Raw genomic sequence first — 288,358 nt, 5'->3', positions numbered from 1 at the left:
ACCACTGCGCCACCCTGCCATCCATTTATATATCTAACTAACAATAAGGGACCCAGCACTGAACCCTGTGATACGCCATTGGACACCGGCCTCCAGTTACTCAAACAGCCTTCCACCACCGCCCTTTGCGTCCTATTACTAATCCAGTTTCGGATTCATCTTGACAACTTTCCTTGAATTCCATGTGCATTTCTTCACCCAAAGAGTGGTGAGCCTGTGGAATTCATTACCACAGGAAATAGTTGATGCTAAAGCATTGGATATATTCAAGAGAGATATAGCACTTAGGGCGAATGGGATCAAAGGTTATGGGGAGAAAGCAGGATTAGGCTATTGAGTTGGATGATCATCCACGATCGTGATAAATGGCGGAGCAGGTCAAAGAGCCAAAAGGCCTCCTCCTGCTCCTCTCTTCTCTGTATCTACGTATCAGCCTTTTCAATCTGTCACCCATGTAGAACCCTGTCAAAGGCTTTGTTAAAATCCACATAAACGACATCAACTGCACTTCCTTCATCCACACACACTGGTCAGTTTATCAAAATATTCTATCAAATCTGTTAGGCATGACCAGTGTCCTGGTGTAAAGACTAACTAGGATGGTCACACGGACTTTAAACTAGTAAATGGGGGTGGGGGAGGCCTCGGGGGAAGTCAATACACTTTCAAAAACTAGTCACAGGACAGAGTGAAGAAACAATCAGGAATCCTATTTCAGATACGGCAGGTAATGGAAAAACAATAAGTATACTGATTAAGCCGGAAGAGAGAAATAATAAACGGGTGAATAAAGCATCAGTGCGGAGGTGCCCACAAGAGAGTTCTAAATGCAAATGCACAGAGTGTAAGGAATAAATTAAAAGCTTCAGGCACAAATTCAAATTGGAGATAATGATATCCTCAGCATTGTGGTAGCATTGTGGATAGCACAATTGCTTCACAGCTCCAGGGTCCCAGGTTCGATTCCGGCTTGGGTCACTGTCTGTGCGGAGTCTGCACATCCTCCCCGTGTGTGTGTGAGTTTCCTCCGGGTGCTCCAGTTTCCTCCCACAGTCCAAAGATGTGCAGGTTAGGTGGATTGGCCATGATAAATTGCCTTTAGTGTCCAAAATTGCCCTTAGTGTTGGGTGGGGTTACTGGGTTATGGGGATCGGGAGGAGGTGTTGACCTTGGGTAGGGTGCTCTTTCCAAGAGCCGGTGCAGACACGATGGGCTGAATGGCCTCCTTCTGCACTGTAAATTCTATGATATAGTAGCCATGACTGAGATGTGGCTGCGGGGATGGTCAGGACTGGGAACTTAATATATCTGGTTTATAGGACGGATAGGGAAAATAGCAGTGGTGGGGGAAGCGTGTAATTCATTGGTGAGAGAGGATATAATGAGGAGAAAGCATCCAGTGGAGACCTCGTGGGTGGAACTGAGGAACGGTAAAGGATCTAAAACTGTGAATGGTGTTGTGTATAGACCCCCTGGTAGCAGCTCGGAAGTGCTAGCTTGTATAAGTGCAGACATTAGGCAAGTGTGTCTTAAAGGCAAAGTTGTATTAACGGGACATTTTAACTTTAACATTGATTGGAAGAGGCAGAAAAGCACCTGTCAGAAGGGGAGTCAATTTCAGGAGTGTGTCAGGGATCATTTCCAGCAACAATATGTCCTGGATGCAACAAGGGGACAAGTAATATTGGATTTAGTAATGAGTAATGAGCCGGAATTAATTAGTAGTCTAATTGTGCATGAACATTGATCAAATAGTGATCATAACATGATCAAGTTCAATGTCAGGTTTGAAAGTGAAAAGCACAAATCAGCTACTAGAGTTTTAGATTTAGGTAAGGTCAATTTGAATGAGATGAGATGGAGACTGTCCACAACATACTGGGAAAATCTGCTAATGGGTAAAACAACTGAAGATCAGTGAAAGATGTTTAAAGAAACATTTGATGGAATACAGAACCAGTTTATACTGCTGAGAGGGAAAAGCTCCATTTAACAGAAAAAACAGCCTGGAAATCTGAAAAGATAAGGGACAGCATAAAACTAAAAAAAAGGGCTTACAAAAATGCAAAAGATAGCACAGGTCATACCAAATGGGAAAGATACAAACACAAGGAAAGGGCCAAGCGGCTAAAAGCAATTATGAAAGGAAACTTGCAAAATCAAAATCAATAAGAATTGTTATTGTTACATTAAGTGAAAGCGGGTGGTCAGGAGCAATGTTGGCCCACTAAAGACTGAAAGGGGGACTGAAATATTGTCAGTGACTTTGGGGACATGGCAGACCTGTTGAATAATGCCTTTGCCTCAATATTTACAGTAGAAAAGGAGGACAATGTCCTGAGGACATTAATAGTGGATTGGAGACAGGGACCAAATAAAATTAAAGTAAATTAAAGTAATTGATAATGCGGACATTAATGGAACTAAAGAGTGACAAATCCCCAGAACCTGACGGTTTCCATTTGAGGGTATTAAAGGAAGTAGGGGAGAGCATTGTAGATGTCCAAGCTATAACCTTGCAAAGTTCCCTACATTCAGGAGTCGTCCCTCTGGATTGGAAAGTTGCTCATGTCACTCCACTTTTCAAGAAGAGTGAAAGAGAAAAAACAGGGAATTACAGGCCAATTAGGCTAACATCTGTGGTGGGGAAATTGTTGGAGTCTATAATCTAGAATAGGGTAACTGAACACTTCGAGAATTTTCAGCTAATCCGGGGAGAGCCAGCATGGATTCATTTTTTAAAAATTTAGCGTACCCAATTAATTCTTTCCAATTAAGGGACAATTTAGTTTGGCCAATCCACCTACCCTGCACATCTTTGGGTTGTGGGGGTGAAACTGACACAAACACAGGGAGAATGTGCAAACTCTACACGGACAGTGACCCAGAGCCGGGATTCGAACCTGGGACCTCGGCGCTGTGAGGCAGCAGTGCCAACCACTGCGCCACCATGCTGCGCCTCCAGCATGGATTCATGAAGGGAAGGTCCTGTCTGACAAACCTCATTGAATTTTTTGAAGTCGTGACTAAGGTAGTGGCCAGGGAATGTCTGTGGATGTTGTTTATATGGACTTCCAGATGGCATTTGATGAAGTCGTACATAAGAGACTGTTAGCTAAGGTGGCATTGTAGACAGTGTCGACAACAACATAAATTACAAAGGGATGTTGATAGACTATATGAATGGGCAAAACTGTGGCAGATGAATTTCAATGTAAGCAAGTGTGAGGTTATCCATTTTGCACCAATATAGGATAGATCAGGGTACTTTCTAGATGGTATGAAGCTAAATCCAGTGGATGTCCAAAGAGACCTGGGGGTTCAGATGCGTAAACCTTAAAATGCCACGGACAAGTGCAGAAAGTAATCAAGAAGGCTAATGGAATGCTAGCCTTTAGAACTAGAAGACTGGAGTATAAGGACACAGAGCTAATGCTGCAGCTTTACAAAACCCTGGTTAGACCCGACATGCAGAACTGTGAGCAGATCTGGGCACCACATATTAGGCAGGATATGTTGGCCTTGGGGGGGGGGGGGGGGGGGGGGGGGGGAGTGCAACTTTGGTTTATAAGATTGATACCTGGACTTCAGGGGTTAAGTTATGAGGAGAAATTATACGAATTAGGCCTGTCTTCTCTAGAATTCAGAAGGTTAATGGGTGATCGGATCAAAGTCTTCAGATTATTAACAGGAAAAGACAAGGTAAATAAAGATAAACCGTTTCCACCGGTTGGAGATTCTAGAATTAGGGGGCATCGTCTAGAAATTAGGGCCTGACCGTTCAGGAGAGATGTTAGGAAGCACTTTGACACACAAAGAGTGGTAGAAGTTTAGAACTCTCTCCCACAGCCAGCAATTGATCAGTTGTTAATTTTAAAACTGTGATAGATAATTTTTTATTCAGCAAGGTATTAATGGATATGGGCCAAAGGCAGGCATATGGAGTTAGGCCACATTGAATGGCAGAGAAAGCTGGAGGGGCTGAATGGCCTCCTCCAATGTTCCTATATAAGGTCTGTACACTGTTTTACCCCTTTATTTTTATGTGCTGTTTCCATTGGAAGGGAGTGTATTTTGAACATCCCATTTATAATGAAGTTAACTGGAGCCAAGGCAGGGTAATGGGTGGATGCTTGGTATGGAGTTGGGTTAAAGGGTGAGTTACGTCCTCAGTAAATCTGATGATAGTTTCCAGTTAGAACTAACTGTGCCGGGTTTTTATTTTGCTTTTCGTCATTTTAAGTTTAAAAATCCATGCTTTTCTCTATCGATGGCCTGGGCAGATTATGTATCCTAGGGAGGACTGAGTTCCTTCGAACTCTCCCTTGAGGTTGGTGTTTTTAAGGTAATGAGTGGTGCCACTCACCGATGTGGGTTCAGTTAATCGTTGATTATTCCTGGGTAGGCTTGCGTGTTCTTCCTATGGATTTCTTGTCCTACTTCTCATCATCTGGGTGGCACGATAGCATGGTGATTAGGCCTGCTAACTCACAGTGCCAAGGTCCCGGGTTCAATTCCGACCTTGGGTGACTATGTGGAGTTTGCACGTTCTCCATGTGTTTGCGTGAGTTTCCTCCGTTGCTCTGGTTTCTTCCCAGAGTCCAAAGATGAGCAGCTGAGGTGGATTGGCCATGCTATATTGCCCCTTAGTGTCCAAAAGAAGTGCAGGTTAGGTGGGGTTACGGGGAGTGGGCGTTTGCAGGGTTCTCTTTCAGAGGGTCAGTGCAGATCTGATGGGCCGAGTGGTCTCCTTCTGCACTGTAGGAATTCTATGGTTTTATGGGTAGGCTGTGTCCTGGTTTGGTTTGGTGTTTTTTTTAATAATAGTGGAGAAGGTGCACTGCCCTGGGTGTGGTTGAGGAGGTGCGGGACTTGCTGGAGTATGGGTTTTGTGGTGTGCTGGAGGTCCCAGGGGTCCTGACCTTTGTGTGTCAGAGTATGCTGGGCTGGGCCAGGTCCAGTGCTGTGGCTGATTGGCTATCGCCCCCTGGAGTTTGGGATGTCCCTTCTCGAAGACACTGATTAGGGACATCCTGAGAGGACTCTTCTGAGCACAGGGGCCTGGGGTTGAGCAAAGATCTGCACTTCAGTTGATATCCTCTTGCCACCAACACCGCCATGTGGTCGAGGTGCTTTCTTATTTGACTGAGCAATCATTTTCCTCTTTCTCATCAACGATGATGAGCATGCGCCAGGGGAATACGGACTCACAGTTGAGTCCTGACCCTTTGGTATCCTGTGATCCACTTCTGGTAGTTCTCTGTCCCTTTTGTTGGGAAGTGTTTACAGCACTGACCATAATCCAAATATATAGCTGCTGGTCCTCCATGGAATGATGTTGGTTCTATACTGAGCCTGAGACTGGGGTCATCTTGCATTGTGTGGTGCATATGTAACATCCTTTTAGAACTGGGGTCTTGTGAATTTTCTCTCTCTTTATAATTGGATATCAAGAATCTGTGATTGGATCATTCAGGGGTACAGACGGATCTGGCATCCAAGGGAAGGAGGTGGCGGTGTGCCATTGGTGTCTCTGGCACTGCAGATGTTGGGGGAGTCGTATATTGGTACATTCCCGAACATGGCACAAGATATTTATCCTGAACTCCTGTGGTAATTGTGTCCAATTACTGCATGGGAAAATGGTGCACACCTTCCCATGTTTTCATGGCTTTATTCTGTCCTCCCTTTTCTGGTGGGGCTTTTAGAGGTATCAAGTTATGTCTAATGATAATATTGATCCAGTTGTACTGCTGCTCTCCCGTTCCCCTCAGTATTCATGTATGTTGAACTTTTCCTTTTCCTTGTGGTGCTGTACCATTCCTGTGGTTTTGTGCATTTAAAAAAATAAATAAAACCTCAATAAATATGTATTTTTTTTGAAAACCAGATTGCTGTGAGCCAGAGTCACATGTAGGCCAGACCGGGTAAAGGTGACAGACTTCCTTCTCTAAGGGACATTACTGAACTAGATGGGTATTTCACTCGAGGTTAAAAAAAGGTGTTATCAGTGAGTCAAATGTGTGCCAGTTATAGGTGTATTTATAGTAATTATTTCAGGAGGAAACAGGCATTTCCTGTTACTATGACAATACTTTGTAGTTTCTTAAAATTGTCACATGTTGAAAATCTCCAGAAGTTTAGTGTTACACATTTCAAAGCAGAAACACAGCATAATTTGCTATGTTTGCACGCTTTCCCCATGTTGCCGTGGGTTTCCCCCAGGTGCTCCAGTTTCCTCCCACAATCCAAAAATGTGCAGGTTAGGTGGATTGGCCACATTAAATTGACCCTTAATGTCCAACGGTTAGGTGGGAGTTACGGGGAGAGGGCGGGGGAGTGGGCCAGATAGAGTGCTCTTTCAGAGGGTTGGTGCAGACTCAATGAGCCAAATGGTCTCCTTCTGCACGGTAGGGATTCTAATTGTAAAAGTAATAGCTTTTATGAGGGAAAATTTGGACAAGTTTGCCTTTCGGGAACATCTCATTTTCTTATCACATTTTGAAGACTGGGCACTAAAAAGGTGCCTCAATGTTGCTTAATAACATTAAGACAGGCAATATAATGTTTCTGAGAAATATGTTTCGTGAATTTGGTCAAGATGTTTTTGGACAGTCCTGTCAATTATTTAAATATTTGAAATATCCAAGAAATAGTTTAAACCACAGCCAGGATTTTAGTCTTGTGTATATGTATTCCAAGTTTTGACATGGCCTTCATATTTGAAATGTGTAATTGCTTGCAGTCACTTTTTAGGGCTTTTTGGGGTGGGGTGGGGGGGGGGTGAATAATCAGGAATACATCCATTGTAACTTTTTAAAATATATATTTTTATTCCACAAATTTTCAACATTTTTACAATTTTACAATTTACAACAAACCCCCCCCAATGCATAAGGCCCCCACTCCCCCCCCCCCCCCCCCAGCAGTCAATGGTAACCAACTCCCCAAAATGCATAATTTTAAAAAATTCTACTATTGTAGAATCAATCACTCACGAACCCCCCCCCCCCAGCCCAAAGAGCGAATTTCACCTTTTCCAGGATTAAAATCTACAGCAGGTCCCCCCGCCACGCCGAGGCACATGGTGGAGAAGCTGACCACCCCAACAAGACCCACCTAAGAACAGCGAGACGACAGCTAAGACATCTGCCCCCGCACTCGCCTGCAGCTCCGGCCCTGACACCCCAAATATGGCTTTGAGGGGACCGGGCTCCACATCCACATGCAGAACCCCAGAAATGATGCTGAAAACCATCCTTCCAAAACCTTTCCAGCTTCTGGCAGAACCAGAACATAGGCACGTGGTACGCTGCCCCCCACCCCCCAACCCCCCCTCACTCACATACATCCTCCACCCCTTAGAACAGCAGGCTCTTCCTGTACTTTGCAAGGTGCACCTGTACACTACCTTCAGCTGCATTAGCCCCAGCCTCGCTCATGAGGTTGAGGCGTTTACCCTCCACAGTACCTCACACCACATCCCATTCCTCCAGCGCCACCCCCAACTCTTCCTCGCACTTTGCCTAAACCCCTCCAAGGACATCCCATCCTCCTCCAAAATCCTGCCACAGATCAACAAAACGACATCTATTCTAACTCTGAATTATTTCTTTAAATGTCTAAGAAAACTAACCATCTCTAGTTGCAGTATTTTAGTGTTCTAGAAAACCGAGGAGATGACGGTTGACAATACCAGTGGACTGCAGTCGAGTTGAGGTTTAATGACACCATGTGCGGCCAAATAGATGCTGTAGCCATGGGATCCCCTCCAGGTCCAGTGCTCGTTAACATTTTCTTTTTCATAAATTTAGAGTGCTCAATTTGTTTTTCAATTAAGAGGCAATTAAGCCAATGCACCTACCCAGCACATCTTTGGGTTGTGGGGATGAAACCCACCCAGACACTGGGAGAATGTGCAAACTCCACAAGGACAGTGACCCGGGCCGTGATCGAACCTGGGTCCTCGGCGGCGTGTGGCAGTAGTGCTAACCACGGCGCCACTGTGCCGCACGCTCGTTGAATTTTCATTTGTTTCCACCAGAAACATATTTTTAATGGACTAACCTCCTAACCTGCAACACATCTGGCCAGGATTCTCCGAGCCCACGCTGGGCGACCGGAGAATTGGCGCCAATCGTGCCCGTCGGAAGCCGCTGAAAGAGACCCCCACAGCGATTCTCCGCAATCGACCGGCTGAGTTCCGCCAGCATGATTCCAATCTAGTACCACCCAGCAGGAGCTCGGACCCGCAGTGGCCGTCCTGGTGGGGGGGGGGGGGGGGGGGATCAGACTCTGCCATGTTGCTCCGGCGCTGGTGCGGAGACGGCCACCATGTGCATGCGCTGGCGCGCACATGCGCAGATATGTACCCACCGTGCAGCACCACCTTTCATGCCGGAGCATGGCGCAGCACTCTGGCGCCGTGCAGGCCCCGAGGGCTGCTGAATCATTGGGCTAGGAGGCCCATTGATGCCGGTATGCACCACTCCGGTGTTTACGCCGGCATCAACACTTGGCCGGGATATCGGAGAATCCCGGCACTGATACGTAGATGATATGTTCGTTATCTTTGAGTCTGGGGTTGCGTGCAAGGATTTGTTTACACATCTTAGTGTGCTCCACCCCATGCTCAAATTCACCTTTGAGATGTGCAGCCTAACACGCTTCCTTTCATTGTTGCGCATATCCAGAAATCTGCATAACTCACTTAAAAGACTCCCTTGTGCCCATCTTTTAATGATGCAATTACCCTGATTAGTTTAGGGGACTAATCTAAGATGACAACAAAAAGAATTTAAGAGTTTAGGAAAGTGTCTTCACATAGATGTTGGTTATGGAATTCTAGTCGCTGATGGAGTGTTGCAATGTCGTTAAAGCAGAGATTATTTGCCAGACTGCAGCTTGAATAGTAATACGAGCAAGCAGGAGACTGCTTAGGTTGCCGGCTGTTTATATTTGTATTGCAACACTAGGGGAAACACTCCCTCTCCAAGCACAGAATCAGTGTCAGAGTCAGAACCTGCCTTTCTTCAAATTAAGAGCTGTTTTTTAATGTGGCTCTTCATTCTGCCACTGAATCTTGCACTTTTTGCAAGCTGGCATCTTATAACTGTCTTCTTTATAAGAAAATCCTTAATAGGAAAAGAAGAGCATCCATTTTAATGTCTGTTCAAACCGCTTTGACAGTTATTCAGGTAGGGAATAGACATTGAATTGACAAGGGACCAGTAGAGCTGACCAGGGAGAACCGGTGGGTGTGGTTTGCTTAGACTTTCAGAAAGCTTTCGACAAGGTCTCACATAGCAGTTTATTGTGTAAAAGTTAAAGCGCTTGGGTACCATCTGGAGATGGATAGAAAGCTGGTTAGCAGACAGGAAAAAAGTTGGAAAGAATGGGTCTTTTTCAGATTGGCAGGCAGTGACTCGGGGTACCACTGGCATCTGTGCTAGGATCCCAACTGTTCACATTATATATATTAATGATCTGGACAAGGGAACAAAATGCATTATCTCCAGATTTGCAGATGATACAAAGCTGGGTGGGAGGGTGAGCTGTGAGGAGGATGCAGAGACGATTCAGTGGGATTTAGACAGACTGAGTGAGTGGGCATATGCATGGTGGATGCAGTATAATGTGATAAATGTGAGGTTTGGTAACAAAGATAGGGAGGCAGATTATTATCTGAATGGATGTAAATTGGGAGTGGTGGATAATCAGCGAGGCCTTGGTGTCCTCGTGCATCAGTCGGTGAAAGTAAGCGCACAGGTACAGCAGGCAGTGAAGAAGGCAAATGATGGGTGGCACGGTGGCGAGAACTGCTGCCTCATGGCACCGAGGGCCCGGGTTCGATCCCGGCCCTGGGCCACTGTCTGTGTGGAGTTTGCATATTCTCCCGTGTCTGCGTGGGTCTCACCCCCACAACCCAAAGATTTGCAGTGTAGGTGGATTGGCCACGCTAAATTGCCCCTTAATTGGAATTTAAAATAAAAAATAAGGCAAATGGTATGTTGGCCTTCATCGCGAGAGGATTTGGGTTTAGGAATAGGCAAGTTTTACTGCAATTGCTTAGGCATTGGTGAAGGCACATCTGGAGCATTGTGTGGAGTTTTGAAATCCTTATCTGAAGTTCTTGCTAAAGAGAGAGTGCAGTGAAGGTTTACCAGGCTGATTCCTGGGATGGCGGAACTGTCATATGAGGAGAAACTAAGTTGGTTAGGATTATATTCATTGGAGTTTAGAAGAGTGAGAGGTGATATTAAAAGGATGAGACAGGGTAGATTCAGAAAGAATGTTCCCAATGCTGGGGGATTCCAGAACTGGGGGTCATAGTTTGAGGATAAGGGGTAAACCTTTTAGGACTGAGGGGAGGAGAAATCTCTTCACCCAGCGAGTGGTGAATCTGTGAAATTCACTACCACAGAAAGTAGTTGAGGCCAAAACGGTGTAATTTCAAGAAGGAATTAGATATAGCTCTTGGTCTAAAGGGATCAAGGGATATGGGGGGGAAAGACAGGATCAAGGTATTGAACTTGATGAACAGCCATAAACATAATGAATGGCGGAGCAGACTCGAAGGTCCAAATGGCCTCCTCCTGCTTCTATTTTCTATGTTTCTATGTATCCCTAGGAGTGACCAGTCAATATTATTTACAGCAACCAATTCGTGCTCTTAACTGTGGAAGTTCACCAGAAAAACAAATCATCATCCAATGGCCCTGACACCTCACAATGCCGACTTTGTGTCTCCTGGATCTGTCACCAAGCATGAGTCACAGTCTTTCTTGAAAGCAACATGTAGGATGGATATACCCTTTGCAAATGTGATGGAATCTTTTGTCGTGTACGTTGGAAACTCAAAACTGGTTGTAGTAATTCACTCAACCGTTTGGCTAATTCACACTGGTCATTGAGAAGCGAGGGCACAATTGTGAGTGGGTGTTTAATGTGGTGGTCGGGGTGCCAATCAAGTGGGTGCCTTTGTCCTGGATAGCCACAGCCTAAAAATGATTATTAAAAAATAATTTGGAGGTACTGTAAATATAGCATTTATACCAATAGCTATTTTTTACCTGCTTAATTGCACTTCCTTTTCTTAAGTGGTTTAGCCTGAATCTCTCAATGTATATTCTTCCAACAAGGTTGGATCATCATTTGATGTCCCCAGCACACCAATAACAGTCTTTGATTTAAACTTATAGGCTTGTTACATTTACCTGGATACATGACGATAAACGTGTGTTTTCTGCATAAATTGCCAGTGACTCTCATTTCAGGGATCAGAATAAAAGCTCGAGGGGCGGGATTCTCCATGCCCGTCTGGCCTGACCCCATAGCCCACCTCCTGGCCACCACCCGCCCGCTACTCCCCCCGGCCCTGGCAGAAGCCCCCCAGCCAGCAGTACAACTGCAACAAATTATGGCGAAGTTGGACACTTTGCGTCTCCCCTCTCTCTCCCTCAGCAGCTACGAAGCCGGTTTCACGATTTTTTAAAGCACAAGTGAATCGCGCCGTTGGGAACACGACCCATTGGAGGCGGAGCATGCGGGGACCTCAGAGAATAAAGGGTCAGACTCGCTAATGATATGCAAATGGTGTTTACTGTACGTGTGTTCCGGAACGCATTGGCGCCGCTGTCGAGGTGACGGAGAATAGCAATTTGGTGTCATATCGGCTTTTAGCGTCGGAACCTAATCTCTATCCAATCGCGTTTTGCGATTTTGCCGTCAACAAACGGAGAATCCAGCCCCACATATTTAACAGTACGGACTTGGAGCTTTTGCAGTTTAATTTATACTGTTAATTGATATTCAATGTGCATTGGTTATGTTTTACTAAGGCTCGACGTAATTTGTCCAGTGCAAGGACTGACAATGTTGGCTTTATGCTAACCGTAGTTAATTACAAAATGTTCTTCCTATCGAAAAATCGCCAGCAATATCATGCAGCATGTTTTAGGGGGGGGTAAACCTAATTGTTCTTCAACAAGAGGAGAAACATGGATATCCCTTTTCAATATATTCCGACATGTGGCATAAAACTCATCAGATCAAAAGATTTCCTTTAAGCATTGCCTTCTCTGAATTAAGCTTATCTCTAAAGGGCTAGAATCTGATTCTCTAGTGCAAAGGACAGGGGAAGGAAATACGACGTCATGATATGGAGATGCTCAGTATTTCATTCTGAGAAGGAAGATATGATCAAATTTATTTAAATGTGGACTTTTCCTGTCAGAGTTACAGAGCTGCAACTTTCAATGAGCAAACCTTTATCTACATTGTATCTTTTTATCTGTGAATGCGATGGAAAAAAAAGTCCGAAAGTTGTAGGTACAGCACTGCAGAAGTTGCCACTGAATTTTAATATGTGGGAGTAAATGCGTAACATCCATGACAAACATGAACTATGAACTGAATAAAGAGAATTATTTAATTTTATCAGTTCTGTGAAATTGGCACTGAAACTTCCCGGTTGGTTTTAGTGCAACCTGACATCTGCACAAAATTCAACAACATTTATCTTTTATCGAAGCTATACTCAACAAATGAGCATAACCAATCTAACTACTTCCTTGCTTTTAGTCAGCAGTGTAACCATAAAACCATAATGGGTATCAAGGTTTGAAGTTAAAATTAACACAGTTAATTAAATAACCTTGAAAGCTGCAGACTGGGTGTTCATGTGATCTGTTTCTTCACCATTGGCAGCCTCCTGCCTCCAAGGCTCAGTTTGCACCATGGTGGTCAATTCTGTGTTAAGCCGGTGTAGTTCAAGAGCACAGCAGTCTCTGTCGCATTGCAGAGGAAGACGGGGGGAGGGGGGGGCTGAGAATGTACAGGATTCAATGGGCTCTGTTTTCTCTCAGTCCTCTTCTCAGCCAGCTGAACTTTTCATTTAAGCTCACCATTTCTCTTTGAGGAAATAATCTTTTTAAAAATAAATTGAGAGTACTCAATTATTTTTCTCCAATTAAGGGGCAATTTAGCGTGGCCAATCCACCTAACCTGCACATCTTTTGGGTTCTGGGACCCACGCAGACATAGGGAGAATGTGCAAAGTCCACATGGACAGTGACCCAGGGCCGGGTCGAACCCGGGTCCTCAGCGCCGTGAGGCAGCAGTGATAACCACTACGCCACCGTGCCGCCCACGGGCAAATAACCTGCTGAGAGAGAAATCTATACTCATTATCTAAAATGTTAAAGCATAGATTTCTGCAGGGAACAGGCATTCAGTGTGGAAGTGAACCAATTTAGTATAATCGACCTTCCATCTCTGCTCAGTTGCACCCTATTGTTTTTAACTGGGACTCGTTCCATCAACAATTTAAACACTGTTTTTTGTCGCGAACTGACCATCATACTTCTCTTGTCCTAACATGCCCCATAACTTCAGAGACATTCCATTCTCACTATTTAAGTATTGGTCCTTCCAAATGACTTACCATGCCCCTGTTTCCCTCCAGCCTCTTTTGAAAAACCATCATCCCACTTCTGAAAAAACACACCCCATACTGGAAAATGGGATTAGAATGTTTTTGTTTTACCGGCACAGACATAGGATTTACAGTGCAGAAGTCTATCGGGTCTAGACCGGCCCCTGAAAGAGCACCCTACCTAAGCCCACATCTCCACCCTATCCCCGTAACTCAGCAACCCTACCTAACATTTGGACACTACGGGGCAATTTAGCATAACCAATCCACCTAACCTGTCCATCTTTGGGCTGTGGGAGGTACCTGATCACCCGGAGGAAACCCACGCAGACATGGGGAGAATGTGCAGACTCCGCACAGACAGTGACCCAAGCCAGGAATTGACCCCGGGTCCCTGGTGCTGTGAAGCAGCAGAGCTACCACTGTGCTACCATGCTGCTCCCACGATGGGCCGAAGGGCCTTTTCTGCACTGAAGACGTCTATGATTCTGTGCAAATATGACTCCCTCCTATCATTAAATTTAAAATGCGCATCAAATCCTACAGCCCTTGAGAAATAGGAGTCTTAGAGTTTTAACCATTTTAATAACCATGTATTTGCCTCACCATTCATTGATCACTCTGCCTTCCAAACCCCTACCCTTCTTCCGCTTGCCAACCCCCCCAAAAAAAAATCTCCTTGCCTCGCTTCACTTTCCATCTTCAAAAACCACATCAAAATTCAGATTTTCCACTCAACCCTTTGCTCACTTCTCCGAACAGGACAATAATTCCTTCATCTTTATTTATTTTTAATCTTGCCTCAGAATTTTTTTATAAATGCAAAAACCAATATAAAATGAAAGCTGTTCTTATAAACATACAAATTACAACATGAAAACAGGCCTGTAGGTCTCGCCAATCCGTGTCGCCTTGCCCGCCACATGAGCAAACGCCCTACTCAAAATCCCTTTATGCATCTATCCAATCTAATCTTGAATGTTGCCAGTTTCTAATTCAACTATTAACATAAATTACACGGCCACTCATCCTGGCCTATTCTAAATTTTACATTTAACCTCGTCTTGATGACCCTGCTTCTATGTACTTTGCCCCATTCTTTCAAAACTTTCAAAACAGCTATCACATCGACACATAATCTATGTTGTCCGAATGAAGAATACACATTTGCATGAAGTTCAATATACCCTTTCCATGGAAACCAATAATGCTCCTATGGCGTAGAGCTATGTGCGGTATTCTATGGGCTCATTATAACCTCCTTCAATAAAAAGTAGCCTTTGTTGGCCTCATCAACCTGACATCCAAAGATGTGCAGTTTAGGTTCATTGGCCAAGCTAAAAATTGGCCCTCTTTGTCCAAGGTTAGGTGGGGTTACTGGGTAATAAGGTGGAGCTTAAGTGAGGTGCTCTTTCCAAGGGCCGGTGCAGGCTCAATGGGCCGAATGGCTTCCTCCTGCATTGTAATTTCTATGATTCCATGAAACTGTCTTTGATATCTTGTGAATCCACTTCGCCAAATCCCTCTGTTCTTCCACAGTTCCATTCAGAGTGTAATTACTGCTGCTATTCTTTTTGAACTGAAATGTATCACCTGCAGCCACCTGAGTTGGCCACTTCCCAACTTAAAATGGAGAACCGCAAAGGCTGAAGGGAAATTCAGCCAACACAGGCAAAAACTAGCAGGTGCAAGTTTACTGTGTATTAGACTCTGCAGAAACCCAGACAGCATCGATACAAGCAGCCATCTGCATAGTAATGTAGCAGCCATATACATAGTAATGAGCCATGTCTATGTCGTTTATCCAGGCCTCCACGCCCGGGGGTTTAGCTTCTTTCCACATAAGTAGAATCCTTCGCCGGGCTACTAGGGACGCAAAGGCCAAAACATCGGCCTCTCTCGCCTCCTGCACTCCCGGCTCATCTGCAACCCAAATATAGCCAACCCCCAGCCTGGTTCGACCCAGACCCCCACCACCTTTGAAATCACTTTTGCCACACCCACCCAGAACCCATGCAATACCGGACATGACCAAAACATGTGGGTGTGGTTCGCCGGGCTTCCCGCGCATCTCCCGCACCTATCCTCCACTCCAAAAAATCTCCTCAGCCTTGCTCCCGTCATATATATGCTTTATAAAGCATTAGTTAGGCCCCATTTAGAATACTGAGAGCAATTTTGGGCCCCACACCTCAGGAAGGACATACTGGCACTGGAGCGGGTCCAGCGGAGATTCACACGGATGATCCCAGGAATGGTAGGCCTAACATATGATGAACGTCTGAGGATCCTGGGATTATATTCATTGAAGTTTAGGAGGTTGAGGGGAGATCTAATAGAAACAAGATAATGAATGGCTTAGATAGGGTGGATGTAGGGAAGTTGTTTCCATTAGCAGGGGAGACTAGGACCTGGGGGCACAGCCTTAGAATAAAAGGGAGTCACTTTAGAACAGAGATGAGGAGAAATTTCTTCAGCCAGAGAGTGGTGGGTCTGTGGAATTCATTGCCACAGAGGGCGGTGGAGGCCGGGACGTTGAGTGTCTTTAAGACAGAAGTTGATAAATTCTTGATTTCTCGAGGAATTAAGGGCTATGGAGAGAGAGCGGGTAAATGGAGTTGAAATCAACCATGATTGAATGGTGGAGTGGACTCGATGGGCCGAATGGCCTTACTTCCACTCCTATGTCTTATGGTCTTATGGTCTTATATGCGCCCTGTGTAGAACCTTAAATTGTATCAGGCTGAGCCTGGCACACGAGGACGAAGAGTTTACCCTACTTAGGGCATCTGCCCACAGCCCCTTCTCTATCTCTTCCCCCAGCTCCTCCTCCCATTTTCCCTTCAGCTCCTCCACCATCGTCTCCCCCTCGTCTCTCATTTCCCTATATATATCTGACACCCTGCCATCACCCACCCATGCCCCCAAAATCACTCTGTCCTGGATCTCTTGCGCCGGGTGCTGCGGAAATTCCCTCACCTGTTGCCTCACAAATGCCCTCACTTGCAGATAGCGAAATGCATTCCCAGGTGGCAGCCCATATTTTTCTGTCAATGCTCCCAGACTCGCGAACGTCCCGTCTAAGAACAAGTCCTTCAATTTCGCAATTCCTGCTCGCTGCCAAGATTTAAATCCCCCATCTATCCTTCCCGGGACAAACCTATGATTGTTCCTTATCGGGGACCACATTGAGGCACCCGTCACTCCCTTATGTCGTCTCCACTGCCCCCAAATTTTCAGTGTTGCCACCACCACTGGACTTGTGGTGTACTTTTTCGGGGAGAACGGTAAAGGCGCCGTCGCTAATGCTTGCAGGCAGGTTCCCCTACAGGACGCCATCTCTAGTCTTTTCCACGCCGCTCCCTCCCCTTCACCCATCCACTTGCATACCATTGATATATTGGCGGCTCAATAATAGTCACTTAAGCTCGGCAGTGCCAGTCCCCCCCCTATCCCTGCTACGCTGCAGAAACCCCCTCTTCACTCTTGGGGTCTTCCCAGCCCACACAAAGCTCATAACGCTCTTATCCACTTTTTTGAAAAAAGCCTTGGTAATCATCACAGGGAGGCACTGGAACACAAAAATAAATCGCGGAAGGACCACCATTTTGACCGCCTGCACCCTGCCTGCCAGTGACAGGGGCACCATGTCCCATCTCCTAAAATCCTCTTCCATCTGCTCCACCAATCTTCCTAAATTAAGCTTATGCAAGGCTCCCCAGTTCCTGGCTATCTGGATCTCTAGGTACTGAAAATCCCTTGTTACTCTCCTCAGCGGCAAATCATCTATTCCCTTGCTCTGTTCCCCAGGGTGCATCACAAACAGCTCACTCTTCCCCATATTCAGTTTATATCCCGAAAATTCCCCAAACTCCCTGAGTGTCTGCATTATCTCGGGCATCCCCTCCACTGGGTCCGCGACATACAACAACAAATCATCCGCGTATAATGACACCCGGTGCTCTTCTCCTCCCCTAAGTACTCCCCTCCACTTCCTAGAGCCCCTCAGCGCTATGGCCAGTGGCTCAATTGCCAACGCAAACAGTATCGGGGACAGGGGACACCCCTGTCTTGTCCCTCTATATAGACGGAAGTAGTCAGATCTCTGCCTGTTTGTGATCACCCTTGCCACCGGGACCCTATATAAAAGCTGAACCCACCCAATAAACCCCTCTCCAAATCCAAATCTCCTCAACACTTCCCACAGGTAATCCCACTCCACTCTATCAAATGCTTTCTCAGCGTCCATCGCCACCACTATCTCCGCCTCTCCCTCCGGCGGGGACATCATCATCACACCTAGCAGCCTCCGTATATTAGTGTTCAACTGTCTCCCCTTAACAAACCCAGTTTGATCCTCGTGAACCACCCCTGGAACATAATCCTCGATCCTCGTCGCCATCACCTTGGCCAAGAGCTTGGCATCTACATTCAGAAGGGAGATAGGCCTGTAAGACCCGCACTGCAGCGGGTCTTTGTCCCTCTTCAGGAGCAACGATATCGTCGCCTCCGACATCGCCGGGGGCAACGTCCCCCCTTCCCTGGCCTCATTAAAGGTTCTCGTCAGAAGCGGGGCTAGTAGGTCCATGTATTTCCTATAAAATTCCACCGGGAACCCATCCGGTCCCGGGGCCTTCCCTGCCTGCATGCTCCCAATCCCTTTTACCACCTCCTCCACCTCAACCCGTGCTCCCAATCCTGTCCTCTCCTGCTCCTCCACCTTCGGGAATTCCAGCTGATCCAGGAAGTGCATCATTCCCTCCTTCCCTTCCGGGGGTTGAGCCTTATACAGCCTCTCATAAAATGCCTTAAACACCCCGTTCACCCTCTCTGCTCCCCATTCCATCTCACCCTCCTCGTCCCTCACCCCATCTATCTCCCTCGCCGCCCTCTCTTCCTCAATTGTTGGGCCAGTAACCGGCTCGCCTTCTCTCCGTACTCATACTGTACTCCCTGTGCCTTCCTCCATTGTGCCTCTGCCCTGCCCGTGGTCAGCAAGTCAAATTCCGTATGCAACCTTCGTCTTTCCCTGTACAGTCCCTCATCCGGAGCCTCTGCATACTGCCTATCCACCCTCAAAATTTCTCTCAACAATCGCTCCCTCTCTTTACTCTCTTGTTTCCCCTTATGGGCCTTTATGGAAATCAGTTCCCCTCTGACCACCGCCTTCAGTGCCTCCCAGACCACTCCCACCTGAACCTCTCCATCATTGTTAATCTCCAGGTACCTTTCGATACATCCCCCCACCCTTAAACACACACCCTCATCCGCCAACAGTCCCATATCTAATCTCCAGAGTGGGTGCCGTTCCTTTTCCTCTCCTACTACCAGATCTACCCAATGTGGGGCATGGTCCGAGATGGCTATGGCCGAATACTCCGTCCCTGTCACCTTCGGGATCAATGCCCTTCCCAGGACAAAGAAGTCTATCCGAGAATACACCTTGTGGACATGGGAGAAGAAGGAAAACTCCCTACTCCTGGGCCTAGTGAATCTCCAGGGGTCTACTCCTCCCATCTGCTCCATGAAGTCCTTAAGCACCTTGGCCGCTGCCGGCCTCCTCCCGGTCCTAGACCTGGACCGGTCCAGCCCTGGATCCTGCACCGTGTTGAAATCTCCCCCCATTACCAACTTTCCCGCCTCCAGGTCCGGGATACGCCCCAGCATACGCTTCATGAAGTTTGCATCATCCCAGTTCGGGGCATATACGTTCACCAGAACCACCGCTTCCCCTTGTAATCTGCCACTCACCATCACGTATCTACCCCCACTGTCCGCTACTATGGTCCTCGCCTCAAACACTACCCGTTTCCCCACTAATATAGCCACCCCTCTATTTTTCGTATCCAAGCCCGAATGAAATACCTGTCCCACCCATCCTTTACGTAATCTGACCTGATCCGCCAGTTTCAGATGCGTCTCCTGTAGCATGACCACATCTGCCTTTAATTTCTTTAGGTGCGCGAGTACCCTTGCCCTCTTAATCGGCCCATTCAGCCCTCTCACATTCCACGTGATCAACCGGGTTGGGGGGCTCTTTACCCCACCCCCCCCATGTCGACTAGCCATCCCCTTTTTTAGACCAGCTCCTCACCTGGTTCCCACGCTCCCGTTTGTCCCCCCGACGGTGTCCTCCCGTCCCGACCACCCCGCCCCATAACAGTTCCCCCTTTCCCTTAGCAGCTGCCACCCAGTTAACTCCCCCCACCCCCCTCCTCCGCTAGATCCCTTTCTAGCGTAATTGCTCCCCCCATGTTACTCCCAGAAGTCAGCAAACTCTGGCTGACCTCGGCTTCCCCAGTTTATCCTTGGCCCCCCATTGTGTAAGGCCCCCTCCTTCCTGCACTCCCTTTCCCGCCGCAATTACCATAGCCCGGGAACAAAGCCCGCGTTTCCCACTCAGCACCGCCCCTAATGGCGCAGCTCCCTCTCTCCTTCCCCCTCTCCTTCCCCACCGACGCCCACAGTTCACCATACCCCCCCCCCCCCCAATGAGGGGAATAGAGAACATTTCCCCCCCCTTCCCCCTTCCCCGTCCCATACAATCCCCCCACTACTTTATTACAGAAAACTCTTTCTCTCTCCAGTCTAGTCCAACTTCTCCTCTACAATAAATGTCCACGCCTCTTCTGCCGTCTCGAAGTAGTGATGTTTCCCTTGGTGTGTAACCCACAGTCTCGCTGGCTGCAGCATTCCAAATTTAACTTTCTTTCTATGTAGCACCGCCTTGGCCCGATTGAAACTCGCCCTCCTTCTCGCCACCTCCGCACTCCAATCCTGGTACACGCGGATCACCGCATTCTCCCACCTGCAGCTCCGTGTCTTTTTCGCCCATCTCAGGACCATCTCCCTGTCCTTATAGCGGTGAAACCTCACCACTATGGCTCGAGGTATTTCTCCTGCCTTTGGTCTTCGCGCAAGGACTCGATATGCTCCTTCCACTTCCAAGGGGCCCGTCGGGGCCTCCGGTCCCATTAACGAGTGAAGCAATGTGCTCACATATGCCCCGACGTCCGCCCCCTCTGCACCTTCGGGAAGACCCAAAACTCTTAGGTTCTTCCTCCTCGAGTTATTCTCCAGGGCTTCCAGCCTCTCTACACACCTTTTATGCAGTGCCTCGTGCGTCTCTGTCTTCACCACCAGGCCCTGAATTTCATCCTCACTCTCAGCAGCCTTTGCCTTCACATCACGAAGCTCCAACTCCTGGGTCTTCTGTGCCTCCTTTAGCCCTTCAATCGCCTGTAGCATCGGGGCCAACAGCTCCTTCTTCAGCTTCTCCACACAGCGCCGCAGGAACTCTTGCTGTTCCGGGCCCCACACCGAACGGCCTCCTTCCGCCGCCATCTTGCTTCGTGCTTCCCTTCCTTGCCGCTGCTCCTGAGGATCCTCTGCAATCCAGCCACTACTCTCTTCTTTCTCCATATATATCTGGGGGGATTCCCTTCTATTTCACCGCACAATGGTTTTAGCCATCAAAAATTGCCGTTGGGGCTCCTAATAAGAGCCCAAAAGTCCGTTCCAATGGGAGGTGCCGAAACGTGCGACTCAGCTGGTCATCGCCGCACCCGGACAAGATGTTAACGGATACTTAAAGACCGCCCAACGATCAGGGAACAGCTCCAGTATTGGAGAAATCGAACCAAGCGATTGGAATGAAGTCCAATCACTTGGAACCAGGTACGGGGTCCGCCCCGAAAGGCAGGAAGCCCCTGGGGACTATAAAGTAAAGCCCCCAAGTTCAAATCGTCCTTCTTGACAGGGTCACTCAGCAACGTGAAGCAACCCCTGAGAGTGAACTGTCCAGCGGCCTCCAAGAAAGTAAGTCTCAAGTCAACGCTCGCTATGAGATAGGCGCTCCTAGCTACCAGTCCATACCAGCTTTTGAATCCCGCAGAATCAGAACCAGAACGAAAGGCCATTTGTTCCCCTGACCTGGTGGGCCAGTCCGAAGCTAAGTACAGGCCTGTTAGTTTTAGAAATAGCCTAGAAAGTAGAGTTTATGCATGAGTAGCGATTTACTGTGTATAATAAATGTGTATTGATTTGAATCTTACTAATTGGTGTGTTGAGTTATTGATCTTACAGAATTCCTACCCCTGTGGAAAGCAAGAGGATTTGTTTCCGCAGACGGAAAACCCCTCCCCTCAGCCCCATTGCTCCGTCACATTTTAGAAAAAGCCCTGGGCAGGACTTTTGGAATAGTTAAAGTTCGTAGTCACCATCGTTCCTACCCCCCTGGAAATGTAAAAGCCGACGCACTGGCAAAAGCAGGTTCCTGGCACGGATATTTTTGGACATCCCCCGAAAGCGCACCAGTAAATGCAGTTCAGGTTTCACAGGCTAATATCAAGGATTTAGTGCAGGCCCAGAAGCAGGATAGCAATCTCAGGGAGATTTTGAAAGGAAAATTTACGGCACCTTACGTGAGATTTTAAAATGCACTGACCACACATGACGGTGTGGTGTTAAAAGACACCCTTTATGTGGTTCCTGAACAGGACAGGAATCAACTTATTTGTTTGTTCCATGACAGTCATGGGCATCAGGGAATTGATCCCACTACAGCCCACCTCAGGCAGCTCTGTTGGTGGCCAAGTTTAAAAGAAGACGTAACGCACTACGTTGAGAATTGCCTTTTCTGTGCCCATAACAATCCGGACAGATACGCCAAGAAAGCTCAACTTAGTCACACCCGCCCCGTTTATGGCCCCTGGACTAACCTCCAGATTGATTTTATACGACCATTGCCCCTTGCAGGAATGGTTACAAATACGTATTAGTTGTCATAGACACTTTTACGAAATGGGTAGAGGCATTCCCATCCAGAACAAACACGGCAAAGACCACCGCAAAGATCTTAACCCACCACATCTTTACGAGATGGGAACTCCCCCGGAGCATTGAATCCGACCAAGGTTCCCATTTTACGGGACGTGTCATGAAGAACGTCCTCACGATATTTGGCATTACCCAAAAATTCCACATCGCATACCACCCCCAGTCAAGTGGTATCGTGGAGCGCATGAATCGGACCCTAAAATCAACCCTCAGAAAAATGGTCCAGCAAAACAACACCACTTGGGATTCAGTCCTCCCTTTTGCGCTGATGTTTTTGCGAAATACAGTTTCAACATCTACAGGTTACACCCCACACACCCTCATGACCGGACGCCCCATGAAAGGCACAGAATTTTTATTGGGATTAGATTTGACCAGCCCCGAGGTGGCGGCCCTCACACACGAGAAAGCAGTAGAACAACTGGTAGAGAATGTTAAAACGGCTCAGCTAGCAGCCGCGGTACGATTAGGCACACGAAAGAAACAGAGCAAGGCCTGTTTCGATAAGACAGTGCATGCGACTGAGTTCAGTGTAGGACAGCAAGTCATGCTCTCCATACACAACCCCAGCACATTCCTGTCACCTAAATATTCGGGTCCGTACTCCATTGCGGACAAAGTAAGCCCCTCCGTGTACAAAATAAAGTTCCCCAACGGAAAGACTGCGTGGTTCCATATTAACCAGCTTAAGGCATATGGACCACAGTCTAACCACGCACATCACGTCATGCTCGATGCAGCAGACCACGCCCCGCCCACAGCCAACGTAACCCTACCCTCCCCCAACACGTCCAGCCTAGCCACGGACTCAACCCCGACTCCACCCCCAAGCTATACACTCCGCCCCGGAACGCCCACAGACAGCAGCAGCAGAGACAGCGACTGTGACTCAGACAACAGCCACAGCACGCCTCCCTACTATCCCCATGCAACAGGACCCACACCCAGCGAATCTGAGCATGATTTGAGTGATCCCTTCATGATCACTTTCCTAAACAAACCCCACCACCGACCTACAATGACGACCCCGACTCCATTCCAACAGAATTGGACACATCCTTTTGGCACCGGGACAATTCATTCAGACTCGACGGCAATGACGAGATGGATCCCAAATCACACCATGCAGCCCTATCCGCCCTTATACACTCGAGAGTTTGGCATCTGGGAGAAGATGACGACTTTGAGTCTGACTCCCAAGACGAGAACCCCTTTGCGACCCTGTTCGCAACCGATAACTGAGGTGTCCAGATGATGTTTTAAAAAGGAACCGCTTGGGAGAAAACGGTGTCCTTGCTGATGGAACCTGCAGCATGTTTAATGTTGTTTGTCGTGGTATTGTTAAATGTTGTTTGTAAGATCGAAAAAAAATTCACGGCCCCACGCCACCACCCTTCTGACGCCCACTGACGGTCAGAGGAACTAGTTTGTCCGCAGAGACTTGTTAATGTCCCAGGCGCCAGTTCAGAGGAACTCGTCTGTCGACAGAAAAACAGACCCCCGTTCGTAACTGCTCTTCTGGTTCGAAGGTAGAACCAATACGGCAACCCCCCCACGATGACTACATTTTTGCCCGTTCTTGTCGGTTGCTCAAGCAGTGGAGAAACAGCTTGAGACCCGCCCTACCCGAGGACCCCCCCTCTGATCAACTACGCTTGGGGAGAGCACACACGGCATTGGTCGCCGTCCTACCCGGGATTCCATCCAAATCTTACCCGTCGCAGCCCATACGCACCTCATTTTGGCAATTTTCATTCAAAAAGTTGTGTTTTGTTTTCAGGCGGCCCTTAGGTTGCCATCCCTATGCTATTTACATCCTCAAACATTTGGATGGTAAATCGCACTGTTTCAGTATTTTTAAGTGTGTCTTGTCCGGAATATTCGGTTTAAAAGAAAAAAAAATGAGAGAGTCACACATGGTGACAAATTGTAAAGGGAGAATTGGCACTGAAGGACAGACATACTAACAGACGAGATATTAAACCAAGATAGTAACAGACACTATGCTTGATCCCACAGAACCCCAGAAGCTCCAGGAAAAGAGACGAAACGAAGAGAAGAGAAAGAAGAAGAACCATGAGGACATCCTCCGTGTTGCTCATCACCTTAATGAACATTTGGTTGCACGCGAACGCAAACCCCCTGACGCCAACCCCCCCCCTCCCGCCGTTCATGATTCACTTCCCCATAGCACCCAGAGCCCAGTCACAAGCGACACCACACCATCTTGGTGTGACAGGTTTATAACCTAGTACTCCGTCCTACTTAATAGAATCCCTACTAGTATTGGCGATACTCTGCTGCATCGTGCAGACTATTCGTCTGAGGAAATGGAGAAGGAGAGCCTACCGCGCTCGCACCCCGGTATATAGGATAAGACCCCCTATTTTCGGTTATGAACAGAGCTCCGACCCCCGCGATCTATAATAAAGAACATTCGTTTGCGGTTTTTTTGTGAATAAAGAAATGTATTTCATGAGCGATTGTACAATCCTGAGCTTGACTGCCAAGCCAGGAAAAATGTGAATAATGCTGCTATGATTTTGTTTGTATTGTTTAAGAAGTTAATATGATTGAAGGTTTGAGTGAGTGTAGTTTAGTGAGGACAGTTAGAGGTACCGTTTTCGTATTTTGTAATGCATGTCCCTGTTTTGACATAGCGCCACTTAGAATGTTAGTTAAAAATTTCTTGCAAAGTTATGGTCAGTATCGAGGCCAGTATAGAAGAGTGCTCGCTGGGTCAGGGAATGAAGACAACGCAGTTATGTGATCCTTCACGCTTCGCGTTAGGATCACAAGGAGGGAGTGTAGCCACCTGAGTTGGCCACTTCCCGACTTAAAATGGAGAACCGCAAAGGCTGAAGGGAAATTCAGCCAACACAGGCAAAAACTAGCAGGTGCAAGTTTACTGTGTATTCGACTCTGCAGAAACCCAGACAGCATTGATACAAGCAGCCATCTGCATAGTAATGTAGCAGCCATCTACATAGTAATGAGCGATCCCCGGGAACAATCGAAACATTTTGAGGTAAACAATGCCAAGCCAGACTCCTCGGTGCCAGCAGGAGCCAACACAAAAGAGGTTAACAGACAGACCACTTAACGATCAGGGAACAGCTCCAGTATTGGAGAAATCGAACCAAGCGATTGGAACGAAGTCCAATCACTTGGAACCAGGTACGGGGTCCACCCCGAAAGGCAGGAAGCCCCTGGGGACTATAAAGTAAAGCCCCCAAGTTCAAATCGTCCTTCTTGACAGGGTCATTCAGCAACGCGAAGCAACCCCTGAGAGTGAACTGTCCAGCGGCCTCCAAGAAAGTAAGTCTCAAGTCAACGCTCGCTATGAGATAGGCGCTCCTAGCTACCAGTCCATACCAGCTTTTGAATCCCGCAGAATCAGAACCCGAACGAAAGGCCATTTGTTCCCCTGACCTGGTGGGCCAGTCCGAAGCTAAGTATAGGCCTGTTAGTTATAGAAATAGCCTAGAAAGTAGAGTTTATGCATGAGTAGCGATTTACTGTGTATAATAAATGTGTATTGATTTGAATCTTACTAATTGGTGTGTTGAGTTATTGATCATTACTTGAACTTGAACCTCGTGGCGGTATCATAAAGATACCTGGCGACTCTAGAGCAATGGTTATAAAACAGAGCCAATTGAACCAACCAAAAGTTAGCAACACCTCACACTAACACTGAGTTCTATGAAACTATTTTAAGCCTGTTTCCCCATTTCATTAATATACCGTTGATCTTCTAAAGACTGAATCATATGTCCAGTTGGGTTCAATCCATAATTTTCAACATTATTCCCTCTAGATTTATATTCAAATTACTGATATTAACATTGAACAGGAATGGCCACAAACTATGAGACACAACTAACTACATTCAACCATCCTAAGAAACGGGCCTAATTCCTACTGTTTTCCGTCTTGTAACCAATGTTAAATTGTTTATTATCCTCCACCTAATTCCATACTATTTCATCGTCTTCAATAATCTACATGTCAAAAGCTTTCCAAAAGTCCATGTACACAACCATCCGTTTTCCAAATCCACCGTGTCTCTTTCACTGTTATTCAAGAATAGAGAGAGAAAACATGGAACTACTGGCCATTTACGTTGACATCAGCCATCCTTTACGAAAAGGGAATCATGTTTCATAACGTATTAGAGTTTTTTGAGCATGTAACTAGTAGGGTAAAAGGATTCCAGTAAATGTTGTAGACCTGGATATTTACTCGACAAAATCAGGGCTCATGAAGTTGGGAGCAATATATTAGCATGGATGGAAGAATGGTCAACAAATGGTCAAGCAAAGAGTAGGCAAAAATGGGGCATTCTCAAGATGGCAAGTTGTGAATAATGGAGTGCCTCAAGGATCAGCGCTGGGGCTTCAGCTTTTTACAATTTATATGAATGACTTAGACAGAGTGGCAGAAAGTAATGAACCTAAATTTACTGACGATTCAAGGCTAAGTGAAAATGTAAAGAGGCTGCAAAGAGATAAGGCAGGTTAAGTACGTGGGCAACGAGATGGAATATCATGTGGGCAACTGTGAGGGCATTCACTTTGATCCTCAGAATAGAAAAGCAGAGTTTTTAAAAAAAGATATGAAACTTATAAATGTTGATGTTCAGAGAGGTTTGGCCATGCTCAAACAAGCTCAGAAAGTTAGCATGAAAGTAGGAAGGCAAATTGCGTGTACACGCATACAAACCCACACACAACCTGTCCAACCTTTCCATGTAGGAAAAAACCCTCATTCCAGGAATCAGGAGTGAACTTTCGCTGAATTGCTTCTAATGCTTATGCCCTTTCTTAAATAAGGAGACAGAAACTGTACATAATGCTCAAGATGTGATCTCACCAATATCCTATACAACTGTAGCAAAACATTCCTACTTTTATATTCCATTCCCCTCGCAATAAGCGGCAATATTCCATTTGCCTTCTTAATCGTTTGCTGTGCCTACATACTAATCTTTTGAGATTCATGTACCAGGACAGCCAGATTGCACTGTACCTCAAGGTCTGCAGTTTATCTCCATTTAAATAATATGCTGCTTTTCAAGTCTTCATGCCAAAGTGGGCAAGTTCACATTTGCCCACATTATACTCTGCCAAATTTTTACCCACTAATTTAACCTAACTATATCCCATTGCAGGCTCCGGCTGTCCTCGTCACAACTTACGTTCCTATCTCTGAGTATTCAGCAAGTTTAACATCGATACATTCAATCCTGTCATCCAAACCTGTAATCCAAGTCATTAATATAGATTGTAAATAGTTTGAGGCCCCAGTATTGATCCATGTTGCATTGATCTTGCCAACCCAAAAATGACTCATTTATGCCTCCTTTGTTTCCTGTTCGCTAACAATCCTCTATCCATACAAGTATGCTAGCCCGACATAAATATGTTACCCCTACACCATGTGCTCTTATTATGCTAAGTAACCTTTGATGTGGCATCTTGTCAAATGCCTTCTGGAAATCTAAGTAAACCGCATCCATAGGTTTCCCCTCTATCCATGTTGCTTGTTGAGTTTCTCAAAGTCGTCTAATGAGTTAGTCAAATATAATTATTCTCTCGCAAAACCATGTTAACTCTGCCTGATTGCATTAAGATTTTCTAAGCACCCTGCTATAAATCCTGAATAATAGATTCCAGCACATTTCCCCATGGAAGATGTGATAAATGTAAGAAAGTCATTTGCTTTTTGCAGTAATGTTATTAAAACCTTGGTTAAGATGAATAGACAGAATGACCGCCAGAGCTGTGATTACGGTGCCATAAAAGTGAGAAAATCATTGATTTTCGGGTGAAGTGTTCTAGATCTTAAGAATCATTTATTTCTTCACAGATAGCTAGCTAATGGAATACTGTTTATGTTCGAAGAGCCCTGGGGCATATATAATTTATGATGGGTATTGTGTTTGGTCCTGGCTGAACAAGTCAAGGGACATCTTATAAGAAGGGACAAATGAATGCCTTATGCAATGGGTACAGATGATGTAGTCACTGTGAGGAACCAGGTCTGTCTGAAAAGTCAGTTGGTCCGATAACTCTTACATGATCAGAGGTGTTTCAGTTTAAGTCCTGAAAGGATCTCTCTCCGAAGATTCTGAACAAAGAAAAGCAAGTAGAAATCTGGTTGTTGACTTTATTCATGAGTGGTATTTGAAATATATTGGTTTGCTTAATTGGAGTATAGTGGCAGGTTTAGAAAGTTAAGGTTTTCTCTTTTACCGAAGAACTGTTGGAATTGTTAACAGTGAAGCTATTTCTTTGTTGTTAATGTGATTAATTCTGTGTTTAAATTAAAGCTTGTTTTAACATATAAGATACCTATGGGTCAGTGTTATCACTCCTGTGGTGCAGTAGCATTTCCTCAACAGTTTTACAAATTGCACTAGTTGGGTTATTGTCCGGGATCCTAACATAATTGGAGGCAAGTCAAGGATCCTAACACTGGGGTGGCATGCGGTGCAGTGATTAGCACTGGGACTGCAGTACTGAGGATCTGGGTTCGAATCCCAGCCCTGGGTCACTGTCCGTGTGGAGTTTGCACATTCTCCCCATGTCTGCGTGGGTTTCACCCCCACAACCCAAAGATGTGCAGGTTAGACGGATTGGCCATGCTAAATTGCCCCTTAATTTAAAAAATAATAATTGGGTACTCCAAATTTATTTTTTTTAAAAGATCCTAACACTGATGTTAAGCTAATTGGTCTGCAGTTTCTGGCTTTCTGTCTCCCTCTGATCTTGAATAGTGGAGTTACATTTGCAATTTCCCAATCTGCTGAGACCTTTCTAGAATTTAGGGAATTTTGGAACATTAAAACCAATTCATCTACTATCTTAACAGCTTCTTGTTCTAAACCCGTAGGATGAAGTTAATCGGGATCTGGGGATTTGCCAGTTTTAGCTCTAATGTTTTTCTCTGTATTTTTTAGTTACTCCCTCCTTTTCACCTCTTGCTGCACACTTAATTAGAACATAAGAACTAGGAGCAGGAGTAGGCCATCTGGCCCCTCGAGCCTGCTCCACCATTCAATGAGATCATGGCTGATCTTTTGTAGACTCAGCTCCACTTTCCAGCCCGAACACCATAACCCTTAATCCCTTTATTCTTCAAAAAACTACCTATCTTTATCTTTAAAACATTTAGTGAAGGAGCCTCTACTGCTTCACTGGGCAAGGAATTCCATAGATTCACAACCCTTTGGGTGAAGAAGTTCCTCCTAAACTCAGTCCTAAATCTATTTCCCCTTATTTTGAGGCTATGCCCCCTGGTTCTGCTTTCACCCGCCAGTGGAAACAACCTGCCCGCATCTATCCTATCTATTCCCTTCATAATCTTATATGTTTCTATAAGATCCCCCCTCATCCTTCTAAATCCCAACGTGTACAGTCCCAGTCTACTCAACCTCTCCTCGTAATCCAACCCCTTCAGCTCTGGGATTAACCTAGTGAATCTCCTCTGCACACCCTCCAGTGCCAGTACGTCCTTTCTCAAGTAAGGAGACCAAAACTGAACACAACACTCCAGGTGTGGCCTCACTAACACCTTATACAATTGCAGCATAACCTCCCTAGTCTTAAACTCCATCCCTCTAGCAATGAAGGACAAAATTCCATTTGCCTTCTTAATCACCTGTTGCACCTGTAAACCAACTTTGTGCGACTCATGCACTAGCACACCCAGGTCTCTCTGCACAGCAGCATGTTTTAATAATTTATCATTTAAATAATAATCCCTTTTGCTGTTATTCCTACCAAAATGGATAATCTTACATTTGTCAACATTGTATTCCATCTGCTAGACCCTAGCCCATTCACTTAGCCTATCCAAATCCCTCTGCAGACTTCCAGTATCCTCTGCACCTTTTGCTTTACCACTTATCTTAGTGTCATCTGCAAACTTGGACACATTGCCCTTGGTCCCCAACTCCAAATCATCTATGTAAATTGTGAACAGTTGTGGGCCCAACACTGGTCCCTGAGGGACACCACGAGCTACTGGTTGCCAACCAGAGAAACACCCATTAATCCCCACTCTTTGCTTTCTATTAATTAACCAATCCTCTATCCATGCTACTACTTTCCCCTTAATGCCATGCATCTTTATCTTATGCAGTAACCTTTTGTGTGGCACCTTGTCAAAGGCTTTCTGGAAATCCAGATATACCACATCCATTGGCTCCCCGTTATCTACCGCAATGATAATGTCCTCAACAAATTCCACTAAATTAGTTAGGCACGACCTGCCCTTTATGAATCCATGTTGCGTCTGCCCAATGGGACAATTTCCATTCAGATGCCTCGCTATTTCTTCCTTGATGATAGATTCCAGCATCTTCCCTACTACCGAAGTTAAGCTCACTGGCCTATAATTACCCGCTTTCTGCATACCTCCTTTTTTAAACAGTGGTGTCACGTTTGCTAATTTCCAATCCGCCGGGACCACACCAGAGTCTAGAGAATTTTGGTAAATTATCACTAGTGCATTTGCAATTTCCCTAGCCATCTCTTTCAGCACTCTGGGATGCATTCCATCAGGTCCAGGAGACTTGTCTACCTTTAGCCCCATTAGCTTGCCCATCACTACCTCCTTGGTGATAACAATCCTCTCAAGGTCCTCACCTGTCATAGCCTCATTTCCATCAGTCACTGGCATGTTATTTGTGTCTTCCACTGTGAAGACCGACCCAAAAAACCTGTTCAGTTCCGCAGCCATTTCCTCATCTCCCATTATTAAATCTCCCTTCTCATCCTCTCAAGGACCAATATTTACCTTAGCCACTCTTTTTTGTTTTATATATTTGTAGAAACTTTTACTATCTGTTTTTATATTCTGAGCAAGTTTACTCTCATAATCTATCTTACTCTTTTTTATAGCCTTTTTAGTAGCTTTCTGTTGCCCCCGAAAGGTTTCCCAGTCCTCTAGTCTCCCATTGATCTTTGCTACTTTGTATGTTTTTTCCTTCAATTTGATACTCTCCCTTATTTCCTTAGATATCCATGGTCGATTTTCCCTCTTTTTACCGTCCTTCCTTTTTGTTGGTATAAACCTTTGCTGAGCACTGTGAAAAATCACTTGGAAGGTTCTCCACTGTTCCTCAACTGTTTCACCATAAAGTCTTTGCTCCCAGTCTACCTTAGCCAGTTCTTCTCTCATCCCATTGTAATCTCCTTTGTTTAAGCACAAAACACTAGTGCTTGATTTTACCTTCTCACCCTCCATCTGTATTTTAAATTCCACCATATTGTGATCGCTCCTTCAGAGGATCCCTAACTATGAGATCCTGAATCAATCCTGTCTCATTATACAGGACCAGATCTAGGACTGCTTGTTCCCTCATAGGTTCCATTACATACTGTTATAGGAAACTATTGCGGATACATTCTATAAACTCCTCCTCAAGGCTGCCTTGACCGACCTGGTTAAACCAATCGACATGTAGATTAAAATCCCCCATGATAACTGCTGTACCATTTCTACATGCATCAGTTATTTCTTTGTTTATTGCCTGCCCTTTTTGTTTATTGCTTGCCCCACCATAATGTTACTATTTGGTGGCCTATAGACTACTCCTATCAGTGACTTTTTCGCCTTACTATTCCTGATTTCCACCCAAATGGATTCAACCTTATCCTCCATAGCACCGATGTCATCCCTTACGGTTGCCCGGATGTCATCCTTAAATAACATAGCTACACCACCTCCCTTACCATCCACTCTGTCCTGCCGAATAGTTTGATACCCTCAGATATTTAACTCCCAGTCGTGACCATCCTTTAACCATGTTTCAGTAATGGCCACTAAATCATAGTCATTCACGATGATTTGCCTTATTCCGAATACTACGAGCATTCAGGTAAAGTACATTTATGTTGGCTTTTTTACCTCTGTTCTGAATCTTAACACCTCGATCAGTAACCTCTCCCTAAGTTATATTTCCTCTTAACCTTTCTCCTAATTTTCCTTGTCGTTGAACCCATATCTTCATGTAACAACCTGCCACGTCGCTTACCATTAATGTTTTCACTTCCCGTTTTATTCCTTTTAGTATTCCTGGTCCTATTCACTGAGCTCCCCTCAGTCACTGTACCTTGTACTGTCGCCCTTTTTGATTTTTGACTATGGCTTCTCTGCCTTACACTTTCCCCCTTACTGCCTTTTGTTTCTGTCCCTGTTTTACTACCTTCCAACTTCCTGCATTGGTTCCCATCCCCCTGCCACATTAGTTTAAACCCTCCCCAATAGCTCTAGCAAAGACCCCCCCCCCCTAGGACATCGGTTCCAGTCCTGCCCAGCTTCAGACCGTCCGGTTTGTACTGGTCCCACCTCCCCCAGAACTGGTTCCAATGTCCCAGGAATTTGAATCCCTTCCTCTTGCACCATCTCTCGAGCCACGCATTCATCCTATCTATCCTGACATTCCTACTCTGACTAGCTCGTGGCACTGGTAGCAATCCTAAGATTACTACCTTTGAGGTCCTACTTTTTTAGTTTAACTCCTAACTCCCTAAATTCAGCTTGTAGGACCTCGTCCCGTTTTCTACCTATATCGTTGGATGGCAACATACCATCCTGGAGTCTCGATTGCGTCCACAGAACCGCCTGTCTATTCCCCTTACAATTGAGTCCCCGATCACTATAGCCCTGCCATTCTTCTTCCTGCCCAGCTGCGCAGCAGAGCCAGCCATGGTGCCATGAACCTGGCTGCTGCTGCCTCCCCCTGGTGAGCCATCTCCTTCAACAGTATCCAAAGCGGTATATCTGTTTTGCAGGGAGATGACCACAGAGGACACCTGCACTGCCTTCCTACTCTTGCATTGTCTTTTGGTCACCCATTTTCTATCTCCCTCAGTACCTTTCACCTGCGGTGTGACCAACTCGCTAAACGTGCTATCCACGACGTCCTCAGCATCGCGGATGCTCCAAAGTGAGTCCATCCGCAGCTCCAGAGCCGTCAAGCGGTCTAACAGGAGCTGCAACTGGACACACTTCTTGCACGTGAAGGAGCCAGGGACAGTGGACGTGTCCCTGAGCTCCCACATTGCACAGGAGGAGCATGACACGGGATTCTGGGATGTTAGTTGTATCCTCCACAGTGAAGACAAAATATCCCTATTTTTCATTATTTCCATTGTGAACATTGGTGGACAATTAAACTAACAGGAGGAGGAGGCATCACAAATTTACCCATCCTGAATGATGGGGGAATCCAGCACAACAGTGGAAAAGGTCCGGCTGAAATATTTGCAACCATCTTCAGTCAGAAGTGCTAGGTGGTGTTCACCTTGGCACCTGCCCGAGGTCTCCAGTATTGCAGATGCCAGCTTTCAGGAAATTCGATTCACTCCATGTGATAAAGAAACAGCAATAGTACTAAGGCTTCTGCTACAGAGCTGGTGGCGCCATAGCCAAGCCATTCCTGTACAGCAATACTGGCATGTATCTGGCAATGTGGAAAATTTGCCACAAAGAGGACAAATCAAACCTGCCCAATTACGGCCCTACCAGACCCACTCTCGATCATCCATAAAGTAAGGGTGGTTATTGTTGGAGAGCAAATTTCTCAGCCCCAGGGTATTACTGCAGGAGTTCGTCAGAGTAGTGTCCTAGGCCCAACCATCTTCAGCTGCTTCATCAGCAACATTTCCTCAATCATAAAATAAGAAGTGGGGATGTTGCAGATGATTGCACAATGTTCAACACTATTCTTGACTTCTCAGGCACCGAAGCAGCTTGTATTCAAACACAGCAAGACCTGGACAATACCGATGCTTGGGCCGACAAGTGGTAACATTCACGCCACACATATGCCACGCAACAACCATCTCCAACATGAGAAAATCCAACCACCTCCCCGTGACGTTCCTGAAGTTCCTTCCTAATAGCACTGTGGGTATACCTACATCATATGGACTGCAGCTCACCATCACTGTCTGAATGGTAATTAGGGGACAAGCAATAAAAATTGTCAGTCAATGGCATTACTATCACTGAAACCCACACTATCAACATCCTGGGGGTTATCATTGAACAGAAACGGAATTGGACCAGCCATATAAATACTCTTGACTACAAGAGCAGGTCAGAGACTGGGAATTCTGCTGTGAATAACTCACCTCCTGACTCTCCAGTGCCTGCCCATCAATAAAGGCTCAAGCCAGTACTGCGATGAAATACTCGCCACCTGCCTGGATGAGTGCAGCTCCATCAACACTCAAGAAGCCCAACATCATCCAGGACAAATGGCATCCCATTCACCACCTTCAACATTCACTCCCTCCACAACCATGGCACAGCAGCAGTAGGTACCACCTACAAGGTGCACTGCAGCAACTTACCAAGGTTCCTTCAACATCACCTTTCAAACCCACTGTGGTAGTCTGTGTAGAGGTATTACGGTACCTAGTAATGCTGGACCACCATTGGTAGATATTGTATGTTTCCCATTGGTCAAGCTGTATGGTAGCTCTGCCCTGCAAGGCGGGGTATAAGAGCCTGTGCCACCCCAGCAGCCTTCTTTCTGTACCTGAACTGCTGGGGGAAACATCTAGCTATTAAAGCCTTCAGTTGGACTACAACCTCACTTTAGTAGTCATTGATCGTGCATCAATTTAATAAGCTAGATTTAAAAGGATGGAGCTCCGAATCAAGCCGGAGTGTCTGCAACTCAGCCCCCATGCGGCAAACTCAGCGGCAACCTTCAAACACTGGCTGGCGTGTTTTAACGGATATCTCGGAACGGCCAAAAACACACCCACGGGAGGACAGAAATTGCAAGTCCTGCGCTCGAGGGTGAGCCCAGAAATTTACACCCTCATCGAGGACGCGGACGACTTCGATGCAGCAATGGAGCTGCTAAAAGGATATTATATTCGCCCGGTAAACCAGGTCTACGCCCGACATCTACTAGCGATGAGGCGACAAATCCCTGGGGAATCGCTGGGAGAATTCTACCATGTGCTCCTGGTGTTGGGGAGAAACTGCAGCTGCCCACAAGTTTCGGCGAGCGACCACACAGAACTTTTGATCCGGGACGCTTTCATTGCAGGTATGCTGTCCTCCCAAATCCGCCAGCGATTGCTGGAGAAATACACCCTAGGTCTCAAGGAGGCACGGGCCCTTGCCGGCTCCCTGGATGTGGCCTCCCGAAACGCCCGCGCGGCAGCCCCCTAGGCAGCATGGAAACCCCCCCCCCCCCCCTCTCCGCGGCCGACCCCGAGACATCTCCCATCCCCCCACAAGCTTGGGCTGCAAGACGGCCTGGCAACCCCGGGGGCCCTGCTGCTATTTTTGCGGGCAGGCCAAGCACCCCCGGCAGCGCTGTCCGGCCCTCTCATCCACCTGCAAGGGATGCGGTAAAAACGGCCACTTCATGGCGGTATGCCAGGCCCGGGCGGTCGCTGCGGTCTCCGGTGGCAAATGCGGACCGCCACCACAATCCTCTCCACGGTCCGCATGCGGCCAGCGGGCACCGCCATCTTCCTCCTCCAGGGCCACGTGCGGCCTCCGGGCGCCGCCACCTTGTCCCGCGGACGCCACGTGCGATGGATGGGCTCCGCCATTTTGTGCACCCCCAGCCATGACCAATGGGCGCCGCCATCTTGGATGGACTCCCAGGACCACAGCTCGGCTGACCCCACACCGCCCGAAGAGAACATTCAACTGCTGCCGCGATTTGCCTCGGTGACCCTGGATCAGTCCCGGCCCCGAACACTCTCAACTGCTGCAACAACGGTACTAATCAACGGGCATGAGTCGTCCTGCTTAATCGACTCTGGGAGCATGGAGAGCTTCATACACCCCGACGCAGTAAAGCACTGTTTTCTCCCCGCCCACCCCGTTAATCAAAAAATCTCCCTGGCCTCCGGTTCCCACTCAGTAGAGATAAAGGGGTTTTGTGTAGCAAGCCTCACGGTCCAGGGAAGGGAGTTTAAAAATTACCGGCTCAAGGGGAGACAATTGAATGTCAACGTGCGACAGCTGTTGGGGGCAATAATGATGCCCCCAGCGGAGGGGGAGGCAGAGATAGTGGCAGTGATGGATGCAGAGAAGGCATTTGATAGGGTAGAGTAGGAGTATTTATGGGAGGTGTTGAGGAGGTTTGGGTTCGGGGAGGGGTTTGTCAGTTGGGTCAAACTCCTCTATGGAGCCCCAGTGGCAAGTGTAGTCACAAACCGGCAAAGATCGGGGTATTTTCGGTTACATAGGGGAACAAGGCAGGGGTGCCCCCTGTCCCCATTACTGTTCGCGTTGGCAATTGAACCACTGGCCATAGCGTTGAGAGACTCTAGGAAATGGAGGGGGGTGGTTAGAGGGGGAGAGGAACACCGAGTGTCACTCTACGCAGATGACCTACTGCTGTATGTGGCGGATCCTGTGGAGGGGATGACAGAGGTTATGTAGATATTGAGGGAGTTTGGAGATTTTTTGGGATATAGGCTTAATATGGGGAAGAGTGAGCTTTTCGTAGTACACCCCGGGGACCAGGGAAGAGGGATAGACGGCCTGCCGTTAAGGAGAGCGGAAAGCGGTCCCCGATCAGGAACAACCATAGGTTTGTCCCAGGAAGGATGGACGGAGGGTTCCAGAGCTGGCATCAGGCAGGAATTAGGAGATTGATGATTTGTTTATTGACGGGATGTTCGCGAGCCTGGGAGCGCTGGAGGAAAAGTATGAGTTGCCCACGGGGAATATCTTTAGATACATGCAAGTGAGGGTGTTTACGAGGCAACAGGTGAGGGAATTTCCGCTGCTCCCGACACAGGGGATCCAGGATAGAGTGATTTCGGGGGTATGGGTCGGGGAGGGCAAAGTGTCCGAAATATATCAGGAGATGAGAGAGGAGGGGAGGCGCTGGTAGAGGAGCTGAAGGGAAAATGGGAAGAAGTGCTGGGGGAGGAGATTGAGGAGGGTCTGTGGGCTGACGCCCCAAGTAGGGTAAATTCCTCGTCCTCGTGTGCCAGGCTTAGCCTGATACAATTCAAGGTTCTACACAGAGCACACATGACGGGAGCAAGGCTGAGCAGGTTCTTCGGAGTGGAGGACAGGTGCGGGAGGTGCTTGGGAAGCCCGGCGAACCACGCACATATGTTTTGGTCGTGTCCGGCATTGGATGAGTACTGGAGGGGAGTGGCAAGAGTGATTTCAAAGGTGGTGAAGGTTCGGGTCAAGCCAGGCTGGGGGTTATTTGGGGTAGCGGAGGAGCCGGGAGTGCAGGAGGCGAAAGAGGCCGATATTCTGGCCTTTGCGTCCCTGGTAGCCCGGCGAAGGATCTTACTCATGTGGAAGGAAGCGAAACCTCCCCGGCGTGGAGGCCTGGACAAACGACATGGCAGGGTTCATAAAACTGGAACGGATGAAGTTTGCGTTGAGAGGATCGGTTCAGGGGTTCTCCAGGCGGTGGCAACCGTTCCTTGACTATCACGCGGAACGTTAAGGGAAAATAGATCGTCAGCAGCCCGGGGTGTCACTATTTTTTTTTGTTGTTGTTGTTACTTTGTTAGTTCACTATTTTATTTAAATAATGTTACTTATCAGTTATTGTGTTATCTTTTATGTTGATTTGTAAGGTGGAAAAATTGTGTTTGAAAACTTTCATAAAATATATATATATTTTTTTTAATTACCGGCTCTACGCCCTTCCCCATCTCTGCGCAGCCACACTCCTAGGGTTAGACTTCCAGTGTAACCTCCAACTTTCAAATTCGGCGACCCTATACCCCCTCTCACTGCTTGCAGCCTCGCGACCCTCAAGGTCGATCCTCCTTCCCTGTTTGCGAACCTCACCCCGGATTGCAAACCCATCGCCACCAGGAGCAGACGCTACAGTACCCAGGATCGGATCTTTATTAGGTCAGTGGTCCAACGGCTACTGAGGGAAGGAGTCATTGAAGCCAGCGAAGGTCCCTGGAGTGATGGTAAAGACCGGGGAGAAGCATAGGATGGTCATCGACTACAGTCAGACCATCAACAGGTTTACGCAGCTGGACACGTACCCTCTCCCCCACATATCCGACCTGGTAAACAGGATCGCGCATTACAAGGTCTTCTCCACGGTGGATCTTAAGTCCGCCTACCACCAGCTCCCCATCCGCACTAGTGACCGCAAGTACACTGCCTTTGAGGCAGATGGGCAGCTCTACCACTTCTTAAGGGTTCCCTTCGGTGTCACCAACGGGGTCTCGGTCTTCCAGCGCGAGATGGACCGAATGGTTGACCGGTACGGTTTACGGGCAACATTCCCGTATCTCAATAATGTCACCATCTGCGGCCACGACCAGCAGGACCACGACACCAACCTCCAAAAATTCCTCCAGATCCAAAGATCTTTAACCTTACGTATAATAAGGATAAACGCGTGTTTAGCACCGACCGCCTAGCCATCCTCGGCTACGTAGTGCGAAATGGAGTTACAGGCCCCGACCCTGAACGCATGCGCCCCCTTATGGAGTTCCCCCTCCCTCACTGCTCCAAAGGCCCTGAAGCGCTGCCAAGGCTTTTTTTCTTACTATGCCCAGTGGGCCCCCAACTATACGGACAAAGCCCATCCCCGATCCAATCCACAGTTTTTCCCCTGTCGATAGAGGCCCGCCAGGCCTTCAGCCGCATCAAAGCAGACATTGCAAAGGCCACGATGCACGCCATCGACGAGTCCCTCCCCGTCCAGGTCAAGAGCGACGCGTCCGACATAGCTCTGGCGGCCACCCTCAACCAAGCGGGCAGACCCGTGGCCTTCTTCTCATGCACCCGCCATGCTTCAGAAATCCACCACTCCTCAGTCGAAAAGGAGGCCCAGGCCATTGTAGAAGCTGTGTGACATCGGAGGCATTACCTGGCCGGCAGGAGATTCACTCTCCTCACTGACCAACGGTCGGTCGCCTTCATGTTCGATAATGCACAGCGGGGCAAGATAAAAAATGATAAGATCTTACGGTGGAGGATCGAACACTCCACCTATAACTATGAGATCTTGTATCGTCCCGGGAAGCTAAATGAGCACCCCTGATGCCCTGTCCCGCGGCACATGTGCCAACGCATAAGTGGACTGCCTCCGAGCCCTCAACGAGAACCTCTGCCACCCGGGGGTCGCTCGCTTTTTCCACTTTATCAAGACCCGCAGCCTGCCCTACTCCATCGAGGAGGTCAGGACAGCCACCAGGAATTGTCAAATTTGCGCGGAGTGCAAACCGCACTTCTACAGGCCAGTGAAAGCGCACCTGATAAAGGCTTCCCGTCCCTTTGAATGCCTCAGTATGGACTTCAAAGGCCCCCTCCCCTCCACCGACCGCAACACGTACTTCCTGAACGTGATTGACGAGTACTCCCGCTTCCCATTCACCATCCCCTGCCCCGACATGGTCGCAACCACCGTCATCAAGGCCCTCCATAGCATCTTTACGCTGCTCGGGTTCCCCACTTACATACACAGTGATACACAGCTCCTTTATGAGCGACGAACTGCGTCAATTCATGCTTAGCAAGAGCATTGCCTCGAGCAGGACGACCAGTTACAACCCCCGGGGTAGCGGACAGGTAGAGAGGGAGAACAGAACGATCTGGAAGACCGTCCTACTGGCCCTACGGTCCAGGAATCTCCCAGTCTCCCGCGGCAGGAAGTCCTCCCGGATGCCCTCCACTCCATCTGGTCACTGCTTTATACCACAACCAACCAAACATCACACGAACGTCTCGTCTTCCCCAGGAAGTCCTCCTCTGGGACCTCGCTCCTGACCTTGCTGGCAGCTCCCGGACCCATCCTGCGTGCGCACAAGTCAGACCTGTTGGTCGAGAGGGTCCATCTTCTCCACGCTAACTCCCCGTATGCCTACGTGGCGTACCCAGATGGCCGACAAGATACGGTCTCCCTACGAGACCTGCCGCCCGCCGGATCCCCACGCACACCCCAGCCACATCCTCCCTCCCACCGGTGTACCTTACAGCCGCCCCCTTCCCAGGAGGATCGGTTCTTCCGCCGGCCCCGTCTAGGCCTTCCCGCCCACCGACGCACCGCGCAGACGCTGCCTTCCCGGGTCAATCGGATTCCCCACCAGCGCCGTCTTGGGGTGTTGAAGCAGCCACAGAGATCGAGGCCATGCTCCCGGAGTCACATACGCCCGAGACTCCACCGGCGTCACTACCAAAGCTTCGGCGATCACAAGAGAATGACCAGGGCCCCCGATCGACTGGTTGCTTCATTTTAAAGTGTAAATAGTTAATTGTGAAATTGCAAATAGTTACAACAAAAAGACAAAACGCTGTACGGAGGTATTACGGTCCCTCCATAACTATAACTTCTACCACGTTACCATGTTGTAATACCAAGCCACCGCCCCCGCCGGACTCTTTTTTTAAAACAGGGGGTAAATGTGGTAGTCTGTGTAGAGGTATTACGGTACCTAGTAATGCTGGAACACCATTGGTAGATATTGTATGTTTCCCATTGGTCAGGCTGTATGGTAGCTCCGCCATGCAAGGCGGGGTATAAGAGCCCGTGCCGCCCCAGCAGCCTTCTTTCTGTACCCGAGCTGCTGGGGGAAGCATCTAGCTTATTAAAGCCTTCAGTTGGACTACAACCTCGCTTTAGTAGTCATTGATCGTGCATCACCAACAATCTCCGCCACCTAGAAGGGCATGGACAGCAAATACATGGGATCACCACCACTTGCAAGTTTCCCTCCAAGTCATTCGCCATCCTTACTTGCAACAAGTTTGGCAGTTCTTCATTGTCGCTGGGTCAAAACCCTAGAAATCCCATCCTAACAGCATTGTGTTCCTACACCACATAGGCTGCAGCAGTTCAAGAAGGCAGCTCACCACCATCTTCTTGAGGGCAATTAGCAATGGACAATAAATGCTGGCCTAGCCAGTGATGCCCACATCCCATGAAATAATTCAAAAGTATTAATTCCCCAGACTCAGCAACATTCACTTTTCTTGCACTTTCCCTTTTTAAATACCTGTAGAAACTGTTTTTACATTTATAGCTAGCTTTCTCTTGTACTCCAGTTTCTCCCTCAATCTTCTAACCTGCCACTAATCTTTGCGGAATTGTACACATTTTCTTTCAATTTGATACTGCCCTAAATTTCCTTTAGCCACACCGGGCACAGCCTGCATGAAAATGATCTCTTTTTCATTAGAATGTATCTTTGCTGAGTGTCAAGGCATATCTCCTTAAATGTCATTGCATCTCGACTGATTTAACCTAATTTTGCAGTTCACTTTACCCAGCTTGGTCTTATACCCTCAAAAAATTGTCTTTCATTAAGTTTAAAACACTAGTCTTAGACCCATCCTCTTGATCTCAAACTGAATGCAATATTCAATTAAGTTAGGATCACTGTTACCCAGGGACGCTTTACTATGAGATCAATAATCAATCCTGTCTCATTGCACATTACCAGATTTAAAATAACCTATTCTCTGGTTGGCTCTAGCATGTGCTGCTCCAAGAAAATGTCCCAAAATGAACGCATTTTGTAGGCTACCTTTGCAAATCTGATTTGCCTGATCTATGCGTAAATTAAAATCACCCATGACTACTGCAGTACCTTTCTTTTTAAATGTGTTTTCCAATTAAGAGGCAATTTTAGTGTGACCAACCCACCTACTCTTCACATCTTATGATAATAATAATCTTCATCAGTGTCACAAGTAGTCTTACATTAACACTACAATGATGCTACTGTAAAAATCCCCTAGTCGCCTGTTCAGGTACAGAGGGAGAATTCAGAATGTCCAATTCACCTAACAGCGCATCTTTCGCGCCTTATGGGAGGAAACTGGAACACCCGGAGGGAATCCATGCAGTCACAGGGAGAATGCAGACTCCGCACAGACAAGTGACCCAAGCCGGGAATTGAACCCGGGTCCCTGGCACTGTGAAGCAACAGTGCTAACCACTGTGTCACCATGCCGCCCTTTGGGTTGCGGGGTGAGACCCATGCAGACATGGGGAGAATGTGCAAACTTCACAAGGACAGTGACCCCGGGGTCGGGATGGAACCCAGGATCTCGGCGCCATGAAGCAGTAAGCCGTACCTTTCTTACATTATTTCTTTCTGTATGCTCAATCCTACAGTGTGGTTACTGCTAGGTGAAGCTATGAACTATTCCCAGAAGTTATTTCCTTTTTTTTCTATTTAACCCTACCTAAAACCGCAGCACGGTTTTGTGAAGGGAAGGTCGTGTCTCACTTTTTCGAGGAGGTCACAAAAATGATTGACGCAGGTAGGGCAGTGGATGTTGTCTATATGGACTTCAGTAAGGCCTTTGACAAGGTCCCTCATGGCAGACTGGTACAAAAGGTGAAGTCACACGGGATCAGGGGTGAGCTGGCAAGATGGATACAGAACTGGCTAGGTCATAGAAGGCAGAGTAGCAATGGAAGGGTGCTATTCTGATTGGAGGGCTGTGACTAGTGGTGTTCCGCAGAGATAAGTGCTGGGACCTTTGCTGTTCGTAGTATATATAAATGATTGAGGAAAATGTAACTGGTCTGATTAGTAAGTTTGCAGACGACACAAAGGTTGGTGGAATAGTGGGTAGCGATGAGGACTGTCAGAGGATACAACAGGATTTAGATTGTCTGGAGACTTGGGCGGAGAGATGGCAGATGGAGTTTAATCCGGACAAACGTGAGGTAATGCATTTTGGAAGGTCTAATGCAGGTAGGGAATATACAGTGAATGGTAGAACCCTCAAGAGTATTGACAGTCAGAGAGATCTAGGTGTACAGGTCCATAGGTCACTGAAAGGGGCAACATAGGTGGAGAAGGTAGCGAAGAAGGCATATGGCATGCTTGCCTTCATTGGCCGGGGCATTGAGTATAAAAATTGGCAAGTCATGTTGCAGTTGTATAGAACCTTAGTTAGGCCACACCTGGAGTATAGTGTTCAGTTCTGGTCGCTATGCTACCAGAAGGAGGTGGAGGCTTTAGAGAGGGTGCAGAACAGATTTACTGGGACGTTGCCTGGTATGGCGGGCATTGGTATGAGTAGAAGTTGAATAAACTCAGTTTGTTCTCACTGGAAGGAGGTTGAGGGGCGACCTGATAGAGATCTACAACATTTTGAGGGGCATAGACAGGGTGGATAGTCAGAGACTTTTTCCCAGGATAGAGAGGTCAATTAATAAGGGGCATAGGTTTAAGGTGCGAGGGGCAAGGTTTAGAGATGTTTGAGGCAAGCTTTCTTTTACACAGAGGGTAATGGGTGCCTGGAACTCGCTGTCGGAGGTGGTGGTGGAAGCAGGGACGATAGTGACGTTTAAGGGGCATCTTGACAAATACATGAATAGGATGGGAATAGAGGGACGGACCCCGGAAGTGTAGAAGATTTTAGTTTAGACAGGCAGTATGGTCGGTGCAGGCTTGGAGGGCTGAAGGGCCTGTTCCTGTGCTGTACTTTTCTTTGTTCTTTGTTCTAAACTGATTCTACACCTTGGTTTTGAGAACTAAGGTCACCTCTCTCTATTGTAATGTCATCCTTAACTGACAGAGCTACTCCCTCCACTTTTTCCTACTTTCTGGTCTTTTCGAAATGTCATGTTCTCTTGAATATTCAGGTCCCACCTTTTGTCACCTTGCAGACATGTCTCTGTAATGGCTATCAGATCATACAAAATAATTTCTATTTGAGCTGTCAATTCATCTGTTTTGTTACAAATACTACATTCATTCAGATTCAGTACCATTCATTGTCTTTTTATCATTTTAAAAATCTCTAGCCTATTCTGTTTGTGCACAATTAATCATGTGTGCTCTGTCCTTTCTTGGCACCCTCCGACTGTCACTTCTCTTATTGCTAACTTCCCTTGCCTCGTCTTCTCTCTTTAATCGATCACATCTTGAAATACTTGATCACTCATCTCGACCCCATTATTTAAAATCCTCTCTACTCTCCTAGTTACACAGCTCGTCAGAACACAGGTCCCAGACCAATTCAGGCGAAGACCATCCCAGCAGTTCAGCTTCCATAAGTACTGACTCCAGTACCCCATGAATTGAAATCCACTTCTCCCACTCCTAATTTTGTTTACTCTCTACCAATTTACTCATGGCTCAGGTAACAACCCAGAGATTACTTTTAGATTTTGCTTTTTAGTGTAATCTAGCTGTGCAGACTCCCTAAGCAAAACCTCTTTCCTAGTTCTATGTATGTTGTTAGCACCTACATGGACCGCAACCAATGGTTTGATCCCCACCCAATGCGCCAGAGCAGATTTTCCAAGCCCTGGCACTGGGCAGGCAACAGGGCCTGCTGGACTTGTTCCCAGCTGCAGAAAACAGTGTCTATCCCCCTGACTATACTGCCCCCTATATTCACTACTTTCCTAATTTCTTCACCTATTTGACTGACCGCCTGTACAATGGCTCCATGGTCAGTTCGTCCATCCACCCTGCAGCCCCACTTTCATAAAGGTTGCAAGCACCCCTAACCTGTTGGCCAATGCACAGTCTGAGGCTCCTCCACTTCTACCTTGTGTCCCCATGCCTACCTCGCTCAGTCACTCTCTCCTGTCCTTGACTATTAACCAAATCTGAAGACTCTATCCTGGTAAAAAAGTGTCCAGGTAATATTTCCCCTCCCTGATGCATTGCAGTATCTGCAGCTTGGCCTCCAGCTCAATGATTCGGAGATGAAGCTCAAGTTGTAGACCCTTGCTATAGACGTGTTTGCCCTGGATCACAAGTGTCTAGCACCCCCCACATTCTGCTGCCACAACACACCTGCCCCACCATCTTTATTGTTAATCAATTTACTTTTCTTAATTTAATACCTCAATAATTAATAAACACTGCTACGCCCAATCACCTTAACTGCTGCAGAGCAATGCAGTGGTTAGCGCTGCAGCCTCACGGCGCCAAAGACCTGGGTTCAATCCTGGCCCCGGGTCACTGTCCGTGTGGAGTTTGCACATTCTCCCTCTATCTGTGTGGGTCTCACCCCACAACACAAAGATGTGCAGGGTAGGTGGATTGGTCACGCTAAAGTGGCCCCTGAATTTGAAAAAAAAAAATGTTTTAAAACCTTAGCTACTGCTAGTCAATACGAACGAGAAACAGGAGGCCATTCAGCACCTCGTGCCTGCTCCGCCATTTGATAAGATCATGGTTGATCTGCTTGTGCTTCAAGTTCTACATTCCTATCTACCTCAATAACCTTCGATTTCCCTTGCCAAACAAGAATCTATCTGTCTCTGCCTTACAAATATTCAATAATCCCACCTCCACTGCCTTCTGAGGTTGAGTTCCAAAGTCGCACAACCCTCAAGAGAGTTTTTTTTTCCTTTTCTGTCCTTAAAAGGGCACCCCCTAATTTTAAACATTGCTCCCTAATTCTGGACTCATCCACAAGAGGAAACATCCTTTCCACATCCACCTTTGTCAAGACCATTCAGAACTTTATATATTTCAATCAAGTTGCCTCTCACTGTTCTGAATTCCCACAGAAACGAGCCCAATCTGTCTAACCTTTCCTCACAAGACAACCCGCTCATTCCCAGTATCAAGTCTAGTAAATCTCCTTGTTGCTGACGTATGTGTGTATATATATATATATATATATATATATACACACACACACACACACACACACGTCTGCAACCTCCTTATATTTTATTCACAACATACTTTCCTACCTCTTGGTGTGATCTACAAACTTAACTACCATGCCTTCACTCCCCTCATCCAAGTCATTGATATAATTTGTAAAAGGTTGAGACCCCAGCACAGACCCCCATGGGACACGTCATTATATCCTGCTAATCAGGGAAGAAATTATGCACTTTTTCTGCCAGCCATCCAATCTCCTATCCGTGCTGTTACCCCCAACACCATAAGCTTTTACTTTCTGCAATAACCTTTGATGTGGCATCTTATCAAATGCCTCACAACTAAAAAAAATCTTATAATTACTGATAAATTACACAAGGTTTGAAGATAAATGAGCAAAATCAGTTATCTGTTTTCCTTTGATGTCACACTGGATTCAATAGCTCTTCTAGATGTTGCTGACTGATTCCAAGTCCTCTTTTCACCCACTCTTCTAGGTGCTGTTTGATGTCTCCGGGTCATATTTTCAGCACTTCTTTATTGCTCGGGAAATGGAGCCCAAGAATGATTCTTGCTACAACTGTACAGGGTTTTGGTGAGACCACACCTAGAATTGTGTGCAGTTTTGGTCTCCATATTTAAGGATATACTTGCATTGGGGCAGTAGTGAAGCCTCACTAGGTTGGTCCCTGGGATGAGAGTGTTGTCATATAATGAGACGCTGAGTAAATTGGGCCTGCATTCTCTGGAGTTTAGAAGAATGAGGTGATCTAATTGAAACATAAAGGGGTTTGATAGGGTAGACACAGGGGTGTTTCTGTTGACTGAGGAATCTAGAACGTTGGCAATCTCAGCATTAAGGATTGATCATTCAGGACTGAGATTAGAAATTTCTTCACTCAAGAGTTGTGAATCTTTGGAATTCTCTATCCCATGAGGTTGTGGATGCTCCATTTTTAGGGCTGGAATGGACAGATTTTTGGTGTCTCAGGCAATTAAGGGATATGGGGAGCAGGCAGGATAGTAAAATCAGCCATGACCAGAGTGAATGGTGAGCTGGCTCAACAGGTCCCATGTTATACTACCATGAGGGTTTACAAGCCACAAGTACAATGTTAGCTACTGGGTGATGGCTGCAAAACAATAAATATGTTTCCTTCTCCGGGTTTTTTAACAATTGGACACACTCCAGTTTGGTTCTCAGAACTAAGCTAATTGGATCTTTTGGGGATGACGACTGCGTGTCAAAGAAAGCAGTACACACGTTCCCCAACCAGAAACGATGGCTCAATCGCGAGATTGACTCTCGACTGAAGGACAGATATGAGGCGTTCAAGTCAGGCGACCCTGACCTATCCAAGAAATCCAGGTACGACCTCCGCAAAGTCACCCGAGATGCCGAGAGAATATCAGACCAAGCTAGTCACAGACTGTCGGCGGTTGTGGCAAGGACTAAACAACATAACGGGCTACAAAGTAAAGCTGAGCAATATCTCCAGCAGCAGCGCACCCCTCCCCGATGAACTCAATGCATTCTACGTTCGGTTCGAGCAGGTAACCAACAATCTGCTGTCGAGTGCCCCAGCAGCCCAAAACTCACCCATACCCACCATCGTAGCTTCCAAAGTCAGATCGGCCTTCCTGAAAGTGAATCCTTGGAAGGCGACGGGCCCGGATGGGATCACTGGTCATGCACTCAAGAGCCTGTGTGGACCAGCTGGCAGGGGTGTTCGCGGACACCTTTAACCTCTCCCTACTCCACTCTGAGGTCCTCACCTGCTTCAGGAAGACCACCATCATACCAGTGCCAAAGTAGAACCAGGCAACGTGGCTCAATGACTACCGTCCGGTGGCCCTGACTTCAGTCATAATGAAGTACTTCGAGAGGTTGATCATGAAGCGCATCACCTCCATACTCCCAGAACGCCTTGATCCACTGCAATTCGCATACCGTCGCAACCGGTCCACAGCAGATGCCATTTCCCTGGCCTTACACTCAGCCCTAGAGCATCTCGACAACAAGGACTCCTACATCAGACTCCTATTTATTGACTGCCGCTCTGCCTTCAACACCATAATCCAAGCCAAGCTCATATCAAAGCTCCAAAACCTAGGACTTGGCTCCCCACTCTGCAACTGGATCCTCAATTTTCTGACCAACAGATCACAATCAGTAAGAATGAACAACACCTCCTCCACAATTCCTCAATACCGGGACCCTGCAAGGCTGCGTACTTAGCCCCCTACTCTACTCCCTGTACACACAAGACTGTGTGGCAAAATTTGGTTCCAACTCCATCTACAAGTTTACTGACGATACCAGAGTGGGCCGGGTCTCGAATAACGACGAGTCAGAATACAGGAGGGAGATAGAGAACCTAGTGGAGTGGTGCAGCGACAACAATCTCTCCCTGAATGCCAGCAAAACTAAAAGAGCTGGTCATTGACTTCAGGAAGCAAAGTACTGTACGCACCCCTGTCAGCATCAACGGGGCCGAGGTGGAGATGGTTAGCAGTTTCAAATTCCTAGGGGTGCACATCTCTAAAAATCTGTCCTGGTCCACCCATGTTGACGCACAACAGCGCCTATACTTCCTCAGGAAACTAAGGAAATTTGGCATGTCCACATTAACTCTTACCAACTTTTACAGATGCACCATAGAAAGCATCCTATCTGGCTGCATCACAGCCTGGTATGGCAACTGCTCGGCCCAGGACCGCAAGAAACTTCAGAGTCGTGAACAAAGCCCAGTCCATCACACAAACCTGCCTCCCATCCTTTGACTCCATCTACACCCCCCGCTGTCTGGGGAAAGCGGACAGCATAATCAAAGTCCGCTCCCACCTGGCTTACTCATTCTTCCAACTTGTTCCATCGGGCAGGAAGTCTGAGAACACGCACGAACAGACTCAAAAACAGCTTCTTCCCCGCTGTTACCAGACTCCTAAATGACCCTCTTATGGACTGACCTCATTAACACTACACTCTGTATGCTTCATCCGATGCCGGTGCTTATATAGTTACATTGTGTACTTTGTGTTGCCCTATTATGTATTTTCTTTTATTCTCTTTTCTTCCCATATACATAATGATCTGTTGAGCTGCTCGCAGAAAAATACTTTTCGCTGTACCTCGGTGCACGTGACAATAAACAAATCCAATCCAATCCAATCCCTACCTTCAATGAGACATAATAATAATCTTTATTAGTGTCACAAGTAGACTTACATTAACACTGCAAATGAAGTTACTGTGAAAATTCCCTAGTCGCCACACTCCAGCGTCTGTTCGGGTACGCGGAGGGAGAATTCAGAATGTCCAATTCACCTACAAGCACATCTTTCGGAACTTGTGGGAGAAAACTGGAACACCCGGAGGAAACCCACCCAGACACGGGGAGAATATGCAGACTCTGCACAGACAGTGACCCAAGCCGGGAATCGAATCCAGGTCCCTGGCGCTGCGAAACAACAGTGCTAACCACTGTGCTACCATGCCGCCCACATCATTGTGGGCAGGTATATTGGGTAATTTTGAAGATCTGACAGCAAATTCATGATGGTGCTTCTATACAACACCAAAATGATCCTGCATATAAATATCAAATCTTGTGACTATTCTTCAGTCCTCTATTCATTGAGGCTCTGCATAGGCCAGGGTGAAAAGTACTGTCAGCAGAAGAGGAAACGTAATCAAGAAACAGCTAACAGGCATTTTAAAAGTTTGTACGTAGTCTCAGTCTTATAACTATGTTGTATATCTTTTCTATGTATTTCTTTGTACTTCTGTGTTACTTGATCTATAAAACTCCCCAGAAGTAGTTTATTTTGTATAAAGTGATGTGATCATTTGAACATTTCAAGTTGGAGGGTGTGCAGAGGTGATTCACTAGGTTAATCCCAGAGTTGAGGGGGTTGGATTACGAGGAGAGGTTGAGTAGACTGGGACTGTACTCGTTGGAATTTAGAAGGATGCAGGGGGATCTTATAGAAACATATAAAATTATGAAGGGGATAGATAGGATAGATACGGGCAGGTTGTTTCCACTGGCGGGTGAAAGCAGAACTAGGGCGTATAGCCTCAAAATAAGAGGAAGTAGATTTAGGACTGTGTTTAGGAGGAACTTCTTCATCCAAATGGTTATGAATCTATGGAATTCCCTGCCCAGTGAAGCAGTTGAGGCTCCTTCATTAAATGTTTTCAAGATAAAGATGGATAGTTTTTTGAAGAATAAAGGGTTATGTTGTTCAGGCGGGAAAGTGGAGCTGAGTCCACAAAAGATCAGCCATGATCTCATTGAATGGCGGAGCAGGCTCGAAGGGCCAGATGGCCTACTCCTGCTCCTAGTTCTTACGTTACAAAAAACATACAGTGCAGAGGCCATTCGGCCCATCGAGTCTGCACCGACTCACTTAAGCCCTCACTTCCACCCTATCCCCATAACCCCTCCTAACCTTTTTGGTCACTAAGGGCAATTTATCCAGGCCAATCCACCTAACCTGCACGTCTTTGGACTGTGGGAGGAAACTGGAGCACCCTGAGGAAACCCACGCAGACACGGGGAGAACATGCAGACTCCGCAGACAGGGACCCAGCGGGGAATCGAACCTGGGACCCTAGCGCTGTGAAGCCTCAGTACTATCCACTTGTGCTACCGTGCTGCCCTATTATGTTCTTATTCTTCCGCGAACAACTTTTCACGATGAATCAATCGTTAGACCCAAGATACAACAACCCAAGTAGAATGGAACTCAGTTAAAGAAAACCCAGTCCGTTTTTTGGAAACCATGCCACAAGGCAAAATCCTCTACAGCATTTTGCTTTCCAGCAATGCAAGTGTAAAATATACATCTATTGTTCATGGCTCAATGATGGCAGTGCTTACGATAAATGGCGATTTATAATGCAAGTCTACTAAGACCAGCTAAGTAAAATCAGAGATACTTTCCCAGTTTCTCCTTCATCTACCAGCATATTTCTCAAAACTGTCTCTGTTCCTAAATAGAGTAATTCTCTATCTCCGCTAAACCCCAAAAAGATGCACCGGTATCTTTCATACTGCCTTTCCATTTCCTCTGGAAAGCACCAATCACCCCACCACTCCTCAAAAGACCCACCTTTGACCCCACTACTCACAAATCCAATCTCCTTTTCTTCTTCAATGCTTGTCTGTGTTGTCACATCACGGAAGCATGCCCACCGCTGTGGAATCTCAGGTTTGAATTACACAGAAAATACCTCCCACAGGGCGGCACGGTGATTAGCACTGTTGCCTACAGCACTGAAGACCCGGGTTCGATCCCGGCCCCGGGTCACTGTCTGTGTGGAGTTTGCACATTCTCCCCATGTCTTTGTGGGTTTCATCCCCGCAACCCAAAGATGTGCAGAGTAGGTGGATTGGCCACACTAAATTGCCCCTTAATTGGAAAAAAATGAATTGGGTACTCAAAATTTATTTAAAAAAAGAAAATACCTCCCACAGCAGGACTACCCAAAGTCACAAACAATATTCTGTGATGGTGGTGTATTCTTTCTCCATGAGGTTTCTACAGCCTTCGACAACATCGGCACTTCTAAGGGTTCTTCAATTCTTACCAATCCAATCAATTTTACCATGGAATACTGTCCTGGCATGCACTTCCTCCAAATCTTTGCAAACTTTAGCTGGGCCAAAACCTTGTTGTATGTATCTATGCTGCTCTGTCCTGTTCACCTGCTCTCATACACTTTAATTTGCCTCCCACAACATCTCCGATCTCCAGTGCAATATACCACATCCACAAACTCTCCACTCTTCTGATTCCTACTTTTGAGTATTCCAACATATTGCACCACTAAGACCTATGCTTTCAACCTATTCGTCTCGTTATATACTTCTTGTGTAACTCACCACATCCTTTTCAATTCACAATGGTTGAGACATTTAACCAACCCAGAGGATACACACCCTTTCTCAAATGTACTGTAAAGAGGTGGGCATTGTAACATGGACCCCTGGCTTGTGGGACAAGTTATAGTGTCTTGTTGCACTGCAAACTCAGTCTGCCATCTACTAACGGCCTCACAGAAAAGGGGCTCTACCCAGATTGCGTACCTGGCCATGACCACACTTTCTTCTGAAACTTCTGTACCGTCGCCTACAAGGCTGATTCACCTTGAAGTGCCTCTTTTTTTAAAAAATGTTTTTATTCTCCATTTTCACATTTTCCTTCAAAATTTAGACCCCACCCACAGACAGTAAATGGTAACAAATAAAAAAATCAATCCCCTTAACAATAACGATCCCATCCTCCCACCACCCCAAACAACGGCCCAACTGTCAATATATGCATCCAATAAAACAAACCCTCCCACGGTGGAAACAAAAAACAAAGGAGAAAAAGAAAAAGGAGTCCGGGACCACCCATGGTCACCATTAACCGATAGAGTCCACTCCCCCCCCCCCCCCCCCCCCCCCCCGCCCCACTACAATCAACGCCATCCAACCTCTGAAAGAGTACAGTACACGATACCCAAGAGTTGTAAACACCCGCCACCCCCCCCCTCTCTAACTGCTCCTGTCCACCGCCTCCTGTAAACCTCCTCCCCCCAACCTCGGTTCCTTCCCCCAACTTTCCACCCCGGCTAGACCACTCGGACCCTGTTCTGCCAGGTTCCGATGGCCGCAGCCCCTCCTCCACCTCACTCCCGTTCACTGGCCGGTGGAGGTCCCCGCCCGGGTCTCTTTCCCCCTTGCCCGGCCCTAGGAAAGCCAAGAAATCCCCTTTTAGCACACAAACCCCGCATATCCACCTACACCCCAAAGAGCCCTCATTTCAAGTGAAAGTCCCATCACTTCCCTTGTCCAAATATATACAACATTGGCTCCTTTAGTCCATACACCCGCACACAGTGAAACAAAAAAGAAAATACAGTCATGAGGTTACATTGGCACATGGCCATTCCTCAATTTCTCAGTTCTGCCACAGTCCTTCTGCCTTCGCAAACTCCTCCGCTGCTTCCGCTGTTCCAAAATAAAAGTCCCTGAGCTTGTAAGTCACCCTCAGCTTCGTTGGATATACAATGCCGCACTGCACCTTGCTAATGTACAGTGCCCTCTTCACCCGGTTGAAGGCAGCCCGCCTACTCGCCAGCTCCACCGTAAAGTCCTGGTATACACAGATACCAGCTCCAGCCCACTGCACCACCCGCTTCTGCTTGGCCCAGCACAGGACCTTCTCCTTCACACTGTACCTCCGGAAGCACAGAGTCACTACCCTTGGCGGCTCACTCGCCTTTGGTACAGGCCTCCACGACCGGTGAGCCCGATCCAGCTCGTATCGGGAGGGATCCTCCCACTCCCCCAATAGTTTCGCCAGCATCGCGGCAAAATACTCAGTCGGCCTCGGTCCTTCAACTCCTTCGGGCAGCCCCACAATCCTCAAATTCTGTCGCCAGGATCGGTTTTCCAGGTCTTCCATTTTCTCCTCCCAGATCCTTGTTAATCTCCATCAACTTCCGCATCTCCTTCCCCATCGAGGCATGTTGATCACCGTGGCTGCAATAATGTCTCCTCCACTTCCTTCAGCGCCTCCCCTTGCTCCTGCACCTCCGCTACTGCGCTCGCCACCGCCGTCGTCACCGGGGAAATCGCCTCCTTCACCAAAACCTCCCTCATTGTCTCCATGTATTTTGTAAACTGCCTTTCGAATTCCGCAGCCATCACCTTAGTTATTTCTTCAGCCGTAAGCAATGCGGCCTCCTCTGGTGCTCCAGCCTCAATTGTCCTTGGTGACCTTTCCACTCCCCAACAGACCTTCAGCTGTTTTTTTTATGACCGTTTTGTTGCTCACCCTCGACATTTTTCTTCACTGTGCCTCCTCCCTGCTTTTGCCGTCTCCGTGGACCCTGGGACCGGGCTTAAAGCCCCGAAAATGCAGTTCCCGAATGGGAGCCCTCCATTCTGCGGCTGCCTCCCGCCCACCGTCACCGGAAGCCCCCTGCGTGCCTATCTCAACCTGCTCCTCCATGAACGAATACATCATTGGACTTTGGTTCTGGATTCCACTTGAAATAATAATTCCTTTTTTGTGATCTTTTTCCCTGTAAATTATTCTTTTCTCTATTCCTCTTTTAATGTAGGGGTGCACAGGAAGCAACATGGTAACCCTCCTCCCAGTTTGAAAGTGTGAAAACCTTGAGTTTGCAGTGGGGTTAACAGAAAATTGAAACAGACCAAAACTGAGGGGTTAGAAAATACCCCACTTCTTGTAGAAGGGGGTGCAAATCAAAACAGCTTTCTGTTTTTAAGAGGAGAAATCAGGATTGTTGAAATTAAATCCCCTCCTGTTTGTAATGTCACCATTACCTATATCTTCTCCATTTTTTCTTCTTACATTTCTACCTTGGGATATGTTCCATGTCAAAGCTATTATATAAATGGAAGTCGAAGTTAGCACTGCTGCCTCACGGCACCGAGGACCTGGGTTTGATCTCGGCTCCGGGTCACTGTTTGTGTGGAGTTTGCACATTCTCCCTGTGTCCGAATGGGTCTCACCCCCACAACCCAAAGCTGTGCAGGGTAGGTGGATTGGCCATGCTAAATTGCCCCTTAATTGGAAAAAAAAGAATTGGGCATTTAAAATTATATTAAAAAATAAACCAAGTCGACTCCCAACCCTCTATTTTTTCCTCTTTTCTCTCACTACTCTTTTACATCTCCCTTCTCTCTCCTTCCTTTTGGCTCAATAATTAGATTGATTTATAGCCAGGGGTATAATCAAACAAGGAAATATATATATATCTACATACACACACATGCATCTGTATTATATATATAGTTATGAGGATATACCCAAGTCAAATATTGGACTTTTTAAAAGATTTTCTTTGAAACAGACTAAGGTGATTTCAAATCTACAGGAAGATGGAATCTAATTACATTATTTCCTCAAAGACAAGTCGACAATTTCAACACGGACAATTGCTTTCCTGGGTAAACAACCCTCTTCCTGCCTTGTCAAATATATCTATGAAGGCAGATACGGTACTCAACAATGAACCATTCAAAGGCTAATTGCTTGGACAAAAAACATGATTTTTCTAAGATTGCTCTCCAAACAAGCAAATGAAGTTATCATTGGAAAGTGTAGTTTTGAAATATTGGCATTTGGAGTAGAGTCACGTGGCAGCCATGGTTTTTCCGCTTCGACAGTCACCCAGACTCAAAACATTCACTCCCTTCTCTCCACAGATGCTGTCAGATCTGCTGAGATAGTCCAGTAGTTTCTATTTTTGTTTCAGATTCCGGCATCTGCAGACATTTGCTTTTATCATGGCTTTTGTGTGTTTGAAGAACATGCTTGCAGCTGATCATCAGTTGAGTGTAGGAAAGTTCCTGTTCTCTCTCCATCTAAATACTTGAGCTCTGTCTAGTAAACTTGATTGTGTCTTCATTGCTGCAGCAGACTGAGGTTTTAAAGGAAGACTTCAATTTTACAGCAGTGCACCCAGAGAAGAAAACACCAGCTACAACTTTGAACCACCTCAACTTTGAAACCAAGGCCTTCAGATGCTATCTGCAGCCGGACAAGATAGCAAGCTACAAACCCTGAACTTTGTTTATCTTTTTTCCAACTCCAATTTGGTCAATTTACCCATCTCTACACCATATTTGCATGTGTCATTTTCAATTATTCGTATGCATGTTTGCAGAAGCATTTTTAAATTTTTGAGCCAGGTTGGTTTTAAGTAACCCCTTACGTTGTTAAACTGAAAACCTGTCTGACTAGTACTTTATAATCATAGCCTCAGAAGCTTAAAGTACAGTGAATTAGCAAATATAAATAATTTTTAAAAAAAAACAACTCTTTTGCAAACGAGGAAAGGGAAAAAATGTGGAGCCCTTCAACTCCTTCTCACCTGGTCGTAATATATAAAAAATACACACACACACACACGTGTATATATCCTCTGCAGTTTGCAGCCATCGCTAACTCTAATCAAACTTACTTTTGGTTGGCCAGAAATAAGCAATTCAAGAAATAACTCATTAGATAATAATGCTTTGTTTTTGTTAGTTCCCCCTTTGCCTGCAAGGTGTTCCCTTAATTCATATCATTAGAGAAAATGATTCCAAAGGCATTACAGAGCAGTAATTAGGCTAAACCATATTTTAAGAGGGAATCAACCAATTGACCTTTTATTAATAGTTTAACTATATTTATTAATTTTATAACAATTAAAAAGGAACAATTGGACAAAATAATCACATCAGCAATCCGTGACTATTTGTAAAATGGGTATCACACAACAACCTTTAGTGCCACAAAGATGAATTCAGTCGCATTTTCTGAAATAGACTGTAATTAGCAACTAGCCAATTTGCAGGTTTTGTATTATGGTTCTTCTTGTACTATAAACTTTTAATAGAAAATTGCACTTCACAGTTTAATACAACATACAAATAGCATCTTTGCAGACTGTCAGAGCTTTACACGTGCTAAATATTCCAAAATGTCAGTACATACCTCACCCTCCTAACACAATGCATCTTTCAAAATGTAAGCAGTGCATAATGAATGGAGCTTATTTAACAAACAAGAGCCATTAGCAAAAGAAAACAGACATTCTTCACTTCTGTATTGTTAGATCAACTAAGAAATAACATACCCTGAGGTATTCTGTAGAAGTGAGAGGAAACGGTCATTTGGACTATGAATGGTAATGTGTTAAGTTAACAAGACTAATTCTTGTATTGATAGGTACAGTATGTCATGGTACAGTACTTGGACTCAATTATAGGTTTTATTTTCAGAAATAAGAGTTCAAATCTCCATTTTCTTTGGCAGGAAAGTAGTCATGTATGAAAAATATGCTAACAGATTCCTGCTAAGTCAGATAAATCCAGCAATAGTTTAGAACAACATATTACTCTGAACTAGACAATTATAGCCTCAAAGTACAAAGCTTGGAGTTGTACTGGGCCATGAAATAGGACAATTAAGATAGCTTAATCTCTTTTTTCCCCTTTTAGGCCAAAACAGTCAACTGCCACTGAAAATATCAGAATTAATAAAATAGAAGAGCGAGCAATATTTTCCTGAAATGTTCTATTAACTACATATAAATGTTTCCCACAACTTTACAGTGCTTTTGTTTTAAAAAAAATCAGGTTGAGAATGAGGTTGTAACAGTGTTTTCTTGCTATACTACAACACGTTATTGGTTTCTTAAATATAATGGATTTAAATGTAGAATTAGATTACACTACTTTGTTTACCTGTTCAATTTTTATCTCTCTTCTTAAATGTGGTGGCTCATAACATGGTATGGTTTGGACACCAAGAGCTATCCAGAACTTTGAGCCATGAGCCTCGATACTTCTTGCAGCCAATTCTCATGTATGAGCCTCCATAGCGACTGTGAGCAATTTTAGGCTTACGAGCAACCAAGTTGAATCTTACCCTCACGTACCATTCGCATCTGCTCAATTTCTTGCAAGAATCACTGATGACATTAAAAACCAGATGTCCTGGTTGTTTCCTATTCCACAGCACAGAGGCCATCTGTCAAACCCAACTACCATCTCACTGGTAATACAGCACAGACTGACCACTGAATACGGGATCTTCCTGATCGGTCCTACTCACAAAGTCACTGTAGGTGCTTGGTCTACCCAGCTAATAATGAGTCACATCCTCACGTCTAGTTTTGGTGGCTTTGTTCACAAACTCATTCATTTATCTGCAATCAGTAAGATTCCAGTATGTGATAGCTCATAGACAGAACAACAATGAATAATGACCATAGTTTAAAGCTTTCAGTAACAAAGTGATTCGTAGCAACACTATGATTTGATTCATGTGACTCGTAAGCTAGACAATAACTTAACAGTGATGTCCTTAATCTTAATCAAAGTAAATAAATCAATCTTCTAAAATAATTAAAAACCCATCCAGAATAAATTGAATAATGCTATTTCAGTGAAAGTATTGATACCACTGTTGTTACTCAGCAAATCACAATCCTCCTCCTTCCTGTGATACATATACATAAGAGCTCAATTTCATTTGTTTGCTAAAGCTACATGAGACAGATAGAAAAATTCAGAGATTGGAATTATTAATTTTATTTCTTGTGAAAAACTTGAATTCTGCAATAAAATCTTATTCTATCCAACTGTGTATTTTTCTATATTTCATCTCTCTATATCAATACATCTGCAAATGGCCAAGTCTATAACTTGGAGTGAAAACATTCTAGATGAAGAAATATGACACTGTTTCCTCCTCTCACTGACAATGCTAGCAAAATAATATAAGGACATCTTACAGCTTAACAACATTCTGTGAAGGCAAATGTGTGTTTGTGAGAGTTTGAAGTAGTACATATATTTACAAATCCTTTTATGACAAAGGCACTACTTTGCCATTTTCAGTCTGAGTGACATTGCTCCTCCATCCATCTATTCATTCTATGCTCATTGGTTCATTCACGAACGCAGTCAAGTTTTTCATTACAGAATCCTTCCATTGTCAACTTTTAAAGATCGAAGCGGGGCCCAATTCTGGGATTTCATAAAAGATAACATCACACAGATGTGTAATTAGGTTAAATGTGAAGGACATTCTACCTCGGCTGAAGATACAGACTTGTTCTGCGTATCTTTTAAATCTGTAGATAAGTTGTCTGTTTTTTCTCCATTTTCCTCTTCAGCACTAACTAGAGGGGTATTTTCAGATTTTTCTTCTGTATTTTGGTGAACTATGTCTTCTTTTGTATTTTGAAGAACTGTGTCTTCTTTTGTATTTTGAAGAACTGTCTCTTTTGTATTTTGAAGAACTGTGTCTTTTGTATTTTGGAGAACTGTCTCTTCTGTATCCTGGAGAACTGTGTCTTCTGTATCCTGGAGAACTGTGTCTTTTGTATTTTGGAGAACAGTGTCTTCTTCTGTATTCTGGAGAACTACGTCTTCTTTTGTATTTTGGTGAACTGTGTCTTTTGTATTCTGGAGAACTGTGTCTTCTTCTGTATTCTGGAGAACTATGTCTTCTTTTATATTCTGGAGAACTATGTCTTCTTTTGTATTTTGGAGAACTGTGTCTTCTTTTGTATTTTGGAGAACTGTGTCTTCTTTTGTATTTTGGAGAACTGTGTCTTCTTTTGTATTTTGGAGAACTGTGTCTTCTTTTGTATTTTGGAGAACTGTGTCTTCTTTTGTATTTTGGAGAACTGTGTCTTCTTTTGTATTTTGGAGAACTGTGTCTTCTTTTGTATTTTGGAGAACTGTGTCTTCTTTTGTATTTTGGAGAACTGTGTCTTCTTTTGTATTTTGGAGAACTGTGTCTTCTTTTGTATTCTGGAGAACTGTGTCTTCTTTTGTATTTTGGAGAACTGTGTCTTCTTTTGTATTCTGGAGAACTGTGTCTTCTTTTGTATTTTGGGGAACTGTGTCTTCTTTTGTATTTTGGAGAACTGTGTCTTCTTTTGTATTCTGGTGAACTGTGTCTTCTTTTGTATTTTGGAGAACTGTGTCTTTTGGATTTTGGCGAACTGAGTCTTCTTTTGTATTTTGGTGAACTATGTCTTCTTTTGTATTTTGGAGAACTGTGTCTTCTTTTGTATTCTGGAGAACTGTGTCTTCTGTTTTCTGGAGAACTGTGTCTTCTTTTGTATTTTGGGGAACTGTGTCTACTTCTGTATTTTGGGGAACTGTGTCTACTGTATTTTGGAGAGCTGTGTCTTTTGTATTTTGGAGAACTATGTCGTCTTTTGTATTTTGGTGAACTGTGTCTTCTGTATTTTGCTGAACTATGTCTTTTGTATTTTGGTGTACTGTATCTTCTTCTGTATTTTGGTGAACTGTGTCTTCTTTTGTATTTTGGTGAACTATGTCTTCTTTTGTATTTTGGTGAACTATGTCTTCTTTTGTATTTTGGTGAACTATGTCTTCTTTTGTATTTTGGTGAACTGTGTCTTCTTTTGTATTTTGATGAACCATGTTATAGTCGCCATTTTCTTTAACATTGACCAAGACTTCACTACTAGTTTCAGTGTTTTCTTTCTTTTTATCATTATTATACATTTCTTCATTATTGCAGTCTCCTTCGACCTGAAAAATAATAAAAATCCATTAAAAACTCCACAAAAACCATGACTGATTATAGTAATCTATGATTTGCACAGGCCATCATACCATATTTATTTAAATATAGGCCATACTTTTTTTTAAGTTCAAAGGACTAATTCGACTGCTCTTTCACTACCCACTTAGTGGATTTCCACTGCTGTTGTTGGATTGAATGGCCTTCTTCTATGCAGTAAAAATCCAATGGTTCCAACGCAATTTCTTTAGAATAGTTGACGGAGGCAAACAAAGCTCATCAACACAACACTGTATGACATTGAGTCTCTCCATAAGCCACTCATTTATACCCACCAGTTCCTATCATTGCGCAATGATGGCAAATTCCTTAAAGTCAGTAACCCCAAATGAACATAGCATGGTCTTGTAGCAGAACTTCACTGAAGGATCAATCATTGAAAAGCGGCCAAGAATCTACATAACTTGACATAGTTACAAGTAGGTAGCTTAGTATTTAAACACCTTAGCTCCTATTTTGATGATCCACCACCATTCAAGCACAATGTTGGTCAAATCTGATTTACACTTTATGGAAGCAAAATTTAAAATGGTTGAAGTGTATGCAAGGTCGATTAGGCATTGCTTCATAATTTTGAGGATACAAACAATTTCATTGTTTTCTCCCCAGTTTCCTTGCAAATTGCCGTACTTGCAGCCAAGAAGTGTGGCAGATGGTCTGCTCTCATGCATTGACCAATAACACTCCTTGCCAACATCAGAGAGGAACATGACAGTGTCTTGGGAATGTCACTCATTTCAGTATTCTGTTCCCATTGGGGAATTAACTGGTTATTCACACTCATGCTATTAAAAACAAGTTTGTGAATGGTGAAAATTTATCAATAAACCCAGGTGTTTGTCAGATTTAACGAAGTTAAAAATACATCCAAAGGCCCCAATGTAACAAAACAAAATGGTATGGTGACATTGTAATCAAAGATGATCTTTTTTTCTGCTACTTCACAGTATTAGAATTATACTTATCAACTGCAATGCACAATTTGAAGCAATCAGAGAGCCTTTTTAATGTATAAATGTCTGAAACTAAATCCTTTCTCAATACGATGTTTATAAAGTTCTGGCAAAGTGAAAGGCAATTCTAAAGATGCAACGTGTTTAACGTGTTTCACAATATTGTAACAGTTCATACTTAAGCCAAAATTCACATCAGTTGTACAGGTAGAAATGTCCAATGGATAGGCAAGTGATTTGTTAACGTCTCAGACCAGCTGAATAACTGACATTTTTTTATTGCCTCAAGAGTCACTTATGTAAAATTTTCCAATTAAGGGGCAATTCAGTGTGGTCAATTTACCTACCCTGCACATCTTTGGATTGTGGGGGCGACACCCACGCAAACATGGGGAGAATGTGCAAACTCCACACGGACAGTGACCCAGAGCCAGGATCGAACCTGGGACATTGGCGCCGTGAGGCGGCAGTGTAAACCACTGTGCCACCATGCTGCCCAGTGGATGTGCTTTTTAAAAGTCTTTTTCTACAATGTCAACTTGTACTTCTTGAATTATTTTTAAGCTGCACTTAAAATGTGATTTCTGGTACAACTTTACTTCCAGCAAATTTTTTTCATTAAATACCACCTTGATATCAGTTTTGTCCAGCTTGATTTTGCCATCTTTCTCCTTGTCTTTCTTCTTCTTGGAGGTAGAATGATCCCGTTTGTCACGTTTATCCTGGTTCTGGCTGCTTGAATTATCTCTGTTCTCAACTCTGTCTCTGCTGTGTCCTGTGTCTTTGTCTTTTCTTTTCTCTTTCTTATTTCTGACAAAAAAGGTACATTTTTATTCATAACGTCTATTGCAAATGCAGTGTACAAAACTCTTGGGACTGTCAAATACCTAAAGATACAACAATCACATTAGTGGTCGCTGTGTAGTACAGAACTTGAATATTGCTGAAAAAAATACAATTTTTTTGTCGACGCTTTTCACCTTCCACTCATCAGGACAATTTACAAGAACACCAATGTCAAGAGAAAAAAGAAATTTGATTGTATAAGAAAGTGCTGATTGGTCGACAAGTGGGAGTTAGCATTGTTCATTGTAACTGAGAGCCTGAAGATAAAATAAACTCAAACTCAAGCTGTCATGCATATTCAACAAAACACAAAACCAACAGCTGGGCAATACACCAACTTTATTGCAACCAAATGCCCCAAAGCATTTGATAGAAATGGGAGAGGAAGAAAAGACACAGGACAACTATCAGAGAGATGATAGGGAAACAACTGAAGGCAAAGTCAAAAAGGCAGGTTTGAGCAGTCAATTGAAGGTGCATTAGAAGTGCAGAAAGGTTGAAGGGCTATAAGAAGAGATCCAGGACACTTCCGGGTGCGGCTATGCAGATAGGTCGCATATCCGGTAGCTCCCGCTTGGAACGTAGTTTTGGCCTCTTTTACAGGGCCCCCACGGCATTTGTTTGACATTTCCCGATGTGGGAAGAAGACTGCAACATTCCCCTGACAGTATCCCCCAGGAATGGTATGTCTTTTGGTTACCAGACGCGGCAGAAACAGTAAAGGATTTAGCTGTAACTGCAGGCAGGCGGGGGAAGGGCAAGCTTAAAGCTGCAAGCTGACTTGAGGGCCTCTATTAAAGGTGAATTCTAGCAGCAGAGGGAACAACTGTGAAGAGATCTACCAAGGCCATTGAAGAAGCGGGGACGAGGCTTCCGGTGGCGGCCATGGAGGAGTAGGTCGCGCATTCGGCAGCTCCCGTCTGGAACGGACTCTCAGATCTTTGTCAGGAGTTTTCGCAGACTTTTTGGGGTAGATTGGTGAAGCGAACACTGCCAAAAGGACTCCCTCTCGAGGCTTCCGGTTGCGGCTATGCGGAGCTAAGTTGCACATTCGGCGGCTCCCGCAAAAATGGACTTTTGGGCTCTTTTCAGGGCCCCCAAGGGCACTTTTACGATGTTTCCCGGTGTGGGAAGGAGTTAATAATAGCTCCCCGTCAGTATATGGCTTTAACTAGGAGCGGGGCGACAAAAAAGGTGGTGGTGGACCAGAAGAAGGGAGGGAAGAAGGACAAAATGGCGGCAGGCGGAGACCAGGCAGCGTGGAGGCAGTGGGCGGAGGAGCAACAGGAGGGTATCCAGCGCTGCCTCAGAGAGATTAAAACGGACCTGCTAGAGCCGATGAAGGCTTCTATTGATAAGCTGCTGGAGACACAGACGGCCCAGGGGGTGGCGATCCGAGAGGCTCGACAAAAGATCTCTGACAATGAGGACGAGATCTTAGGCCTGGCGGTAAAGGTGGAGGCGCACGAGGCGCTCCACAAGAAATGGCAGGAGCGGTTCGAGGAGATGGAGAATCGGTCGAGGCGGAAGAATCTGCGGAAATCTTGGCCTCCAGGAGGGGCTGGAGGGGCCGGACGTGAGGGCCTATGTGGTCACCATGTTGAACTCGCTGATGGGAGCGGGGTCCTTCCAGGGGTCCCTGGAGCTGGATGGGGTCCATAGAATATTGGCGAGGAGGCCCAAGGCTAACGAGCCTCCGCGGGCGGTGCTGGTGCGGTTCCATCGGTTCGTCGATCGGGAGTGTGTGCTCAGGTGGGCCAAGAAGGAGAGGAGCAGCAGGTGGGAGAACGCGGAGGTTCGGATATATCAGGACTGGAGTGCGGAGGTGGCGAAGAGGAGGGCTGGGTACAATCGAGCGAAGGCGGTGCTGCACAGGAAGGGGGTGAAGTTTGGCATGTTGCAGCCGGCGCGACTGTGGGTTACCTACAAGGACCGGCACCATTATTTTGAGTCTCCGGAGGAGGCGTGGGCCTTTATTCAGGCAGAGTAGCTGGACACAGACTGAGGGTCGGGATGGGCGATTGGGGACTGCAGTGGATATGTTATGCCTATTTTTGGTTCGGGGGGTCCTTTGCATTGTTTTGGGTTTCTTTTTCTCGGTGTTTTTCTCTTTCGGGTTGGGGAGGGTGGATGGGGCGGGCTGGGCACTGTTTTGGTTGGTGGGGGGCCTGGTAGGTGGAGAGCGCGGGCTTTTTTCCCGCGCCAAAGACTTGGGGGGGGGGGGGGCGGGGCAGGGAAGCGAGGATTGTTTCCCGCGCTTAGAACGGAGGGGGGAGGGGGAGAGCCTGTCAATGGGAAGCGGGAGAAGAGGGTGTGCCACACAATGGGAAGAGTCGAACGGGAGGCGGGAGTAGCCGGGGTCAGCAGGAGTCAGCTGACTTGCGGAAGTGCAATGGGGGGAGTAAACCAGCAATGATGGGTCCTAGCCCGGGGGGGGGGGGGGGAAGAGAATCGAGTTGCTGCTGCTAAGGTCAAGGAGGAGCTGGAGCGAGTGGGGGGGGGGGGGTCGAGACGGGGGTATGCCGCTGTGGGGAACAGGCCGGGTGTGGGGTGCGGGCGCGTGGCTGGCCGAGGAGGGGTCATGGCTAGTCGGCGGGGGAGGGGGGCGGGTAGCCCCCTGATCCGGCTGATAACCTGGAATGTAAGGGGACTTAATGGGCCGGTTAAGTGGGCCCGTGTGTTCGCGCACCTGAAGGGGCTCAAGGCGGATGTGGTTATGCTCCAGGAGACACACCTGAAGGTGGCAGACCAGGTAAGACTGAGGAAAGGGTGGGTAGGTCAGGTGTTTCACTCGGGGCTAGATGCCAAAAATCGAGGGGTGGCGATCTTGGTGGGAAAGAAGGCGTCATTCGAGGCGTCGAGCATTGTGGCAGATAATGGCGGTAGGTACATAATGGCAAGTGGTAAGTTGCAGGGAGAGAGGGTGGTACTGGTCAATGTGTATGCTCTGAACTGGGACGATGCGGGTTTTATGCGGCGTATGTTAGGTCGGATCTCAGACTTGGAAGTGGGGGCCTGATAATGGGGGGGAGACTTTAACACTGTGTTGGATCGAAGACTTTCGGTTGCGGCGATGCGGAGCTAAGCCGCACATTTCGGCGGCTCCCGCTAAAACTGACTTTTGGGCTCTCCAGAGGAGCCCCAACGGAATTTTTTCAACGACTTCCCGTGTGGGATGGTGTGAGCAAGGTCCCCCCTCCATAGTATATGGAGTGGACCATAAGTGGAGCGGTCAAAAAAGCGGTTTTGGAGCAGCGAAAGAAGCGAGGGAGAAAAAACAAGATGGCGGAGGGCGGAGATCGAGCGGCATGGGGGCCGGAGCAGCAGGAGTTTCTCAGGCGCTGTGTGGAGGAGCTGAAGAAAGAGGTGCTGGCGTCACTGCTGACGGCGATCGAGGGGCTAAAGGAGACCCAGAAAGCCCACGGGGCGGAGATCCGGAAGGTGCGGGAAAAAGCCGCAGAGAACGAGGACAAGATCTTGGGCTTGGCGGTGAAGATGGAGGCGCACGAGGCGCTGCACAAGAGGTAGGCGGAAAGATTCGAGGACCTGGAGAACAGGTCAAGGAGGAAGAATCTTCGGATTCTGGGTCTCCCTGAAGGGGTGGAGGGGGCCGATGCCGCGGCATATGTGAGCACGATGCTCAATTCGCTGATGGGTGCGGAGGCCTCTCCGAGTCCCCTGGAGCTAGATGGGCTCATCGGGTCCTGGCGAGGATACCCATTGCCAACGAGCCACCAAGGGCGATAGTGGTGAGGTTTCATCGTTTCGTGGACAGAGTGTGTGTCTTGAGGTGGGTCAAGAAAGAGCGGAGCAGCAGGTGGGAGAATGCGGAGATCCGAATCTATCAGGACTGGAGTACGGAGGTGGCAAAGAAGAGAGCTGGTTTTAATCGGGCCAAGGCGGTGCTACATAGGAAGGGGGTGAGATTCGGAATGCTGCAGCCAGCGCGATTGTGGGTCACATTTCTGGATCAACACCACTACTTTGAAACGCCCGAGGAGGCTGGGACGTTTATACTAGCTGAAAAGTTGGACTCAAACTGAGGGTCTGTGGTTGTGGGGGGGATGTCGGTTGTATACAGGGTTTTAACTATGCGTTAGGAATGTTCCACGGGTGGGTGATGGATGGGGATGAGGGAAGAGATCTGATGGGGAGACTGAGAGAATGTGGGCGCCGGTGTTGGAGGGAGGGGAGGCCCGGGGATGGGGAAAATTGGGATAAGGCCGCAACAGGAGCTGCGCCAGAGGGGGCGGGGCTCGCTCAGGAAAGCACGGGCTTTTTCCCACGCTAGGGAAGGACGGAGGGGGGGGGGGGTTGGAGGAGCGCACACTGATTGCTGGGGAGGAGGAGGAGGGGGGATTCCCACACGGGGGGGGGGGGGGGTCAATGGGATGGCGTGGGAGGCCGGGGTCAGCAGGTGTCAGCTGACTTACAGGAGTGTTATGGGGGAGCAAAAGGGCTAGATATGGATCTAGCAGGTGGAGGGGGAAGGGGGGGGGGGGGGAATAGGGTTGCTGCTGCATTGGCCGAGGGGGAACTGGAAACGGAAGAGGTGGTCGGGGCGGGGGTCCCCCGTCCGGGGGACTGGAGGGTGCGGGAAGCGCGGGCATGGGACTGGCCTAGAAAAGGAGGTGGCTAGTCGGCAGGGGGGGAGGGGGTGGGAAGCCCCCCAATCCGGCTGATAACGTGGAATGTGAGGGGCCTGAATAGGCCGGTTAAGAGGGCCCGAGTGTTCGTGCACCTAAAAGGACTGAAGGCAGATGTGGTCACGCTTCAGGAGACACATTTGAAGGTGGCAGGCCAGGTCAGGTTAAGAAAGGGATGTGTAGGACAGGTATTCCATTCGGGGCTGGATGCGAAGAACAGAGGGGTGGCAATACTGGTGGGGAAGCGGGTGTCGTTTGAGGCTAAGAATATTGTAGTGGACAATGGAGGTCGATACGTGATGGTGAGCGGTAGGCTGCAGGGGGAGTGGGTGGTATTGGTAAGCGTATATGCCCCGAACTGGGACGATGCTGGATTTATGAAGCGTATGTTGGGGCGCATTCCGGACCTGGAGGTAGGAAGCTTGATAATGGGAGGGGGGGGGGGGGGGATTTCAACACGGTGTTGGACACAGCATTAGATCGTTCCAGATCTAGGACGGGGAAGAGGCCGGCTGCGGCCAAGGTGCTTAGGGGGTTTATGGACCAGATGGGGGGGGGGGAGTAGATCCGTGGAGATTTGCTAGGCCCCTGGCCAGGGAATTTTCTTTTTTTTCCCACGTACACAAAGCCTACTCCCGGATAGATTTTTTTGTTTTGAGCAGGGCGCTGATCCCGAAAGTGGAGGGAACGGAGTACTCGGCCATAGCCATCTCAGACCACGCCCCGCACTGGGTGGAGCTGGAGTTGGGAGAGGAGAGGGACCAACGCCCGCTGTGGGATTACTGGCGGATGAGGAGGTGTGCGGGAGGGTACGGGGGTGCACTGAAAGGTATTTGGAGGCCAACGACAACGGGGAGGTGCAGGTGGGGGTAGTATGGGAGGCGCTGAAGGCGGTGGTCAGGGGAGAGTTAATCTCCATCAGGGCTCACAGGGAGAAGAGAGAGGGCAGGGAAAGGGAGAGGTTAGTGGGGGAGATCCTAAGCGTGAACAGGAGATATGCACAGGCCCCTGAAGAGGGACTACTTAGGGAGCGGCGAAGTCACCAGACGGAATTCGACCTGTTGACCACAGCGAAGGCAGAGGCACAGTGGAGGAAAGCACGGGGGGCGACGTACGAGTATGGGGAGAAGGCGAGCCGGATGCTGGCACACCAGCTCCGTAAGAGGATGGCAGCGAGGGAGATAGGTGGGGTCAAGGATGGGAGGGGAACTACGGTGCGGAGTGCGGTGAAAGTAAATGAGGCATTTAAGACCTTTTATGAGGAGCTTCCCTCAGCGGAGGAAGAGGGGATGCGATAATTTCTGGATCAACTGAGGTTCCCGAGGGTGGAGGAGCAGGAGGTGGCTGGTTTGGGGGCGCCAATTGGGTTGGAGGAGCTGATTAAAGGACTGGGGAGCATGCAGGCGGGGAAGGCCCCGGGGCTAGATAGGTTCCCGGTTGAGTTTTACAGGAAGTATATAGAACATAGAACATTACAGCACAGTACAGGCACTTCGGCCCTCGATGTTGCGCCGACCTGTGAAACCACTCTGAAGCCCATCTACACTATTCCCTTATCGTCCATATGTCTATCCAATGACCATGTATTCCCGTCAGGGGGCAGGGCAGGTGGATACAGTGGTTAAGAAGGCACATGGTATCCTTGCCCTTATTAGCCGAGGCACAGAGTTTAAGAGCAGGGAGGTTCTGCTGGAACTGTACAAAACATTGGCTAGGCCACAGCTAGAGTATTGTGTGCAGTTCTGGAATCCACATTCTAGGACGGATAGAACATAGAACATAGAACAATACAGCGCAGTACAGGCCCTTCGGCCCACGATGTTGCACCGAAACAAAAGCCATCTAACCTACACTATGCCATTATCATCCATATGTTTATCCAATAAACTTTGAAATGCCCTCAATGTTGGCGAGTTCACTACTGTAGCAGGTAGGGCATTCCACGGCCTCACTACTCTTTGCGTAAAGAACCTACCTCTGACCTCTGTCCTATATCTATTACCCCTCAGTTTAAAGTTATGTCCCCTCGTGCCAGCCATATCCATCCGCGGGAGAAGGCTCTCACTGTCCACCCTATCCAACCCCCTGATCATTTTGTATGCCTCTATTAAGTCTCCTCTTAACCTTCTTCTCTCCAACGAAAACAACCTCAAGTCCGTCAGCCTTTCCTCATAAGATTTTCCCTCCATACCAGGCAACATCCTGGTAAATCTCCTCTGCACCCGCTCCAAAGCCTCCACGTCCTTCCTATAATGCGGTGACCAGAACTGTACGCAATACTCCAAATGCGGCCGGACCAGAGTTCTGTACAGCTGCAACATGACCTCCCGACTCCGGAACTCAATCCCTCTACCAATAAAGGCCAACACTCCATAGGCCTTCTTCACAACCCTATCAACCTGGGTGGCAACTTTCAGGGATCTATGTACATGGACACCTAGATCCCTCTGCTCAGCCACACTTTCAAGAAGTTTACCATTAGCCAAATATTCCGCATTCCTGTTATTCCTTCCAAAGTGAATCACCTCACACTTCTCTACATTAAACTCCATTTGCCACCTCTCAGCCCAGCTCTGCAGCTTATCTATATCCCTCTGTAACCTGCTACATCCTTCCACACTATCGACAACACCACCGACTTTAGTATCGTCTGCAAATTTACTCACCCACCCTTCTGCGCCTTCCTCTAGGTCATTGATAAAAATGACAAACAGCAACGGCCCCAGAACAGATCCTTGTGGTACTCCACTTGTGACTGTACTCCATTCTGAACAGTATGCAGACCTGTTAGCCCCGTTGCTAGTCAGGACTTTCAATGAGGCAAGAGAGGGGGGACCCTGCCCCCGACAATGTTCGGGGCGATGATCTCTCTGATCCTGAAGCGGGACAAGGACCCACTGCAATGTGGGTCGTATAGGCCGATTTCCCTCCTTAATGTGGATGCTAAGTTGCTGGCTACGAGGATTGAGGACAGTGATTGGGGAGGGGTTTATCAGTTGGGTCAAGCTCCTATATAGAGCCCCGGTGGAGAGTGTGGTTACGAATCTGCGGAGGTCGGAGTATTTTCGGCTGTATCGAGGGACGAGGCAGGGGTGCCCCCTGTCCTCCCTGCTGTTTGCATTAGCAATTGAGCCTTTGGCCATGGCATTAAGGGAGTCCAGGAAATGGAGGGGGGTGGTCCGAGGGGGAGAGGAGCATCGGGTGTCGCTGTATGCGGACCTGTTGCTGTATGTGGCAGATCCAGTGGAGGGGATGGTGGAGGTCATGCAGATCCTAAGGGAGTTTGGGGACTTCTCGGGATATAAGCTCAATGTAGGGAAAAGTGAGCTCTTCGTGGTGCATCCAGGGGACCAGGGAAGAGGGATAGACTACCTACCGTTGAGGAGGGCGGAAAGGAGCTTTCGGTACTTGGGGATCCAGGTAGCTAGGAGTTGGGGGGCCCTGCACAAACTTAATTTGACGCGGCTGGTGGAGCAGATGGAGGAGGACTTCAAACGATGGGATGTGTTGCCACTCTCGCTAGCGGGCAGGGTACAGTCGATTAAAATGATGGTCCTCCCGAGGTTTCTTTTTGTGTTCCAGTGCGTTCCTATTATGATTACCACGGTCTTTTTTAAGCGGGTGGGTAGGAGCATCATGGGTATTGTGTGGGCAAACAAGACCCCGAGGGTAAGGAGGGGGTTCCTGGAGCGTAGTAGGGACAGAGGGCTGGCGCTACCGAATCTGGGTGGCTATTATTGGGCAGCCAATGTGGCGATGATCCGTAAGTGGGTAATAGAGGGAGAGGGGGCGGCATGGAAGAGGTTGGAGATGGCGTCCTGCAAAGGAACGAGCCCGAGGGCGCTGGTGACGGCACCGCTGCCGCTCTCGCCGACAAGGTACACCACGAGTCCGGTGGTGGTGGCAACGCTAAAGATCTGGGGGCAGTGGAGACGACACAGGGGTGAGATGGGAGCCTCGGTGTGGTCCCCGATCAGGGATAACCATCGGTTTGTCCCAGGAAGAATGGACGGGGGGTTCCAGAGCTGGCATCGGGCAGGGATCAGAAGGATGGGGGACCTGTTTATAGATGGGACGTTTGCGAGCCTAGGGGCGCTGGAGGAGAAGTTTAGGTTACCCCCGGGAAATGCGTTCAGGTACATGCAAGTGAGGGCATTTGTGAGGCGGCAGGTGAGGGAATTCCCGTTTCTCCCGGCACAGGGGATTCAGGACAGGGTGATTTCGGGTATATGGGTCGGAGAAGGTAAGGTTGAGGGTGGATGAGGGTAAAACAGTTGATGTGGTGCATATGGATTTCAGTAAAGCGTTTGATAAGGTTCCCCATGGTAGGCTACTGCAGAAAATACGGAGGCATGGGATTCAGGGTGATTTAGCAGTTTGGATCAGAAATTGGCTAGCTGGAAGAAGACAAAGGGTGGTGGTTGATGGGAAATGTTCAGACTGGAGTCCAGTTACTAGTGGTGTACCACAAGGATCTGTTTTGGGGCAACTGCTGTTTTGACTTTTTTATAAATGGCCTGGAGGAGGGCGTAGAAGGATGGGTGAGTAAATTTGCAGATGGCACTAAAGTCGGTGGAGTTGTGGACAGTGCGGAAGGATGTTACAAGTTACAGAGGGACATAGATAAGCTGCAGCGCTGGGCTGAGAGGTGGCAAATGGAGTTTAATGCAGAAAAGTGTGAGGTGATTCATTTTGGAAGGAATAACAGGAAGACAGAGTACTGGGCTAATGGTAAGGTTCTTGGCAGTGTGGATGAGCAGAGAGATCTCGGTGTCCATGTACATAGATCTCTGAAAGTTGCCACCCAGGTTGAGAGGGCTGTTAAGAAGGCGTACGGTGTGTTAGCTTTTATTGGTAGAGGGATTGAGTTTAGGAGCCATGAGGTCATGTTGCAGCTATACAACACTCTGGTGCGGCCGCATTTGGAGTATTGCGTGCAATTCTGGTCGCCGCATTATAGGAAGGATGTGGAAGCATTGGAAAGGGTGCAGAGGAGATTTACCAGAATGCTGCCTGGTATGGAGGGAAGATCTTATGAGGAAAGGCTGAGGGACTTGAGGCTGTTTTCGTTAGAGAGAAGAAGGTTAAGAGGTGACTTAATTGAGGCATACAAGATGATCAGAGGATTGGATAGGGTGGACAGTGAGAGCCTTTTTCCTTGGATGGTGATGTCTAGCACGAGGGGACATAGCTTTAAATTGAGGGGAGATAGATATAAGACAGATGTCAGAGATAGGTTCTTTATTCAGAGAGTAGTAAGGGCGTGGAATGCCCTGCCTGCAACAGTAGTGGACTCGCCAACACTAAAGACATTCAAATGATCATTGGATAGACATATGGACAATAAGGGAATAGTGTAGATGGGCTTTAAAGTGGTTTCACAGGTCGGCGCAACATCGAGGGCCGAAGGGCCTGTACTGCGCTGTAATGTTCTATGTTCCGTTGATATATCAGGTAATGAAAGAAGAGGAGGCGGCTTCGGTAGAGGAGCTGAAGGGCAAGTGGAAGGAGGAGTTGGGGGTGGAGATTGAAGAGGGTCTGTGGGCTGATGCCCTGAGTAGGGTTAATTCCTCTTCCTCGTGTGCCAGGCTTAGCCTGATACAGTTGAGGTTATTCACAGAGTGTATATGACAGGGGCGAGGCTGAGTAGGTTCTTTGGGGTGGAGGACGGATGCGGGAGGTGCTCAGGAAGCCCGACGAATCATGCCCACATGTTCTGGTCGTGCCCGGCACTGGATGGGTTCTGGAGGGGTTTCGCAAGGACTATGTCCAAGGTGGTGAAAGTCCAGGTCAAACCAAGTTGGGGGCTGGCATTATTTGGGGTGGCGGACGAGCTGGGAGTGCAGGAGGCGAAAGAGGCCGGTATTCTGGCCTTTGCGTCCCTGGTAGCCCGGCGGAGGATCTTGCTATTATGGAAAGACGCGAAGCCCCCCAGTGTGGAAGCCTGGATAAATGACGTGGCAGAGTTCATCAAGCTGGAGAGGATAAAGTTTGCCTTGAGAGGGTCTGTGCAGGGATTCCGGAGGCGGTGGCAACCGTTCCTAGACTATCTCGCGGAGCGTTAGAATGAGGTCGGTCAGCAGCAGCAGCAACCCAGTGAGGGAGGGGGGGGTATATGGGTGGGCGGGGAAAGGGGTTTCCCGAGGGGCACTTGAAAAAGGAAAACCATAAACATATGGGAGAGTTAATATGTGCGGGAGGAACCCATTGTACAAGTTCTGTCTTATGTTGGATTGATTGGTTTATGTTTTGTTCTGTTCCTTTTCTTTTTCTTTTCTGTTATGGGGGGGGGGGGGGGTGTAATTGGTTGAAAATTTTTGTTGGAAAAACTTTGAATAAACATATTATTTAAAAAAAACACGGTGTTGGATCCGGCACTGGATCGCTCCAGGTCTAGGACGGGTAGGAAGCCGGCGGCGGTTAGAGGGGATTTATGGACCAAATGGGAGGGGTGGACCCTTGGAGATTTGCAAGGCCGGGGCTAGGGAATTTTCATTTCTCTCCTGTCCATAAGGCTTAGTCTCGAATCGACTTTTTCATTTTGAGTAGGGCGCTGATAGCGAGAGTAGAGGATACCAAGTATTCGGCAATAGCCATTTCGGACCACGCCCCGCATTGGGTGGACTTGGAGATGGGGGAGAGGGACCAGCGTCCGCTGTGGCGCTTGGAGGTGGGGCTGTTGGCGGACGAGGAGGTGAGCGAGCGGGTCCGAGGAAGTATAGAGAGGTACTTGGAGACCAACGACAACGGGAGGTCGAAGTGGGGATGGTATGGGAGGCACTGAAGGCGGTGGTGAAGTGAGAGCTGATCTCCATTAGGACCCACAGGAGTGGAGGGGGGGGGGGGGGGGGGGGGGGGGGGGGGGAGGAGGCTGGTGGGGGAGATGGTGAGGGTAGACAGGAGGTATGCGGAAGAGCCTGAGGAAGGATTGTTGAGGAAGAGGCACAGCCTCCAGGCCGAATTCGACCTGGTGACCACCAGGAAGGCGGAGGTGCAGTGGAGGAAGGCCCAGGGGGCGGTCTACGAGTATGGGGAAAAGGCAAGTCGGATGCTGGCGCATCAGCTTCGGAAGCGGGACGCAGCTCGGGAGATCGGGGAGTTAAGGACAGGGGAGGGAGCGTGGTGCGGAGTGGAGTTGGCATCAATGGGGTCTTCAGGGACTTCTACCGAGGAATTATACCGATCCGAGCCCCCACGGGAGGAGGGAGGGATGGGCCGTTTCCTGGACCAACTGAGGTTTCCAAAGGTGGAAAAGGGATCAGGTGGAAAAGGGACTGGTGGCGGGACGGGGGGCCCCGATTGGGCTGGAGGAGCTGATCAAAGGGATAGGAAGCATGCAGGCGGGGAAGGCACCGGGGCCGGATGGTTTCCCGGTTGAATTCTATGAAAAATATATGGACCTGTTGGGCCCACTGTTAGTTCGGACATTTAATGAGGCTAGGGTGGGGGGGGGGGGGACTTTACCCCCGACGATGTCCCGGGCACTGATCTCCTTGATCCTGAAGCGGGACAAGGTTCCCCTGCAATGTGGGTCTTACAAACCGATTTCCTTGCTAAATGTAGATGCCAAGGTGCTGGCGAAGGTCTTAGCCACGAGGATTGTGTGCCGCAGATCATCCATGAAGACCAGACGGGTTTGTGAAGGGGAGACAGTTGAACGCGAATGTGCGGAGGCTTTTGAACGTTATCATGATGCCAGCGAGGGAGGGGGAGGCGGAGATAGTGGTGGCGATGGACGCTGAGAAAGCCTTCGATAGTGTAGAGTGGGTGTACCTGTGGGAGGTGCTGAAGAGGTTCGGGTTTGGGGAGGGGTTTGTCAGGTGGGTTAGGCTGTTATATGAGGTCCCGATGCCGAGTGTGGCCACAAATAGGCGGAGCTCAAGTACTTTCGGTTGCACCGAGGGACGAGGCAGGGGTGTCCCTGTCCCCCCTGCTCTTCGCACTGGCGATTGAACCCCTGGCTATGGCACTGAGAGAGTCGAGGAACTGGAGGGGATTGGTGCGGGGTGGGGAGGAGCATAGGGTGTCGCTTTATGCGGACGACCTGCTACTGTATGTGGCGGACCCAGTGGGAGGAATGCCAGAGGTAATGAGGATCCTTAGGGAATTCGGAGACCTTTCGGGGTACAAGCTCAATATGGGGAAGAGCGAGCTGTTCGTAGTTCAGCTAGGGGTCCAGGAGAGGGGGATTGGCGAGCTCCCACTAAAAAGGGCGGAGAGGAGCTTCAGATATTTGGGGGTCCAGGTGACCAGGAGCTTGGGGGCCCTGCATAGGCTTAACTTTACAAGGCTGGTGGAGCAAATGAAGGAGGAGTTCAAGAGGTGGGATGCGTTGCCGCTGTCCTTGGCGGGTAGGGTGCAGTCAATCAAAATGACAGTGCTCCCAAGGTTTTTGTTCCTGTTCCAGTGCCTCCCCGTGTTTATCCCGAAGGCTTTTTTCAGGTGGGTTAACAGGAGTATAATGGGGTATGTGTGGGCCGCGAGGGACTGCGAGGGTGAGAAGGGTGTTCCTGGAGCGGAGTAGAGATAGAGGGGGGCTGGCGCTGGCCAAACTCTGTGGGTACTACTGGGCCGCCAATGCGACGATGGTGCACAAGTAGGTGATGGAGGGGGAGGGGGCTGCATGGAAGAGGCTGGAGACGGCGTCCTGTGTGGGTACAAATCTGGGGGCGCTGGCAATGGCGCTGCTGCCGCTCCCTCCAAGGAGGTATACCATGAGCCCGGTGGTGGTGGCGGCCCTCAAAATTTGGGGGCCAGTGGAGTCGGCATAGGGGGGAAGTTGGGGCCTCGGCGTGGACCCCATTACGGGGGAACCACCGGTTCGCCCCAGGAAGAACAGGTGGAGGGTTTTCGGGGTGGCACAGGGCAGGATACGAATGTTTGGGGACCTGTTTGTGGACGGGAAGTTCGCGAGCTTTGTGAGCTGGAGGAGATGTACGGGCTCCTCCCGGGGAACACCTTCAGGTACTTACAGGTAACGGCATTTGACAGACGGCAGGTGGTGGAATTCCTGCGGCTACTGCCACACACAGCACAGGACAGGGTGCTCTCGGGGGGGGGGGGGGGCGGGAAGAGAGATCTCGGAAACTTACCAGGTGATGCAGGAGGAGGAGGAGGCCTCGGTGGTGGAATTGAAAGGTAAGTGGGAGGAGGAGTTGGGAGAGGAGATCGAAGAGGGGACTTGGGCAGATGCCCTAGGGAGGGTGAACTCTTCCTCTTCGTGCGCGAGGCTCAGCCTCATACAGTTTAAGGTGCTGCACAGGGCACACATGACCGGGACAAGGATGAGCCGGTTCTTGGGGGGTGAGGACAGGTGTGTTAGGTGCTCAGGGAGCCCAGCAAATCACACCCATATGTCCTGGGCATGCCCAGCGCTGGAGGAATTTTGAAGGGCGTAGCGAGGACGGTGTCGAGGGTGGTAGGATCCAAGGTCAGACCGGGCTGGGGGCTTGCAATATTTGGGGTGGCAGAGGAGCCGGGAGTGCAGGAGGCGAAAGAGGCTGGAATTCTGGCCTTTGCGTCCCTGGTAGCCCGGCGAAGGATTCTCCTTCAGTGGAAAGATGCGAGGCCCCCAAGCGTGGAATCCTGGATCAGCGATATGGCAGGGTTCATTAAATTGGAGAGGGTGAAATTCGCCTTGAGAGGGTCGGTACAAGGGTTCTTTAGGCGGTGGCAACTGTTCTTAGACTTTCTGGCAGAACGATAGACATTGGTCAATGGCAGCAGCAGCTCGGGGGGGGGGGGGGGGGGGGGGGGGGTTTACTTTATTTTTGTTTATGTTATTTACACTGGAGTGTCTGAAGGGGTGTAGACACCTGTTGTGTGAAGTCGGGGTGTTAATGTTAATTTATGATTTATGTACGGGGGGTAGATGGGTTTAAGGGGTTGCTTTTTTAGATTGTGTTTTGTACTTCACGCTGTTGGGTTCTTTTTTCTTTCTCATTTTGTTATTGATATTTTATGAAAACCTTTAATAAAAATTATTTTTTTTAAAAAAGAGGTCCAGGAAGCAGGGCAGGGGTATGAAAGTTCAAAACTTGAGAACTGAAAAGTTCAAAACTTGAGAACTGAAGTTTACTTAAGCTGACTGATGATCAAAAAGTGTACATAAATGTAAATATTAGGTCCGAAACAAATAATTTTGTTCATTTTGATATGTATAGAAATTTGCATAAAGTCACCTTCTTGGAGATGGAGATCTGGAAAACCTTCTTTTTGGTGTCCTTGGCCGCCTTCTTGGTGACCTGGATCTCCTTCTGGGCGACCTGGACACTCGCCTGGGCGACCTGGACACTCGCCTGGGCGACCTGGACACTCGCCTGGGCGACCTGGACACCCGCCTGGGCGACCTGGACACCCGCCTGGGCGACCTGGACACCCGCCTGGGCGTCCTGGACACCCGCCTGGGCGACCTGGACACCCGCCTGGGCGACCCTGGACACGCGCCTGGGTGACCTGGACACGCGCCTGAGCGACCTGGACCTCCTCCTCGGTGACCTGGACCTCCTCCTCAGCGACCTGGACCTCCTCCTCAGCGACCTGGACCTCCTCCTCGGCGACCTGGATACGCGCCTGGGCGACCGGGACCTTCTCCTCGGCGACCTGGACCGCCTCCTCGGTGACCTGGACCGCCTCCTCGGAGATTTGGACCTCTTCCTTGGCGACCTGGACCTCTTCCTCGGCGACCTGGACCTCTTCCTCGGAGACCTAGACTTCTTCCTTGGAGACTTGGACATCTTCCTTGGCGACTTGGACATCTTCCTCGGAGACTTGGACATCTTCCTCGGAGACTTGGACATCTTCCTCGGAGACTTGGACATCTTCCTCGGAGACCTGGACTTCTTCCTCGGAGACCTGGACTTCTTCCTCGGAGACCTAGACTTCTTCCTCGGAGACCTGGACTTCTTCCTCGGAGACCTGGACTTCTTCCTCGGAGACCTGGACTTCTTCCTCGGAGACCTGGACTTCTTCCTCGGAGACCTGGACTTCTTCCTTGGTGACTTGGATCTTTTTCTTGATAAACTTCTGCTTTTCTTTGGATGTTTTTCTCTGTAAATAAAATGAACCATAATTTCACACCATGTTCACAACAGCTGATAGAAAATGACATTGAATGACAATAAATAAACCACACTGTCACCTGAGTGACAGCATCACCTGGGCCAGGAGGAGGAGTGTTCACGCCTGACCTCCAGAAGCGAGTGCATAAATTAGTCTGAAATTCCAGAGCTTTGAGGGAGTGTTGCACTTATAGAAGGGTAGTCCATCAGATGAGACATCTATCCATTAACAATGCAATAGCAATATCCAAAGAAATATTCCTTTCTTAGCCACCACCAAAAACAGCATAACTGGTCATTAAGCCAGTTCTGCTTTTGATATCTTCCTGTGTTAACTGGCTGTCATATTTTAAATAATAACAATTTGTGTTTGTATAACACATTTAACAGAGGAGTGGGATTTAGAGGATCTTAAATGAGGAAAATTCCAGAGTTTGGGATCCTGGCAACTGAAACTATGACAACCAATGATGGGGATAAAAGAAGGAATGCACAGGAGACTGAAGTCAGAGGAATGGAGAACCTGGGAATGTTGTAGAATGGAAGAGGTTATAGAGTTAGAGAGGAGTGAAGCTACAAGGGTTTTGAACAAAAGAATGAGAATTTTAAATTTGCAGTATTGCCTGACTGGGTGCCAATTTGGATTAGGGAGGAGAGGGATGATGGATGTGCAAGACTTGGTGCAGGATAGGATACAGATTGCAGAATTTTGGATAAGCTAAAATATAAGAAGGGGTGGAGGGGGGTGGCCTGCGAGGAGAGTAATAGAATACTATAGTCTCGAGATGGCAACTACATGAATGAAGCTTTTAGCAGCAAATGGGCTAATGTTAAACAGCTGGAAGTAGGCAGCTTTTTTTTTTTTAATAAAATTTTTATTAAAGGTTTTCATAAAATATCAATAACAAAATGAGAAAGAAAAAAGAACCCAACAGGGTTAAGTACAAAACACAATCTAAAAAAGCAACCCCCCCAAACCCCTCCCCCCCCCATACCTAAATAATAAATTCACATTAACACCCCGACTTAAGGCAACAGGTGTATACACCCCCTCAGACACTTCCAGTGTAAATAACATAAACAAAAATAAAGTAAACCCCCCCCCCCCCCACCACCCGAGCTGCTGCTGCCATTGACCAATGTCTATCGTTCTGCCAGAAAGTCGAAGAACAGTTGCCACCGCCTAAAGAACCCTTGTACCGACCCTCTCAAGGCAAATTTCACCCTCTCCAATTTAATGAACCCTGCCATATCGCTGATCCAGGATTTCACGCTTGGGGGCCTCGTATCTTTCCACTGAAGGAGAATCCTTCGCCGGGCTACCAGGGACGCAAAGGCCAGAATTCCGGCCTCTTTCGCCTCCTGCACTCCCGGTTCCTCTGCCACCCCAAATATTGCGAGCCCCCAGCCCGATTTGACCCTGGATCCGACCACCCCCGAAACCGTCCTCGCTACGCCCTTCCAAAATTCCTCCAGCGCTGGGCATGCCCAGAACATATGGGTGTGATTTGCTGGGCTCTCTGAGCACCTAACACACCTGTCCTCACACCCAAAGAACCTGCTCATCCTTGTCCCGGTCATGTGTGCCCTGTGCAGCACCTTAAACTGTGTGAGGCTGAGCCTCGCGCACAAAGAGGAAGAGTTCACCCACCCTAGGGCATCTGCCCACGTCCCCTCTTCGATCTCCTCTCCCAACTCCTCCTCCCACTTACCTTTCAACTCCACCACCGAGGCCTCCTCCTCCTGCATCACCTGGTAAGTTTCCGAGATCTCCCCCCCCCCCCCCGAGAGCACCCTGTCCTGTACTGTGTGTGGCAGTAGCCGTGAGAATTCCACCACCTGCCGTCTGGCAAACGCCCTTACCTGTAAGTACCTGAAGGTGTTCCCCGAGGGGAGCCCGTACTTCTCCTCCAGCTCACCTAAGCTCGCAAACTTCCCGTCCACAAACAGATCCCCCAACTTACGTATCCCTGCCCTGTGCCACCCCGAAAACCCTCCACCTGTTCTACCTAGGGCGAACCGGTGGTTTCCCCCGTAATGGGGTCCACGCCAAGGCCCTAACTTCCCCCCATGCCGCCTCCACTGCCCCCAAATTTTGAGGGCCGCCACCACCACCGGGCTCGTGGTATACCTCCTTGGAGGGAGCGGCAGCGGCGCCGCTGCCAGCGCCCCCAGACTCGTACCCACACAGGACGTCGTCTCCAGCCTCTTCCATGCAGCCCCCTCCCCCTCCATCACCCACTTGCGCACCATTGTCGCATTGGCGGCCCAGTAGTACCCACAGAGGTTGGGCAGCGCCAGCCCCCCCCCCCTATCTCTACTCCGCTCCAGGAACACCCTTCTCATCCTCGGAGTCCCTCGCGCCCACACAAACCCCATTATACTCCTGTTAACCCGCCTGAAAAAAGCCTTCGGGATAAACACGGGGAGGCACTGGAACAGGAACAAAAACCTTGGGAGCACCGTCATTTTGATTGACTGCACCCTACCCGCCAGGGACAGCGGCAACGCGTCCCACCTCTTGAACTCCTCCTCCATTTGCTCCACCAGCCTTGTAAAGTTAAGCCTATGCAGGGCCCCCCAGCTCCTGGCCGCCTGGGCCCCCAAATATCTGAAGCTCCTCTCCGCCCTTTTTAGCGGGAGCTCGCCAATCCCCCTCTCCTGGTCCCCTAGCTGAACTACGAACAGTTCGTTCTTCCCCATATTGAGCTTGTACCCCGAAAAGTCCCCGAATTCCCCAAGGATCCTCATTACCTCTGGCATTCCTCCCACCGGGTCCGCCACATACAGCAGCAGGTCGTCCGCATAAAGCGACACCCTATGCTCCTCCCCACCCCGCACCAACCCCCTCCAGTTCCTCGACTCTCTCAGTGCCATAGCCAGGGGTTCAATCGCCAGTGCGAAGAGCAGGGGGGACAGGGGACACCCCTGTCTGGTCCCTCGGTGCAACCGAAAGTACTCGGACCTCCTCCTATTTGTGGCCACACTCGCCATCGGGACCTCATACAACAGCCTAACCCACCTGACAAACCCCTCCCCAAACCCAAACCTCTTCAGCACCTCCCACAGGTACCCCCACTCTACCCTATCGAATGCTTTCTCAGCGTCCATCGCCACCACTATCTCCGCCTCCCCCTCCCTCACCGGCATCATGATAACGTTCAAAAGCCTCCGCACATTCGAGTTCAACTGTCTCCCCTTCACAAACCCCGTCTGGTCTTCATGGATGATCTGCGGCACACAATCCTCAATCCTCGTGGCTAAGACCTTCGCCAGCACCTTGGCATCTACATTTAGCAAGGAAATCGGTCTGTAAGACCCACATTACAGGGGATCCTTGTCCCGCTTCAGGATCAAGGAGATCAGTGCCCGGGACATCGTCGGGGGTAAAGCCTCCCCCTCCCTTGCCTCATTAAAGGTCCTAACTAACAGCGGGCCCAACAGGTCCATATATTTTTTATAGAACTCGACCGGGAAACCGTCTAGCCCCGGTGCCTTCCCCGCCTGCATGCTTCCTATCCCTTTGATCAGCTCCTCCAGCCCAATCGGGGCCCACAGTCCCGCCACCAGTTCCTCTTCCACCTTTGGAAACCTCAATTGGCCCAGGAAACGGCCCATCCCTCCCTCCTCCCATGGGGGCTCGGATCGGTACAATTCCTCGTAGAAGTCCCTGAAGACCCCATTGATGCCAACCCCACTCCGCACCACGCTCCCTCCCCTGTCCTTAACTCCCCCGATCTCCCTAGCTGCGCTCCGCTTCCGAAGCTGATGCGCCAGCATCCGGCTTGCCTTTTCCCCATACTCGTAGACCGCCCCCTGGGCCTTCCTCCACTGCACCTCCTCCTTCCTGGTGGTCACCAGGTCGAATTCGGCCTGGAGGCTGCACCTCTTCCTCAACAATCCTTCCTCAGGTTCTTCCGCATACCTCCTGTCTACCCTCACCATCTCCCCCACCAGCCTCTCCCTCTCCCCCTGCTCCCTCCGCTCCTTGTGGGCCCTGATGGAGATCAGCTCTCCCCTCACCACCGCCTTCAGTGCCTCCCATACCATCCTCACTCGGACCTCCCCGTTGTCGTTGGTCTCCAAGTACCTCTCTATACTTCCTCGGAACCGCTCGCTCACCTCCTCGTCCGCCAACAGCCCCACCTCCAAGCGCCACAGCGGCGCTGGTCCCTCTCCTCCCCCATCTCCAAGTCCACCCAATGCGGGGCGTGGTCCGAAATGGCTATTGCCGAATACTTGGTATCATCTACTCTCGCTATCAACGCCCTACTCAAAATGAAAAAGTCGATTCGAGAATAAGCCTTATGGACATGTGAGAAGAATGAAAATTCCCTCGCCCTCAGCCTTGCAAATCTCCAAGGGTCCACCCCTCCCATTTGGTCCATAAATCCCCTCTAACCGCCGCCGGCTTCCTACCCGTCCTAGACCTGGAGCGATCCAGTGCAGGATCCAACACCGTGTTAAAGTCTCCCCCCATTATCAGGCCCCCCACTTCCAAGTCTGGGATCCGACCCAACATACGCCGCATAAAACCCGCATCGTCCCAGTTCGGAGCATACACATTGACCAGTACCACCCTCTCTCCCTGCAACTTACCACTTACCATTATGTACCTACCGCCATTATCTGCCACAATGCTCGACGCCTCAAATAACACCTTCTTTCCCACCAAGATCGCCACCCCTCGATTTTTGGCATCTAGCCCCGAGTGAAACACCTGACCTACCCACCCTTTCCTCAGTCTTACTTGGTCTGCCACCTTCAGGTGTGTCTCCTGGAGCATAACCACATCCGCCTTGAGCCCCTTCAGGTGCACGAACACGCGGGCCCGCTTAACCGGCCCATTCAGTCTCCTTACATTCCAGGTTATCAGCCGGATCAGGGGGCTACCCGCCCCCCTCCCCCGCCGACTAGCCATGACCCCTCCTCGGCCAGCCACGCGCCCGCACCCCACACCCGGCCCGTTCCCCAGAGCGGCATACCCCCGTCTCGACCCACCCCACTCGCTCCAGCTCCTCCTTGATCTTAGCAGCAGCAACTCGATTCCCCCCCCCCCCGCCCCCCGTTGCACTTCCGCAAGTCAGCTGACTCCTGCTTACCCCGGCCACTCCCACCTCCCCTTCGAGTCCTCCCATTGTGTGGCACACCCTCCTCTCCCGCTCCCCATTCACAGGCTCTCTCCCTCTGTTCTGAGCGCGGGAAACAATCCTCGCTTCCCCGCCCCGGTCCCGCCCTCCCCCCAGTCTTCGGCGTGGGAAAAAATCCCGCGCTCTCCACCTACCAGGCCTCGCCACCAACCAAAACAGTGCCCAACCCGCCCCATCCACCCTCCCCAACCCGAAAGAGAAAAACACAGAGAAAAAGAAACCCAAAACAATGCAAAGGCCCCCCCCCCCCCCCCCCACCAAACCAAAAATAGGCATAACATATCCACCGCAGTCCCCAATCGCCCATCCCGACCCTCAGTCTGTGTCCAGCTTCTCGGCCTGAACAAAGGCCCACGCCTCCTCCGGAGACTCAAAATAATGGTGCCGCCATTTCTTGTGGAGCGCCTCGTGCGCCTCCACCTTTACCGCCAGGACTAAGATCTCGTCCTCATTGTCAGAGATCTTTTGTTGAGCCTCTCGGATCGCCACCCCCTGGGCCGTTTGTGTCTCCAGCAGCTTATCAATAGAAGCCTTCATCGGCTCTAGCAGGTCCGTTTTAAACTCTCTGAGGCAGCGCTGGATACCCTCCTGTTGCTCCTCCGCCCACTGCCTCCACGTTGCCTGGTCTCCGCCCGCCGCCATTTTGTCCTTCTTCCCTCCCTTCTTCTGGTCCACCACCACCTTTTTTGTCACCCCGCTCCTAGTTAAAGCCATATACTGACGGGGAGCTATTATTAACTCCTTCCCACACCGGGAAACGTCGAAAAAGTGCCCTTGGGGGCCCTGAAAAGAGCCCAAAAGTCAGTTTTTGCGAGAGCCGCTGAATGTGCGACATAGCTCCGCATAGCCGCAACCGGAAGTCTCGAGAGGGAATCCTTTTGGCAGTGTTCGCTTCACCAATCTGCCCCAAAATGTCTGTGGAAACTCCTGAAAAAGGACTAAGAGTCCATTCCAGACGGGAGCTGCCGACTGCGCGACCTACTCCTCCATGGCTGCCACCGGAAGCCTCGTCCCCGCTTCTTCAGTGGCCTTGGTGAGATCTTTTCACAGTTGTTCCCTCTGCTGTTAGAATTCACCTTGATAAAGGCCCTCAGGTCAGTTTGCAGCTTTAAGCTTGCCCTTCCCCCGCCTGCATGCTGGAAGAGGCCCTGTTTATCCTGTTGCAGCCAAGTCTTTTACTGTTTCTGCCGGGTCTGGTTGCCAGAAGACATAACATTCCTGGGGGATACTGTCAGGGGAATGTTGCCGTCTTCTCGCCACACCGAGAAATGTCAAACAAATGCCGTGGGGGTCCTGTAAAAGAGCCCAAAAGTCCGTTCCAAGCAGGGGCTACCGAATATGCGACCTAGCTCTGCATAGCCGCACCCGGAAGTCGAAGTAGGCAGCTTTGTGATACAGACAATATGGGGTCTGAAACTTGGTTCAGGTTGAATAAGACGCCACAGCTGGTATTTACAGTCATCTAAGAGAGGGATGTAATTGATGGCAAATATGCAATAGGGACTGAAGACAATGGCATTTGTATTTTCAATGTTTTGATGGAGGGAATTGTAGCTCATTCAAAACTATAAAATTAAGTATTTTGTGAAGTTTCAATGCCAATGCCGGCATCTCCATATCATGACTAGAGAAGTCGTATTAGACAAACTAATGTGGGCTCAAGGCAGAAACGTCCCCAGGCCCTGATGGCTTGCATCCTAGGATCCTAAAAGAAGTAGCTACAGAGATGGTGAATACATTGTTTGGCATGTCTACTGGCTACCAGTCTCGGCAAAAAACAGTTAAAGACCTGGCTACGGAATTGGAGGAGACCTGTGGCACAGCAACAATTGCACGAATGTCGGAGATGGAAGGATCGCCGTCAGTGGGAAAGTCCCGGATGGAGCAGCTGATGGCCTTTATCAAAGAAGATATTTCACCAGCAAAGGAAGGAGATGCATGGTGACTGGTCAAAGGCCATTGATGGACCGTGTAGAGAAGTGCCTCGAGGCACAAGGGGCGACGATACGCGAGGTGGAGAAGGTGGTGTCCGTCCAGAGCGACTGCATCGTGTCCCTGGAGGCGGAGGTACGGATCCTGGGGGACCTATTCAAGTCGCTGAGAGTGACGGTTGAAGAGCAGGAGAAAAGGTCCAGGCCCTGCGATTGTGGGTCTGCCAGAGGGTGTGGAAGGAACAAGCGCCACAAAATATGTGTTGAGGTGCTGGCCAGGCTGGTGGAGGAGAGGTTGCTGGACAAGGCCCCAGAGGTGGACAGGGCCAACATGTCTCTAAGGCAGAAGCCAAGGGTGGGGGAGCCGTCGCAAGCGGTAATTGTGCAGTTGTGCAAGTTTGTGCAAAAAGGAGAATATCCTGCGGTGGGCCAGGGCGAAGCGAAACTGTGAATGGAAGGGGAATCACGTCTGAATATACCAGGAAATTGATGCGGAGCTGGCGAAGAGGCGTGTTGGATTCCCCCCCTCCCCCCTTTTTGTGGTGTTTTATTTTTGGAGGGGGCAATTTGTGATCTTGGGTGGGTCTTTTTCTTTTCTGGTAAGGGGTGTGTATGATGGGGCCTGTGGGCGGGGTTGCTGACTGAGGGGCATTCATGTGGGTATGGGGGCAGTTTGCACAGGCTATGGAGGGGCTGGTGGGGGAGAAATGGAGGATGTGCTGGGGAGGCCTTCGAGCAAAGCAGCCAAGCTGGCAGGTAATGCTGGCGAAAGGAGGTGAGGTGGGGGAGGAGGTCGCGAAAGGTGGCCAGGCCGACCATCTTGGATGGGCACGGTTTAGGGTGTTATTAGAGGAGGTGAGCCAGAGGAGATGATGGCGGAAGTAGAGGCAACTGGAGGCGTAAGTCTTCAGCACGAATTGTGACGTGGACCGTCCATGGTTTAAACGGGCCAATTAAGAGGTCTCGGACTTTTGCACACGTAAGGAGTTTGAAGGCGAAGGTGATCTTTTTACAGGAGACGTACATCCAGTTCAACGATCAGTTTAGGTTGAGGAAGGGCTGGGTGGGACAAGTATTTCACTCGAGGTTTGACTCCAAGTCGCGGGGGTGGCCATTTTGTTGAACAAAAGGACTGGATTTGTGGGGGCCAAGGAAGTGTGGGACCCGGGGGGGAAGTGAGTGGGGTGCAGAAGGGGTGGTGCCCATCAACTTATATGCGCCGAATTGGGATGATGTGGGGTTTGTGAAGGGTTTACTTGGAACAAGCCCAGACATGGAAAAGCACCAACTGATTATGGGTGGAGACTTTAATTGTGTGATGGAACCGAAGGTGGACAGGTTGAGCTCCAAGTCAATTGAAAGATTGAGGATGGTGAAAGAGTTGGGAGGGTTTATGGAACATATGGGAACAGTTGATCTGTGGAGGTTTAAGAACCGGGGGGGGGGGGGGGGGGGGGGAATACTCCTCACACGTGTATAAGGTGCATTTGGGAATTGCTGTCTTAGTGGTGAGTCAGGCGGTGTTGGTGGGGGTGGAGTATGCGGGAATCGTGATTTAGGATCACATGTCGTTTTGGCTGAAGGTGAGGCTTACCTCGAGGCAGGTGCAGAGGCTGGGATGGAGGGTGGATTCTGGTCTTTTGGCAGATAAGGGTTTTTGTGAAAAGGTGAGGTCAGTGATTGGGGATTGCGTGGAGCTGAATCAGAACGGGGAGGTTGCGTGTCGGCGGCCACGTTCTGGGAAACATCAAAGGGGGTGGTCCAAAGGGAGATTATCTTGTTCAAGGTGCATAGAGGAGGGAGGAGCATGGACGGTTGCTGGACGAGATAGTCGAGGTGGATAGGAGATATTCGGGGGCTGCCACTAAGGAGTAGTTGGCAGAGAGGAAGAGCTTGCAGGGGCAGTTCGATAAGTTGATGATGGGAACGACAGTGGGGAAGCTACAGAGAGTGAGGGGGGTGCAACAAGAATACGGAGAGAACGCGAGCCTTATGCTAGTCCACGAGCAGCAGAGGCAGGCTGCGTCCAGGAAAATTCTATGGGTGCGAACACAGAAGGTAGTGTCAGAGCCAGGGAGTATACATGAAGTGTTCAGGGGATATTTGAGAAGCTGTACAGGGCTGAACCGGATGGGGAAGAAGGGGATATGGGACGATTTTTAGATTGGTTGGAGTTTCCAAGGTTGGAGGAAGAGAGGAGGCAGGCATTGGATGAGCCGCTGGGACTGAGAGGTGATTGACAGCATTAGGGAAATGAAGTCGGGAGGGCTCCAGGTCTGGACGACTTTCCGGCAGAGTTTTAGAAGACGGTCGTGGCAGAGTTAGCATCGCATGTGTTGGGGATGTTTAATGAGGTGTTGGAGAAGGGGGAGCTGCCAGAGTCACCGACGCAGGCATTGACAACGTTGATCCCGAAGAAGGCGAAGGACCTGTTGGGAGTGTGGGTTGGCAGTTTGACAGGTTGACAACGGGGAGGGTGTTTGGGCAACTGTGTAGGACAAGAGGGGTGCAATAGGAGTGTGGGGAGAAGGCAAGCTGCATGCTGGCACACCAGCTGCGGAGGCAGGTCGCATCCAGGGAAATATTGCAGATATGGACTGGGGCTGGAGATGTGGTGTCGGAGCCGTGGAAGATAAACGAGGCATTTAGGGAATACTCCCAGGACTGTACAAGGCGGACCCTGGGGGAGAGAAGGTGGACATGGGGTGGTTTCTGGACGAGCTGGAATTTCTCCAGGTAGAGGAAGTAAAGAGGCATTCGTTGGAGGAGCCCCTGGGTCTGAGGGAAGTGCTGGATAGTATTAGGTGTATGAAGTCGGGGAAGGCCCCAGGGCCGGATGGGTACCCAGCGGAATTTTAGAAGGAATTTGCGATGGACCTGGCACCACATCTGTTGGGGGCATTTAATGAAGCGCTAGAGAAGGAGCAGTCAGAAACGATGACAGGCAGTAATCATACTAATCCCGAAAAGGGGGAAGGACCCCGTGGATTGTGGGCCGTATAGTCCCATATCACTATTGAACTCGGATGTGAAAGTTATTGGTGGGGAGGATGGACACTTTTGTCCCGGGGGTGGTCGCAGAAGATCAAACAGGCTTCATGAAGGCAGGCAGCTCACGAGTAATTTAACACGGCTGTTGAATGTAGTGATGAATCCGTCATGCGCTCTGGTGGTGGTGTCCATGGACGCGGAGAAGGCATTTAATCTGGTGGAGTGGCGGTACTTGTTCGAGGTTTTGGGAAGGTTTGAGTTTGGGCTGAGATTTGTGGCATGGGTGCGGTTGCTGTATGTGGCACCAAAGGCAATGTGAGTACGAATATTATGAGTTCGCGGAGCTTTGACTTACACAGGGGTACGAGGCAGGGGTACCATTTGCGCTGGCCATAGAGCCGTTGACGCTGGCTCTCGGGGTCGGTGGAGTGGCAGGGGATTATGAGGGGGACAGAGGGAGCATCGGGTGTTGCTCTATGCCGATGCCCTGTTGCTGTATGTTTTGGATCCGCTGGAGAATATGGGACGGATTATGGGCTTGCTGGGGAGGATTTGAGGGTTCTCAGGGTACAAACTGAATGTAGGGAAAAGCGAGATTTTCCCGGTGAATGAGCAGGGACGCGGGCAAACTTAGGAGGGATGCCATTTACGGTAGCGAGGGAATGGTTTAGGGGCTCCATAAGTGGAACTTAACGAAGCTGGTGGAGGAAGCCCAGGGAGGATCGTAAGAGGTGGGATACACTGCAGTTGACGTTGGCGGGGAGGGTCCAAGTGGTGAAATTGAATATTCGTGTTTATTTTTCAGAGCCCCCCCCCCGATATTTATGCCAAAGGCTTTTTTTCATAAATTGGACACGATCATTTTGGACTTTGCATGGGCGGGGAAGGTGCTGAGGGTCGGGAGGACCCGGCAGAGGCGGCAGGGGGATTGGCGTTGCCGAACCTGCTTCATTATTATTGGACGGCGAATGTGGATGAGGTGCGGCGATGGTGGGATGTATTTGGAGGAAGGGTTCGCCAGTCTGGAGGAGCTAAGGGAGAACGTAGAGCTGCCGAGGGTAGTGAGTTCAGGTATCTGTAGGTTAGGAACTTTGCGCGAAAGATCTGGAGGGGGTTCCCTTGGTTCCTGGGATACACCCTGCAGGAGCGACTGCTGCTTCCAGATGTGGAAGAAATCTTGTAAGGGGTCTAGTTTGAGGGCTATAGTGACAGCAGCGTTTTAATGGCTCCAAGTAGGTATTCAGGGAGCTCATGGTGAAGATATGGAATCAGATGAGGAAGCATTTTAGGGTGGAAGGGATGTCGGTGTTAACGACATGCAAGAATCATGGGTTTGAGCCGGGGGGATGGCTAGTGTATACAGGAGGTGGAGGAAAGTGGGGCTGGCCTAGGTGAGGGATCTGTATTTGGAGGAAGGGTTCACCAGTCTGTAGGAGCTAAGGGAGAGGGTAGAGTTGCCGAGGGGGTGAGAGTTCAGGTATCTGCAGGTTAGGAACTTTGCTTGAAAGATCTGGAGGTGGTTCCTTAGGTCCCGGGATACACCCTGCAGGAGTGACTGCTGCTTCCGGATATGGAAGGAGAGGGAAGAATTGTGGCTTTCTACAAGTGGCTGGTGGGTCAGGGAGGCGAGCGGGTGGTGAAGATCAAGGAGAAATGGGAAGGGGAGTTGGAGGGGAAATCAATTGGGGAGTATGGAGTGAGGCACTGCGTAGGGTAAACGGGTCCTCCTCCTGTGCAAGGATGAGCTTGATACAGTTTAAGGTGGTGCACCAGGGTGTATATGACTCGGGCGAGAATCAGTGGCTTCTTTCAGGGGTAGCAGATGAGTGTGAGAGGTGTGGACGGGGGCCAGCAAATCATGCCCACATGTTTTGGGGTTGCGAAAATTGGGAAGATTCTGGGCGGGAGTGTTTGCAGTCATAGCCAGGATAGTGGCAGAGGAGGTGGACCCGGGCCCTTTGGTGCTGATATTTGGGGTTTCAGAGAAGCCGGAGCTCATGGAGAGGAAGAAGGCCGATGTTGTGGCCTTCGTCGCTCTGATTGCATGGCGGCGAACTTTACTGGAGTGATGGTCGGCAACGCCATCAGGGGTAGCAGCTTGGTTGGGTGACCTGTACGACTTCCTGCGGTTGGAGAAGATAAAACGTGAGTTAAAGGGCTCTGCAGAGGGGTTTGAGAAAAGGTGGAGGATGTTTGCTATCGTGTTTGAGGAGCTGGTCTTTTGCTGGGAAGTATGTCTCCCGGGGTGTTTGTATGTTGTAACCTGTTTTGATACATGCTTGTAAAAAAAATACATTAAAAAAAGGGAGTGGGGATTGTTTCGTTGTTGAACATAAGACGTGAAAGTGCTGGCTGTTAGTGGCGGGGAGGATGAAGGGATGTGTGCCGGGATGATCGAGAATCAAACAGGTTTTGTAAAGGGTAGGCAGCTCTCTAATAACATCAGATTGGTTATGACTCCGTTGGTGGGGCAGGTGCCGGAGATTATTGTCTCTCTGGATGCACAGAAGGCTTTTGATCTGGTGGGGTGGAAGTATTTATTTGAGATCTTGGGTAGGTTTGGGTTTGGCCCTTGGGCGGCACAGTGGTTCGCAATGCTGCCTATGGCGCTGAGGACCCGGGTTTCATAGATTTCATAGAATTTACAGTGCTGAAGGAGGCCATTCAGCCCATCGAGTCTGCACCGGCTCTTGGAAAGAGTACCCTACCCAAGGTCCACACCTCCACCCTATCCCCATAACCCAGTAACCCCACCCAACACTAAGGGCAATTTTGGACACTAAGGGCAATTTATCATGGCCAATCCACCTAATCTGCACATCTTTGGACTGTGGGAGGAAACCAGAGCACTCGGAGGAAACCCACGCACACACAGGGAGGATGTGCAGACTCCGCACAGACAGTGACCCAAGCCGGAATCGAACCTGGGACCCTGGAGCTGTGAAGCAATTGTGCTATCCACAATGCTACCATGCTGCCCCAACTGTCCATGTGAAGTTTGCATTCTCCACATGTCTGTATGGGTTTCATCTCCACAACCCAAATATGTGCAGGTTAGGTGGATTGGCCACACAATATTGCCCCTTAATTGGAAAATAAAATAACTGGGTACTCTAAATTTATTTTTTAAAAAGGTTTTGATTTGGCCCGAAGTTTGTGGCGTGGGTCTGTCTGTTGTATGTAGCAAGTGTACATACAAATGAGATGAGTTCATGGAGTTTTGGACTGCACAGGGGAACGAGACAGGGGTATCCGCTGTCGCCGTTGTTGTTCGCGCTGGCAATTGACCTCTTAGCAATGACATATAGGGGGTCAGTGGAGTGGCAGGGAATTATGAGGGGGAACAGGGAGCACCTGATGTTGTTTTGTCACAGTCCCGCTGGAGAGTATGGGTAAGATCATGGGAATTTTGGAGAGGTTTGGGGTCTTCTCTGGGTATAAGTTAAATGTTGTGAAGAGTGAGGTGTTTCCAGTGAATGCAGCAGGGCGGAGGACCAAATTGGTGTTGTTGCCATTCAAGGTAGCTAAGTTCAGGTATTTGGAGATTCAGGTGACGAGGGAATGAGCTCCGATGCACAGGTGGAATTTGACAATGTTGGTGGAGGAGATATGGGGGGGATTTTAAGAGATGGGATATATTACACGTGACACTGGCAGGGAGGGTGCAGGTGGTAAAGATGAATGTGCTGCCAAGGTTCCTGATCGTTTTCCAGACCCTCCTGATCTTTCTCCTTGAGGCTTTCTTCCAGAAATTGGAAATAGTGATTTTGGAGTATATATGGGCCGAGGGTAAAGAGGGCCCTTCTACCGAGGCAGAAAGGGGGATCAGCGCTCCCAAACGTGCTACACATATATTGGGTGGCGAATGTGGAGGTGTTTCGGGGGCCGAGTGAGTCAACATGGAGGAAGAGTCCTGCAGGCGTTCCCAGTCTGAGGGCTATGGTGACACCTCTGCTGCCACTAGCTCTGGGGAAGTATATGGGGAGTCCGGTGGTACAGTCGCCGGTCAGGGTGTGGAATCAGCTGCAGAGGCACTTTAAGTTTCCTTGTGGGTTTCCTCAGAGTGCTCCGGTTTCCTCCCATAGTCCAAAGGTGTGCAAGTTAGGTGGATTGGCCACGCTAAATTGCCCCTTGGTGTCCAAAAGGTTAGGTGGGGTTATTGGGGTAGGGTGGAGGTGTGGTCTTAAGTAGGGTGCTCTTTCAAAGGCCGGTGTAGAATCGATGGGCTGAATGGCCTCCTTCTGCACTGTAAATTCTATGATTCTAAGTTGGAGGGGATGTCTGTGTTGACACGGCACACGGAATAGGTTTAAACTGGGGGAGAGGAAGAGAGGATGTATCGAAAGTGGAGGGAGGCGGGGATGGTGAGGGCGAGGGACTTGTACTTGGTAGGAAAGTTTCTAGGTCTGGATGAGTTATGGGAGAGGTTTGCGTTGCCGAGGGGGAGTGAATTTAGATATATGGTGAGGGACTTTGAGCGAAAGGAGTGGAAGATGTTGCCGGAGTACACCCAATTGAAGCAAATGCTGCTCCCAGGTGAGCTGGGAGAGGGTAGGATAATACACACACACACACACACACACACACACACACACAAGTGGTTGGGTGAGCAAAGGCGGGGAGTGGTGGGGGCTAGAGAGACTGGGAACTGTGGTGGGAGGCAATGTGTAGGATGAATTCAACTTCCTCCTGCACGAGGATGACCTTGATTCAGTTCAAGATGGTGCACAGGGTACATATGACCTGGGTGAGGATAAGTGGGTTCTTCCAAGAGATGGCCGAAGTGTGCGAGTAGTGTGGACGAGGGCCAGCGAATCATGTGTACAAATTCTGGTTTTGTGAGAAGCTGGAGAGATACTGCGAAGCGCTGTTTATAATAATAATAATCTTTATTGTCACAAGTAGGCTTACATTGCAATGAAGTTACTGTTAAAAGCCTCTCGTCGCCACATTCCTGCGCCTGTTTGGGTACACAGAGGGAGAATTCAGAATGTCCAAATGACCTAACAGCACGTCTTTTGGAACTTGTGGGAGGAAACCGGAGCACCCAGAGGAAACCCACACAGACACGGAGAAAACGTGCAGACTCCGCACAGACAGTGACCCAAGCCGGGAAGCAAACCTGGGATCCTGGCGCTCTGCTGCCGTGTAGCCTATGAAGCTATCTAGAATTGTGGAGGTGGAGGTTAGGCTGGACCCAATGGTGGCGATCATTGGGGTATCGGAAGTGCCGGAGCTGCTGGAGGAGAAGGGAGCCAATGTTGTGGCCTTCTAATTGACCGGCGAAGGGTCTTGGTTGTTTGGAAAATGTTGGTATCAATTATTAAGGAAGCAATAGCAGCACATTTGGAAAATTCTAAACTAATCAAGTAGAGTCAGCATGGTTTCATGAAAGGGAAATCATGTCTGACTAAATTTATTAGAGTTTTGGTTAGCACTGCTGCCTCATGGCGGCAAGGACCCGGGTCGAACCCAGTCCCGAGTCATTGTCCGCGTGGAGTTTGCACATTCTCTGTGGGTTTCTGCGTGGGTTTCACCCCCACAACCCAAAGATGTGCAGGGTAGGTGGATTGGCCATGCTAAATGGGGGGGGAAAAAGAATTGAGTACTCTAAAAAATTTTTTTACATTTATTACAGTTTTTCAAGGAAGTCTCAACCACAGTGCATAGAGGGGAACCAATAGATGTGTTATATTTGAGCTTCCAGAAGGAGTTCGACAAGGTACTTCACAAAAGGTTAAGCCATAAGACAACCATGGTGGTGGAGGTAGTACATTGGCATGGATAGGGAATTGGCAGATGGGAAGCAAACAGTGGAGGTAAGGGGTTCTTTTTCAGGTTGGCAACCTGTAACTAGTGGGGATCCACAGGGATTGGTGCTGGGACCGCAACTGCTTACAATATATATTCATGACTTGGAGGAAGGAAGCAAATGTACTGTAGCCAATTTGCAGACAACACATAAATAGGTGAAAGGCAAGTTGTGAGGGGGGATACAAAGCTTGCAAACAGATATTAATAGGTTAAGTAAGTGGCCAAAAAGTTGGCAAATGGAGTATAATGTGGGAAATGTGAAGTTGTTCATTTTGGAAGAGAGAACAAAAGAAGAGATTATTATTTAAATGAAGAAAAACTGCAGAAAGCTGCATCACGAAGGGACTTGGGAGTACTTGTGCACGAAACACAGAAAGTTAGCACACAAGTGCAGCAGGTAACCAGGAAGGCGAATGGACTGTTGGCCCTTATTTCAAGGCGGTTGGAGAATAAGAGTTTGGCAATTTTGCTGCAACTGTACAAAGTACTGATGAGATCACACCTGGAGTACTGAGAGCAGTTTTGTTCTCCTTATTTATGGAAAGATATTATTTCATTGGAAACGGTTCAGAGAAGGTTCACTTAGGATGATCCACAGCATGGAAGGATTGCCTTATGAGCGAAGGTTAAACAGGTTGGGACTCAACTCATTGGAATTTAAAAGCATGAGAGGTGATCTCATTGAAACATATAGGATTGTTAGGGGCTTGACAGGGTAAATGCTGAGAGGATGTTTCCCTCATGAGAGAGTCTAGGATCAGAGGGCATAGTCTCAGAATAAAGGGGTGCCCAATCTAAGGCTGAGATGAGGAGGAATTTCTTCTCTCAGAGGGTTGAGAGACTTTGGAACTCCTTGCCACAAAGAGCTGTGGGGGCAGAGTCCTTGTGTATATTTAAGGCTGAGATAGATAGATTCTTGAGCAGTAAGGGAATGAAGGATTACGAGGAAAGGGCAGAAAAGCGGACGCGAGGAACGTCGGATCAGCCACGATCCTATTGAAGAGTGGAGCATGCTCGAGGGTCCGAACTGTCTACTCCTGTATCTATTTCTTATGGTCTAATCCTTATTGATGCCAACTTTATTTTTTTTAACCATGATGTCATCAAATAGAAGACAATTTAAATACATGGGAGCACTTCTCTAATTTTCTGAACATGATTAAATGCCCCAGTTTATTTGATATCCTACCTGCTTGAACTCCGAGATTTCCTAGATGCGCTGTTTTTTTCTTGCTGAGTGCTGGATTTCTTTTCTTTCTTCTTCCCATTATCCCCATTTCCATCTTTGTTTTCTTCTTCTTCTTCTTTCCCTTTACTGTCACTTTCCGTTGCCTTTTCCCTGTTGGTGTGTACAGAATTTGTAAATCATAGAAGCAAAACTATATTTAACATACAACTTACTCTAAAGGGTAATGTATTTATGTTTACTGTCAGGTTTCCTCAATCGTGTTTTTAAATTATATTTATTTTGCTGAAATATTTAGATTACAAAGATACAATTTTTTTATTCATCTAAATTCGCCAATACGTTTTCATTGAAAACTACTGACTATAATAATGATTACTTGATTAAGACAAATAAGATCCAATTTTTCACAAGTCTGGCTCCTTTTACCGTCTGGGATTAGCACTTTTATAGCACTTCATCAGGTTATTGAAACATACCAATGTATTTCACGCAATTAATTACTTCTACAATGCAGTGACATCAACAAGAATGCTGAATTTCAGACTGGAAATTACAAAATAAATGACTAACAACATCACAAATCCTATCTAACTCATCCTTTCAGAGGCCTAGTAAGTCTGATACTATGATGTAGAAGTCCTATTTTGCTTTCCAAAAGATAAAGTGCAGGAAAATCTCAGCAGGTCTGGCAGCATCTGTGGGGAGAAAAGAGCTAACGTTTCGATCCAGATGACTCTTTGTCAAAGCTTTGAAGATAGAGAGACAGGGGAGGTGGTAACAGAACCGGGGAAGATAAATGAGACGTTTAGGGAATACTATAAGGAACTGTACAAGGCAGACCCGGGGGTGAAGAAGAGTACATGGGGCGTTTTTTGGATCGGCCGCAGTTTCCACAGCTGAAGGAAGAGAAGGGGCAGGCGTTAGAGGAGCCTTTGGGGCTGAGAGAGGTACTGGATAGTATAAGGGGGATGAATTTGGGTAAGGCCCCAGAGCCGGTTGGTTACCAAATGGAATGTTATAAGGAGTTTGCGACGGAACTGGCACCGCATCTGTTGGGGGCATTTAGCGAGGCATGGAGAAGGGGGAGCTGCCGGAGGTTGATTGATTGATATTTATTGTCACATGTACCGAAGTACAGTGAAAAGTATTTTTCTGCGGCCAAGCGAACGTACACAGTAGACAAAAGAATAATCAACAGAGTACATTGACAAATGGTACATCAACAAATAGTGATTGGCGAGCAGCAGGATGTTGTGAATAGTGTTCTTACAGGGACCAGATCAGTCCAAGGGAGAGTCGTTGAGGAGTCTAGTAGCTGTGGGGAAGAAGTTGTTCCTGTGTCTGGATGTGCGGGTCTTCAGACTTCTGTATCTTCTGCCTGATGGAAGGGTCTGGTAGAGATCAAAACCTGGGTGTGAGGGGTCTCTGAAATGCTGTCTGCCTTCCTGAGGCAGAGGGAGGTGTAGACAGAATCAATGGGAGGGTGGCAAACTTGTGTGATGCGTTGGGCTGAGTTCACCACACTCTACAGTTTCTTGCGATCTTGGGTCGAGCAGTTGCCATACCAAGCTGTCGGGGGGGGGGGGGGGGGGCGCGGTGTTGAGGACTATTGTGGCCCAGGTTCGATTCCCGGCTTGGGTCACTGTCTGTGCGGAGTCTGCACGTTCTCCCAGTGTGCGCGTGGGTTTCCTCCGGGTGCTCCGGTTTCCCCCCACAGTCCAAAGATGTGCGGGTTAGGTGGATTGGCCATGCTAAATTACCCTTAAGTGTCCAAAATTGCCCTTAGTGTTGGGTGGGGTTACTGGGTTATGGGGACAAGGTGGAGGAGTGGGCTTGGGTAGGGTGCTCTTTCCAAGAGCCAGTGCAGACTCGATGGGCCGAATGGCCTCCTTCTGTAAATTGTGTGTGTTACCATCCTGACAGATTGCGGTCTGTTGGTGAGGAAGTCAAGGATCCAGCTGCACAGGGAGGGATCAAGTCCCAAGATTGCAGAGTTTGGTTATTAGTCTTGTCGGGATAATGGTGTTGAAGGTGGAGCTGTACTCTATGAACAGCAGTCTGTTGTAGGTATCCTTGTTGTCGAGGTGTTCGAGTGTTGATTGTAGGGCCAGAGAGATAGCAGCTGGTGTGGATCGGTTTCAGCGGGAGCGGAGCTGGTTAGTCAATTTCAGCGGGAGCAGTGCGGAAGTGATTTCTGGGAGGTAAGTCTCTCCTTTAAAAAACACTTGTCTTTGCAGGGGCAGGCCAGTTGATTTCAGCGGGAGCGGAGCTGGTTAGTCAATTTCAGCGGGAGCAGTGCGGAAGTGATTTCTGGGAGGTAAGTCTCTCCTTTAAAAACACTTGTCTTTGCAGGGGCAGGCCAGTCGATTTCAGCGGGAGCGGAGCTGGTTAGTCAATTTCAGCGGGAGCAGTGCGGAAGTGATTTCTGGGAGGTAAGTATCTCCTTTAAAAACACTTACCTGGTCCCGTTTTCGGTCCCTCTTTGCTGTTTTTTTTTAAATTTTAGTGTTTAAGGCGGGAACAGGAAGTTCGACCCACGGACTTCTGGGAAGACCCTCACCAATAAATTCTGGGAGAGGAAACCCGAGACACTACACGTGTAGTGTCTCCCACCCGCCCTCCTCCTCTAACCTAATAATAAAACCCATTGGTGTGAGGTAAGTACCATATTTTATTATTATTATTATTTTTTTGTAAAAAAAAAATAATTTAGTTGTTAGCCAGATCTTGGTAGAAAGTTAGAGGGATGGCAGGGAAGGGAGTGCAATGTTCCTCCTGCAGGATGTTTGAGGTGAGGGATGCCGTTAGTGTCCCTGCTGATTTTACCTGCAGGAAGTGCTGCCATCTCCAGCTCCTCCAAGACCGAGTTAGGGAACTGGAGCTGGAGTTGGAAGAACTTTGAATCATTCGGGAGGCAGAGGGGGTCATAGATAGCAGCTTCAGGGAATTAGTTACACCAAAGATTGGAGATAGATGGGTAACTGTAAGAGGGACTGGGAAGAAGCAGTCAGTGCAGGGATCCCCTGCGGTCGTTCCCCTGAGAAACAAGTATACCGCTTTGGATACTTGTGGGGGGGGGACTTACCAGGGGTAAGCCATGGGGTACGGGCCTCTGGCACGGAGTCTGTCCCTGTTGCTCAGAAGGGAAGGGGGGAGAGGGCAGAGCATTAGTAATTGGGAACTCGATAGTCAGGGGCACAGATAGGAGATTTTGTGGGAGCGTGACTCACGTTTGGTATGTTGCCTCCCAGGTGCAAGGGTACGTGATGTCTCGGATCGTGTTTTCCGGGTCCTTAGGGGGAGGCGGAGCAGCCCCAAGTCGTGGTCCACATTGGCACTAACGACATAGGTAGGAAAGGGGACAAGGATGTCAGGCAGGCTTTCAGGGAGCTAGGATGGAAGCTCAGAACTAGAATAAACAGAGTTGTTATCTCTGGGTTGTTGCCCGTGCCACGTGATAGTGAGATGAGGAATAGGGAGAGAGAGAGCAATTAAACACGTGGCTACAGGGATGGTGCAGGCGGGAGGGATTCAGATTTCTGGATAACTGGGGATCTTTCTGGGGAAGGTGGGACCTCTACAGACAGGATGGTCTACACCTGAACCTGAGGGGCACAAATATCCTGGGGGGGGAGATTTGTTAGTGCTCTTTGGGGGGGGGTTCAAACTAATGCAGCAGGGGCATGGGAACCTGGATTGTAGTTTTAGGGTAAGGGAGAATGAGAGTATAGAGGTCAGGAGCACAGATTTGCAGGAGGGGGCCAGTGTTCAGGTAGGTGGTTTGAAGTGTGTCTACTTCAATGCCAGGAGTATACGAAATAAGGTAGGGGAACTGGCAGTATGGGTTGGTACCTGGGACTTCGATGTTGTGGCCATTTCGGAGACATGGATAGAGCAGGGACAGGAATGGATGTTGCAGGTTCCAGGGTTTAGGTGTTTTAGTAAGCTCAGAGAAGGAGGCAAAAGAGGGGGAGGTGTGGCGCTGCTAGTCAAGAGCAGTATTACGGTGGCGGAGAGGATGCTAGATGGGGACTCATCTTCCGAGGTAGTATGGGCTGAGGTTAGAAACATGAAAGGAGAGGTCACACTGTTGGGAGTCTTCTATAGGCCTCCAAATAGTTCTAGGGATGTAGAGGAAAGGATGGCGAGGATGATCCTGGATAAGAGCGAAAGTAACAGGGTAGTTATTATGGGAGACTTTAACTTTCCAAATATTGACTGGAGAAGATATAGTTCGAGTACATTAGATGGGTCGTTTTTGTTCAGTGTGTGCAGGAGGGTTTCCTGGCACAATATGTTGACATGCCAACAAGAGGCGAGGCCACGTTGGATTTGGTTTTGGGTAATGAACCAGGCCAGGTGTTGGATTTGGAGGTAGGAGAGCACTTTGAAAACAGTGACCACAATTCGGTGACGTTTACGTTAATGATGGAAAGGGATAAGTATACACCGCAGGGCAAGAGTTATAGCTGGGGGAAGGGCAATTATGATGCCATTAGACGTGACTTGGGGGGGATAAGGTGGAGAAGTAGGCTGCAAGTGTTGGGCACACTGGATAAGTGGAGCTTGTTCAAGGATCAGCTACTGCGTGTTCTTGATAAGTATGTACCGGTCAGGCAGAGAGGAAGGCGTCGAGCGAGGGAACCGTGGTTTACCAAAGAAGTGGAATCTCTTGTTAAGAGGAAGAAGGAGGCCTATGTGAAGATGAGGTGTGAAGTTTCAGTTGGGGCGATGGATAGTTACAAGGTAGCGAGGAAGGATCTAAAGAGAGAGCTAAGACGAGCAAGGAGGGGACATGAGAAGTATTTGGCAGGTAGGATCAAGGAAAACCCAAAAGCTTTCTAGAGGTATGTCAGGAATAAGCGAATGACTAGGGAAAGAGTAGGACCAGTCAAGGACAGGGATGGGAAGTTGTGTGGAAGTCTGAAGAGATAGGCGAGATACTAAATGAATATTTTTCGTCAGTATTCACTCAGGAAAAAGATAATGTTGTGGAGGACAATGCTGAGCCCCAGGCTAATAGAATAGATGGCATTGAGGTACGTAGGGAAGAGGTGTTGGCAATTCTGGACAGGCTGAAAATAGATAAGTCCCCGGGACCTGATGGGATTTATCCCAGGATTCTCTGGGAGGCCAGGGAAGAGATTGCTGGACCTTTGGCGTTGATTTTTATGGCATCATTGGCTACAGGAATAGTGCCAGAGGACTGGAGGATAGCAAATGTGGTCCCTTTGTTCAAAAAGGGGAGCAGAGACAACCCCGGCAACTATAGACCGGTGAGCCCCACGTCTGTAGTGGGTAAAGTTTTGGAGGGGATTATAAGAGACAAGATTTATAATCATCTAGATAGGAATAATATGATCAGGGATAGTCAGCATGGCTTTGTGAAGGGTAGGTCATGCCTCACAAACCTTATTGAGTTCTTTGAGAAGGTGACTGAACAGGTAGACGAGGGTAGAGCAGTTGATGTGGTGTATATGGATTTCAGCAAAGCGTTTGATAAGGTTCCCCACGGTAGGCTATTGCAGAAAATACGGAGGCTGGGGATTGAGGGCGATTTAGAGATGTGGATCAGAAATTGGCTAGCTGAAAGAAGACAGAGGGTGGTGGTTGATGGGAAATGTTCAGAATGGAGTTCAGTTACAAGTGGAGTACCACAAGGATCTGTTCTGGGGCCGCTGCTGTTTGTCATTTTTATCAATGACCTAGAGGAAGGTGCAGAAGGGTGGGTGAGTAAATTTGCACACGATACTAAAGTCTGTGGTGTTGTCGATAGTGTGGAAGGATGTAGCAGGTTACAGAGGGACATAGATAAGCTGCAGAGCTGGGCTGAGAGGTGGCAAATGGAGTTTAATGTAGAGAAGTGTGAGGTGATTCACTTTGGAAGGAATAACAGGAATGCGGAATATTTGGCTAATGGAAAAGTTCTTGAAAGTGTGGATGAGCAGAGGGATCTAGGTGTCCATGTACATAGATCCCTGAAAGTTGCCACCCAGGCTGATAGGGTTGTGAAGAAGGCCTATGGAGTGTTGGCCTTTATTGGTAGAGGGATTGAGTTCCGGAGTCAGGAGGTCATGTTGCAGCTGTACAGAACTCTGGTACGGCCGCATTTGGAGTATTGCGTACAGTTCTGGTCACCGCATTATAGGAAGGACGTGGAGGCTTTGGAGCGGGTGCAGAGGAGATTTACCAGGATGTTGCCTGGTATGGAGGGAAAATCTTATGAGGAAAGGCTGATGGACTTGAGGTTGTTTTCGTTGGAGAGAAGAAGGTTAAGAGGAGACTTAATAGAGGCATACAAAATGATCAGGGGGTTGGATAGGGTGGACAGTGAGAGCCTTCTCCCGCGGATGGAAATGGCTGGCACGAGGGGACATAGCTTTAAACTGAGGGGTAATAGATATAGGACAGAGGTCAGAGGTAGGTTCTTTACGCAAAGAGTAGTGAGGCCGTGGATGCCCTACCTGCTACAGTAGTGAACTCGCCAACATTGAGGGCATTTAAAAGTTTATTGGATAAACATATGGATGATAATGGCATAGTGTAGGTTAGATGGCTTTTGTTTCGGTGCAACATTGTGGGCTGAAGGGCCTGTACTGCGCTGTATTGTTCTATGTTCTATGGTTGCAGCGATAGGCGAACTGCAATGGATCGAGACCATCTGGGAGGCTGGCGTTGATCCGTGTCATGACAAGCCTCTCAAATCGTTTCATGATAACAGATGTCGGTGGTCGTTGCGGCATGCTACCTTGTTCTTCTTTCGTACTGGTATTATAGTGGTCTTCTTGAAGCAGGTGGGGACCTCAGAGTGGAGAAGTGAGGTGTTGAAGATATCTGCGAATACACTCGCCAGCTGGTCTGCACAGACTCTGAGTGCTCACCCAGGGACTTCGTCGCTTTCCGCTGGTTCACTTTCAAGAAGGCAGCTCTTACCTCTGAGGCTGTAATAGTGGGTATGGGTGTGTCACAGGCGACAATCACATTGATACCAAAGAAGGGATAGGACCCGTTAAAATGTGGGTCAAACAGGCCCATAATCGCTGCTAAATATAGATCTAAAAGTGCTGGATAAGTTGGTGACGGGGAGGATGGATGGTTGTGTCCCGGGGGTGGTCGCGGGGGGCCAGACAGTCTTCGTAAACGGCAGGCAGCTCTCCGGTAATATAAGGCAGCTGTTAAATGTGTTTTTTTTAAATATATAAATTTAGAGTACCCAATTCATTTCTTCCAATTAAGGGGCAATTTAGCGTGGCCAATCCACCTAGCCTGCACATCCTTAGGTTGTGGGGGGATAGGGTGGAGGTGTGGGAGGTTCTTTCCATGGGTCGGTGCAGACTCGATGGGTCGAATGGCCTCCTTCTGCACTGTAAATTCTATGTCTATGTGCAAGGCAAGTTTTTTTAAACAGAGGGTGATATATCTATGGAACGCGCTGTCAGGGGAGGCGGAGAGCAGGTACAATAGCGGCATTTAGACAAATATATGAATAGGGTGGAAATGGAAGGATACAGACTCCGTGAGTGCATACAGTTTTAGTTTTTTTTTAAATTTGTTTTTATTAAAAATGTTTTCAATATTTTTTACAAGCCACTACAAAAAGAAAAACAACGAAAAGAAAACATAGCAATAAACAGAAAACAACGTAACCATTTAACAAAACAAGGTGGGGTATCTGCCCTTTACAAATTAAATCCATCCACCGCCCAAACCCCCCCCCCCCCTCTTGTTTGCTGCTGCTGCTGCTGACCTTCACCTAATGTTCCGCGAGAAAGTCAAGGAACGGTTGCCACCGCCTGGAGAACCCCTGCAAGGACCCTCGCAAGGCAAACTTTATCCTCTCCAACCTGAGAAATCCAGCCATGTCACTGACCCAAGCCTCTACACTTGGGGGTTTTGCGTCCCTCCACATGATCAAGAGCCTTCTCCGGGCTGCCAAGTTGACAAAGGCCAGAACTCCGGCCTCTTTCGACTCCTGCACTCCCGGATCGTCTGGTACCCCAGATATCGCTATCCCCCAGCCCGGTTTTACCCGAGTATCCAAAACCTTGGACATAGCATTTGCAAAGCCTTTCCAAAATCCTGTAAGTACCGGGCATGCCCAAAACATATGGACATGATTTGCTGTGCTCCCTGAGCACCTCACACAAATGTCCTCCACCCCAAAGAACTTACTCATTCAGGCTAAGCCTGGCGCAAGAGGAGGAGGAATTGACCCTGCCCAGGGTGTCGGCCCACAGGCCCTCATCTAGCTCCTCACCCAGCTCCTCCTCCCACTTGCCCTTCAGCTTCTCCACCGTGGCCTCCTCCGCCTCCTGCAGCTCCTGATATATTTCCGATATCTTGCCATCCCCTACCCACACGCCCGAGACCACCCTGTCCTGTATCCTCCTGGCAGGCAGCAGCGGGAATACCCCCACCTGCTTTTTCACCAACGCCCGAACCTGCATGTACCTAAAGGTATTCCCTGGGGGTAGCCCAAATTTCTCCTCCAGCGCCCTCAGACTAGCAAAAGTCCCATCAATGAACAAGTCCCCCATTCTTTTGATATCCGCCCTGTGCCAACTTGGGAACCCCCCGTCCATTCTACCCGGAACAAACCTGTGATTGTTCCGAATCGGGGCCCAGACTGAAGCCCCTGCCTCCCCCTGTGCCGTCTCCACTGCCCCCAGATCCTCAATGTCGCCGCCACCACCAGGCTCGTGGTATACCGCGTCGGCGGAAGCGGCAACGGCGCCGTTATCAATGCCCCCAAGCTAGTATCTTTACAAGACGCCGCTTCCAACCGTTTCCACGCCGCCCCCTCTCCCTCCATTACCCATTTCCGAATCATGGATATATTCGCTGCCCAGTAATAGCTGCAAAAGTTCGGCAGTGCCAACTGCGCTCGACTGCGCTCCAAGACCAGTCTCTTAACACGTGGGGACATGTTTGCCCACACAAATCCCGTAATAATCCTATTTACCCGCTTGAAAAAGGACTTGGGGATGAGAATGGAAAGGCCCTGGAAGATGAATAAGAACCTGGGGAGGACCGTCATCTTTACGGGCTGACCCTGCCCGCCAGGAAGTGGCAGCATGTCTGCCTCAGTTCCACACCGCCCCCCCCCCCCCCCCCGGGGGTTCTGACTCGTACAATTTGCCATAAAAGTCCTTGAAGACCTCGTTAATCCTTGCCAAGCTCCCCCCTATCGTGTTACCCCCCCCCCCATATCTCCAATTCCCCCAATCTCCCTGGCCGCCTCGCTCTTCCGCAGCTGATGCGCCAGCATCCTACTTGCCTCCTCCCCATACTCGTACACTGCTCCCTGTACCTTCCTCAACTGAGCCTCAGCCTTCCCCGTGGTTACCAAGTCAAACTCCGCCTGCAGGCTCCTTCAACAACCCCTCCTCGGGGGATTCCGCATACCTCCTGTCCACCACCAATCTCTCCCTCTCCATCCTATCCCTCTACTCTGTGGGCCCTGACTGAAATGAGCTCCCCTCTGACAACTGCCTTCAGCGCCGCCCAGACCACACTCACCGAAACCTCCCCATTATCATTGGTCTCCACATAACTTTGGATACACCTCTGAACCCGCCCACAGACTTCTTCGTCCGCCAGTAGTTCCACGTCCATTCTCCACAGAGGGCGTTGGCCTCTCCTCCCCCAGCCCCAACTCCACCCAGTGCGGGGCATGGTCCGAGATCGCAATGGCCGAATACTCCACTTCCCTCCACTCTCGGGATTAGCGCCCTACATACCACGAAAAAAATTAATCCGCGAGTACGCCTTGTGCACATGGGAGAAGATGGAAAACTCCTTCGCCCTTGGCCTGGCAAATCTCCACGGATCCACTCCCCCCATCTGCTCCATGAATCCCCTCAGGACCTTGGCCGCTGCCGGCCTCTTACCCGATCTCGACCTAGACCTATCCAGTGCCGGGTCCAGGACCGTGTTAAAGTCCCCTCCCATTACCAAACTGCAAGATTCCAGATCCGGAATCCTACTCAACATCCGCTTCATGAACCCTGCATCGTCCCAGTTCGGAGCATACACATTCACTAGCACCACCCAGGCCCCCTGCAACTCACCATAACATATCGACCCCCCCCCCCCCCCCACTTCCGGGTGCGGCGATGACCAGCTCAGTCGCACGTTTCGGCAGCTCCCGGTGGAACGGACTTTTGGGCTCTTAATAAGAGCCCCAACGGCAATTTTAATGGCTAAAAGTACTGTGCGGTGAACCAGAAGGGAATTCCCCCCTGGATACGGATGAAAAAAGGAGAGGAAGGTGGCCGGATTGCGGTGGATCCTTTAGAGCAGCGGCAAGGAAGGCAAGCAAAAACCAAGATGGCGTCGGAAGGTGGCAGTTTAATATGGGGCCCTGAACAACACGAGTTTTTGAAACGCTGCGTGGAAGAACTCAAAAAGGAAATGAAGAAGGAGCTGTTGGCCCCGATATTACAGGCGATCGAAGGGCTAAAGGAGGAGCAAAAGACCCAGGAGCGGGAGCTTCGGGTCGTGAAGGCAAAGGCTGCCGAGAATGAGGACGATATACAGGGCCTGGTGGTGAAGACGGAGATGCACGAGGCACACCATAAACGATGTGTGGAAAGGCTGGAGGTGCTGGAGAACAACGCGAGGAGGAACAACCTAAGGATTCTTGGTCTTCCTGAAGGTGCGGAGGGAGCGGACGTCGGGGCATATATGAGCACGATGCTGCACTCGTTAATGGGAGCGGAGGCCCCGGCGGGTCCGCTGGAGGTGGAGGAAGCATACCGAGTGATGGCGCGAGGACCGAGAGCAGGAGAAATTCCTAGAGCCATAGTGGTGAGATTCCTCCGTTTTAAGGACAAAGAGATGGTCCTTAGATGGACAAAGAAAACTCGGAGAAGTGGGAGAACGCGGTGATCCGCGTATACCAAGACTGGAGTGCGGAGGTGGCGAGAAGGAGGGCGAGCTTTAATCGGGCCAAGGCGGTGCTTCACAAAAAGAAGATAAAATTCGGAATGCTGCAACCGGCAAGACTGTGGGTCACATATCAAGGGAGGCACCACTACTTTGAGACGGCGGATGAGGCGTGGACTTTTATCGTGGAAGAAAAATTGGAATGAGCGGGTTATTTTTTTTTAAAAAAGAACATTTGTAACAAAGTGGTGGGGCGAGTATGGGGGGCGAAGAGGGGGGTAAAAAGGGGGGAAAGAGGAGTTTTATGTTATTAATCCTGCGATGTGGTAACTTTTCTCTCTTCCACAGGAGGTGGTGGGGGGAGGAAAGGAGGTGGAGGAGATGGGGCGTTGGCCATTGGGGGCGGGGCCAAGGGGGAAGCGCGGGCTCGGTTCCCGCGCTATGATAATCATGGCGGGAATAGGGAAGCAGGAAGGAGGGGGCGTCGCACGGTGCGAGCCGAGGTCACGGGGGGGGAAGCCGAGGTCGGCCAGAGTTTGCTGACTTCTGGGAGCAACATGGGGGGTGTAACTATGCTAGTGGGGGATCTAGCGGGGGGGGGGGGGGGGGAATTATTGGGCTGCTGCTGCTGGGGAGAGGGGGGAGCTGGCATGGGGTGGGATGGGCGGGGGAGCACCGCCTGGGGGACACACAGCTGCGTGGGAACCGGGTGAGGAGCTGGAAAAAGGGGATGGCTAATCGACATGGGGGGGGGGGGGTAAAAAGCCCCCCAACCCGGCTGATCACGTGGAACGTGAGAGGGCTGAACGGGCCGATAAAGAGGGCACGGGTACTCGCACACCTTAAGAAACTTAAGGCAGACGTGGTTATGTTACAGGAAACGCACTTGAAACTGATAGACCAGGTGAGACTACGCAAAGGTTGGGTGGGGCAGGTGTTCCATTCGGGGCTAGATGCGAAAAACAGGGGGGTGGCTATATTAGTGGGGAAGCGGGTAATGTTTGAGGCAAAGACTATAGTGGCGGATAGCGGGGGCAGATACGTGATGGTGAGTGGCAAACTACAGGGGGAGACGGTGGTTTTGGTAAACGTATATGCCCCGAACTGGGATGATGCCAATTTTATGAGGCGTATGCTAGGACGCATCCCGGACCTAGAGGTGGGAAAGTTGGTAATGGGGGGAGATTTCAATACGGTGTTGGAACCAGGGCTGGACAGGTCGAGGTCCAGGACTGGAAGGAGGCCGGCAGCAGCCAAGGTGCTTAAAGATTTTATGGAGCAGATGGGAGGAGTAGACCCGTGGAGATTTAGCAGACCTAGGAGTAAGGAGTTTTCGTTTTTCTCCTATGTCCACAAAGTCTATTCGCGAATAGACTTTTTTGTTTTGGGAAGGGCGTTGATCCCGAAGGTGAGGGGAACGGAGTATACGGCAAAAGCCATTTCGGATCACGCTCCACATTGGGTGGACTTGGAGATAGGGGAGGAAACAGAAGGGCGCCCACCCTGGCGAATGGACATGGGACTAATGGCAGATGAAGGGGTGTGTCTAAGGGTGAGGGGGTGCATTGAAAAGTACTTGGAACTCAATGATAATGGGGAGGTCCAGGTGGGAGTGGTCTGGGAGGCGCTGAAGGCAGTGGTTAGAGGGGAGCTGATATCAATAAGGGCACATAAAGGAAAGCAGGAGAGTAGGGAACGGGAGCGGTTGCTGCAAGAACTTCTGAGGGTGGACAGGCAATATGCGGAGGCACCGGAGGAGGGGCTGTACAGGGAAAGGCAAAGGCTACACGTAGAATTTGACTTGCTGACAACGGGTACTGCAGAGGCACAGTGGAGGAAGGCACAGGGTGTACAGTACGAATATGGGGAGAAGGCGAGCAGGTTGCTGGCCCACCAATTGAGGAAAAGGGGAGCAGCGAGGGAAATAGGGGGAGTGAGGGATGAGGAAGGAGAGATGGAGCGGGGAGCGGAGAGAGTGAATGGAGTGTTCAAGGCATTTTATAAAAAATTATACGAAGCTCAACCCCCGGATGGGAGGGAGAGAATGATGGGCTTTCTGGACCGGCTGGAATTTCCCAAGGTGGAGGAGCAGGAAAGGGTGGGACTGGGAGCACAGATTGAAATAGAGGAAGTAGTGAAAGGAATTAGGAGCATGCAGGCGGGGAAGGCTCCGGGACCGGATGGATTCCCAGTTGAATTTTACAGGAAATATGTGGACTTGCTCGCCCCACTACTGATGAGGACCTTTAATGAGGCAAAGGAAAGGGGACAGCTGCCCCCGACTATGTCTGAGGCAACGATATCGCTTCCCCTAAAGAATGCGGGTCCTATAGACCTATTTCCCTCCTAAATGTAGACGCTAAGATTCTGGCCAAGGTAATGGCAATGAGGATAGAGGATTGTGTCCCGAGGGTGGTCCATGAGGACCAAACTGGGTTTGTGAAGGGGAGACAGCTGAATACGAATATACGGAGGCTGCTAGGGGTAATGATGATGCCCCCACCAGAGGGGGAAGCGGAGATAGTGGTGGCGATGGATGCCGAGAAAGCATTTGATAGAGTGGAGTGGGATTATCTGTGGGAGGTGCTGAGGAGATTTGGTTTTGGAGATGAGTATGTTGGATGGGTGCAACTGTTGTATAGGGCCCCAGTGGCGAGTGTGGTCACGAATGGACGGGGATCTGCATACTTTCGGCTCCATAGAGGGACAAGGTAGGGATGCCCGCTGTCCCCATTATTGTTTGCACTGGCGATTGAGCCCCTGGCAATAGCATTGAGGGGTTCCAAGAAGTGGAGGGGAGTACTTAGAGGAGGAGAAGAAAACCGGGTATCTCTGTATGCGGATGATTTGTTGTTATATGTAGCGGACCCGGCGGGGGGGATGCCAGAGATAATGCGGACACTTCGGGAGTTTGGAGAATTCTCAGGATATAAACTGAACATGGGGAAAAGTGAGTTGTTTGTGGTGCATCCAGGGGAGCAGAGCAGAGAAATAGAGGACTTTCCGCTGAGGAAGGTAACAAGGGACTTTCGTTACTTGGGGATCCAGATAGCCAAGAATTGGGGTACATTGCATAGGTTAAATTTAACGCGATTGGTGGAACAAATGGAGGAGGACTTCAAGAGATGGGACATGGTATCCCTGTCACTGGCAGGGAGGGTGCAGGCGGTTAAAATGGTAGTCCTCCCGAGATTCCTCTTTGTGTTTCAGTGCCTCCCGGTGGTGATCACGAAGGCTTTTTTCAAAAGGATCGAAAAGAGTATCATGAGTTTTGTGTGGGCCGGGAAGACCCCGAGAGTGAGGAAGGGATTCTTACAGCGTAGTAGGGATAGGGGGGGGGCTGGCACTACCGAGCCTAAGTGAGTACTACTGGGCCGCCAATATCTCAATGGTGAGTAAGTGGATGGGAGAAGAGGAGGGAACGGCGTGGAAGAGATTGGAGAGGGCGTCCTGTCGGGGGACTAGCCTACAAGCTATGGTGACGGCCCCATTGCTGTTCTCACCGAAGAAATACACCACAAGCCCGGTGGTGGTGGCGACTTTGAAAATTTGGGGACAGTGGAGACGGCATAGGGGATTTTTGGGGGTAGAGGATAGGTGTGCGAGATGCTCGAGAAGCCCAGCGAATCACACCAACATGTTTTGGTCATGTCCGGCACTACAGGGGTTCTGGGTGGGGGTGACAAAGGTGCTTTCGAAAGTAGTGGGGGTCCAGGTCGAACCAAGCTGGGGGTTGGCTATATTTGGGGTTGCACAAGAGCCGGGAGTGCAGGAGGCGAGAGAGGCTGATGTTTTGGCCTCTGCGTCCCTAGTAACCCGGCGCAGGATACTGTTGATGTGGAAGGAAGCCAAGCCCCCGGGGGTGGAGACCTGGATAAATGACATGGCAGGGTTTATAAAGCTGGAACGGATTAAGTTCGTCCTAAGGGGATCGGCTCAAGGGTTCACCAGGCGGTGGCAACCGTTCGTCGAATACCTCACAGAAAGATAGAGGGAAAGGAAAAGAAGGCAGCAGCAGCAGCCCAGGGGGTGGGGGGGGGAAGGGGAGGAACCAGAAGGACTCTCAGGGTTGTTAATATATATGTATAATATGTATAGGTCGTTGCTATAAATAATTGTATATTGGACTGTTAAATCATATTTTTGGAGAGTGTTTATCTGAGACAAGGCAGTTGCCATTTAGTTTTAGTTTTCGTTTTTGTTATATATTATTTATTCTTTGTTTATGAAACAGGTCATTGTTATTTATACAGTTATATTATTGTGTAAAGGATACACAATGTACTGTGATGGTTAACCAAAAATTTTCAATAAAATATTTTTTTTAAAAAACATATCGACCCCCTTTATCTGCCACAATACCCGCCGCCTCAAATGCCACCTGCTTACTTACCAAAATTGCGACCCCCCCCTGTTCTTCGCATCCAGTCCTGAGTGGAAAACCTGCCCCACCCATCCTTTCCTCAGTCTGGTTTGATCCGCGATTTTCAGGTGCGTTCCTTGTAGCATGGCTACGTCTGCCTTTAGCCCCTTTAAGTGCGAAAACACACAGGCCCTCTTGACCGGCCCATTCAGGCCTCTCACGTTCCACGTGATCAGCCTGGTGAGGGGGCTAATTACACCCCCCCCCCCCCCCCCCCCCCTCCGACTAGCCATCTCCTTTTTAGGCCAGCCACATGCCCGCGCCTCCCGTACCCACCAGCCCCCCAGGCGGAGGCTCCCCGTCCCGACTCTCCCCGTTAACATCGATTCCCCCTCAGTCAGCACAGCAGCACCCCAGCACCCCGCCCCCCCCAGTCAAGCATCCGCTTAAACCCCCCCCCCCCCATTGAACTCCCGTAAGTCAGCTGACTCATGCTGACCCCGGCTGCTCCCGCCTCCACCTCCACCTCCACCTCCCCGTGGGTTCCCCTTACAAATCTCCAACCCCCCCCACCACCACCTAAGTGGGGTAGAGAGAGGCCCCCTACACCTCGTGTGAACAGAGAAAGAAAAACAAAACAAAGTACCGTACACTCAAACCCCCAGCTTCAGGTGCCACCCCCACCATTTCGCGGGTAACCCCGTTCCCTGTCTGGGCCGACCCCACCTCCTGTGACGCAGCTCTTCCCAACTACAACCTCGCCCAAAGCCTCGAGGGCCCAGGGCAAAGGGGCCACAAAAACACAAGGAAACACGGGGAAAACTTCCAACATTACACCGCCCCCTCCCACACCAACAACCCCCCACAACATATTGCAGTCCATTAACTCGAGTCCAGCTTCTCATTCATGATGAAAGTCCACGCCTCGTCCGGCGTGTCGAAATAGTTGTGCCGTCCTGATATGTAACCCACAGCCTCGCCGGTTGCAGCAGCCCGAACTTCATCCCCTTTCCGTGGAGGACCGCCTTGGCCCGGTTGAATCCCGCACACTTCTTGGCCAACTCTGCACTCTGATCTCGGTGTTCTCCCACCTGCCGCTCCGCTCCTTCTTCGCCCATCGCAGGACACACTCCTCGTCGGTGAAGCGGTGGAGCCGTACCACCATAGTTCTCGGCCACTTGTTCGCCCTCAGCCTCCTTGCCAGGACTGTGTGCGCCCCATCCAACTCCAGGGGCCGCGGGAAATCCCCCGCGCCCATCAGTGTACCCAGCATCGTGGTCACATACGCCCCATCATCCGACCCCTCAATGCTTCAGGGAGACCCAGAATCCGCAGGTTCTGCCTCCTTGACCTATTCTCCAGCTTCTCCTGTCATTTTTTGTGCAGCGCCTCGTGTGCCTCCACTCTAACCGCCAGGCCCAGAGTCTCGTTGTCATTATCAGAGGCCTTCTGCTGCACCTCTTTGATCGCCGTCCCCTGCATCTTCTGGGTCTCCACCAACCTTTCAATCGACGTCTTCATAGGCGCCAGCATCTCCGCCTTTAAATCCGCAAAGCAGTTTCTTAAAAACTCCTGCTGCTCCCATGACCACTGGGCCCACGCTGCCTGATCCGCGCCAGCCGCCATCTTGCTTTTTCGTGCCCGTTCTCCTCTCTTCTCCAAAGCCGCTTTTTTGACCGCCCCACTCCTGGTCCACTCCATACAGCGCTGGGGGACCCTCACGGTTTCCTTCCCACACCGGGAATCGTCGTCAAAGTGCCGCTGGAGCTCCTTAAAAGGACCCAAAAGTCCGTTATCGGCGGGAGCTGCCGACCGTGCGACCTACCTAGGCATAGCCGCAACCGGAAGTCTCCATACAGTTTTAGTTTAGGCAGGTATCATAGTCGGCGCAGGCTTGGAGGGCTGAAGGGCCTGTTCCTGTGCTGTATTGTTCTTTGACCCTGCTGCAGGAGCAGAGGCAGATGGGGAGGTTGCCAAACGTGCTGCATTATTATTCGGTGGCGAACGTGGAGAAGGTGAGGCAGTGGTGGGAAGGAGAGGGGACAGAATGGGGTAGGATGGAAGAGGGATCCTGCAGGGGGTCCAGTCTGAGGGCTATGGTGACCGCGGCGTTGCCTCTGGCGCCAAAGGGATATACGGAGAGCTAAGTAGTGCAATCCACAGTGAAGGTATGGAACCAGTTGAGGAGGCACTTTAGGATATAAGATGTCGGTGTTAACGCCATCATGCGAAAACACGGGATTGAGCCGGGGAGAACAGATGGTATGTACAGGACGTGGCGAGAAGCGAGGCTGGTCAAGGTGAGAGATCTGTACCTGGAAGAGAGGTTTGCTAGTTCAGAGGAACTGAAGGAGAGGGTAGAGCTCCTGAGAGGAAGTGAGTTTAGGTAACCTCAGGTAAGGGGCTTTGCGCGGCGGAAGGTCTTTGAAAGAGTTCCCCAAGTTACTGAAGAATGCCCTGCAGGAGAGACTGCTGCTCCCGGACGTGGAAGGGAAGAGCAGGATCGGAAACATATATGGATGGTTGGGACAGCAGGGAAGTGAGCAGATGGTGAAGAATGTTTTTAAATATAAATTTAGAGTACCCAATTATTTTATTCCAATTAAGGGGCAATTTTAGCATGGCCAATCTACCTACTCTGCACATCTTTAGAGTAGTGGGATGTGACCCACACAGACACGGGGAGAATGTGCAAACTTCACATAGACAATGAACCGGGGCCGGGATTGAACCTGGGTCCTCGGCGCCGTGATGCAGCAGTGCTGACCACTGCGCCACGGTGCCACCCGCAGGTGGTGAAGAATAAGGAGAAGTGGGAGGGGGAGCTGGGAGAGGAGATAAACTGGGGAGTGCGGAGCGAAGCGCGACGTAGGGTAAACGTAACCTCTTCATGCACAAGGATGAGCCTGATACAATTCAAGGTGGTACACAGGGTGCATATGACTCGGGCAAGAATGAGTGGCAGACGAGTGCGAGAAGTGTGGGCGGGGACCAGCAAAGCACACGCAAATGTTCTGAGGCCATGAGAAGTTGGAGCGATACTGAGCGGGTGCGTTCACAACACTAACGAAGAGAGGGAGGAGGTTGGGCCGGACCTTTCGGTGCCGATATTCGGGATATCAGAGAAGCCGGAGCTGATGGAGGGGAGGAAGGCCGATGTCGTGGTCTTGGCCTCTCTGAATGCCTGGCGAAGGATCTTGACTGTTTATGTTTTGTAACTGTTTGAATAAGTTTGGAATAAAATACATTAAAAAAAAACAAAGGTAAGTGGAACAGACCATGATGACCCCTGCTCTCTGCTGAGTATACATGGAATCCCTATAGTGCACGAGGCCATTTGGCCCATCGGGTCCACCCGACCCTCCGAAAGAGCACCTGACCTGGGCCCACTCTCTCAACCTGACCCTGTGCTCCCACCTAACCTGCACATCTTTGCTGATCTCAGTTGGTACACTAATGGCGCTATAACTATCTTCAGCATACCAGGGTTAAAATTCTTGCTTCTGTAACGATTCAGTAACTTTTGTTTGAAGTGTAAATGTAAGGAACAGTGTCCTGCAGCCAGGATCGCAGTGAAGCAGTCTGGGGCAAGAGGAGCAGCAATGGGGCGAGAGAAGCAGCAGCAGGGCCCAGAGGATCAGTGCAAGCAGGGCCCAGAGGATCAGTGCAAGCAGGGCCCAGAGGAGCAGTGCAAGCAGGGGCCAGAGGAGGAGTGCAAGCAGGGGCCAGAGGGGCAGTGCAAGCAGGGGCCAGAGGGGCAGTGCAAGCAGGGGCCAGAGGGGCAGTGCAAGCAGGGGCCAGAGGGGCAGTGCAAGCAGGGGCCAGAGGGGCAGTGCAAGCAGGGGCCAGAGGGGCAGTGCAAGCAGGGGCCAGAGGGGCAGTGCAAGCAGGGGCCAGAGGGGCAGTGCAAGCAGGGGCCAGAGGGGCAGTGCAAGCAGGGGCCAGAGGGGCAGTGCAAGCAGGGGCCAGAGGAGCAGTGCAAGCAGGGGCCAGAGGAGCAGTGCAAGCAGGGGCCAGAGGAGCAGTGCAAGCAGGGGCCAGAGGAGCAGTGCAAGCAGGGGCCAGAGGAGCAGTGCAAGCAGGGGCCAGAGGAGCAGTGCAAGCAGGGGCCAGAGGAGCGCAGGAGCAGTGCAAGCAGGGGTCAGAGGAGCGCAGGAGCAGAGCAAGCAGGGGCCAGAGGAGCAGTGCAAGCAGGGGCCAGAGGAGCAGTGCAAGCAGGGGCCAGAGGAGCAGTGCAAGCAGGGGCCAGAGGAGCAGTGCAAGCAGGGGCCAGAGGAGCAGTGCAAGGAGGGGCCAGAGGAGCAGTGCAAGGAGGGGCCAGAGGAGCAGTGCAAGGAGGGGCCAGAGGAGCAGTGCAAGGAGGGGCCAGAGGAGCAGTGCAAGGAGGGGCCAGAGGAGCAGTGCAAGGAGGGGCCAGAGGAGCAGTGCAAGGAGGGGCCAGAGGAGCAGTGCAAGCAGGGGCCAGAGGAGCAGTGCAAGCAGGGGCCAGAGGAGCAGTGCAAGCAGGGGCCAGAGGAGCAGTGCAAGCAGGGGCCAGAGGAGCAGTGCAAGCAGGGGCCAGAGGAGCAGTGCAAGCAGGGGCCAGAGGAGCAGTGCAAGCAGGGGCCAGAGGCCAGAGGAGCAGGGCAAGCAGGGGCCAGAGGCCAGAGGAGCAGTGCAAGCAGGGGCCAGAGGCCAGAGGGGCAGTGCAAGCAGGGGCCAGAGGAGCAGTGCAAGCAGGGGCCAGAGGAGCAGTGCAAGCAGGGGCCAGAGGAGCAGTGCAAGCAGGGGCCAGAGGAGCAGTGCAAGCAGGGGCCAGAGGAGCAGTGCAAGCAGGGGCCAGAGGAGCAGTGCAAGCAGGGGCCAGAGGAGCAGTGCAAGCAGGGGCCAGGGGAGCACTGTAAGCAGGGGCCAGAGGAACAGTGCATGCAGGGGCCAGAGGAGCAGTGCAAGCAAGGGCAGCACGGTAGCATAGCGGTTAGCACAATTGCTTCACAGCTCCAGGGTCCCAGGTTCGATTTCCGGCTGGGTCACTGTCTGTGCGGAGTCTGCACGTTCTCCCAGTGTGTGCGTGGGTTTCCTCCCACAGTCCAAAGATGTGCAGGTTAGGTGGATTGGCCATGCTAAATTGCCCTTAAGAGTCCAAAATTGCCCTTAGTGTTGGTTGAGTGGGGTTACTGGGTTATGGGGATAGGGTTGTGGGGGCTTTGGTAGAGTGCTCTTTCCAAGAGCCGGTGCAGACTCGATGGGCCGAATGGCCTCCTTCTGCACTGTAATTTCTATCTATCAGGGACCAGAGGAGCAGCAGCAGGGTGAGAGGAGCAGTGCAGGCTGAGCCAGAGGAGCAGTGCAAGCAGAGCCCAGAGAAGCAGTGCAAGCAGGGGCCAGATGAGCAGTGCAAGCAGGGGCAAGACGGCAAGGCACCAGGGAAAAATAACATCACCCATAAAAGTAACCTCACTGGATGATCAGTGGATGATTTAGTTAGTCCCGGTCCTCTAGCAAAGCCAGGTCCCGAGTCGTCTTCGGTTTTCCTGCCACTGGGTCAAGACCTTGCTCCACTGGCACTGTGTGGTGGTTGATATGCAACAACAACCCAAAGTTAAAAAAATCCACGCACAGGCATCTACAACCTCAGCCTATCCACCCGAATACATTATGGGACCTGAAATGTCAGGACCCTATGGGCAATACCAACCGCAACAGACTTCAACGTCGCATCACCATCATAGCTCAGAAATTCCAGCGTCAGAACATCACCGATCTGAGCAAGGCACGACTGGCAGAAGAAGGGCAGCATAAAGAATAAGTTGGTGGATACACCTTCTTCTGGAAAGGCAAACCAGAAGCAAGTCATCTCCTGGATTTAGCATGCACTAAAGATCATGTCCATTATATCTCTTGATGGGTGGCAGCCGCACTGAGAATCAGGGAGGAACTCTTCAGTCACTGGGAGGAGGCAGTTGAGGAGGATTCTTTTTCATAGAATTCAGTGCAGAAGGAGGACATTCGGCCCATCGAGTCTGCACCGGCTCTTTGAAAGAGCACCCTACCCAAGCCCACATCTCCACCCTATCCCCATAACCCAGTAACCCCACCCAACACTCAGGGCAATTTTGGACACTTAAGGGTAATTTAGCATGGCCAATCCACCTAGCCTGCACATCTTTGGACTGTGGGAGGAAACCGGAGCACCCGGAGGAAACCCACGCACACACAGGGAGAACCTGCAGACTCCGCACAGACTGTGACCCAGGCCGGGAACCTGGGACCGTGGAGCGGTGAAGCAATTGTGCTAAACACACTGCTGCCGTGCTGCCCATCTTGTGATGTTCTTTCCTATGGTGGAGAGTAGGGAAATCCCTCTGTAATTTCCGCAGTCAGGCCGGCCTCCTTTCTTGAAGATGGGGGAGGCAGTGGCGTAGTGGTATTGTCATCCAGAGTCCCAGGGTAATGCTCTGCAGACCCGGTTCAAATCCCGCCATGGCAGATGGCGAAATTTGAATTTGATAAAAATAAAATCTGGAATTAATAGTCTAATGAAGACCATGAAACTATTAGGGGCAGCACGGTAGCATTGTGGGTAGCATAATTGCTTCACAGCTCCAGGGTCCCAGGTTCGATTCCGGCTTGGGTCACTGTCTGTGCGGAGTCTGCACATCCTCCCAGTGTGTGCGTGGGTTTCCTCCGGGTGCTCCGGTTTCCTCCCACAGTCCAAAGATGTGCAGGTTAGGTGGATTGGCCATGATAAATTGCCCTTAGTGTCCAACATTGCCCTTAGTGTTGGGTGGGGTTACTGGGTTATGGGGATAGGGTGGAGGTGTTGACCTTGAGTTGGGTGCTCTTTCCAAGAGCCGGTGCAGACTCGATGGGCCGAATGGCCTCCTTCTGCACTGTAAATTCTATGATAAAAGATGGTTACAATTAAGGCGTCTCGGAGATCACAGGACATGCTCTCTTCCTTCCAGACAAGGGTGATGTGGTTGTGGATCCTTGTCCGTCACATTTTAATACATCTGCAGGGATTCCATCTGTGCCAGAGGTCTTGTCGTTTTTCAGCTGTAGAATGGCTTTTCGACCTCACGGCGAGCTGGAAAAAGTATCTGGAATCATGTGCTGGATTCTGTTTTCGGGACTCGGTCCCTATGCCATCATAGAATCATAGAATTTACAGTGCTGAAGGAAGCCATTCGGTCCATCGAGTCTGTACCAGCCCTTGGAAAGAGCACCCTACCCAAGCCCATCCTTCCACCCTATCCCCGTAACCCAACTTAACCTTTTTGGACACTAAGGGCAATTTAGCATGGCTAATCCACCTAACCCCACATCTTTGGACTGTGGGAGGAAGCCGGAGAACCCGGAGGAAACCCACGCAAACACAGGGAGAGCATGCAGACTCCGCACGACAGTGACCCAAGCCAGGAACCTGGGACCTTGGGAGCTGTGAAGCAACTGTGCTAACCACTGTGCTTCCACATATGATTGTAGCACTCATCTATGTGGATCAGAAAGACTTCTGATACTGCCGGAACCCTTCTTTTGGGACTGGACTCGGAAATCAGGAGAAATTTAGATCCTGCAGTATTATTACGAAGGCATTAAAACCCGAAGGCAGAAGGAGAGCATCTCAACTTTTGCATGTAATGGGTCACGGATGTGATTTGTATACCTTTCAATTAATTTTGGTACGGATTTAATTTAATTAAGGTGCATAAGGATCTGTGATTGAAGGATCGGTATACTTCATGTTTATTTAAATGTTCTGTTCCCTGTGAACAAGGTTGTGTAGCTGTGTTCAAGAACAAAGAACAATACAACACAGGAACAGGCCCTTCGACCCTCCAAGCCTATACCGATCATGATGCCAACCTTTGTCAAAACGTTCAGCATTTCCTTGTGCCGTATCTTTCGATACCCATCCTATCCATGTATTTGTCAAGATGCCTTTTGAAAGCCGTTAATGTATCTGCTTTCACAACCTTCCCTGGCAACACGTTCCAGGCACTCACCACCCTCTGAGTAAAAACCTGCCTTGCAGATCTCCTCTAAATTTTGCACCATGGACCTTAAGCCTATGTCCCCTGGTGACTAGCGCCTCCACCATGGGAAAGAGTGCCTGCTCATCCACACTATCCATGCGCCACATAATCCTGTAGGGCCTCTATCAAGTTAATCCTCAACCTCCGTCTTTCTAATGAAAACAGTCGGAGTCTATGCAGCCTCTCCACATAGCTAACGCTCTCCAGACCTGGCAACATCCTGGTAAACCTTCTCTGCACCCTCTCCAAAGCCCCCACATCCTTCTAGTAATGTGGCGACCAGAATTGTGCGCAATATTCCAAGTCCGGCCCGGTCCGGTTCTATATATACAATTGGATCATGACTTGCCAGTTTTTATATTCAATGCCCCATCCAAGCATTCCGTTTGCTTTCCTGACTACCTTATCCATTTGTGTTGCCACCTTCAAAAATCTGTGGACCTGCACGCCCAGATCTCTCTGACTTTCTATATTCCTAAGAGTTTTACCATTTACGGTATATTTCCCCTGTATGTTAGACCTACCAAAATGCATTACCTCACATTTGTCCGGATTAAACTCTATTTGCCATTTCTCTGCCCAAGTGTCCAACCTATCTATGCTCTGCTGTATCCTCTGACAATCCTCAACACTATCTGCCACTCTACCAACCTTGGTGACATCCGTGAACTTACTACTCAGACCAGCTACATTTTCCTCCAAATCATTTACCTATACTACCAACAACAGAGACCCCAGCACAGATCCCTGTGGGACACCACTAGTCACAACCTTCAGAAAAACACCCTTCTACTGCCTTCTGTGACCGAGACAGTTCTGTACCCATCTTACCACCTCACCTCTGATCCCGTGTGACTTCATCTTTTGTACCAGTCTGCCTTGAGTCACCTTGTCAAAGGCTTTACTGAAGTCCATATAAACAACATCCACCACCCTCCCATCATCAATCATCTGTCACCTCCTCAAAAAAAACTCGATCAAGTTAGTGAAGCACGGCCTCCTCGTCACAAAACACTGCTGTCTATCGCTAATGAGTCCATTTGTTTCCAATGGGTGTAAATCCTATCCCTGAGAATTCTCTCCAATAATTTATCTACTACCGACGCGAGGTTCACGGGCCTATAATAATAATCTTTATTGTCATAAGTAGGCTTACAATAACACTGCAATGAAGTTACTGTGAAAAGCCCCTAGTCGCCACATTCTGGCGCCTGTTTGGGTACACAGAGGGAGAATTCAGAATGTCCAATTGACCAAACAGCACATCTTTCAGGACTTGTGGGAGGAAACCAGAGCACCCGGAGGAAACCCACACAGACCACACGAAGAACGTGCAGACTCCACACAGACAGTGACCCAAGCCGGGAATCAAACGTGGGACCCTGGCGCTGTGAAGAACAATGCTAACCACTGTGCTACCATGCTGCCCACTTCACCTTTTCAAAGAAGATGAAGGGATACCACCTATAGTTCTGGCCAGGATCCAGTGATAGACATTGCTGTTGGCAGCATATGAGTATACTTTCAAGTATTGCACAGGTGGACAGGTTGTGTACGTGGATGCCCTTAGCCGACACCCATTGCCTATGCGCCCATCCCCTGGTCCCCACCAGTAGATGATGTTGTTTTGGCACTTAATATTATTGACATTTTGCCTGTCACGGCCACACAAATTTGAGTATGGACTCAAAAGGACCCCACATTGGCAACATTGCACCAGGTTGTTCTACATGGTGGACTATAGCGGAAACCTCCAGAAGAAATGCAAGCATTTTCAACCAAGCAACAGGAGCTTTGTGTAGAGGATGGCATTCTCCTGTGGGGAGCCCACGTGGTAGTACCACAGCAAGGTTGAAAATCCATTTTGCAGGGCTTGCACATTCGGGGGTTTCCAAAACAGAGATGCTCGCTAGGAGCTACACGTGTTGTCGTAGGCTCAATGGCAGACAGTGACCCAAATCGAGAATCAAACCTGGGACCCTGGAGCTGTGAAGCCACAGTGCTAACCACTATGCTACCGTGCTGCCCTCTATAGTTTCCAGGATTATCCCTACTACCTTTCGTAAACAGCGGAACCAGATTAGCTACTCTCCAGTCCTCTGGGATCTCACCTGTAGCCAATGAGGATACAAAGATGTCAGCCAAGGCCCCAGCAATTTCCTCCCTTGCTTCCCTCAGTATCCTGGGGTAGATCTCATCCGGCCCAGGAGATTTATCTACCTTACTATATCTTTTAAAAGAAAACCTCCTTTTCGATGTTAACATGATCCAGACTGTCCACACATCCTACCCAAGAATCATCTTCCACAAAGCCCCTTTCTTTGGTGAATAATGATGCAAAGTACCTATTCAGTACCTCGCCCATTTCCCCTGGCTCAACAGATTCCTCCCACTGTCCTCAAGTGGTCCAATCCTTTCCCTGGCCACCCTCTTGCTTTTTAAAAAAATAATATATTTTATTCAACTTTTTCGGCCAAACAAAACAGTACAAAGGTTTATCCCCTTTTTACAACAGCAAAACAATATAAATAACCGTGACCGTATTTTAACAAATAAATAAATAATATATAAACTAAATGGCAACTGCCATAACAAAAATAACAGCTCTCCCAAATAATAAAATCAGCAATTCAATATACATAACCAAGTACCAATATCTTTACAAAAACACCCCTGAGGACCCCCATGAGCCCCCCCCCCCATGGGTTGCTGCTGTTACCTTCCCATTTCCTTTATCGTTCTGCGAGGTAGTCAATGAACGATTTCCACCGCCTGGTGAACCCCTGAGCCGAACCCCTTAGTGCAAACTTTATCCGTTCCAGTTTTATAAACCCTGCCATGTCGTTTATCCAGGTCTCCACGCCCGGAGGCTTGGCTTCCTTCCACATAAGCAGTATCCTTCGCCGGGCTACTAGGGACGCAAAGGCCAAAACATCAGCCTCTCTCGCCTCCTGCACTCCCGGCTCTTCTGCAACCCCGAATATAGCCAGCCCCCAGCCTGGCTCGACCCGGACTCCCACCACCTTTGAAAGCACCTTCGCCACCCCCACCCAGAACCCCTGCAGTGCCGGGCATGACCAAAACATGTGGGTGTGGTTTGCTGGGCTTCTCGAGCATCTCCCACACCTATCCTCTACCCCGAAAAATTTACTGAGCCTTGCTCCGGTCATATGTGCCCTGTGCAAAACCTTGAATTGTATCAGGCTACGCCTGGCGCACGAGGACGAAGAGTTTACCCTACGTAGGGCATCTGCCCACAGCCCCTCTTCAATCTCTTCCCCCAGCTCTTCCTCCCATTTTCCCTTCAGCTCATCCACCATGTTCTCCCCCTCGTCTCTCATTTCCCTGTATATATCTGACACCCTACCATCCCCCACCCATGTCCCTGAGATCACTCTATCCTGAATCTCCTGCGTCGGGAGCTGCGGGAATTCCCTCACCTGTTGCCTCGCAAAAGCCCTCAGTTGCATGTATCGAAATTCATTCCCTTGGGGCAACCCATATTTTTCCGTCAGCGCTCCCAGACTCGCAAACGTCCCGTCCAGGAATAGATCCCTCAGTTGCACAATTCCAGCTCTCTGCCATGCTCCAAATCTCCCATCTATTCTCCCCGGGACAAACCTATGATTATTTCTTATCGGGGACCGCACCGAGGCTTCCGTCATTCCCCTATGCCGTCTCCACTGCCCCCAAATTTTCAGTGTTGCCACCACCACTGGACTTGTGGTGTATTTCTTCGGGGAGAACGGCAGCGGTGCCGTCACCAGTGCTTGTAGGCTGGTTCCTTTGCAGGACGCCATCTCCAATCTCTTACACCCCGCTCCCTCCCCTTCTCCCATCCACTTACACACCATTGAAATATTGGCGGCCCAATAGTACTCATTTAAGCTCGGTAGTGCCAGTCCCCCCCCTCTCCCTGCTACGCTGCAAGAACCCCCTCCTCACTCTCGGGGTCTTCCCAGCCCACACAAAACACATGACGCTTTTCTCGATCTTCTTGAAAAAAGCCTTCGTGACCATCACCAGGAGGCACTGAAACACAAAAAGGAATCTCGGGAGGACTACCATTTTGACCGCCTGCACCCTCCCCACCAGTGACAGGGGCACCATGTCCCATCTCTTAAAATCCTCCTCCATCTGTTCCACCAATCGTGTTAAATTAAGCCTATATAAGGTTCCCCAATTCCTGGCTATCTGGATCCCCAAGTACCGGAAATCCCTTGTTACCCTCCTCAGCGGTAAATCCTCTATTCCCCTGCTCTGCTCCCCCGGATGTACCACAAACAACTCACTCTTCCCCATGTTCAATTTGTACCCCGAGAATTCCCCAAACTCCCCGAGCGTCTGCATTATCTCAGGCATCCCCTCCACCGGGTCCGCAACATACAGCAGTAAATCATCTGCATACAATGATACCCGGTGTTCTTCTCCTCCCCTGAGTACTCCCCTCCACTTCCTGGAGCACCCTCTTGCTTTTTATATATGAATAAAATGTTTTGGGATTCACCTTAATCCTACTTGCCAAGGACTTTTCATGATCCCTCCTAATTTCCCGCTTAAATATCTTCCTACTTTCTTTATACTCCTCAAGGGTTTCGACAGTCCCCACCCTTCTATACCATACAAAAGTCTACTTTTTCTTTTTGACGAGGTTCACAATATCCCTCGTTATCCAAGGCACCCTAAACTTCCCATACTTATCCTTTGTTCTCTCAGGAACGTGACTTTCCTGAAACCTAATCAACTGTCGCTTGAAAGACTCCCACATGTCCGATGTTGATTTACCATCCAACAACCGCATCCAATCCAAATATTTCAATTCCTGTCTAATGTTATTGGAATTTGCCTTTCCCAGTTTAGCACCTTCACGTGAGGGTTACCCTCATCGCTATCCAAAAGTACCCTAAAACGTACGTAATTGTGGTCATTACTGAAATGACAGCAGAACCCTACGCAGCAATTGAGACACCTACGCAATCTGCCTTGCATGAAACTGATAAAATGACGGTGTAATTGTGCCAAATAAGATGTGGAACATGCATAGGAGACTGTAAATTAACCGTGAGCCTTCTAATTTCATTCCAGGCAACACAATACAGTGCTGCAGTTAACAAGTGCAGGGCCATGTGTCTTATGATAGGGACACAGTTGCCAACGACTTGAGAAGGCAGGCAAATTACTTCACAAGTTGTCAAGAGGAGTTACAGCCATTTCGAAGTTGTCAAGAGGAGTTACAGCCTTTTCCCCATAACATCCTCCAAAGAAGCCATAACACCAGGTGGAAGCTGGCATTATACAGAAAACAGACTTCCTTTCAATAGAAAAAGCAGAAAATCATTAATTACTGAGAGAAAACAGCATTCTGCTGTCAAGTGCCCAGGCAACAAAACCAATCTAGTTAAAAAGCAAAATTAAAAACCTTTCTTAGTAACGCCAGCATTAACACTGGAACTCTGATGGGTGTAGCACCAGTTTTGGTTTGGGAGTTTGTTCGTGAACTGTTAGAGCAGGAACATATGTATATAGGGTTATAATATTCAACAGTACGCAATTTACACTGGTTCATCATCTTTGGACAAAGTCAGTTGGAACCACCTGAAAAACCATACAAGAAATTCAACTACAATGCTATTCAGGTGCAAGGCAAGAGTGAAGCATTAGCATGTGTTATGGGCCAGGGTTTAGAGAACCCCAAAGTGTATCATGGAGTTCACCTGACCCACAACTTTTAATAGATTGTGGTATAGGGAGCACCCGGCCCACTCTACAGGTGTGGTACAGCAGGTTTGGAAAAGTAATTTTTAAAGCAAAACAATGATTATTCTATGAACTCAAGTTAACCTTTTTGAAACATAGTGAACATCTCAGCAACCATCAATTCAAATGCAACTCCCAAAGAATACAACACTAAGTAATCCTTAATAACTTCCCAAACAACATCCAGAAGACAAAAGAAACACCTTTTAACAGAAGCACATCAGGTTTACATTCACTACTGAAAACATTTATAATTCTGAATTCACCAAATGATCAAGAGATAGTCTTTTCAGGGCAGAGAGATCAACAGTACACCTGCTCTGTCTGGCTTCAGCTCCAACACAGAAAACGAAACTAAAACACACCCTGCAGCAAACAGCCTAAAATAAAAGTAAAAAGCTGACAGACAGCCCAGCTCCACCCACACTCTGACATCATTAATAAACACCCATTTCTTAAAGGTACATTTCTTAAACACCCATTTCTTAAAGGTACTCTCACATGACACATGTTAACATGTTCTCGGAAATGTTTCAGCTTGGAGTTTCTGGATAGAACACATTTGTTAGGTGCTGCCTGGGCATCTAACTAAGAGCTAGTAAAACTGAAGACTGAAAAGGGCAAATTGGAAGCTCGGCTCTGTAAATTTTAAACAATAATGGATGTTTACCTTGGTGGGGAACAACTTTTTGATTGCCGTCTGTCTTTTGATTGTGAACGCTTTGCAGGAGGGCTCTTAGAATCACGCTTGTCATTCTGTCTTGAAGGAGATCTGTGTTGCGACCTACTCCTGGAAGATCTGAAGAATAAAGGTGGAAAAAAGTTTTTTTTTCCTGTGACAACACAATTAATTACAAAGAAATTCAAAATTGAATGCATGCAGAATTTATTTTTAGAAAAAGCAGAAAATATTAGTGACTAGCCTTGTAACCACTTTGAAGTAAAATAAATCCCAATTTTTTTTGCAAGTACTGTAGTTTCAAAAAAATCCAGTTTAAAAAAAATCCGTTTGTGATGAAACAACCAACTACAGACATTTTTAGCATTCCAGTCACATTAAATAGACTGCTATGAAAAGAACACTACCCCTGACCACAGAGGGCAATGTTAAAGGCGATATGGAATATCAGTCTCTGGTTACTAGTCCATATCTAACAATGGGTGTGTGAAAGTGTCCACTAAGTAATGCTGACTAGGGGATTAATATCTCAGCTGGTAGTAGAGCATCACAATAAACCACAATACCTTTGCATCGAAAAGAGGAAACATGAGTAATAATTCAGGCTACCAACTGCCATTAAGAATTCACCAGGATTGGATGAGTTCCATTCAAGGATACTGAGGGAAGGAAGGGTGAAAATTGCAGGGGCACTGGCCACTATCTCCCAATCCTCCTCAGGTTGGTGTCAGAGGACTGGAGGACTGCACATATAGCACTCTTGCTCAGGAAGGGGTGCAAGGATAATCCCAACAACTACAGGCCAGTCAGTTTAATCTCTGTGATGGGGAAACTATTATAAAAAATAATTAGGGACAAAATTAACAAACCTTGACAAACATGGATTAAGTAAGAAAAAACAAAATGTATTTATTAAGGGAAAATCGTGTTTAACTAACATGCTTGACATTTTGAGGTGGTAACAGAGAGGGTTTTGAGGGTAATGCATTTTATGTGGTGTACATGGATTTCCAAAAGGCATTTGATAAAGTGCCACATAACAAGCTTGACAGCAAAGTTAGAGCCCATGGAATAAAAGGGACAGGATCAACATGAATATGCTTCAGTGGGATTTGGACAGGCCGAGTGGGCATATGCAGGGCAGCTGCAGTGTAATGTGAATAAATGTGAGGTTATCCATTTTGGTAGCAAAAATAGGAAAGCAGATTATTATTTGAATGGGTGTAAATTGGGAGAAGTGGGTATTCAACAAGACCATGGTGTTCTCGTGCAGCAGTCGCTGAAAGTAAGCGTGTTGGTACAGCGCAGGCAGTAAAGAAGGCAAATGAAATGTTGGCCTTCATAGCGAGAGGATTTGACTATAGGCATAGGGATGTTTTACTGCAATTGTATAGGGCATTGATGAGACCACACCTGAAGTAGTGTGTGCAGTTTTGGTGTCCTTACCAGAGGATGGATTTCTTGCTATGGACGGAGTGCAGCAAAAATTTACCAGGCTGATTCCTGGGATGGCGGGACTGCCATATCATGAGTCTAAGGCGGCTAGGATTATATTCATTGGCGTTTAGAAGAGCGAGACGGGCTCTCACAGAAACTTATAAAATTCTAACAGGATTAGACAGGGTAAATTCAGAAAGAATGTTCACGATGGTGGGGGAGTCCAACACTAGGAGTCATTGTTTGAGGATAAGGCTTAAACCTTTTAGGACTGAGATGAGGAGAAATGTCTTCACCTAGAGAGTGGTGAGTGGTATTAACTACCACAAAAAGTAGTTGAGGCAAAAATGTTGTGTAATTTTAAGAAGGAATTAGATATAGCTCGTGGAGCTAAAGGGATCAAGGCATATGTGGGAGGAAGGCACGATCAGGGTATTGAACTTGATGATCAGCCATGATCATAATGATTAGTGGAGCAAGCTCAAAGGGCCGAATTACCTCCTCCTGCTTCTATTTTCTATGTATGCTTCTATGTATGTATGAATACAAAATTGGCTGCTGAGTGACTGGAAAGAAAGTGTTAACGCAGCAGTTATTTTCCAGACTGGAGGAAGAAATATGCCAGGGGTTGGTGTTGGGACCCCTGCTTTTCGTGATTTCTATTAATGACTAGACCCTGGTTGTACAGGGCACAATCTCAAAAGTTGGGGAATATACAAAATTTGGAAGTATGGCGAACTGTGAAGATGGGGATAAATGTCAAGAGCACATAAAGAGGCAGTGGAATGGATGGATATGTGGCAGAGGAAAGTGTGAAATCATTCATTTTGGCAGGAAGGCATTATACCAAAGGTTATAATTCTAAAGGGGATGCAAGAAAGAGGGACTTGGGGTTACTCTGCACAAATCATTTGTGATGTGGAGATGCTGGCGTTGGACTGGGTTGAGCACAGTAAGAAGTCTTACACCAGATTAAAGTCCAACAGGTTTGTTTCAAACACTAGCTTTTGGAGCACTGCCCCTTCCTCAGGTGAATCCCATCATTGTGAACAAATCATTTGTGGTAGCTGGCCAGCTTGAGAAAATGGTTAATAAAGCTTATGGAATCCTTGGCTTTACAAATAAGTCATCGAGTACAAAAGTGAGGAGATTATGATAAACCTGTATCAAATACTGGCTGGGCCTCAACTGGAGAAATGCCTCCAGTTCTGGGCACCATACTTTAGGAAGGATGTGAAGGCATTCGAGAAAGAGCAGAAAAGATTCATTAGAATGGTTCTGGGGATGAGGAACTTCAATTTTGTGTACAGATTGGAGAAGCTGGGATGCTCTCCTTTGAGAGTAGAAGAGATTTGACAGAGATCTTCTAAATCATGAGAGGACCAGACAGGCCAGAGAGAGAGAAAATGTTCCCATTTACGGAGGAACTATGAACCAGAGGGCATCAATTTAAAGTGATTGGCAAAAGAAGGATCACAGTGACACAAAGAAAAACTGTTTTTAACACAACGGGTGCACTATCCGAGAATGCAATTGTGACTTTCAAAAGAGAACTGGACAATTATCTGCAGAGAAAATAATCTGTAGGTCTACGGGAATGGAACTAGACAAGGTGCTCTTGCAGAGAGCTGGCACAGACATGATGGTTGATGGGCCTTGTTCTGTGCTGTAAACCATTCTATGGTTCTTTCAAAATCCCTACAGGAACATGAACACTAGGTTATTGGTCCAGATAGGATTGGGATCAGCTGCAATGTCCACACTGTGGTCAAATATGTTGCTGACACTCATTCTTTAGGCTCACATGAGAAAAATAGACACTATGGTGGGACGCTGCATCTTAACGCAATATTAATTAACTTCTTCATGAAAAAAAATCTGAGGACGTCATCTAAAATTATAGGCGGCATGGTGGTTAGTTAGCACTGCTGCCTCACAGTGCCAGGGACCCGAGTTCAATTCCAGTCTTGGGTGACAGTGTGGAGTTTGCACATTACCCCCATGTCTGCATGGGTTTCCTCCCGGTGTTCCGGTTTCCTCCTACAGTTCAAAGATGTGCAAGTTAGGTGGATTGGTCCTTAGTGACCAGGGATGTGCAGGTTAAGTAGGGTAATAGTGTTGCAGGGATAGGGTGGAAGCCTGGTTAGGGTGCTCTTTCAGAGGATGGTGCAGACGCAATGGGCCGGATGCCATCTTTCTGCACTGTAGTGGACCTGTATATCCTGAATGCCTCAATGGCTCGATGCAGAATGTGAAGTTCCGATTAAATTAATAGGTAGCTCAATTTATATATGAGTCTCAGCAGGAACAGCTCAATAAGCATGATGGTATTGTTTTTCTTATTCATACACCTTAGGAGAACAGCCCATGGATGATATGAATTGGATTTGATGAGCAAAAAAGGTCAGGGTTGAAAACATGAAGGTGAAATAGCTGCAAATTCAGTAAGCATTCAACATTCACGTTTTGCATTAGTATTGCATCCTTAACATAGTAAAATATCACAAGGTGTGTTACTCGGGCATAATTTGACATTGAGACACATCATGGGAATATTTGGACAGGTTAGGTTTTAAAGTGCATCTATGACGAGAGCAAAGTAGTAGGGTGGAGAATTTTACAAAGGGTATCCCATAGATTAGAGCCTACCTAACCACCAATGGTGGATTGGTGGAGCGCAGAGATATCGGAGGGTTATAGGGATGTACACCTTTAGAACAGGCAAGTCTCGAGATAACAGATGATGGTGCCATAGATTAGTTAAGGTGAGGCAGAGATGGATTAAGTTACAAGCCTGCAAAGAGATATAGATTTTATGTTGGAAGATTTGACAGATGAATTCGAATGTGGGAAAGTGAGGTTCTCTACTTTGGCGAGAAGAGTAGAAAAGCAGTCTATTTTTTAAACGGAGAGAGATTAGTACAGAGGGGTCTGGGTGTCCTTGTAGATAAATCACTAAATGTTAGTATGAAGGCACTACAAATTAATTGTGAAGGCAAATTGGAATGTTAGCTTTTATTGCAATGGGGATGAGGTATAAAAATAAGGAGGTCTTACTACAACGGTACAGGCTTGGATGAGACTGTACCTGGGGTACTGCACAGTTTTGGTCTCCTTACTCTAGGAGGGATTTAATTGCATCAGAGACAATTCAGAGAAGATTGATTCCTGCAAAAAAAGGGGTAGTCTTATAAGGAAAAAATTGGGCCTATACTCATTGGAATTTAGAAGAATGAGAGGTGACCTTATTAAACTCTAAGATTCTGAAGGGGCTTGACAGAGTAGATGCTGCGAGGAAGCTCTCCTCCCGGGTGGATTTCAGAACTTGGGGCCAGTTTTAAATAGAGGGGTCTCCCATTTAAAATGGAGGTGAGGAGGAATTTCTTTCTTTCAGTGGTCATTAATTTTTGGAATTCTCTACTGTAAAGAGCAATAGTGGCTGGATCATTGAATATGTTCAAAACTGAAGTAGATTGATCCCACTGAAGATCAAAGATCTATGGTTATGGGGGAGAGGAAGGAAAGTGGATTTAAGACCACAGTCAGGTCAGCCATGATCTTATTGAATAGTGAAGCAGGCTCAATGGAGCAAATAGCCTACTCCTGTTCTAATTTCTTGTGTAGGTGGAAGTAGGCAGTCTTGTTGATGGTGGGGCCAGAAATTTATCTCAGTGTCAGCCTGCATATCATACTCTGGATGTTTCCTATCTCAGGGTCAGCAGCATGCATATACCTGCATCAGACCATTCTTAACACTCATTATTTGGTGTAGTTTGATGGTATGAAAGATAAGACACTGCAAGAAAGAGATGTGCTGCACTGGTACAGCAGAGTTTCAATATCTGAGACGGAGATCTACTGTTACAGCAATATATGAGAGGTACAATGTTACCTGACAGTGCCTTTCCTGCCATAATTACTAGATGAAAAGTGATGACATAGATAACCTTTTAAAGTCACAAAGAAACAAAATTGGCTAGAACACTGTCAAAATGTTAAAGGGAGGAACTTGTTGCCCATTGGTAGAAATAAAAGACGAAGAAATTTTGTAAGATCCCTCCAGTCCTGATATAGAGTCAACTTAAGTGGGAGCATGGATTGGAGTATCTGACATGGAAGTCAGCCTTGTCAATTCACAAAGCTCCTCCTTCTAAAGGATTGTTGAATTTGCGCCCCTTCGGAGGAGGACTAAACAATAGAAATATGAACAATCCTAAAAAAAAGAACTGATTCCTAAAAAAAAATAATCACAAAACTATTACAAAATCTGGACTCAAATCATATCTATAAACTAGCCTCTTTTTCAAAAGCATCTCAATTTAAATGTTACAACTGCACTGTTTAGGAGTAAATTATTTTAATGTTTACAAGCTAATTTCAGAACATATTTTGCTCAGCAGATATTTTGGACATGCTGCAAATTTTGCACAATACAAATGAGTTTTATTAACACTGCGTGTTTCAGTATATTTTGCATGCAGCAAATGTACCACAATATTTATGCCATTTAACATCCAAGTAGGTAGGTTCCCACCAAATTAAATGCAGAATTAGTAATGTATTAGAGAAAGGCATAGAATCCACAGAATCCCTGCAGTGCAGAATGAGACCATTCAGCCCATCATGTCTGCACCAACCCTCTGAACGAGCTCCCTACCTAAGCCACTCCCCCATTCCTATCCCCCTAACCTGCACATATTTGGGTTGTGGGTGAAAACCGGAGCACCCGGAGGAACCCCATACAGACACGGGGAGAACGTGAAAACTCCTCCACACAGTCACCCAAGACTGGAATCGAACCGGGGTCCCAGACACTGTGAGACAATAGCGCAAACTACTGTGCCACTGTGCCGTTACATATATGACTTTGGTTGAAATCGGAAAGTTACTGAGATCACAAATGTATGTATGGTCTCACATTCACCAAGAACTGTGTCAAAGTTCAAGAAAATGATGGATACCCATTATCATGTTCAGTCAAAACCTTCAGAACTGTTGTAAAAAGTTTACCAGGACAGGAAATTTGCACAATTCAACAATGGCAATTTATGGTATTTTTTTTAAATAAACACTTCTGAAATTCGCTCCGAAAAAGGACTTATTCAGAATGATGCAATTTTGGTGAAAGTTTCTACTAGATCATGCCCGTCAATGACTGAACTCCTTCCATGTCTCTGCCACTCTGAACATTTCAGAAATAATATATCTCTGCCATTGTGAACATTTCAGAAACAATATGTCCAACACAACCATTAGTCATCAGAAACTTTCTTCCCACTTATCAACCAGGGGAAGGCTTGGAAAACCGATATGCAATGTCTAGTTATAAGAGCAGTATGGTTGAAATCAAGAATTAAGTAATGAGATAGCCAACCCATCACCCATCTTTTCATCAGTACCTTCAATATGTGCCCATCTTCAACTGAAATTAGGTCAGGTACTTTTGCTCATTAATCAAAATCTAACAAGGTGGTTAGTTTGTCCTGTTTAATGTCAAGTTAGTGTTCCTGAATGAATGGCAATGAATATACGTTTCTTTTGTGCATTACAATTTCAATAGACTGTAACATAACTTTCAAGACGTTCTGAGATATTCTAATAATGCTCAAAATTATTTTACCTTTTGGAAATGATTCAATAGCAGAATCAGCCTTTACTGCTACTGTTACAAAAATTATTTTATTGAACAATTCTGTCAGAATGAAGTAACTTTTTTTTTAATACAAAGTTATAATAATACAATTAATTTGAAATTCAAGTGAAAAGCAACACTGTCCAATGCTTTTGAGGTATTAGAAGTGTTACTAATCACTCCACATTACAACAGAACTTGCCACAAGAAATGGCAAATCGGAAGGGGTGTTACTGGACTTATGCTCACCATATCCAAACAGTACAAGGTGGACAAAAAGCAAATGTAATGTTGGGTTCTATTGCTAAATCAGCTGAGTTCAAATCCCTCAGAAGTCACATTGAAGTAATTGTGGTGACCAGGGTACTCAAGTGTTCCAAGCCAATGCCAGGAGTACTGAATGCAGCTTGGTCTCCATGATTAAGGGACCATTCAAGCCCCAGAAACAATGCAAAAGAAAGCAAAAAGAGATGTTTCAGAACAAACCTGATATGAGTACTGCGGCATTGGATTAGCAATGCATAGGCTGCGAGTTCAAATCCCACCAAGTCGTGAAACTGTATTGAATACTCAACTTTTTCAATAATGTCCTTTAGAGACTAGAATTTGGCATCCCTACACAGACTGGCCTTCATGGCCTCACTTGTGTACTATGATGCTTATTCCTAATGCCCTCAGGGTAACAAGAGCCAGGTAATAAATGCTGCTTTGACATCGTCATCCACATTTGAAGAACAAACAATGAAGAAAATATCTACAGGATTGAGAAAAGTGAACTCAAATCAATCCTTTTATATGCCAGGGCAAGAAACCATCAGTTCATGTTTGTGAAGTTCAGACCAAAAGTGAATACACAAGACAAAGTTTTTGCTCAACTGCTGAGAAAGTGGTTGAGGGGAGGATACTGGTTTAATTTAAAGGAGCATTTAAATGCTTCAACAGGAAAACAGGATGGTTGTTATTTCAGATTGAAGTCCAGTATGTCACTGGGCTTTCTTCATTGTGATTCCGCTACAATCTCTAATCCTGAAACAGGATTTTCAAAATAACAAATCAAATCTGAGATATAATTGGTTTCTCAGAAAGCACGAGCAGTATCCACATATTTAATAACCCCAACCAAAGTAAAATAATTATTTTTTTGTATTTCACAACTAGTAACATATTTGCGGTATAAACAAAATATTTGTTAGTAAGTCACTGAAAATTGAATTTATCCCAGTTATTAACAGTGCATACTCAATACACACAAGAGGTATTTAGTGCTCATTGCTAAACAGAGAGAGAAACAGGAGAGAGAAAGACAAAAATAAAGAGCAGACAGACAGCATTTTCACTATCAACCCTTCCAGAAAAAAATGCAAAATCGATTTCACCGTGGACTGTACGCAACTCATCCAGTCACCTAAAATATTGTTCTTCGAAAAAAAATCTCCGTAGCTCTTCGAAAGCATGAAGGCAAACTCCACAACCTCCATCTAAACCTCCATCGCTGCTATTCAAACCAAGCCAGCCAATCTCCAAATTACATGTTTCTGATTATCTTCATTCATACTTATTGCCATAACATTCGATCACTAGTAATAATTTTCTGGGACAAATTCCATATTCAATGGCTTGCTACTGAAACTCCTCTATAAACCATTTACTAATATTTATCAATGTATTTCTTTTATCTGCTTTTATCAGATTGTTCTACATTTTCTCTCCAACTTCTTTGATATTTTAAACTTGCCTTAAAAGCTTTTAACAGTAAAATTACTATCAAAGGAATTTGGAAGTAAGTTTCAAACAGTGCAGTTATGTCACTCTTACTGTGGCTAATTCAAGATCTTGAAAAGAAAGACAAGCAAAAACCTGTAATTTCTCTCATATGTATCATCAGATCAGCCATTCTGAGTTCATGGAGGTAGCCTGCATAACGCCATCGTACTCACTGAGTATCATGTTTCAGCAAGTTACTTGCAGCTGCAGTTAGGGGAAAGAAAATACCACAAAATGGCAGGCTAATTTATTATTTACCAATTAGAGGTATGCTGCACAAAACAGATTTTTAACTTTTTAAATTTTTGTAAAAATGCAAATCTTCATTCAGGGTTCATCACAGAAAAAGGTCAGTGAGAAATATTAAGCAGTATTCATTAAACATAATACCCAAATTTTGTAAAAGGGCCAGGAAGTAATGTTTCTTTAATGTCATGAATATTAGAAAATCTACTGAGATGATACTGAAAACCAAAATAATAGACAACAGTTCTGAAATTCATTATAGCAATCACTTTCTCAGTGGGGAGGCTTTTTGGATTAGATCAGTCTATGGGAGACAACTTAAGTACTAAGAAGAATTGCTGTAGGAGGAAGCATTCATAAGATAAGAGTATGGCTACATGGTAACCAAAACTAGTCAGATGCAAGTATGCCATTTCCTAGCCCAGCCATCTGCCCAGTGTTTGTCTGTGTAAACCGTTCAGCTTAGAAAAGAAACAAGCACTATGAAAATGTATACTTTTTTTATATGTCGAATGTCTAATATAAAATGATTACTTATTATGGACTCATCAGAATGCGTAATATGCTTATTCCTATGCCTTTATCTGGGAATAAATCAAAGAATTAAAACAAGCATTTAGGATGAGTGATGTCCAACTATTTAATTTCAACTATTTGAACAATGCAAGATCTGATTAAATTGAACCCTGGCTGATTTTGGTCTCCGCACACTTCAAATAATTATCAGAATGTCGAGTTTTAAATTTATATTTTTGCAATTCCAGATTCCACAATGTCAAACACGCCAGAGAACTCCAGTATCCGGTGGCCAGTCTCAGTGTTCAATAGTGATCAGCATTTTCAATTCCTGAATCCTAATCAGGAGGCAGCTCAAGCTAGTACACTGCTCAAATAAAATGGCAATAAATATTTGTGCGAAACCACTTTACATATTTACAGGTGCTTCCAGAAACTAACGTCAATATCCATTTCAAACATTTACGCAACACGAATTTCACAAAATCTTGCACTTGCATTTTTGTTTCTTCTCAGAAAATTATAGCACAGTAATTATGATTGCACATGTTGACCAACAAATGTTGTCTCTTTTCAAATCATCTACATTTTTTGTGAATCTATGTGTTACTGCATTTTTGTATTTCATTAACTTTCACCTAGCCTTAAATCACAGAATCGTTACAGTGCAGAGTGAGGCCATTCGGCCCATTGTGTCTGTACCGACCCTTGGAAAGAGCACTTACGGAGGCACAAACCCCGCCCGATCCCCGTAATCCAGTAACTCCATCTAATTCTTTGGGCACTAAGGGCCAATTTAGCATGGCCAATCCACCTAACCTGCACATCTTTGGACTGTGGGAGGAAACCGGAGCACCCGGAGGAAACCCACGCAGACACAGGGAGGAAGTGCAAACTCCACAGATAGTCACCCGAGGCCGGAATTGAACCCGGGTCCCCAGCGCTGTGAGGCAGCAGTGCTAACCACTGTGCCACCATGCCGCCCATCGATATTTTAATTGCTAAATGTCTACATTTTCATTGCATGCAGGCTTTCACATATATATATTCCGCTTTTTTTAAAAAAACAAGATTGATAATTGCAATAAAATGGCACAGTACAGTATTGCATCATAAATACATATTGAAAAGCAGTGGACATCTGAAAAATAGACACAATGCAAGACATGGGATTTTAAACAGGGATTTATATTTCAACAAACATCTGCATACATCAGAAATAAAATAGCCAATGAAATACGAAACCCTTAGAGTAACCACATCTGAGGAAAATATACTTTGTATAACGCCTCACCTTTGTTTTGAACTGGAACGAGATCTTTTCTTTCGCGATCGGGAATAGGATCGCGATCTTCTGTTTTTATCATCACTTTCTTTTTCCGCAACTTAAGTAAATTTAAACAATACAATGAGTAATACTGAGCCAGTTGCATAGAATAAATATGAATAGCACAGACAACGATCACTTTATTTAGCTAGAATTTGTTTTTTCTATTCAATTACAGGATGTGAGCATTGCTGTCTAGGCCAGCATTTATTGCCCATCACGAATTGTCCTTTAGAAGGTGGTGGTGAGCTGCCCTTTTGAACCACTGCAGTCCCTGTGGTGTAGGCCCAACCACAAAGCTGTTTGAAAGGATTCCAGGAATTTGACCCATAAACAGTGGAGGAACAGCAATTTATTTTTAAGTCAGGGTGGTAAGGGACTTCGGAGGGGGGGGGGGGGGAATTTCCAGGTGGTGGTGTTCCCACGCATCCGTTGCCTTCGTTCTTCTAGGTTGTAGCTGTCGTGGTTTGTGAAGTGTTGTTTAAGGAGCCTTGGTGAGTTCCTACAGTACACTGCTACCACAGTTCGTTGGTGGTGGAGGGAGTGATTGTTTGTGGAAGGGGTGCCAGTTAAGCAGGCTAATTTGCCCTGGATGGTATTGAGCTTCTTGAGTGATGATGGAGCTGCACTCATCCATGCAAGAGAGGAGTATTTCATCGTACTCCTGACTTGTGCCTTAGAGATTATGGACAGGCTTTAGGGAGTCAGGAGGCGAGTTACTTGCTGCAGGATTCCTGTTCTTTTTTTTTAAAAAATCTTTATTGTTTACATTAACGCTGCAATGAAGTTACTGTGAAAAGCCCCTAGTTGTCACATTCTGGCGCCTGTTCAGGTACAGAGGGAGAATTCAAAATGTCCAAATTATCTAACAGCACGTCTTTCGTGGCTTGTGGGAGGAAACCGGAGCACCCGGAGGAAACCCACACAGACAAGGGGAGAACATTCAGATCCGCACAGACCTGCTCTTGTAGCCACAGTACTTGTATGCCATGTCCAGTTCAGTTTCTGGTCAACAATAAGTCCAGGATGTTGACAATGGGGGATTGAACAATGAGTCCCGTACCAGCCTCCCCGAACAGGCGCCGGAATGTGGCGACTAGGGGCTTTTCACAGTAACTTCATTTGAAGCCTACTTGTGACAATAAGCGATTTTCATTTCATTTCATAATGCTATGAGTGTCAAGGGACGATGGTCAGATTTTCTCAGGTTGGGCATGGTGATTGCCTGGCACTTGCGTGGCACCAATGTTACTTAGAATATATGATGTGGAGATGCCGGCGTTGGACTGGGGTGAGCACAGTACGAAATCTTACAACACCAGGTTAAAGTCCAACAGGTTTGTTTCGATGTCACTAGCTTTCGGAGCGCTGCTCCTTCCTCAGGTGAAGTAACTTCACCTGAGGAAGGAGCAGCGCTCCGAAAGCTAGTGACATCGAAACAAACCTGTTGGACTTTAACCTGGTGTTGTAAGACTTCGTACTTAGAATATAATATACATATATATCCCACTTTAAATGTTTTTTTTAAAGTGTAGAGTAGAAATGTACTAAAATGTCACTACTGTATTGTACTTCATGCAGCCAAGATGTGGCTCTCGATCAGGCTCATAAGCCACGCAAGGACCCAAAACCAGTCACATGGAGTTTCTTAGATGGATAATCATACTCGTTAGCAAGTGGTTGCCGTAGAAGACTTCATGCTACTGGTAATTATCTACATTAATTTCAAAATGGCACTGTGATGAAAAATACCGGCCTTGACACCAAGGCTGCCTTTGTGGTATCAAGGATACCTAGCAACTTGAAGTCAATGGGAATCAGGGGGGGGAAAACACTCCACTGGATGGAGTCATACCTAACACAAAAGATGGTTGTGATTATTGTAGGTCAAACATCTTAGTCGTGCATTGCTGCACAAGTTTGACAGGGTAATATCCTAGGCCCAATGCATCTCCAGCTATTACATCAATGACCTTTCCTCCAATATATGATCATAAATGGGAATATTTGCTGATGATTGCACCATGTTCATTATCATTCACAACTCCTCATATGCCGAAGCGGTCCATGCCTGTATTCAGTAAGACCTGGCCAACTATCAGGGTTGGACTGATAGGTGACAAGTAACATTAATACCAGAAATGCCAGGCAATGACCATTATCGACAACAGTCATTTCCCTTGACATTTAATGCCGTTAATATCACTGAATCCCTTACCATCAAAATCTGGGGTGGTGGGGCTACCATTGGCCAAAATCCCTGGGCCAGCCATAAAGATACTGTGGCTAAAGGAGGTCAGAGGTTAGGAATTTTGCAGCAAGTAACTCACCTCCTGACTCCTCAAAGTCTGCTCACTGTACACTGGACGGTCAAGAGTGCGGTAGAATACTTCCTCTTACTTGGATGAATGCACCTCCAACAACATTCAAGGGCTTTCACACCATCCAAGTCAAAACAGCCCAGTTGATTGACATCCCATCAACCATTTCAACGTTCCCAGTGGCAGCAATGTGCACTCATATGCAAGATACACAGGATCAACTTGCCAGACCTGTGACTGCTGCCACTTAGAATAATAAGGGCAGCAGATACATAGGAACTACTTGCAAGTTTCCCTTCAAATGACATACCATCCTGACTTGGAATTATATTGCTGTCCTTCAACATTGCTGGATCAAAATCCTGGAACTTCCTTTCTGACAGCACTGTGAGTGTAGCTACACCACATGGACTGCAACAGTTCAAAGCAGCAGCTCATCACACCTGCTCAAAGACAATTAGGGATGGTCAATAAACATTGGCCTTCGGAGTGATGCTCACGTCGCAAGAACGAAAAAAAATTCCCGCTGTTTACAATTTTCTTTAGCTGGCAAACTTTTGACAAACTGTAAAGCCAGAAATTGGAGAGACAATACCTCATCGGTTTCTTTTGTATTTAAATTTAATTTTTATTTATCTCAGCAAATAAAACTGACAATTTGGCGTGCTTTTTGTTGTAAAAAGCTTTATTTTAAAATGAAAATATCCACATGCAAATTGCCAAAGTGCTCATGACACTCCTCATATTTGCCTCACTTTGGAGCATTTAAATGACAAATTTATCTTAAGGGCTGATTTCACCTCCCAGCTTGAGTGACGATTGTTTTTTTCTAGTAGGAATGGGAAGAGCAACAAATGAAATACCAAACAATCAGTGAAAGGTAGTTCAGTAATTATTTAATAAAATAGTTACGGGACTAAAACGTTTAATGTCATATACCTCTCATGAAAACCTGAGATCTACTTACTTACACTCTCATTTATCATACCTGGTTCAATAACTGCTGATATAAAGGACTGGGCTTCTCTCACTCTCTTCATCACTTCTTCAAGCTCTTTAGCAGCAGCCTGTGGTGTCATCTCAGGAGGCTTCACAATCGCATTATTAGAATGATTGATCCTGAATGTCAAAAAACATTTTAAAAAAACTTTCAAACAAGAATTCAAAGCTGCTGCTGGAAAGGCACAATTGGAAATTCCTGGCACAAAAGTTACCCTGTGAATTCAAAATAAGAGCATTTGTAAATTTTGCCGATCTTTTCCGATTTAACACAGAATATATGTTCCACGATCACCTTCCCTTTACCAAAACTTGTAAAGAACTGAGAAAATGTTTCCCTTGTGTAACTCAATTCTTTGATAAAGCACAACAAAGTAATTTATGCAAGCATGCAGAAAGTGCACCTGGAGCATGACCCAATGGTTATCATTTTGCAGAATCTTCCAATTAACTCAGTGAATTTTCTCATCTCTCCTTTGAGCTGCCAAGAAAATATCTCCCTGGCATGTTCGTGCCTCCTTGCATTATGTTGGAATCAGCTTTAGAGCAATGATGGCAAATTGCCTGTCAATGATGGGAAGCCAATTAAGGTAACAATGGAGGCAATTAGCGGGTATTTTTGGAAGGTTGCGCAACTTTGCCAGTGGCACGTGGCTTTTCCCAAAGCTAAGACTCAAAAATTACATTTCAAAAGCAGCCAAATGTTGCAAGACCTCTGGTTAGGTGTTCAGTTATAATTGTATTCCTGGTCACAAGGCAAGCAGTTGGTTCAATTAACATGGCCCACCAAATACAGGTATAATTAGTTTCAATACGATGAAACTATCCAGCACTTGGGAATAGGAGGGGATGAATTAAATTTCAGAGTCTGTTTGCATCCAGGATATTCTGTACTATCCTTTCCTTGGATTGCCACCTTGAAGTGGTGGAGAGGTTTGAATGCTCCGTTGGTCCTGAGAGCAAATCCGTCACGAGTCTTAAGCTCAGAGGGGAGGAACCAGACAAAGTGCAATGCAAAACAAGTCCTCAATGGCGGATCAGGCGGAAGATACTTTATATAGTATCAATGACTGCGATGATGGATGAAGGCTGCAGCAATAGGGAGATCCCCGGTCATCGAGGTTCCCTTGTCACTGGAACTGGCCTACCATCTGTCAAGGACCATGGGCGAAATTCTCCCCAAACAGCGCGATGTCTGCCGACTGGCGCACAAAACGGCGCCAATCAGACGGGCATCGCGCTGCCCCAAAGGTGCGGAATGCTCCGCATCTTTGGGGGCGGAGCCCCAACATTGAGGGGCTAGGCCGGCGCCGGAGGGATTTCCGCCCCGCCAGCTGTCGGAAACGGCCTTTGTTGCCCCGCCAGCTGGCGCGGAAATGACATGTCGGGGCGGCGCATGCGCGGGAGCGTCAGCTGACAGTTTCCCGCGCATGCGCAGTGGGGAGAGTCTCTTCCGCCTCCGCCATGGTGGAGACCGTTACGGAGGCGGAAGGGAAAGAGTGCCCCCACGGCACAGGCCCGCCCGCGGATCGGTGGGCCCGATTGCGGGCCAGGCCACCGTGGGGGCACCCCCCAGGGTCAGATCGCCCCGTGCCCTCCCAGGACCCCGGAGCCCGCCCACGCCGCCTTGTCCCGCCGGTAAATAGGTACTCTAATTTACGCCGGCGGTACCGGAAACTTCAGCAACCGGCGGGGGCGGGATTCACGGCAGCCAACGGCCATTCTCCGACCCGCTGGGGGGTTGGAGAATGACGCCCCATGTGTCTGATGTGCAACGACATACCAACGTTAAAAGATGTCCCACACCAGGAAACCAGCACAACCCCACACAGACGAGCCCTGTAGTGATTGGCGATTGGTGACAAGGATAGGGCCGTGAGATTCGGAAGTCCCTAGCTTCGGACTGGCACGTAGGTGGGAAAGTTTGATTCAGTTGTCTCGCTCTTGGAATAGGAACAGGTGTGTGTTCCAGCAGCTTTCTTCACGACTGAGCGGCCCTCTTCAGGATGCACTCTGCTCACCCCGCACGGGGAAAGGGCTAGAAAAGGTGCCTCAACAATAGTCTGTTCTGTGGAAAACCACATCCAGTAGGCTCACCTACCTGCAGTCAGAAAATCAAAGTTAAACTGTATTTCAGAACCTGGAACATACGAACCCTCATGGATAATGAGCAAAACAATCGATCGGAACGGAGAACTGCCCTTGTTGCCCGTGAACTCAAGCACATACTTCACTGCCCTGCAAGAGACCCGAAGAGCAGGCAACGGGCAGCTAAGGGAAGATGGTGGCAGTTACACCTTGTTCTGGAGAGAAAAACCTGAGGATCAGCTAAGGACACATGGAATTGGTTTCACCATTAAGAACAAACTCGTCAACTGACTCTCGGAGCTTCCGGTTGGCATCAACGAGCGCCTCATGACTCTCCATCTACAACTTGCTAAGAACCAGCGGACAAAGGTCAAGAGTGCCTTCACCCCAACCTTTAATGCCAATGATGAGTCTAAAGTAGCTTCTACTCCACCCTTCTACTCCACACCACATTCTCCAACATTCCTAAGGAAGACAAGATCATCGTCCTTGGTACTTCAATGCCAGGTTTGGAAAGGACTCCCAAATTTGGAAATGAACCATTGAAAAGGAAGGAGTTGGGAATTGCAACTCCAACGGGATTCTTCTGCTCACCAAATGTGCAGAACACCAGATTGTCATCACTAACACACTGGTCCTCCAAAAAGACAAGTTCAAACTTCCTGGACTCATCCACAATCATAGCACTGGCAGATGATTGACTTGTCATCTTTCGATCCAGAGACCAAAAGGGTACCCTCATCACCAAAGTGATAACCAGTGCAGATGCCTACTGGACAGATGACTGGCTCATATGCTCCTCTATGTCCATCAAACTCCACCAGAAGCAACAGAAGATGAAGGAACAGCTCAGGAAAAAGATTACCCTTGAGCGGCTTCAAGAGCCAAGCATGCTCCTGATCATCAACAAAGTGTTCTCCAAAATCTCCAAAGTGTCCATTCTAATGTGGAGGAAAACTGGAAAAAGCTGAAGACAGCAATCATCTCAAGCTGTGAATAAACCACAAAGAAGACCTAGAGAAATCAAGAACCAATGGTGGACTGGGAAAGCCAAGGAGGTGCAATTCCTCGCTGACCAACATGCCATCTGGGGCTTCTTCAGTGCAACCAGGGCAATATAAGGACACAATACCGGCAGAATAAGGACGGAACCCTCTTGAGACACAGAGAAAACATCAGCCTTGGATGGCGAGAACAATTCAAAGAATTCCTAAACCATGATACAACCATAAATGAGACGTTTGGGGAAATCCTCCAACTCCCCACCAAACATGGATGAAGTCAAATTCGCCATTGTAAGTTCATAAGAGATAGGAGTGGAAATAGGCCATTTGGCCCACTGAGTCTGCTCCGCCATTTGATCATGGCTGATCTCATCCTGGCCTTAACTCCACCATCTTGCCCATTCTCCATAACCCTTAAACCCATTACCAATTAAAAATCTGTCTAATTCCTCCTTAAATTTACTCATTGTCCCAGCATCCACCGCATTCTGGGGTAGCGAATTCCAGATTCACAAATCCATTTTAAGTTTGCTATCTTTTATCCTAAGACTATGACCTCTCGCTCTAGAATGCCCCACAAGAGTAAGCATCTGCTCCACGTCTACTTTATCCATATCTTTTGTCATCTTGTACACCTCAATTTGATGATCCCCCCCCCCCATTCTTCTGAACTCTAAAGGGTAGGGGCCTAAACTGTTAATCCCTCTTCATACAGCAAGCCCCTCATCTCTGGAATCAACCTAGAGAACCTCCTATGAACTGCCTCCAGTGCCACTACATCTTTCCTCAAATTAGGGATAAATAAGCCGTTAAATACATGAAGAATAGAAAAGCCATAAGTGGACGGGATCCCAGCGGAGATTTTCAAACCTTGATAAGAGATCACCCGTTATCACCATCAGCTGTTGCTGAAAATCTGGGACAGAGAAGAAATTCCTGCCGACCTCAGGGATGCCGTATATCGCCACCTCCTTCAAGAAAGGAGACTAGCGTACTGTGGGAACTACCGAGGAATCTCCCTACTGCACATTGCCAGGAAGATCATTGCCTGAATGCTCACGAGCCGCCTTCTCCGGGTTTCTGAAGAAATCCTTCCGGAAAACCAGTGTGGCTTCCGACCAAACTGTGGAACAGAGGACATGATCTTCAATGTTCGGCAACTTCAAGAGAAATGTCAGAAGCAACATCAACCATTGAACCAAAAAATGTCAGTAACAAAACGATGTCCTCACTAATGGAAAGAATCAAAAACCTTTGAGGTCAAGACTGGAGTCAAGCAGGGATGTGTCATCACCCCATCATTTTCTCCATCTTCATCGCCACCATTCTTCACCTTGTCAAGAGCAGGCTTCCCAGTGGAGTGGACATCGTCTACATGATGAACTGAAAACTTTTCAACCTCAACAATTGAAATCCAAGAAGAAAACTACACTGACATCGTTCGTGGAACATCAGTACGTTGATGACATTGCCATCTCCACTCTCTCAGAAGAGAATCTCCAAGCCATGCTCGGCACCTTCATGGAAGCATACAAAAGAATCAGCCTCAACCTCAAGAAGAGTCAACTCCTTTACCAACCCGCTCCAGAACAAGATCAGGTCTCTCCCTCCATCAAGACCAAAGGAGAAACCCTTCCAAAAGTGAAACATTTCCCATACCTGGAGAGTCAACTCTCCTCTACAGCTGACAGCGATGCGGATATCTAACATCTGATCCAATCCTTTGGGTGTCCAAAGGCGCCTCCTTTGGACACCCAAGGACAGGTGTCTTTCACGACCACGCCGTCCGTGCTGACACCAAGGTCCTTGTGCACAAGGCGGTCATCCTCACAACTCTTCTATACCACTCAGAAACATGGACTACGTACAAACAAGACCACAAGGCCCTGCAGAGATACCATCAACGCTGTCTGAGACGGATTCTCCACATACTAACATCAATGTCCTTGAAGGAGCTAAGAGCACCAGCATCGAGTCCATGATCATCCAAAACCAAAACCGCTGGGCCAGCTATGTGCTTAGGATGTCAGGGCCCCGGCTGCCAAACTATGAAGAGGGATTGCCCAGCTCAAGAAAAACTTCCAAACAAGATGACAACAAGGGAAGTGCTTCAAAGCCATCCTGAAGGCTTACCTCAAGAAATGCAACATAGACATCAACAACTGGGAGACCCTTGCTCACAAGAGACTTACTTGGAGGAATCACCTGATTGAAGGGACACAACTCTTCGAGGACTCCTAACGGTAAGAGAGTGCTGCATTGTTGGAATTTATGTCTTTCAGTCAAGATGTTAAATGAACACCTGTTAAGTATACATGTCCAATTTAAAACCATAAAAGCGCATGTTCATAAATGTTTCCCCAGACACGATGGGGGTAAAATTCCACTTGGTGAAGACTCAGAACAACCAGCAATGGATTTGCTGATGATTATGCCCCTGTCCGAATTTCCTCTCCACGGAAAGCAAACCACCTTTTATTTTAAAAAATTCCAAATAATGGGGCAATTTTGCATGGCCAATCCACCTGCCCTGCACATCTTTGGGTTTTGGGGGTGAGACCCACAGACACGTGGAGAATGTACAAACTCCACATAGACAGTGACCCGGGGCCGGGATCGAACCCGGGTCCTCGGTGCCGTGATGTAGCAGTGCTAACCACTGCGCCACCCAAAAACCACCCTTTTTATGCCCCTGAAGTTGAATTTTACTTCTGCACAGTTGTGGCAGCTTCCATTTAATAGCAGCCAGTTGATGAAATGGTCCTTAGTTCTAACTTTCTATTTGTCCTGAATCCCATCTAACATTTGCAAAATATAAGACTACCCAGACCAGTTCTATCTCAAAGTGCAAACGGCAACAAACAAATAAAAAAATTAATCATTCTAAACTACAAAATATAAAATATCACTCAGCAACAGTAAATAAACCTATGCCATAGCAGAGATACTTGCAAAAGCACAATGCAGCATTGAAAAAAATCTGCCGTCTAGACTTTAACCCCATAATAATAACAATAAGAACATAAGAACTAGGAGTAGGCCATCTGGCCCTTCGAGCCTGCTCCGCCATTCAATGAGATCATGGCTGATCTTCTGTGGACTCAGCTCCACTTTCCCGCCCGAACACCATAATCCTTTATTCTTCAAAAAACTATTTATCTTTATCTTGAAAACATTTTATGAAGGAGCCTCAACTGCTTCACTGGGCAGGGAATTCCAAAACTTCACAACCCTTTGGGTGAAGAAGCTTCTCCTAAGCTCTGTCCTAAATCTACTTCCCCTTATTTTGAGGCTATGCCCCCTAATTCTGCTTTCACCCGCCAGTGGAAACAACCTCCCGCATCTATCCTATCTATTCCCTTCATAATTTTATACGCTTCTATAAGATACCCCCGCATCCTTCTGAATTCCAATGAGTACAGTCCCAGTCTACTCAACATCTTTATTGTCACAAGTAGTCTTCATTAACACTGCAATGAAGCTACTGTGAAAAGCCCCTAGTTGCCACATTCCGGTGCCTTTTCGGGTACACAGAGGGAGAATTCAGAATGTCCAAATTACCTAACAGCACCTCTTTTGGGACTTATGGGAGGAAATTGGAGGAAACCCATGCAGACACAGGGAGAACGTGCAGACTCAGCACAGACAGCGGCCCAAGTGGGATTCAAACCCGGGACCCTAGCGCTGTGAAGCAACAGTGCTAACCACTGTGCTACAGTGCTGTCCCATTGGATAACTATTGTTTTTCTTTAAAAATTTTGATTACCCAATTATTTTTTCCAATTAAGGGGCAATTTAGTGTGGCAAATCCACCTACTCTGCATATTTTTGGGTTGTGGGGGCGAAACCCACACAGACACGGGGACAATGTGCAAACTCCACACGGATTGGATAACTATTGTAATCATTGAGGATCATCTTCAATTTTGAACTTTATGATGGAATGACCTGTTAATACTTTTGCTTCCTGTTTGTCAGATGCAACAATCTTTTCACTTTGCACTTGCCATTCCCAGTTCTGCTAATCTGACTTTCTGTGAGCTATTTTATTTGAAATCTAACATCCTATAACACAAAAAAAGCTGAAAATTATAAGGAGGAACATCTGTAAAAAATCAAGTGGCAAGTTAAAGAGTCTTTGATACTCTATCTCTGGATTGATAATACACTTTTGGTAAACAGCTGGTGCTTATTTTAAAATCAATAATCTAAATAACTAAAAACTTACTTTAAAGGTCTGTCCCCAAACATGGCTCCATTGAAGGCCAAGGCTCGTAGTACAGAAGGCTGCTCAGCAAATTCAACGAAGGCAAATCGGGTTGGCTGTGTCTCATCTCCTGCCATACGTACAAACTTCACCTCACCAACCTGGCTAAAAAATTCTAGTAGCTGATCTGCTGTTGTAGTCTTCAAAGAAAAATGAAAGTAATATAATTACTGCCAATGTTAAGAGAACAATGGACCCATCATTATTCATAAAGTTGCACATATAAGGGTTCATTCAGCACTAATCCTGCAATCCCAGTCCAGAATATGGAGCACTGCTCAGCTGTTCTAATAATAATAATCGCTTATTGTCACAAGTAGGCTTCAATGAAGTTACTGTGAAAAGCCCCTAGTCGTCACATTCCGGCACCTGTTCGGGGAGGCCGGTCCAGGAATTGAACCTGCGCTGCTGGTCTTGTTGTGAATTACAAGCCAGCTGTTTAGCCCACTGTGCTAAACCAGCCCCAAATAATAATATTTTATTGTCACAAGTATGAAGTTACTGTGAAAAGCCCCTAGTCGCCACATTCCGTGCCTGTTCGGGTAAGCTGATATGGTAATTGAACCCGTGCTGCTGGCCTTGTTCTGCATCACAAACCAGCTGTCTAGCCCACTGAGCTAAACCAGCCCTATGCCTCAGAGGAGTGACACAAAAGTGCTGCAGACTTATAGATAGACTTGGATAATCGAAGCTGGATATCAGGCTGAAGGAGATTACTCAAGCCTCAATGCTGGGGTCAGTGACATTCATAATTTACAGAAACAATCGGGAATCAATCAACAATTTCAAAATGTGCGGTCAACCCAAAATCATTTGGCCAGGGAAATGGGTGGGTGGAGGAGGAGAGAAAGATGTACTTAATGAGACTAAGCACAGGAGGACATTAATCAACTTGAAGAATGGTTACATAATTGGCAAATAAATATCAATATAGGTAACTATGACATAGTAACAGGAGCAGAGCGATCCGGAGTAAATATCCACCAATGATTCCTGTTTGACAAGGGAGTCAAAGGGTAGGCAATAAAGTAGAGTGGAGGCCACAAGTCAATCAGCCATGATCCTATCAAATGGCAGAGCAGGCTTGGGGAGCCAAACAGTCGACTCCTGCGCCTAATTGTTCACATATATACTCATATGACTAGATGTAGTTTGATAGGGGCATTGGAAAAAAGAAAGCAATGAGATCAATTTCTACAAGGCTCAAATTGAAAAGCAAAGTAAAGTTGTACAGAACTGCAGTTAGATCACACTTTGGAGTATTGTGAGCTGTTCTGATCTCCATATTATATAAACAACTGAGGCACTGGAGAGGTAGAAAAAGGTTTACTAGAATGATACCAGAAAAGTTATACATATTAGGAAACACTGAACAGGCCGAGTTCTTTTTCTCCAGGTTGAGGGGATTGTTTTATAGATGATTCTATTATAAAAGTATTGAGACAAAACATTTCTACTTAAGGAAGAGGCTAGAACTAGAGAATATAAACATAAGATAGTTACTGATAAATCTAAGAGGGAATATGGAAGAATCTTCTTCATCCAAGTGTTGTGAGAACGTGGACCTCACTACCACAAGTCATAGTTCAGGCAACTAACCTAGGTACATTTAAGGAGTAGCTAAATAAACATGCATCAGAGAAAGGAAAAGAAAGATATGTTCATGGGTTTAGATGAGGATGGGCGAGAGGAGGTTTATATATAGAATAAACTAATTCAGCAGGGGTCTGGGAACCTGAATTGTAGCTCCAGTGTACAGGAGGTTGAGAGTAGTGAGGTCATGAGTAAGGTTTCAAGGTCGCAGGAGGTCGCAGGCAGGAAGGTGGCTTGAAGTGTGTCTACTTCAACGCCAGGAGCATATGGAATAAGGTGGGTGAACTTGCCGCATGGGTTGGTACCTGGGACTTCGATGCTGTGGCCATTTCGGAGACATGGATAGAGCAGGGACATGAATGGTTGTTGCAGGTTCCGGGGTTTAGATGTTTCAGTAAGCTCAGGGAAGGTGGTAAAAGAGGGAGAGGTGTGGCATTGTTAGTCAAGGACAGTATTACGGTGGCAGAAAGGACGTTTGATGAGAACTCGTCTGCTGAGGTTAGAAACAGGAAAGGAGAGGTCACCCTGTTGGGAGTTGTCTATAGGCCTCCAAAAAGTTCCAGAGATGTAGAGGAAAGGATTGCAAAGATGATTCTGGATTGGAGCGAAAGTAACAGGGTAGTTGTTATAGGGGACTTTAACTTTCCAAATATTGACTGGAAACGCTATAGTTCGAGTACTTTAGATGGGTCAGTTTTTGTCCAGTGTGCAGGAGGGTTTCCTAGATGTAGATAGGCCAACAAGATGAGAGGCCACATTGGATTTGGTACTGGGTAATGACCAGGCCAGGGGTTAAGATTTGGAGGTAGGTGAGCATTTTGGTGATAGTGACCACAATTCGGTTACGTTAGCGATGAAAAGGGATAGGTATATAACTGCAGGGCAAGAACTATAGCTGGGGGAAAGGCAATTATGATGCGATTAGGCAAGACCTAGGATACATAGGATGGGGAAGGAAACTGCAGGGGATAGGCACAATTGAAATGTGGAGCTTATCATATAGAATTTACAGTGCAGAAGGAGGCCATTCGGCCCATCGAGTCTGCACCGGCTCTTGGAAAGAGCACCCCACCCAAGGTCAACACCTCCACCCTATCCCCATAACTCAGTAACCCCACCCAACACTAAGGGAAATTTTGGACACTAAGGGCAAATTTATCATGGCCAATCCACCTAACCTGCACATCTTTGGACTGTGGGAGGAAACCGGAGCACTCGGAGGAAACCCACGCACACACGGGGAGGATGTGCAGACTCCGCACAGACAGTGACCCAAGCCGGAATCGAACCTGGGACCCTGGAGCTGTGAAGTAATTGTGCTAACCACCATGCTACCGTGCTGCCCTGCACCGTGCTTGTTTAAGGAACAGCGACTGCGTGTCCTTGATAAGTATGTACCTGTCAGGTAGGGAGGAAGTGGTCGAGCAAGGGAACCATGGTTTACTAAAGTAGTTGAATAACTTGTCAAGAGGAAGAAGGAGGCTTATGTAAAGATGAGACGTGAAGGTTCAGTTAGGGCGCGAGAGAGTTACAAGTTAGCCAGGAAGGACCTAAATAGAGAGCTAAGAAGAGCCAGGAGGGGACATGAGAAGTCCTTGGCAGGTAGGATCAAGGAAAACCCTAAAGCTTTCTATACGTATGTCAGGAATAAAAGAATGACGAGGGTAAGAGTAGGGCCAGTCAAGGACAGTAATGGGAAGTTGTGCGTGGAGTCAGAGGAGATAGGAGAGGTGCTCAATGAATATTTTTCGTCAGTATTCACACAGGAAAAAGATAATGTTGTCGAGGAGAATACTGAGATTCAGGCTACTAGACTAGAAGGGCTTGAGGTTCATAAGGAGGAGGTGTTAGCAATTCTGGAAAGTGTGAAAATAGATAAGTCCCCTGGGCCGGATGGGATTTATCCTAGGATTCTCTGGGAAGCTAGGGAGGAGATTGCAGAGCCTTTGGCTTTGATCTTTATGTTGTCATTGTCTACAGGAATAGTACCAGAAGACTGGAGGATAGCAAATGTTGTTGCCTTGTTCAAGAAGGGAAGTAGAGACAACCCCGGTAACTATAGACCAGTGAGCCTTCTGTTGTGGGCAAAGTCTTGGAAAGGATTATAAGAGATAGGATTTATAATCATCTAGAAAGGAATAATTTGATTAGGGATAGTCAACATGGTTTTGTGAAGGGTAGGTCGTGCCTCACAAACTTTATTGAGTTCTTTGAGAAGGGGACCAAACAGGTGGACGAGGGTAAAGCAGTTGATGTGGTGTATATGGATTTCAGTAAAGCGTTTGATACGGTTCCCCACGATAGCCTATTGCAGAAAATACGGAGGCATGGGATTGAGGGTGATTTAGCGGTTTGGATCAGAAATTTGCTAGCTGTAAGAAGACAGAGGGTGGTGGTTGATGGGAAATGTTCAGCCTGGAGTTCAGTTACTACTGGTGTACCACAAGGATCTGCTTTGGGGCCACTGCTGTTTGTTATTTTTATAAATGACCTGGAGGAGGGCATAGAAGGATGGGTGAATAAATTTGCAGATGACACTAAAGTCGGTGGAGTTGTGGACAGTGCGGAAGGATGTTGCAGGTTACATAGGGACACAGATAAGTTGCAGAGCTGGGCTGAGAAGTGGCAAATCGAGTTTAATGCAGAAAAGTGTGAGGTGATTCATTTTGGAAGGAGTAACAGGAATTCGGAGTACTGGGCTAATGGTAAGATTCTTGGGAATGTGGATGAGCAGAGAGATCTCGGTGTCTATGTACATAGATCCCTGAAAGTTGCCACCCAGGTTGATAGGGTTGTTAAGGCGGCGTTCGGTGTGTTAGCTTTTATTGGTAGAGGGATTGAATTGCGGTGCCATGAGGTCATGTTGCAGCTCTACAAAACTCTGGTGCGGCCACATTTGGAGTATTGCGTGCAGTTCTGGTCGCCGCATTATAGGAAGGATGTGGAAGCATTGGAAAGGGTGCAGAGGAGATTTACCAGGATGTTGCCTGGTATGGGGGGGGGAAGACCTTATGAGGAAAGGCTGAGGGACTTGAGACTATTTTTGTTACAGAGAAGGTTAAGAGGTGACTTAATAAAGGCATACAAGATGATCAGAGGATAAAATAGTGTTCACAGTGAGAGCCTTTTTCCTCGGATGGTGATGTCTAGCATGAGGGGACATAGCTTTAAATTGAGGGGAGATAGATATAGGACAGATGTCAGAGGTAGGTTCTTTACTCAGAGAGTAGTAAGAGCGTGGAATTCCCTGCCTGCAACAGTAGTGGACTCGCCAACATTAAGGGCATTTAAATGGTCATTGGATAAACATATGGATGATAATGGAATAGTGTAGATGGGCTTTAGATTGGTTTCACAGGTCGGTGCAACATCGAGGGCCGAAGGGCCTGTACTGCGCTGTAATGTTCTATGTTCTAAACATGGACATGACTTTTGGGCTGAATGCCTTTTCTGTGCTGTAAATACTATGTAATAAGTAGGTACAAGGCCACAAAACAATTTATACACCCATCCGTCCCACATACAATTGATTTCTCAGATACTCCAGAAATGTTTTTTTGCATTGATAATTGGAAATTTCACCACCACCGTCTCAAGGGCATTAGGAATAGGCAGCAAATGCTAGCCTTACCAGCGATGTCACATCCCATGAATGTGTTTGTGGCAAGTGCTTATTAATACATTTATAGAATTCTGCTTACGCAGTTTGACAGAAACCCAGTTTTTAAGATTGTTGAATCCTTAAGCTTCTTTTATTTTCTGAATCTAGCACTAGCCGTGTGCTGGGCATGTATGTGTGTAGCGTGTCTAGAATGCAGCAACCGTACACTTACATTACGAGGAGTTACATTAGTTTTATTAATTTGTTTCTTGAAATTCAGTACATGAAAAAGACCAATGGTGGGTATGGAAAGGAATTATGGCACATATAATCACTAATGCTGAAAGATTAACACAACAGTATTACAGCCAAGTTCCAGGCATTTGCTGGTACCCTTCTCCATGAAACAGATTGGAGAAGCTGGGGTTGTTCACCTTAAGAGGCAAGGCTCAGAGGTTTGGGAGTGGTGTTCAAAATTGTATCGGGTTTAGTCAGATAGAGAGAACTTGTTCCGATTGGAAGAAAGGTAGATAATGGAGGACACAGATTTTAAATGATTGGCAAAAGAACCTGCGGCGACATAAGGAAAAACGTTCTAATGAAATGAATGGCTCAGGTCTGGAATGCAGTCCCTGGTAGGGTAGTGGAGGCAGATTTAATTGTCGCTTTCAAAAGGAAATTAGATCAGTGCCTGAAGAAAATATTTGCAGGGCTGAGGAAAGAGCGGTGAAGTGGCAGTAGTTAAATTGCTCTTGGAGAGAGCCGACATAGGCTTGATGGGCCAAATGGCCTCCTGTGCTGTAACCATTATATATTATAATTGCTCTAAATTATCTCAGACCTGCTACTTCTGAAGCTCTTATGCATATGAAAGGGGCTGGTGTAGCACACTGGGCTAATTTGCTGGCTTTAAAAGCAGACCAAGGCAGCCCAGCAGCACGGTTCAATTCCCGTACCAGCCTCCCCGAACAGGCGCTGGAATGTGGCGACTAGGGGCTTTTCACAGTAACTTCATTGAAGCCTACTTGTGACAATAAGCGATTTTCATTTCATATGACTGAGCCCTCACCTCTGACATTACTTCCCGTTCAGGTTCGCTAAATCTGGCTTCTATCCTTCATCAGTGATATCCACAGCCATGTCTAACTGTTTCCATTTTCAACACTGTTTACAAGTCTTCTCACCCAGAGTCAACCTGCATGGCACCATTCTTTTGTGGTTCCATTTTGATCTGTCCCAGCACATTTACTAAAGTTTTACTTCCCCTGCCCCACATGGCAGCTTATGGTGCAATGCTAGAGTCTCTTTCTCATTTCTCTCCTATTCATTAATTGTACACAACTCTCAACAAGTGTAGTCATCCTTGTCTACAGTTAACACCTAACTCCATGTCTCCATTAATACAATAACAGCTTTGGAGATAGCTAGGCTAAGAGACTGGACCAGGCCCACAACTTTTTAAAGTTTTAAGATGGTGCGGATAGATCGATTTGTTCCAGGAGTGATAATATAAGAAATAGGGCTTGGTTATTTTATTAGCAAACTTTATTGAAACAAAATGAAACAATATTTAAACTTTTAAACTTCAACTCTAACACTAACAGATTACAAGTAGTTTCTTAACCGTAACACTAGTTCTCATATAATAGCACTTAAACAAAACATGCAGCTCTCATGCCACTTACACAGAAAGACAAAGGCAATACATGCATTTATGACGCAATTGTTCTTCTATTCGGGACATTCGTTTGGAACCTTTTTCCAAAGCCTGCCTCGTTGGCAACTTCCATGACCTCTCTCGGTCGATTTCCAAAGCCTTCTCCTCTACCTTTTCAAAACAGGATTCTTTTTCTCTATTTCTCCAAGCTCCATCCAGCCCCTCAAAAAAAAAGATTCTCTGAGGTTTCCAGACTCAAACCTATCATTGTCGTCTTGGTTGTTTGATGGCCACTCCCATTTATACAAAAGAACATAGCCATGCTACTGACCTCCCATTAACAAAGAGGCCATCAGACTCGGTAATGGGCTAATGGCTGGTCAGACCGGAGTGTCCCGAAGGACAATGGTTCTGGAGCATTCTGTGTTTTCCCACTAACGAGTTTAAGTCTGATTGGGACAATGTAACTCGGACAGATGGGGGCGTATCCCTGACTCGGTGCTAGCAGGTCCCCCCACCCCCCTCAGTCTGATTAACCTCTAAACTGCCTGCTACATTTGCAATATCATTTCTGGACCCAATTTCCTTATATTTCTCTCGCGTAACATCAAGTCCTAGGGTGAATTGTTATTCCTTGTAACTAACTCATTGTGAGCAGAACTTAATTAACCCTGTTCAACTTGAATAAGAGCCTTCATGACTCAAGTGCACATCTATCAACCTATCAGGCCCCTTGCTCAGGTGGAGATCAGTAGATTGCAACTTCCTCAATTTGATCCCAAGCAAAACTTCCTACACCAAATGAGAAGAACCCTCAAGACTGCCTTCCTCCAGCTTCAAGATAATGTCTAGTTCACACGCTTCTTTTTTTGTGGTATGCAGTCGTGCGGAGGCCGTTTAAATTATTTTGCACTCTGCAAGTGCAGTAAATTGAAGTGGTTGACTTGGGCATGGCCTATTTGGAAACTTCTGGGTGACTCTGTGACTTAGAAGGAACATTGTTACTCATGCATGTTCCTAATATATCCCATTCGTTTCTGAAATCCTACTCCATACCTTCAGTATTTAAAGGGTTAATTTTCTAAGTAGTCATATTTTCTACTTCCACCCTTCAGATTGCTATTATTCCAGAACACATATATATGTCTCTCACATTTCTATCATCTCCACCTTCATCCAGGTTCACCGGCCCCCTTGCCAAAATGAATATGGTTTAAAGTCCATCATGCCGTACCCTATTTGACTGCTTTCCTGCATCCATGCATCTCAGCACTGTTACTCTGGCTTCAGCTTACTCGATAACATGCAGAGGTCAAACTTTCAATGTTCTTTTGCAAAGGGATTAATTTACCACCTTCCCATTTTCAAAAGCTTTCCAAAAGTGTCTCTGTAACTATGCCTTTGAACTACCTCCTCCAAATCATGATTAAGTATCCTCAATTCACATGTCTTAAAGAGATAATGGCCTGGATTTTATGGTCGGTGGTGAAGCAAAGGCACTCGCTGCTGACCTCGAACAAAACCACCAATTAAGATTCAGCAAGCTCTGTGGCATGGACTCTCTCTTTCTTGACTGCAATTTAAATCGGGTGCCAACTCATGAGATCTCTGATATATAGCTGCAGTGATGTCAGCAAGTAGAGTAAGCAGGCAATCATGTTGAATTATTCTTATAAACAGCAGAGCAGAAAGCTAAATGGAGTGAATCCCTTTACTTTTATTTTCAAAGTTCACTTAGCAAAATAACTTATTCATGATTGTAATTAATATTGAAGCTAAAATGAAGGAAACAAGCTTTTTTTAAACCTGTGGATTTTTAAATTATCATGAAGAAATTTGACATTCCACAAATATAAATTACATGGGTAAGATGGGTATAGAGGGTTATGGGCCAAGTGCGGGCAACTGGGACTAGCTTAATGGTAAAAACTGGGCGGCATGGACTGGTTGGGCTGAAGGGCCTGATTCCATGCTGTAAACTTCTATGATTCTATGATTCTAAATTAGCTTTTCAGTACTAGTAAGGGTGTTTAGACATAATTACGAAGTAGGTAAGTTGTTAAAAGTCCAGATACAGACGCTTCCGGTTGCGGCTATGCTTAGGTAGGTCGCACGTTCGGCAGCTCCCGCCGGGAACGGACTTTTGGGCTCTCTAGAGGGACTCCAACGGCAATTGTTCGACGGCTTCCAGTGTGGGAAGGTAACAGCAAGGTCCCCCCCGACATTATATGAATTGGACCAGGAGTGGAGCGGTGAAAAAAGTGATCTTGGAGCTGCGAAAAGTGAGAGGGAGAAAAAACAAGATAGCGGTGGGTGGAGACCAAGCAGCATGGGCACAGTGGTCGCAGGAGCAGCAGCGGTTTCTTAAACGCTGCTTTGAGGAGCTGAAAACCGAAATGCTGGCGCCAATGAAGGCGGCAATTGAGAAGCTAGTGGAGACCCAGAGGGCCCAAGGGGCGGCGATCCGGGAGATGCGGCAAAAAGCCTCGGAGAACGAGGACGAGATCTTGAGTCTGGCGGTGAAGGTGGAGGCGCACAAGGCGCTGCACAAGAGGTGGGCGGAAAGATTTGAGGACCTGGAAAATAGGTCGAGGAGGAAGAATCTTCAGATTCTGGGTCTCCCCGAAGGAGTGGAGGGGCCCGATGCTGGGGCATATGTGAGCACGATGCTCAATTCGCTGATGGGCGTGGGAGCTTCCAGAGGCTTCTGGAGCTAGATGGGGCTCACCGGGTCCTAGCAAGGAGACCCAAGACCAACGAGCCGCCAAGGGCTGTAGTGGTGAGGTTTCACCGCCTTATGGACACGAGAGTGTGTCTTGAGATGGGCCAAGAAAGAGCGGAGCAGCAGATGGGAGAACACGGAGATCCGAATCTACCAGGACTGGAGTGCAGAGGTGGCTAAGAAGAGAGCTGGTTTCAATCGGGCTAAGGCGGTGCTCCATCGAAAGGGGGTGAAGTTCGGTATGCTGCAGCCAGCGCGATTGTGGGTCACGTTCCAGGATCGGCACCACTATTTCGAAACACCTGATGAGGCATGGAGCTTTATAAGGACTGAAAAGTTGGACTCAAATTGAGGGTTTGTTGTGGGGGGATGTTTACTGTGTATATGGTGTTTATTACGTTTAGGGAAAGTTCCTTTGGTTTGGGTGCTGGATGGGGATGGGTGAAGGGATTTGATGGGGAGATTGTGCGAGAGTGTGGGCGTCGGTGTTGGAGGGGCAGACCCCCACGAAGGAAGAGGGGGAGTGGAGGCCCGGGGATGGGGAATTGGGGTACGGTCGCAAAAGGAGCTATTAAAGGATCATTAAGCTGGAGAGGATAAGGTTTGCCTTACGAGGGTCTGTGCAGGGGTTCTTCAGGCGGTGGCAACCGTTCCTAGAGTATCTCGCGGAGCGTTAGGAGGAGGTCAGCAGCAACCCGGGGGGGGGGGGGGGTTCTCTTTCGGGGGATGGGGGGGGGCTTCCCTAGGGGTTCCTTTGAATGTCATATTGGGGGGTTACTGTATATTGGGAAACTCAATGCATAAGTTTTGTATAATTTTTGACTGTTGTGTTTGTGTTTCTTTCTTTTTGTTATGGGGGGGGTTGTTAAAAAATTGTTGGAAAATTTGAATAAACTTTTTTTTTTTAAAGTCCAGTTACACCTCAGTCAACACGATGTACGTTTTTCAACGTTTTTTTTACAATGAGAGTAACTGCAGAGTGTAAGCTTTTGTCAGTTCAAAGATTTCCTACAGATTGCAGTCTGGGGAGACCTCAACAGTGCAAACTACGGAGAAGCCCAGAGACATTCTGGACTTCCACACTGAACTCCCAAAACTCAGTTTCAATGGAGTATTGACTGTGGATGCTGACAGTTTCACTGTCGCTACCACTGGAAATTCTAGGCTAATGTAAAATCAAGCTCCGATGTACATAATTTCAATCTAGATGTTGAAACAATTGTACCAGTTCATTTAAATTCTCAGTGGCAGAAAATGTTTGAAGAGGAAGGGAAGAATTTAAAAGCTTGCCAGTTCTGTCGACATAAATCAACAAGTTACCTGTGAGTTCAAGTTTCCAACATAAATGGTTCTTCTGATTTCTTCAATCTTGGTCGGGTCCACATTTCCCATTGTTGGAGGTTGAGAGTTTAATCCTAATGCTGTAAGAGCAGGGTCAAGTCCAGCTTGTAGTGCTCCCAGTGTAGTAAAAGGGACAGAAGCAACAACAGCTCCCATTGTACTCGTAACTGCATCAACTGTAGTAATCTGTCAAAAAAAATGTAACTTGGATTAGTCCACAAAATCTTTTCATTGAACTAAACCATTTCTTTTAGAACAACCATTTCCTTTCAAAATGTGCTATATCCTAACATTCAGAATGTACACATGAACTTACAAATGAAAACCAACAGAGAGATTATTAGGCGAGGTGACCATAAGCTTGCTCCAAGATGTCGGTTGAATGATGGCCTTAAAAGTAGGAGAGGGAGGTCAAGGGATTTAGGCTGTGAATTCTGGAGCATGGGCCAATGATGGACTGGAGAGAAGTGGGGAAGGGATCTGTATTCACGTTCCCCAATCCAAATTCTCATTTGTTCAGCACAAGATCACCTTTCATTCCATCAAGCTGCATTTCCTGTTCCAACTCAGCCGATGGTTGCCAAATTCTTTGCTTCCAATGTTCACTAACTAGTTCCCCCTCACAGGCTGCTGCCCTTATCTCTTTAACAAGTTTAACACTAAATTTTATAAAGAAAACGCCTTGGCCATCCAGTTGTTACTCATATATTATACTTGTATAAATATATTTCATATATTATATTTGTCAATTACAGTTCAGTGAAAACATAAATGTATTGTAAATATGAAGGAATGCTTTACAGGCACGTGAAACTTCAAAACGCCACATACGGAAGCAAGGGGATTTGAAGTTGGGATTGGGAGCAACCCTGCACCAGACAGCAATCCTGTAGGAGTGGCAGGAGCCAAAAGGGACACGGCTTTGGTTTCATCTGGGATTTTACCTGTGAAAGAAACAAAACAATTATTTAGGATAATGGAATCAAGTAAAATAAAGAGTTTCTTTTCCCATCTCAAAAGCACAGATTGACTAATCTGAGAGCTCACTTCTAGATCCTTCCAAAAACATACAAATAAAGATGTCTTTTTAACCTACTCTGTAATAAAATTAAGATAAAATGCAAAACTGTCAAAACTGTAAGCAACCATATATTACAGGAAAAGTTGTTTTAATAATTAAAAATGTAGACAATAATTTAACACTTTGAGCTATGGTCACCTGTACTTGAAACTTATTGGTCATGTACCATACGATATCAAGCATGGACGCTTTCCCCAGGCGATCACTCTCAGTGTTCGAAAGTTGTGTTACACACGACAACCGTTCATGTTGGCTGCATCACTACTAGCACACAGAACATCAGATACAGAAAAGAAGAACATTTTTTAAAATTCTTTTTTTTTAGTCCCCAATAAAATGACATAGCCAAAATCGAAGAACTGATTTTTTAAAATTAAAAACCAGTTAACAGTCGCAGCAAGACACCATAATTGTTTACTTATGAGATTATAATGTTTCACGGAATTCAATTTGCTCTGGATACCATGATAAATTACAGCTCTAAAATGTCACATCTGTTTACTTTGCCTACGGGAAAATAATATATGTGCATCAGCACAAATCATTTGACAGTCAACTGATCGGCAGTTACTGTACTAAAAAACTGGGATGGGGTTGGGCGGGGATGGCAGCTCAAAACACATGCAGCCCTTCTGTAGCTGAAGTGCCTCTTTGATGAATTACTTAACTGTCCTTCCTTTCTTTTTGACCCAGGTAATCTATAGCTAATGTGTAGCATTGATTAGGGTATAGTTTTCATGTTTAGCTGCTGAGATGAAATGGTGTTCTTTTAAGGTTACTGCTAAATTATTCTATGTGGAAAAGTGGTATAAACTAGACAAACACCAAATTAAGCTTCTGTAGATCAGTGACTGTTGGTAATTTTTTGATTCCTGCCTGTAGGTAGAAGCCAGGTTGTCAAGGTCAGAAAGACTATCGGGAAATAACTGGCTTTGACTTAATATTTCTGACCATTTTGAGGTGTGATGGAAAGAGTTCAACACAAGAATTTCACATCCCTTTGGTAAAATACACTAATTAATTTTATCCAGCAGGGGTGCTGCAAGTTTTTGAACAACCACATTGTCCTGCACGCTCCAAAGGGGAAGAGAACGAGGAGGGTGGGAGGGTAGGTGGGTTGTGAAACTGCTGCTCCTGCCACAAGCACATCCTTTTCATTTTACTAGCTTCTGCAGCTTCTCCCTTATTCAGCTGTGTGCTGCTCAGGTTATTAAGACTTAATTGTTGCTATTAACACTGAAAGAGAAATGCAAGTAATAAGCAAGACTAAAATGAGAAAGACAGTGGGGGAAGAAGTACAACAGAGAGTGATGAATGAGTGAGCAAATGAGAAAACTGCTGGCAGGGACAAAATGACAAGCGTGGATAAGTGTTGGAAAGTAAAGGTCAATGACCAAAAGTGGAGCATAATAGAAAAGGGGAGAGGAGAAATAGAATTCAATGAACAAGAGGGTGTGAGAAGACAATTAAATCATTAGATGTGTGCCAAGTTATACTTTAACAATATTTGGTGTGTCATTATGTGTAGCTAAATGGTAAATGTGTTGTTAATAAACTGGCTCATAACTTTTCTATGTCTGCTGCTTTATGGTCTATGTTTCAGACAAACTGAATTTGTAATGAGAATATCGGAGAGGTTATAAGATTTTTTTTAAATTAAAATGTGCATCGTTTGTTGGCATAGAATTATTTTGATGTTCCCTTAGCTACCAAACATTGGCTATCTCTGATATAAATCATTCTGATGCATCATTGAATCCAAAAAAACTGAGTATAAAGTAAGACTGGCTGTTCAAAATTCTGAAACGTAGCTTCTATATTTACGGAGGGTGCAGGGGAGGCCAAAGAATCTGGCAAGGTAAGAAACATGCATGCTCTGTTGAACTTCATAGCTGGACCTCATTGTAGCACCTTCTCATCACCGCAGTATATCTCAGGGGGTGGAAGGGATGGTGTGTGATTAAGCTATTATCCCATCATCTGCCTATTCTATTGATGCTTCAATGTGCTGTGCTGGGAGAAATGTACTGTGGCACAGTGGTTAGCACTGTTGCCTCACAGTGCCAGGGACCCGGATTCAATTCCGACTTGGGTAGAGTGCTCTTTCATAGGGTCAACGCAGACTCGATGGATGAAATGGCCTCTTTCCGCATTGTAAGGATTCTATGAAATGGACTCCAGTCAATCGTAACAGGATTTTGTACCACTTTCGTTTCAGTTAGCTCTGATAACATATTTGAGCTTCCTGATAATTGGTTTACCTTCTGCACACTCCTTCAAAAACTATCTACCCTACTGCGAGCCAGCTTTCCTTAAATGTACCATCAATGCTTCTTATTGAATAAAAAATACAAAAATTTAATAAATGTAGACGGGAGGAAAATGAGTGTTAAAATTAATCGTAGGCTCCTGCAGCTTATTATACTTTGCATCTACCTATGCACCCTGACCTCTAACGGTTCACTCCACTACCGCACTGTAGCACAATGGTTAGCACAGTTTCTTCACAGCTCCAGGGTCCCAGATTCGATTCCTGCTGGGTCACTGTCTGTGCAGAGTCTGCACGTTCTCCCCGTGCCTGCGTGGGTTTCCTCTGGGTGCTCCGGTTTCCTCCCACAGTCCAAAAATGTGCATGTTAGGTGGATTGGCTATGCTAAATTGCCCTTGGTGTCCAAAAAAATATGTTAGGTGGGGTTACTAGGATAGGGTGGAGATGTGGGCTTAGGTAGGGTGCTCTTTCCAAGGGCCGGTGCAGACTTGATGGGCCAAATGGCCTCCTTCTGTACTGTAAATTCTATGATTCTATAATAGCCTTTTTTGGGGGAAATCAGTTTTCTATCCAACAGCCAGCCAATAGGATAGCTCGGTCAGTGGCCAGAAGAAAGGCCAGCTGCAGGTGGTTGCAGTCAAGTACTCCTGGGAACAGTTCACAGCAATCAGTCGTGATGAAGGTCAGTTGCCAGTCAAGAGAGGCCGTGATCGAAGAGGGGAGGCTGCAAACAGCAATTTTGCTCCCTACCCTGCAAGAGTGCTGATAAGGCAATAATCTTGTGAAGTCAGTACTGCCCTTCTCCCTTTTATTGATCTGTTTCTTGAGCCCTGGGAAACCCACACAACAACCAATTTTAAATTGGACTGACATTTGCACCATGGGAGTCCAACTCAAATATTATCATATCAGATCACTCATCGTCTCATTAAATGCTAGTGCAGACTTTACAGGCCGAATAGCCTACTTCTGCTCCTACGTCTTGTTCCGCCTCAGCTCAGCAGGACATTTGGACGACAAGGAACCTACCAGATAAAAATGCAGTGGGCACATGCACAGAGGTTTAAGTCATGTTTTGTGCACTTGCCAGTTTAATTCCCTATCCAACCTTCTCCACCTTATAGCAGGAGTTAAAAATTTGTTTTCGTTGCTCACAACACAACATGGTGATGTTTTGCTTCCCGGTCCTGAACATCAACGGTGACAACAGCAAGCTTGTTATGACTCCGTCATGACTTTTCACATTTAAGTATTACTTAATGCAAGTATCATTTGACGGTAGTGATAGTAAAATCCTCAGAATATGTTTTAAGATTTCACTTTACTCAGATACCAGTCACCTTTAACAACCCTTGTGCCTTTGGAGGCCTGGGAAGAATTTCCCAGATTTTCCACAAATTCGCCCAAGTTTATCTTGTCTTTCCCATAGGATTGTTTGACTAAGAATGGGTGCAGCTAAGTGGATGGTACATGAAGGCTATGTCATGTCTGAATGCATCAGACTGGAAAGGACCAGCTGGCTTTTGCCATTTGTTTTTATGTAAAAACAAAACACACCAAATTATTGATGCCACCTTTAGCTTACTGAACTTACTGTGAGCAGCAACACCATGTATGAATTTCAGTGAACAAGACATAGAAGTTAACTGCAAGACATACAAATAATCAGCCTCCAGCTACTGTAATAAACAACTATGTACCTTGTGGTTATTATAATTGGCTCAGAATTTTAAGACCAAAAAATGCTTTAACATTAGTTCAACCTAATTCAACTACTTACTAAAAACAATCAGTAAAAGAGATAACTTAAAAAACAAATGCACCATGTGATTTGGTAGTCATGCAGACTTGGAAGATCTCAGTTTAATTTCCAGTTTTTGCTGACCACAGATAGGCCAAAACAAGGGGACGGAGCTACAACTTATCATTCTACCCTTCAAATAGTGGAGAAGAAAATTAGTTAGGGTTTGCATTTCCGATCACTGTGGTCGGTGCTTGAAACCGTAAATGTGGTTATTGGATGAGGATAAAATTCTCCCATTGTTCAAAAGACAACTAACAACTAATGAAAGGTTATCAAACTGAAACGTTAACTCTTTCTCTCTTCACAGATGCTGCCTGTCCTGCTAAAGATTTCCAGTAATTTCTGTTTTTATTAACCAGGTGATACTTATCAGAGCGCACACATAAAAATGAGCTTTTGAGGAAGGAGCCAAAGAGCATCCAAGAAAACCGCAAACTAACTCAAATCATCGCATATGGATTGGAAAAAATTGTCAAAGCTTAGGTTAAAAAATAGAAATGCACAGCTTCAGGCAAAGAGAACAAATGCTTCCAAACACTTGGACTATATTAGAGGACCATATAAATTATTACTTTATAAAAGGATATATCACTCGCTTTTACACGCAATTTTTTTTACGTGCTTTAACATTCAAATAGTACCTGAAGCCACTAGTGAACAAGTTAAAAATTTGGGGGGGGAAATGTTGATGGTCATGAAGTACCCTGCACTTTCATGTTATCAAATGCAAACTCTGATTTGTACCACACAATAAACTTATTTTAATAATGGCACGGTGCAGGGCAGGAAAAGAGGATAACTAAATACTTTGATACTTTTAAATGCACAAGAGTGCCGGTGTGCTGTCACTATATAATACAGGGGGGGGGGGGAAATCAAGTTTGCATTATATTAATTACAGTACACAATTTGGTTAAAATACTGCCCATTAAAGCACCACTGGTTTTTAATCATAGAATAAAAATGTATAACAGCAGACTGGAAGGTCATGTGTGGTATAAAACAGATTTTGTTTTGCTATAGCCACTATCCATTATCTATATGATATAATTACATTGTTTCCAAAAATATTTCTCATTTAACATACAGGAATATGCACAAACATATAGCTATAATTCACCAAAATAAAAAAAGAGATATCATTGCAGCAATCACAAAGTGTGATGGAACCAGTTAGAGAATTGCATCATATATCAATTTAAATTTCAATGCCTTACAAAAGCTCTCAAATAATTGTTGAAAACAAACTAATATTTTTAAACACAATATTATGGTATAATGCAAATCTTAAGTAACAGTGGCATAATTTATCTTGGCTTCTTAGACAAAATTATGTAATTATAAGTTACTAAATCTAAAAAGAACTCCACTCCCCAATACATACATACATACACACACACACACAGACACGCACATCAGGAACTGATTTATTAAAACAGAATCTTAATTAGAGAACATTTATAAAGAACACAGTACAAAAACAGAAAGGTTAAAATGCTTAAAGAGAAGATGTATACAAGGGACAAATAAAAAAATAAAGACAGGGTATCCATCTTGGAAGATGTCGACGGGCAGCCTCCAGTCATTATTCCCCCCGTGAAGGTTTTGCTTGGTGTCAGCATTAGTGGCATGGCAAACAATGCCTACAGTAGGCAAGTGCACAGGTCTGCCTTCGCCAGTCTAGTCATCTACTAATGCACACACATCACAGAGAAAACATACAAAACCAAATTAATATTGGAACTGGGATTCCATCCACCATTAAATATGGTTAATAAAGAAAAATCTTATATTAATTAGGACATATTTCAAATTACTTGAAAACATGATATACCTGCAGGAAAAGAACCAGCCACTGTTTTGGCTTATATATGTGATAATGCAGCCACTTGTACTTAACAATCCATTAACACTAAACCAACTTTTTGGAATTGGAATGGAACAGTTGCCAACATACACTAAAGGAATTTTAGAATGGCTTTTTACTGCACAGATTCAAGTTTTTTATGTCTGTACATTGAGCAAAAACTTGTTTGCTCCTGGAGGATTATAAATTCCATTATCATTATTGAAATGGCACATAAAGTCACAAGCTATGAATTTTAATATGTAATGACCAAAGCACAAATTTAAAATGAGATATATCAAGAAATCAGACTTTACCAAGTTTTATACAGTAAGAATCAGATCTTTAACAAGGTTTGTTTAATATAAGTTCCAAATAAACATTTTAAAGCCAAACTTTACATGCCATGACACCTTTCTCAGTTCATACAATACCGTTGGTAGAACAGCACTGCATTATTAGTTACCCAACATAATTATGTATATTATAAAGTAGCTCCATAGAATACTTTCAAAAGTACACCGTAAAAAAATTATCATACCTATGAATTTCAACTTAAAAAGATGCGAGAACAAAATCTTGGTGTGGACTTTCTACTAGGAATTTTTGTAATAGATCATTTAGGTTTTACAGCATGAAATCAGCATGGAACAAAACAGTTGAATTTCGGTAGGATGTTAAAAATTCCGATAGTAACCTTAAATCCTGGCTACGCTAGCTAATACATTTCTACAGTCAGTTAGTAGGACCTATTAGCAATTAGCATTATTTATAATTTAAAGTGTCTGCATGGAAATCTATTAATTTTTATTAACGATACCGATGGATAAAATATAATTTATATGTTGATATCTTGGTTGTTGATTTCTTTAACATGGCTGCCTAAATCTGTGTGTTCTAATTCTGTGGACCCATGTGTGTCAGAAATCAGGGTTACAATTATTTTCACGTGTTAGTGCAGACTCGATGGGCCTCATCTGCACTGTGCAATTCTAAGTGTGGACCCTGGCAGCAGGGAGCACAGTATCAGCTTCATGGTACTTTCAAGAGCACAATGATAATTCATCAGCCTTAAAAATATTTACTCAAGAGTAAATCAAATTAAAAAATTAAATCTAAAGATTTGTTTAAAAGCCATCTTCTGTTTACTGGGACAAAATTAAGATATTGGTCCAGAACCTGCAGTAATAACAACGCTGTCAGCGATGCTATCATTACTGTGTAAAACTAACAGCAACATCTGCCATCTATACATGCATAGTTAAATTTGAAGGTTGCTGTCAATAATACCCTGTTCCTCCACAGGGTGTGTTGCAGTCTTCAGGTGCAATCAACACAATTGGTAATTTCACAACCCCAACATTTTGCACACTAATTGTGCTGCAAGAAATGTTGGAAATGTTGAATGAGATTTAATTGAACCTTTACAAAGTTTTTAAAATATTATTTCATGATTATGTTGCAATATTTATTTTACTTTCTGTAAAATGATTTAAAAATCAAACTATTCAGGTTTTTTACTTCTTGGTTTTCTGTCAGAAATTTTCAATCTGACTGGTTTATTAGATTGCTTGATGATTTCACTGTTACAGGGTGTCAAAAATCCCCTCAAGATTACTCTATATTAAAAAACTAATTGGAAGAGGGGAAATCAATGCTATGGAGCCCACTAAATCTTTGTGGGCAGCTTTTATTCAAGGAGCATTTGCAGGAGAAAACATTCACCAGAAAGAAACCACTCTCTCATCGTAGACCCTATTGTTCATCAACCAAATGTTGCTCTTTCACAGCAATAGTGGACCCTTTTAAACCAAGACCTCTATGTAGCTACCCAACATCAGAAAGGATGACAAGACCATCCAGGCTGCAACTGTGGTGCAGTCTAAACGATGACTCACTTTGACTAAACCTTAAAGATGGGTTTAAAGAACTCTATCGAGCAACTGACCTGCTTATGCTGTGTCTATGCATCACTAAATAAATAATTATTTAGGCCAGCAGCAAGCACTGACCTTGCAGCACTGACTGCAAAATCCAGGTTAATGTCTTTGTATACTTCATGTTGTCTTTATGAAATCTTGCAATATTACTTTTTTGCAATATGATCAGTTTCAGACAGACCTACCAACAAATCTTGTGCTATATTGCACAAACTTTGTGTTGTTTGACACAGTCCAATAGGCAAGCACAACCTTTTGCAAAATGTTTTAGCAAGACTAAAATTGGTAGGCTAGTTAGATTACAAGGACAAATTAAAACCATAGTTAACTGATGTGTACAAATGATTGATGGACCACGATGCAAAGTTAGTAATGAATGCTTTATATGGGCGGATGCAATTCATCTGTCTGCTCTTAACTTATCTGTTAATCAATTTAAAATCACTAGATTAACATCTTTGCTAAAATAATGGAACACATTAATTACTAATTTTGCACAGTACAATTTCTGGCCCAAGCCTCCTTTTATATTTGGTTCCAATTCCATTTGGTTCCAATTCCATTGCTTCTCAACATCAAGGAACAATTTTTCCTGTCATGAATTTTGAGCTATGCCTTTAATGCAATACTCAGATGTCCACAAAACAGGCCCACTGCTTAGCACAGTAATACACATTCCAGGCACTGGAATAACCGGTGTTAAATAAAGACCACCGTCCACCATCAAGAATCCTTAGAAAACTCTTTCCCTCAGCTAAGAAATAGATGTACATTAAAATAATAGTTAAGAGAGCGGATAAATTTTCAACAAAGTCTTAAATACCTACCTTCGCGGAAGGGTACAACTATCAGGCCTCTGTCTATAAAAACCACGTTTGTTAGATGCTGGGCCACACCAACACTCACAGGATCGTGATATTTAATGTAACATACCCTTGACGAAACTGGGATAGGCGAATTGCTGCAAGAAGAAAAATGTCAGAATAAATTCATTAGGTTTAAATTGCAATGATGTTATAACATAGTCTTCAAAATCACAGTAACAATTACCATTTCTATAGCAAAACATCTCAAGGCATTTTCCAAGATGCTGGACAGTAAGCAGGAAGGAAAATGGGAAATTTGTAATTAGGAGAGGGTGGAAACACAATTGAATGTGCAGCAGAAAGGGAAGTGCCAAGGTCAGGACATTGAGACAGGGTGTTCCAAGCAGTTAGGCTGAAGTGGCTTTTTTGAAACTTAATTTCTGAATGTAGGCATCACTAGCAAGTCAGCATATATCGCCAGACTCTGGGTGTCCAGAGAAGATAGTGCTGAACTCTTTGAAGTGATTTGATACAAACAAATGGCTTGTTAGGCTACTTCAGAAGGTAATTCAAGTCGACTATGTTAATGTACGACTGGAATCACATATAGATTAGGCTGAATAAGGTGGTAGGTTTCCTTCCTTAAAGAAATTTGGTGAACCAGTTGGTCAAAATGCCAAACAGGATTTGAACTTTTATTCTCTGGATTATTATACACTAACACAACCATTACAGTACCACACTTAGCTGATAGACTACTTGTGAATAGGAGAGCAGAGAGAGCATGACACCAAGTAGGATAGCGTCAGAAGAGTGGAATGCTGGTACACAGTCACATAGCTGGAGGAAATGATGGGATACTGGCACTGTTCTTTGTTCGCTTGACGGGCAGCAAGATAGCACAGTGGTAGCACCGTTGCTTCACAGTGCCAGGGTCCCAGGTTCGATTCCCAGCTTGAGTCACTTTCTGTGCGGAGTCTGCATGTTCTCCCCGAGACTGCGTGGGTTTCCTCCCACAAATCCCGAAAGACGTGCTGTTAGTTAACCTGGACATTCTGAATTCTCCCTCCATGGACCCGAACAGGCACCGGAATGTGACGACGAGGGGCTTTTCACAGTAACTTCATTGCAGTGTTACTGTAAGCCTACTTGTGACAATAAAGATTATTACTATTTTTAAAATAAATTTAAGAGTATCCAATTAATTTTTTCCAATAAAGAGGCAATTTAGCGTGGACAATCCACCTAACCGGCACATCTTTAGATTGTGGGGGTGAAACTCACGCAAACATGGGGAGAATGTGCAAACTCCACACGGACAGTGACCCAGGGCCGGGATCGAACCTGGGACCTTGGCGCCATGAGGCAGCAGGGCTAACCCACTGCGCCATCATGCCCTCCAAAGATTATTATTATTAGGAGTAGCATACTATGAGGCTATATTAAATATTTGTCAGTCTTTAAAAACACCATAACTGCTAAAGAGATTTGCATGTAAATACTGCTTTACTAACAAGGGCCATACATTTAACTGTAGAAATTAAAGTGCAGTTATGTAGAAAGACTGGAGGAGCTGGGGTTGTTCTCTAAATGAGGAGGGCTGAGAAGAGATTTGATAGCTGTGTATAAAATCATGAAGAATTTAAATAATTAAAGAGAAATAGTTTCCAATTGCTGAAAGATTGCAAACCAGTGGGTGCAGATTTAAAGCGCTTGGGAAAAGTTAGAGATGCAACTTGAAGGAAAGCTTTTTTTTCAAAAACAGAACAAGTAGTTAGCATTTGGAATAAACTGCCTGATTGAGTGGTGGCAACATATTCAATAACATCCTCAAATATTTAACAGGAGAAACAATTGCAATATAGGGAGCCACTGTGACTAAATGGATTGAACTTCAAAATACAAGGCGCAGACCTGGTGGATTGCATTGCCTTCTTCTGTGCTACACACGCCACGATTCCATGAAATTGACTTAATTTATTTCATGTAGCACCTCTGCAGCCTGAAGAAAAAAAACTTTGAATCCAAATCCCAACGGTAAAACAGCAGTGTCTGATTCACTGGACATGATTCTCCCACAAGATTCCGAAGTTAATTTGTGGCGGGTTTTTCAGGGAGTTTCCTCTGGCTCTGCCGGCAAGTTCCCCACCGCTATTCAATGACAGTCACTTTTTGGGGCCCTGGGGGGGTTTCTCACCAGTTTAGCCCACACTTAGAATTTTGCTTTAGCACTGGGGAGCTGAACTCCGAGACCGGGCTGCCATTTTGAAAGGGTGCCCCGATCTCCAAGTGAGCTTGTGGGTCCCCCACACCACCCGCCACACAAACGGACACTATCCACACTCCCCAGTGAGGACTCCCCGCTATGGGGTCCCCCCTCAAGCTCCGTTACAGCACTCCGTCCCTTCTAGGACCCTCACCCATCAACCCCCACCTAACCTCCCAGAGGCCCCTACTTCCTTACCTGCCCTGTACTCCCCCACCCTTCAAACCCACCCTCCCCACCTTTGTTTCATGGGCATGGCACCCCTCGCCCCCTGACCCTTGCACTGCCAAGATGCCAGCTGGGCAGTGACACAGTGCCCACGTTCCACGGGGATGGCCAGGGGGCCACCATGCATTGACCCCGACTACCCAGGGGTCTCCGGTGGCCCAGGAGACTCACTGGGAGCCGTTCCACTTGGTCTACGATTGTGTGAATCAGCACTGATCGGTGCCTGGCTGCTGCCTCCCTGGAGAGGGCGGAGTATCGACGGGAGGCCGGTGGAACCAGGGTGAGCAGGTCGTAAGTAGGTTTACGACCTACAGCCACGAACGTCATTCGGTCCTGCCCATTTGGGGCGGGGTTCCGACTCCGACGTCTCTCAGGACTCCGATGAATCTCGCGAGGCGTTCTCCGGCCGTGTTGTTCTCTCCCTGGAGTTCGACGCAGCTGGAGAATGGCGGCCACTATGTCACCCAGCTCTCTTTCCCTCCCATGCCAAGCCTACATCTCCTGAAGCCAATGACTCAAGCTACAATATTTTTAAAAATATTTTTATTCTCCTCCTTTTTCACATTTTGATCCAAATTTACACCCACCAACAAAATCAACGGTAACAAATACAATGTCAATCCCCTGGCCAGCAATCCCCTCCTCCCACTAATCCCCAACATTTTAAATGCAAACATCAGAGAAAAGGATTCAGGAGTCCACCATCCACCTATACAGAGTCATCAACAACATACACAGTCCCCCCCCTCCCCCCACTTAATGTTCGATGTCATCCAATTCTTTAACATGCATAGTAACCAAAGCCCATGAATTGTAGAACCCTTTCATCCTTCCCCTCAACTCAAACTTCACCGTCTCGAGTGTTAAAAACTCTAACTGATCCCCCCCCCCAAAGCCAGGGCACAGGGTGGAGAAACTGAGCTCCACCCCAACAGGATCGCGAGGCGAAGAATAAAACATCTGCCTCTGCACCGGCTTCCAACCCCGACCAATCCGACATCCCGAATATTGGGTGTACCAGATACCGGTGGTGTACCGAAAACAACCTCTCTCTAAATGTTGGACAGACCAAGGAACTGATCATCGACTTCAGGAAGCGTAGCACGACACACGCTCCCGTATGCATCAATGGCTCCGAAATGGAGGTGGTCGATAGCTTTAACTTCCTGGGGGTCACCATCACCAACAGTCTGTCCTGGTCCACTTACGTTGATGCAACAGTCAAGAAAGCCCAACAACATCTCTACTTCCAACGGAAGCTAAAGAAATTTGGCATGTCTGCATCGACTCTCACAAACTTCTACAGATGTGTGATAGAGAGCATCCTATCCGGCTGCATCATAGCCTGGTATGGCAACTGCTCGCTCCAAGATTGCAAGAAACTGCAGAGTGTGGTGAACTCAGCCCAACGCATCACACAAGCTTGCCACGCCCACAGTGATTCTGTAAGGACCTCCAGCTGCCTCAGGAAGGCAGACAGCATTATCAGAGACCCCTCCCACCCAGGCATTGCCTTCTTCCATACTCTTCCATCAGGCAGAAGGTACAGAAGTAGAAGACTCGGACATCGAGACATAGGAACAGCTTCTTCCCCACAGCTACAAGACTCCTCAATGACTCCCCCTCGGACTGAATTGTTCCCTGTAAGAACACTATTCACAACGCCCTATGCTGCTCTTGCTCATTTATTTGCTTTGTTTGGCACCTTGTTCCGCACTGTAACCAATCACTGTTTGTCGATGTACCACTTGTCATATTCTGTTGATTATTCTTTTGTCTACTATGTACGTTCCCTCAGCTGCAGAAAAATACTTTTCACTGTACTTCGATACATGTGACAATAAATCAAAATCAATCAATATGGCCTCCAGAGGACACGGCTCAAGCCTCACATGTATCACCTTCGAAATGACCTGAACACCTCCCTCCTATGCCCCTCCAGCTTTGGACAGGACCAAAACATATGAATGTGGTTTGTGCCCCCCCCCCCCCCCCTCCGCAACGTTCACAAACATTCTCTACCCCCTCAAAGAGTTGGCCCACCCTTGCTTTTGTGAGGTGCGTCCTATACACCACGTTCAGCTGTATCAGCCCCAACCTCGCGCACAAAGTTGAGGCATTTACCCTCCGGAGTACCTCACACCACAACCCCTCCTCCATGCTCTCTCCCAACTCTTCCTCCCACTTTGCCTTAATCCTCACCAGCGGTGCCTTCTCTTCTCCCAGAATCACCGACACCATCCCCTTCTCCATTCCCCCTGCCATCAGCATGTCCTCCAGCACTGAGGAGGCCAGCGCCACGGGAAAGCTCTGTATCTCCTTCTTAGCGAAATCTTGGACCTGCATATACCAAAACATTTCCCCCTGCCTCAACCCGTATTTCGTCCCCAGCTCCTTCAATCCTGTAAACCGGGCCCCTAGAAAAAAATCCTTTAATGTCCTGACTCCCTTCTCCTCCCCTCTCCAAAAACTCTCATCCCACTTCCCTGGCTCAAATCTGTGATTCCCCCGAATTGGCATTTCCCTTGGCCCTGCCCCCAGTGCACCTGCCTCCAGATTTTCAACATTGCTACTACTACCGGACTCCCTAAGTATTTCCCCAGGGCCATGGGGAGTGGGACTGTTGCCAACGCCCTCAGCCCAACCCCCTTACTCTCCTCCATTCTAACCCACTGGGAGTACCCCCTCTAACCAACCTTCTCCCCTTCTCCACATTCACCGCCCAGTAATAATATAGTAAATTCGGAAGACCCAAACCCTCCGTACTGCCGTCCTCACTGCAACAGCACATTCCTAATCCTAGCCACCTTCCCCCCCAATATTAACAAGGTAATCATCTTTTCGACCTCCTTGAAAAATGTCTTTGGCAGGAAGATCGGCAGGCATTGAAAAATAAACAAGAAGCGCGGCAACAAGTTCATTTTAATTGCCTGCACCCGGCCTGCCAGCGACAAAGGGGACCATCCCACCTTGCCAGGTCCACTTTCACCCTCCCCACCAGACTAGTAATGTTATACCTACGAAGCCCCCCCCCCCCCCCCAATCCTGTGCCACCTGCATCCCCAGATATCTAAAGTTAGTCCCCGCCCTACGGAATGGTAGCCCCCCCCCCCCTTCCTGAGACGCCACAAAATATTTCCTTTTGTCTAAACTTAGTTTATGTCCTGAAAAAGACCCAAGCACTCAAAGCAGCTCCAATATGCTCCCCATCAACACACTCGGTTCCAATACATACAACAGCAAGTCGTCCGCATACAAAGATGCCCTGTGTTCTAGCCCCCACCCCAACCCCCCTTGCACCATCCCTTTCCACACCTCCGAACTCCCCAACGCAATGGCCAACGGTTCAATCGCAAGCGCGAACAACAGGGGTGACATAGGACATCCCTGCTTGGTCCCACGGTGCTGAACAAAATAACCCAAATTCATGTTACTCGTGCGGACACTTGCCCTCAGCTCCCTGTACAGCAGCCTTACCCAATCGTGGCCCAATCCCAAACCGCTCCAGAACCACCATCAAATACCCCCACTCTACTCGGTCAAACGCCTTCTCAGCGTCCAATACCACAACCAACTCCCCTCCCCATGCACCATAACCACATTCAATACCCTCCTAATGTTGGAAAAGAGCTGCCTCTCCTTCACAAACCCCGTCTGATCTCCCCTATCACCTTCGGGAGACACACCTCCAACCTACCCGCCAATATCTTCGCGCCCACATTCAAAAGTGATATGGGCCTATACGACCCACATTCTGTCGGATCCTTATCCTTCTTGGGCAACAGGGAGATCAATGCCTGCCCCAAAGTCTGTGGCAACACCCCCTTCCCTATCACCTCCTCAAACATCCCCACCATCAGCGGCACCAACTTATCTTTAAATTGCTTGTAATACTCCACTGGAAACCCAGCTGGTCCTGCTACCTTCCCCAACTGCATTTTCCCAATCGCATCTTTTATCTCCTGCTCCGCTATTGCCCCCCTCCAATATGGCCTTGTCCCCCTCCCCCAACCTCGGGTATTCCAAACCATCCAGGAATTCCTGCACCTCCCGATCCTCCCCAGGTGGCTCCAACCTATATAATCTTTCGGAAAACAACTTAAACACCCTGTTAATCTGATCTGGAGCCACCACCAACTTCCCTGCCCTATCCCGCACCTGAACAATTTCCCTCGCCGCTGCCTCCCTCCAAAGTTGACCTGCCAGCATGCGTCCCGCCTTCTCTCCATACTCGTAGACCACTCCCCTCGCCCGCCTCAATTGGCGCACTGCCTTCCTTATGGACAGCCGGGCAACTCCTTCCTCTTTGCCAAGAGTGTTGGATCCACATCCTCTGCATACCGCCTTCCACTTCCAACATCTCATCTATTAACCTTTGCTATTCCACCCTCTCCTCCTTATCCACCTTTGCCTTAAACGATATCACCTCCCCCCTCACCACTGCCTTCAAAGCTTCCCATACTGCTGCCTGCGAGACCTCACCCGTACAATTAAACCGCACATATTCCTGAATCACTTTTCCAATCTTATCACAAAACCATTTCCTTCTCCAACACCATATCAACCCACTGTAGCGCATGGTCCAATATCGCAATTGCTGAATATTCTGACCCCTTGACCCTGGCCAACAGCGACTTCCCCACCACAAAAAAATCTATCTGCAAATAGGCCTTATGAACTGAACAGAAGGAATACTCCCACTCCCCCGGGTGCAAGAACATCCAAGGGTCTGCAACTCCCCGCGCCCTACTATCAAAGCCCGAGTGAAACACCTGGCTAACCCAGTCCTTTCTAAGCCTCCCCTGATCCTTCACTCTCAAGTGTCTCCTGCAGCATCGCCACATCTGCTTTCAAACTTTTCAAATGCGCAAGCACCCTCGACCTCTTCACTGGGCCTCCCAACCCCCTCACGTTCCACGTAACTATCCTAACAAGGCTCTCTCTCTCTTCCCCCCCCCCCACCCTGCTTATCCACCATCATAATTTTGAGCTCTACCCACTGAGCCTAACCCGTCCCTATCCATTGTTGACATCGAACCCCATCGCCCACTCCCAGAATCCCCCCTTACTCTCTCTCTCTCTCTCTCAGAAGAAGAAGAAACCCCACCCCATGTCGATCCCCTCACTTTTCTCACCTCCTAGGCCCATTGAAACCTGTTCACCAGGCTCCAATGTCCGCAGCCCCTCCCCCCCAACACCTCTGCTCACTAGCCAACTTAAGTTAGCTAGTGCCCAGTCTCAGAAAAAAAAACAATAAAATATATACGTTTCATAAAAAACTGTGAAGCGACAGTTCATAAAAAACTGTCGCTTCACAGCAACAAAAATCTTTAACCTCCAAGCATGAAGTAAAAACATTATTCAAAGCTACAAACAGCAACAAAAAAAACTTTAACCTCTATAATACCATGATGTAAGAATATTATTCAAAGATATAAAGAACAACAAATACCTCTATAACAGTATGAAGTAGGAACATTATTCCAAGTTCCATATATGCATTTCCCCAGTCTTTACTTTCGTCCCAAGCCTTCTGCCTTCATAAATGCTTCCGCCACCTCCACCGTCTCAAAATAAAAGTCTCTGGAGTTGTAGGTCACCCTTAGCGTTGCTGGATATGCCACTCCAAAACGCACTCCACTGTCGTACAATGCCGCCTTCACTCAGCCGCTTTGCCAGTTCCACCCTCAAGTCCTGATAGCTACGGACCTTGGCACCAGCCCATTGTACCTCCCGCTCCTTCTTTGCCCAGTTAAATATCTTCTCCTTCATGTGATATCTGTGAAAACAGATAATCACTGCCCTTGGCGGCTCGTTTAACTTAGGTTTAGGCCTCAGCAACCGATGAGCTTGGTCCAATTCATACCGAGATTTCCCCATCAGTTCTGCCAACTTCTTGGCAAAGTACTATGTCGGCCTCAGGCCCTCCGCCCCCTCAGGCAGGCCCACAATCCTTAAATTTTGTTGTCTTGAGCGGTTCACCATATTCTCCAGCTTTGCACGCAGTCCGCTCCAACTGCCACACATCCGGGCTCGATGCCTCCACTCTGGCTGCCCGACAATCCCGCGGGGTTCTTCACCGGTTTTAAACTGGTTTGGTTTAGCGCCCATCCCTTAGGCCCTAAAGTCCGAAAAAAAAGTCGGGGGGGGGGGGGGGGGGGAAAGAGAGCGGGGAAGACGCCAAACAGAGTATCCGCCGGTGGGAGCCTCTTCTTCATGCAGCAACTCCGCTCACGAGCGCCACGGGAAGTCAAGCTACAATATGTTTCCATGGATCTTGGCAGTCCTCTTTACTTCCATTTAAGTATTAATCTCACATGAAGCTCGACAGTGCATGCTAATTTTCACTTTTTAGACTATCATAGAACTTGCATCATACTTTGATGGGCATAACTAACAGCCTGAGAAACTTTAGCCAGTAATCTTTTAAAAATCTACATTACTCTTCATTGCATCTCACCCCAATTTTCATCGAATCATAGAATCCCTACAGTGCAGGAGGCCATTCAGCCCATCGCATCTGCACCGACCCTCTGAAAGAGCACTCTACCTAGGCCCGCTCCCACGCCCTATCCTCGTAACACCATTACCCCACCTAACCTGCACATCTTTGGACTGTGGGAGAAAATCAGAGCACCCGGAGGAAACCCAGTCACCCAAGGGCGAAATTGAACCTGGGTCCCTGGCGCTGTGAGGCAACAGCATTAACCACTGTGCACATTTAGGTATTTAGGTACCGTACAAAAATTTCAACTTCCAAGTCGCTTTGTTACAAAACCTTGTGCAGGAAATTCTCACATGCATTAACAAATATAAAATTGTGCAAATAATGCAAGTAAAAAAGCATGGAAGTTGAAGTGAACTTTTGTAAAGCTTTATTCTGTCCCAACTAGAACACTGTGTCCAGTTCTGGTCACTATACTTTAGGAAGGGATGAAAAATTTTAGCTACTGGGGTAGGCTGGAAAAGCAAAAGAGATTGAGAGGATATTTGACAGAAGTGACCAAAATTAAGACAATTTTAGATGAGGTTATCAAAGAAAAGCTGCTCCCACTGACAGATGGTACAAGGTAGTTGGTTGGAAACTTGTGGAAAATAGATTTACAGGTTTACAGCTGGCGAATGGGACTGACTGGATTTCTTTACAGAGAGTCAGGTGGGTCGAAGGAGCTGTGACAGCGGGCCATCAATTCTTCAGTCCCTTGGAGTGACACTGGGAGTACAGCCCCCAACATGGACACCAACATGTGCTAAACCAGCCACCAAGGGGCTGGTTTAGCACAAGGCTAAATCACTGGCTTTTAAAGCAGACCAAGGCAGGCCAGCAGCACAGTTCAATTCCCGTACCAGCCTCCCCGAACAGGTGCCGGAATGTGGCGACTAGGGGCTTTTCACAGTAACTTCATTTGAAGCCTACGTGTGACAATAAGCGATTTTCATATTAATTTCAACCTAGAATCAAACTAAATGGGATCTGTGCCACTGGGACAGTTAGGCAAGGCCTGGCAAAGTGATTTGGGGGGGGGGAGGGGGGGGGGGGTAGCAATCGCTAAGGTCAGCTGGATGTTTTCACAGTGCAAACTCTTTGAGGACCACAGGATGACAGTGGCAGCAGGAAGAGACTCAGTTGGCCACATAGATCAGTGATGGGTAACCTAGGCTAGTGAGTGGGCTGCAAGATTGAAATCAGGCTTGTTCACTAACAATGACCCCATGAATAAGATTAAATACATTTAATACACACCAAATATTTCATAACGAGTTCTAGAAAATGCTTAATCATTTATATATTATTAGAGCTGTCATCAATTTCAAATGGTAAAAACAAAATAAAACTTTAGGCACAGAGGGCGTGAATGGCTCTCAGTCAGTGTTGTGAGCAATCAGAATGCACCTCACTTCATTTGCCCTTGCTTTATGCGCATATCATTTTAATCATACCAGTACAAAAACAATTAAGTGGACGGAAAGCAGCGGAATGTGGCAACCCTGCACATGGGTAATGGTCAACAAAATGGAACATGGGCCGCACTCAGAACCCAGAAGGGTTACATGTGGCTCCTGGACCGCAGGTTACCCACCACTGACTTAGATCCTCAACAGCCTTTGGACAGGAATGACATCCACTACCCTCCCCATTGCTGAGAGAATTCCAGGGTGTTTGGTAGATCAAGGGTGCTCTATCTTGCCTCCTGATTCTCCAATCTCCGCACTACTCCAAACCTGGTTCCAAAGGGCTACTTTAAATTCTACCCCATGGCTTTTACGATGGTAAAATAAATCTGTATCACTGATCAAAACCTACTTGGGTAAAAAAACTATTTTTGTGGGGTTGGGGTGGGCCAATGAACTCAAGAGAAACTTCCATTGGGTACATACAGACCACAGATAACAATACAGGACATGTGCATTTTAGACATAACTGTCGCTTACTTCCGTTATTTTCTCACTGGGATTTTACTCAGGATGTCCTTTCCTCAGCTGCTGGATGTTTAGTGGAATATCAATGGGGCTTTTCACAGTAACTTCATTGCAGTGATAATAATAATAATAATAATAATAATAATAATAATAATAATAATAATCACTTGTGGTCACGAGTAGGCTTCAATTAAGTTTCTGTGAAAAGCCCCTAGGCACCACATTCTGGCACCTATTCAAGGAGGCCGGTGCGGGAATTGAATCCGTGCTGCTGGCCTTGTTCTGCATTACAAGGCAGCTGTTTAGCCCACTGTGCTAAACCAGCCCCTGGTTTAATGTAAAAATTAAAGATTAAATGTAAGCCGACTTGTGGCAATAAAGATTATTATTAAGAAACCCTATTTGTGCACGAATTTATGCCAATTTGGCTGACCAGGAAAATCTCTCCTCCTTCTCCTCTCTCTCCTCCCGCCCCCTCCCTTCTCCCCCCAAAAACCTAGGCATCTGTGCTAAATGTGTCTCACTCTTGTGTTCAATTTATTTTAAACTTCCTAATCATTATTTTTGGTCACTCCAACTACTTATTGATTCGTTCCTTAACAAATGACATGCCTTTCCTCTGATCTACAACTGCGGTACAAAACTTAACTACCCATATAATAGATTTTAAATAAACAAACTTGTATTTGGTGATAAAATTATATTTATGCTCCAGTATGTATTTCAAAGTACCATGGGTTCAAAACAAAATATTTGTGGGATATATTACAAAAATTTGCAGATATATATATTGCCCTTAATTTTTAAAAAAATCCCAAGGTGCTCCACAATCAGATCAAAGTTCATACCAAGCCAAAGTTTACTTTTTGGCAAACAATCCAAAGCTCGAACGAAGAGCTCGATTTTAAAGAATTCTTAATGGAGGAGAGAGGTGCAGAGACAGAGGTTTAGGAAAAACTTCAAAAGCTCAGATTTATGGAGCTGAAGGCATGGCAAACAAAGGTGAGGCGAAAAGAAAACAGGGATTCACCGGAGGCCATAACTGGACAAATACAGACTTCTTTGAGGTTTGAAGAGTTGCAGATTACAGGCATAGGGAGAGACAATATCATAGAGGGATTTGAACATCAGGATGAGAATTTCAAATTTGTTGCATTGCTGGACCAATGTTGGTCAGTGAGCACAGGGGTGATGTGCGAACAAGTTTCAACATGGACAGAAAAGTTTTGGTTAAATTAAGTTTCTGGAGGATGGGGGATGGGAGGCTGGATGCAGAGAATTGGAATACTTGATCTGGACAGAATTGGAACAATTGATCCGGAGGTAACAAAGCTGCAATTTTAGCAGCAAAAAGACTGAGGCAGGTGGCCACAGATGTAGACATGGAAGTAGGTGGTTTTGGTGACAAAGAGGAAATGAGGCTGGAAACTCTGCTCAGAGTCAAATAAGGCACCAAAGTGGTCAACAATCTGGTTCACCTCAAACAGTGGTCTGGGGAGGTATGGGACTGATGGCTAGGGAATAGTATTTGCTTTGGGGGCCAAAAACGATGACTTTGGTCGTCTCAATTGTTAAGTGGGGGAAATGTGTACTCATCCAGGATTAGGGGCGAGATTCTCCGAACCCCCGCCGGGTCGGAGAATCGGCGGGGCTGGCGTGAATCCCGCCCCTGCCGGTTGCCAAAGTCTCCGGCACCAGAGATTTGGCGGGGACGGGAATCGCACCGCGCCGGTTGGCGGGCCCCCCCGCTCGATTTTCCGGCCCGGATGGGCCGAAGTCCCGCCGCTAAAATGCCTGTCCCGCTGGCGTAAATTAAACCACCTACCTTACCGGCGGGACAAGGCGGCGCAGGCAGGCTCCGGGGTCCTGGGGGGGCGCGGGGCGATCTGGCCCCGGGGGGTGCCCCCACGGTGGCCTGGCCCGCGATCGGGGCTCACCGATCCGCGGGCGGGCCTGTGCCGTGGGGGCACTCTTTCCCTTCCGCCTCCGCCACGGTCGCCACCATGGCGGAGGCGGAAGAGACTCCCTCCACTGCGCATGCGCGGGAATGCTGTCAGCGCCCACTGACGCTCCCGCGCATGCGCCGCCCGGAGATGTCATTTCCGCGCCAGCTGGCAGGGCGGAAATTCATCCGGCGCCGACCTAGCCCCTCAATGTTGGGGCTCGGCCCCCAAAGATGCAGAGCATTCCGCACCTTTGGGGCGGCGCGATGCCCGTCTGATTTGCGCCGTTTTGGGCGCCAGTCGGCAGACATCGCGCCGTTTCCGGAGAATTTCGCCCTAGATGTTGGACAAGTAGCATGGCAGCAGAGAGGTAGAGGAGGAAAGGGTAGCTGGAAATGAGTCAGCAGTTTGCAAGAATATTTTGATGGGATAAGATCATAGGAGGAGTAGGCCATTCAGCCAGCTCCACCATTCAATACAATCATGGCCGATCACCCACTTCAATGCTTTTTTCCCCCCCAGACTATCCCAATATCCCTTTTGTCACTGGAATTTAGAAATCTGTCCATTTTTGCTTTAAACATACTCAAGGCCTAAACTCTGGGGTAGACAATTCCAAAGATTCACATCCCTCTAGGTAAAATAATTTCTCAGCTCAGTTTTAAGTGGCTTCCCCCTTATTTGAAATTGTGCGCTCTGGTTACTCCCCTAACAAAATGAAATATCCTTCCTGCATCTACCTAGTCTAACCCTTTAAGCATTTTATAGGTTTCAATGAGATCGCCTAATTCTTCAATACTCCTAGCATACCATTAGCCTTCCTATTTACTTGCTGCACCTGCATGTTAACGAATAATATCCAGGTTGGGGAGGTGGTAGCAGAGTGGTATTGTCACTGGACTAGCAATCCAGACACCCAGGGTCATGCTCTGGGGACATGGTTTTGAATCCCGCCACGGCAGATGGTGGAATCCGAATTCAATTTTTAAAATCTAGAATTTTAAAAAGTCTAATCATAACCATGAAACCAATGTCGATTGTCATAAAAATCCATCTGATTCACTAATGTTGTTTAGGGAAGGAAATCTGCCGTCCTTACCTGGTCTGGCCTACATGACTCCATATCAAATGTGGTTGACTCAGTTCAAGGGCAATTAGGGACGGACAACAGATGCTGGCCTTGCCTTCAACACCCACACCCCATGAAAGAATAAAGAAAAGATCCCTTTGTATATCTACAATTTCTAATCTCTTACCATTCAAGAAACACCCTGCACAGCTGTTCGTTCTCCTCAAGTAGTTGACCTCACATATTTCCCCATTATATTCCATCGGACATATTCATGCCCACTAAGTCTGTCCAAATCTCATTGAAGCCACTTTTCATCTTCCTCTTGACACACATTCCCACCTGACTGTGTCATCTGAAACTTGGAAATATTACATTTGGTCCCCGTATCCACGTCATTGATCTATATTGCGAACAGTTGGGGTTATTCTGTTTTCTGTCTATTAACCAATTCTTAATTCATGTCAGTATATTAGCTCCAATCCTGAGTGCTTTAATTTTGATAACCTCCTGTGGAGAACTTTATCAAAAGTCTTCGGAAAATCTAAGTACAAGAGGTCAACCGATTCTCCTTTAGCAATTTTATTAGCAAAATCCTCAAAACACTCCAAAAGATTCATCAAACATGATTTCTCATTCATAAACCTATGTTGCTTATGCCAAATCAAATTCTTAGTATCCAAGTATCCATTTATCATATCCTTTAGAACAGATTTGAGCATTTCCCCCACTACTGATGTATGGCTAACAGGTCTGTAGATCTCTGTATTCTCTCTCCCTCCCTTAAATAGGATAGATGGCAGAGATATGAAAGGAAAGAGGCATTAGAGGAAAGGAAACCTAAACAATTGCGTGATCAAGTTTAGTGAGAATAGGGTTGAGATAAAGGAGGTAAGTCTCATGAACAAGATCAGCCTAGAGAAGACACAGGGGAGATAGGAGATACCAGAGTGATAGTAGAGAGCACTCTAGAATGATTCTGGAGTTGCCAGAGTTTTGACAAGAGAGGAACAGAACCTGATGATGCTTGAAATGGTTCAGCCAGATCTGGTGATAAATGGCTAAACCAGTGGCCCGCCACAAACATTCGAATCTGCATCTTCTGGACTTAAGGGAATGGACATACAGACCGTATCAACTCTCTGCCCCCTTGCCTATTCACATAGCCATGCATTATTTTTCTTCAGGTGCTTAACCAACATATTCCCAGACAGTTAACACTGAAGATAAAAGCCCTGCTCTTCCTCAAAATAGTACCATTGGAATCTTTTACGCCTACCTGTATAGATGGGGCAGACAGGACCTTGGGTTAACATCCAACCAAAAGGTGTTAATTAGGAACGTCTCAATGTTATCTGTACTTTGAACATTAAAGCTCGGGTTGATTTATGATATACCTCTCACCACATGCTACCACTCCAGCTTTGAATTGTTACTTGGGAGGTTACCAGAAGGGTGTGGATTATCTGTGATACTATACCAGCAATACTTTCAAAATAAAAATGTCAAATCATTTTTAAAGCGTGTTTTTTTTATGTGGTGGTATGTGTGTGGCGGGGTTCCATGAACCTCCAGTCTGCTGTACAACAGTGGTCAACTATGTGCAAATAAATTTGATACCAGTATCCAGATAACTTAATTTTCTGTCACAGTTTTGATGGACAAAGATGGATGATTAATTTTGAGAATTGTACTTTCACGGTTTTCAATCTTGTTACATTTAATAACTTCATTACCAACTAATGCAAACCTATTTTTGAGAATTATGTATTAATTACAATTTATTTTCTCTGATTATTGTCTGAATTGAATGCCTGGCTCCATACGAAGTGCTGTATTTACATTCTGTTCCTAAGTTCTGAATGAATGATGGATGTCGAAATAAAAGTGGTTAAATCATGAGGAATGACCTACAGAAATTGTAATACAAGGTTGTGTGCACATATGAAATGAAAAATGAAATGAAATGAAAATCGCTTATTGTCACAAGTAGGCTTCAATGAAGTTGCTGTGAAAAGCCCCTAGTCGCCACATTCCGGCACCTGTTCGGGGAGGCTGTTACGGGAATTGAGCCGTGCTGCTGGCCTGCCTTGGTCTGCTTTCGAAGCCAGAAATTTAGCCCTGTGCTAAACAGCCCCTTTTAGTTAATGTGGTAATATAGTTAATATAGTATAATATAATTAATGTGAGACTGAATACAGTACCACCCACACAGGATGTAAGAAGGCACGTGACCCATACCCAGGGATCAGGGTAGTGTAAACAGAAGATCTAAACATGGAGACCGCTCCATGTACATGTGTAAATCGTTCTAGTTAATAAAGATTTACAGTTAACCTACAAGACTACAGAGAACTCTTTAAGAAATACCAGTCTGTAACCAACATCCTCCCAACATGGTGGCAGAAATGGGATAAAAACCCAGAACTTTGCCAAATCAAAATGCTGAAGACTGAGAAAAATTCAACAAAGCATTCTGACCTGAAAAGAAACTCCTAAAGAGGCACAGCAGAAAAATTGCCGAAAACGCTCCAGAGAAAAGGCCTGGAAGCTGAAGGCAGAGATTTAAAATTCTTTAATGAAGCAGAAGACTCCACTGAATTTCCTTTGTCCAACTTCAGAGTGCAGAGTCAACAGAACCTACAAGTCTGAGCTAAATCTGAGAATTGTCATTTGAAAGAAACCCGTCGCTAAAATCCAATCCCCAAATCAGAGATTTTGTTAAATTACAAGAAAACCCAAGACAAAGTAACTGAGTTTTGTAACAAAAAAGCAAACCTGCTCACAGGCCACATGCTACAAGGATCCCTCAGGTCAGATTTTTTCCTCAAAAATTAATTTAAGCTAAGAGGTATAAGGAAGAGACTGCGGTGAAGAAAACGGTTGCACATTGGAAAGGAACCTTGGAAACACATTATTTTCCAAAGAGATATTCAAAGGGATGAAAATCAAAAACATAGAAGGCAAATAAAAGTAGAAGCTCTCACAAAAAGGAGTTAGGTATCTCAAAGCAATTGAGTGCAATTACAGAATGTGAGTCATAGAGGTCTACAGCACCAAAAACGCCCATCGGCCCATCGCGTCTGCGCCAATCAAAAACAACCACCTAACTACTCTAATCCCATTTTCCAGCACTTGGTCCATAGCCTTGTATGCCTTGGATCACAAGTACACATCTAAATATTTTTAAAATGTTATCAGGGCCTCTACCTCCACCATCCTTATCAGGCAGTGCGTTCCAGACTCCCACCACCCTCTGGATGAAAACATTTTTCTTTCTATCCCCTCTAAACCTCCTGCCCCTTGCCTTAAATCCATGCCCCTTGGTCATTGATCCCTCCACCAAAGGGAAAGGTTTCTTCTTGTCTGCTCTAAACTCCTCATAGTTTTATACATCTCAATCATGTCCCCCAACCCCCCACTCAGGCTCCTCTGCTCCAAGGAAAACAACCCCAGTCTATCCGATCTCTATTCGTAATTAAAAGTCCCTAGTGAGCTTGAAGGATTGCACAGAGGAATTATAGTCTGGCAAGGGAAAAACTGATCAGTGTAGAGAATCAACTTCCATGTACGAAAGAAGTTTGAAAATGAAAAAGGAGAGCTAACGAGAACACTGAAGTGTCACTCACAGGAAATAGAACACTTGAAAGAGGACTTGAAATCCTTAAATGATGAACTTTTACAAATAAACTTAACAAAGATAGATCTTTATCTAAAACTTGATGAACGTCAGGCATCAGATCTCTCTAGTCGACTTTGTGAAAAATGTCTGGCATAAGAGATGGAATTGCTGAAGAATCATAACAGTTCCTTGAATGCAGAATTAATAACTAAAACTGATTATTTTGTTGAGCTCAGATTCAACCTGAACAACACGATGGACGAGATGTGTAGTATGGAACAGCAAAGCCAGACTTTGCAAGCACATAAGGAGAATTCTAAGAAACACAGTGAAGATCTAACAAATTAACTGAAGGAGTCTAAGCAGCAATCAGTGGCCAGGCAAGAAACATTACAGAAAGAATTGAATGCCCAGGCGCAGTTGTCAAACTTATATCAGTGTTTTGCAGATAACTCAAAGACAACTCAAGTAGTTGCTGGGCAGTCCTGGTCAGACCAGTCAACCACCCATGAGGTAACCACAACACAGCCAGTGAAAGGGATGAAGGGATCAGCAGTCCAAGAAGCCTCTACCTCTGGCCCGATGATTTTACAGCACGTCAACACTGCAACCATTGCACATATGCTGCAACTCCCAGCCGGCATACCAAAACCACAAGTAGCTGGAACCTTTTAGCAGCTGTCCATCACCGACAACAATAAGCAGAAGTTAGCATACCATTTAACCTTCTTCTTGTCAAGAATGCTCTTCCTCAGCCAGAGAGGACATCAAGATGACCCGCGCGATGACATACAAAGCAAAAGAAGAGGCAAACACAATGTTCGCCCAACCTGCAAGAAACAAGTTAGCATGGCAGTAACCACCGATCAACACAGCAGCCAGACTGACCAAACGTAGTTCAACACAAAGGAATGGAAACATACCCAGATGCCAGTTCAACCTTTGGACCAAAAAGAAAAAACAGTAACAACAGTCTCCCATTCCTCTGACAGAAATGCAAACGGGACATGGAAGGGTTAAGGCCTCTCGTCTGTCTGAACCAATAAATTCAAGAACTTGAAGGGGAGAGATGGGACAGCAATAATGCAGTAACAATGTAAATGTACGGGAGCGATAGTGCAAGACATGAAGTGAACTAGTATATAATCAACAGTTGTAAGGTTTATTAAGTTACGGCCAAGTAAAATTAATATAAGTAAACCAAAGTAAAATAAAGTTAACATAAATAAAGTGCAGAAATGGCAGGGCAGCTCAGTCAAGTGAAATGCGTGTCCTGCAGCATGTGGGGAATCATGGACGCTACCGGTGACCAAGACGACCACATGTACAGGAAGTGTCTGCAGAAACTAGAGTTCCAGGTTTTGGAGCTCGGCGGCACTATGGTGCATCTGCGAGACTCAGAGCTATACGGACAGCATGTTCAGAGAGATGGTACAGGGGATGGATAGAAGATTGAACGGCTCACAGGAAGCAGAGAGTAGGCACAAGTGAGACATTTTCAGATTGGCGAGTGGTGTGTCACAGGGACCTCCATGGTTTACAATTTATATAAATGGCATGGATGAAGGGATGGTTGCTCAATTTGCTGATGAGACAAAGATAGCTAGGTAAGTAAATTGTTAAAGAGGACATGAAGCTCCAAAAAGATATGGATAGGTTAAGCGAGCAGACCTGGAAAATGGAGTATAATGTGGGAAAATGTGAAATTGTCCATTTTGGTAGCAAGAATTAAAGAAAAACATATTCTCTAAATGGTGGGAGATTGCAGAGCACTGAGGTGCAGTGATCTCGGTGTCCGGGTGCATGCATCACATACGGCTAGTATCCACGTACAGCAAGTAATTAGGAAAGCTAATAGAAATGTATCATATTGCAAGGGTAAGGTGCTTCAGTTGTACAGGGTACTTGTGGGATCACCTTTGGAGCAGTGGTTCCCAAACTTTTATCTGTCACGGCATACCTTTATACAATAAAAATCTTGAGGCACACCTCCGATATTCTCCAACTGAGCAGTTCAAGTTAAAGACAGGGGGCGGGATTCTCCATTTTGCCAGCGCCTGGGGGTTTCCCAACGGCGTGGGGCTGCCCCACAATGGGAAACCCCATTGACCGGCCGGCGTAACGGAGAATCCCGTCGGCGGGTTGGGGCAGAAAAGTGGCGCGGCGGAGAATCTAGCCCAGGAGTAGCCCTAACAGTTGCCAAAGTACCCTGGAATGTAAGAATGACTGCAAGCAATAATGGTCAATATATCCTGCACAGACAGCTGGCACACATACAGGCTCTCTCAGTGGGAAAATTTAAATGTGTAATATCCCTACATTTACGTCCGAAGTATCCAATCTATGTTTTACAACAAGCTCTCTCTTTAGATAGAAAGATGATGAACGTGCGAGGATTTTCATTCCTAGATCAGAACCTATGAGGAAGAGGTGACCCAGCTGGAATGCACAGTGAATGAGACTAAACAAATCAATTCCAAACGAGGTCCTCATAATGTCCCACGAGCAGATGATGGGCAAGAACTGATCACGAAGCTTGAATTATTTTAGGCGCTCGGATTATTTTAGGAGCTCAGATTATTTTAAGAGCTCAAATTATTTTAGGCTGCACTGGGGGACGAGGCAGGGATGTCCACTCTCCCCACTGTTGTTTGCCTTGGCCATAGAGCCACTGGCGATGGCGCTGAGAGCGTCAAAGGACTGGCAGAGGATAGTATGGTTTGGGGGGGGGGGGGGTGGAGCACAGGGTCATGCTATATGCGGAAGACTTACTTTTGATTATTTCTGACCTGCTGGGGGGATTGGAGAGATTATGGGGATCCTAGGGAATCCGCCCGGTTTTCAGGGTGCAAACTGAATATGGACAAAAGCGAGGTCTTTGCGATTCAGGCAAGGGGACAGAAGAGGAGAGTGAGGGGAGGAGATGCCGTTCACGGTGGTGGGCGGGAGCTTTCGGTATTTGGGTATCCAGGTGGCGCGGGAGTGGGAGCAGCTACACAAGCTGAATTTGGCTCAGTTAGTGGAGCAGTTGAAGGGGGACTTCAGAAGGTGGGATATGTTCCCGTTGTCATTGATGGTGGAGGGTTTTTGTTCGTATTTCAGTGCCTACCTATTTGTATCCCGAAGGCTTTCTTTAAGAGGGTGAACATGGTGATTTCTGGGTTTGTATGGGCGGGTAAAACTCCGCGGGTAAAGAAGGGGCTGCTGGAGCAGTGTCGAGGGGGGGCTGGCCCTACCAAATTTCAGGAACTACTGCTGGGCAGCGAACATAGCAATGGTCAGGAAGTGGGTAGTGGGGGAGGGATCGGTGTGGGAGCAGGTGGAGGCAGCCTCATGTAGGGGCACAAGTAACGGCACTTCTGCCGTTCTCGCCGGCTGGGCACTCCACAAGTCTGGTGCTAGTGCGGCCTTGAGGGTGTGCAGACAGTGGCACATGGGAGCGGAAGGGGCGTCGGCACGGACACCTATTTAAGAAACCGTTGGGGGGGGGGGGGCTGGATGGGGTCTTTCAGAGGTGGCAGCCAGCTGGGATCGAGCGGTTTGGAGACCTGTTTACTGACGGCAGCTTTCCATGCTTGGAGGAGTTTGATATGCCTGGGGGGAATGGGTTCCACTCCTTGCAGGTGAGGACTTTGCAGAGGCAGGTTTCGACTTTTCTGCACCTACTCCCCCAGGGCATACAGGACAATGTATATGTTAATGGTGACTATTGGTGATTCCTGATTACTCTGTTTTTTTGTTTGTTAACATGCAGTTTTTTGGGGTTTGGTGGGAGGATGTGATTGTTTGTTGGTGGATATAAATTTGAAGATGTGAAAAAGGAGAATAAAAATATATATTTTTTTTTAAATGACTGAAAGGCAACTTATGTTATTTCTGTATTTAAAACAGAAGGTAGAACAAATCTAAGAATCACTATTTTCTCCCAGGGTGACACCATTTGGTTAACTGCCTTTTAAAATTTGTCAGCATTTAAATGGGGTCCCAGGCAACATGAAAACTGTTGCTGTGTGAACTGGCAGCATGCACGCATTCATACAGATAACATTTTCACTTATCTTCTCCTACATTGATGACAAACTGACTGGGCCACTTTTAGTGATTGGCTCTGTAGAACTGGAGAAGACTCCCAGGAGGTAGACTACTCTTGGTGCTCAAAATGAGCGGGTAAATGCTATTGGGAGGAATATCACAACTTTCGCTCCACAGCTCAGAGGGCTGAGAAAACCGAAGCAGGATCATTAAATGTGGTAAAGAGGCAAACATACACTTCCGGTTGCGGCAATGACCAGCTAAGCCGCACGTTTCGGCGGCTCCAGCTTTGACGGACCTTCGGGCTCTTTTAAGAGCCCCAACAGGAATTTTTTTTTGCGACGAAACCCGGTGTGGGGTGAAGCAAGAGGGAGTCCCCCCCAATGGGAAAGAAATAGATCGGCGGCGGCGGCCAGATCACGGAGGATCCTCGAGGGCAGCGGCAGAGGAAAGAAAGGAACAAGATGGTGTCGGAGGGAGCCCAGGCGACATGGGGACCGGACCAGGATGAATTTTTAAGACGGTGTGTGGAGCTGCTAAAAAAGGAGGTGCTGGCCCCGATGCTACAGGCAATCGAGGGGCTTAAAGAGACACAAAAGGCCCAGGAGATAGAGCTCCGTGTGGTGGAGCAGAAGGTAACTGACAACGAGGACGAGATCCTGGGCCTAGCTGTCAAAATGCAGACGCACAAGGCGCTTCATAAGAAGTGCATCGAAAGAATTGAAGTCGTGGAAAATAGATCAAGGAGAAAGAACCTCCGGATCCTGGGTCTCCCCGAGGGAGTGGAAGGAGCTGACGGCGGGGCTTATGCGAGCACGATGCTACGTTCGTTAATGGGAGCTGAGGCCCCCTCGGAAGTGGAAGTGGCCCACCAGGTCCCTGCGAGGAGACCAAAGGCTGGAGAACCACCTAGGGCGATGGTCGTGCGATTTCACCGCTTCAATGACAGAGAGGTTGTTCCGAGATAGGCCAACAAGGTACGAATTAGCAGATGGGAGAATGCGGTGATACGAGTGTATCAGGACTGGAGTGCGGAGGTGGCGAGAAGGAGGGCGAGTTTCAATCGAGCCAAGGAGGTGCTGCATAAGAAGAAAGTAAAGTTCGGGATGTTGCAGCCGGCGCGATTATGGGTCACGCACCAGGATAGACATTACTATTTTGAGACGTCGGAAGAAGCATGGACCTTCATTCAAAAAGAGAAACTGGACCAGAACTGAGGGACTGATGTTGGAGGGGAAACGACAATGCTGATGTATTGAGGTGTAAATTGGGGAGGGGGTGGGACACTGAGAAATGTGGGCGCCGGTGGGGGGGAAAAAGAGACACAGGCGGGGGATGGGGAATGGGAACGGGGCTGTAGGGGGAGCTGCGCCATGGGGGGCGGGATGGTCCTAGAAAGCACGGGGTTTCTTTTTCTTTTCCCGCTCCAGAGAGATGATGGCGGGAAGATAGGCGCAAGGAGGATGGGAGTTCCTCACACGGGGGGGTCAAGGAGAAAGCGGGAGAAGCCGGGGTCAGTTGAAGTCAGCTGACTTTCGGAAGCAATATGGGGGTGGAGTAACCATGCTAGATGGGGATCTAGCGGGGGGGGGGGGGGGGGGGGAACGACAACTGGGTTGCTGCTGCTGAGATCGAAAGGGAGCTGATAAGAGAAACGGTGGTCGAGGCGGGAACGCGCCGCCTGGGGGACGGGTGGGTGTGCGGGACCGGAACGTGGGACTGGCCCAGAGAGGGTGATGGCTAGTCGACAGGGGAGGGGGGGCGGGCAGCCCCCCAGTCCGGCTGATCACGTGGAACGTGAGAGGCCTAAATGGGCCGATTAAGAGGGCCCGAGTGTTCGCGCACTTAAAAGGACTGAAGGACTTCCGGGTGCGGCGATGACCAGCTAAGTCGCACGTTTCGGCACCTCCCATTTTAATGGACTTTTGGGCTCTTATCGGGAGCCCCAACGGCAATTTTCGAAGGCTAAACCCACTGTGAGGCGACATAGAAGGGAGTCCCCCCGGATGTGAATGGACAGAAGAGATAATAGTGGCCAGATTGCGGAGGATCCTCTGGAGCAGCGGCAAAGAAGGGAAGTGAGAAGCAAGATGGCGGTGGAGGGAGGCCAGTTGGTATGGGGCCTGGAACAGCAGGAGTTCCTCCGGCGATGTGTGGAGGAGCTCAAGAAGGAGGTGCTGGCGCCGATGCTGCAGGCGATTGAGGGGTTAAAGGAGGCGCAGAAGACCCAAGAGATGGAGCTCCGTGGAGTGAAGGCAAAAGCTGCCGAAAATGAGGACGAGATACAGGGCTTGGTGGTGAAGACGGAGACGCACGAGGCACTGCATAAGAGATGTGTGGAGAGACTGGAAGCCCTGGAAAATAGCTCGAGGAGGAAGAACTTAAGAATCTTGGGTCTTCCCGAAGGGGCAGAGGGAGCCGACGTTGAGGCATATGTGAGCACGATGCTCCATACCTTAATGGGAGCTGAGGCCCTGACGGGCCCCCGGAAGTGGAGGGAGCGTATCGAGTCCTCGTGAGAAGACCAAAGGCAGGAGAAATACCTCGAGCAATAGTGGTGAGGCTCCACCGCTACAAGGACAGGGAGATGGTTCTGAGATGGGCGAAAAAGGCACGGAGCAGCAGGTGGGAGAACGCGGTGATCCGCGTGTATCAGGATTGGAGTGCGGAGGTGGCGAGAAGGAGGGCGAGTTTCAATCGGGCCAAGGCGGTGCTCCACAAGAGGAAAGTGAAGTTCGGAATGTTGCAGCCGGCAAGACTGTGGGTTACATACCAGGGTAAACACCACTACTTCGAGACGGCAGAAGAGGCGTGGTCATTTATTGAAGAGGAGAAGTTGGACTAGATTGGAGAAAGAGTGTTTGAAATGAAGTAGTGAGGTGGTGGTAAGGGACTGTGAATCAGATGGGGGAAAATTTTCTTTCCCCTCGAAGGGGGGGACACACGAAGAAATGTGGGCGCCGGAGGGGAAGGGGAGGGGGAAGGAGAGAGGGAGCTGCACCATCAGGGGCGGGGCCGAGAGGGAAGCGCGGGCTTTGTTCCCGCGCTATGGAAATTGTGGCGGGAAAAGGGGGCGCAGGAAGGAGGGGGCCTCACATAATGGGAGGCTAAGGATAAACGGGGGAAGCCGAGGTCAGCCAGAGTTTGCTGACTTCCGGAAGCAATATGGGGGGAGCAACTAAGCTAGAGAGGGATCTAGCCGGGGGGGGGGGGTAACTGGGTTGCTGCTGCTAAGGGGAAGGGGGAGCTGTTACGGGATGGGATGGTCAGGAAGGGAGGGCGCCGTCGGGGGGATAAGCGGGTGCGTGGGAACCGGGTGAGGAGCTGGTCTAAAAAAGGGGATGGCTAGTCGACGAGGGGGGGGGGGGGTAAAGAGCCCCCCAACCCGGTTGATCACGTGGAACGTGAGAGGGTTGAACGGGCCGATTAAGAGGGCAAGGGTACTTGCGCACCTAAAGACAGACGTGGTCATGCTTCAGGAGACGCACCTGAAACTGGCGGATCAGGTCAGATTAAGAAAAGGATGGGTGGGACAGGTATTCCACTCGGGCTTGGATGCGAAAAATAGAGGGGTGGCAATACTGGTGGGGAAACGGGTATTGTTTGAGGCGAAGACCATAGTGGCGGACAGTGGGGGTAGATACGTGATGGTGAGTGGCAGATTGCAAGGCGAGGCGGTGGTGCTGGTGAATGTATATGCCCCGAACTGGGATGACGTGAACTTTATGAAGCGTATGTTGGGGCGCATCCCAGACCTGGAGATGGGAAAGTTGGTAATGGGGGGGGGGGGGGGGGGGGGGACTTCAACACGGTGCTGGACCCAGGGCTGGACCGGTCCAGATCTAGGACCGGGAGGAGGCCGGCAGTGGCCAAGGTGCTTAAGGGCTTTATGAAGCAGATGGGAGGAGTGGATCCCTGGAGATTTGCTAGGCCAAGGAGTAAATAGTTTTCCTTCTTCTCCCATGTACACAAAGTGTACTCCCGGATAGACTTCTTCGTCCTGGGAAGGGCGCTGATCCCGAAGGTGGCAGGAACGGAGTATTCGGCTATAGCCATTTCAGATCATGCCCCACATTGGGTAGATCTGTAAGTAGGAGAGGAAAAGGAACAGCGCCCACTCTGGAGATTAGATATGGGACTGTTGGCGGACGAGGGGGTATGTGTAAGGGTGAGGGGATGTATTGAAAGGTACCTAGAGATTAATGATGACGGAGAGGTCCAGGTGGGAGTGGTCTGGGAGGCGCTGAAGGCGGTGGTTAGAGGGGAGCTGATCTCCATACGGGCCCATAAGGGGAAACAAGAGGGTAAAGAAAGGGAGAGATTGTTGAGGGAGATTTTGAGGGCGGATAGGCAATATGCGGAGGCTCCAGATGAAAGGCTATACAGGGCAAGACGGAGATTGCACACGGACTTTGACTTGTTGACCACGGGTAAGGCGGAGGCACAATGGAGGAAGGCACAGGGAGTGCAGTATGAATATGGAGAGAAGGCGAGCCGGCTGCTGGCCCAACAACTTAGGAAGAGGGAGGCGGCGAGAGAGATCGGAGGGGTTAGAGACGAGGAGGGAAAGATGGAACGGGGAGCGGAGAGGGTGAACGGGGTGTTTAAGGTATTTTACGAGAGGCTATATAAGGCTCAACCCCCGGAAGGGAAAGAGGGAATGATACGTTTCCTAGACCAGCTGGAGTTCCCGAAGGTTGAGGAACAGGAGATGACAGGACTGGGAGCGCAGATTGAGGTGGAGGAGGTGGTAAAAGGAATTGGGAATATGCAGGCAGGGAAGGCCCCGGGACCGGATGGGTTCCCGGTGGAGTTCTATAGGAAATACGTGGACCTGCTGGCCCCACTTCTGACGAGAACCTTTAATGAGGCTAGGGAAAGGGGGATACTACCCCCGACGATGTCGGAGGCGACGATATCGCTGATCCTGAAAAGAGACAAAGACCCGCTGCAGTGCGGGTCATACAGGCCTATCTCCCTCTTGAACGTAGATGCCAAGCTTTTGGCCAGGGTGATGGCGACGAGGATAGAGGACTGTGTCCCTGGGGTGGTGCATGATGATCAAACGGGGTTTGTTAAAGGGAGGCAATTGAATGCTAATATACGGAGGCTGCTGGGGGTGATGATGATGCCCCCACCGGAGGGGAAGGCGGAGATACTGGTGGCGATGGATGCAGAGAAAGCATTTGGTAGAGTGGAGTGGGACTACCTGTGGGAAGTACTGAGGAGATTTGGATTTGGAGAGGGGTTCATTAGATGGGTTCAGCTCCTGTACAGGGCCCCGGTGGCAAGTGTGATTACAAATAGGCAACGATCTGACCACTTCCGACTATATAGGGGTACAAGACAGGGATGTCCCCTGTCCCTGTTACTGTTTGCGTTGGCAAATGAGCCACTGGCCATAGCGCTGAGGGGCTCTAGGAAGTGGAGGGGGGTACTTAGAGGAGAAGAGCATCGGGTGTCATTATACGCGGATGATTTGTTGTTGTGTGTCGTGGACCCAGTGGAGGGGATGCCTGAGATAATGCAGACACTCAGGGAGTTTGGAGAATTTTCGGGATATAAATTGAATATGGGGAAGAGTGAACTGTTTGTGATGCACCCCGGGGAACAGGGCAGGGGAATAGACGATTTACCGTTGAGGAGGGTAACAAGGGATTTCCGGTATTTAGGGATCCAGGTGGCCAGGAACTGGGGAACCTTGCATAAGTTTAACTTGGCACGGCTGGTAGAGCAGATGGAAGAGGACTTTAGGAGGTGGGACATGGCGCCCCTGTCATTGGCGGGCAGGGTGCAGGCGGTTAAAATGGTGGTCCTTCCGAGGTTTCTTTTTGTGTTCCAGTGCCTCCCTGTACTGATTACAAAGGCCTTTTTTAAGAAGGTGGACAAGAGTATTATGAGCTTTGTGTGGGCTGGAAAGACCCCAAGAGTAAAGAGGGGGTTCCTGCAGCGCAGTAGGGACAGAGGGGGACTGGCACTGCCGAGTCTAAGTGATTATTATTGGGCCGCCAACGTGTCAATGATATGTAAGTGGATGAGGGAAGGGGAAGGAGCGGCGTGGAAAAGACTGGAGATGGCGTCCTGTAGGGGAACTAGTCTAAAAGCACTGGCGACGGCGCCGTTACCGTTCTCCCTGAAAAAATACACCACAAACCCAGTGGTGGTGGCGGCAACTCTGAAAATTTGGGGGCAGTGGCGACGACACAAGGGAGTGACGGGTGCCTCAGTGTGGTCCCCGATAAGGAACAACCATAGGTTCGTCCCGGGAAGGATAGATGGGGGATTTAAATCTTGGCAGCGAGCAGGAATTGCGAAATTGAAGGACTTGTTCTTAGACGGGACGTTCGCAAGTCTGGGAGCACTGACAGAAAAATATGGGTTGCCACCTGGGAATGCATTTCGCTATATGCAAGTGAGGACATTTGTGAGACAACAGGTGAGGGAATTTCCGCAGCTCCCGGCACAAGAGATCCAGGACAGAGTGATTTCGGGGGCATGGGTGGGTGATGGTAGGGTGTCAGATATATATAGGGAAATGAGAGACGATGGTAGAGGAGCTGAAAGGAAAATGGGAGGAGGAGCTGGGGGAAGAGATTGAGGAGGGGCTGTGGGTAGATGCCCTAAGTAGGGTAAACTCTTCGTCCTCGTGTGCCAGGCTCAACCTGATACAATTCAAGGTTCTACACAGGGCGCATATGACTGGAGCAAGGCTGAGTAGATTTTTTGGAGTGGAGGATAGGTGCGGGAGATGCGCGGGAAGCCCGGCGAACCACACCCACATGTTTTGGTCATGTCCGGTATTGCATGGTTTCTGGGTGGGTGTGGCAAGTGATTTCAAAGGTGGTGGGGGTCCGGGTCGAACCAGGCTGGGGGTTGGCTATATTTGGGGTTGCAGATGAGCCGGGAGTGCAGGAGGCGAGAGAGGCCGATGTTTTGGCCTTTGCGTCCCTAGTAGCCCGGCGAAGGATTCTACTTATGTGGAAAGAAGCTAAGCCCCCGGGTGTGGAGGCCTGGATCAATGACATGGCAGGGTTCATAAAATTGGAGCGGATAAAGTACGCACTAAGAGGTTCGGCTCAAGGGTTCACCAGGCGGTGGCATGGTAGGCTTCTGCAGAAAGTAAGGAGGCATGGGATAGTGGGAAATTTGGCCAGTTGGATAACGAATTGGCTAACCGATAGAAGTCAGACAGTGGTGGTGGATGGCAAATATTCAGCCTGGATCCCAGTTACCAGTGGCGTACCGCAGGGATCAGTTCTGGGTCCTCTGCTGTTTGTGATTTTCATTAATGACTTGGATGAGGGAGTTGAAGGGTGGGTCAGTAAATTTGCAGACGATACGAAGATTGGTGGAGTTGTGGATAGTAAGGAGGGCTGTTGTCGGCTGCAAAGAGACATAGATAGGATGCAGACCTGGGCTGAGAAGTGCCAAATGGAGTTTAACCCTGAAAAGTGTGAGGTTGTCCATTTTGGAAGGACAAATATGATTGCGGAATACAGGGTTAACGGTAGAGTTCTTGGCAATGTGGAGGAGCAGAGTGATCTTGGGGTCTATGTTCATACATCTTTGAAAGTTGCCACTCAAGTGGATAGAGCTGTGAAGAAGGCCTATGGTGTGCTCGCGTTCATTAACAGAGGGATTGAATTTAAGAGCCGTGAGGTGATGATGCAGCTGTACAAAACTTTGGTAAGGCCACATTTGGAGTACTGTATACAGTTCTGGTCACCTCATTTTAGGAAGGATGTGGAAACTTTGGAAAAGGTGCAAAGAAGATTTACCAGGATGTTACCTGGAATGGAGAGTAGGTCTTACGAGGAAAGGTTGAGGGTGCTAGGCCTTTTCTCATTAGAACGGAGAAGGATGAGGGGCGACTTGATAGAGGTTTATAAGATGATCAGGGGAATAGATAGAGTAGACAGTCAGAGACTTTTTCCCCGGGTGGAACAAACCATTACAAGGGGACATAAATTTAAGGTGAAAGATATAGGAGGGATATCAGAGGTAGGTTCTTTACCCAGAGGGTAGTGGGGGCATGGAATGCACTGCCTGTGGAAGTAGTTGAGTCGGAAACATTAGGGACCTTCAAGCAGCTATTGGATAGGTACATGGATTACGGTAAAATGATATAGTGTAGATTTATTTGTTCTTAAGGGCAGCACGGTAGCATTGTGGATAGCACAATTGCTTCACAGCTCCAGGTTCGATTCCGGCTTGGGTCACTGTCTGTGCGGAGTCTGCACGTCCTCCCCGTGTCTGCGTGGGTTTACTCCGGGTTCCTCCCACAGTCCAAAGATGTGCAGGGTAGGTGGGGTGGCCATGATAAATTGCCCTTAGTGTCCAAAATTGCCCTTGGTGTTGGGTGGAGGTGTTGAGTTTGGGTAGGGTGCTCTTTCCAAGAGCCGGTGCAGACTCAGGGGGCCGAATGGCCTCCTTCTGCAATGTAAATTCAATGATCCTATGATTAATCTAGGACAAAGGTTCGGCACAACATCGTGGGCCGAAGGGCCTGTTCTGTGCTGTATTTTCTATGTATCTCGCAGAGCGATAAGGGAAAATAGGAAAGGTAGCAGCAGCAACCCGGGGGGGGGGGGGGGGGGGGGGGAGAGAGAGAGAGAGAGAGAGAGAGAGAGAGAGAGAGAGAAAAGAGAGAGAGAGAGAGAGAGAGAGAGGAGGAGAGAGAGAGAGAGAGAGGGCTCATTTGGGGCCTCAGGGGTTTTATGTGTGTGTTTATATATTAGTTATTTATATTAGATGGTACGAAGTTACTATTTTAGTTACTATTTCTGTTGTTTCTTATTTTGTTGTTGACAGTTGCCGTTAGTTAGCATTTTTTTTTAAACGATCAATGTATATATTATTACAAAGTTGTAAAATGGGAAAATTTTGTTTGATCGAAAAACTTTAAAATATATATATTTTTTTAAAAAGGACTGAAGGCAGACCGTGGCCATGCATCAAGAGTCGCATCTGAAGGTGGCGGACCAGGTTAGGTTAAGGAAAGGATGGGTGGGACAGGTGTTCCACTCAGGGCTGGACGCAAAGAATAGAGGGGTGGCCATATTGGTGGGGAAACGGATGTCGTTCGAGGCTAGGAACATTGTAGCGGACAGCGGGGGCAGGTATGTGATGGTGAGTGGCAGACTGCAGGGAATGGAGGTCATGCTGGTCAACGTATATGCCCCGAACTGGGATGATGCGGGATTTATGAAGCGGATGCTGGGACGTATCCCGGACCTGGAGGTAGGAAACCTGGTAATTTGGGGGGGGGGGGGGGGGGCAAGGAGCTTAGGGGGTTTATGGACCAAATGGGGGGAGTGGATCCGTGGAGATTTGCCAGGCTGCTGGCCAAGGAGTTCTTCTCCTTTTTCTCCCATGTCCATAAGGTCTACTCCTGGATAGATTTCTTCGTTCTGGGAAGGTCACTGATTTCAAGGGTGGAAGGAACAGAGTACTCGGCCATAGCTGTTTTCAGACCATGCCCCACATTGGGTGGATCTGGAACGAGGAGAGGAGAGGGAACAGCGCCCACTCTGGCGACTGGATGTGGGATTATTGGCGGATGAGGGAGTCCACGGAAGGGTGCGGGGACGTATCGAAAGGTACTAGGAGGCCAATGGTGATGGGGAGGTCCGAGTGGGGGTAGTATGGGAAGCGCTGAAGGCGGTGGTCAGGGGAGAGTTGATCTCCATCAGGGCTCATAAGGGGAAAACAGAGGCCAAAGAGAGGGAAAGATTACTGGGGGAGATCTTGAGTGTGGATAAAAGATATGTGGAGGCCCCGGACAAAGGACTATATAGGGAGAGGCGAAGACTCCAGACGGAGTTTGACCTGCTGACCACAGGGAAGGCAGAGGCACAGTGGAGGAAGGCACAGGGGATGAGATATGAATATGGGGAAAAGGTGAGTCGCCTGTTGGCTTACCAGCTTCGTAAGAGGACAGCGGTGAGGGAAATAGGGGGAGTTAGGGATGAAACGGGAACTACGGTGCGGAGAGCAGGAAAGGTGAATGAGGTGTTTAAGACCTTTTACGAGAGGTTATATAGGTCCCAACCCCCGGAGGGAAAAGAGGGGATGCAGCAGTTTCTGGACCAACTAAGGTTCCCGAGGGTGGAGGAGCAGGAGGTGGCAGGCCTGGGGGCACCAATTGGGGTGGACGAGGTGACCAAAGGGCTGGGGAACATGCAGGCAGGGAAGGCCCCGGGATCTGACGGGTTCCCGGTGGAATTTTACAGGAAATACGTGGACTTGTTGGCTCTGCTGCTAGTAAGAACCTTTAACGAGGCCGGAGAAGGGGGAACTCTACCCCCGACAATGTCGGAGCCAACGATATCACTAATCCTGAAGCGAGATAAAGACCCGCTGCAATGCGGGTCTTATAAGCCTATCTCGCTTCTGAATGTTGTTGCCAAGTTGTTGGCAAAAGTGCTGGCAATGAGGATAGAGGATTGTGTCTCGGGGGTGGTGCACGAAGATCAGACAGGGTTCGTAAAGGGGAGACAATTGAATGTCAACGTGCGACGGCTATTGATGGTGATAATGATGCCCCCATCAGAGGGGGAGGCAGAGATAGTGGCGGCGATGGATACAGAGAAGGCATTTGATAGGGTAGAGTGGGAGTATCTATGGGAGGTGCTGAGGAGGTTCGGGGAGGGATTTGTCAGCTGGGTTAAACTCCTCTATGGGGCCCCAATGGCAAGTGTAGTCACAAATCGGAGTATTTTCGTCTACATAGGGGAACAAGACAGGGATGCCCGCTGTCCCCATTGCTGTTCGCACTGGCAATTGAACCACTGGCCATAGCGCTGAGAGACTCCAGGAAATGGAGAGGGGTGGTTAGAGGGGGAGAGGAACACCGAGTGTCACTCTACGCAGATGACCTACTGCTGTATGTGGCGGATCCAGTGGGGGGGATAACAGAGGTTATGCAGATATTGAGGGAGTTTGGAGATTTCTCGGGATATAGGCTTAACATGGGAAAGAGTGAGCTTTTCGTGATACACCCTGGGGACTAGAGTAGAGGGATAGATGGCCTGCCGCTAAGGAGAGTGGAAAGAAACTTCCGATACCTGGGGATTCAGATAGCCAGGAGCTGGGGAACCTTACACAGACTCAATCTGACACGGCTGGTGGAGCAAATGGAAGAGAATTTCAAAAGGTGGGATATGCAGCCGCTGTCACTGGCGGGCAGAGTGCAGGCGATTAAGATGATGGTCCTCCCGAGGTTCCTATTTGTGTTTCAATGTCTCCCTATATTGATCACTAAGGCCTTTTTCAAGAAAATAGATAGGAGCATCATGAGCCTCGTGTGGGCAGGGAAGGCCCCGAGAGTAAGGAGGGGGTTCCTGCAACGCAGCAGGGACAGAGGGGGACTGGCATTGCCGAATTTGGGCGACTATTACTGGGCCGCTAATGTGGCGATGATCCGTAAGTGGATGATAGAGGGAGAGGGGGCGGCGTGGAAAAGGCTGGAGATGGCGTCCTGTAAAGGAACGAGCTTAAAAGCGCTGGTGACGGCGCCACTACCGCTCTCCCCGAAAAGGTTTACCGCGAACCCAGTGGTGGCGGCAACATTAGGTATCTGGGGGCAATGGAGGCGACAGAGGGGTGTGCTGGGAGCCTCGGTGCGGTCCCCGATCAGGAACAACCATAGGTTTGCCCCAGGGAGGTTGGACGGAGGGTTCCAGAGCTGGCACCGGGCAGGAATTAGGAGAGTGGGAGACTTATTTATAGATGGGACGTTTGCGAGCTTGGGAGCGCTAGAGGAAAAGTATGAGCTGCCTCCGGGGAATATCTTTAGGTATATGCAGGTGAGGGCGTTCACGAGACAACAGGTGAGGGAATTTCCGCTGCTCCCGACACAGGGGATCCAGGATAGAGTGCTTTCGGGGGTATGGGTCGGGGAGGGCAAAGTGTCCGAAATATACCGGGAGATGAGAGAAGAGGGGGAGGAGCTGGTAGAAGAACTAAAAGGAAAATGGGAAGAGCAGCTCGGGGAGGAGATTGTGGAGCGTTTGTGGGCTGATGCCCTAAGTAGGGTAAATTCCTCTTCCTCGTGTGCCATCTTAGCCTGATCCAATTTAAGGTGCTACATAAAGCACACATAACGGGAGCGAGGTTGAGCAGGTTCTTCGGAGTGGAGGACAAGTGCGGGAGGTGCGGGGGAAGTCCAGCGAACCACACACATATGTTTTGGTCGTGTCCGGCACTGGAGGGGTATTGGAGGGGAGTGGCGGGAGTGATCTCGAAGGTGGTGAAGGTCCGGGTCAAGCCAAGCTGGGGGTTAGCTATATTTGGGGTAGCGGATGGGCCGGGAGTGCAGGAGGCGAAAGAGGCCGACATTGTGGCCTTTGCGTCCCTAGTAGCCCGGCGAAGGATTTTACTTATGTGGAAGGAAGCGAAACCCCCCGGCGTGGAGGCCGGGATAAACGACATGGCAGGGTTCATAAAATTGGAGCGGATGAAGTTTGCGCTGAGAGGATCGGCTCATGGGTTCTCCAGGCGGTGGCAACCGTTCCTTGACTATCTAGCGGAATGTTAGGGGGAAAATAGATAGCCAGCAGCAGCAGCCCAGAGGGGAGGGAGGGAAGGAGCACTATTTTGTGTTATGTTGTTAGTTCACTATTTTATTTAAACCATGTTATCTATCAGTTATCATGTTACCGTTTTTGTTGATTTGTAAGGGGGAAAAATTGTGTTTGAAAACTTTAATAAAATATATATTTTTTAAAATAAGAGACAAACATACTTTAATCTGATCTAGAATGGCCCCATTAACCTTTTGAATAAAGACTGGATATGGTCAATTTTTTAAAGTTCGTGGGGGATGTGGGAGTCGCTGGTTTGGTATTTATTGCCCATCCCTCGGTGCCCTTCAGAAGGTGGTGGTGCATTGCCTTCTTGAATCGCTGCAGTCCTTGAGGTGTAGGTACACCCACTGTGCTGTTAAGGAGGGAGTTCCAGGATTTTGCCCCAGCAACAGTGAAGGAACGGCGATATATTTCCATGTTGGGGTGGTGAGTGACGTGGGGTTCCCAGGTATCTGTGCCGATCTTGTCCTTCTAGATGATAGTTGCCGTGGGTTTGGAAGATGCATTGCAGTTCATCTTGTAGATGGTACATATGGCTGCTACTGTTCGTCAGTGGTGGAGGGTATGAATGTTTGTGGAAGGGGGAGCAATCAAGCAGGCTACTTTGTCCTGGATGGTGTTGAGCTTCTTGAGTGTTGTTAGAGCTGCACTCATCCAGTCAAGTGGGGAGCATTCCGTTACACTCCTGACTTGTGCCTTGTAGATGGGAACAGGCATAGTGGGGGGTCAGGAAGTGAGTTACTCGCCATGGGATTCACAACCTTTGACCTGCACTGGTAGCCACAGTGTCAATATGGTTAGTCCAGTTCAGTTTCTGGTCAATGGTAACCCCCAGGATATTGATTGTGGGGGATTCAGCAATGGTAATGCCAGTAAATGTCAATGGGCGGTGGTTAGATCCTCTCATGTAGGAGATGGTCATTCCCTGGCACTTGTGTGGCCCAAATGTAACTTGCCACTTGTTAGCCCAAGCCTGGATATTGTCCGCGTCTTGCTGCATTTGGACATGAACTGCTTCATTATCTGAGGAGTTGCGAATGATGCTGAACATTGTGCAGTCATCCGCAAACATCTCCACTTCTGGCCTTATGATGGAAGGGAGGTCATTGATGAAGCAGCTGAAGATGGCTGGGCCTAGGACATTCCCTGAGGAACTCCTGCAGCGATGCTCTGAAGCTGTGATGATTGACCTTCAACCACCACAACCATCTTCCTTTCTGCCAGGTATGACCAAGCGGAGAGTTCCCCCCCCCCCCCCGATTCCCATTGACTCCAGTTTTTCTAGGACTCCTTGATGCCATACTCGGTCAAATGCTTTCTTGATGTCAAGGGCAGTCACTCTCACCTCATCTCTGGCATTCAGCTCTTTTGTCCATGTTTGAACTAAGGCTGTAATGAGATCAGGAGCTGAGTGCCCCTGGTGGAACCCAAACTGAGCATCCGTGAGTAGCTTATTGGTGAGTAAGTGCCACTTGATAGCACTGTTGATGACTACTTCCAACACTTTGCTGATGATGGAGACTAGACTGATGGGCGGCAATTGGTTGGGTTGGATTTGGCCCGTTTCTTGTGTACAGGACACACCTGGGCAATTTTCCACATTGCTGGATAGATGCCAGTGTTGTAGCTGTACTGGAACAGCTTGGCTAGGGGTGTGGCAAGTTCTGGAGCACAAGTCTTTAGTGTTATTGCCAAGATATTGTCAGGGCCTACAGCCTTTGCAGTATCCAGTACCTTCAGCCATTTCTTGATATCACATGAAGTGAATTGTGTATTTCACTCATTATCCTGTTTACCGGATAAAGGTTATTTATTTAATGCAGCTGGTGCGAGGTGATCACATTGGAATCAGCAGATTGGTCTTGAATAGCAAACTGGAGACCATTTAAACTAAGAATCCTGGGAATACAGAGTAACACACAGACCCTGTCAACCTGACTGAAGAGCAATTCAAACGACTGGGGCTTGATGAAAGGGCTTGTGTGCTGGAGTGCCGATGGCCATGACACCTTCTCGCGGCACACTGACGGCGGTTGGCAACCACTGATCTAGAGTACTGTGTACAGTATTGGTAACCTTATTTAAAGGAGGATGTAAGTGCATTGAAAGCAGTTCAGAGAAGTTTACCAAACTAATACCTGCAATGGGTGGGCTGTCTTTATGAAGAAAGCTTGAACAGACTTGGATCTGTTGGAGTTTAGAAGAGTAAGAGGTGACTTGACTGAAACATAATATCTTGACAGGATGGATGTGAAGAGGATGCTTTCTCTTGTGGGAGAATCTATGAGGGGTTACTGTTTAACAATAAGGAATCGCCCGTTTAAAACAGGAATGAGGCAAAACTTTTTCTCTGAAGGTCGTGAGTGTTTGGAACTCTCTTCCTAAAAAGGCAGTGGATGCATAGACTTTGAATATTTTTAAGACAAGAGGTGGATAGATTCTTGGTAAGCAAGAGGGTGGTAGGTTATCAGGGATGGGCAGAGGGCAGCACGGTGGCGCAAGTGGTTAGCACGGTTGCCTCACGGCGTCGAGGTCCCAGGGTTGATCCCGGCTCTGGGTCACTGTCCGTGTGGAGTTTGCACATTCTCCCCGTGTTTGCATGGGTTTCGCCCCGACAACCCAAAAGATGTGCAGGCTAGGTGGATTGGCCATGGTAAATTGCCCCTTAATTGGAAAAAATGAATTGGATACTCTAAATTTATTTTTTAAAAAGGGATGGGCAGTATGCAGATTTGAGGTTATCAGATCAAACATGATCTTATTAAATGGTGGAGAAGACTCAAGGGGCCAAATCGCCTCCGCCTGCTCCTTTCTCATATGTTGAACCATAGGCTAGCAGCATAGAGGCAAAAATGGAATGGGTGGCTACCAGGAAGTCCAAGAGAACCAAACAGGTAGTGTAGAAGTCCCCCGAGGTCCTGCTTGCTAATTGGTTTGCAGTTGGTATCGCAGAGGTGCGTTGTCAGAGCCAGGATTGTGGCATCACAGGTAGTTTAGCTGTACAGATGGGGAAGGGGAAGAGCAGTAGTGATAAAGGACTCATTAGTCAGAGGAACATGCAGGTGCTTCTGACATTCCAGGATGGCATGTTGCCTCCCTGGTGCCAGGGTCATGGATATCACCAGCTACGGGGCATTCTGAAGAGTGAGTGTGGACAGCTGCAAGTCGTGGTCCACATTGGTGCGAACGATATCGGTAGATAAATGGGAGTTAGGAAAGAGATTACCAAACAGGACTTCAAAGGTAGTAATCTGCAGATAACTTCCTGGGTCACACACTAGTGAGTATAGAAATAAAGGAATACACCAATTGAATTAGTGGCTGGAGAGATGGGAGGGCTTCAGTTTTCTGGGGCATTGGGACCAATTCCAGTGAAGGTAGGGTCAGTACAAGCCAGATGGCCTACACCTGAACTGGACCAGGACAAACATCCTGCAGAGACTGTTTGTTTTGTTGCTGGGGAGGGTTTAAACTAGATTGGCAGGCGGATGGGAACCTGAGGGCAATTTCAGAGTAGGGAATGAGACATAGAAAATTAGTGAGTGACTGCAAGACAGAAGAAACAAAAATTTAAACGTGTACAGCACAAAAATGTAGTAATAATAATTGTTTATTGTCACAAGTAGGCTTCAATGAAGTTACTGTGAAAAGCCCCTAGTCGCCACATTCCGGCTCCTGTTCGGGGAGGACGGTACGGGAATTGAACCCACGTTGCTGCCTTTTTCTGAATTACAAGCCAGCTGTTTAGCCCACTGTGCTAAATCTGCACCTGACCGTTAAAAGATATGTATTTAAATAGCAAACAAAGACAATGAGCTGAGGGCGAGAGATGGTTGCATGAGAGCATCGCTTGAACAGAAACTTGACTTAAAGAGAGGCAGAATTTGCAAGTCAACATCCCTGGATATAGGTTGTTCAGACAGGATACAGGAGGTGTTAAGAGGTGGGTGTAAAGCATTATTGGCTCAAGAATCAATTACAGCTGAGGGATGATATATTAAAGAGCTCACATGTAGGCAAATACCTGCGTGCATAAATAGGGTAGAAACATTTGGGGACTTTATTTGCTGTAATATCAACTGGGACACTAAGCATAACGAGAAAAAGTACTGGAGGACTGACATCTTTGAAGGTGGATAAATCACTAAAGCCCGATGGATTGCATTCCAGCCTGGGAGGAAACAGCAGATGACCCGAGGATCATTTTGTAACCCTCACTAGATAAAGGCGAAGTACCAGAGGATTGGAAGTCTGCGAATGTTGTCCAATTGTTTAAAAGGGATACAAAGGGTACAGCAAATAATTATACACCAGTCCAGTCTGACTTTGGTGGTGGGCAAATTATTAGAATCAATTCTGAGCCAGGATAAACTGTTATTTAAAAAAGCAATGATTAATCAGGGATAGTCAGCATGCATTTGTTAAGGGCAAGTCGCACCATACTAACTCGATTGAATGTTTTGACAAAGGATTAATGAGGTTTAGCAGTAGGTGTGGTCTACTCTATTTTCGTAAGATATTTGACGAAGTTCCACATGGCAGACTGGTCAGAAAAGTAAAAGTTCACAAGAGGAGAGGAGGAATCGCTGGATGTTTTAGCAAATGGAAGGGTGGCACGGTAGCACAGTGGTTAGCACTGTTGTTTCACAGCGCCAGGGTCCCAGGTTCAATTCCTGGCTTGGGTTACTGTCTGTGCGGAGTCTGCGCGCTCTCCTCGCGTCTGCGTGGGTTTTCTCCGAGTGCTCCGGTGTCCTCCCACAAGCCCCGAAAGATGTGGTTCGGAGCACCCGGGAGGAAACCCATGCAGACACTGGGAGAACGTGCAGACTCCGCATAGACAGTGACGCAAGCGGGATTCGAACTCGAGACCCTGGTGCTGTGAAGCAACAGTGCTAACTACTGTGCTACCATGCCGCCCTGTAATATGTTATATTAATAATGTGTTAATATATGTTACTAAACCAAGAGGAACTTCAATAAGAATTTCCATGTGACAATAAAATTAAAATAAGTAGTTTTGAAGTGGATTGTTTTATTTAAACGAGAAACATACAGTATAAAAGCTGAAAAATTGTAAGTGAGGAAAATATAGGTTAAACTTACTTCTTAAAATATAGGAGTTATAAAGTATAAAAAGGAGTCTGATCAGTTCTGGGAAAATGGAACTTTTGTGAGATTATGTGAAACAATAGAGGAGAGAGAGATCAACGGGAAGGAAAGCATTTTTGAAAACACTGAAGCCCGAATAAAAGGGTAGCTGCTTAGATCTCCCAGAGGACAACATGGACAAGGCCAGAACTGGTGAGCCAGTTACTGTCAGTTTCAGTAGGACATCTCAAGAGCAAAAGGTCATTCAGTGGTAACATTACTGGAATTTTATAGGACTGTTGCCAGCAGAAAAGGAGAGGTTAGCTCTGAATGTGGTTTAAGTTAAGATTTTTTAGGAACTGTTTTAAAGTACTGTTAACTCTGTGAAGTCAATTTTGTGTTTAAGTGCATTTTCTTTATTTTAATAAACATTCATTTTAATATAAAATCATCACAATTGTTGGAGAAGTAATTTCCTGATTTCATAAAATAAATCGTTTTGGCAGTTGTTTCAAGTTTCCCTTTGGGATTTGGGCAGCTGGACATTTACCATCAGCCATGCCTTAACAGTTGATGGTGAACAGGATAGCTGTCAACTCCAGGATTACATCAGTGGTCCGGTTGAGGGCAGAAAAGTGTCAAATAGAATTCAATCCAGAGAACTATGAGATTAAGCATTTCAGGAAGGCAAACAAAGCAAATGAATTCTTGGAAAATGGGAAGGTATTGAGAGGGGTAGAGGAAGTGAGAGACCTTGGAGTGCATGTCCACAGATCCCTGATGGTGGCAGGACAGGTAGATAAGGTGATAAAGAAGGCTTATGGAATGCTTTCCTTGATTGCACAAGCTATAGAATACAAAGATGTGCAGGTTTGGTGGATTGGCCATGAGCAATGTGCGGGGTTACGGAGATAGGGCAGGGAAGTGGCCTAGGTAGAGTGCTCTTTTGGAGGGTCGGTGCAGACTCGATGGGCCGAACGGCCTCCTTTTGCACAGCAGGGATTCTACGGAAAAGCAGAGATGTAATGCTGTACTGTACAAAACGTTGGTTGGACCACAGCTGGAGTTTTCCATACAGTTCTGGTCACATTGACCCTATTATATGTGCCAGACTTGTAAACTACATCTCCGCCCAAGTCTTTATCCAATGTATTTAGAGTTATACCATATTACAGAAAGGACATAACTGCTCTGAAGAGTGCGCGGAGGAGATTTAGCAGAATGTTGCCGGGGCTTGAAAATTACTGCTGTGAGGAAACATAAGACCATAATAAATAGGGACGGGAGTAGGCCATTCTGCCCTTTGAGCCTGCTTCACCATTTAATAAGACCATTGCTGACCTAACATTCATCAAGTCGACTTTCCGGCCTTCTCTCCGTAACCCTTAATTCCTCTACTGATTAAAAGCCTATCGATCTCCGTTATGAAAATTTTCAAGGACTCTGTCACCACAGCTTCCTGGAGTAAAGAATTCCAAAGATTCACCAGAGAGAAGAAATTCTTCTTCAAATCTGTCTTAAATGAGCGTCCTCTTATTCCACTACACCGTCTGGTCCTACATTCTCCCATGAGTAGGAAGATCCTCTCAACATTTACCTGGTCTAATCCCCTAAGAATCTCATATGTTCAGCCCATCACACCTGTGCTGGCTGGATTAAAAACTAGCTGCCCATTCTAATCCCATCTAGCACCCAGTCTGCAGCTTTGCGGGTTACAGCACTTAGGTGTAGATCCAGGTACCTTTTAAATGAGTTGAGGATTTCTGCCTCAATCTCCAAAGCAGACACCTACAACCTTCTAAATGAAAGGTTTTTCCTAATATCCACCCTCATCCTTCGCCCTAAGCCTGTGCCCCCTGGTAATAAGAGCTCCCTGCTAGGGGAAGCAAGTCTTCCCTGATTACTCTGCCTAGGTCCCTCATAATTTTGTACACCAGAATCAAGTCACCCCTCGGCTGGCTCTATTCTGAAGAAAACATCCCCAATCTGCCTAATCTTTCCTTCATATCTGCAATTTTCAAGCCCGAGCTACATTCTTGTAAATCTCCTCTGCACTCTCTCCAGAGCAATTCTGTCCTTCCTGTAATGTGGTTCTTACTCCAAATACATTGGATAAAGACTTGGAGGGAAGTGTAGTTTGAGAGTCTGGCACATATAGGGTCTGACACATATAGGGTCTGACACATATAGGGTCAATGTGGGATTGAGTACAGCACAGCCCATACAGTGACCCAAGGCATATAACCAGGCCCAGGGTGAGGTGTTGAACAGAAGCGTGAACAGATCTACGCATGAAGATAGTTCCTAGCTTGTACCCTTTACTGTGTATGTGTACAGTTAAAGACGTACTGATCTGTAACCAACACCCAAAAGAAACAAAATGGATTGCTGCACATTGTCCTCCTACCACCTTCCAATATTTTCAGAGATTTTAGTTATGAGCCCCAACTGCCCATGAGAAGGCGATGGTGAACAGTCTTCTTAAACTGCTGCAGTCTGTGTGGTGAAAGTACTCAAAACCCGTTGTACGGTAGGGAATTTCAGAATTTTGACCCAGTGTCGGTTAAGGAAGGAACGGTGATAAATTTCCAAGTTAACTACTGCCTCTGGCAGCTCGTTCCAGATGCTCACCACCCTGTGTGTGAAGAAATTTCCTGTCTGGTTTCTTTTGTATTTCTCCCCTCTCACTGTAAACCTATGCCCTCTAGTTCTAGGTTCCGCTACCTTTGGGAAAAGATGTTGACTATCTACCTTATCTATGCCCCTCATTATTTAATAAACCTCCACAAGATCACCCCTAAGCTTCCTATGCTCCAGGGAAATCCATATAGCTCAGACCATTAAGTCCTGTTAGCATCCTCATAAATCTCTTCTGCACTCTTTCTAGTTTGACAATATCCTTCCTATAATAGCATGACCAGAACTGAACACAGTATTCCACATGTGTCTGACTAATGTCTTGTACAACTTTGTCCTCACTCCTGTATTCAATATTTTGACCAATAAAACCTAGCATGCTGAATGCCTTCTTCAACACCCTGTCCACCTGCAACTCCACCTTGAAGGAGCTCTGAACCTGTACCCCTAGATCTCTTTGTTCTGTAACTCTCCCCAACTCCCTACCATTAACTGAGTAGGTCCTGCCCTGAGTTGATCTATCAAAATGCATCACCTCAGATTTATCCAAATCCACCAATCTTGGTGTCATCTGCAAACTTATTAAAATTTATGTGGCTGGTCCTGTTAACTTTTTCGGTCAGTGGTAACTTCAGTATGTTGATGGTGGGATTCAATGGCAATGCTATTGAAAGACACGGGTAAGTATTTACATTCCTCCTGTTGGAAATGGTCATCACTTTGCACCTGGGCAACAAAGGTTATTTGATGCTCATCAGCGCAGGACTTGTTATATGTGGGCATGGACTGCTTCTTGGGATGAAATATATAAATGTCCCTGCTACATATTCTGAGCCTGCACTACATATTCTCTGGTTCAACATCAGGAGTCTAGGTGGACCCCATATCCTTGATGATCAGAACCTTTAGTGCCCAATAATTCCATTATAGGATAGCATGACTCATTATATAACCACAAATCTTTGATTGCATGCACAACATTTTTTGATCTCGTAGATGCCCACCAACAGCTAAATATTCTGTTGGAATTGAAGTTGAAGAACAGTTTTTGACTGTCAAGGCAGGCTAGAGAAGGCATATGGTCCACTCCCACTAATTTTACATTCTCTAGAGAGATGTGGGCAACTTTGAAATCAAAAAAGCACTTTCTTGACATGATGTACATGATAGAAGAGAACAGCATTAACACAACGGGGTGAATTTTCCCTTTTTATCTGGCAGGAGAAAAATAGATGGTATCGGATCTGCCGGCAGTTTTAAAAACCACCAAATTTTCACTTGCATGTGGAAACAATTTAGACAAGGCGCAGAAGAGGTGGCACAAATCACAGCCCAGGTTCCTGCCTGGAAAAGGGGGAAAATTCACCTCACGTTGTACACATTTTCCATCACTCATTGTAACATGAAAAAATAAAATGATAGAAATATCAAATATAGACCATTCGGCCCTTCTTCCGCAGTTCGTAATAATCATGGCTGATCGTCCAACTTAGTAACCTGCTCCCGCTTCCCCCACCCTCGCCGCCATCCTTTGATCTCTTTAGCCCCAGAGCTATATCTAACTCCTTGTTGAAAATATCAATGTTTTGGCCTCAACTGCTTTCTGTGGTAGCCATTTCCACAGACTCACCGGTCTGGGTAAAGAAATTTCTCCTCATCGCAGTCCTAAATGGTATCCTTAGACTGGTTCTGGACTCCGCCGCCATCGGGTACATCCCGTTTCTGCCCCGTTTAGTCTTGTTAGAATTTTACAGGCTCCTATGAGATCACCCCTTATTCTTCTTATAAATTATAATCCTAACTGATTCAAATCTCTCCTCATAAATCAGTTCACCATCCCTGGAATCAATCTGGTAAATATTTGCTGCACTCCCTCTGTAGCAAGAGCCAAAACTGCACACACTGGGCGGGATTCTCTGTCGGCAGAGTGTTCGCGCCGTCGAGGTTCACGACGGCGCGAAACGGCCCCTATCCCGACCGATTCAGGGCCCGATAATGGGTTAGGCGTGGCGCCGTGTCATTTACGCGCGCCAGGCCTTGGAGCCGCGTCAAGGCGGCGCCGCATCCATGACGTGGCCGGCGCCGTATAACTGACGTCACCCGCGCATGCGTGGTTGCCGTCCTCTCCGAGTCCGCCCCGCAAGAAGATGTCAGACGGATCTTGCGGGGCTGCGGAAGGAGGTCCTCCTTCAGAGAAGACGGCCCGACGATCGGTGGGTACCAATCGCGGGGGGGGGGGGGGGGGGGAGGAGGAGCCCCCCCACCCCCCCCAGGATCCCCCCCACCCCCCCCAGGATCCCCCCTTCCCCCTGCAGGCCGTCCCCCAGCGTTCCCGCCGGCAGCGAACAGGTGTGGACGGCGCTGGGGGGGGGAACCCGCCGTTTTGGGCTGGCCGCTCTGCCCATCCGGGCCTGAGAATAGCAGGGGTGCCGGAGAATCGCCATTTTGGGTGTTTCGGGCGATTCTCCGGCCTGCGCCTCGCGGAACTCAACGGGGCCGTTCTTGCCGCTTGGGAGAATCGCGGGAGGGCGTCGGACCGGCGTCGCGGGAAAATTTGGCAACCCAGGCAATTCTCCCAACCGGCGCAGGAGCGGAGAATCGAGCCCCCAATTCCAGGTGTGATCTCATCAAGGTCTTGTATAACTGCAGCAAGACATCTGCTCCTGTACTCGAATCCTCTCGTTTTGAAGACCAACATACCATTTGCCTTCTTTAACCCTTGCTGCACCTGCCTGCTTACTTTCAGCAATTAGTGCACAATGACATCCAGGACTCATTGCACATTCCCCTATCTCAATTTATGGTCATTCAGATAATACTCGGCCTTCCTGTTTTTGCTAGCTAGCAAAGTGGATAGCCTCACAATTATCCACATTATACTGCAACGCATTTGCACTCTCACTCAACTTGTCCAAATCGCACTAAAGTATCTCTGCATCCTCCTCACAGACCACCCTCCCACCCAGTTATGCCTCGTCTGCAAAGTTGGAGATTTTCTTTTTATTACCCATCCGTATTTGCTCTTGGTTTGAGCAGCTTGCAGGGCCATTCCACAGTGCATTTAAAAGTCAACCACATTGCTGTTATCTGGAGTCACACGTACGCTAGGCCAGGTAAAGTTGGCAGATTCCCTTTCCGAAAGGACATCAGTCAACCAGATGGGGTTTTACGTCAATCGACAATGGTTCACTATCTGCCCTGGTGGGAGTGTAACCTTTGTCCCTAGAGCATTATCCCAAGTCTCTGGATTACTAGTCCAGTGACAATACCACTCCACCACGGCCTCCTGTTATATTTAGTTCTCTCAAATAAATCATTGTTTATTGTGAATAGCTTGGTCCTAACACGGATCCCTGTGGTACCCCACTCGTCACTACCTGCTATTTGGAAAAACATCTGTTTACTCCTACTCTTTGTGTTTCCTGTCTTCCAACCAGCTTTCTGTCCATCTCAATGGCCCCCAATTCCATGCACTTTAAGATTACACGCTAATCTCTTCCATGGCACCATCGAAAGCCTTCTGAAAGTCCAAATAAACCGTATTCCTCTTGTCAACGCAACTAGTGACATCGTCTAATAACAGGTATACATATCTTTCCTAGTGGGCATCACTGGCCCACTGCCATTCAGTCGGCGAGGCATCTGGGGTTTTATTATTTTTGAAAAGGTCAGGAGCCTGGGAAGAGGGCGGGAATAAACAGATGAAGATGGGAAACGGTGGACAAGTTGAACCTGTGGATCGGCTTCCCTGGAAACCCAGGCCTATTCTGTCAGTTAGCGGCCTGCCAGACTGACCTGTGGCTCTGACTGGGGGAAGAGCTCCGCGCTAACAGTAGAAGCTGCGCAACGCTCGCCGTAAAATGGCGGCAGCGCTGGGACCGGGAGGGAGCGCATCGGCCACCCGCTCGGGGCCCGTTTGTCCCAAATACCCACCCACCCCAATTCGGCCCTTGCGTCGACAAGCCCGTTCACTTACTCGGAAGGGAAGATACGGAACTGCTCGATCTCTCCCAGGAAGCTGAAGAGAGTGGTCAGCTGCTCACTGCTGGCCACCGGGGAGATGTTAGTGACCTGGACCACGGAGGTGGACATGATGGAGGGTCCCCGAGGGAGGCTGTGCTCTCCTTCTGTGGGGAGACGCTTTTTTTCTGACACACCCGATCGAGCGATTCTTTCTTGGTACCTATCTATCTATCTGATCGTTTTCCTCTCTCTCTCTCTCTCTCTGTCTCTCTGCCGCGCGAACGTCGCACTAGGCCCGTCTCCCGGCAACCTTTGCAAAACAGCCGGCGATGAAGTCTGCCCGCCCCGCCCGTGATTGACAGCCTACCGACCCCGCCCCCTCCGTCCGGCTGGTGATTGACAGGCTGTCCGCCCCGCCCCCTCCGTCCGGCAGGTGATTGGCAGCCTGTCCACCTCGCCCCCTCCGTCCGGCTGGTGATTGACAGCCTCTCCGCCCCGCACCCTCTGTCCGGCTGGTGATTATGATGTGGAGATGCCGGGTGAGCACAGTAAGAAGTTTTACAACACCAGGTTAAAGTCCAACAGGTTTGTTTCGATGTCACTAGCTTTCGGAGCGCTGCTCCTTCCTCAGGTGAATGAAGAGGTGGGTTCCAGAAACATATATATTTCTGGATTCAAAGATGCCAGACAATGCTTGGAATGCGAGCATTAGCAGGTGATTAAATCTTTACAGATCCAGAGATGGGGTAACCCCAGGTTAAAGAGGTGTGAATTGTACCAAGCCAGGACAGCTGGTAGGATTTCGCAGGCCAGATGGTGGGGGATGCCTCTGATCTCCGGGTAAGCGTTCTCCAAGGCGGCCTTCAGGACGCGCGACAACGCAGAATCGCCGAGCAGAAGCTTATAGCCAAGTTCCGCACACATGAGTGCGGCCTCAACCGGGACCTGAGATTCATGTCGCATTACATTCATCCCCCACCATCTGGCCTGCAAAATCCTACCAACTGTCCTGGCTTGATACAATTTACACCTCTTTAACCTGGGGTTACCCCATCTCTGGATCTGTAAAGATTTAATCACCTGCTAATGCTCGCATTCCTAGCATTGTTTGGCATCTTTGAATTTGTCTATATATGTGTTTCTGGAACAGACCTCTGCATTTACCTGAGGAAGGAGCAGCGCTCCGAAAGCTAGTGACATCGAAACAAACCTGTTGGACTTTAACCTGGTGTTGTAAGACTTCTTACCCGGCTGGTGATTGGCAGCCTGTGCACCCTGCCCCCTCTGTCCCGCTGGTGAGTGGCAGGCCTACCCCACCCCCCTGTGGCGAGTCTGTTGGCCCCATCCCCTCTATAGGCAACCTCAAGCCCCCTCAGTCACACAATCATGAATCACACAGCACAGAACAGGCAATTTGGCCATCACATCTGCAATGGTCAAAAACAACCACCTAACTATTCTAAACCCATTTTCCAGCATTTGGCTCATAGGCTTGTATGTAAGTGCACATCTAAATACTTGTTAAATGTTATGAGGGTCTCTGCCTCCACCTCCCTTTCAGGCAGAGAGTTCCAAATTCCCACAACCCTCTGGTAAAAACGTTTTTCCTCACGTCCCCTCAGAGGCTCCTACCCCTTCCCTTAAATCTATGCCCCTGGTTATTGACCCACCAAAGGGAAAAGTTTCTTCCTGTCTATCTGAGCCCCTCAGAATTTTATACACTTTAATCATGTCACCCCCCTGTCTCCTCTCCTCCAAGGAAAACAATCCAAGTCTATCCAATCTCTCTTCATAACTAAAACTCTCCAGCCCAGGCAATATCCTGGCAAATCTCCTCTGCACTCTTTCCAATGGTATCACATGCCTCCTGTATTGTGGATTCCAGAACTGCACACAATACTCCAGCTGTGGACTAACCAATGTTGTACACATTTCCAGCATAACCTCCCTGCTCTTAAACTCTATGCCTCAGCTAATAAAGGCAAGTATACCATCTGACTTCTTAACTATTGTATCCACCTGCTCTGCTACCTTAAGGGACCAGTGTATATGTCCCTCTCTCTGATCCTCAGTGCTTCCCAGGGTCCTGTATTTATCACATATTTCCTTGCTTTGTTTGTCCTGTCCAAGTCCATCACCTCACACTGGGTTGAATTCTATTTGCCACTGATCAGCCCATCTGACCAGCCCGTCCATATAAGAATCTTTATATGAATCTTTATTGTCACAAGTAGGCTTACATTAACACTGCAATGAAGTTACTGTGAAAAGCCCTTTGTTGCCATATTCCGGCACCTGTTCGGGTACACAGAGGGAGAATTCAGAATGTCCAAATCACCTAACAGCTCGTCTTTTGGGACTTGTGGGAGGAAACCGGAACACCCGGAGGAAACCCACGCAGACAATGGGAGAATGTGCAGACTCCGCACAGGCAGTGACCCAAGCCGGGAATCAAACCTGGGACCCTGGCACTGTAAAGCAACACAGCTACCTAGATCATCCTGTAATCAAAGGCTATCCTATACCAATATTTACCACCCCATCAAGTTTCATATCATCCGCAAACTTACTTATTTATATAAACCACAAACAGCAAGGACCCCAACACTAGTCCGTACGGGACCCCACTGGACACAGGCTTCCAGTCAGAAAAACACTCCGAGACAATCACCCTCTGCTTCCTGCCACTCAGCCAATTCTGGATCCATTTTGCCAAATTTCCTTGGATCCCATGGGCTCTTACCTTTGCTATCAGTCTCCCATGTGGGACCTTATCAAAAGCCTTGATGAAGTCCAAGTAGACGTCAAATGCATTTCCCTCGTCTACACATCTGGTCACCTCTTTGAAAAATTCAATCAAGTTGGTCAGACATGACCTCCCCTTAACAAAACCATGTTAACTGTCCTTGACTAATCCCTGCCCCTTCAAATGCAAATTAATTCTGCCTCTCAGAATTGCTTCCAATAGTTTCCCCACCACAGAGGTTAGACTGACTGGCTGATAGTTTCCTGGGTTATCTCTTCCTCCCTTCTTGAATAGTGTGTACCACATTGGCTATCCTCCAGCACCTCTCCTGTAGCCAGAGAGGAATTGAAAATTATTGCCAGTGTCCCTGCTATTTCCTCCCTTGCCTCACTCAATAGCCTGGATACATTTCATCTGGCCCTGGAGATTTGTCTACTTTTAAGCCTGCCCGCCCACTCAGAATCTCCTTTCTATGTTAATCACTTTAAATTTATTACAGTCCTTCTGCCTGATTTCTATACTCACATTATCCCTCTCATGAGTGAACATTGACAGAAAGAATTCATTTAGAACCCTACCTACATCCTCAGGCTCCACACACAAAGACCAGGACCCACTCCTCCCTCTCTCGCACACACTCCAGCAGACATTGAAATAAAAACATGCATTTTTCTTTGCACATTCTTTGAACAGAATTGACCGTCAAGATACAAACCATCATCTCATGAGAAAGAAAGCTGACTGGAAAGAAAATATGTTGCAGTAGTTTTGCCCTTGCAGTGTTCTGCTCAGCTCTGTTAAATCTCCCATCTTCACCCCTCACAAAATAAAAACAACCCTCGACCCATCTGGCCATGCAAACTACCACCTCATCTTCAGCCCCCTGTTCCTATCCCGTCCTCAAATGTGTTGTCACCTCCCAAATCTATCTTTCTTGGAACTCAGTGCTTCAATTGGATTTCTGCCCCTGTCATTGTACCAAAATGGTTCTTAGTAAATGCACAAATAACATCCTATGTTGCAGTTGACCATATCATTCTTCTCCAATGCCCCTCCACTGTTGTCCAGTTGGTGGGACTACACTTCCGTGGTTCCATTCTTTTCCATCTAATCCCATCCAAAGTGTCACTTGCAATGACGTCTCTTTGCTATTGCACCATTACCTCCATAGCTACTGACTTCACCCCTCTCCCTGACAGCTGTATGAGATTAGCCAGTCTGTTCACTGTTGGAGAGGAAAGTACAGCCATTTGACTTTAGTGTAGTTAATTTTTCTACTGACAAGAAACTGACAAAGACTCTTGGAGTAAAAGAACCAGTCCTTCATTACAAGCTATAGCAAGGGTTATTGGCATTTCAAATTGGGACACCAGAGAGCTCAGAATTTACAGTTATCCTTCAAAATTTGACTATAAGAAATTAGCATATACTAATTGTTTGTTACTAGTTATCTATGTCCAATCATGACTGTTGATTAAGGTTACATCATGCATAGTGTATGAGAATAATTAACCAATCACATTAAGGGCCCACATGCTTAATTAAAGTATCCAATCATTACAAAGACACATACGTTGTCTTGCAATTCAGTGGTCCGATATCTGGGGTGTAGCTATCAATCACTTTCCTCCCTGCTGTGTGTTGGCAGACATCCTGGAGCCATAGCAACTGGCCAGAAGGCTGAGAGGAAGTCAAACAGGGCGATTCGCCAGCGGTCAGGTTTGGATCCTTCTGACCCTCTGACCCTGACTGACCCAGTGCCCCTGGCTACTGACTTGGGTGCAGCCGTTATGCCTCACCCCACCATCACTCAGCAACACCCTCAGCCCGGTGACATTTCATCATCTGATGCCAGGTCCGGCGACACTTCTGCGCAAGCCCCTATTGTTGGCGGTAGTGAAGTGCGTGACCTCGAACCAGAGGGTGCTCTGTCCCAGCCACAAATTCTGGAGAGAAGCATTGAGGGTCAAGGGGCGGGATTCTCCCCTGCCCGGCAGGGCGGGGGTCCCGGCGGCGAGGAGTGGAGTGAACCACTCCGGCATCGGGCCGCCCCAAAGGTGAGGAATCCTCCGCACCTTCAGGGGCTAGGCCTGCCCCGGAGTGGTTTGCGCCCCGCCGGTCGGCGGGAAAGGGGCTTGGCGTGTGCTGGCGTCATTCCCGCGCATGCGCAGAGGGCTTCGTTTCTGCACCGGCAATGGCGGACCGCTACAGCCGCCGGTGGGGAAGAATAGAGTGCCCCCACAGCACAGGCCAGCCCGTGGATCGGTGAGCCCCGATTGCGGGCCAGGCCACCGCGGGGGCACCTCCCGGGGCCAGATCACCCCGTGCCCCCCCAAGAACCCCGGAGGCCGCCCGCGTCGCCAGGTCGCGGCGGTAAGGACCTACTCCAATTTACGCCGGCGGGATTGGCACAAAATGGGCGGGACTTCGGCCCATCGCGGGTCGGAGAATTCGGGCAGCCCCGGGGCCCATTAAGTCGCGGCGGTCCCCGCCATTCTCCGAGGCAGGCGGCACGATTCACGCCGGGGCGATTTTGGGGGTCCAGAGAATTTGGAGGACGGCGGGGATGGGTTTCACCTGGCGGGGGGTCGGAGAATCCTGCCCCAGGAGTCCGCCTCATGGGGCTACCAGAGATAGAGGTCTCCCCGGTGCGTGACTCTCTCCCCCACAAATGGCATCATTCCAGGTTCTTTTCCATAGGTGCCACGCCCTGCCCCCAAAAGAAAAGAGATGGGGGGATAGTGAGGAAGCTGCCGCTGTCCCCCGAGCAGGGTGCTTCGGGGTCGGATGGGACCCTAGAGGGCCCGTTCCACCCACTACAATTTAGCACCCCGGACTTGTTCAATTTCTCAGGGGAGGGGGTCAGCGATCACCCCCTGCTTCTTAGCGGGTTATGGTTTGGAAGACTCTCTGTCCCAACCGCTGTCTTCGGGCACCTCTGCCACCATCCCGGACCTGTTTCCAGAGTTATTTGCGTGGCCTTCCGGTGACCAGGCAGCAGGGGTGGAGCAGCATCTGCACCACCGCCTCCCGCTGGCCCGGGGCCCCGGGAGGAGCCTGAAGGGATCCTACCTGCCGATGATCCCGGTGGTGGGATCAAGGCAGGCCCTGGGTTGGTTGGTGGGCCCGTGTCACCCGCCACACTCAGTGTGGGGGAGGATTCGGGCCCGGAGGGCGACTGTCCGATGGCTGTCAGCCGCCCAGTGTCGGGAGCGGAGGGGGCTCATGAGGCTCTCTGCAGTGGGGTGCAGGGCTCACTCGTGCCTGACACTGTGTCGCTCCTCACCCCCTCCGGGGGATTCCCGGACTCTGGCACATCTTAATTGAAGGTTCTTTTGTTTTTCTGCCTCCGTAGATCGTTCAAGCAGTGCCCTATTGGCCCCCCTCCCTCCACCAACACCCCGACTCCCTCCCTCCCCACCACCTTCCTTTCCCCTCTCTCCCTACCACCCCCCTTCCTTTCCCGTCTGTTGGTTCAGAGGTGAGGGTATCTGGTCTCTCCAGCGCAAAATTTAGTGCTTGTACCATTTCTTCTTTATTACAACTGTGTTGTGAACTGTTTTAATAATCAGAGTATCCTATCACCCCTGCCCCCCTCCCCTACTGAGGGGAGGGTACCCTGTTTTTCCAACACAAAATTAGTGTTTATACCGTTTGGCCTTGTATATATTTTTTACTGTTTTAATAAAATGATGGTACAGTGTCTCGCATTGCAGACTAGATCTTGAGATTTAACACCTGCAGATTTTATGCTTGGAATCTGGCCCCAACTAACAGATTGTCCTTGTGATGTATTTTTCCAATTGGCAGCTTGTCTCTCAAAACTGAAGATTTAAACTTCTCCAGTAAATAATGGAACTCAAGCTTTTTAAACTGGTTGCAATATAATATCTAATAATGCCCAAACTGCCCTCTTCAGTTCACAATCTTGATGTCACATTCAACGCCAAGAAGAGCTTCTGACCTTGAATTTATGCCATCACTAAGAACATTTATTACTTCCTCCGTAACATAAGAACATAAGAACTAGGACCAGCAGTAGGCCTTCTGGCCCTTCGAGCCTGCTCCGCCATTCAATGAGATCATGGCTGATCTTTTGTGGATTTAGCTTCACTTTCCCTCAAAAACACCATAACTCTTTATTCCTTTATTCTTCAAAAAACTATCTATCTTTATCTTGAAAACATTTAATGAAGGAGCCTCAACTGCTTCACTGGGCAGGGAATTTCATTGACTCACAACGCTTTGGGTGAAGAAGTTCCTCCTAAACTCAGACCTAAATTTACTTGTGGTAGTCACCACTGTTGTATTGTATATGCCGCGTACGAGGGGTATTACGGTAAGGCCCCTGTACTACAGGTACGGGGGTAGATCCCTGCCTGCTGACTCCGCCCAGTAGGCGGAGTATAAATGTGTGGGCTCTCCAAGCTACAGCCATTTCGGCAGCAGCTGCAGGAGGCTACACATCTCTGTGTAATAAACTCTACTCACGTCTTGTCGTAATTGGTAGTGCATCAATTTATTATGCTGAGATTTTACAACGATGGATCTCTGCATCAAGCCTGATCGCCTGCAGCTGCACCCTCAAGCAGACAACGTCAAGTTGGCCCAAGCACATTGGCTAGCTTGCTTTGAAGCATACATCGGATCTGCGACAGAACCACCCTCAGAGGCACAGAAGCTCCAGATCCTTTACACGCGGTTGAGTTCCGATATCTTTCCCCTCATCTGGGACGTGCCGACCTACACTGAGGCCATGGCGCTACTGAAGGAGAACTACACTCAGCAGACCAACAAAATCTACGCCAGGTTACTCCTGTCCATGTGGCATCAACTCCCCGGTGAGTCTGTGGAAGATTTCTGGCGTGCCCTGCACGCCCTGGTGAGAGACTGCGGTTGCCAGGCCGTTTTGGCCGTTGAACATTCTGATCGGCTAGTTAGAGACGTGTTCGTTACGGGAATATGGTCGGATTACATCCGCCAGCACCTCTTAGAAGGGGCTACCCTCGACCTCGCGGCGATCAAGAAACTAGCGATCTCGCTCACAGTCGCCTCACGCAATGTACAGGCGTATGCCCCCCGACCGCACGGCCCACCCCTCCTGGGCATCGTGGACCCCGCCAGCGAACACCCCATCATGGACCCCATCAGCGACCGCCCCAACCAACCAATCCCGGGGGACCCAAGTGCTACTTCTGCGGACAGACAAAATACCCCCGGCAGCGCTGTCCAGCGCGCTCTGCAAGGCCTGCGTGAAGAAAGGACATTTCGCTGCTGTGTGCCAGGCCTGCTCGATCGCCGCTATTGTCCCTGCACCCCCCACGTGCAACCCGTGGGCGCTGCCATCTTCCTCGCCTCAGACCACGTGCGGCCCGTGGGCGCCGCCATCTTGCTCGCTTCACAACACGTGCGGCCCATGGGCGCCGCCATCTTCCCCGCCTCAGGACCCCTGCTCGTCGGCCACCTCATCGGGCCACTCATCGCCTGCAACCGCTGCTGAACAACCGCGTCTCGCCTCCATCACGATCGACCAGTCCCGACTGCTCAACCTCGCGACCGCGTCGACGACAGTGATGTTTTTTTTTTTTTTTTTTCCTTTTCTGAGTTACCAAGCCAGGGCTCAGAGTGTGGGTCAGTGGCGAACCCCTAATCCAGCTCCTCGCCTGCTCCAAAAAACTAATTCAAATTGAATCGAATTCATGGTCCTCACAAGAGAGACATACCAGATCTGAACCCAAAGGCTCAATCTACAGACACTTGATCTTAGCCAAAAGGCCGAGAAGCGATGACGACAGTGATGGTTGACGGGCACAAGATATCCTGCCTTCTGGACTCCGGGAGCGCTGAGAGCTTCATCCACCCCGATACGGTAAGGCGCTGCTCCCTCACGGTACACCCCATTAACCAGAAAATCTCCCTGGCCTCTGGATCCCACTCCGTGGTGATCCAGGGGTACTGCACCACCGCCCTCACCATCCAGGGCGCAGAGTTCAGCGGCTTCCGGCTCTACGTCCTCCCCAACCTCTGCGCTGCCTTGCTACTCGGCCTGGACTTCCAGTGCAACCTCCAGAGCCTAACCCTGAAATTTGGCGGGCCCCTACCACCCCTTACTGTCTGTGGTCTCACGACCCTTAAGGTTGACCCACCTTCTCTGTTTGCAAACCTCACCCGGATTGCAAACCCGTCGCCACCAGGAGCAGACGGTACAGCGCCCAGGACAGGACCTTCATCAGGTCTGAGGTCCAGTGGCTGCTACGGGAAGGTATTATTAAGGCCAGCAACAGCCCCTGGAAAGCCCAAGTGGTAGTTGTGAAATCTGGGGAGAAAAACAGGATGGTCGTTGACTACAGTCAGACCATGATTCGGTACACACAGCTCGACGCGTACCCCCTCCCACGCATATCTGATATGGTCAATCAGATTGCACAGTACCGGGTCTTCTCGACAGTGGACCTGAAATCTGCCTACCATCAGCTCCCCATTCGCAAGGCGGACCGCCCATTCACCGCGTTTGAAGCGGGCGGCCACCTATACCACTTCCTTAGGGTTCCCTTTGGCGTCACTAATGGGTTCTCGGTCTTCCAACAGGAGATGGACCGAATGGTTGACCGGTACGGACTGCGGGCCACCTTCCCGTACCTGGATAGCGTCACCATATGCGGCCACGACCAGCAGGACCATGACGCTAACCTTTCCAAATTGCTCCACACCGCTAAACTCCTCAACCTAACCTACAACAAGGAGAAGTGTGTATTCAGCACGAACCGATTAGCCACCCTCGGCTATGTGGTCCAGAACGGAGTGCTAGGGCCCGACCCCGATCGCAAGCGCCCCCTCATGGAACTTTCCCTTCCCCACTGCCCCATGGCCCTCAAACGATGCCTGGGCTTATTCTCGTACTATGCCCAGTGGGTCCCTAACCATGTGGACAAGGCCCGCCCACTCATTCACTCCACCGTTTTCTCCCTGACGGCCGAGGCTCACCAGGCCTTCAACCGTATCAAGGCCAACATCGCCAAGGCCGCGATGCACACGGTCGACGAGACGCTCCCCTTCCAAGCCGAGAGCGATGCATCAGATGTCGCTCTAGCCGCCACCCTCAACCAGGCAGGCAGGCCCGTGGCATTCTTTTCCCACACCCTCCATGCCTCTGAAATTCAGTACTCCTCCATCGAAAAGGAGGCCCAAGCTATCGTTGAAGCTGTGCGGTATTGGAGGCATTACATGGCCGGCAGGAGATTCACTCTCCTCACTGACCAACGGTCGGTTGCCTTCATGTTCAACAACACACAGTGGGGTAAGATCAAAAATGCTAAGTTCTTGAGGTGGAGGATCGAGCTCTCCACCTGCAATTACGAGATTTTGTATCGCCCCGGCCAGCTCAACGAGCCCCCCCGATGCCCTATCCCGAGGTACTTGTGCCAGCGCACAAGTGGACCGACTCCGGACCCTGCACGACGATCTCTGTCACCCAGGGGTCACCCGCCTTTATCACTTCATAAAGGCCCGCAATCTGCCCTACTCCATCGAGGAAGTCAGGGCTATCACCAGAGACTGCCAGGTCTGCGCGCAGTGTAAACCACATTTCTACCAACCAGACCGAGCGCACCTGCTGAAGGCCTCCCGCCCTTTTGAATGCCTCAGCATGGACTTCAAAGGGCTCCTCCCCTCCACCGACCGAAACACGTACTTTCTTAATGTGGTCGACGAATATTCCAGATTCCCCTTCGCCGTCCCATGCCCCGATATGACGTCTGCCACCGTCATCAAAGCCCTCAACACCATCTTCGCTCTGTTCGGCTTCTCCGCCTACGTCCACAGCGACCGGGGATCCTCATTTATGAGCGATGAGCTGCGCCAGTACCTGCTCAACAGGGGCATTGCCTCGAGCAGGACGACAAGCTACAACCCCCGGAGAAACGGGCAGGTGGAGCGGGAGAATGGGACGATCTGGAAGGCTGTCCAGCTGGCCCTACGGTCCAGATATCTCCCGGCCTCCCGCTGGCAGGAGGTCCTCCCCGATGCCCTTCACTCCATTTGGTCGCTCCTTTGCACTGCGACTAATGAAACTCCCCATAAACGTCTCTTCGCCTTCCCCAGGAAGTCCACCTCCGGAGTTTCGCTCCCAACGTGGCTGGCAGCTCCAGGACCCGTCCTCCTCCGCAAGCACGTGCGGCTCCACAAGGCGGACCCGTTGGTTGAGAGAGTACAGCTACTTCACGCGAACCGCAGTACGCCTACGTGGCATACCCCGACGGCCGCCAAGACACAGTCTCCCTCAGGACCTGGCACCTGCTGGGTCCCCAAACCACCCTCCCTCCCCCCAGCACACCCCACCACAGCCCCCGCTCCAGGACTATCCGTTCTCCCCTTGGTCCCACCCAGGGATGAAGATGAGGTCGACACGCTCCCGGAGTCACCGACAACCGAACCAACGCTAAAATCGCCACCAGAACTGCGGCGCTCGCAACGATGGATCAAGGTGCCCGATCGTCTGAATTTGTAAACTTTTCCTTAAAATGTTAAACACCTGAATGTAAATAGTTTTCCACCACCCCGCTGGACTCTTTTTGACAGGGGGTGAATGTGGTAGTCATCACTGTTGTATTGTATATACCACATACGAGGGGTATTACAGTAAGGTCCCTGTACTACAGGTACGGGGGTGGATCACTGCCTGCTGGCTCCACCCAGTAGGCGGAGTATAAATGTGTGTGCTCTCCGAGCTGCAGCCATTTCGGCAGCAGCTGTGGGAGGCTACACATCTCTGCGTAATAAAGCCTCGATTACACTCCACTTTCGTCTCGTCGTGATTGATAGTGCATCACTACATTAACCTAGTGAATCTCCCCTGCACACCCTCCAGCGCCAGTACGTCCTTTCTCAGGTAAGGAGACCAAAACTGTACACAATACTCCAGGTGTGGCCTCACTAACACGTGAAACAGTTGCAGCAGAACCACCATAGTCTTAAACTCCATCCCTCTAGTAATGAAGGACAAAACTCCATTCACCTTCTTAATCACCTGTTGCACCTGTAAACCAACATTTTGCGACTCATGCACTGGGACACCCAGGTCCCTCTGCACAGCAGCATGTTTTAATATTTTATCATTTAAATAATAATCCCTTTTGCTGTTATTCCTACCAAAATGGATAACCTCACATTTGTCAACATTGTATTCCATCTGCCAGACCTTAGCCCATTCATTTAAACTATCCAAATCCCTCTGCAGACTTCCAGTATCCTCTGCACTTTTTGCTTTACCATCTTAGTGTCATCTGCAAACTTGGACACATTGTACTTGGTCCCCAACTCCCAGTCACCTATGTAAATTGTGAAAAATTGTGGGCCCAACATTGATCCCTGAGGGACACCACCCGCTACTGATTGCCAACCAGAGAAACACCCATTAATCCCCACTCTTTGCTTTCTATTAATTAACCAATCCTCTATCCATGCTACTACTTTCCCCTTAACGCCATGCATCTTTATTTTATGCAGCAACCTTTTGTGTGGCACCTTGTCAAAAGCTTTCTGGAAATCCAGATATACCAAATCCATTTGCTCCCCATTGTCTACCGCACTGGTAATGTCCTCAAAAAATTCCACGAAATTAGTTAGGCACAACCTGCTCTTTATGAACCCATGCTGCGTCTGCCCAATGGGACAATTTCCATCCAGATGCCTCGCTATTTCTTCCTTGATGATAGATTCCAGCATCTTCCCCCCCTCCCGAAGTTAAGCTAACTGGCCTATAATTACCCAATTTCCACCTACCTCCTTTTTTTAAACAGTGGTGTCACGTTTGCTATTTTCCAATCCGCCGGGACCACCCCAGAGTCAAGTGAATTTTGGTAAATTATCACATGTGCATTTGCAATTTCTCTCGCCATCTCTTTTAGTACCCTGGGATGCATTCTATCAGATCCAGGAGACTTGTCTACCTTTAGCCCCATTAGCTTGCCCATCACTACCTCCTACAACAATCGTCTCACGGTCCTCACCTGTCATAGCTTCATTTCCATCAGTCACTGGCACATTATCTGTGTCTTCCACTGTGAACATCGCTTTGTTCTTTCATGAGATGTAGGCTTCGCTGGCAAGTCCATCATTTGTTGCGCATCCCTAATTGCCCTTGAACTGAATGACTTGCTCATCCATTATCAGAGGGCAGTGAAGAGTCCACCACACTGCTGTGGATCTGGAGTCACATGTAGGCCAGACCAGGGAGGCAATACAGTGCAGAAGGAGGCCATTCAGCCCATCGAGTCTGCACCGGCCCTTGGAAAGAGCACCTACTTAAGACCCATGCCTCCACTCTATCCCCTTTATCCCCGTAATCCAATCTAACCTTTTTGGACACTAAGGGCAATTTATCATGGCCAATCCACCTAACCTGCACATCTTTGGATTGTGGGAGGAAACCGGAGCACCCGGAGGAAACCCACACATACACGGAGAGAACGTGTAGACTCCACACAGGCAGTGACCCAAGCCGGGAATCGGGCCTGGGACCCTGGAGCTGTGAAGCAACTGTGCTAACCAATATGCTACTGTGCTGCCCATTCCCCTGAAGGACATTAGTGAACCAAATGGGTTTTTATGACAATTGATGATAGTTCCATTGTCACCATGACTGAGACGAGTTTCCAATTCGAAATTTTATTCATTGAATTTAAATTCCACCAGCTGCCATAGTGGGATTTCAAACCCTGTCTCCTGGGCCACTGGATTACCAATCCAGTGCCTCAGATCATCTTCTGCTGAAATCCTTATTCTTGTCTTTGCGACGTCTAGACTGGACCATTACTCTTAACTGGTATCCCACATTTTACCCTCCATAAACTTGGATTTTGGATTTGTTTATTGTCACGTGTACCGAGATACGGTGAATAGTATTGTTCTCTCTTTCCTTCTTTAAGACACTGTTATGATCTGATTAGGAGCCAGTTACATTTGTTATAAAGTGGATGGAGTTTGAAATCCCAGGTGGATGGAGTTTGAAATCCCAAGTATTTACTGGGAATAAAACCACAAGACTCCTTGGATTCAAATAAATTGAAGCATTTGTACGAGACAAGAGTCAACATCGCAAACAGTCTGTACAACATCCAGAATTAAATTGAGGTAAACGTGAAATCACAAATTTGGGCGGCACAGTGGTTAGCACTGCGGCCTCATAGCTTCAGGGTCCCAGGTTCAATTCTGGCCTCGGGTGACTTTCTCCCGTGTCTACGTGGGTTTCCTCTGGATGCTCCGGTTTCCTCCCACAGTCCAAAGATGTGCAGGTTGGGTGGATTGACCATGCTAAGTTGCCCCTTAGTGTCCAAAAGGTTAGGTGGGGTTACTGAGTTACGGGGATAGGGTGAAGGCGTTGGCTCAAGTAGGGTGCTGTTTCCGAGTGCCGGTGCAGACTCGATGGGCTGAATGGCCTCCTTCTGCACTATAAATTCTATGATTCTAACATCTGTCAAACACAAACTACAAATGACAGTCACAGCCAATACAATTCCCATTATTTTCTTTTAGCAACCCATCCAGTAATTATTTTGAGTGACAAAAATGCTTTGGAACGCTCCCTTCTTCTTGAGGGAAATCTCAGCTCCTGTCTTTCGAGGATATAATCTCGGATTTCCCTCAACAGCGGCTCCATCTCAGCCTAAAGGCCCTCTTGCTTCTTCTGCCTACGAGTTGCCAAGCAACTGGACTCCAGCTCAGACTGCCCCAGCCCCGAAAATCACTTTGTTTAAAACTGCATCCCACTGGGTTGACCACCTTGCATCCCAGCATCTAACCACCCGGATGACCATTACTCACCACTTGCTCCTTTTTTGTCCCCAACCACCAGCTTCATGGAGCAGCCAGTTTCACTGAGCTGATGACTGCTTCTGGCCTTCTCTTAACCCCAGCTCCCCAGCAGCCCAGAGCTATAAACCTCTCCTAAATCTCTCTCAGTTCAAGCGCTCCACAGGCTTCTCGGAGTCCTAGGTACAGAGAGCTAACAACAGCACTTCATCGGCTCCCTCTTCAACTCCGGATTAGCTACCAGATGGGCTTCATTTCATGCCACACACACAGATTGTGTGGTCATTGTTTCACGCCACACAAGGGTACGAGGGCAAATATTTTGAACCATTTCCCCAGCCAGTCAAGGGAACCTGGAATTGAGCATGAATTACCTATTCCCCTGCCGCACACTGCACTTGCATTGGAGCACCAGGAATGCCGGGGATTGTAGTCCCCCCACAGCACTACCTGGACCAGCAGGAAGCAGTGTCAGACTTCATCACAACATTCCTTAACACATACCTCAAACAAGCTTTAGGTCATCTGACAAAATATCTACTTATGTGGCCCGGGAGTCATATGTTGTTTCATAAAAGAACACGAGAAGGAACGAGGTGAGAGCTGAGTGTTAGCTTGGAGTTTAGAGCTCTTGATGTGACGTCAGGATTCAAACGTGATGGGGGGCAAGTGGAAGCAGCTGATTGGGTGAGTATGGTTGGTTAAGTCTTTGCATAATTTTATCGCTTGTAGTTTGTAAGGTCCATGATTTGTGCTCTATAGTTTGTACAGGCTATATTCTGTAGTAATGAGGACCAGGGAAGTAGGGCCCTTGAGTAATTGACATTGTTTGATTCTTAGTATCTTCCAAAAGGTTTAATTGAAAAGAGTAAGACATGGCAGGAGAGCTCAAAATCATGTTGTACTCATCCTGCTCTATGTGGGAAGCCAGAAACATTTCCAGTGCCCGGGGGCAGCATGTGGGCAGGACATGTCTCCAGCTGCAGCTGCTGGAATCCCGGGTTTCAGTGCTGTATAGAATTCGGGAGTTGGAGATTATCGAGGGTAGCACGCATAGACAGGTGGTCACACTGAAGGCTAAGACTCTACAGGTGGGAAGGAAATGGCTGACCACCGGGCAGGGCAAGAGGACTAGTAAGCAGTGCAGGAATCTCCTCTGGCTATTCCCCTGAAAAACAGATATACTGCTTTGGATACTGTTGGGGGGAATGGTCTCTCAGGAGAAAGCAGCAACAGCCAGATTTGTTGCACCATGGTTGGCTCTGCTGCGCAGGAAAGAGTTAAATGTGTAGGAATGCACATTATAGGAAAGATATGAGTGCACTGGAGGGGGTGCAAAGGTGATTCACTAGGATGTTGCCTGGTATAGAACATTTCAATTACGAAGAGGGGTTGGATAGGCTTGGGTTGTTTTCCCAGGAGCAGAGAGAACTGAGGAGTGACGTGATTGAGGTGTACAAGGTTATGAGCGGCATGGACAGGGTGGTAGGGAGCAGCTGTTCTGCTTAGTTGAAGGGTCAGTCACGAGGGGACATAAGTTCAAGGTGAGGAGCAGGAGGTTTAGGGGAGATGTAAGAAAAAAGCTTTTTACCCAGAGGGTGGTGACGGTCTGGAACGCACTGCCTGGGAGGGTGGTAGAGGCGGTTGTCTCACATCCTTTAAAAAGTACCTGGATGAATACATGGAACGTCATAACATTCAAGGCTATGAGCCAAGTGTTGGCAAATGGGATTAGGTAGGCAGGTCACTTTGTTAGTGTAGCACGGGAATGCCAGCCTGGATATTTATGTTTTGAGTCTTGAAGGCGGACTTAAACCCACAATCTTGATTCCAAGCCATATGTTAAAGCTTTGTGACACTTGTATAACTGCAAAGCTTGCGGGGATGATTTGGAGGAAAATGTAACTGGTCTGATTAGTAAATTTGCGGACGACACAAAGGTTGGTGGAATTGCGGATAGCGATGAGGCCTGTCAGAAGATACAAAAGGATTTAGATTGTTTGGAGACTTCGGCGGAGAGATGGCAGATGGAGTTTAATCCGGACAAATGTGAGGTAATGCATTTTGGAAGGTCTAATGCAGGTAGGGAATATACAGTGAATGGTAGAACCCTCAAGAATATTGACAGTCAGAGAGATTGTGGTAAACCAGTGTTAGTGTATTATATGTATTGTGGTAAACTGTTACTGTACTACATGTATTGTGGTAAACCACTGCCTGATGGCTCCGCCTCCCCTCGGGCTCGGTATAAAGGTGGCTGACCTCCGGCCCTGCCCCAGTTCGGGATCAGTGGCCAGGAGGCTTTCTGGTTAGCTTATTAAAGCCACAGTTTTGTTACACTACTCGTCTTGTGTTAATTGATGCCACATCAATTTAATAAACTAAACTTTTAAGATGAATTCATCACTCAAGCCTGATCGCCTGGAGCTGGACCCACAGGCAGCCGATGCCACTGTGACATTCGAGCACTGGCTAAGCTGCTTCGAAGCTTACCTCGGATCCTCCACCGACGACATCACCGATCTCCAAAAGCTTCAAATACTCAACGCACAGGTGAGCCCGCAAGTTTTCCTTCTTATCAGAGACGCCCCCTCGTATACTGAGGCGATAATGTTGCTGAAGGGACAGTACGTAAAGGCAGTAAACGAGGTGTACGCCAGGCACCTCCTTGCCACGAGGCGACAACGCCCCGGAGAATCACATGCCGAATTCCTGTGTGCCTTGTGGGTACTTGGCAGGAACTGTGCTTGCCAGGCGGTATCGGCTGTCCAACACACTGAGCTGCTGATCAGGGACGCCTATGTCGCGGACATTAAATCCAATTACATCCGCCAGCGCTTGCTAGAAAGGGGTACACTCGGCCTCCCAGAGTCAGTGCAGCTCTCAAACTCGCTGGAAGTGGCTTTCCAGAACATGGAGGCCTACACCTCCGACCACGCGGCACCCTTGTGGACGTCGTGGGCGCTGCCATGAATCGACTCGAGTGCGGTGCAAGCCTGTGCCGCGCAGCAGCCCGCCAACAGTGGAAGCCCAAAATGCTACTTTTGCGGCCAGGGTAAGCAACCCAGACAACGCTGCCCTGCACGGAACGCGATTTGCAACGGTTGTGGGAGGAAGGGCCACTTCACCAAAGTCTGCCTGGCCCGACCTGTCCCTAAAGTTCCTAGGCCCAGCAGCGCTGCCTGTTGTCTGTCGGGACCGCCTCCATCTGCCACGCCACCTGCCATTTGTGACCCATGGGCGCCACCATCTTTGCTGCCACCCGCCATGTGCGACCCGTGGGGGCCGCCATCTTCGCTGCCATCTTTGATTCCACCCGCCACGCGCGACCAATGGGGGCCGCCATCTTTGATGCCACCTTCGATGCCACCTGCCACGTGCGACCCATGGGATCCACTACGCCGCCTCCCGGGACCCCTGCTCACCCGGTCGTACGTTGGCCACAGCTACCTCTGACTGGTCCACCCACCATTTTCCAAAGCTCGCCTCCATCACACTCGACCAGTCTCGACCTCATCATCTCACGAAATCCATGATGACCGTCCGGATCAACGAGCACAAGACGGCCTGCCTCTTCGACTCCGGGAGTACAGACAGCTTTATCCACCCAGATATGGTAAGGCGCTGCTCCCTCCCAATTTTATCCGTGACCCAGAAAATCTCCCTGGCTTCCGGATCACATTCCGTTGAAATCTGGGGGTACTGTGTTGCGACCCTTTCGGTACAAGGCGTAGAGTACACTAACTTTAAGCTCTACGTCCTCCCCCATCTCTGCGCTGCCCAATTACTGGGGCTCGACTTTTAAGTGCCACCTCCAAAGCCTTACCTTAAAGTTCGGCGGACCCCCCCCCCCCCCTCACCGTCTGTAGCCTCGCGACCCTTACGGTCACCCCACCCTCGCTCTTTGCTAACCTCACCCCGAACTGTAAGCCCGTTACCACGAGGAGCAGACGATACAGTGCCCGGGACAGGGCCTTTATCAGGTCGGAGGTCCAGCGACTCCTACGAGAGGGGATCATTGAGGCTAGTACCAACCCCTGGAGAGCCCAAATGGTGGTCGCCAAGATTGGGGAGAAGCACCGGATGGTCATCGACTACAGTCAGACCATCAACCGGTACACGCAGCTCGATGCGCACCCCCTCCCCCACTTATCTGACATGGTCAATCAGATTGCGCAGTATCGAGTCTTCTCCACAGTTGACTTGAAGTCCGCGTACCACCAGCTCCCTATCTGCCTGAAGGACCACCAATACACTGCTTTTGAGGCAGATGGCCGCCTCTACCACTTCCTCAGGGCTCCCTTCGGTGTCAACAATGGTCTTCCAGCGAGAAATGGACCGAATGGTTGACCAGTACGGGCCGCGGGCCACGTTCCCGTACCTAGATAATGTCATCATCTGCGGCCATGACCAGCAGGACCATGACGCAAACCTCCGGCATTTTCTCCACACCGCTAAGCTCTTTAACCTCACATACAATAATGAGAAATGCGTTTTCTGCACAACCCGCCTAGCCATCCTTGGCTACGTTGTGGAAAACAGAGTCCTAGGGCCCGACCCCGACTGCATGCGCCTCCTCCTGGAACTTCCCCTCCCTCACTGCCCCAAGGCCCTGAAGAGATGCCTGGGGTTCTTCTTCAGTAAAGCGTTTGATAAGGTTCCCCACGGTAGGCTACTGCGGAAAATATGGAGGCTGGGGATTGAGGGTGATTTAGCAGTTTGGATCAGAAATTGGCTGCTGGAAGCCCAAAGGGTGGTGGTTGATGGAAAATGTTCAGACTGGAGTCCAGTTACTAGTGGTGTACCACAAGGATCTGTTTTGGGGCCACTGCTGTTTGTCATTTTTATAAATGACCTGTAGGAGGGTGTAGAAGGATGGGTGAGTAAATTTGCAGATGACACTAAAGTCGGTGGAGTTGTGGACAGTGCGGAAGGATGTTACAAGTTACAGAGGGACATAGATAAGCTGCAGCGCTGGGCTGAGAGGTGGCAAATGGAGTTTCATGCAGAAAAGTGTGAGGTGATTCATTTTGGAAGGAATAACAGGAAGACAGAGTACTGGGCTAATGGTAAGATTCTTGGTAGTGTGGATGAGCAGAGAGATCTCGGTGTCCATGTACATAGATCCCTGAAAGTTGCCACCCAGGTTGAGAGGGTTGTTAAGAAGGCGTACGGTGTGTTAGCTTTTATTGGTAGAGGGATTGAGTTTCGGAGCCATGAGGTCATGTTGCAGCTGTACAAAACTCTGGTGCGGCCGCATTTGGAGTATTGCGTGCAATTCTGGTCGCCGCATTATAGGAAGGATGTGGAAGCATTGGAAAGGATGCAGAGGAGATTTACCAGAATGTTGCCTGGTATGGAGGGAAGATCTTATGAGGGAAGGCTGAGGGACTTGAGGCTGTTTTCGTAAGAGAGAAGAAGGTTAAGAGGTGACTTAATTGAGGCATACAAGATGACCAGAGGATTGGATAGGGTGGACAGTGAGAGCCTTTTTCCTCGGATGGTGATGTCTAGCACGAGGGGACATAGCTTTAAATTGAGGGGAGATAGATATAGGATAGATGTCAGAGGTAGGTTCTTTACTCAGAGAGTAGTAAGGGCGTGGAATGCCCTGCCTGCAACAGTAGTGGACTCGCCAACACTAAGGGCATTCAAATGGTCATTGGATAGACATATGGGCGATAAGAGAATAGTGTAAATGGGCTTTAGAGTGATTTCACAGGTTGGTGCAACATCGAGGGCCGAAGGGCCTGTACTGCGCTGTAATGTTCGATGTTCTATGGACAATATCCAGGCTTGGGCTGACAAGTGGCAAGTAACATTCGCTCCACACAAGTGCCAGGCAATGACCATCTCCAATAAGAGAGAATCAAATCATCACCTCTTGACATTGAATGGCATTACCATCACTGAATCCCCCACTAACAACATCCTGGGGTTACCATTGACCACAGACTAGCCATATAAATATTGTGGCTATAAGAGCAGGTCAGAGGCCAGGAATCCTGCGGCGAATAACTCACCCCCTGACTCCCCAAAGCATGTCCACCACCTACAAGACCAAAGTCAGGAGTGTGATGGAATACTCCCCACTTGCCTGGATGAGTGAAGCTCCAATAACACTAAAGAAGCCAGGACAAAGTAACCCACTTGATTGGCACCCCTTCCACAAACATTAATTCCCTCCACCACTGACAGACAGTAGCAGCAGTGTGCACCATCTACAAGATGCACTGCAGGGACTCACCCAGGCTCCTTAGCACCTTCAAACCCACAATTGCTACCACCTAGAAGGGCGAGAGCAGCAGAGACCTGGGAACCCCACTGCCTGGAAGCTCCCCTCCAAGTCACTCACCACCTGAACTTGGAAATATATCATTGTTACTTCACTGTCGCTGGGTCAAAATCCTGGAACTCCCTCCCTAACAGCACTGTGGGTGTACCTACATCACATGGACTGCAGCGGTTCAAGGAGCCAGCTGAAGAGCAATTACGGGTGGGCAACAAATGCTGGCCGAGCCAGCAAAGCCCACATCCCATAAAAAATGAATTTTTAAAAATTGTTCTTAAAAAAAGGATTAGAAAATGGAACCTCCAAATCAGCAGAAATACCTCATATAGTATCTAACAAAATCAGAAATACTGGACAATGTCTGCAGGTTTGACAGCATCTGTAGAGTTTTGAGTCTGGGTGACTCTTTGTCATATATCATTTTGGATACAATTTGCCAAATAGCCCTGGGTCCCATGGGCTGTTACCTTCTTGACCATTTGCCATGCAAGGCCTTGTCAGAAGCCTTACTGAAGTCCATGTAGACTGCACTACCCTCATCTACACACCTAGTCACCTCCTCAAAAAATTCAAGCAAATGTTTATTACATGACCTCCCTTATTTATGAGCATCAGCATTTACAAGTTTCATGAGTTTTAAAACATATTCTTAGAACCAAAATGAATACCCACTTCCCCACATTATACTCCATCTTTCTGCCAACTCAGTCTGTCGACATATCACCTGGCAATCTCATTTTGTCCTTTGAGTTTTGTATCATCAGCAATTTAGATACATTATCCTCTGCATCTTCATCTTAATTTAGAGTACCCAATTATTTTTTTCCAATTAAGGGGCAATTTAGCATGGCCAATCCACCTACCCTGCACATCTTTTGGGATGTGGGAGTGAGACCCACGCAGACACGGGGAGAATGTGCAAACTCCACACGGACAGTGACCTGGGGACGGGATCGAACCTGGGTCCTCAGCGCCGTGAGACAGTAGCGCTAACCACTGCACCTCTGTGTCGCCCGCGAATACAATATTAACCGATTCAATCTCTTCTCATACATCAGTCCCGCCATCCCAGGAATCAGTCTGGTAAACCTTTGTTGCACTCCCTCTAGAGCAAGAACATCCTTCCTCAGATAAGGAAACCAAAACTGCGCACAATACTCCAGATGTGGCCTCACCAAGGCTCTGTGCTCAAATCTTCTTGCAATGAAGGCCAGCATACCATTTGCCTTCTTTACTGCCTGCTGTACCTCCATGATCACCTTCAGTGACTGGTGTACGAGGACACCCAGGTCTCACTGCACATTCCCCTCTCCTAATTTATGGCACAGTAAGAAGTCTTACAACACCAGCTTAGGTCCAACAGGTTTGTTTCAAATCACTAGCTTTTGAAGTGATTACTGCTCCTTCCTCAGGTGAATGAAGAGGTAGGTTCCAGGAACATTTATATAGACAAGTCAAAGATGCAAGACGATACTGAATGTGAGCATTTGCAGGTAATTAAGTCTTTACAGAGCCAGAGAGAGGAGTAACCAGGTTAAAGAGGTGTGAATTGTCTCAAGTCAGGACAGTTGGTAGGATTTTGCAAGCCCAGGCCAGATGATGGGGGGTGAATGTAATGCGACATGAATCCCAGGTCCCGGTTGAGGCCGTACACATGTGTGCGGAACCTGGCTATAGGTTTCTGCTCGGCGATTCTGTGTTGTCGCGTGTCCTGAGGGCTGCCTTGGAGAACGCTTACCCGGAGATCAGAGGCTGAATGCCCTTGACCGCTGAAGTGTTCCACGACTGGAACTAATTACATTTATGTTGGAAACACCAATTTATGGCCATTCAGATAATAGTGTGCCTTCCCGTTTTTGCTACCAAAGTTTATAACCTCGCATTTCTCCAAATTATACTGCATCTGCCATTCATTTTGCTGACTCACTCAACTTGTCCAAATCACACTGAAGGATCTCTGCATCCTCCTCATAGGTCACCCTCCCACCCAACTTGGTGTCATCTGCAAAATTGGAGATTTCACATTTTTTTCTCTCTTCTAAATCATTAATATATGTTGTGAATATCTGGGATCCTAGCACCAGTCCCTGAGGTACACCACTAGTCACTGCCTGCCAATTTGAAAAATTCTTATTCTTTGTTTCCTGTCTGCCAACCAGTTTCTATCCATCTCAATACACTACCCTGAATCCCATGTGCTTAAATTTTACACGCTAATCTCTTATGTGGAACTTTGTCAAAGGTGTTCCGAAAGTCCATATAAACCACACCCACTGGCTCCCCATCATTAACTCTACTAGTTACATCCTCGTAGATTTATCAAGCATGAATTCCCCTTCATAAATCCATGCTGACTCTGTCCAATCCTGCCACTGTTTTCTAAGTGCTCTGCTATAAAATCTTTGATAATGAATTCTAGAATTTTCCCCACTACCAACGTCAGGCTTACTGGTCTATAATTTCCTGTTTTACTCTCTACCTCCCTTTTTGAATAATGGAGTGACATTAGCTACCCTCCTATCTGCAGGAATGTTTCAGAGTTTACAGAATCCTGGAAAATGACCGCCAATGCATTCACTATCTCTAAAGCCACTTCCTTATTATCATTATTATTATAAGTACCCTGGGGTGTAGATTATCAGGTCCTGGGGATATATCAGCCTTCAATCCCATCAATTTCCTTAACACAATTTCTCTACTAATATGAATCTCCTTCAGTTCCTCCCTCTCATGACACCCTGCATCCTGGGAATTTGTCAGATTTTAGTTTGTGTTTCTACAGTACTTTTTCTCTATTAATTACCATAATTGTATCTTTAACTTCACTTACCCGCCTGTCCCCCATAACTTTGTCAATCAGAAATCTGTGTAACTCAACCTTGAATATTGTCATGTGAGAGTACCTTTGAGAAATGGGTGTTTATCAAATAGCTGTAGTGGATGTACCTTAAAGAAATGGGGTTTATCAAATAGCTGCAGTGATGTCAGAGTGTGTGTGGAGCTGGGCTGTCTGCTTTACTTTCGCCTTGGGCTGGCAGCTGCAGGGTGTGTTAGGTTTCATTTTGAAGATTGGGAGCTGCATCCAGAGAAACAAGGTACAATTCTGGTCTCTCCCTTTATGAGAGGAATGTCTTCAAATCACTTGCGAATTAAAAGTGATAACTGCTCTCAGTAGAGACTTTAAACCTGATCTCTGTGTTAAAGAGGTTATTTGTCTTATGGATGTTGCAAGGAAAGATTAAGGGTTATTTATAGAGTACTGTATTCTTTGGGGGGAGTATTTGAGTTGATAGTTACTAAGATGTTTACTGTGTGTGTTTAAAAATGTTAACTGGAATCATAGAATAAACATTGCTTTTGTTTAAACATACTTTAGCTCTCTGTTGCACCACACCTCTAAAGGGGGCCCTTGTGCTCCCCATAACCAAAATCCATTTAAAGTTATGAGTCAGTGTAAGTCCATGATACACTTTGGGGTTCTCTAAATCCTGGCCCGTAATAAATTGGGGGTTCGTCCGGGATAAAAATCTATCTATTGGGTTGGCTGTGTGAACTTAAAGACAGTGAGGTGTGAGCATATTGTGGTTGCTTCTCAGGTGTGGTATATCAGTTTAAGTAGGGAGTGTGTTGTGGACAATGGCTCTTGCAGAGGCTCTGAAGTTTTTGGGGGTGGAGACGGTCACACACAGTACCTTACGAACAGAGACTAAAAACAGGCTTTTAGATTTGGCAAAATCATTGCATTTAACATTACCTGACAGAATATGAAAAGAAGAGGTATTTATGGCACTAGCTGAGCATTTATAATTGCCTGAGATACAGTCTGACTCATTAGAAATGGCAAAAATTCAGTTTCAAATCATGCAACTTGAACATGAAAAATAATTAAAGCAGCTTGGCTACGCAATGAGAGAAAATTAAAGAGAAAGGGAGATACAGATCAGGGGGAAAAGAAAAAGAGAGAGAGGAAAGGGAAAAAGAGAGAGAGTTTGAACTTCAGAAAATGGCCATGAAACATGACTGTCAGTTAAAATTGGCGGATGAAAAGGGAACACACAGTTGGAGGATAGTGAAGAGAATATAGAGAAAGAGCGTCATAGTCGAAGACTTGGTGGGGATCTATTTAAATATGTACAAGCATTGCCAAGGTTTGATGAGAAGGAGGTAGAAGCCTTTTTCATTTCACTTGAGAAGGTGGCTAAACAAATTAAATGGCCACAGGACATGTGGCTATTACTGAGGCAAACAAAGCTGGTAGGTAGGGCTAGTGAAGTGTTTGCATCACTACTGGAGAAGGTATCTGGGACGTATAAGGAGGTGAAATATCTTTGGTGCATATGAACTAGCGCCTGAAGCCTACATACAAAGGTTTAGAAATTTAAGGAATGAACCTGGTCAAACATACATGGAGTTTGAAAGGATCAAACAGAGTAATTTTGATAGGTGGATAAGGGCTTTGAAAATAGACCAAACGTATGGAGCTCTCAGAGAAATTATACTTTTGGAGGAGCTTAAAAATTCAATTCCTGATGTAGTGAGAACTCATGTGGAAGAGCAGAGGGCTAAAACTGCGAGATTAGCAGCAGAAATGGCAGATGATTATGAATTAGTTCATAAATCAAAGCTTGGTTTCCGACATCAGTTTCAGCCTATGAAACTGGTGAAAGGAGAAATATTCAAGTGGTAGAGGTAAAGGAGATCTGATGGGAGATAATAAGGAAAGTGTACCTCAGGCTAAAAAAGAAATCCAGGATGGTGGAAGAGGCATGAAATGTTTCAAATGTTTTCACTGTAATAAACTAGGCCATGTAAAGTCACAGTGTTAGTGGTTGAAGAAAAGCACGGGAAAGGCTGATGTGGTAAAACAGGATAAGACAGTGGGGTTTGTTAAAGTGGGAAAGGAAAGCCCAAGTGAAGTGAAGGAGGTGCAAAAGATTGTACAGCCTGATCAAGAGGTGATTGATAAGAAGGTGCCAGATCTCTTTAAAGAATTTACTTGTGTGGGTAAAGTTTACTCATGTGTACCAGAAGGAGCAGGGAAGGAAGTCACAATTATAAGAGATATGAGAGCTAGTTAATTTTTAATGGTAAGAGATGAGGAGTTACGCAGTTTGGGAAGAATATTGCCATAAAAGGTGGTAATATGTTGTAGCCACCTGAGTTGGCCACTTCCCGACTTAAAATGGAGAACCGCAAAGGCTGAAGGGAAATTCAGCCAACACAGGCAAAGACTAGCAAATACAGGAATCATGTGTATTGAAACCTGTAAAGAACCAGACAGCACTGAAACCAGCAGCCATCTGCATAGTAATGTAGCAGCCATCTGCATAGTAATGAGCGATTCCAAGGCACAATGGCAACAGTTAAGGTGAATAAAGCCAAGCCAGACTCCTCGGCGCCAGCAGGAACCAAGCCAAAGGAAGGCTGACGGACATTTAGGGACTGCCCAACGATCAGGGAACAACTCCAGTATTGGAGAAATCGATCCAAGTGATTGGAACGCAGTCCAATCACTTGGAACCAGGTACGGGTCCCGCCCCGAAGGGCGGGAAGCCCCTGGGGACTATAAAGTAAAGCCCCCAAGTTCAAATCGTTCTTCTTTGGCAGGGTCACTCAGCAACTTGAATCAACCCGTGAGAGTGACCTGTCTCAGCTGCTGCCAACCAAGTAAATCTCAAGTCAACGCTCGCTATGAGATAGGCGCTCCTAGCGACCAGTCCATACCAGCTTTTGAATCCTGCAGACTCAGGACCTGAACAAAAGGCCATTTGTTCCCCTGACCTGGTGGGCCAGTCCAAAGCTAAGTATAGGCCTTTTAGTGATAAGAATAGCCTAGAAAGTAGAGTTTATGCATGAGTAGTGATTTACTGTGTATAATAAATGTGTTTTGATTTGAATCTTACTAATTGGTGTGTTGAGTTATTGATCATTACTTGAACGTGAACCTCGTGGCGGTACCATAAAGATCCCTGGCGACTCTAGAGCAAAGGTTAAACAAACAGAGCAAATTACGATTTAAGAGCCAACCAAAAGTTAGCAACATATTACTGGCGACATCCTGACGGGACCGGACTTAGAAGTGGCTTAACCACTCCGGGAGAACCCAAAAATTTGAATTAGAAATCCAATTGGGAACTGAAAAACCACAAGTGTTCAAGCAGTTCTGATCAATTCTCATAATTCGGAAGTGTGTTAATGCATGCGTAACTAACAGGGCTATAAGGTAATACTGATAGTTTTTTGTTGCGAAAAACTGTCGGGAGTTTGTATTCCGGAAAATAGCGAAAGCCGTACCCGTAATTACAGCACCGCCTTTGTACCCCTTGTTCCAAATTTTAAGAGAAGTATTCAGAGAGGAAAGATGGCAATGCAGGCAATGCAACGCCTCATGAACCCCGAATAATTTGTGATCATAGCGACCAGCAGTAGAGTGGGACAGTGTCCCGTTTGGGACGAGGAAATCAGAAAGTACCTCAAAGGAGCGAATTCTGTGAAAATGAGGAAACAGGTCCCGGGAATATAGGACATACTTGGTGGGAGAACCTGAGCAAAATCCATAAGAAAAGCTTGGGAAAAGCTCACAAGCCGATGGCAATCGTGTCCTGTTTGGCACAATTGCATGGCACAGAGGAGGTCGTTCGGACGCTCCGTAAAGAGATAGAAGGAGTACATCGAATGAATAAGGTCGATGTAGGCGAGATAGAGAAAGAGAACCTAGAATTAAGAAGGAAGTTAGCAGCAAAGGACGGAGAGGTGGATGATGCCAAGTGGCCACACCAGACTTGTCTGGCGCACCTAAGCAGCTTCCAGGCATAGTACGAAAAGGCCTATCAGGACACGCAACGTGCAGTCCTGGTAAGAGAGGAAACAGAGAAACAGGTAGAGGCATTGCAAAGGCAGTGTAGCAACCTGAAAGCAGCATTACGAGCACTCCATACTACCACCACGGAGCACAGACAGAGCTCACTAGACCACGCAAAGTGCCGGAAGCAGATTGCAGAACTGCAATCTTTACTTTCAGTTCAGAAAGGATTCCAGAGCACCTTTGGATCCCAGTTAGATGAGCAAGACGGCCCGGATTGGGAAGAATTAAATAAGACCGCGCATAGATATGTTCAGGTTACATGTGTGCAAGGAAAGCCCCAGAAGAGAAAAGCGCCCCAACCCCCCACATCGCAGATAGTTCAGGCACCAATGAATCCAGTAACCACCCACCGCACAGTCACATCGGAAGGGGACGTGGAATTCTTGTATACCACCCCCTTAACCGTGACCCAATTACGGGACGCGTGCGAGAAAATCACACCGTTCCTCCCCACCTCAGACCCCCACCACTTCTTTGCCAGAGTAAAACAGCAGGCGACAATGTACGGCCTGGACGAGCGCGAGCACGTGAAGCTCACAGTTTTGAGTGCAGACCCTTCAGTCGTAGCAGCGCTTCCCGACCCACAGAATGTAGGAGGAGGCACCCTTGAGGAAATGCATGCAGCGATCCTAGTTGCGATCGGCTACAACAGAGGTGACCCCGTAGAAGGCCTGAATAAGTGCAGGCAGAAAAAGACAGAACACCCCACAGCGTTTGCTGGACCACTGTGGATCCATTTCACAGCAGTTTTTGGAAATTTATTTCCAAAGATTGTCCCGCACCTGGGAACAGTCTGTACAAAACAAACCCGCCGTTAGGAAACCCGAGGAACACCAGGCAGAAGCAGGCATCCAAGCGGTGAAAACGCACCAGAACCCCGCATGGGCGAACAAAGGCAGGAACAGCCCCCCACAAAAGCCACAGGAGTGTTACAACTGTGGACAGTTAGGACACTTTGCACGAGAATGCAATGCCCCACGAAAGCCACAGAGAGCCCAGCAGGCAGGCACTCTGAATAAGAATAGGACAGAGCCCATACATAGTGTGAGCACCCGTTCAGACCAAGCAGACCTGAACGGAACGGACTGACGGTGTTCGGGCTCCCCCAGTTGGGTCTGCAACACCCTTTGGGATAGGTCCGGCCGACCGGTAGTTGCAGCAAAGATACGGGGACAGCCCATCGAATTTCTCTGGGTCACAGGAGGGTCCCGCACCACAATAAATTCCTCCACCATATTCCAGAAAGAAACGTGGCCCACTACAGCCACCATCACCCTCAGCGGCTTCACAGGCCACTCACAACAGGGACACATCACCGCCCCTGTACCCATTCAAATCGGCAACATCACCACCAAGCACCCCATAGTCTTAGTCGACCTGCCCCACACAGCAGAACACATTTTGGGAATCGATTTTATGAATTCCCACAACCTGTCCTTTGATCCAGTCAACCAATGTGTTTGGAAAATGGCAAAATCCGCAAGAGCCCCCGCAACGCTCACAATAGGAGAATATGCAAACAGGATTAGCGCAGTTGGCAAATTTTGGTTTGACCCGACCACGATTAGCACCGACAAGCAGGTTAGGGCAGTTCTGCAGAAACACGGGACAGCATTCGTGACCCACAAACACGACTGTGGCTGGATGACTGGTTCCGTTCAAATCACAGGACTGGACCCTAGACCCCAAAAGCAATATGGATTTCCCCAAGAGGCAGAGGGAGAAATCGCAAAAGTTATCGACAGCTTATTAGAGCAGGGCGTACTTAGATCAGTAGCCTCCACTAATAATGGCCCGATTTGGCCAGTGAGAAAGCCCGATGGATCATGGCGACTGACCATCGATTACCGGGAACTCAACAAAGTCACCTCCGCAGCAGCCCCCACGGTAGCTACAAGTCCCGAGACAATGCTCAAACAGGGACTCAACTCACAATACTTTACGGTTTTGGACATCAGTAATGGATTCTGGTCCCTTCCATTGGCAAAAGAGTGCCAATACAAATTTGCCTTCACTTTTAAAAATCAGCAGTAAACGTGGACATGCCTTCCACAAGGATTCCACAACTCCCCCTCCATTTTCCACCGACAGCTGGCAAATGGATTATCAAAATTTTCTCGCCCCGAATGTCTGGTCCAGTATGTGGACGACCTATTGCACCAAGGCAGAGCACATCGAGCTTCTGGCCGAACTCCTGGAACTCCTACAGAAAATTGGTTGTAAAGTAAACCCCAAAAAGGCCCAGATTTTGGAAAACAAAGTGATATATTTGGGTACGATTATCACGCACGGTAAATGTGAGGTCGAGCACAAAAGAATTGACTCGATTGCCAAATTGCCCCTTTCCCAGAATGTTTCAGCCCTCCGGTCGTTTTTAGGACTGGTTGGCTCCTGCCGAAACTACATTGACGGTTTCGCCAGCAAGGCAGCACCCCTCTCGGAACTCCTAAAGAAAGGAGCCCCTTGGGAATGGCTTCCGCAGCATACGGATGCTGTGGATGCTTTGAAAAGAGCCCTCATTGCAGCCCCCGCACTACAAGTTCCAGACCCGCTTTCCCCCTATGCTATAGAGATCGCTAGCCCAGACCGCACCCTTTTGGCCGTGCTCCCCCAGGAACGGCACGAACAATTAAGACCCATGGTTTACGCCTCCAGACTTTTGGATCCTGTGGAGCAGGGATTTTCGGCCTGTGAAAGGCACCTGCTCGCAGTTTTCTGGGCAGTTCAGTATTTTTCTTACATAACCGGACTAAACCCCATCACAATCCTCACGGAACACACCCCCACCCAACTTTTATTTGACGGACGACTCAAGGACGGTACAGTTAGTCAGATTAGAGCAGCTAGATGGACCCTTCTTTTGCAGGGTCGGGACATCACTGTTAAAAGGACCAAGACCCACACTTTCTTAGCCAATAACCTTCAGTACCCAGGCACCCCCCACGAATGTGAAATCATCTCACCGCACCACAACACAGGCCCCTTTATTGCAAACACCCCCCCACCCCAGAAAGATAGGTAGTTCACCCCAGAGCCCCCAGCACACAGACACATGCGCACCTCTAAGGATATATGTGGATGGATCTTCCACGATACTAGAAGGGAAGCGCATTACAGGATGCGGCATATATGTCGAGGACACGCAGGGACGCGCCCTAGAAGAAATCTCCTTAAAGCTACCAGGCCACTTAGGCGCACAGGCGGCAGAACTAGCAGCCGTTGCGTACATTGTGGATCACCCAGATTCCTTCCCCAGCCCAGCAGACATATACTCGGACAGCCTCTATGTCTGCAATAGCCTTACAGAACTCCTACCCCTGTGGAAAGCAAGAAGATTTGTTTCCGCAGATGGAAAACCCCTTCCTTCAGCCCCATTGCACCGCCACATTTTAGAAAACACACAGAACAGGACATTCGGAATCGTTAAAGTTCGAAGTCACCACCGTTCCTCCACCCGTGGAAAGGTAAAAGCCGACGCACTGGCAAAAACAGGTTCCCGGCACGGATATTTTTGGACACCACCCGAAAGCGCACCAGTGAATGCAGTTCAGGTCTCGCAGACTAATATCGAGGATTTAGCACAGGCCCAGAAGCAAGACAACAATCTCAGGGAGATTTTAAAAGGACAATTTCCAGCACCCTATGATAGATTTAAAAATGCACTGACCACTCATGACGGTGTGGTGTTAAAAGACACCCTTTATGTGGTTCCTGGACAGGACAGGAATCAACTTATTTGTTTATTCCATGACAGTCATGGGCATCAGGGAATTGATCCCACTACAGCCCACCTCAGGAAGCTCTGTTGGTCGCCAAGTTTAAAAGAAGATGTAACGCACTACGTTGAGAATTGCCTTATCTGTGCCCAGAACAATCCGGACAGATACGCAAAGAAAGCTCAACTTAGTCACACTCGCCCCGTTAATGGCCCCTGGACTAACCTCCAGATTGATTTTATACGACCATTGCCCCTTGCAGGAATGGTTACAAATACGTATTAGTTGTCATAGACACTTTTACGAAATGGGTAGAGGCATTCCCATCCAGAACAAACACGGCAAAGACCACAGCAAAGATCTTAACCCACCACATCTTTACGAGATTGGGACTCCCCCGTAGCATGGAATCCGACCAAGGTTCCCATTTTACGGGACGTGTCATGAAGAACGTCCTCACGATATTTGGCATTACCCAAAAATTCCACATCGCATACCATCCCCAGTCAAGTGGTATCATGGAGCGCATGAATCAGACCCTAAAATCAACCCTCAGAAAAATGGTCCAACAGAACAACACCACTTGGGATTCAGTCCTCCCTTTTGCGCTGATGTTTTTGAGAAATGCTGTCTCAACATCCACATGTTACACCCCACACACTCTCATGACCGGACGCCCCATGAAAGGCACAGAAATTTTATTAGGATTGGACTTGACCAGCCCCAAGTGATGGCCCTCACACACGAGACGCAGTAAAACAACTAGTGGAGAATGCAAAAACGGCTCAGCTAGCAGCCGCAGTAAGATTAGGCACACGGAAGGATCAGAGCAAGGCCTGTTTCAATAAGACAGTGTATGCGACTGAGTTTGAGGTAGGACAGCAGATCATGCTCTCCATTTACAACCACAGCACATTCCTGTCACCGAAGTATTCGGGTCCGTACTCCATTGCGGACAAAGTAAGCCCCTCCGTCGATAAAATTAAGTACCCAACGGAAAGACTGCGTGGTTCCATATTAATCAGCTTAAGGCATATGGCCCACAGTCCAACCACGTACACCACGTCATGCTCGATGCAGCAGACCACACCCCACCCACAGCCAACGCCCACCACATCAATGGACTCGCCCTCGACTCCACCCCCGACATCTAGACTCCGCCTTGGAACGCCCACAGACACCAGCAGCAGAGACAGCGACTGTGACTCAGACACTAGCCACAGCACGCCTCCCTACTATCCCCAGGCAACAGGGCCCACATCCAGCGAATCTGACCTCGATTCGAGTGATCCTTTCCTCATCACTTTCCTAAACAAACCCCACCAAAGACCACCGACCTACGATGACGATTCCGTCCCCACAGAACTAGGCACCACCTTTTGGCACCGCGACAACTCATACAGGCTCGTCCGGAACGACGAGATGGACCCCAAATCGCACCATGCAGCCCTATCAGCCCTTATACATTCGAGAGTATGGCATTCGGGAGACGATGACGACTTTGAGTCTGACTCCCAAAGCGAGAACCCCTTTGCGACCCTGTTCACAACTGATAACTAAGGGGTCCAGATGTTGTTTTAAAAAGGAACCACTTGGGAGAAAACGGTGTCCTTTCTGATGGAACCTGCAGCATGTTTAATGTTGTTTGTTACTGTTATTGTTAAATGTTGTTTGTAAGATCGGAAATTTTTTCCACGGCCCAATGCCATATTTGTCGGCCGAAACCTATGAGAACTTGCCAGCACGCTCATCGGCAGAAACCGCTGAGAGCTTGCCAGACCCCCGTTCATAACTGCTCTTCTGATTCGAAGGTAGAACCTTTACGGCAACCCCCCATGATGACTATATTTCTTGCCCGTTCTTGTCGGTTACTCAGGCAGTGGAGAAACGGCATTGGTCTCCACCCTGCCTGAGGACCCCCCTCTGGTCAGCTACGCTCGGGTAGAGCACACACAGCATCGGTCGCCGTCCTACCCGGGGATTCCATCCAATTCCTACCCGTCGCGGCCCATACGCACCTCATTTCGGCACTTTTGGTTCAAAAAGTTTTGTTTTGGTTTCCGGCAACCCTTAGGTTGCCATCCCTATGCTATTTACATCCTCAAACATTTGGATGGTAAATTGCACAGCCTGCGAGACGGCTCGCACTGTTTCAGTATTTTTAAGTGTGTCTTGTCCGGAATATTCGTTAAAAAAAAAAAATGAGGGAGTCACACATGGTGACAAATTGTAAAGGGAGAATTGGCACTGAAGGACAGACATACTAACGCACGAGATATTAACCAAGATAGTAACAGACACTATGCTTGATCCCACAGAACCCCAGAAGCTCCAGGAAAAGAGACGAAACGGAAAAGAAGAGAAGAGAAGAGAAAGAAGAAGACAACAATGAAGATGGCATACGTGTTTTTCGTCATAATGTGTATTCGGATGCGCACGAACGCGAACCCCCGACCCCAACACCCCCCCCAGCCGTTAATGATTCACTTTCCCAGAGCACACAAAACCCCGAGATAGTCTCCGATACACCATCATGGTGTGATAAGCTCATAACGTGGTACTCCCTTTCCTATGTAGCCGAATCCCTATTAGTGTTGGCGATACTCTGCAGCATCGTGCAGACTATCCGCATGAGGAAATGGAGAAGGAGAGCCTACCACGCTAGCACCCCGGTATACAGAATGAGATCCCTTATTTCCGGTTTTCACCAGGCCCCCGAACCCCTCGATCTATAATAAAGGACATTCGTTTGCGTTCTTCTGTGAATAAAGAAATGGAAAGATTGTACAACCCTGTGTTTCACAGCCAAGCCAGGAGAAATGTAATTGCTGCTATTATTTTGTATTGTTTAGGAAGTTAATATGACTGAATGTTTAGTGAGTGTAGTTTATTGAGGACAGTTAGAGGTGCCGTTTTTTAAATTTTGCAATGCATGTCCCTGTTTTGACATAGCGCCACTTAGAAATTGTTAGTTAAAATTTTTCTTGCATAGTTATGGTCAGTGTAGAGGCCATAGAAGAGTGCTCGCCAGGTCAGGGAATGAAGACAACGCAGCTATGTGATCCTTCAAGCTTCGATTTAGGATCACAAGGAGGGTGTGTAGCCACCTGAGTTGGCCACTTCCCGACTTAAAATGGAGAACCGCAAAGGCTGAAGGGAAATTCAGCCAACACAGGCAAAGACTAGCAAATACAGGAATCTTGTGTATTGAAACCTGTCAGGAACCAGACAGCACTGAAACCAGCAGCCATCTGCATAGTAATGCGGCAGCCATCTGCATAGTAATGAGCGATTCCAAGGCACAATGGCAACAGTTAAGGTGAATAAAGCCAAGCCAGACTCCTCGGCGCCAGCAGGAGCCAAGACAAAGGAAGGCCAACGGACATTTAGGGACTGCCCAACGATCAGGGAACAACTCCAGTATTGGAGAAATCGATCCAAGTGATCGGAACGCAGTCCAATCACTTGGAACCAGGTACGGGGTCAAATCGTTCTTCTTTGGCAGGGTCACTGAGCAACTTGAATCAACCCGTGAGAGTGACCTGTCTCAGCTGCCACCAACCAAGTAAGTCTCAAGTCAACGCTCGCTATGAGATGGGCACTCCTAGCTACTAGTCCACACCAGCTTTTGAATCCTGCAGACTCAGGACCTGAACGAAAGGCCATTTGTTCCCCTGACCTGGTGGGCCAGTCTGAAGCTAAGTATTGGCCGTTTAGTGATAGGAATAGTCTAGAAAGTAGAGTTTATGCATGAGTAGTGATTTACTGTGTATAATAAATGTGTTTTGATTTGAATCTTACTAATTGGTGTGTTGAGTTATTGATCATTACTTGAACTTGAACCTCGTGGCGGTACCATAAAGATACCTGGCGACTCTAGAGCAAAGGTTAAACAAACAGAGCAAATTACAATTTAAGAGCCAACTAAAAGTTAGCAACAATGTGGAATTCAGGGTGAGAAGAGTAGTGTTCCATTACATAAGGTAAGGTTGGAAAGTCCAGTGAAGGGTGGTGAAGTGGAGATAGGAGTAATAGAGAAACTATCTTGTCCAGGAATACAGTTCATCTTGGGTAGCTGGATCGCAGGTGGGAGTGATGCCTACTGTGGTTGGTAAGCCAGTGGAAAATCAGACAACTGAAGTGTTGAAGGACGAATATCCTGGGATTGTTCCGGATTGTGTAGTAACAAGGTCGCAAAGTCACAGGTTAAGACAGGAGGAGAAATCAAAGAGTGAAGGTAAAGTTGAAGAGGTCACAAAGGTGATTGATGCAGGTAGGGCAGTGGATGTTGTCTATATGGACTTTAGTAAGTCCTTTGACAAGGTCCCTCATGGCAGACTGGTACAAAAGGTGAAGTCACACGGGATCAGGGGTGAGCTGGCAAGATGGATACAGAACTGGCTAGGTCATAAAAGGCAGAGAGTAGCAATGGAAGGGTGCTTTTCTAATTGGAGGGCTGTGACTAGTGGTGTTCCGCAGGGATCAGTGCTGGGACCTTTACTGTTTGTAGTATATATAAATGATTTGGAGGAAAATGTAACTGGTATGATTAGTAAGTTTGCAGACGACACAAAGGTTGGTGGAATTGCGGATAGCGATGAGGACTGTCAGAGGATACAGCTGGATTTAGATCGTTTGGAGACTTGGGCGGAGAGATGGCAGATGGAGTTTAATCCGGACAAATGTGAGGTAATGCATTTTGGAAGGTCTAATGCAGGAAGGGAATATACAGTGAATGGTAGAACCCTCAAGAGTATTGAAAGTCAGAGAGATCTAGATGTACAGGTCCACAGGTCACTGAAAGAGGCAACACAGGTGGCAAAGGTAGTCAAGAAGGCATATGGCAATATGGCATGCTTGCCTTCATTGGCCGGGGCATTGAGTATAAGAATTGGCAAGTCATGTTGCAGCTGTATAGAACCTTAGTTAGGCCACACTTGGAGTATAGTGTTCAATTCTGGTCGCCACACTACCAGAAGGATGTGGAGGCTTTAGAGAGGGTGCAGAAGAGATTTACCAGGATGTTGCCTGGTATGGAGGGCATTAGCTATGAGGAGCGGTTGAATAAACTCGGTTTGTTCTCACTGGAACGACGGAGGTTGAGGGGTGGCTTGATAGAGGTCTACAAAATTATGAGGGGCATAGACAGAGTGGATAGTCAGAGGCTTTTTCCCAGGGTAGAGGGGTCAATTACTAGGGGGCATAGGTTTAAGGTGCGAGGGGCGAGATTTAGAGGAGATGTACGAGGCAAGTTTTTTACACAGAGGGTAGTGGGTGCCTAGAACTCGCTGCCGGAGGAGGTGGTGGAAGCAGGGACGATAGCGACATTAAAAAAAAATGTAACCAATAAATGGCATCCCCTGAACAAACTGCAGAGGGAGCCTCCCCATGTCCCTGTGCCAAAAAATCATAACATGGTACTCATTATCCTACGATAGTGACATTTAAGGGGCATCTTGACAAATACATAAATAGGAGGGGAATAGAGGGTTATGGACCCAGGAAGTGTAGAAGATTTTAGTTTAGACGGGCAGCATGGTCGGCGCAGGCTTGGAGGGCCGAAGGGCCTGTTCCTGTGCTGTACATTTCTTTGTTCTTTGTTCTTTGTTCTATCAGATGGTTGAAAAAGAACAAGAATAGGTGGAGGATATTTTTAGTTCAGGAAAATTGGCGGAGAAAGATATAGAAATAAAATGGATGTATCAGAAAGCATACACGGAAGAGGAATCTGAGTGTATACCAGAGTGATATTACCGTAAAAATGATGTCTTGATGAGAAAATGGAGACCTTTACATATGCAGGTGGATGAAAAGTGGGCAGAAGTTCATCAAGTAGTATTGCCGGTAGGGTATAGAAAGGAGGTGTTGCGAGTAGAACATTAGATACCAGTGGGAGGTGATTTGGGAGTAAGGAAAACTCAAGCTAAAATCCAAAGTCATTTTTATTGGCCTGGACTACATAAAGATGTAGTTAAATTTTGTCGATCATGTCACACATGTCAAGTGATAGGGAAACCTGAAGCAGTGATAAAACCAGTGCCCTTAATACCCATTCCAGCCTTTGAGGAACCTTTTACAAGTGTCTTAATTGATTGCATTTATTGTTTTCTAAAACAAAACATGGGAATCAATATCTTTTGACTATAATGGATGTGTCTACTAGATTTCCAGGGGCCATTCCAGTACGCAATATTACAGCTAAAAAGATTGTGGAGGAGTTACTTAAATTCTTGACTAGATATGGACTACCCACAGAAATACAATCGGATCAAGGATCAAATTTTACCTCAAGGTTATTCAAAGAAGTTATGGATAGCTTAGGAATAAAATAATTTAAATCAACTGCGTATCATCCAGAATCGCAGGAAGTGTTAGAAAGGTGGCATCAGACATTAAAGACAATGTTGAGGGCTTATTGTCAAGATTATCCAAAGGATTGGGATAAAGGAATTCCATTCGTACTGTTTGCAATTAGGGATGCACCTAATGAGTCAACCAAATTCAGTCCTTTTGAACTAATTTGTGGTCATGAGGTAAGTGGACCACTTAAATTGATTCAGGAAAAATTGGTGAGTGAGAAATCGGAACTTATATTATTGGATTACGTGTCAAATTTTAGGGAACGATTAAATAGAGCAGGTGAATTGGCGAGACAGCATTTAAAAATTGTACAACATGTGATGAAACGGGTAGTGGACAAGAAATCAAAAGTTCGTAGTTTTGCCAGTGGAGTTTTAGTATTGTTACCAGTGGTAGGTGAACCTTTAAAAGCAAGGTTTTTTGGACCTTATCAGATTGAAAGGAAATTAAGTGAGGTGAATGATGTGGTAAGAACGCCAGATAGAAATAAAACTCACCGAATGTGCCATGTGAATATGCTTAAAAGGTACTTTGAAAGGGAAGGAGAGAAAAAGGAGGTGCTTTTAATGATTCTAACTCAAAGTGACGAACCAAATCCAGATGACTTTGAATTTGACATTCCTCAAATTAAATTGGAAAACGAGGATGTTCTTAAAAATTGGGATAAATTGTTGAGTTACCTTCCAGAGGAAAAGCAGACTGACCTGAAAGAATTATTGATATCATATGGGCAAGTTTGTGGAGATAAATTGGTAAGTACTAAAATGGTTAAACATGATGTAGATGTGGGAAATGCTGTTCCAATTAAACAACATCCATATCGACTTAACCCTTTAAAATTGGCACAGGTTAACAAAGAAATTGAGAGTATGCTTAAAAATGGCATAATTCAAGTGGGTTGCAGCCAATGGAGCTCACCCATAGTGATGGTACCAAAACCAGACGGTACCCAACGGTTGTGTGTGGACTATAGAAAGGTTAATGCAGTTACAAGAACAGACTCTTATCCTATCCCATGTTTGGAGGATTGCATTTAGAAAGTGGGACAATCAGCTTTTATTTCCAAACTGGATTTACTTAAAGGTTACTGGCAGGTACCTTTATCCAAAAGGGCGAAGGAGGTTTGAGCTTTTGTGACTCCAGATTCAAAGTTATGCCATTTGGCATGAAAAACGCCCCAGCCACATTTCAACAGTTCACCAACAAAGTTGTTTCAGGATTACCCAATTGTGCGGTATACATCGACGATCTGGTAATTTTCAGTCAGACATGGAAAGAACATTTAAAGCATCTGATGGAGTTATTCTATCGACTTCAGGAGGCGGGTTTGGTGGTAAACCTAGCCAAAAGTGAATTTAGAAAAGCCCAAATCACTTTCCTGGGCCATACAATCGGACAGGGTCGAATGGTCCCACGGGATGTGAAAAAAAAAGTTATTGGGGAGTTTCCGATACCCTCGACACGAAGGGAAATAATGCGATTTCTTGGCATGAGTGGATTCTACGAAATATTTGTGCCAAATGTTTGCAGCGTGGTTGCTCCACTGATGGACTTGCTGAAGAAATGTTGAAAATTTCAGTGGACATCAGAGTTTCAACAGGCATTTGACTGCCTGAAAGTTGTGATAAAACAATGCTCCTGTGTTGGAGAATTACAAGGGGCTCTGTGATCAGATTGAACTAAAATTGACTTTAAGGAGAAATGCCGAGGCGTAGAGAAATGAATGGATCGTGCAGAGACCTTCTTGTCCAAAGAGACTGTCAATCAAGAAGGATTCCAGTTGGAGGAAGAAGAACTAAAGTGGACTATGTTATTATAAATGTTTGCGTGTTTTGTTTTGTTTAAATAATATATATATATATTTACTGTCAATATTTCTTACAGGAAAGTGAAAAGATGAAAAATGAAACTATCTTGAAGTTGATGGTTTATTTATTTTTTCTTGGGGAGGGGTCATGTGAGAGTACCTTTAAGAAATGGGTGTTTATCAAATAGCTGTAGTGGATGTACCTTTAATAAATGGGGTTTATCAAATAGCTGCAGTGATGTCAGAGTATGGGTGGAGCTGGGCTGTCAGTCTGCTTTACTTTCGCTTTGGGTTGGCAGCTACATGGTGTTTGGTTTCATTTTGAAAATTGGGAGCTGCATCCAGAGAAACAAGGTGTAATTCTGGTCTCTGTATGAAAGAAATGTCTTCAAAACACTTGCTAATTTAGAAGTGATATTTGCTCTCAGTAGAGAATTTAAACCTGATCTCTGTGTTAAAGAGGGTATTTGTCTTATGGATGTTGCAAGGAAAGATTAAGGGTTATTTATAGAGTACTGTATTCTTTGGGGGGAGTATTGCCAGAAAAGGTGGTAATATGTGGAATTCAGGGTGAGAAGAGTAGTGTTCCATTATGTAAGGTAAGGTTGGAAAAGTCCAGTGAAGAGTGGTGGTAGGAGTAATAGAGAAACTATCTTGTCCAGGAATACAGTTTATCTTGGGTAATGATATAGCTGGATCGCAGGTGGGAGTGATGCATACTGTGGTTGATAAGCCAGTGGAAAATCAGACAACTGAAGTGTTGAAGGACGAATATCCTGGGATTTTTCTGGATTGTGTAGTAACATGGTCGCAAAGTCACAGGTTCAGACAAATCAAAGAGTGAAGATAAAGTTGATGTTCAATTATCAGAAACAATTTTAAAGTTGATAGTTGCTGCGATGTTTACTGTGTGTGGTTAAAAATGTTAACTGGATTCATAGAATAAACATTGTTTTTGTTTAAACATACTTTTGCTCTCTGTTGCACCACACCTGTAAAGTGGGCCCTTGTGCTCCCCATCACCAAAATCTATTTAAGGTTATGGGTCAGGTGAACTCCATGATACACTTTGGGGTGCTCTAAACCCTGGCCTGTAATAATATATTCAATGACCCAGCTTCAACTGCTGTCTGTGGAATAGAATGCCAAAGGCTAACAACCATCTGAGTGAAGAAAAACCCTCTCATCTCAGTTTTAAATGGGAAACCCCTCATTTTGAAACTGTACCACCTCGTTTCATATTCCCTCACGAGAGGAAATCTCAGCATCTACCCTGTAAAGCCCCTTCAGAATCTTATATGTTTCAATACGATTGTTTCTCTTTCTTCTAAACTCCAGTGAGTTTAGGCTCAACCTGCTTTTCCTCAAAAGACAATTAGCCCCTAGGCTCCCTTCTACTTCTGATATGTAATCTGATATGTAAGTTATGTCTGCAGCTGTGCAGACCGACAAAAAACACTTGTTCAATAGCTGTGCCAGTTCCTCAGTCTCCAATTTTTTTAATGCATTTTATTTTAAACATGTATAAAACCAGCAACTTATCCAAAAACACACTACACAAACTCAACAATCCGCAGTTTGTACAATTGTCCCCCTTTTACCCCCTCCCTTCCCCCTTCCCCCACAATGAACAGTTCCTCAAACATTGCCATGACCAGCCCCCACCATGTCTCGAAGCCCTTCGCATTCCTCAGTCTCCATGATAATGCCTCTCGTCTCTGCTTCTCAGGGACCAATGTTTACTTCAGCTATTCTCTTCCTTTTTATTAACTTGCAAATGTTCTGACAATCTGTTTGTATATTCCTGGCTGGTTTGCTTTCATAGTCTATTATTTCCCTTTCTGTCAACTAGATGAAAGAATAATAATGTAACTTAAAAAAAATAAATTTAGAGTACCCAATTATTTTTTTTCCCAATTAAGGGGCAATTTAGCATGGCCAATCCACCTCTCCTGCACATCATTTGAGTTGTGGGGATGAGACTCACGCAGACATGGGAAGAATGTAAAAACTCCACACGGACAGTGACCCGGGGCTGCACCACCTTGTCGTCCTATAATAATACAACTTGTAATATGTACAACTTTACCTCCAATTGGAATGTTTTCCTGCTTTTTTCCTCTATAAGTGCTTTTAAACAAGATGAAAGTAAAAAATAGTTCGAGAAACAGTCTCACAATCACATGTGACATATACATTACAAGAAAAAAAACTAATTATTTTCCAATTCACCCATGAACTGACATGCAGATGCACATTTTGCAAATTGTGCGTATTGTGTGTCAGACTTGGAGATTTCTGATAATTACACCGAAATGGTTAGCACCGTTGCTTCACAGCGCCAGGGACCAGGGTTTGATTCCCGGCTTTGGTCGCTGTCTGTGCGGAATCTGCATGTTCTCCCCGTGTCTGCGTGGGTTTCCTACGGGTGCTCCGGTTTCCACCCACAAGTCCCCAAAGACGTGCCGTTAGGTAATTTTGACATTCTGAATTCTCCCTCAGTGAACCTGAACAGGTGCCGGAGTGTGGTGACTAGAGGATTTTCACAGTAACTCCATTGCAGTGTTAATGTAAGCCTACTTGTGAAAATAATAAAAATTATTATTATAACTGACCGGTGATATGCTACTCCTGCACAATGTGGGAAACAAGGGATGCTTCCAGCGTCCCTCATGACCATGTGTGCAGAAGGTGTGTCCAAATGCAGCTTAGCTAACCAGATTTTTTTTTTTTTTTTATGTTTTATTGGCTTTTCTCATATTTATAAACAGTTGTTACTTATATACATTACATTTTGCCTGCCCGCGCTAATTTGCTTTATTTTACAGAGAGGTTTGTTTTGTCCTTCATTTGACTAACTGTACGTACATTTTGCTGCCCTCTGGATCGGTCTATGATATCCCCCCTTCCTCCTCCCACCCCCCCCCCCCCCCATTGGTTTCAGCACCCTTCTTCTTCTCCTGTGGTTTCCCCATTCCCCCCCCCCCCCCCTCGGGTTGCACAGTCCTTTGATTCTTCATCTTTTTGGGGGGTGTTTCCGTGGCTGATTCCTCGTTGCTGGCCTGGAACAGGTTTTGGAACAAGTCGATGAACTGCCCCCAAGTATCCAGGAAGCCTTCCTCTGACCCTCGGGTGGTGTACTTAATCTTCTCCAGGTGGAGAAATTCCGATAGGTCAGCGAGCCAGTCTACAGCTTTGGGTGGTGCTGCCGATCGCCAGCCGAGCAGGATTCTCCAGCATGCGATTAGGGAAGTGAAAGCAAGGGCGTTGGCCCCTTCCCCATGTGTAGCTCTGGCTGCTCCGATACCCCGAAGATTGCCACTATTGGGCATGGCTTCACCCTCACCCCCACAAGTTTGAACATTGCCTCGGAGAAGGCTGTCCAGAACCCAGCAAGCTTGGGGCAAGCCCAAAACATGTGGGTGTGGTTGGCCGGGCCCCTCTGGCACCGCTCACATTTGTCCTCCACCTCCGGGAAGAACCTGCTCATTTGGGTTCTGGTCAGGCGCGCTCTGTCCACCACTTTGAGCTGCATTAGGCTTAACCTTGCGCAGGAGGAGGTGGAGCTCACCCTGCTCAGTGCTTCGCTCCAGAGTCCCCATCCCACCTCTGTCCCCAGTTCGTCCTCCCATTTTTGTCTGGTCCCGTCCAGTGGAGTCCAGGCTCTGTCCAGCAGCTGTCGGTATATTTTCCCATGTAGCCCCGCCCTTCTCGCTGCTTGTGCCTATCAGGTTCTCTAGTAGTGTGCTTTCTGGGGCCCCGGGTACCCTACTGTCTCTTTGCGGAGGAAGTGCTTTATTTGGAGGTGTCTCAATTTCTGTCCTCTTTCTAGTTTCCACTTCCTCGTCAGTTCGTCCAGTCTGCACCCTATGTAGAAGTCCCTGACCATCACTGTGCCCCCGTCCCGCCTCCATCTTTTGAAGATGGTATCTAGCATGGCTGGGGGGAATCTGTGATTGCCGCAGATGGGGGCCATAAGGGACATTTTGGTTATCCCAAAATGCTGTCTCAACTGGGTCCACGTTCTCAGCCTGGCCGCTACCACTGGGCTCGTTGTGTGCCTTGTTGAGGGGGATGGGAGTGCTGCTGTGGCCAGGGCCCGGAGGGTCGTTCCTTTACAGGATGCCTCCTCCATTTGTACCCAATCTGTGTTGGGTTCTGCTAACCAGATTTCTGAGCTGGAGCTGTAGGTGGACTCACTGTGAAGCACCCACGATGCTGAGGAAAGATGGATTGCGTGTTTAGTGAGGTGGTCTCACCGCAGGTGAGGATTGCACAAGCAGAAAGGGAATGGGTGACCAGCAGGAACAGTAAAAGACTCAGGAAGGAAGTACAGGAATCCGCTGTGGTCATCTTCATCTCAAACAGATGTACCGTTTTGGATACTGTTGGGGGGTTGGCCTCTCAGGGGAAAGCAGCAACAGCCAGGTTCACAGTACCATGGGTGGTTCTGCTGCTCAGACAGGTGGGAGAAAAATGAGTGGTAGGGCTATGGTAACAGGGGATTCAAAAATTAGGGATACAGATGCTTCTGTGGCTGCAAACGTGAATCAAGGATGGTATGTTGCCTACCTGGTGCTAGGGTCCGGGATGTCACGGAACATCTGCAGGGAATTCTGGGGAGGGAAGGTGAACAGCCAGTGGTTGTGGTACACACGGGTACCAACAACATAGGTAAACTAAGGGATGAGGAACACAATGCCGAGTACAGGAAGTTGGGAGATAAACAAAAATGCAAGACCTCAAATGTAGTAATCCCAGGATTACTCCCAGTTCCACATGCTTGAGAGAGCAGGAATAAGAGGATAGATCAGATGACTGCATGGCTGGAGAGACGGTGTAGCCAGAGGAGATTCAGATTCTTGAGGCACTGGGACCAGATCTGGGGAAGATGGAACATTTGCAAACTGGATGGGTTACACCCAGGCAGAGCTGGGACAAAAGTCCTCGTTAGTTCTGTTAGGGAGTATTTAAACTAGTGTGGCAAGGGGATGGGTTCCCAGGAGTAGGGTCAGATAGGTCAAATTCAGATGAGGAAAATGGAGGTAGGTAGAACATTAGCTAGTGACGTAGAAGATGTAGTGATAGACTTGGAATTACAGGAGAAGCAAAGTTTAAAAAGTGCCCAGCAAGGGAAAATGGTGGGGTGAAATGGTTTATACTTCAATGCAAGGAGTATTACAAACAGGTAGGCGAGTTAAGAGCACAGGTAGAGACAAGGCAGCAGGACTGTCAATACTCTAATGGAGACCTGGGTAAAGGAGGGGCAAAGTTGGTGGCTCAATATCCCTGGTTATAGAGTCTTCAGACACGGTGGCGTGGGAGACAAAAAAGAAGGGGGAGTAGCACTAATGGTTAAAGAATCAATTCCATTTGTGAGAAGGGATAATATACTAAACGGGTCAACAAACGATGCTTCATGGTTTAAGCTTAGAAATAAAAAAAGGGACGGGCGGCACAGTGGTGCAGTGGTTAGCACTGCTGCCTCATGACGCCGAGGACCCAGGTTCAATCCCAGCCCTCGGTCACTGTCCGTGTGGAGTTTGCATATTCTCCCCGGGTCTGCGTGGGTCTCACCCTCACGACTCAAAAAGATGTGCAGGGTAGGTGAATTGGCCATGCTAAATTGCCCCTTAATTGGAAAGAAAAAAGAATTACGTACTCTAAATTTATTTTTAAAAAGATATAAATAAGGGGCAGTCACACAACTGGGAGTATACTACCGACCCAAATAGTTAAAGGGAGATTCAAGATCAAATATGTAGGCACACTTTTGTCTTTAAGAACAAGAGGGCAATAATAGTTGGAAACTTTAACTATCCCAATATCAACTGGGGTTCAAACAATATAGGAGGAACTAAAGGGGGAAAATTCATACATCCAGGAAAGATTTTTCAACCGATTAGTGACAAACCCAACGAGAGGAGATGCAATTCTAGACTAGTATTATCATGGAAAAGGACAAAGATAAAGCAGTGGCAAAAACGTTGAACTAGTGGAAGGCAAATTTTGTAGAAATGAGAAGGGACTTGGCTGAGATGGACTGGCCAGCATTGCTAGAGGATAAATCAGTGGAAAACCAGTGGGAAGCACTAAAAATCAAGATTCTAAATGCACAAAGTAGGCATGTCCCCTCCAAAAATAAGAATTGTCCTGCTAAATCTAGATCCCCCTGGTTTTCGAGAGGATTACAGGGGAATATCAAACAGAAAAATAAAGTGTACGATGGGTATAAAGAACGAAGCACTGTGGATAGCCGAGACGAATATAGGAAGTCCAAGGACAAAGTCAAAAAGGAAATAAGGAAATCAAAGAGAGGCCATGAAAAAAGATTAGCAAGTAAGGTTAAAGCAAACCCAAAGATGTTTTACTAATATATTAATGGTAAAAAGGTTATTTAAGGAAAAAGTGGGACCTATGAAAGATAGGTCAAGGGAACTTGTGTGTAGATGCAGAGGCTGTGGGAAGGGTTTTAAACACATATTTTGTCTCTGTGTTTACAACGGAAATGGATGATGCAGATACAGTCATCCAGGAGGAACACTGTGAGATATTGGATAGGATAATCATAAAGAGAGAGGAAATAGTCAAAGGGTTGGAATCCTAAAAAGTTGATAAGTCGCCAGGGCCAGATGGATCATTTCCGAGGCTACTGAAGGAGGTCAGGGAGGAGATAATGGATGCACTGAGGATGATTTTCCAATCTTCACTAGATACAGGGGAGGTACCAGAGGACTGTAGAAATGCAAACATGTTTCCATTGTTTAAAAAGGAAATGCCAGTTAGACTTACATCGGCGGTGGGCAAATTAATAGAATCAATCTGAGAGATAGGATTAACTGTCACATAGAAAGGCATGGGCAAGTCAGGGATGGTCAGCATGGATTTGTTAAAGGAAGGTCTTGCCTCACAAAACTGATAGAATTCTTCGAGAAAGTGACAAGAAGGGTTGACAAAGGTAGTGCAGTGGATGTGGTGTACATGGATTTTAGCAAGGCATTTGACAAGGTCCACATGGCAGATTGGTCAAAAAAGTAAAAGCCCATGGGATACAGGGCAATGAGGCAAACTGGATAAAAAGTTAGCTTAGTAACAGGGAACAAAGTGTAATGGTTGATGGCTGCCCTTGCAATTGGAAAGTTGTTTCAAGTGGTGTTCCACAGGGCTCAGTGTTGGGACTCTTACTGTTTGTGTTATATATTAACGATTTGGAAGTGGGCAGCATGATTGGGAAATTTGCAGATGACACAAAGATTGGCTGAGTGGTGGACAGTGTAGAGGATAGCTATAATCTCCGAAATTATATAAATGGGTTGGTGGAGTGGACGATAAAGTGGCAGATGGAATTTAACACAGAAGTGTGAGGTTATGCATTTAGGGAGTTCAAACAGTTACAGGGAATACACAATAAATGGGAATACATTAAGACGGGTAAACGGAGTGAGAGATCCTGGCCTATAGGGACACAGGTCCCTAAAAGCAGCAGTTCAAGTAGACAAGGTTGTAAAGAAAACATATGGAATGCTTTCCTTCATTGGCAGAGGTATAGAATATGAAAGTAAGGATATAATGTTGGAATTGTATAAAACACTGGTGAGGCCACAACTGGAGTATTGCGTGTAGTTCTGGTCACCATGTTACAGGAAGGATGTTATTGCTCTGGAGAGAGTGCAGAGGAGGTTTACAAGAATGTTGCCAGGGCTAGAAAAGTGTAGCTATGAGGAGCGATTGGATAGGTTGGGGTTATTTTCTTTGGAACAAAGAAGGCTGAAGGGTGACTTAATTAAGGTGTACAGAATTGTGAGGGGAAGAGATAGAGTGGACAGGATAAAATTGTTTCCTCTGGTGGAGAGTTCTAGAACCAGGTTCAAGATAAGTGGCAGAAGGTGCAGTGGGGACATGAGGAAATTTTTTTTACGCAGGGGGTGGTGGAAGTCTGGAATTCGCTGCCTGAGTTGATGATGGAGGCAGAGACCCTAAACTCTTTTAAATTGATTCTGGATCTGCACCTTAAGTGCAGTAAGCTACAGGGCTATGGACTGGGTGCAGGAAGGTGGGATTAAAAAGGGCACCTGGGCGTCCTTGGGCTGGCATGGACAAGATGGGCTGAATGGCCTCCTTCAGTGCTGTAACCTTTCTATGGTTCTATGAACAGACAGGGAACATATTAATCAAAACAAGCAAAGTAATTGCAGCACATAAACATTTGAAGAAAATCGACTGAGCATATATAAACACAATGAACTAACTTTCAGTAAATTATATATTTCAAAAATAATGAAAGTAAATTTAAAAACAAAATATTCAACTTGTATTTGATGACTTGTTGGGAGGTCGATCACCTTAGGCCAAGGACACCACTGCAGGAGTTCCTCAGCCCAACCATCTCAGCTTTTTCACCAATGACCTTCCCTCCATCAAAAAGTCAGAAGTTAGGATGTTTGCTGATGTTTGCATGATGTTCAGCACCGTTCGTGCCCCCTCAGGTACTGAAGCAGCCCATGGCCATATGCAGCAAGACCTGGAGATATTCAGCTTGGGTTGATAAGTGGAAGGTAACATTCAGGACATACAAGTGCCGGGCAATGCTCACCTCCAACAAAAGAGAATCTAACTAGCTCCTGTTGTCATTCAACAGCATTACATCACTCAATCCCTCACTTTCAACACCCTGAGTGTTACATTGACCAGAAAATTAACTGGGTTAAAATATAATTACCATGGCTACAAGAGCAAGTCAGAGGCTGGAAACCTGCGGTGCGTAACAAACCTTCTGACTCCCCCTAGAAATAACAAGTGAAAAGTAGAATGTAATACTAAGTAATAGGTTTAAGGTGCGAGGGGCAAGGTTTAGAGGAGATGTACAAGGCAAGTTTTTTACACAAAAGGTAGTGGGTGCCTGGAACTCGCTACCGGAGGAGGTGGTGGAAGCAGGGACGATAGTGACATTTAAGGGGCATCTTGACAAATACATGAATAGGATGGGACTAGAGGGATACGGACCCAGGAAGTGTAGAAGATTGAAGTTTAGTCGGGCAGCATGGTCGGCACGGGCTTGGAGGGCCGAAGGGCCTGTTCCTGTGCTGTACTTTTCTTTGTTCTTTGTACTCTCCACTTTCCTTATCAAGTGCAGCTCCATCACACCAAAGAAGCTCGACACAATCTACGATAAAGCAGCCCGCTTGATCAGCACCCCACCCACCAATTTATTCACCCCTCTACCAGTGACACACAGTGGCAGCTGTGTGTATCACCTACAAGATGCATTGCAGCATGTCATTATGGGTTTTTCCAAAACTGTGGCCTCTACTACCTTGAAGCACAAGAACAGCAGATGCACGAGAACAGTACCACATGTTCCCTTACAAGCTGCACCCATTCTGACATTGTGGAACTCGTTACTGAACAGCACTGTAGGTGCATCTACAACAAGGGCAGATGATGGTCTGGTGGACCGGTTATTCAGAGATCCAGGCTAATGCTCTGGCTACATGGGTTCAAATCCCACCTGGGCAGCTGGTGGAATTTAGTTCATAATCTAGTTCATAATATCCTTTAGGGAAAGAAATCTGCCATCCTTAGCTGATCTGGCCTACATGCGTCTCCATGCACACAGCATTATGGTTGACTCGCAACTGCCCTCTGAAATAACCTAGCAAGCCACTGTGTTCAAGATGGGCAATAAATGATGGTCTTTATCAGCCACGCCATAACCCATGAGAGAATAAAGACAACAAAATGAACCCCAGCGAATCAAGCCGAGGTCGCAAAATCACCTTTGAGAGCTGACCAGTGGCGATTTAGCCTGAATGTCACCACATCTCCGGTGAGGAGCAAGGTTGAGAAGATGGAGTCTTCATGAATAACCTCAGCTGGTACAGGAAACGAACCCGCACTGTTGGTGTCGCTTCCCATCACATACCATCCGTCCAGCCCCCTGGGCTTGAGGCCGGGATTCTCCGTCCAAAGACACTGGAATCGTGAATCGTGATAGGGCATCAGCTGGAAATTGAGGTCAGCTCTGGACGGGCAATGGAACGCCATGCCTTGATGGTGGAGTAAATGCGTTCCACGCCCCATGGCGGTGTGGGCGTGGAATTTGTACAGTAACGCCCATTAGAGTATCATTAACGGGCCAGGTGGAAGTGATGCCTGCGTGGTTCACTTGTAGTATTTTAAAATGGGAACTGGGCGCCGTTGCTGCTAAACTGGGACCAGGGTGTCTGGGCACAGGCCACTGATGCCTCAGCCTGCAAGGCAGCCATTTGGCTGTGAACCCACTGACTGCCCACTGTAACCAGTAAATGTACAGAGTGCCACCACCGTATGGTGGCAGCTAGTCCCTGGGGTGGAGCCGCCCTCCAACTATCCATTTCCTCGGGGGTTCCTACCACTATCTGATGTACCGCAGTATGTGTGTGGTACGCACCAGATAGTGCCCCTTTTCACTAAAATGCCCAGCCGAGGTGAGTGTCTCTGGGATGGTGGAGGGGCTGATGACGAGAAGTCGGTGTTGTCCCCGGACATGCACTCCGGGGTGTTATAGGGTTGCGGTGGGGAAGTGTGGGACCCCATTTGGTCCCGCCTTGTCACCAGGTCAGTGGCGGGGCTGCAGCTGGGGCGTGGTACACCAGCGATTTCCCATTGTCTGGTGGTGAGCCTGGACAAGGCACATGGTTAGATTGTGGGTGGGGTGGGTGTGGGTGGGTGGGTGGGTGGTGGAGGGGTGACTCACTTGCCTTTGGGACATCACAACGAATTGGGGCGCTCACTTAGTTGTCTCGTGCCGACCTCCACCTCTGCGACTGCCCACTCTCTCACTCTGCTGACCAAGTCCAATGCCTTCTGCTCTGCGACGGCAAGGGACCACAGGTGAGGCGGGCCTTTTCTCTCTCCCCGTGGTTGTGGGCCGCCTTCTCCTGGGGAGACAGATAATGCCCTGGGTGAGACACTCGGATGTGGGCAGTGCAGGGGGTCCACAGCTGGTGGTCTGTGTGGGCGGGCACCCGGCCATGGCGTGTACTATGGTGTTGGCATGTGGTGCAGGGTGGGGTGTGAGGGGGCTGCTGGCAAGGGGGGGTGCGATCGACTCAAGATGGGTGGGTTGAGGGATGTGGGGTGGTTGTGTCGGACGGGGATGGTGCCAGTGGCACGGAGCTGATGACTGCCATCCCAACTCAGCACTGCCTATCCGCCTGCATGGGGGGGGGGGGGATGTCAGTGGCATGGAGATGGTGACTCACCCGAGCCACCCGGAGGAGGTCGTGCAGCTACTTTTTGTACTGCTGCCCAGTCCTCGTGGTGAGGCCACGGCCTCTGCCTCCTTCCCACCCCGGGGAACACGGTGTCCCGCTTCTCCTCTACCGCATCCAGCAATATCTCCAGCTCTGCATCTATGAATCTCGGAGTCGCTCTCCGGGTGGCATCTTCTTGGCTGGAATAAGTGTGCTGGGGGCTGGGGGAAGGGGGGGCATGGGGAAGAGGAGAAGTGCTGATATGCAGCTCTCAGCTTGTCAGGCTCTCTAGTGCCAATTCTGACCCCAGCAAATCCAACGCCGGCGTGAGTTGGAATTGCACTAGTTCCATGTGGCGCGAGTGCTGGCCCATTAGCATGTCCTGAATTGCTCCGGGACTGGCGTCGCCATCGGGACCATGGAACACCCGTCATTCAGTCCCGGCGTCAGCACTTAGTCTCTCAAACAGTCCTGCCCGAAATCTCCTTATTGCAAGTGTTTTGCCAATCCACGAACGTTCCTAATGTTACCCCTGTAATGGTATGTATAGTACAAGTATAGTAAAGAGAGACTACATGTATATCAGCACTAGATGGCATCACTAGTGATCATATAAAAGGCTGCGTCTCTAGGCATGCTGGGGAAGCTGATAGAGATTTTGATGCAGAACGATAGTGTGAGGTTGAGTTAGAGTGTAGTTTATATATTGTAGAGATTATTAATTACTGTATCACAGATTCAGTACGATTATTTTATTATCTGTTACTCAGTAAAGTGTGCAAACCTAATCAAGTTAAGTAGTTTTGATTTAAACATATAATTTTCTGTTCTTTGTCAACACTACATCTTTGGCTATCTTGGAGAACAAAACAAAGAACATAATAACCTCTGCTGTATTACATTCATCGCCCCTTTCTGTTACTTCTTCATTAAATGCCATAAGGTTCATCAAGCTTGATCTATCCTTTTAAAGGACAAATAAAATATTAAATATTCAGTTTCCAGATGCTCTGCTTTTAATGGGCTGCACAGTAGCACAGTGGTTAGCACTGTTGCTTCACAGCGCCAGGGTCCCAGGTTTGATTCCCGGCTTGGGTCACTCTCTGTGCGGAGTCTGCATGTTCTCCCCGTGTCTGCGTGGGTTTCCTCCGGGTGCTCCAGTTTCCTCCCACAAGTCCCGAAAGATGTGCTGTTAGGTGAATTGGACATTCTGAATTCTCCCTCTGTGTCCCTGAACAGGCGCCGGAATGTGGCGACTAGGGGGTTTTCACAGTAACTTCACTGCAGTGTTAATGTAAGCCTACTTGTGACACTCCCACAGTCCAACGACGTGCAGGTTAGGTGGATTGGCCATGCTAAATTGCCCTTAGTGTCCAAAAAGGTTATGAGGAGTTATTGGGTTACGGGTATAGGGTGGAAGTGAGGGCTTAAGTGGGTCAGTGCAGACTCGATGGGCCGAATGGCCTCCTTCTGCACTGAATGTTCTCTGTACTTGTTGTCATGATATCCATATTAACATATCATGGTGCAATCACACACACACTGATGGACAGGTAGACAGACCAATCAACACACACGCAACATCACAGCCAATCACCAGTGAGAGCACACTCACTATAAAACAGGGAACACCACAGTTCCCGCTCAGACCACCAGGAGATAGCTCAGAGCACAGACCTCACAGTGTGTCACTCAGACATACACCATGTGCTGAGTGCCTCTCTAAGTTAGTGCTCGGGCTGCGTCCACAGGTTAGCTGGTGAAGTACGAACCACAGCCAGAAGTTAACAGTTGTTATTGTACAGAATAATAAAACAGAGTTGTATCATCTACAACCGTGTTGGTTCGTTTGTATATCGGAACACCCAACACGACACTTGTGACAATAAAGATTATTATTATTACATAAGTTTGAGCCAGAGAGGTTTTACTAACTGACCCACCCGGATCTGCTCTAGATGGTTTGAACTGGTTCATCAGAAAACTTCTTCACCCTGACACAAAAATCACAACATCCCTTTCAGGCCAAGCTAAAAATCCCCATCCCCAGAAGTCTGATCACAACATCCCCTGAAGTCCCTCTTCTGGCATATCTCTGCAAGGTATCCATGATGATTATTCCCTCTATTCAACATTAGCTGGGATAACAGAATGCATGATGGGGGCCTGAGCAACAGTTGCTTATTATTTAGTCTAATTATACATAAAATAACACTCAAATTCAAGTATCTGTGGAGCTCTTTTGGAGGGCCGGTGCAGACTCGATGGGACGAATGACTCGTGCACTGCAGGGATTTTAATGCCATGAATGTCAATTAACAGGAATTGCAGTTACGACTAACAAGTAAAGGTATTAACTAATACCAGAAACAAAAGATTTTTTTTCAGTTTCCTGAGGGAGCTCTGTTGCTGAATCGGTTGGAGATTTATGGGATATTGCTTTTCCAGCCAGGGATTCTCAATGGGTATTTTTTTTCCCTCATTCATTCATGGGATGTGGGCTTCACTGGCTTGGCTAACATTTATTGCCCATCCTTAATTGTCCTTGAGAAGATGTTGGTGAGCTGCCTTCTTGAACCGCTGCAGTCCATGTTGTGTAGGTACGCACATATTGCTGTTAGCAAATTGCAGGGTTTTGACTCAGTGACAATGAAGGAACAGCTATATATTTCCAAGTCAAGATGGTGACTGGCTTGGAGGGAAACTTCCAGGTGGTGGTGCTTCCATGTGTCTTCTGCTCTTGTCTTAGGTGGTTGAGTTGGTTTTCAATACCATTCAGAAACAACCTCTGGAAGCTATTATGATTTAAAAACCCAAGTGTGTATTCATCCTGCATCAATTTAATCAATGAAAAATTTGCTGAACATATTTACTACATTTAGATCTTGTGTTGGACATGACGTTTAACTAACTCTGCAAGGGGTAGTTTGAGCACAAGAGCCCACCAAATTACTTATCCATGCACAATCATTGGTGCAGAGCACATCATACCCAATGCAGTTTGGGATTATCAGTGAGAAAGTTGTGCATCCACATCAATTCCCATGCTGACCTCAAGCTTGAAGCATGTTTCCCTGACTGTGGCTTCCATGTCCTGAGGGTGGATACTAGGCTTGGGACACATTTAAGCAGGGATAATCTTCTACTAGGTAACAGTTGTTTTAAGCTCAATTACCAAGCAAACTTAACAATTTTAGTCTTGTAATCAGTCACCTTCAGGTAGCAGAGAGCACATGACCTGCAAGGGACACTCGACTGGGAGCAGAGGATAAAGGGAATGTGAGGCTCGGGGCCCTCACACACCTTCAGGCAGCAGCGAACACCGGACCTGCGAGGGACAGCGTGCAGTGTTTGAAGATAATATAATAATCTTTATTATTGTCACAAGTAGGCTTACATTAACACTGCCATGAAGTTACTGTGAAAATCCCCTAGTCGCCGCATTCTGGCGCCTGTTCAGGTAAAAAGAGGGAGAATTGAGAATGTCCAAGTCACCGAACAGCACGTCTTTCGGGATTTGTGGAAGGAAACCGGAGCCGTCGGAGATAAAAATAAACAGTGATGTCACACGAAAACGGTAAGCTGATTGGTTGGCAAGTAATTTATACGAGGGACTGTCTAAACAGCAGAAACTTAAATAACTGAAAAAGATAACAGTTAGGGAACAAAGCTTGGAGGATAAGGGAGACGTGAATCTGAAAGCAGAACCAGGAAATAAAAAGCACTGATTGGGTGAGTACACGTATATTCAATAATAACAAGGAGCTGAGAAGAAGGGAAATATGTAGTTAATATTATTTGATATTAAAAGGATACATTTAATTTAAAGGGTAAGACATTGGAGCAGAGCTCCAAGCCGTGGTCTGTTCTTCTTGCTCCACGTGGGAAACCAGGAACGTTTCCAGTTCCCAGTTACCAGCATGTGTGTAGGAAGTGTCTCCATTAGCAGCTCCTGGAAGCCTGGGTTTCAGAGCTGGAGAGACGGCTGAGGACACCGTGGAGCATCCGCAAGGCAGAGAGCATTGTGGATAGCACATATGGGGAGGTGGTCACTCCACAAGCTCAGACTCCACAGGCAGGGTGGCCACTAGGCAGAGGAAGAGAGCTAGGTAGGCAGCACAGGAATCTTGTGTGGCTATTTCCCTGCAAAACAGATATGCTGCTTTGGATACTGTTGAGGGGACTGACCTCTTAGGGGAAAGCAGAAACAGCCAAATTCATTGCTCCACACTTGGTGTGGCTGCAGAGGGGAGAAGTAAAAAGTGTGGGAATGCAATAGTTATAACTGGAAGGGGGATAGGTGGTTTCTGGGCAGCAAATGAGGCCCCAGGTTGGTATGTTGCCTCCCTGGTGCTCGGGTCAAGGATGTCTCAGAGCAGTTACAGGACATTCTGGGGGGGGGGGGGGGGGCAGTGGTCATGGTGCACATTGGTACAAATGATATAGGTAAAAAATGGATGCGGTCCTAAAAGCAGAATATAGGGAGTTGGGAAGAAAGTTGAAAAGTCAGACCTCAAAGGTAGCGATCTCAGGATTACTACGAGTGCCACGTGCTGGTCCGAGTAGAAATAGCAGGATATATCAGATGAATACATGGCTGAAGAGATGGTGTGAGGGGGTGGGTTTCAGATTTCTGGGGCATTGGGACCTGTTACTGGATGAGTTATATCTGGGCAGGACTGATGTCTTGAGGGGAGAGGGAGGGGGTGCATGCTAGAGCGGTTGGGAGGGTTTAAACTAATATGGCAGGGGGATTCAGAGCAGGGGAATCAAGAACAAGAGAAAAACACAGCAAGGGGAATAAGAAAAGTGATAGGCAGAGAAACCAAGGGCCTGTATCAGATAATGACACTGTAAAAAAAATAGTAGGGACTGGTCAAGGAATGTTAACTGGACTAGCCGTAAGGTTTTGTACCCGAATGCTCGGAGCATTCGAAATAAAATGGACAAATTAGCTGTGCAGATAGATGTAAAAGGATATTATATAGTTGGGATTATGGAGATTAAGGATGGGAACTAAACATTGAGGGCTATTCAGTTTTTAGGAAGGACAGACACAAAGGAAAAGAGGATGGGGTTGCATTGTTGATTAAATAAAATATTGATACAATATTGAGGAAAGATATTAGTATAGATGATGAGGAATCTGCCTGGGTCGAGTTATGAAACATCACAGGGCAAAAAACATTCGTAGGGGTGGTATACAGACCACCAAACTGCAGGGTAATATTGGGACTAGCGTGAGGCAGGAAATCAGAGATGCATGCGATAACGGAACATCTGTGATTATGGGTGACTTTAATCTGCATATAGATTAGGTGACTTAACTTAGTCACAGTACAATAGAGGAGGGTTTCCGGAGTACATTCGGGATGGTTTTCTGGACCAATACATTGAGGAACCAACAAGGGAACAGGCCATCTTGTACTGGGTGTTGTGCAATGAGAAAGGATTAGTTGGCAATCTAGTTGTGAGAACACCCTTGGGGATGAGTGACCATAATATGATAGAATTCTTTATCATGGTGGATAGTGAGGTAGTTGATTCTGAGACCAGGGTCCTGAATCTCAATAAAAGTAACTGTGATAGTATGAGGCATGAGGTGGCTACAGTAGACTGGGAAACATTATTGAAAAGGACAGTGGACAGGCAATGGCAGACATTCAAGGAACGAATAGGCGAACTTCAAAGATGTTTATTCCTATTTTTAAAAAATTTAGAGTACCCAATTATTTTTTTTTTCCAGTTAAGGGGCAATTTAGCATGGCCAATCCACCTAACCTGCACATCTTTGGGTTGTGGGGGTGATACCCACGCAGACACGGGGAGAATGTGCAAACTCCACACGGACAGTGACCCAGGGCTGGGATTCGAACCCAGGTCCTCAGCGCTGTAGTCCCAGTGCTAACCACTGTGCCACATGGCCAAACCGTGGCTTACAAGGGGAATTAGATATAGCACTAGATTCAAAGAAAGGACACACAAATTAGCAAGAAAAAGCAATAGACCTGAGGCTTGGGAACAGTTTAAAAATCAGCAAAAGTGGACCAAGACATTGATTTTTTAAATGTATTCGTTCATGGCCGTCATTGGCTGGGTCAGCATTTATTGCCCATCCCTGAGGGCATTTAAGAGTCAACCACATTGCTGTAGTCTGCAATCACATGTAGGCCAGACCAGACGAGGACGACAGATTTCCTTCCCTAAAGGACATTAGTGAACCAGTTGGGTTTTTACAACAATGATTTCATGGTCACCTTTAATTATTGTCTTTTTTATTGAATTCAAATTTCATCATTGGCGGGATTTGAACTCGGGTCCCCAGAGCATGACTCGGTCTCTGGGTTACTAGTTCAGCAACAATACCACTACACCACTGCAATATGAAAGTAAGCTAGCGGGGTACCTAAAAACGGACTAAAATTTCTATAAGAGAGAAAAAGATTGATAAAAACGAATGCAATTTAATGTGGATAAATGTGAGGTTATCCACTTCGGTAGCAAAAATAGTAAGGCAGATTATTTGAATGGGTACAAATTGAGAGAGATGAATACTCAGTGAGACCTTGGTGTCCTCCTGTATCAGTCGCTGAAAGTAAGCGCGCAGGTATAGCAGACAGTAAAGGCGGCAAATGGTATCTTGGCCTTCATGGGGACAGGATTTGAGTATAGGAATAGAGATGTTTTACTGCAATTGTATCGGGCATTGGTGAGGCCACACCTGGAGTATTGTGAACAGTTTTGGTGTGCAGTTTTAGTGTCCATATCTGAGGAAGGATGTTCTTGCTATGGAGCGAGTGCAGCAAAGGTTTACCAGGCTGATTCCTAGGATGGGGAAGAGTGTCATGGGAGGAGAGAATTTTTTTCATTGGAATACATCTATTCAAGCCTCCCACGAGGTGTCTGTCTGTGGAAAGAGGCAGGCTGTGAGTGCCTCGTCCCTTTTATAGTGTTTATGTCATGCCCCCTTGTGGTGATGCCATCTCTGAGTGTCCTGACTGTCCATTGGTTGTGTCCTATTCTGAGTGTTCATTGATTGCATGCTTGCATATCATGACATCTCCCCCTTTTTTTTTTTTAGATGTATATATACATGTGAATGTTTCTGTCTAATGTGACTGACTGAGGAATACAGAACAGAACAAACAAAACAAATGCTCATAAGTCCAGTCTCTGAGGCTTGCGTTTGATCCTCGTCGACCGCCGGAGAGGTGGTGGAGGGGATGACGGTGTCTTGACAGGCTGGTGGGAGGCACGACTGGTGGTGCAGATCTGCACAAGGCTGCATAGTGGTTTGGTTTCCCACAGTTTCAACAGCGTCTGCCTCTTGCAGGGCAGTTTTTTAAAAAATGGCCGGTGCCGCAGTTCGCATACGTCATGACATCGGCGTCATGATGCTCAGTATGTCGTTGCACATGCGCAGTGTGGTTCTCAGACGTTTGCACTTGTGCAGTGCGGTTTTCAGCCGCTTCGTGTTCCCGATTGCATTGCGCATGTGCTGGGCCCCGGGAAGAGCGTGCAAAATGGCCACTTTCGTCAATGTGGAGGCGCTGCATCCGGGAGATGGCCTGAACACTCTCCACCTCGTGGGAGACTTGTTTTTCACTTTCTGCTGTTTTGTACTGTGAGTAGCGATTTTTAGAGCGCTCATGCACAGTACACGGTTCAATCGCGAATGGCAGGGTCATGTGCTTGATTTTCAACAATTGCTCTCGCTGAGGATCAGAGTGGACTCCAAAACGATTTGGTGTCTGATCATGGAGTCATGATTTCACCGAAGTTGCAGGATTAGTTCGATAGGAGTTGAAGGATTCATCTTTACCTTGCATCCTCTGCTTGAAGATGTAGTGCTCGAAGGTTTTGTTGGTGCCCACCTCACAGTGGCTGTCGAATTTGTCCAGGTAGGTTTGGGACTTTGTTTTGTCCTGCCCTTTGGAAAAGTGAAAGGAGTTGAAGATCTCTATTGCATGGTCACCCGCAGTGGTGAGTAGAAGAGCTATCTTCCGAGCATTGGTCACGCCATTGAGGTCGGATGCGTCCACGTATAGTTGAAATTTCTGCTTGAATGATCGCCAGTTGGCACTAAGATTGCTGGTGTCCTGAGCTGATGAGGAGCCTGAATCTTGTCCATTGTGCCTGTATTCAGTAGCTGGTTGTCATGGATCTTGCTGAGTTGAACTAAATAGATTGAACAGTCACTCCTGGTATCATGTTGTGTTATGCTGCTTCGGATAACACAGGCTGCTACTTGATGCAGTCTAAACTAAAGGATGTTCCAGACTCTGAAATGAGTTCAATGTGTTTATTGAACTATTAACAGTTCTTAGATTAGCAGAGAGTTGAACTCATCTAACTGTAGTAACTCAGTCTGTACCAGCTTGCTCTAAGCCACGTGCTGTGGAGTGATGCTGTTGATCAACCCTAACTCTCTAGATGTCTGTCTGTGGAAAGAGGCAGAGTGTGAGTGCCTCATCCCTTTTATAGTGTTTATGTCATGCCCCCTTGTGGTGATGCTACCTCCGAGTGTCCTGACTGCCCATTGGTTTTGTCCTATTCTGAAGGTTCATTGGTTGCATGTTTGCATATCATGACAGGGCGTGGGGAGGAAAGATCAGGTATTGTGGTAGGTTTACCTGGAGAACATGACTGCTTTCCACCTCACAGATTATTTCTTGCTCTTGAAATGAGGTATGCAGGAATCAAACTTGTTTTTTGAAAATCTCCTTTTGCCTTTCGTGGGATGTATTAAGTCACCAAGAGCTTATTTGCTTAATGGCAATATCTCAAAAAAGATTCAAAATCCTCACTGTACTTTCTGAAGAGTAGCTGCAACTCAACGTGGCCCCCAATAAACATATTTTTTGCTGGAAGGAGTGCTTTGCTAGCTTTGTATGGAATGTAGAACAGAAATGAGGCAAGAGCTTTGCTTTTAATTTATCATATGATCCCTAAAGGCCCCTTTGTAGAAGTGAAGTGACCAGGTAAATAGGAATGGTTCCATAGGCAAGGAAAAAGTGGCAAAAGACTCCAGACTTAGAACATAAGAACAAGGAACAGGAGTAGGCCACCTTGCCCCTCGAGCCTGCTCCGCCATTTAATGAGATCATGGCTGATCTTTGTGGACTCAGCTCCACTCTCCGGCCCGTACTCCATATCCCCGAATCCCTTTATTCTTTAGAAAGGCATCTATATTTTTCTTAAAAACGTTTAAAGAAGGAGCCTCAACTGCTTCACTGGGCAAGGAATTCCAGAGATTCACAACCCTTTGGGTGAAGAAGTTCCTCCTACACTCCGTCCTACATCTACCTCCCCTTATTTTGAGGCTATGCCCCCTAGTTCTGCGCTGGAGCAGGGCAGAAGCTGTTCTCAGGTGGCAAACAAATCATTTAAATGGTGTACAAAAATTTACAAAAACTTTGCCTGAAAAGGCTGGGATTTTCCAGCCCATTCTGCTGCAAAGTTCCGGTTAAAATAAAATCATCCCACCCCGTGGCGGTCCCCTGGCGGCACAGTCCACGAGCAACGCAAATGGCCATCAACTTTGACGAGAGTGGCACGTACCCCGGCGGCCAATGGCAGTGTCGCAAAACCCGCGTGAGGTGGGAGGGGTGGTTTTAGGTGGAGAATCCTGGCTGAGGTATCACTGACTGGAAGATAAGATTGTTTGAGTTTTCTTTTTTGACTGATTTCGGAGGGTGTCTAGTGAGTCTTATGATCAAGATGAGACAGCCTTGACAAAATTTTAGTTGACTAACACGGAGATAAACGAAGACAATGAACTCCCCTTCACAAACAGCGCAATATGTTTACTGCTGCTTAATATCATCACAGCCAAAACTATTTCTCCCTCTTTGGTGAGGCACACCTCTTGCTATCTTCAAAGATACCTTGAGCTACGACTTCATTTGCTCAGTTATATGAAATTGTAACAATGAGAGGTTCTTTTAGTTCAGCACATGCCAATTTTAACTAACTTATAGGAGTACGGAATTAAATGTTGACTGTACCTCCAGGACTTGGATTTGAGTCATAAATGAAGCAAAGCCAAAAAAACTTAATAATTGTAGTGTGGAGAGGCCAGAGGTAGCTCAGAAGCTAGGATTATTAAAATAAAATGTACTAATCCACGAGCCTGATCTGCAGGAGCATATCGTTTTCTGTTTTTATATTACATAAATACTAAACTGTGTGTGTCTGGTACATGGAAATTTAATTGAACAAAAAGATTTAAGATAATAAACTCCCAAGGCAATGATTTATAAACAATCAGGAATTTATAAGTAAGTCCGAAAAGGTGACTGGACTTCAAAATGTTTGTTTTATTACTATGCTTTTAATTGACATTACTGTTTATAGAGTTCTTATTATTATTATAATATTCAATGACACTTTTTTGGGTCCTGGGAGTTTCTCACCGGTTTAGCCCACACTTAGAACTTTGTTTTAGCACCGGGAAACTGAACTCTTTGGGCTGCCATTTTGAAAGGCTTCCCCCATCTCTAAGTGAGCTTGTGGGTCCCCCACACTGCCACCCATGGGTAATGTCAGCCCCCACACACATGGGACTACCCCACAACCCCCAAGTGAGGACACCCTGCTATGGTGCCACTGGGGGTGCCCCCTCTTCAGGCCCACCCAAGCCCCCTTACAGCACCCCTCCCTTCCAGGACTCCCACCCATCACCCCCCAAATTCCCGGAGACCCCTGCTACCTGCCCGGAACTCCCCCATCTTTCTACACCTCCGCTATTCTCATTTCATGGGCTTGGCCCCCTGCCAGCTTGGCTGTGCCACCCAGGCACCTTGGCAGTGCCAGGGTGCCAGCTGGGCAGTGCCAAGGTGCCCATATTTCAGGGGGAGGGCCAGGGGGCCACCTTGCCCTGATCCTGTCCAACCAGGGGTCTCCGATGGCCCGGGAGACCGCCTGGGTCCATTCCACCTGGTCCACGTTTGTGTGGACCAGCACTGATCGGCGCCTGGCTGCAGGCTCCCTGGGGAGGCTGGTGGATCCCGGGCAGGTAGGTTGTAAGTAGGTTTATGACCTACTTCCAAGAGCGGTGTTTGGTCACACCCATTTGGGGCGGTGGTCCGACTCAGACGTAGGTGAATAGGCCACACTAAATTGCCCCTTAATTGGAAAAAAAAGAATAGAGTGCCTTAAATTGTCCTAAATGGTCTACCCCGTATCCACACATTGAATACGGTCCACATCACTATGGGTACTTCTTAGATAATATTGCAACCATAAAGTGCTTTAGTGGAGCATAGAAATTACTTCCAAAATTTAAAAAAGCACAAAATGTGGTCAAATAAAGTGATTGGATATTTTTTTAATAAACCACAATAGGAACATATAGAAGCAATTTGCATTTCTGTAAATTGAGTGGATTTATAAATCAGTTTCAGTTGTCAGTGGGACACAGCAATTTTGACTGATTTCATATACAACAGACTGCCTTCATTAAAACTAAAACTGTACAAAGTAAATCAGACTGCGAAGTTTACCCTAATTACCAGAGATTATGTCAGAAACCATCTAGTTATATACAAAATGTGGAATGTTGAACAAATTCAGCTCTTTTCAAACATCATTACAGACTTGCTCAATAAAAAGGCAATGGTTCAAAATATAATCCGAATACAGTGTTACTGTGGGGACCACGTTAAGTACAGTGGCTACTGCTGGTTCATTTTAATTTGTTATAATCAAGGACGTGTTCAACTATATACAAACTTTAGAAAAATCCAGTCCACAAGAAACCGCCTGAATAAATAAGTTACATAATAAATATGAGGGAATGTTAAGACTTTTCAATTTATTTCTGGTTTACATAAGCAGCTGAATTACACCTTTCATGTATTGGCCATCAACAGGGACTCAACAGTTACCTAAACACTACTGGCCTTGTATCAAATACAGACGTCGTTAACCTTTATGTAAATCGAGATGGAAATGAAACAGAAACTAATTGCTTTAAAATCAACCCTCTTTCTCCAAATGTTGCAGGATATGGCTTACTAAAGAAAGGTGAGACGGTTTTATTTTTGACAAGTAGCTGGCATCACATCCATTGGACTGAATGACATTGGTTGAAATTTGGCTTCAAAATGTTTTCTCCAGGTTACATGAAACCAATCAATTCTAGGTGTATCAGGTCATTACTGGATCCAGAAATTGATAATTGCCAAAGTAAATGTGAAATCAATAAGCACTTTTTGACCCACCAAAACATAACTTGAAACTGCATATACAATGCAAAATTTCAAACAGTGATACTTTTATGATCACTAAGTTCATGAAAGGCAATTCTAGCTCGAAACATTTTACAAACTTCAATTCTTCCCAATAGGCTATTCCATTGAAATATAATTTACCCTTTCTGCGCAAAGTCCGTTACAATATTTACCACGCAGCTGAACAGTATTATTCCCCAATAGGTCAAATAATTTCTTACTTTTTAAAAAACTGTTTCCACACTTTTAAAAACCATGCCTTAAAATCGTGGGTAAAATCATTTTAAATAAAAAGTTAGCACTCAACACAGCTTGTGACCTTGCATCAAACTTTTCAAAGATTTTCTTTTTTTTAGTTTTCAACACACATCAAACTTCTGTACAATTTTCTGTAATGGGAATGCTGCTACAGAATACCAGTGATCAAGAAACATGAGGCCATGAGCTGTTTGCAACATACAGCAAATACCCAAACAGGGTTTTGTTTTTGCTTATGTACATAAATATTTCTGCTAAACCCTCAGAGCAACTTTATTGATAAATTTGGTTCCAATGTGAGGAAAATAGCCTTTTAGCACCATCATGGGAGCACTGAGATTTGTTTTGTTCAAATAATTTTTAGAGTGAACATTTTATAAAATAAATCAACTGATTTAACGCTCATGTTGGTATAGAAATTTCACAGGGACTTGTGATTTTAAAAGGTATGCTCATTACTAAATTCATAAAACCCCAGATATTTTTTTCTTCTAAATATACATACAGTATTGCTTCTTTGCACAGTTTGGATCTGTATTAAAAACTTAATTCTCGGTCTCCTATGGCACTTCCACTGTGATACACAAGGTTGACCAATATGCATCAGTATTGTTAATTATACCCATTTTTAGTAAAGATAAAAAGGTTTGTTTTAAAATGTTGGCCAAATGTACTAGAAATGATAACAGTGTGATAAAATAACATTCTCATTCAGTAATAGGCAGCATAACCACAAGCCTCGCTCTTTGTAAAAACACTAAGAAACCTTTAATAATAACTGTTCTTTAAGAATCCAATTCACACTTCAGAACATTCTTGCAGTAACAGACCATCTCAGACAGACCGGTTTCATTTGCTCTTCCTATCCCAATCCAACTTTGAATAAAGGCTTTTCCATCATTAAACCACATTAGCGTATATTTACTTTGGTAACCTAGCCCCATATTCAGTTTTACCATCGACTCCCCAGCAAGGTCACTTTCTTGTATATGCTCAAGCCACTCGCCTACCCATTCGTCTAAACAATGCGCACACATCCATTTTCCAGCTCCTGTATATCATACCCAGAGGTTTCAGCGTTTAACAATTATACAAAGGTGATTAAAAATAAAGGCATACATCTATGGAACAGATAGCCCTGCCACCTGTCCATGAGCTAAAATCAGGCTCACTACTTAAGCCTTGTACAATTTATTTAGTAATGTATAAGATTATCCAAAAATAAAACCTAACTTCTGTACAGAAAAGCACACAGGTTTGTTCATATCAAGAGTGATTTTGATGTTTACTATATTAATTCTTCACCCCGCAATATTTGCTTCCATTACCTATTTCAGTCCCTGCATCCACACCCCTACCATTATACAGAGTGGTTGTGCCCCTTATACCAAAGCTCCACATTGCCAATACATTACTTTACAGCCTAAACTCATCTGACCACTTTATCAGTCCATTGATCCCTCTTCCAACTCCCAGTAAAAAGTGATATCAGCTGCATATTTTTTGCTGTGGAATTACTTATTTAAAAAAAAAAAACTGGTCACAATGGTTGATTTTTTTTTTCTTTTTGTCCATGATCCACATCATTAGGATGCAACTTCCCTCAGGATAATTAAGTCCACAGTATTCTGGAAGGTTTTTAATAGCGACACTGCTTGTCCATGCTCAATATTAACGAAAGTGCATCCATTAGCCTGGAAAAGAAGTATATCCATTAATAACGTATACTTAAAAAGAAATGTACAAGCAGAAAAATTTAACCAACTTGAAAATGAATATATTATCTTGCAAAATTATGATTCTGCAAATTTGACTGAAATGAAAAAAGAACAAGATGCAGGAAAAGGTTATTTGCTCTTTTGAGTCTACTTTACTTATTTAAGAATATTATTGCTGCCAGCCATCTTTACACTTGCACTCTTGGTATTAACAATTAATATACCATTCGCCTTCCCAATTGCTTGGTCTTTTCTGCATGTTAACTTTTTGTGAGTCGTGTACAAAGATACCCAAGTCCCTCTGAACACCAACATTTCCTTATCTCTGACCATTGCAAAAATATTCTGCTTTTTGACTTTTCCCATCAAAGTAGAAACTTCACATTTCTCAACATTATACTATATCTGTCACATTCCTACCCACTCTTGCAATTTGTCTACATCCGTTTGCAGGCTTCTTTCACCCTCCTTTCCCATCTAATGTTGTATCTTCAAAAAACTTGGATACATTACTCTCAGTCCACTCATATAAATTACTAATATTGATTATAAATAGCTGAGGCCCAGACATGAATCCATGCTGTATCCTACTGGTTACAGCCTACCAACCCAACAATGAACCATAGATTTACTCGTTCTCCATTATCTACCCTGATAGTTGCAGCCTCAAAAAAACTCTATTCAATCATATAATGATTTCTAATTGCTCTTAGAGATTGTCTACCTTATAACAGATTCTAGCATTTTACCTACTGAGGACAGGCTAGAACTCCCCTCACAAATGGTTCAAAATGTGTTCTCTTCATCTGCCTCTCAACCAGGACCAGTTAACCTCATGAGTATTTATGTTTCAATGCAGGGCTGGTTTAGCACAGTGGGCTAAGACAGCTGGCTTGTAATGCAGAACAAGATCAGCAGCGTGGATTCAATTCCCGTTCCAGCCTCCCCGAACAGGTGCCGGAATGTGGCAACTAGGGGCTTTTCACAGTAACTTCATTGAAGCCTACTTGTGACAATAAGTGATCATTATTATAATACAGTGTTCCACTACAGAGCTGAAAGGCCAGTTCTAAGAGTAATTTAACACCGCTATTAGCAGAATCCCCAAGTCAGAACATGTTTACTTCCTAGGGGATTGAAATGCACGAGTGGGTATGGACCATGAGGCATCGCCCTCCTGCCTCTTACATCTTGGCCTGGGAAAGATAAATGTGAACGGATCATGCTTTGCTGCTACCATGAGCTTTGTGTAACTAAAACCTTCTTTCAGAACAAGCCCTGCCACATGATGTCCTGGATCATGGTACTGGCGCCAGCTGGGAGTTCTGATCATCAGTCTCACTGAACAGCGTTCAACACTCACAGCCACCAGAGTGTTGACTGTGATACAGATCACTCCCTGGTGTGCACCAGGGTTAGGATGCAACCCCGGAGGTTTTTTCCATTGAAAGCACAAGTGTCCTTTTCATATCAACGTCAGCTACACTGATCTCATACTCGCATTGATCTTCATGTCAACATCTGGGAGAAAAAAACCCAACAAACAGTTCCTTGACTCACTTTCACCCTGGTATCCCCTCATACTTCGGACACCATCCACAATGCTGCACTCTCAACACATGGGAATCAAAAGTGGAAAATTGCTGACTCATGCGAGGTTAGAATGAATGTGATTTTGGTCATCCTTGAAGCCAAGTGGTCCACTCATTAATTACAAAAGAGATCCATAGAATAAGATGCAACAACAGCAGCTCAAAGTAAAGTCCTACAGAATGCTAGGTGGTGTGCCAATGCCTACTTGTTACAATTCTTCCAGAATATCTATATGTCCTTCGACACAGGGAATGTCAGGGGCATGTAATCAACAAAGAAATCAGTTCCACTGCAAATAAAGACAGGGGAGGTCATCACCGACTGCAATAGAGTCGCGAGACGGGTGGAATACTAATTTGAGTTGTACTCCAGAGAGAACACGATCACCGAGTAAGCTCGAGGCACCATAGAAAACCGCCATTGCAGAGATGGATATCGAACCCACAGTGGAGGAGCTTAACAAACTTATTGACTGACTTGCCATGCACAAAGCTCCTGGTGCTGATGCTATACTGCCTGAACTCGTCCAAGCACAGAAAACCATCTCTGTCTCTGGTACTGGGAGAGGCCAGTGCTCCAGGATGTGAGAAATGCAAACATTGTGACCCTGAACAAGAGCACGGGTGGCCGCAGAGATTGCAGCCATCATTTAAAAAAAAATTTTTTAAATCATTTTTATTAAAGTTTTCACAAAATATCAACACCAAAATGTAAAAGGAACCCAATAGAATTAAATACAAAACAAAACAACCCCGTGCCCCCTATACATAAATAATAAATTAACACCCCAAATTAACACATAGCAAACATATACAGCCCCTCAGATACCCCAGTATAGACAAACAAAAGTAAAATAACCCCCCCCCCCCCCGGGTTGCTGCTGCTGACCATTGTCTACTGTTATGCCAGGAAGTCCAAGAACGGTTGCCACCGCCTAAAAAGCCCTTGCACCGATCCCGCATTGGCGGCCCAGTAGTACCCACAGAGGTTGGGCAGCGGCCCCCCCCCCCATCCCTACTCCGCTCCAGGAACACCCTTCTCACCCTTGGAGTCCCTCGCACCCATACAAACCCCGTTATGCTCCTGTTGACCCGCCTAAAGAAGGCCTTCGGGATAGGGATGGGGAGGCACTGGAACAGGAACAAAAACCTTGGGAGCACCGTCATCTTGACTGACTGCACCCTACCCGCCAGGGACAGCGGCAACGCGTCCCACCTCTTAAACTCCTCCTCCATTTGCTCCACCAGCCTCGTGAAATTAAGTATATGGAGGGCCCCCCAGCTCCTGGCCACCTGGACCCCCAAATACCTGAAGCTCCTCTCCGCCCTTTTTAGTGGGAGCCCGCCAATCCCCCTCTCCTGGTCCCCTGGGTGAACCACGAACAACTCGCTCTTCCCCATGTTGAGCTTGTACCCTGAGAAATCCCCAAACTCCCTAAGGATCCTCATTACCTCCTGCAGCTTACCACTTACGATTACGTACCTACCGCCATTGTCTGTCACAATGCTCGACGCCTCGAACGACACCCTCTTTCCCACCAAGATCGCCACCCCCTGATTTTTGGCATCCAGCCCCAAATTAAACACCTGACCTACCCACCCCTTCCTCAATCTTACCTGGTCTGCCACCTTCAGGAGTGTCTCCTGGAGCATGACCACATCCACCTTCAGCCCCTTCAGGTGCGCAAACACCAGGGCCCACTTAACCGGCCCGTTCAGTCCCCTTACGTTCCAGGTTATCAGCCGGATCAGGGGGCTACCCGCCCCCCTCCCCCGCCGACTAGCCACAACCCCTCCTCGGCCAGCCATGCGCCCGCACCCCTCGCCCGGCCCGTTCCCCACGGCAGTAGACCCCCGTCCCAACCCCGTCTACCCGCTCCAGCTCCCCCTTGACCATACCAGCAGCAACCCGGTTCCCCCCCACCCACCCACCCCCAGCTAGGACCCCTCCTAGCTGCTTTGCTCCCCCTATTGCACTCCCGCAAGTCAGCTGACTCCTGCTGACCCCGGCCTCTCCCGCCTCTCCTTCAACTCCTCCCATTGTGGGACTTCCCCTCCCCCTCCATTACCCACCAGCAGGCTCTCTGCCTCCCTCTTCCACCCCAAGCGCGGGTAAAAACCCGCGCTTCCCGCCCTGGACCCTCCAGCCTTCAGCGCGGGGAGAAAACCCGTGCTTTCCACCTGCCCGGCCCCGCCTCCTCTGGAGCAGCTCCTTTTACAGGCCCAGTCCCCTCACCCCCGACTCGGGCCTCACCCTCCCCTGCGGGGTCCCATCCCCCCTACCGGCCATCCACCCCCTACTCAGTTTACTTGCCCCCCTCCAAGAGCCCACCCGGCAGACTCAACCAAAACAGTGCCCAACCCACCCTAACCACCCACACCGAATCAAAAAGAAACAAGAACAAAATGTAACACAACAACAACAATCCCCAACCATCCTCATGCCCCGACCCCCCAACCCGACCCTCAGTTTGTGTCCAGCTTCTCGGCCTGAACAAAGGCCCACGCCTCCTCCGGGGACTCAAAATAATGGTGCCGGTCCTTGTAGGTGACCCACAGTCACGCCGGCTGCAGCATGCCAAACTTCACCCCCTTCCTGTGCAGCACCGCCTTCACCCGGTTGTACCCGGCCCTCTTCTTCGCTACCTCCGCGCTCCAGTCCTGATATATTCGAACCTCCGCATTCCCCCACCTGCTGCTCGTCTCTTTCTTGGCCCACCAGAGTACGCACTTCCGATCAGCGAACCGATGAAACCGCACCAGCACCCCCCCGCGGCGGCTCGTTAGCCTTGGGCCTCCTCGCCAGCACTCTATGGGCCCCTTCCAGCTCCAGGGGCCCCTGTTAGGACCCCGCTTCCATCAGCGAGTTTAACATGGTGACCACATAGGCCCCCACGTCCGACCCCTCCAACCCCTCCGTGAGGCCCAGGAGCCGCAGATTCTTCCGCCTCGACCGATTCTCCATCTCCTCGAACCGTTCCTGCCATTTCTTGTGGAGCGCCTCGTGCACCTCCACCTTTACCGCTCGGCCCAAGATCTCGTCCTCGTTATCTGAGATCTTTTGTCAGACCTCGCGGATCGCCACCCCCTGGGCCGTCTGGGTCTCCAGCAGTTTATCAATAGAAGCCTTCATCTGCTCCAGCAGGTCCACTTTGAGCTCCCTGAAGCAGCGCTGGATAACCTCCTGCTGCTCCTGCGCCCACTGCATCCACGCTGCCTGGTCCCCGCCCGCTGCCATCTTGCTCTTCTTCCCTCGCACTTTCTTTGGGTTCACCACCACATTTTTAGTCGCCCCGCTCCTGGTCCAAGCCATACACTGTCGGGGGAATGTTGCAGTCTTCTTCCCACACCGGGAAATGGCGAAGAAATGCCGTTGGGGGCCCTGAAAAGAGCCCAAAAGTCCGTTCCAAGCGGGAGCTGCCGAACTTGCGACTTAGCTCTGCATAGCCGCAACCGGAAGTCAGATTGCAGCAATCATTGAGGTATCTCCCTGTCGGACATCGTGGGAGAAGTGCTTTGCTTGTGTTGCCCTTATCAGGCTACATGTCCTGGCTGAACACATCTAACCCGAATACCAGTGTGATTTCCAAGTGGAAGATCTAAAATTGATAAGATCTTCTGCAGCAGGAAGAGAAAAGCTGTGAAATGAAATGAAAATCGCTTATTGTCACAAGTAGGCTTCAAATGAAGTTACTGTGAAAAGCCCCTAGTCGCCACATTACGGCGCCTGTTCGGGGAGGCTGGTACGGGAATTGAACCGAGCTGCTGGCCTGCCTTGCTCTGCTTTCAAAGCCAGCGACTTAGCCCTGTGCTCAACAGCCCCTGTGAAGAAAGGAGACCGCTATATATTGCTTCATCGATCTCGCCAAGGCACTGAACCATGGGAAAGTGGAAGTGGTCTATTTAAGCTATCGGAGAAAGTTGGCTTCCCGCCAAAACTGCTATGGTTGTATTTCCATAACAACATGATGGGTGAGGGTCAGCTGTGACAAGGAAACATTGGAACGACTTGAAATCCACAGTGGGGTCAAACACGGGTGTGTTCCATTTGAAGTCGGCACAGCTAACAGAGTGGGGGATGTAAAGCAGTCTAGGGTTGGCAGACCAAAGGATGCAAGAGGGAAGACCAGATTGGAGAAGCTGCCACAGTAGGGTGGACAGAAGCCCTGGAATGATTTGAAAACAGGGATTTTAAGTTTGATAGCTTGGGAGACAGGAAATAATTTTTGGACAGCAAAGATAAGGGTGAGGAGAAGAAGAGGTATTATCCGTAGAACAGAATCTGTGTGACTGAGTTTAGGACACATTTGTGTTTTTGAAGGGTGGAAAGCCAACAAGGATACTGAAACAATCAGTGGCTTAGGGTGTAAGATAGGGGGTAGGGCTTAAAGTCATTGTAGATTAACAAGGATCTTGTTATTTGGCAAACTGTGGGTTGAACAACACAATCAACGTTTTGCACAGTTGGGAAGGGGATGGAATCAATAGTTTGACAATGGAATTTGTAGCTTCAATTTTCCCAGCGTTAAGCTGGAAGAAATTTCCAAGGCCAGACAGCAAGTAGGTGGCCATGGGAATTGGTCAAGATGTACAGCTGGATGTTATTGACATACGTACAAAAGTTGACTTTGTGCAGGTGGAGAATGTCACCAGAGGGACATACCTCAGAAAAAGACAAGGACCAAGTGTAAATCTCTGGTGGACTCCAAGAGCGGCTGATCCGCCAATGAGAGAGACTGATCCGCCAATGGGAGAGACTGATCCGCCAATGGGAGAGACTGATCCGCCAATGGGAGAGACTGATCCGCCAATGGGAGAGACTGATCCGCCAATGGGAGAGAAGACATAGCTGGGGCTCACAGGTGGAACTGTACCATGCAAGAGCCATCCCATGGAGCTGAGCAATTGAGGCAAGGCAATGGCGGAGGATGGTGTTCTTGATGCCGTCAATTGCAGTGGAAAAGTCAAGGAGGACAGGAGAGATAATATTGTAACTTTAGTCAGACAGAATGTTATTCGCAACTTTCTTCATGGAATTATCAGTTCTATGAACAGGACAGAAGCAGGACTGACAAACGTTGGACTTTTGTGAGAGACTGACATAAAACAAGCTGGATGACAATGACACAAATGAGAAAAAATGTAACTTAAAAATGGGTTGTTAGCTGGACAGAACAGATGGGTCAAGTGTTGAATTTTTGAGTAAGGAGCTGATGAAGGATCGTATCTGAGGACCGGATTTATGGCCCAAAAGCATGGGGACCATGAGCTGAACAAGGAGGGAGTAATTGTGGAAACAAAGGGTGGTCCTTATTGAAGAAGCAAGCTTGGAGAGGGTGCGGCTAAGAGGAAAACATGAGATTAAGGATTGCCAATAAGATGGTTGGGACCATGTGGATGAGGGAAACAAGGTGACAGCAGTCGTAACTACGACTTAAATGGTCTTAATATTGTCAATAAAAATAATTCATGTATTCTTTGCACCTGGTATTGGAGACAAGGGCGTAGAGCAGAGGGAAAAGGGATTTGATAAGGCAGTTCATCCGTTGCTCCGCAAGGGAGCTTTGGTTTTCCTTACCCTTGATGATGATCCTAGAATAGTGGGGAGGGAGGCACAGTGACATTCATCGTGGCTGAACCAAATGTGATGACAGACAAGACCAGTGATTTAAAAAATAAAGAAATGGAATTTACCTGAACTATTTTATCTCCAGGCTGCAGCAGTTTCGAAGCTGGCCCTTCTGGTTGAACTCTAGTTACAAATATGCCCTAAATATTGAATAAAGATCAAGAGGTGTAAAACACACTTTTCTATTATCTTAAATACTTACAAGGAAACACACTAATAGGACTCATGGTAATAAACTGTGTCATTGAATGTGTACAATTTGGAAGATTGGTAATTCTAAATGGAACATGGTTCGTGATTTTTGAAAATTTACTGTAATTACTTAAATGACCAAAAGTTAACATGTGGTGAGTTCATTCTCCTCTTAGGTGGTCAATGTCTAGCTGAAGTAATAAGATAGTTAAATACTCACATTATCATCAGGTCTGAAGGGGTTCCCTCGACCTCCAATACCTCCAGATATACTGAAACCCAGCTCAGGATTCTTATCTATTCTAACATGCATCTGGAAAAGCAGGAAAAAGGAAACAACCCGTAATTAAATCGAGATACTTTGCCGTTACTTAAGTTGGCATCTGTAATTCAAACTGAGAGGGGAGGGAGAAAAACAAAAAGTAGATTCAAATCTTTTTCACATTTGTACCTCTGAGTTTTGGATACGTCTCACCTGCATGCTGGGAATTAAAGTGTGCGCTTCTCGAAGAGATAATGATGCTAATTATTGAACACTTTGGCAGTTTCAACCCAGTTCCCGCTGGAAGAGAGCTTTTCTAGCTCATGGGTTTTCCACAATTTTCATAAATATTTCTAAAGCAAATTTTACTGACTGGCAGTCGTACAGTTTACTTTAAATTGTGGACTTGGTTTAACTGTTAACACTCATCTGTCAGCAATCTGTGGGTTGGCACGGTAGCACAGTGGTTAGCACACAGCTCCAGGGTCTCAGGTTTGATTCCTGGCTTGGGTCGCTGTCTGTGCGGAGTTTTCACCTTCCCCCCCGTATCTGCGTGGGTTTCCTCCGGGTGCCACGGTTTCCTCCCACAGTCCGAAGATGTGCAGGTTAGGTGGATTGGCCATGATCAATTGCCCTTAGTGTCCAAAAAAGGTTAGGTGGGGTTACTGGGTTATGGGGATAGGGTGGAGGTGTGGGCTTAAAGTAGGATGCTCTTTCCAAGGGCCGGTGCCGACTCGATGGGCCAAATGGCCTCCTTCTGCACTGTCACTTCTATGATTCTAAAGTAGGACTTCCTCCATTGATCGAGGCAGTAGAGTGTGGCACTGTTGGATAAAGTCTGTGCTTTAGATCATATAACAAAAGAAGGATCTGTCCATGATGTTTCAGGTGGATTTTAAAAATCCCATTTGACTACTCGGAGAAATAGGGGAGATTTCCCACCTTTCTGACCAATATTTCTACTTCAGTTCAGAAGCACCAAGCACACTTGGACTTGGTTCCTCATCACATTGCTATTTGTGGGCTTCTGCTGCTCGCTAGCAATCTCAAATCAACACCAGTCAGCTCTCCCCCTCATAGGGAAAAGCAGCCTATGGTCATCTGCGACTATGGTGATTTTACTTTTTAAACTTTACTAGTGACATCATGCAACTACAGCTGGTATAAAGTCACTGGGTAGAATAGACACTGCATTTGTCAGTACCATAGCGGGAGAGAAAAGCAGCATTAAAGCCGTTGGCACCAATAGCAGAGAACAAGGGCGGCACAGCGGTTAGCACTGTTCCCGCACAGCACCAGGGACCCGGATTCAATTCCGGTCTTGGGTGACTGCCTGTGAGTAGTTTGCACTTTCTCCTAGTGTCTGCGTGGGTTTCCTCCCACAGTCCAAAGATGCGTAGATTAGATGGGGTTATGGGGATAGGGTGGGGGAATGGGCCTAGGTACGGTGCTCTTTCAAGAGGGTTGGTGCTGACACATCGGGCCAAATGGCCTCTTCTGCACTGTAGGGACTTTATGATTCTATTCTATCAACCATTGGGAACATTGAAAAACCAAAATGGCAAGGGGCGGGTCCCACAGGTGGCCATACTCTCAGAGCCCACCCTGCCAGCAACTTAAGTTTAAAAAAAAAAAAATCAGGGCGCCATTTTTAAAGGCCGCTCAGTGCACAAAGGTTCATAAGGAACCCCCCCCGCCCTCTCCCCCCAATGCCCGGGCATGACTGTCTCCTCCCAAAGTGATGCATTCACCCGAGTTCCTCTGGGAGGTTTGCCTGCCATGTGCACGTCGTGCGAGACCAGTTGTAATTCAAACTTGTCTGCTCTCACGTCAGCGCAAATGTATTCTCTTAGATATTGGGGGGCGGGATGATTCAAGCGTAGAGGCTGAATGAGATGTTAATGTATTATAATGATGTTCCTGATGTAGAACGCCAGGAATCCCATTATGTCATTGGTGGAAGGGAGGGACAACCACGTCGCGCTTTTATTTGCCGTGAAATGTGATTTGGCCAATCGCGGCCAATGAAGACGGACGTGGAAAGTTCCACCTCCCTTGTCTGAATATTAAAGGTCATGAAGGGCTTGAATTTATTTTAAAATTTAAGTTTGAATGACACCTTGAAGAAACTCGGGGGGGGGGGGGGGGGGGGGGGGAGAACGTGGAGACTTCGGATAGCTAATTAGTATTTTTAGATGGATACAAAGTCCATGTTATTCATGTTGTCATGTAGATGGGCTTTAAGAATCAACAGAAAGTCATTGTAAGATTGGGATGGCAGGTTTCTGAAGATATCCGTGATCCTCAGACAGGTCAGTTTGCAGGAGGGCAGGGTCGAGGTCCGAGGTGAGGGCCGGAGGCCCAGAGCGGGGGCCGAGGGAAGGGAGAGCGGGGTTCGAGGGCAGGGAGAGCGGGGGCCGAGGGCAGGGAGAGCAGGGGCCGAGGGCAGGGAGAGCAGGGGCCGAGGGCAGGGAGAGCAGGGGCCGAGGGCAGGGAGAGCAGGGGCCGAGGGCAGGGAGAGCAGGGGCCGAGGGCAGGGAGAGCAGGGGCCGAGGGCAGGGAGAGCAGGGGCCGAGGGCAGGGGCCGAGGGCAGGGAGAGCAGGGGCCGAGGGCAGGGAGAGCAGGGGCCGAGGGCAGGGAGAGCAGGGGCCGAGGGCAGGGAGAGCAGGGGCCGAGGGCAGGGAGAGCAGGGGCCGAGGGCAGGGAGAGCAGGGGCCGAGGGCAGGGAGAGCAGGGGCCGAGGGCAGGGAGAGCAGGGGCCGAGGGCAGGGAGCGGGGACCGAGGGCAGGGAGAGTGGGGGCCGAGGGCAAGGGCCGAGAGCAGGAGCCGAGAGCAGGAGCCGAGGGCCGAGAGCAGGAGCCGAGAGCAGAATCTCCGCCTTTCAGCTAGGGGATTGGAAATGACTGGAAAAGGGAAGCTAGCCATGGGGAGCTGGAAATAGTTTTGGACTGGTACCTGGAGAATGAAGCATCCACTTAGGGCACAGAATTAATAAAGTAAAAACACAGTGGGGGTTTTTTCTTCATGTTACAAGTTAAATGGGGAGTTTTTCTGTAGTTGCTTGTTGAATAATGTTCAGACAATGTTGCTTTAAATTTTCTTTAATACTGTAAAAGCCTTAAAATCTGAACTTCCGTTGTGTGGTTCTTCCAGTCAGTCTGGAATTCTCAAAGAAATGGAAATTCAAATATCTTTTTACAAGTTATCAGTCTCTATGGGGGTTGTAGCAAGGCCAAG

The 288,358-nt window shown here is 47.3% G+C and overlaps 2 protein-coding genes across 4 annotated transcripts in view; both read right to left on the bottom strand.

Moving 5' to 3' along the window:
• Positions 1-56,013: 56,013 nt before the first annotated feature.
• Positions 56,014-212,719, bottom strand: LOC140429213 (uncharacterized). Its single transcript, XM_072515933.1, has 13 exons — positions 212,421-212,719; positions 166,573-166,706; positions 157,637-157,749; positions 156,785-156,991; positions 145,853-146,031; positions 138,522-138,652; positions 135,180-135,270; positions 124,282-124,410; positions 94,587-94,736; positions 76,928-77,500; positions 76,633-76,779; positions 61,589-61,769; positions 56,014-59,954 (listed from the first exon to the last, which is right to left on the bottom strand). Exons 1-13 carry the CDS (start codon positions 212,534-212,536, stop codon positions 58,449-58,451), a joined length of 3,657 nt encoding a protein of 1,218 aa, XP_072372034.1. The 5' UTR covers positions 212,537-212,719; the 3' UTR covers positions 56,014-58,448.
• Positions 212,720-274,546: 61,827 nt separating this feature from the next.
• Positions 274,547-288,358, bottom strand: part of erbin (erbb2 interacting protein) — a 354,311-nt gene continuing 340,499 nt past the window's right edge. For all 3 annotated transcript variants that reach the window (XM_072515927.1, XM_072515929.1, XM_072515928.1), the window contains 3 exons: positions 285,078-285,170; positions 284,731-284,805; positions 274,547-277,420 (listed from right to left, as the gene is read on the bottom strand). In XM_072515927.1, coding sequence (XP_072372028.1) covers positions 277,313-277,420; positions 284,731-284,805; positions 285,078-285,170 — 276 coding nt within the window. In that variant the 3' untranslated portion in view covers positions 274,547-277,312. The remainder of the gene's footprint in view (positions 277,421-284,730; positions 284,806-285,077; positions 285,171-288,358) is intronic.

Source organism: Scyliorhinus torazame, chromosome 9 (genome assembly GCF_047496885.1).
Source record: "Scyliorhinus torazame isolate Kashiwa2021f chromosome 9, sScyTor2.1, whole genome shotgun sequence".
In the NCBI taxonomy this organism is placed as follows: Eukaryota; Metazoa; Chordata; class Chondrichthyes; order Carcharhiniformes; family Scyliorhinidae; genus Scyliorhinus; species Scyliorhinus torazame.
This window is presented reverse-complemented; position numbering and strand designations above follow the sequence as displayed.

Excerpts from the sequence above, each read along its gene's own strand:
- LOC140429213 (XM_072515933.1), bottom strand. The coding sequence starts at position 212,536 with ATGTCCACCTCCGTGGTCCAGGTCACTAACATCTCCCCGGTGGCCAGC. Across the intron at positions 138,653-145,852 it reads TTTGGGGACAGACCTTTAAA|GATCAATCATTCTAATAATG; the intron begins GTAAGTTTTTAG and ends TTTGACATTCAG. Across the intron at positions 94,737-124,281 it reads AAAAGTTGTTCCCCACCAAG|GGAAAAGGCAACGGAAAGTG; the intron begins GTAAACATCCAT and ends ACACACCAACAG.